The sequence below is a fragment of the Struthio camelus genome, unplaced genomic scaffold (genome assembly GCF_040807025.1).
Source record: "Struthio camelus isolate bStrCam1 unplaced genomic scaffold, bStrCam1.hap1 HAP1_SCAFFOLD_71, whole genome shotgun sequence".
Taxonomy (NCBI): Eukaryota; Metazoa; Chordata; class Aves; order Struthioniformes; family Struthionidae; genus Struthio; species Struthio camelus.
In genome coordinates this window covers 31,112-310,843 of record NW_027182652.1, presented here as the reverse complement: position 1 = coordinate 310,843, position 279,732 = coordinate 31,112, and positions in this window count along the sequence as shown.

Here is a 279,732-nt window from a genome sequence, read left to right as displayed (position 1 = left end):
GTAATAAAGGCAGTTCTAGCCAGTGCCATGTCTGAAGGCTGGGTGCTTCTTCCAGAGCTGGTGTCAAATATAGGCCCAAGGAGAGCAGCCCACAAGGGCCTGCTGGGCAGCCTTGTCCATGGGGTCAGGAACAAAAAGCTCATCATCCTGTTATGATCTCTTAGACACCAAGGCATTTAGGATTGAGGAGTCCCCCCTCAGTGTCCAGTGACAGGGGAGATGAGGGATTGTCACTGTTGTACATAGCCGGGGCTGTCGCACATGTTCAGGCACAGTGTCAGATGTCCCTCCTTCTGGAGGGGAAGCTGGAGGTGCCAGGAGAGCACAGGGGCTCTCCTGGGACAGCGTGTGCCTGGGGTGGGCAGCGAGAGGAGCCTCACAAAATGAGAAGTCCCCCAAGGTGGAGTCCCTTAAAGGGAAAGCACGAAACGCAGGTATCCACAGGCACAGGAGGACTCTGCAGTCCCAGGAGAGGCAGTGGGGACCCAGCTGGCACGGGGCACGGGGCACGGGGCACGGGGCACGGGGCACGGGGCACGGGAGAGTGATTCATGTCATCGTTAATGAAATACCATGTGTTGGATCTCTGGAGGGATTAGAGGCCATGGATCCCCATTCGGTTGGGTCTGCTTCCCACCTGCACCAGCATGGCCAGTGCAGAGTCACCCCCGTGGCCCTGTGGCCCCACCGTCTGCTCGCTCTCCAGAGCAGCACTGCCAGCTCGAGACCCTGCGGGAGAGCAGGGGAAGGGGTGCAGGAACAGTTATTGAGGTCAGAGGAGGGATGAGGAGACATCAGAAGGAAGTGGAGCTGGGCTTGAAATGGTCTTGGAGAGAAAAATGCTGACATTTTATCCAAGACAATGGTCACACTGTGGCTACACTAAAGTGTGTTCACGTTGCAGAGCCAGAAGTCCTTGGTGTTCTGGCTTCCCGTATGGCCTGGGAAGTGGCTGAAGAAGGAATAACTCTCCCCACCTTCCCTGGTCATAGTGTCATCATCACTTTTGACAGGTGGCACCAAAAGGAAGGCTGGGACCCTGTGCCAGCACTTGTCTTGAAGGAAGCAGGACCCAGCAGCCAGATCAGTTTGCTGCTGTCCCTCAGGCCCTATCTCCAGCACACAGTCTTGAGACAATCTCCCCCAGGCCGCGTGCTAGCCTTTACCCCAAAAGTCACCTCCAGACAGGGCTCTGCACCCAGCTGGAGGACTGGGCATCCAGCTGTGAGCCCTAGGAGAATGAGCCCCCTGCTGGGTCCTCTACAGGGCTAGCAGGGAGTATGCAGAGGAGGTCCTGGGAGCGTCTACTGGGCCTGTAGACCATCCTCATGCCCATGGAGACTCTCAAGCAGGGTCCCTCAGTGCAAAGATCCAGCCCAATTTGTTGTTGTGTGAACAGAGAGGAGAAACTGCCCCAGGAAACTCCTCACAGACCCCTTTCAGCACTGCCTTTCCCCACAGTCGTGGTGAGGAGTGACCTTTGCATGTGACCAGCTCCATCTCCCTGCTGGGCTCAGCCCCTGTATGGTGGGATGGCCAGTCCTGCCTGGCCTCTCTCCAGACCCAGACCCCAGCAGACCCTGGAGCATGGCTGTTTGCTTTCCTCAAGGTGGGCTGGGCAGGGGCTGGGGATGGGGGGGAGGTTGCAAAGCAGGAGGGCCGTGGAGGCCACGGCACCGAGGGCTGTTGGGGGGCCATGCTGGGGGGACGTCTCCTCACTCCTGAAGGCAGCCTATGCTGTGCGGTGCCTGCACAACGGTGCCATGGGGCCGCATGCCGGGCAGCAGGGCGGAGGCAGAGCAGGGGTGGGACGCAGACAGGAGCCACGAGACTGCTGGAATGTGACAAATGTCCGCAGCCCCCAGCGAGACAGGGCTGTGCTGTGTGGTGGCTCCAGGGAGGCCAAGGGGCACCGTGGTGGGAGGAGCAGGGTGGAGAGCAGCAGGCACAGGGCTCCCAGCAGCCCCTCTGCAGCTGAGAGGGAAGGAAGGAGGGAAGGAGGGAGAGAAGGAGGGGGAGAGGGAGGGAGGGAAGAGAGAGAGAGAAAAGGAGAGAGGGAAGGAAGGAGGGAGGGAAGGGAGGAGGGGGAAGGAAGGAAAGAAGGGGAGGGAAGGAAGGACGGAAAGGGAAGGAAGGCGGGAGGGAAGGAAGGCGGGAGGGAAGGCAGAAGGGGGAGGGAAGGAAGGATGGAAAGGGAAGGCAGGAGGAGGGAGGCAGCAGCTCAGGGAGGGCGGGAGGGGAGGCCCAGCAGAGGCCAGGGCAGCCCTGGGGGCCCAAGGGCCGCTGTTGCTAGGCAGCACCGGGGGCGGGGGGGCAGGAGGAGGCCACGTGACCTGCAGCTGGTGCCGTTGCCAGGCAACGCCGGGTGGGGCTGCAGCAACCCTGGGGGAGGGATCCCGGCCCTGAGGTGGGGGGGTGAGGGGGGCAGGTGTGGGGGGGCAGCGTGTGGGGCTGGGAGAGGTGGGGAGCCAGGCCCTCCGCGGCCCCCGGCCCCGCTGCCCCGGCCGTCATGGGGCTGGGGGCCGCCGGGTCCATGGCCGCCCCCTGCGCCCGGCAGCCTCTGCTGCCTCCTCTGCGCCGCCACTGCTGAAAAAGCCCCCAACGTTTCCAGAGGTCGCGGTCACTCTGGAGCGGAACGATGGCGCACGCTGCTCACGTTAACGCCACCAGGCACCTCTGAGGCTGCTCTTTTGCAGCGCCCGGTTTCTGTGACCCTGCAACATGTCCTGCCCTTCTTCCCCAGCCAGAAGAAGAGCTGATGGCACTAGCGTCTTTTCTGGCGTGTCTCTCCTGATCCGTTCCCTGCTGTTGCGTGTTGGACCTGGTGACCTGGCACCTGCCCGAGACCCGGCCAAGGGAACCGCCCAGCTCCCAGCGGGGGCACAACCGGGAGCAGGTTTCGCTGGGTCTGCTTCTCGAGCAGCAATCGGGCAGTCGGAGGCCCGGGGAAGCACGACCCGGAGACCCTCCAGCTGGCTCTGGCCAAGAGTTGCCTCAGGAAGGGAAGAAGAAATACGCCCGCTGGGTTTCTCCAGTGGGTTTTGGCGCGGCGGATAGGGCTCGCTTGCCTCCATCTTTGCGACAGCGCCCTGGAAAGGCGAGCAGAGGACCTGCGGTTGGCCCAGCACCAGAGGGAGGGCAGAGCCAGAGCCTCCGCGTCCTCCCAGCCAGTGTCCTCTCCTTCAAACCCCTTCAGCTGTCTGCCAGAGCAGTCACCTGTGCGATTCCCCAAACAGTTGCCCAGTTTTGCCTGGCTGTAAGGACAACCTGTCTTTGAGGTGCCTCTGTTGTTGTACGTAGCCGGCTGCAGTTGTGAAACATTTCTGCGGAAAAGGGACGTGAAGCGGCAAGCGGCACAAGGGAGGGAGCAGGAGCAGGGCTCTCCCCTGCCAGGGTGGGCGCCCGTCTCTCGTCTCTGGTCCCACCCTCTGTAGGCGTGCTCCGAGCACACACCGGGAGGGTATGGAGAGCTGACGGGTCCCCAGCTGGTGCGGCAGGGATGGGTGAGTCTGGCTTGAGTTCAGGGTTCAAGCAAGTCCTTCGCTGTTGAATGGGACCTTTGCGCTTGGCAGGTGGCAGTGAGCTGGCACCTGGCCGCCTAAAAAGCTACGCGCTGAGTGCTGCGCTGCTCCCTTGGCTGTAGCTGCTGCCGAATTGGCCAGGCCAATTGCCCCCTGCCCTGAGGAGCAGGAACGAGGGGCCTTCAGAGTGTCCTGCCTCCAGTCCTGCCCCCAGGGTCCCTCCCAGTCCCCTTTCCTTGGCAGAGGGTCTGATGTGAGTCTCTGCTGCCTACAGGAGGGCTCCAGGCTCGGCAGCATTTCCAGGTGACTTCATGGTTGTGTTCTTCAAGCAAGCAGCCCTCTCTGGGCAGGGCTGAGGGAGTGACTGCAAGCAAAGCCTCATGCTCCCCAGCACAAGATGGACGCAGCTTCTCAGCTTTGCCAGGAGAGGATGGAGAAGAGTTCCTCGGGCCAGGAGCAGCGCCATGAAAGCTGCATGTTCGCGCGGCAGTTCCTTGCTGGCCTGAGGCAGAGGCAAGCGCACGTTGGGAGGAGGGCAACCAGGGCCAGGAGCTGGAAGCTGCACCCCAAGCCAGAGGGGGCGTCCCAAAAATCAGCATTCTTCCTGCTGCCAGAGCTGAGGAGGGCAACCACTTTGTCCTCGGTCAGGGAAGTAGAAGAGCTGAAGGCCTGCTCCAACTCTGGAGTCTAAGCGAAAGGCAAAAGCTGTCGCAGCAAGGGAGGACACCGCGTTTATGCTGCTGTGGCTCCGTCAGGCTCAACCAGACTAAGGAGAATTCACACAAGCCCTTTATTCAGCACATGTCAGGAGGCAGTGCCTGCAGCAGAGGGGCAATGACGACCTGCCGCACACTCGCTCGCTCACGCAGGGGGAGCTGCTGGGCATGACGCAGGCTCTGCAGCACTCTCTGGGGTCGCCATGGGCTGAGCAGCCTGGGAGGGGAACTGCTGCTCTGGCTCTGCTCAAAGAGAGCTGTCTCACGGAGCAGGGCGCCACCTTCTCCACGCTCTCCGGAGCCGGTAGCACAGTGCTCCAAGGGTGAACCCTGATGGTGCCTTTTCCGCTGGAGCTCTCAGGAGCAGGATGGTCTGGCTTGCCAGAGACTGGATGCTGAGGCTGGTGTCACTCGGCATGCTTTGAAGGGCTGCAATACAAAGGAAGAGAGAAGAGATGAAAGCCCCGGGTGTGCGGAGACCCCAGGCATGGCCTCCGGACAGGGCCAAGCCCAGCCAGCCCTTCCCATCGCCCGCAGGCAGCAGGGAGGCCTAAGAGATCAGCTGGCGAAAGATGCAGTTGAGAAATGCCCCAAGCGCCCCGGCAATACTCGCCCCCTCCCGGTGCCCAGCAGGGGATCAGTGCTCGCTCCCCAGGCTCTGCCCTCCTCCGTGCCGCAGCTAGCACCACGCTGCCCCCACTCACCCTGGCAGATGTCCTGCAGCTTCTCCTCGCTCGGGTCGCTCATGTGCCGTCCGACGAGCCCTAGGTGTACACAGCCCATGGCAAAGCCCGCTGTCAGCACGCAGCCCCTGGGCACGCAGGCCCTGCCTGAGGCAGGCAGGGCTCCGGCAGCCCCAGGGCAGGTTCTTGCTGCCAGCGCAGCAGCCGGGACTGGGGCCAAGCTGCCCTGGGACAGAGAGGGGCCCCACAGGGGCTGGGACTCACCGAGGAACCTGACGGCCGCCTCCCGCAAGGCCTCCTGTGGGCTCTCCAAGTAGGGCAGGCTCTGCCGCAGGTACTCCTCCGCTCTGCTCCTGTTCCTCTCCAGCTGGGCAGAGGGCGAGGGCGAGGGCTTGGGGCAGACCTTCCCCACGCAGCCAGGCCAGGCCCTCCTGCCAGGGCCGCCTCCCCTCCCTTCCCATGCCAGGACGTTCATGGCTCCCAGTCAGGAGCCGTATGGCACCGAGGTCTGGAGGAAGCAGAGGGCAGAGCGCTCCCCAGGCCGGCTGAGGTGCCCTAGTGCTCACCAGGCCCGGCTGGGCCAAGGGCTCTTTCCGCATGCTGGGGGCAGTGTGGGGACAGGGCCCTGGAGAAGAGCCCACCGGGGCAGGGTGCTGGAGGAAGGGGAGCGCATGTGCAGCTCCAGAGCCCGCAGCAATGGGTGTGGGTGTGGACAAGGGGGCAGGCCTTCTGCGGGCCAGACCTTGGGGGCTTGGGGCTGTCCTTACCAGGCACTCGCCAATCTGCCACGTCTGAGCTGTCTCGAGCAGGTGCCTGAGCTGCTTCCACTTCAGGAGCTTAGCAGCAGCGAGGAGAGCTTCCCGAGCGGCCTGCAGAGCAGCAGAGAGTGGGAGATGCCACTGCAGCGCAGGCAGGAGATCCTGCATGCCCCGCACCTGGGCAAGGCTCAGAGCCTTTCCCAGGCTGTGATGGGAAGCTGCATGTGGGGAGCGAGTTGGGCTTTGATGCCCTGGGCAGAGATGGGGGCAACCACCATCTCGGGGCAGCAGAAGAGAGCTCGCCAAGAGCCTGGCCCAGGATGCCTGCAAGGACAGCTGGGAAGCCCCGAGGGACGCTAGTGCTGGGGCCTTGCTGGGCAAACCAGGCCAACAGGAAAAGCACTCCTGGCCCCACACGAGCAACCACTGTGGCCACACACCTGCGCCACGCTTGAGATCTCCTCGTGCGTGTGGAGAAGCAGTGGGAGCAGGCTGCTGTGCACGTGCTTCCGGATCTGCCGTTTCTGGGGGCCCACCACAGTTGCCAGCACGTGCCCAAAGAGCTGGATGGAGAGCTCTCGCACACGGGTAGACTCCTGGAGGGAAGGAAGATGGGAGGACCTCAGCAAGGGCTGCTGCAAGGCTGTGGTGAGCAAGGGGGTCAGTGGGGCTGCTGTGGAGATGACTGCTGCTGACGCAGCCTCTGCACGGAGGAGCTGTGGGCCAGATCTGCCACCAGCACAGAATGGCCCCAGCCCCAAGACGCGCAACACAGTGGCTTTCTCTAACACGTGGCAGCCAGGGAGAGCCAAGCCGTGGAGGTGTCTGTGCCTGGAAGGGCTGCTCTGGCCCTGGCCACACTCCCACCAGTCACCTCCTGGCTGACTCGCAGGGGAGCTGCCTGGGTAGATGTGCCAAGGAGGAGATGGGGGCCGGCCGTCGGCAGCAGCTCCTGGGCACATCCCACCTGCTGACGGTCCCCAAAATGCGCTGCCCTGGTGTGAACCCCCTGCCTGGGCCATGCACCTCTGCCCCACAGCCACGGCAGCAGAGCCCCCGCCTTTCCCACCAGCCTTACGTCATCAAAGAGTGGCCGGAGCTCCTCAGCAAGCTGCAGGGCGATGGGGTTGGCCTTCTTGCTGTCCAGGAGATGGAGCACGTGGCTGAGGATGGTGAGGGCCTTGGCACGGAAGGTGCTGTCAGCACCCGGCAGGTGCTCCAGGAGTGCGGGCAGCAGGCCTTGCAGACTTCTTGCCTACATGAAACAGAGAAGGCCCTTTGGGTGAAGCAAGGAGTGACTGCATTGGCACAAACGCTCTGGCTGTAGCAGCGACAGGACGGTGGGGGAGCTGGCAGCAGCTTCCCGAGCTCTCGATTCCTCCGCTGCCTTTCCCTCCGCTGCCTTACCCGCCACCTCCAGCCCCAGGCCACTGGCCTGACTTTGCCCGGCTGCCCCCTGCTCACTGTGTGGCGTCTCTCAGACAGCGTGACGAGGCCTGTGATGGCCATGTCGCGCATGGCCAAGCTCTGGTTCTGCAGATGCAATTGCAGGAAGCCCAGCACATCCTCATCAATCTCCTGCTCAAAGTCAGTGCAGTTCAGCAGCTGAAAGACAGCCGGCTGCAGAGTGAGCGACCGGCAGAGGCAGCAGGACTCCCCGCGTCCTCTGAACCATCTGCAGCCTGTCTGTCTTGGGCCTTTGTGAAGCGCTGGAAGGTAGAGAGCTGGCACCAAGGGTGCATGAGCTGCGAGTGGTTGTGAGCATCAGCCCGGCAGAAATGGCCTCTTGGCGGGAAGGAGGCCAGGCTGGGGTGACTGAGGGGAGTGCAGCTGCTGCGGGAGAGGAGCCCAGCTCCACCGACCAGCCACCCGCCCCTCTGCCCACGTGCCAGAGAGCCCAGTGTTTGCAGGCACTGCCCAGAGGCACCGCTCGCCACCAGGCCCACCTCAATGAAGACAGCCATGGCGGCGATCTCACGGTGTTTGTCTCCGCAGCTGAGTACCCTGACCACGTGGTCAAACATCCAGGCGCACTCATCGGCCGCGTTCATCCACAGCTCCCTGGTCGGGGAGGGGAGAAGGCACTGTGGGCACGGAGCTGGGCAGGCAAACCTCTTTGGGTGTGCGCCGCCACCCCGAGCCATCATCCTGCAGGCCAGGTCCTGCAGGGCAAGGTCGTGGGCGTACTCAGCCCCAGCAGCCGGTGGCGCTGGCTCAAGGAGCGGCGGTGGCCTTTCGCCACCACACCTTGTGAGGAGAAACCTGGCGTCTCACCCACTCAGGCTTATTTTGGTGAGAGAGCGGAAAAGCGCCCTTCCTACACCAAAGCTGTGGCCTTCGGGCACTCTGTCTCCAGGGCAGAAATGCTGGGGCAGACGAGGATGAAGAAGGCTCTCACCTAGTCAGCAACGTGACTCCTGTGTGGTAGGTCTCCTTGCTCATAAGCATGTCCCAGCCTCCCTGCCTCTCGATGGAGTCAGCCAGATGGGCATAGTCAGCATGGCAGAGCAGAGCTTTCATGGCCTGCACCGCGCTCCTGTGTGTAGAGCAAAGGCGGGTCGCACACGGAGGCCAAGCCCGGGCTCTGCGCGCATGGGAGAGACTGGGGAAGAGGGACGGAGCACCTGACGGGGCTGCCTGGAGGACACTTGTTCTCCTGGCCACACATCTGGCTGTAGTCTTGGAGGTCCTGCAGGGTGTACTCCAGGCTGAAGAAGGTCTGGAAGAGCACTGCTAGGTAGAGCTGGGGGAAAATGAGCTGCACTGGCTCTTTGCTGGCGGGCAGCAGGAGGATCTCGTTGAGGGCCCTGATTGCCTGCCAAAAACACCAGAGATGGGTCTGGCTGGAAAGAGATCACCTAAGCCAAGGCAAGCCAAGGCTCCTGTTTGCAACGGTGGCAAACGAGTCTTCTTGAGCCACAGGGCAGGTCCCCCTGGCAGGCCTCGTGGACCCCGCAGGTGGTCCTGGGCTCCTGGCCCCAGGCTGGGCCCCATGGGCAGGACTGAGTGAGGCCTGTGCTGGACACTCACAGTCAGCGGAAGGATGTAGCTGTCCTTTGGCATGTTGCTGTCCCGCCTGAGCAGTGGCTGGTCCCAGAGCCAAGAGAGCAGCTCCTTCAGCACCTCCTCTGCAGGGGAGTGCTCGGAGACCAGCGTCCTCCACATGGCCCCGGCGACGCTGCAGACGCAGAGCATGCTGTCGGGGGGGCTGCCTTGGCCACAGCTCCTTGGCCTGCGATAGCCCCGGAGCTGTCCTCAAGGCTGGCAGACCCCGTACCTGTCACACAGCAGGGAGGTGTTCAGCAGGCTCTCAACCACCTGATCAGGCTCCAAGCGGGCCATCTGGAGCAGGGCGTTGTTCAAGATGGCCTGGAGCGACGCCTCCCTGATGCCCATGAGGTTCTCATAGATGCTGCTCACCACCTCCGGCACCTGGAGGGGACAACACGGGTAAGAGTGGGACCGCCACAGGAGCGTAGCAGTTGCCTCAGGGGCCACTGAGAACTGCTTCCTTCCCGTCGCTCTTTGCTGGCCTCAAAGGCTGCCGGGTGCCTGAGAGCCCTGGCCTCCGCTCAGGGGGCTCAGAGCCCCGAGGGTGCAAGCCCAGGGCAGTGCGGCTACAAGCTGCTTACCCTGTCCAGCTCCGAGTCGGGGTCTCTCAAGACCGCCTCCATCATGCGGGCAACCACCTCGGTATGGGAGACCCTTGGTTCTGTCAGGCCCTTGATGGTGGTCAGGAGGAAGTGGGTCCTCTCGGAGGGGAAGAGAAAGCTCCCAAATATCTGTGGAGGGAAAGACACAGGGTGGCACCGTGCGTGCACCCCGAGGAGCAGAGAGAGTGGCTCCAGGAGTGGAGAGAGAGTTGGAGCAGGGCTGGCACAGTGCCCCCGGGCAAGCCGGGCGCAGGGGCTGTGCTGGGATGGGCTGAGGGCAGTGGGCAGTGGGCAGTGGAGCTGCCGGGGTGCAGGTGGATGGCTGGGGTCAGGGTCACGGTGGGCTGGCCCTCCGGGGCCGCAGAGCTGGCGGGTGGCCAGGACAGCTGGAGCTGCTGCTCTGCCCCTGGGACAAAGCCTTTGGCTCCGCCAGGCTCAGGGAGAGCGGGACATGCCTCCGCCCGAGGCCTGGGAGGCTGCCGTGCCGGCTGCCCCCCACTGATGAGGGATGCGTTTGTTCCTGCAGGCGTGCTGCCAGCCCTGTGGCCAAGAAGGGCAGCGAGGGAGGAGCTTCTCACCGTGCTCTCGGCAGTGGCGTTGCTGGGCCAGAAGGCGTTTGGGCCTTCCCTCTGCCACTTCATGTCTGGAGGCGTCAGATCCTCCTCTGCCATCTTTCTACCTGTGCAGGAGGAGAAACCCCGAGCAGTCAGGAGGAACGATGGCGAGTTGGAGATGGCGGACTGAAGGCATTCAGCAGAGCTGTGTGGCTTGCCGAGAGGGCCAGCCCAGCCCAGCTTCTCTTACTCTCGCGCAGCAGAATGACCCTGTAGAAATGGTGGAGAGCCTCTGCTGCCCCATGGCTGATCTCCTGGTCCTTCTCGGCGCAGCACAGCGTGAGGTGGCCCATCAGCTGTCCCAGGAAGTCCAAAGGTGTCTTTTGGAAGAGGAAAGGGCCGGCACTGCTTCCTCCACAGCTGGGCGAGTCCTGGGGGGAGGCAGGAAGGACCGGGAGCAAGGCTAAGCTGCGGCAGCTGGGACCAAAGCCCTGGGCGCCACGCAAGAGCGGGCCCAGGCCAAGGGCCACACGAGCCAAAGCCCTGGAGGCATCTGCCCAGCCCTGCTCCCAACAGTGAGCAATGGGGTGCGGAGCCGTGTGTCCTAGCCTGCCCGCCCCTGCCCTCTGCCAGTTCTGTTGCCCACTGCTCCCGCTGGCCGCCTTGTCTGCAAGAGCACATCAAGCCACGTGCCCTCTCCTCCTGCCTGAGAGGAGAGTTGCCCACGGCCTGCAGCCACCCACTTACCTCCAGCAGAGAAGAGCTGCCCAGGAGCTGACTCAGCCGCACAATCCTCCCCACGGCCCTCTGGCGCTCAGCCACCCTCTGGGACGCTGTCAAGGGCAGCAGCACCTGAGGAGACCAAAGCCGCTGGTCGGCGCTGGGTCCTGACGGCCACTCCAGGAGCAACAGCTCCGCTAAGCACCCGGCAGGGTTTCTGCCTCTGCTGCCTTCCGTGCGCTCCTCCAGATGTGGCCCTGCGTCCCCTGCTTGTGCCCAACTCCTTGCCCCACTTTGGTGCAAGGGATGGCTTTTTGGGGCGAGGGGCAGAGGGGCTGAGGGGCAGAGGGGCAGGGCCGTGCTGGTATGCTGGCGGGGGAAAGGGCTCTGACTGCCACCAGGAGAGACACCCGGCTCAGCCAAGAGCATGGTGGGGCCCCTCCCTGGCTCCCCACGGAGAGCTGGGCCCTCCCCACAGCATGCTCTCTGCACCTGGTCTCAGGCAGGGGTGGCCCCTCGACTCGAGAGGGCCCCTTCCCTTTGGGGTGAGGACCAAGCCCTGCCACCACCACCACCTCCCCACCTCCACACACGCTCTTTGCAAACAGCAGACCTCCAAGATGTTCTGCAGCTGCTGGAGACCGGAGGCCTGCGACTCGAACACCAGCACCTTCAGCAGCTCATCCAGAGCGTCCAGGGCCTGCAAGGGGGCAGAGGGTGGGCACCCCTAACGTGGCCAGGAGGCTGGCTCAAACTCCTGCTGCCCGAGGCCGGCACCTACCGGAGGGTAGAGTGAAGCATCCAGGCTGGGCATCTGCTCTTGGGCAGGAAGAGAGAAGATGCTGGTGATGCAAGTGCGGAGCAGCCTGCTGTCCTGGGTGTCCTTCAGGAAGGGCACCTCTTTGCTGAAAGGAGAGAGAGGTGCCTGTGGGGCGCTGGGGCAGGGAGCGGTGCCCCGACGCCCCGGGAAGGTGGAGGCAGCCCCGGGGGGTGGCAGTGCCTGGGGTGGCAGCCATCAGAGGTGGGGAAGCCCCACGGGGAGGCCCCTCCTGCCTCTCCCACGACGCAGACCCAGGGGCCAAGGACAGCGCTGGCAGGTGGGGCACGACAGCCGCTCCATCTCCTGCCTCTGCCTTCAGGGGAGAAGCCCGCGGACACCCCTCTGCTCTCCCGCCTGCCCCCCCGGGGCAGGTACCTGATGGCGGCAACGGCCAGCAGGGCTTCCTGCCGCACCCTGGAGTCCAGGCGGTCGGGGGGCTCTTGTTGCAGCAGCAGCTGGGGAGCAGAGGTGGCGTGGGGCACGGCAGTTGCCAGCCCCCCGCCAGCGGTGGGCAGCACCCGGCAGGCGCCCCCACCCCGCAAGCAGCGCCCAGGCCCGGCAGCCCCCCAGCGAGGAGGGCTGTGCTGGCGGGGGCCTGCCCACCCTTCCCCGCGTCCGGGTGCCCGAGTGCTGGGCTCGCCCGGGTGGCTCTGCCCCCTCCCACAGCCCCTCCGGCTGCTGCCTCACCTCCATCTTCTCCGCCAGCTCGCAGAACCCAGCCAGGTACCTGCCCATTGCCTTGGCTTGGCAGAGGGTGTGGATGGAGGCCAGAAACCTCAGCTTCTGTGCCTCGTCCTGACCGCCGGGGACAAGAGAGACCAAGAGGGCAGGTGAGAGGGCAGAGGCCCCGCCGGCTGCCCCCTGGCGCCCAGGGGGAAGCAGCAGCAGCGCAGGAGGCCCCGAGCAGCAGCTGAGCCCAGCCCAGAGCCCTCCCTGAGCCTGGGAGCAGGCAGCGAGCACGGAGGCAGCCGGCTGGGAGCTGCAGGCAGCGCTGGGCGGACAAGGGGCCTCGTCACCTGTTCGGGGCCCGTGGGAAAGGCCTGGAGATACTCCAGAGCTTCCTGCTTCTCTCCCTCCAGCTCCAGGAAACAGGCAGAAGAATCGGAGTCTGCGGGAGGAAGGGAGCGGGGAGAGCAGTGGGCGCTGGCAGGAGGCCGAGGAGCGAGCGGTGCCCTCTCTTCGGCGCCAGGCCTGCTCGCGCGGGCGCAGCGAGCCCCAGCCCGGGGCACGGATGCCCCGCCGCAGCAAAACCGCCCCCTGGCAGGGGGGCAGCGGAGGTGCCAGCCCCGCGGTGCCGCTGCCTCACCTGGCCGGAAGGTCTGCGGCACGCACAGCTCTTGAGTCTCGGCCTGGGAGCTGCTCTCGCTGAAGGCGCCGCCCTGGTCCTCCCAGGCCAGGAAGGGAGTGCTGGGGCGCCCGTCCTCCTCAAGCACCAGCATGGGCTTGCCGGGGTCGGTGTCATCGAGGCGCAGGAGGAGGTTGCTGGTGGCTCCCGCCTGCTCCCAGGCCGCAATGAGCGCCCTGAAGGCAGCATCCTCCTCCGCCCAGGGGATGGGGTTGTGGCTGGGGGATCGATGCTCCGCCATGCTGCAGAGCCGAGGAGAGGCGTGAGAGAGGGCCAGGGGTGCCCGCAGCGCGGGCTGGCCCCAGCTCTCCTCGACGGCCTCGGGCAAACGCCTCGGCACCACGGGGCTGCCCGGGGGAGGCGCAGGGAAAGACGTGGCAGCGCTCAGGGGGCTCCTCGGCCAGCCCAGCACGCTCCTGCCCTTTCCCGTCTCTGTCCTCCCGGACACTGCGGGAGTGAGGCCGCAGCACTGTGGGGTGTCACAAAGGGAGGTCACAAAGGGCGGCATCACTGCCCCACTGCCCTGGGGAGGGGCAGGGCGCGTCCCCTCTGGGTGGCCCGGGGCCCCACTGGTTTGCCCTCCGCTTCCCTCAGGACCCCTCCATCTCCCTTCCCCAGTGCCCCAGGGCCCTCCAGGTGCCTCTGGGTGCTTTCCAGCCACTGCACGAATCACGGCTGCGAGCCAGAAAGCCTGCATTAGCAAACACTGCCAAAGCTCTAGTTTGGGTCGATGGGCAGCTCCTGCGTCGGGGCACGAGGCTGCGGGAGCTCCTGAGGTTGCTGCAGAGCAAGGAGCTGCAGCTGCACCAGCACCAGCTCCTCCTGTCAGCCCGGGATCTCTCAGCAGTTGCCCCAGCCATGCCTGAAGCACTTGGGGAGGTCTGGGGCTGCCAGCGGTTGCCCATCGCACAGGCTGGGCCTCTTCGGCAGGGAAGGGCTCAAAGGCAAAGCCTCCCTCCCTAGCCGTGCTGGCGCTCTGACTGCTAATTTGGGGGCTTAGGGATGAGGGCTGATGAGGAGCTGGAAAGGCCGGTGCAGGGCCATGGAAAGAGGTGTGAAGCAGCCCTTCGGGGTCCTTCTCGGGGAATACTTGCTGGTCAGCTGTGTGCATTAGGCTGGCTTGCTGGCCTTACCAGGTCAGGCTGCTGCCTTCTCCCCGCAGGGCCCTGGCCTGGGCCACCAAGGCTTCTCTGAGTCCCTAAAGGAAGTGCAATAGGCAACAAGGTTGCACCAGTTTCCTGCTCTTTCCCTGCTTCAAGGCTTTAGGGAAGGCGGTAGTCCATCACACCTCCTTGTGTGTGCCCCACTCCTCCTTGCTAGCTCCCTACTGGATTTAGCTAACGGGCCGCATGGCTGGCACGCAAAGAGCCACCGTAGTTGCCCCAAGTGGGGAAGCTCTGATGTGTGCAACATTAAAACCCAGTGCTTCTGAAGAAAGCCTTAAGGGCCCAAATGCCAGGATGTGCCCTCTGAAGGGCAGGTGTCTGGTCGTTCTCCCCCGAGGTCCCCTGTCCCTGCTTTCAGCTCTGGTAGACTTCCTGTTTGTGCTTGAGGTTTGCCAGGAGCTCCTTGTTCCTGCTGCCGGCCTCCTTTGCTTGATGGCCTGCTTTTGGGCTGGGCCATTATGGAACTTGGAGGAGAGGATGCCTGAATATGAGCCAGCTCTCTTGGACCCCTCTTCCCTCCAGGGCCGTGCCCCATGGCAGTCTCCCAAGCAGGTGCCAGCACCGGCCCAAGTCTGCTCTCCTGAAGGCCAGGGCTGCGATTCTGCTTTTGGCCCTGCTCCTTCCTCGCCGGAGCTCTATGTAGAGCCACAACATTAGCAAAGGCTATGTTGTCAGGAGACTTCCCCAGAGGCTTTCCTGAAGGTCTGGGAAGGACTGCAGTTGTGTTGCATGGCTTTTGAGATATTCGAAGTCAGCTCTCAAATCTGCCGCCTGCCAAGAAGGTCATGTGGTGTTGTTTCCCAAGTCCTGATTTCACAGCCCGCTCCAGCACAGACTTGCAGCCCATGCCTGATCCACACCAGAGCAACAACGTTTGTGAAGGTGCTGCAGCCTCACACCTCATCTTCCAGGAGTTGTTTATGGAGCAATCTCAAATGCCTTAGAAAGCGTTCTGACTAGAGAAAGGCTTTTCTGTGCCTCTTTCCCTCTGAATGCAAGCCCACAGCACCAATAGCCAGCTGACACCACCAATGTTTTTCACACGACACTGTCCATTTGCAGGGAAGTCCCAGGCCTCTAGCAGCCGCTCCCTAACAGCGGGATTACTTGCCAAACTTGTTCTTTCACTTCTTCCAGTTGGTGCTGCTTGCTCGGCTTCTGCAGAGCTAGCGGCCAGTTCTCCTCAAAGTCAGCTGAGCGGAGTCTTGGGGGGATATTTCAGGCAAGGCTTTGGACGCTCGCATGGAGACCACCCAGGCTGTGACTCGAGGTCATCAGCAGGCAGCTTGGTGTCAGCGACCTGCCTTCGAAGGATGCCCACCACCGCTGACAGAGTGCCTACCAGGGAAATTGGCATTAGGCTAGCAAGAGGACCTAGCTCTTGTCTACCTCCTGGTCCCCCAGCAATCTCGGTGTGCCTCCCTGGAGGGGAGGCAGAGGAAGAGGATGAAGCGCGTTTCCCATGGGCAGGCCGGCCCACAGGGGCAGGAAGCCTGGGGAAGAATGGCAGCCATGTGCTGCTTTCTGCCCAGGGAAAAGCTATGCCCAGCTCCAGCTCCAGCCCCAGCCCCAGCCCCAGCCCCAGTGCGGCAGAGGGCAGCTGCCCTCTCCCACCCCACGCTGGCGGTGCCAGCCCCACCTCAGCCCGCTCCTGAAAGCCTCCAGCGCAGCCCTGGGGCAGTCTGGCGGCAGGCGGTTTTGACAAGGGCACAGCAGCAGCGATGCAGGGAGCAGGGGAAGAGCAGGGAAATTGGGGTGAAGAGCCCAGCCCTCGGCTGCATGGCCAGGGCACTGGGCAGCCGATGCCTTTGCAGCTGGCCCGGCTTCAGGCTTGGGGTGGATACCAGCTGGAGGGTAGGAGCACTGGGACTGTCACAGGCTTCCCGTGCAGCTGTGAGTGCGGTGAAGGCAAGTGGGCAGAGCCAGGCACATGCAACTGCAAAGGCCAGGGGAGGAAAAGGCCACGTGGGGCTGGTGAAAGCCCTCCCTCTGCTGCCTATGGGGAAGAGAGTCCCCAGGCGATGCTGAGCTCCACTTTGGCCACCGGAGGACGAGGGATTGTGGGGCTGGCCAAGGGCTCTGCGCTTGGCCGTGGCACAGGCAGAGCCCATCTCTGTGTCCGGGGTCTTCCCATTCACAGAGCCGCAGAGGAATTTTGGAGGGAAGGGACCTCTGCAGGTCTCCAGTCCAACCTGCCTCCCACACAAAGCAGGGCTGGTTGGAGCCCTGCAGTCTTGTCTGGCCATCGCTGGGCTAAGCCTGACCCCAGTTACCGGCCGCAAACCTGCTCTGCTCCTCTTGCGCGGGCACTGCAGGATGGCACCTCTCGGTCGGTGGGGCACTGCCCTGCCTGCCTTGCCGACCCCCTCGGCTCCCAGCTCCCCTTTGTGGCTACAGCCTTGTTTGGGTGCTGTTGGAGTCCCAGCTTCCCTTGCCAAGGCTTTCTCGCCTGTAGTGAGGGGGAAGCTCTGAGGTAGAGATGGGTATTCAGGTCAGGAGGACGGGGACAGCGTCAGGTCAGGACCTGAGAGGTGCAGAGCCAGGCGCAGGCAGGTCCACAGCATAACTCAGGCCCAAGGACAAGGGCAGCAGCTCCCCGACAAGGCGAGGAGGTCCCGCGATGATGCCGGTCACTCTCTGTCTCCCCTGCTCTTGTGTCTGGGAGATCCCCCTCCCTGTCTGCCTGCAGCCCCTCCATGCCCACCCTGCTGCCCAGCACAGCATCACAGCCCTGGCCCTGCAGCCCTTCCACAGCTCCTGCTGCCCCAGGGACAGAAGCACCTGCCCCAAGCTGGTGCTCAGAGGAACCTGATTCTCGTTCTCCTTTTCCATCTCTGACTGCTGCCCTGCTTTGCTCCTGGGATGTCCCTGCTGCCCAGAGAGCCTTTCCCCAGGTCAGGGAGTCCATGCTAGCTTGGTTGGCCGTTCCTACACCCTCCCCTGTGCTCCCTGCAGGGCCCTGGGCGGGCAGTGCTGCTCTGCAGAGCGAGTGGCTGTGGCTCCACATGGGGACTCCTGACTCTGCGCTGGTTGTGCTCATTTTGGGCAGCAAGCAGACCCAGCGGGACAGGGATCAGAGTCATCAACAGTGCTGGCATGTTTCTGTGCTCCTGGACAGTGCTCAGAGTGAGCCCAGGGTGTTGGCAGTGCAATGAGATGTGTTTTGGAGTGCACTAGCACCAGCCTATGGACTGTCTGCGCCTCCCTGTGGCCGTTTTGTGTGGTAGGAAGGGGTTGGAGGAGGGTGGGTGTTCTAGTGGGCAAGTGTGAGGAGGGCTGCCGTAAGTTGGAGGAAGAGAGGAAGGCGAGGAGGGAAGTGCTTGTGGGGCAGCAGGAGACATGCTAAGCGAAACTAGGTTGTTCCATTGGTGCTGGTTGTGGTGGCTGTTCTTGACAGGCAGGTGTGTTAGGAGAGTGGCTACTCTAATCAGAAACAGTGAGGAGGGCTGGCATAAGTTAGAGGAGTGGAGGAAGGTGAGCTAGGCACTTGCTGTGCGTGTGCCCTAAGCATGGTAAGGTGCAAAGGGTTGAGCCATTGCTCCTCCCTGTGGCCATTTTTGTATGGTAGGAAGTGGTTGGAAGAGGGTGGGGGTTGTAGTAGCCAAGTGTGAGGAGGGCTGGCGTAAGTTGGAGGAGAGGAGGAAGGCGAGGAGGGAAGTGCTTGTGGGGCAGCAGTATGCATCCTAAGGCCAAAAGGGTGGGTGCATTGTTGCTCGTTGTGGTGACTGTTCTTGGTACGCAGGTGATGGAGGAGAGTGGCTGCTCAGGGCAGAAACTGTGCCTGAGGACCAGCGTAAGTGGGAGGAGGGGAGGAAGGCGAGGAGGGAAGTGCTTCTGAGGCAGGGAAATGCATGCTAAGCACAACTAGGTTGTTCCATTGGTGCTGGTTGTGGTGGCTGTTCTTGACAGGCAGGTGTGTGAGGAGAGTGGCTGCTCGAGTGGGCAAGTGTGAGGAGATCTGGCATAGGTTGGAGGAGAGGAGGAAGGCGAGCTAGGCACTTGTTGTGAGTGTGGCCTAGCAATGTGAAGGTGCCGTGGGCTGAGGCATTGTGCCGCCTTGTAGCCACTTTGAATGGTGAGGAAGGTGTTGGAGGAGGGTGGCAACAATGATGGGCAAGTATGAGGAGGGCAGTCGTAAGCTGGAGTAGGAGAAGAGAATGAGGAAAGGAATGCTTGTGGGAGAGCCGTGTGCATGGCAGGGCCAAAAAAGTGGGTGTATTGCTGCTCGGCATTGGGACCTGTGCATGGTAGGCAGGTGTTGGAGGAGAGTGACTGCTCTAGTGGGAAAGTGTGAGGAGGGCATTCGTAAGGTGGAGGAGGGGAGGAAAACGAGCTAGGCCCTTGTTCTGAGTGTGGCCTAAGCATCTGAAAGTGCCATGGGTTGAGGCATTGCACCGCCTTGTGGCCGTTTTGAGTGGTGCGGAAGTGGTTGTAGGAGGATGGCAAGGCTGGTGGGCAAGTGTGAGGAGGGCAGTGGTAATTTGGAGGAGGTGAGGGAAAGGAGGACGGAGGACTTGTGGGGAGAGCCGTGTGCATGGCAGGGCCAAAAGGGTGGACGCAATGGTTGTCCCCGTGTGGGCCTGTGCGTGGTAGGCAGGTGTTGGAGGAGAGTGACTGCTCTAGTGGGAAAGTGTGAGGAGGGCAGTGGTAAGTTGGAGGAGGGTAGGGAAAGGAGGAGGGGAGTGCTTTTGAGAGGGCCGTGTGCACGGCAGGGCCAAAAGGGAGGGCACCTTGCCGCTCTTTGTGTGTCCCATACCTGGTAGGCAGGTGTTGGGGGAGCGTGGCTGCTCTAGTGGGAAAGTGTGAGGAGGGCAGTCGTAAGTTGGAGGAGGGGAGGGAAAGGAGGATGGAGGACTTGTGGGGAGAGCCGTGTGCATGGCAGGGCCAAAAGGGTGGACGCAGTGGTGCTCCCCGTGTGGGCCTGTGCGTGGTAGGCAGGTGTTGGAGGAGAGTGGCTGCTCTAGTGGGAAAGTGTGAGGAGGGCAGTGGTATGTGGGAGGAGGGTAGGGAAAGGAGGAGGGGAGTGCTTGTGAGAGAGCCATATGCATGGCAGGGCCAAAAGGGTGGAGGAAATGGTACTCGCCATGTGCGCCTGTGCATGGCAGGCTGGTGTTGGAGGAGAGTGGCTGCTCCAGTCCGAAAGTGTGAGGAGGGCAGTCCTAGGTTGGAGGAGGGTAGGGAAAGGAGGACGGGAGTGGTTGTTGGAGAGCCGTATGCATGGCAGTGCCAAAAGGGGGGAAGCAACGGTGCTCCCGGTGTGGGCAAGTGCATGGTAGGCAGGTGTTGGAGGAGGGTGGCTGCCCTAGTGGGAAAGTGTGAGGAGGTCAGTGCTAGGTTGGAAGACTGTAGGGAAAGGAGGATGGGAGTGCTTGTGGGAGAGCCGTGTGGATGGCAGGGCGAAAAGGGTGGGCGCAATGGTGCTCCCCTTGTTGGTCTGTTCTTGGTAGGCAGGGGGTTGGAGGAGAGTGGCTGCTCTAGTGGGAAAGTGTGAGGAGGGCAGTCATAAGTTGGAGGAGGGGAGGAAAGCGAGCTAGTCACTTGTTGTGAGTGTGGCCTAAGCATGTGACGGTCCCATGGTTTCAGGCACTGCGCCGCCTTGTGGCTGTTTTGAGTGGTTTAAAAGGGGTTGTAGGAGGATGGCAATGCTGGTGGGCAAGTGTGAGGAGGGCAGTTGTAAGATGGAGAAGGAGAGGAAAAGGAGGAGGGGAGTGCTTGTGGGAGAGCTGTCTGCATGGCAGGGCCAAAAGGGAGGGCTCCTTCCTTCTCTTTGTGGCGGCCTGTGCATGGCAGGAAGGTGAGATTGCCAGGCTATTCTCGGAGACTGTGCAGCTCCAGGAGTCCCCAGCCCCCACTGCAGCAGAGGTGTCAGAGGGCTCAGCACCGTGTGTAAAGGTGCATCATAACACTGTTGAAGAGGGCTGGAAGCTGGTGACCTCTCGTAGAAGGAGAAAGGCTCTTAAGAGCTCCTCCTCAAGACTTACCCTCGAAGAACAAGTTTAGCGCCCTGCAAGCTGAGGAGGAGCTGGGCATGGCTCCAAGGGAGGCAACTGGCCTGGCAGACCCTGTGCCGTGCAGGAAGCCCCGGAAGAAGCGGCGAGTGATTGTTGTGGGTGACTGCCTGCTGCAGGGGACAGAGGCACCTCTCTGCCGACCTGACCTCTTGTCCAGAGAGGTTTGCTGCCTGCCAGGGGCTCGAATAAGAGAGGTCATGGAAAGACTGCCAAGGCTTGTCCATGCATCAGACTACTACCCTCTGCTGCTCTTCCATGTGGGCACTAACAACACAAAAGGCAAACTGGAAACCATCAAACGGGACTTCAGAGCTCTGGGAATGGTGGTGAAGTGTCTGGGAGCCCAGGTCGTTTTCTCCTCAATCTTGCCTGTGAGGGGAAAGGATGGGAGGAGGAGTAGACGAGTTTTCCAAGTTAACAGCTGGCTGCGCCGCTGGTGTTGGCAGCAGGGCTTTGTTTTCTATGACCATGGGACCCTGTTTGAAGATCAACAGCTGATGGGGAGCGATGGGATCCACCTTACCAAGCGGGGCACGTGCGTCTTTGCCAACAGATTGGCCAGCCTGGTAAGGAGGGCTTTAAACTAGGCAAGATGGGGGAAGGGGAGTGGTATAGTGGCAGGAGAGTCAGTAAAACACCGCTCAAGTCAGGATGCCTCCAGCGGGTGCATACAGCCAGGGGAGACAGCATGGGACATGGCTATGGAGGATCCTCTTGCACCTCTCCTGGGAAGCTTGCATGCTTGACTGGCTCTCTGGAATGCCTGTATAGCAATGCGCGCAGCATGGGGAATAAACAGGAAGAGTTAGAGGTCTGTGTGCGGTTGCAGGGCCATGATCTCATTGCAGTTACAGAGACATGGTGGGATAGTTCACATGACTGGAATGCTGTCATGGATGGCTATGTGCTTTTTAGGAAAGACAGGCCAGGAAGGCGAGGTGGTGGAGTTGCTCTTTATGTGAGGGAGCAGCTAGAATGTATGGAGCTCTGCCTCGGGGTGGATGAAGAGCAAGTTGAGAGCCTATGGGTGAGGATTAAAGGGCAGGGTAACATGGGTGACACTGTTGTGGGGGTCTACTACAGGCCACCTGACCAGGAGGAAGTCATCGATGAGGCCTTCTACCGACAGCTGGAAGTAGCCTCACGATCACAGGCCCTGGTTCTCATGGGAGACTTCACCACCCTGACATCTGTTGGCAAGACAGCACAGCTAGGCACAAACAGTCGAGGAGGTTCCTGCAGAGGATTGATGATAATTTCTTGACTCAGGTGGTGGAGACGCCAACGAGGAGAGGTGCAATGCTAGACCTTGTCCTAACGAACAAAGAAGGTCTAGTTGGAGAGGTGAAGGTTGGGGGCAGCCTTGGCTGCAGTGACCATGAGATGGTGGAGTTGAGGATCCTACGAGGAGGGAGCAGGGCAATAAGTAGGATTGCAACGCTGGACTTGAGGAGAGCTAACTTTGGCCTCTTGAGGGACCTACTTAGGGGAATCTCATGGGGTAGGGCCCTAGAAGGAAGAGGGGTCCAAGAAAGCTGGTTAATATTCAAGCGTCACCTCCTCCAGGCTCAAGATCGGTGCATCCCTCTGAGGAAGAAGTCGAGCAAAGCGGATTCAGCAGGAGACCTGCATGGATGAGCAAGGAACTCCTGACAAAACTCCAGCAGAAGAAGGAAGTGTACAGAATGTGGAAAAGGGGACAGGCCACTTGGGAGGAATACAGGGACGTTGTCAGAGTGTGCAGGGATGCGACAAGGAAGGCTAAGGCCCAGCTGGAATTAAATCTGGCAAGGGACGTCAAGGACAACAAGAAGGGGTTTTTCAAATACATCAATAACAAAAGGAAGACTAGGGAAAACATGGGCCCACTGCTGAATGGGGTGGGTGCCCTGGTGACGAAGGATACAGAGAAGGCAGAGTTGCTGAATGCCTTCTTTGCTTCAGTCTTTCCTGCTAAGGCCAGTCCTGAGGAATTCCAGACACTGGAGACCAGGGAGGAAGTCTGGAGAAAGGAAGACTCTCCCTTGGTTGAGGAGGATCAGGTTAGAGATCTTTTGTCCAAACTGGACATCCATAAATCCATGGGCCCTGATGGGATGCACCCACGAGTGCTGAGGGAGCTGGCGGAGCTCCTGGAGCTCAGGAACTTTCAACAGAGAAAAAATGCCCACTCCTGCCCCAGGAGGGAAGAACCCCTTGCAGTGACCCACGAAGGAGACAGACTGGCCGGCAGCAGCTCTGTGGCCGAGGCCCAGAGGGTCCTGGTTCTGAGAATCACAGAATCAAAGAATGGTTTAGGTTGGAAGGGACCTCTGGAGATCATCTCGTCCAACCTCCCTGCTCAAGCAGGGTCACCTAGAGCATATTGCCCAGGATCACATCCAGACGGCTTTTGAATATCTCCAGCGAAGGAGACTCCACTACCTCTCTGGGCAACCTGTTCCAATGCTCTGTCACTCTCACAGGGAAGAAGTTTTTCCTCAGGTTCAGATGGAGCTGCCTGTGGTTCAGTTTGTGCCCATTGCCTCTTGTCCTGTCGCTGGGCACCACGGAGAAGAGGCTGGCCTCATCCTCTTGACACTCCCCCTTCAGATGCTTGTACACGTTGATGAGATCGCCTCTCAAGCTTCTCTTCCCCAGGCTGAACAGGCCCAGCTCTTGCAGTCTTTCTTCCTAGGAGAGGTGCTCCAGCCCTCTAATCCTCTTGGTAGCCCTCCGCTGGACTCTCTCCAGGAGTGCCATGTCTCTCTTGTACTGGGGAGCCCAGAACTGGACACAGTACTCCAGGTGAGGCCTCCCCAGGGCTGAGGAGAGGGGCAGGATCACCTCCCTCCACCTGCTGGCAACACTCTGCCTAATGCACCCCAGCATACCATGGGCCTTCTTGGCCACAAGGGCACACTGCTGCCTCATGTTTAACTTGTTGTCCACCAGCACTCCCAGGTCCTTCTCTGCAGAGCCACTTTGCAGCAGGTCAACCCCCAGCCTGTCCTGGTGCATGGGATTATTCCTGCCTAGGTGCAGGACCTTGCACTTGCCTTTGTTGAACTTCAGGAGGTTCCTCTCCGCCCACCTCTGCAGCCTGTCCAGGTCCCTCTGAATGGCAGCACAGCCTTCTGGTGTGTTAGCCTCTCCCCCCAGTTTAGTATCATCAGCAAACTTGCTGAGGGTGCACTCTGTCCCTTCCTCCAGGTCATTGAGGAATACATTGAACAAGACTGGACCCAGGACTGAGCCCTGGGGGACACCACTAGCCACAGGCCTCCAGCTAGACTGTGCCACTGACCACAACCCTCTGAGCTCGGCCATCCAGCCAGTTCTCCATCCACCTCACTGACCTGGAAGGCTTGGTCAAGCATGATTTCCCTTTGGTGAATCCATGCTGACTCCTCCTGATCACCTTCTTGTCCTCCACATGCTTAGTGAGGACCTCCAGGATCACCTTTCCAGGGATGGAGGGGAGGCTGACAGGCCTGTAGATTCCTGGCTCCTCCTTCTTACCCTTTTTGAAGACTGGAGTGACATGGGCTTTCTTCCATTCGTCAGGCACCTCTCCTGTTCTCCAGGACCCTTCAAAAATGAAGAAGAGTGGCCTAGCGATAACATCCACTTCTCTAAGGGAAGCAGGTGGGACTTGGGGCACAGGAGCTATAACACTCAGCTACAGAGGCGAGTGGAAAAGGGTTCGATGTTAACAAGAGCGAAGTAGGTCCCCAGGGGCTGATGGGAGAACCGGCCGGGCTGGGGAGGGGAGGAGGAGGGTTGTCCACACATGTCCCGTACCAGAAATCCTGCCTTTCCTACACATCCAGGTTTCATTAGGAGACCCTCTGAATCAATAGGAATCCAGCAATGTGGATAACAGGGATTCTCGGGGCTGAAAAAAGAAGAAAACTGTGAAAGCCAGCATCCGATTTTTTTTTGGTCGCTCATTGAAATCTTCCTCTTGTAAGTGCCCTCCTGAGAGCTCTCCACTTAGCCTCACAAGAACTGAGACCTCAAGAAAATGCTGGGGAGTGGCATGGCTTGTTAGGGCTTCTGACCTTTTAATCCCCCCTCGAGTGTATGTGGTGCTGAGCCCATGAACCTCAGATACTGAGAGGGAACTGAGAAAAACACTGAAGAAGTTAAAGTCAGAATTAAATCCCAAGTTTCGGGGAGTGTTAATGGGTCCCCCTGAGGACCATTACCAACAAAGCCTCCCAGGGGCTGAGGAGAGCAGAAAGTTGGAGGCACTTGTTACAGGTTGGCAAAGGAAATGTGCAGGTGGCTGTGACACCAAGTCCACCTTGCTGTGTGTTATCAGACAGCATGGGCCAGCACTGACACCCAGCCCCTGCACAGGGTGGTGCTTTCGCTCCGACTTGGCTCAGGGCTCTTTGTGGGGGCAGGGAGAGGGTGGGGGTGTGCAAGACTTCGTGCAGGATGAGACAGCACCTCCTGGGCTCTCTGAGGGTGGGGACGTAATGAGGACCTGGGGCCGTCAGAAACACAGTGTCTCCTTGGCCTCAGTGGCAGACACCAGAGAAAGCCAAGAGCACAAAGACCTCCGTCCTGTCGGAGGCTTTCAGCCTTGGCAGTGCCCTCAGTCGTCTCCACCCCAGGCTGCCCTGTGCTGTCCCCCTCCTGTGTCTGTGTCCCTGCAGCCTGTAGACACCCAGCCTGCTTCCCCACTTTGCTCTCCCCCAGCCATCTGACCACCTTTACTGATGGCTCTCTGCCCTCTCTTGCTTTTCATCCAGACACAAAGCCAGGGGCTCCCCACCAACTCCCTCTGGGTGTCCTGTTGAACCACAGCACAAGTGACATCCCAGTTTCCAAAAGTTCAGCCTGAACTTCTCATAATGTATCTCATAATTGTTTTGTCTCTTTCTCCTTCTCTTGCTATTTCCTATTACCAAGAAACTCTCCATCACCTCTGAAACCACCCTTCAAGCACTCACAGGCTCCTACTGGAATGCCCTTAGCCTCCCCTTCACCAGGCTAAAGACGGCCACATCCCTCAGCCCCTCCATACAGGCTTTGTGCTTCAGGACCCTACCCCCATCTTGGGAGACCTCCCCTGGACCTTCTCCAGGTCCTCCCCATTCCTCCAGCACTGGGCAGCCCACACGGGGACACACTCTTCCAGATGTGGCCACACCAGTGCTGAGTCAAGGGGGATGGGGACTGCCCTTGCCTGGGTGGCCATGGTCTTCCTGAAGCAGCCCCATATGCAGCTGGCCTCATTAGTGCAAGCATGCACTGCTGGCTCCTATGGCATCCCTTGTCATGTCCAGGCCCTTCTCCTCAGGGTCACTCCTCTGACGGTCAGCTCTCAGCCTGCCCTGATGCACAGCGTTTTACAGAATCACAGAATCACAGAATCGTTTAGGTTGGACGGGACCTCTGGAGATCATCTCGTCCAACCTCCCTGCTCAAGCAGGGTCACCTAGAGCATATTGCCCAGGATCACATCCAGACGGCTTTTGAATATCTCCAGCGAAGGAGACTCCACTACCTCTCTGGGCAACCTGTTCCAATGCTCTGTCACTCTCACAGGGAAGAAGTTTTTCCTCAGGTTCAGATGGAGCTGCCTGTGGTTCAGTTTGTGCCCATTGCCTCTTGTCCTGTCGCTGGGCACCACGGAGAAGAGGCTGGCCTCATCCTCTTGACACTCCCCCTTCAGATGCTTGTACACGTTGATGAGATCGCCTCTCAAGCTTCTCTTCCCCAGGCTGAACAGGCCCAGCTCTTGCAGTCTTTCTTCCTAGGAGAGGTGCTCCAGCCCTCTAATCCTCTTGGTAGCCCTCCGCTGGACTCTCTCCAGGAGTGCCATGTCTCTCTTGTACTGGGGAGCCCAGAACTGGACACAGTACTCCAGGTGAGGCCTCCCCAGGGCTGAGGAGAGGGGCAGGATCACCTCCCTCCACCTGCTGGCAACACTCTGCCTAATGCACCCCAGCATACCATGGGCCTTCTTGGCCACAAGGGCACACTGCTGCCTCATGTTTAACTTGTTGTCCACCAGCACTCCCAGGTCCTTCTCTGCAGAGCCACTTTGCAGCAGGTCAACCCCCAGCCTGTCCTGGTGCATGGGATTATTCCTGCCTAGGTGCAGGACCTTGCACTTGCCTTTGTTGAACTTCAGGAGGTTCCTCTCCGCCCACCTCTGCAGCCTGTCCAGGTCCCTCTGAATGGCAGCACAGTCTTCTGGTGTGTTAGCCTCTCCCCCCAGTTTAGTATCATCAGCAAACTTGCTGAGGGTGCACTCTGTCCCTTCCTCCAGGTCATTGAGGAATACATTGAACAAGACTGGACCCAGGACTGAGCCCTGGGGGACACCACTAGCCACAGGCCTCCAGCTAGACTGTGCCACTGACCACAACCCTCTGAGCTCGGCCATCCAGCCAGTTCTCCATCCACCTCACTGTCCTGGAAGGCTTGGTCAAGCATGATTTCCCTTTGGTGAATCCATGCTGACTCCTCCTGATCACCTTCTTGTCCTCCACATGCTTAGTGAGGACCTCCAGGATCACCTTTCCAGGGATGGAGGGGAGGCTGACAGGCCTGTAGATTCCTGGCTCCTCCTTCTTACCCTTTTTGAAGACTGGAGTGACATGGGCTTTCTTCCATTCGTCAGGCACCTCTCCTGTTCTCCAGGACCCTTCAAAAATGAAGAAGAGTGGCCTAGCGATAACATCCACTTCTCTAAGGGAAGCAGGTGGGACTTGGGGCACAGGAGCTATAACACTCAGCTACAGAGGCGAGTGGAAAAGGGTTCGATGTTAACAAGAGCGAAGTAGGTCCCCAGGGGCTGATGGGAGAACCGGCCGGGCTGGGGAGGGGAGGAGGAGGGTTGTCCACACATGTACCGTACCAGAAATCCTGCCTTTCCTACACATCCAGGTTTCATTAGGAGACCCTCTGAATCAATAGGAATCCAGCAATGTGGATAACAGGGATTCTCGGGGCTGAAAAAAGAAGAAAACTGTGAAAGCCAGCATCCGATTTTTTTTTGGTCGCTCATTGAAATCTTCCTCTTGTAAGTGCCCTCCTGAGAGCTCTCCACTTAGCCTCACAAGAACTGAGACCTCAAGAAAATGCTGGGGAGTGGCATGGCTTGTTAGGGCTTCTGACCTTTTAATCCCCCCTCGAGTGTATGTGGTGCTGAGCCCATGAACCTCAGATACTGAGAGGGAACTGAGAAAAACACTGAAGAAGTTAAAGTCAGAATTAAATCCCAAGTTTCGGGGAGTGTTAATGGGTCCCCCTGAGGACCATTACCAACAAAGCCTCCCAGGGGCTGAGGAGAGCAGAAAGTTGGAGGCACTTGTTACAGGTTGGCAAAGGAAATGTGCAGGTGGCTGTGACACCAAGTCCACCTTGCTGTGTGTTATCAGACAGCATGGGCCAGCACTGACACCCAGCCCCTGCACAGGGTGGTGCTTTCGCTCCGACTTGGCTCAGGGCTCTTTGTGGGGGCAGGGAGAGGGTGGGGGTGTGCAAGGCTTCGTGCAGGATGAGACAGCACCTCCTGGGCTCTCTGAGGGTGGGGACGTAATGAGGACCTGGGGCCGTCAGAAACACAGTGTCTCCTTGGCCTCAGTGGCAGACACCAGAGAAAGCCAAGAGCACAAAGACCTCCGTCCTGTCGGAGGCTTTCAGCCTTGGCAGTGCCCTCAGTCGTCTCCACCCCAGGCTGCCCTGTGCTGTCCCCCTCCTGTGTCTGTGTCCCTGCAGCCTGTAGACACCCAGCCTGCTTCCCCACTTTGCTCTCCCCCAGCCATCTGACCACCTTTACTGATGGCTCTCTGCCCTCTCTTGCTTTTCATCCAGACACAAAGCCAGGGGCTCCCCACCAACTCCCTCTGGGTGTCCTGTTGAACCACAGCACAAGTGACATCCCAGTTTCCAAAAGTTCAGCCTGAACTTCTCATAATGTATCTCATAATTGTTTTGTCTCTTTCTCCTTCTCTTGCTATTTCCTATTACCAAGAAACTCTCCATCACCTCTGAAACCACCCTTCAAGCACTCCCAGGCTCCTACTGGAATGCCCTTAGCCTCCCCTTCACCAGGCTAAAGAAGGCCACATCCCTCAGCCCCTCCATACAGGCTTTGTGCTTCAGGACCCTACCCCCATCTTGGGAGACCTCCCCTGGACCTTCTCCAGGTCCTCCCCATTCCTCCAGCACTGGGCAGCCCACACGGGGACACACTCTTCCAGATGTGGCCACACCAGTGCTGAGTCAAGGGGGATGGGGACTGCCCTTGCCTGGGTGGCCATGGTCTTCCTGAAGCAGCCCCATATGCAGCTGGCCTCATTAGTGCAAGCATGCACTGCTGGCTCCTATGGCATCCCTTGTCATGTCCAGGCCCTTCTCCTCAGGGTCACTCCTCTGACGGTCAGCTCTCAGCCTGCCCTGATGCACAGCGTTTTACAGAATCACAGAATCACAGAATCGTTTAGGTTGGACGGGACCTCTGGAGATCATCTCGTCCAACCTCCCTGCTCAAGCAGGGTCACCTAGAGCATATTGCCCAGGATCACATCCAGACGGCTTTTGAATATCTCCAGCGAAGGAGACTCCACTACCTCTCTGGGCAACCTGTTCCAATGCTCTGTCACTCTCACAGGGAAGAAGTTTTTCCTCAGGTTCAGATGGAGCTGCCTGTGGTTCAGTTTGTGCCCATTGCCTCTTGTCCTGTCGCTGGGCACCACGGAGAAGAGGCTGGCCTCATCCTCTTGACACTCCCCCTTCAGATGCTTGTACACGTTGATGAGATCGCCTCTCAAGCTTCTCTTCCCCAGGCTGAACAGGCCCAGCTCTTGCAGTCTTTCTTCCTAGGAGAGGTGCTCCAGCCCTCTAATCCTCTTGGTAGCCCTCCGCTGGACTCTCTCCAGGAGTGCCATGTCTCTCTTGTACTGGGGAGCCCAGAAGTGGACACAGTACTCCAGGTGAGGCCTCCCCAGGGCTGAGGAGAGGGGCAGGATCACCTCCCTCCACCTGCTGGCAACACTCTGCCTAATGCACCCCAGCATACCATGGGCCTTCTTGGCCACAAGGGCACACTGCTGCCTCATGTTTAACTTGTTGTCCACCAGCACTCCCAGGTCCTTCTCTGCAGAGCCACTTTGCAGCAGGTCAACCCCCAGCCTGTCCTGGTGCATGGGATTATTCCTGCCTAGGTGCAGGACCTTGCACTTGCCTTTGTTGAACTTCAGGAGGTTCCTCTCCGCCCACCTCTCCAGCCTGTCCAGGTCCCTCTGAATGGCAGCACAGTCTTCTGGTGTGTTAGCCTCTCCCCCCAGTTTAGTATCATCAGCAAACTTGCTGAGGGTGCACTCTGTCCCTTCCTCCAGGTCATTGAGGAATACATTGAACAAGACTGGACCCAGGACTGAGCCCTGGGGGACACCACTAGCCACAGGCCTCCAGCTAGACTGTGCCACTGACCACAACCCTCTGAGCTCGGCCATCCAGCCAGTTCTCCATCCACCTCACTGTCCTGGAAGGCTTGGTCAAGCATGATTTCCCTTTGGTGAATCCATGCTGACTCCTCCTGATCACCTTCTTGTCCTCCACATGCTTAGTGAGGACCTCCAGGATCACCTTTCCAGGGATGGAGGGGAGGCTGACAGGCCTGTAGATTCCTGGCTCCTCCTTCTTACCCTTTTTGAAGACTGGAGTGACATGGGCTTTCTTCCATTCGTCAGGCACCTCTCCTGTTCTCCAGGACCCTTCAAAAATGAAGAAGAGTGGCCTAGCGATAACATCCACTTCTCTAAGGGAAGCAGGTGGGACTTGGGGCACAGGAGCTATAACACTCAGCTACAGAGGCGAGTGGAAAAGGGTTCGATGTTAACAAGAGCGAAGTAGGTCCCCAGGGGCTGATGGGAGAACTGGCCGGGCTGGGGAGGGGAGGAGGAGGGTTGTCCACACATGTCCCGTACCAGAAATCCTGCCTTTCCTACACATCCAGGTTTCATTAGGAGACCCTCTGAATCAATAGGAATCCAGCAATGTGGATAACAGGGATTCTCGGGGCTGAAAAAAGAAGAAAACTGTGAAAGCCAGCATCCGATTTTTTTTTGGTCGCTCATTGAAATCTTCCTCTTGTAAGTGCCCTCCTGAGAGCTCTCCACTTAGCCTCACAAGAACTGAGACCTCAAGAAAATGCTGGGGAGTGGCATGGCTTGTTAGGGCTTCTGACCTTTTAATCCCCCCTCGAGTGTATGTGGTGCTGAGCCCATGAACCTCAGATACTGAGAGGGAACTGAGAAAAACACTGAAGAAGTTAAAGTCAGAATTAAATCCCAAGTTTCGGGGAGTGTTAATGGGTCCCCCTGAGGACCATTACCAACAAAGCCTCCCAGGGGCTGAGGAGAGCAGAAAGTTGGAGGCACTTGTTACAGGTTGGCAAAGGAAATGTGCAGGTGGCTGTGACACCAAGTCCACCTTGCTGTGTGTTATCAGACAGCATGGGCCAGCACTGACACCCAGCCCCTGCACAGGGTGGTGCTTTCGCTCCGACTTGGCTCAGGGCTCTTTGTGGGGGCAGGGAGAGGGTGGGGGTGTGCAAGACTTCGTGCAGGATGAGACAGCACCTCCTGGGCTCTCTGAGGGTGGGGACGTAATGAGGACCTGGGGCCGTCAGAAACACAGTGTCTCCTTGGCCTCAGTGGCAGACACCAGAGAAAGCCAAGAGCACAAAGACCTCCGTCCTGTCGGAGGCTTTCAGCCTTGGCAGTGCCCTCAGTCGTCTCCACCCCAGGCTGCCCTGTGCTGTCCCCCTCCTGTGTCTGTGTCCCTGCAGCCTGTAGACACCCAGCCTGCTTCCCCACTTTGCTCTCCCCCAGCCATCTGACCACCTTTACTGATGGCTCTCTGCCCTCTCTTGCTTTTCATCCAGACACAAAGCCAGGGGCTCCCCACCAACTCCCTCTGGGTGTCCTGTTGAACCACAGCACAAGTGACATCCCAGTTTCCAAAAGTTCAGCCTGAACTTCTCATAATGTATCTCATAATTGTTTTGTCTCTTTCTCCTTCTCTTGCTATTTCCTATTACCAAGAAACTCTCCATCACCTCTGAAACCACCCTTCAAGCACTCCCAGGCTCCTACTGGAATGCCCTTAGCCTCCCCTTCACCAGGCTAAAGAAGGCCACATCCCTCAGCCCCTCCATACAGGCTTTGTGCTTCAGGACCCTACCCCCATCTTGGGAGACCTCCCCTGGACCTTCTCCAGGTCCTCCCCATTCCTCCAGCACTGGGCAGCCCACACGGGGACACACTCTTCCAGATGTGGCCACACCAGTGCTGAGTCAAGGGGGATGGGGACTGCCCTTGCCTGGGTGGCCATGGTCTTCCTGAAGCAGCCCCATATGCAGCTGGCCTCATTAGTGCAAGCATGCACTGCTGGCTCCTATGGCATCCCTTGTCATGTCCAGGCCCTTCTCCTCAGGGTCACTCCTCTGACGGTCAGCTCTCAGCCTGCCCTGATGCACAGCGTTTTACAGAATCACAGAATCACAGAATCGTTTAGGTTGGACGGGACCTCTGGAGATCATCTCGTCCAACCTCCCTGCTCAAGCAGGGTCACCTAGAGCATATTGCCCAGGATCACATCCAGACGGCTTTTGAATATCTCCAGCGAAGGAGACTCCACTACCTCTCTGGGCAACCTGTTCCAATGCTCTGTCACTCTCACAGGGAAGAAGTTTTTCCTCAGGTTCAGATGGAGCTGCCTGTGGTTCAGTTTGTGCCCATTGCCTCTTGTCCTGTCGCTGGGCACCACGGAGAAGAGGCTGGCCTCATCCTCTTGACACTCCCCCTTCAGATGCTTGTACACGTTGATGAGATCGCCTCTCAAGCTTCTCTTCCCCAGGCTGAACAGGCCCAGCTCTTGCAGTCTTTCTTCCTAGGAGAGGTGCTCCAGCCCTCTAATCCTCTTGGTAGCCCTCCGCTGGACTCTCTCCAGGAGTGCCATGTCTCTCTTGTACTGGGGAGCCCAGAACTGGACACAGTACTCCAGGTGAGGCCTCCCCAGGGCTGAGGAGAGGGGCAGGATCACCTCCCTCCACCTGCTGGCAACACTCTGCCTAATGCACCCCAGCATACCATGGGCCTTCTTGGCCACAAGGGCACACTGCTGCCTCATGTTTAACTTGTTGTCCACCAGCACTCCCAGGTCCTTCTCTGCAGAGCCACTTTGCAGCAGGTCAACCCCCAGCCTGTCCTGGTGCATGGGATTATTCCTGCCTAGGTGCAGGACCTTGCACTTGCCTTTGTTGAACTTCAGGAGGTTCCTCTCCGCCCACCTCTGCAGCCTGTCCAGGTCCCTCTGAATGGCAGCACAGCCTTCTGGTGTGTTAGCCTCTCCCCCCAGTTTAGTATCATCAGCAAACTTGCTGAGGGTGCACTCTGTCCCTTCCTCCAGGTCATTGAGGAATACATTGAACAAGACTGGACCCAGGACTGAGCCCTGGGGGACACCACTAGCCACAGGCCTCCAGCTAGACTGTGCCACTGACCACAACCCTCTGAGCTCGGCCATCCAGCCAGTTCTCCATCCACCTCACTGTCCTGGAAGGCTTGGTCAAGCATGATTTCCCTTTGGTGAATCCATGCTGACTCCTCCTGATCACCTTCTTGTCCTCCACATGCTTAGTGAGGACCTCCAGGATCACCTTTCCAGGGATGGAGGGGAGGCTGACAGGCCTGTAGATTCCTGGCTCCTCCTTCTTACCCTTTTTGAAGACTGGAGTGACATGGGCTTTCTTCCATTCGTCAGGCACCTCTCCTGTTCTCCAGGACCCTTCAAAAATGAAGAAGAGTGGCCTAGCGATAACATCCACTTCTCTAAGGGAAGCAGGTGGGACTTGGGGCACAGGAGCTATAACACTCAGCTACAGAGGCGAGTGGAAAAGGGTTCGATGTTAACAAGAGCGAAGTAGGTCCCCAGGGGCTGATGGGAGAACTGGCCGGGCTGGGGAGGGGAGGAGGAGGGTTGTCCACACATGTCCCGTACCAGAAATCCTGCCTTTCCTACACATCCAGGTTTCATTAGGAGACCCTCTGAATCAATAGGAATCCAGCAATGTGGATAACAGGGATTCTCGGGGCTGAAAAAAGAAGAAAACTGTGAAAGCCAGCATCCGATTTTTTTTTGGTCGCTCATTGAAATCTTCCTCTTGTAAGTGCCCTCCTGAGAGCTCTCCACTTAGCCTCACAAGAACTGAGACCTCAAGAAAATGCTGGGGAGTGGCATGGCTTGTTAGGGCTTCTGACCTTTTAATCCCCCCTCGAGTGTATGTGGTGCTGAGCCCATGAACCTCAGATACTGAGAGGGAACTGAGAAAAACACTGAAGAAGTTAAAGTCAGAATTAAATCCCAAGTTTCGGGGAGTGTTAATGGGTCCCCCTGAGGACCATTACCAACAAAGCCTCCCAGGGGCTGAGGAGAGCAGAAAGTTGGAGGCACTTGTTACAGGTTGGCAAAGGAAATGTGCAGGTGGCTGTGACACCAAGTCCACCTTGCTGTGTGTTATCAGACAGCATGGGCCAGCACTGACACCCAGCCCCTGCACAGGGTGGTGCTTTCGCTCCGACTTGGCTCAGGGCTCTTTGTGGGGGCAGGGAGAGGGTGGGGGTGTGCAAGACTTCGTGCAGGATGAGACAGCACCTCCTGGGCTCTCTGAGGGTGGGGACGTAATGAGGACCTGGGGCCGTCAGAAACACAGTGTCTCCTTGGCCTCAGTGGCAGACACCAGAGAAAGCCAAGAGCACAAAGACCTCCGTCCTGTCGGAGGCTTTCAGCCTTGGCAGTGCCCTCAGTCGTCTCCACCCCAGGCTGCCCTGTGCTGTCCCCCTCCTGTGTCTGTGTCCCTGCAGCCTGTAGACACCCAGCCTGCTTCCCCACTTTGCTCTCCCCCAGCCATCTGACCACCTTTACTGATGGCTCTCTGCCCTCTCTTGCTTTTCATCCAGACACAAAGCCAGGGGCTCCCCACCAACTCCCTCTGGGTGTCCTGTTGAACCACAGCACAAGTGACATCCCAGTTTCCAAAAGTTCAGCCTGAACTTCTCATAATGTATCTCATAATTGTTTTGTCTCTTTCTCCTTCTCTTGCTATTTCCTATTACCAAGAAACTCTCCATCACCTCTGAAACCACCCTTCAAGCACTCACAGGCTCCTACTGGAATGCCCTTAGCCTCCCCTTCACCAGGCTAAAGAAGGCCACATCCCTCAGCCCCTCCATACAGGCTTTGTGCTTCAGGACCCTACCCCCATCTTGGGAGACCTCCCCTGGACCTTCTCCAGGTCCTCCCCATTCCTCCAGCACTGGGCAGCCCACACGGGGACACACTCTTCCAGATGTGGCCACACCAGTGCTGAGTCAAGGGGGATGGGGACTGCCCTTGCCTGGGTGGCCATGGTCTTCCTGAAGCAGCCCCATATGCAGCTGGCCTCATTAGTGCAAGCATGCACTGCTGGCTCCTATGGCATCCCTTGTCATGTCCAGGCCCTTCTCCTCAGGGTCACTCCTCTGACGGTCAGCTCTCAGCCTGCCCTGATGCACAGCGTTTTACAGAATCACAGAATCACAGAATCGTTTAGGTTGGACGGGACCTCTGGAGATCATCTCGTCCAACCTCCCTGCTCAAGCAGGGTCACCTAGAGCATATTGCCCAGGATCACATCCAGACGGCTTTTGAATATCTCCAGCGAAGGAGACTCCACTACCTCTCTGGGCAACCTGTTCCAATGCTCTGTCACTCTCACAGGGAAGAAGTTTTTCCTCAGGTTCAGATGGAGCTGCCTGTGGTTCAGTTTGTGCCCATTGCCTCTTGTCCTGTCGCTGGGCACCACGGAGAAGAGGCTGGCCTCATCCTCTTGACACTCCCCCTTCAGATGCTTGTACACGTTGATGAGATCGCCTCTCAAGCTTCTCTTCCCCAGGCTGAACAGGCCCAGCTCTTGCAGTCTTTCTTCCTAGGAGAGGTGCTCCAGCCCTCTAATCCTCTTGGTAGCCCTCCGCTGGACTCTCTCCAGGAGTGCCATGTCTCTCTTGTACTGGGGAGCCCAGAACTGGACACAGTACTCCAGGTGAGGCCTCCCCAGGGCTGAGGAGAGGGGCAGGATCACCTCCCTCCACCTGCTGGCAACACTCTGCCTAATGCACCCCAGCATACCATGGGCCTTCTTGGCCACAAGGGCACACTGCTGCCTCATGTTTAACTTGTTGTCCACCAGCACTCCCAGGTCCTTCTCTGCAGAGCCACTTTGCAGCAGGTCAACCCCCAGCCTGTCCTGGTGCATGGGATTATTCCTGCCTAGGTGCAGGACCTTGCACTTGCCTTTGTTGAACTTCAGGAGGTTCCTCTCCGCCCACCTCTCCAGCCTGTCCAGGTCCCTCTGAATGGCAGCACAGCCTTCTGGTGTGTTAGCCTCTCCCCCCAGTTTAGTATCATCAGCAAACTTGCTGAGGGTGCACTCTGTCCCTTCCTCCAGGTCATTGAGGAATACATTGAACAAGACTGGACCCAGGACTGAGCCCTGGGGGACACCACTAGCCACAGGCCTCCAGCTAGACTGTGCCACTGACCACAACCCTCTGAGCTCGGCCATCCAGCCAGTTCTCCATCCACCTCACTGTCCTGGAAGGCTTGGTCAAGCATGATTTCCCTTTGGTGAATCCATGCTGACTCCTCCTGATCACCTTCTTGTCCTCCACATGCTTAGTGAGGACCTCCAGGATCACCTTTCCAGGGATGGAGGGGAGGCTGACAGGCCTGTAGATTCCTGGCTCCTCCTTCTTACCCTTTTTGAAGACTGGAGTGACATGGGCTTTCTTCCATTCGTCAGGCACCTCTCCTGTTCTCCAGGACCCTTCAAAAATGAAGAAGAGTGGCCTAGCGATAACATCCACTTCTCTAAGGGAAGCAGGTGGGACTTGGGGCACAGGAGCTATAACACTCAGCTACAGAGGCGAGTGGAAAAGGGTTCGATGTTAACAAGAGCGAAGTAGGTCCCCAGGGGCTGATGGGAGAACCGGCCGGGCTGGGGAGGGGAGGAGGAGGGTTGTCCACACATGTCCCGTACCAGAAATCCTGCCTTTCCTACACATCCAGGTTTCATTAGGAGACCCTCTGAATCAATAGGAATCCAGCAATGTGGATAACAGGGATTCTCGGGGCTGAAAAAAGAAGAAAACTGTGAAAGCCAGCATCCGATTTTTTTTTGGTCGCTCATTGAAATCTTCCTCTTGTAAGTGCCCTCCTGAGAGCTCTCCACTTAGCCTCACAAGAACTGAGACCTCAAGAAAATGCTGGGGAGTGGCATGGCTTGTTAGGGCTTCTGACCTTTTAATCCCCCCTCGAGTGTATGTGGTGCTGAGCCCATGAACCTCAGATACTGAGAGGGAACTGAGAAAAACACTGAAGAAGTTAAAGTCAGAATTAAATCCCAAGTTTCGGGGAGTGTTAATGGGTCCCCCTGAGGACCATTACCAACAAAGCCTCCCAGGGGCTGAGGAGAGCAGAAAGTTGGAGGCACTTGTTACAGGTTGGCAAAGGAAATGTGCAGGTGGCTGTGACACCAAGTCCACCTTGCTGTGTGTTATCAGACAGCATGGGCCAGCACTGACACCCAGCCCCTGCACAGGGTGGTGCTTTCGCTCCGACTTGGCTCAGGGCTCTTTGTGGGGGCAGGGAGAGGGTGGGGGTGTGCAAGACTTCGTGCAGGATGAGACAGCACCTCCTGGGCTCTCTGAGGGTGGGGACGTAATGAGGACCTGGGGCCGTCAGAAACACAGTGTCTCCTTGGCCTCAGTGGCAGACACCAGAGAAAGCCAAGAGCACAAAGACCTCCGTCCTGTCGGAGGCTTTCAGCCTTGGCAGTGCCCTCAGTCGTCTCCACCCCAGGCTGCCCTGTGCTGTCCCCCTCCTGTGTCTGTGTCCCTGCAGCCTGTAGACACCCAGCCTGCTTCCCCACTTTGCTCTCCCCCAGCCATCTGACCACCTTTACTGATGGCTCTCTGCCCTCTCTTGCTTTTCATCCAGACACAAAGCCAGGGGCTCCCCACCAACTCCCTCTGGGTGTCCTGTTGAACCACAGCACAAGTGACATCCCAGTTTCCAAAAGTTCAGCCTGAACTTCTCATAATGTATCTCATAATTGTTTTGTCTCTTTCTCCTTCTCTTGCTATTTCCTATTACCAAGAAACTCTCCATCACCTCTGAAACCACCCTTCAAGCACTCACAGGCTCCTACTGGAATGCCCTTAGCCTCCCCTTCACCAGGCTAAAGAAGGCCACATCCCTCAGCCCCTCCATACAGGCTTTGTGCTTCAGGACCCTACCCCCATCTTGGGAGACCTCCCCTGGACCTTCTCCAGGTCCTCCCCATTCCTCCAGCACTGGGCAGCCCACACGGGGACACACTCTTCCAGATGTGGCCACACCAGTGCTGAGTCAAGGGGGATGGGGACTGCCCTTGCCTGGGTGGCCATGGTCTTCCTGAAGCAGCCCCATATGCAGCTGGCCTCATTAGTGCAAGCATGCACTGCTGGCTCCTATGGCATCCCTTGTCATGTCCAGGCCCTTCTCCTCAGGGTCACTCCTCTGACGGTCAGCTCTCAGCCTGCCCTGATGCACAGCGTTTTACAGAATCACAGAATCACAGAATCGTTTAGGTTGGACGGGACCTCTGGAGATCATCTCGTCCAACCTCCCTGCTCAAGCAGGGTCACCTAGAGCACATTGCCCAGGATCACATCCAGACGGCTTTTGAATATCTCCAGCGAAGGAGACTCCACTACCTCTCTGGGCAACCTGTTCCAATGCTCTGTCACTCTCACAGGGAAGAAGTTTTTCCTCAGGTTCAGATGGAGCTGCCTGTGGTTCAGTTTGTGCCCATTGCCTCTTGTCCTGTCGCTGGGCACCACGGAGAAGAGGCTGGCCTCATCCTCTTGACACTCCCCCTTCAGATGCTTGTACACGTTGATGAGATCGCCTCTCAAGCTTCTCTTCCCCAGGCTGAACAGGCCCAGCTCTTGCAGTCTTTCTTCCTAGGAGAGGTGCTCCAGCCCTCTAATCCTCTTGGTAGCCCTCGGCTGGACTCTCTCCAGGAGTGCCATGTCTCTCTTGTACTGGGGAGCCCAGAACTGGACACAGTACTCCAGGTGAGGCCTCCCCAGGGCTGAGGAGAGGGGCAGGATCACCTCCCTCCACCTGCTGGCAACACTCTGCCTAATGCACCCCAGCATACCATGGGCCTTCTTGGCCACAAGGGCACACTGCTGCCTCATGTTTAACTTGTTGTCCACCAGCACTCCCAGGTCCTTCTCTGCAGAGCCACTTTGCAGCAGGTCAACCCCCAGCCTGTCCTGGTGCATGGGATTATTCCTGCCTAGGTGCAGGACCTTGCACTTGCCTTTGTTGAACTTCAGGAGGTTCCTCTCCGCCCACCTCTCCAGCCTGTCCAGGTCCCTCTGAATGGCAGCACAGCCTTCTGGTGTGTTAGCCTCTCCCCCCAGTTTAGTATCATCAGCAAACTTGCTGAGGGTGCACTCTGTCCCTTCCTCCAGGTCATTGAGGAATACATTGAACAAGACTGGACCCAGGACTGAGCCCTGGGGGACACCACTAGCCACAGGCCTCCAGCTAGACTGTGCCACTGACCACAACCCTCTGAGCTCGGCCATCCAGCCAGTTCTCCATCCACCTCACTGTCCTGGAAGGCTTGGTCAAGCATGATTTCCCTTTGGTGAATCCATGCTGACTCCTCCTGATCACCTTCTTGTCCTCCACATGCTTAGTGAGGACCTCCAGGATCACCTTTCCAGGGATGGAGGGGAGGCTGACAGGCCTGTAGATTCCTGGCTCCTCCTTCTTACCCTTTTTGAAGACTGGAGTGACATGGGCTTTCTTCCATTTGTCAGGCACCTCTCCTGTTCTCCAGGACCCTTCAAAAATGAAGAAGAGTGGCCTAGCGATAACATCCACTTCTCTAAGGGAAGCAGGTGGGACTTGGGGCACAGGAGCTATAACACTCAGCTACAGAGGCGAGTGGAAAAGGGTTCGATGTTAACAAGAGCGAAGTAGGTCCCCAGGGGCTGATGGGAGAACCGGCCGGGCTGGGGAGGGGAGGAGGAGGGTTGTCCACACATGTCCCGTACCAGAAATCCTGCCTTTCCTACACATCCAGGTTTCATTAGGAGACCCTCTGAATCAATAGGAATCCAGCAATGTGGATAACAGGGATTCTCGGGGCTGAAAAAAGAAGAAAACTGTGAAAGCCAGCATCCGATTTTTTTTTGGTCGCTCATTGAAATCTTCCTCTTGTAAGTGCCCTCCTGAGAGCTCTCCACTTAGCCTCACAAGAACTGAGACCTCAAGAAAATGCTGGGGAGTGGCATGGCTTGTTAGGGCTTCTGACCTTTTAATCCCCCCTCGAGTGTATGTGGTGCTGAGCCCATGAACCTCAGATACTGAGAGGGAACTGAGAAAAACACTGAAGAAGTTAAAGTCAGAATTAAATCCCAAGTTTCGGGGAGTGTTAATGGGTCCCCCTGAGGACCATTACCAACAAAGCCTCCCAGGGGCTGAGGAGAGCAGAAAGTTGGAGGCACTTGTTACAGGTTGGCAAAGGAAATGTGCAGGTGGCTGTGACACCAAGTCCACCTTGCTGTGTGTTATCAGACAGCATGGGCCAGCACTGACACCCAGCCCCTGCACAGGGTGGTGCTTTCGCTCCGACTTGGCTCAGGGCTCTTTGTGGGGGCAGGGAGAGGGTGGGGGTGTGCAAGGCTTCGTGCAGGATGAGACAGCACCTCCTGGGCTCTCTGAGGGTGGGGACGTAATGAGGACCTGGGGCCGTCAGAAACACAGTGTCTCCTTGGCCTCAGTGGCAGACACCAGAGAAAGCCAAGAGCACAAAGACCTCCGTCCTGTCGGAGGCTTTCAGCCTTGGCAGTGCCCTCAGTCGTCTCCACCCCAGGCTGCCCTGTGCTGTCCCCCTCCTGTGTCTGTGTCCCTGCAGCCTGTAGACACCCAGCCTGCTTCCCCACTTTGCTCTCCCCCAGCCATCTGACCACCTTTACTGATGGCTCTCTGCCCTCTCTTGCTTTTCATCCAGACACAAAGCCAGGGGCTCCCCACCAACTCCCTCTGGGTGTCCTGTTGAACCACAGCACAAGTGACATCCCAGTTTCCAAAAGTTCAGCCTGAACTTCTCATAATGTATCTCATAATTGTTTTGTCTCTTTCTCCTTCTCTTGCTATTTCCTATTACCAAGAAACTCTCCATCACCTCTGAAACCACCCTTCAAGCACTCACAGGCTCCTACTGGAATGCCCTTAGCCTCCCCTTCACCAGGCTAAAGAAGGCCACATCCCTCAGCCCCTCCATACAGGCTTTGTGCTTCAGGACCCTACCCCCATCTTGGGAGACCTCCCCTGGACCTTCTCCAGGTCCTCCCCATTCCTCCAGCACTGGGCAGCCCACACGGGGACACACTCTTCCAGATGTGGCCACACCAGTGCTGAGTCAAGGGGGATGGGGACTGCCCTTGCCTGGGTGGCCATGGTCTTCCTGAAGCAGCCCCATATGCAGCTGGCCTCATTAGTGCAAGCATGCACTGCTGGCTCCTATGGCATCCCTTGTCATGTCCAGGCCCTTCTCCTCAGGGTCACTCCTCTGACGGTCAGCTCTCAGCCTGCCCTGATGCACAGCGTTTTACAGAATCACAGAATCACAGAATCGTTTAGGTTGGACGGGACCTCTGGAGATCATCTCGTCCAACCTCCCTGCTCAAGCAGGGTCACCTAGAGCATATTGCCCAGGATCACATCCAGACGGCTTTTGAATATCTCCAGCGAAGGAGACTCCACTACCTCTCTGGGCAACCTGTTCCAATGCTCTGTCACTCTCACAGGGAAGAAGTTTTTCCTCAGGTTCAGATGGAGCTGCCTGTGGTTCAGTTTGTGCCCATTGCCTCTTGTCCTGTCGCTGGGCACCACGGAGAAGAGGCTGGCCTCATCCTCTTGACACTCCCCCTTCAGATGCTTGTACACGTTGATGAGATCGCCTCTCAAGCTTCTCTTCCCCAGGCTGAACAGGCCCAGCTCTTGCAGTCTTTCTTCCTAGGAGAGGTGCTCCAGCCCTCTAATCCTCTTGGTAGCCCTCCGCTGGACTCTCTCCAGGAGTGCCATGTCTCTCTTGTACTGGGGAGCCCAGAAGTGGACACAGTACTCCAGGTGAGGCCTCCCCAGGGCTGAGGAGAGGGGCAGGATCACCTCCCTCCACCTGCTGGCAACACTCTGCCTAATGCACCCCAGCATACCATGGGCCTTCTTGGCCACAAGGGCACACTGCTGCCTCATGTTTAACTTGTTGTCCACCAGCACTCCCAGGTCCTTCTCTGCAGAGCCACTTTGCAGCAGGTCAACCCCCAGCCTGTCCTGGTGCATGGGATTATTCCTGCCTAGGTGCAGGACCTTGCACTTGCCTTTGTTGAACTTCAGGAGGTTCCTCTCCGCCCACCTCTCCAGCCTGTCCAGGTCCCTCTGAATGGCAGCACAGCCTTCTGGTGTGTTAGCCTCTCCCCCCAGTTTAGTATCATCAGCAAACTTGCTGAGGGTGCACTCTGTCCCTTCCTCCAGGTCATTGAGGAATACATTGAACAAGACTGGACCCAGGACTGAGCCCTGGGGGACACCACTAGCCACAGGCCTCCAGCTAGACTGTGCCACTGACCACAACCCTCTGAGCTCGGCCATCCAGCCAGTTCTCCATCCACCTCACTGTCCTGGAAGGCTTGGTCAAGCATGATTTCCCTTTGGTGAATCCATGCTGACTCCTCCTGATCACCTTCTTGTCCTCCACATGCTTAGTGAGGACCTCCAGGATCACCTTTCCAGGGATGGAGGGGAGGCTGACAGGCCTGTAGATTCCTGGCTCCTCCTTCTTACCCTTTTTGAAGACTGGAGTGACATGGGCTTTCTTCCATTCGTCAGGCACCTCTCCTGTTCTCCAGGACCCTTCAAAAATGAAGAAGAGTGGCCTAGCGATAACATCCACTTCTCTAAGGGAAGCAGGTGGGACTTGGGGCACAGGAGCTATAACACTCAGCTACAGAGGCGAGTGGAAAAGGGTTCGATGTTAACAAGAGCGAAGTAGGTCCCCAGGGGCTGATGGGAGAACTGGCCGGGCTGGGGAGGGGAGGAGGAGGGTTGTCCACACATGTCCCGTACCAGAAATCCTGCCTTTCCTACACATCCAGGTTTCATTAGGAGACCCTCTGAATCAATAGGAATCCAGCAATGTGGATAACAGGGATTCTCGGGGCTGAAAAAAGAAGAAAACTGTGAAAGCCAGCATCCGATTTTTTTTTGGTCGCTCATTGAAATCTTCCTCTTGTAAGTGCCCTCCTGAGAGCTCTCCACTTAGCCTCACAAGAACTGAGACCTCAAGAAAATGCTGGGGAGTGGCATGGCTTGTTAGGGCTTCTGACCTTTTAATCCCCCCTCGAGTGTATGTGGTGCTGAGCCCATGAACCTCAGATACTGAGAGGGAACTGAGAAAAACACTGAAGAAGTTAAAGTCAGAATTAAATCCCAAGTTTCGGGGAGTGTTAATGGGTCCCCCTGAGGACCATTACCAACAAAGCCTCCCAGGGGCTGAGGAGAGCAGAAAGTTGGAGGCACTTGTTACAGGTTGGCAAAGGAAATGTGCAGGTGGCTGTGACACCAAGTCCACCTTGCTGTGTGTTATCAGACAGCATGGGCCAGCACTGACACCCAGCCCCTGCACAGGGTGGTGCTTTCGCTCCGACTTGGCTCAGGGCTCTTTGTGGGGGCAGGGAGAGGGTGGGGGTGTGCAAGGCTTCGTGCAGGATGAGACAGCACCTCCTGGGCTCTCTGAGGGTGGGGACGTAATGAGGACCTGGGGCCGTCAGAAACACAGTGTCTCCTTGGCCTCAGTGGCAGACACCAGAGAAAGCCAAGAGCACAAAGACCTCCGTCCTGTCGGAGGCTTTCAGCCTTGGCAGTGCCCTCAGTCGTCTCCACCCCAGGCTGCCCTGTGCTGTCCCCCTCCTGTGTCTGTGTCCCTGCAGCCTGTAGACACCCAGCCTGCTTCCCCACTTTGCTCTCCCCCAGCCATCTGACCACCTTTACTGATGGCTCTCTGCCCTCTCTTGCTTTTCATCCAGACACAAAGCCAGGGGCTCCCCACCAACTCCCTCTGGGTGTCCTGTTGAACCACAGCACAAGTGACATCCCAGTTTCCAAAAGTTCAGCCTGAACTTCTCATAATGTATCTCATAATTGTTTTGTCTCTTTCTCCTTCTCTTGCTATTTCCTATTACCAAGAAACTCTCCATCACCTCTGAAACCACCCTTCAAGCACTCACAGGCTCCTACTGGAATGCCCTTAGCCTCCCCTTCACCAGGCTAAAGAAGGCCACATCCCTCAGCCCCTCCATACAGGCTTTGTGCTTCAGGACCCTACCCCCATCTTGGGAGACCTCCCCTGGACCTTCTCCAGGTCCTCCCCATTCCTCCAGCACTGGGCAGCCCACACGGGGACACACTCTTCCAGATGTGGCCACACCAGTGCTGAGTCAAGGGGGATGGGGACTGCCCTTGCCTGGGTGGCCATGGTCTTCCTGAAGCAGCCCCATATGCAGCTGGCCTCATTAGTGCAAGCATGCACTGCTGGCTCCTATGGCATCCCTTGTCATGTCCAGGCCCTTCTCCTCAGGGTCACTCCTCTGACGGTCAGCTCTCAGCCTGCCCTGATGCACAGCGTTTTACAGAATCACAGAATCACAGAATCGTTTAGGTTGGACGGGACCTCTGGAGATCATCTCGTCCAACCTCCCTGCTCAAGCAGGGTCACCTAGAGCATATTGCCCAGGATCACATCCAGACGGCTTTTGAATATCTCCAGCGAAGGAGACTCCACTACCTCTCTGGGCAACCTGTTCCAATGCTCTGTCACTCTCACAGGGAAGAAGTTTTTCCTCAGGTTCAGATGGAGCTGCCTGTGGTTCAGTTTGTGCCCATTGCCTCTTGTCCTGTCGCTGGGCACCACGGAGAAGAGGCTGGCCTCATCCTCTTGACACTCCCCCTTCAGATGCTTGTACACGTTGATGAGATCGCCTCTCAAGCTTCTCTTCCCCAGGCTGAACAGGCCCAGCTCTTGCAGTCTTTCTTCCTAGGAGAGGTGCTCCAGCCCTCTAATCCTCTTGGTAGCCCTCCGCTGGACTCTCTCCAGGAGTGCCATGTCTCTCTTGTACTGGGGAGCCCAGAACTGGACACAGTACTCCAGGTGAGGCCTCCCCAGGGCTGAGGAGAGGGGCAGGATCACCTCCCTCCACCTGCTGGCAACACTCTGCCTAATGCACCCCAGCATACCATGGGCCTTCTTGGCCACAAGGGCACACTGCTGCCTCATGTTTAACTTGTTGTCCACCAGCACTCCCAGGTCCTTCTCTGCAGAGCCACTTTGCAGCAGGTCAACCCCCAGCCTGTCCTGGTGCATGGGATTATTCCTGCCTAGGTGCAGGACCTTGCACTTGCCTTTGTTGAACTTCAGGAGGTTCCTCTCCGCCCACCTCTCCAGCCTGTCCAGGTCCCTCTGAATGGCAGCACAGCCTTCTGGTGTGTTAGCCTCTCCCCCCAGTTTAGTATCATCAGCAAACTTGCTGAGGGTGCACTCTGTCCCTTCCTCCAGGTCATTGAGGAATACATTGAACAAGACTGGACCCAGGACTGAGCCCTGGGGGACACCACTAGCCACAGGCCTCCAGCTAGACTGTGCCACTGACCACAACCCTCTGAGCTCGGCCATCCAGCCAGTTCTCCATCCACCTCACTGTCCTGGAAGGCTTGGTCAAGCATGATTTCCCTTTGGTGAATCCATGCTGACTCCTCCTGATCACCTTCTTGTCCTCCACATGCTTAGTGAGGACCTCCAGGATCACCTTTCCAGGGATGGAGGGGAGGCTGACAGGCCTGTAGATTCCTGGCTCCTCCTTCTTACCCTTTTTGAAGACTGGAGTGACATGGGCTTTCTTCCATTCGTCAGGCACCTCTCCTGTTCTCCAGGACCCTTCAAAAATGAAGAAGAGTGGCCTAGCGATAACATCCACTTCTCTAAGGGAAGCAGGTGGGACTTGGGGCACAGGAGCTATAACACTCAGCTACAGAGGCGAGTGGAAAAGGGTTCGATGTTAACAAGAGCGAAGTAGGTCCCCAGGGGCTGATGGGAGAACCGGCCGGGCTGGGGAGGGGAGGAGGAGGGTTGTCCACACATGTCCCGTACCAGAAATCCTGCCTTTCCTACACATCCAGGTTTCATTAGGAGACCCTCTGAATCAATAGGAATCCAGCAATGTGGATAACAGGGATTCTCGGGGCTGAAAAAAGAAGAAAACTGTGAAAGCCAGCATCCGATTTTTTTTTGGTCGCTCATTGAAATCTTCCTCTTGTAAGTGCCCTCCTGAGAGCTCTCCACTTAGCCTCACAAGAACTGAGACCTCAAGAAAATGCTGGGGAGTGGCATGGCTTGTTAGGGCTTCTGACCTTTTAATCCCCCCTCGAGTGTATGTGGTGCTGAGCCCATGAACCTCAGATACTGAGAGGGAACTGAGAAAAACACTGAAGAAGTTAAAGTCAGAATTAAATCCCAAGTTTCGGGGAGTGTTAATGGGTCCCCCTGAGGACCATTACCAACAAAGCCTCCCAGGGGCTGAGGAGAGCAGAAAGTTGGAGGCACTTGTTACAGGTTGGCAAAGGAAATGTGCAGGTGGCTGTGACACCAAGTCCACCTTGCTGTGTGTTATCAGACAGCATGGGCCAGCACTGACACCCAGCCCCTGCACAGGGTGGTGCTTTCGCTCCGACTTGGCTCAGGGCTCTTTGTGGGGGCAGGGAGAGGGTGGGGGTGTGCAAGGCTTCGTGCAGGATGAGACAGCACCTCCTGGGCTCTCTGAGGGTGGGGACGTAATGAGGACCTGGGGCCGTCAGAAACACAGTGTCTCCTTGGCCTCAGTGGCAGACACCAGAGAAAGCCAAGAGCACAAAGACCTCCGTCCTGTCGGAGGCTTTCAGCCTTGGCAGTGCCCTCAGTCGTCTCCACCCCAGGCTGCCCTGTGCTGTCCCCCTCCTGTGTCTGTGTCCCTGCAGCCTGTAGACACCCAGCCTGCTTCCCCACTTTGCTCTCCCCCAGCCATCTGACCACCTTTACTGATGGCTCTCTGCCCTCTCTTGCTTTTCATCCAGACACAAAGCCAGGGGCTCCCCACCAACTCCCTCTGGGTGTCCTGTTGAACCACAGCACAAGTGACATCCCAGTTTCCAAAAGTTCAGCCTGAACTTCTCATAATGTATCTCATAATTGTTTTGTCTCTTTCTCCTTCTCTTGCTATTTCCTATTACCAAGAAACTCTCCATCACCTCTGAAACCACCCTTCAAGCACTCACAGGCTCCTACTGGAATGCCCTTAGCCTCCCCTTCACCAGGCTAAAGAAGGCCACATCCCTCAGCCCCTCCATACAGGCTTTGTGCTTCAGGACCCTACCCCCATCTTGGGAGACCTCCCCTGGACCTTCTCCAGGTCCTCCCCATTCCTCCAGCACTGGGCAGCCCACACGGGGACACACTCTTCCAGATGTGGCCACACCAGTGCTGAGTCAAGGGGGATGGGGACTGCCCTTGCCTGGGTGGCCATGGTCTTCCTGAAGCAGCCCCATATGCAGCTGGCCTCATTAGTGCAAGCATGCACTGCTGGCTCCTATGGCATCCCTTGTCATGTCCAGGCCCTTCTCCTCAGGGTCACTCCTCTGACGGTCAGCTCTCAGCCTGCCCTGATGCACAGCGTTTTACAGAATCACAGAATCACAGAATCGTTTAGGTTGGACGGGACCTCTGGAGATCATCTCGTCCAACCTCCCTGCTCAAGCAGGGTCACCTAGAGCACATTGCCCAGGATCACATCCAGACGGCTTTTGAATATCTCCAGCGAAGGAGACTCCACTACCTCTCTGGGCAACCTGTTCCAATGCTCTGTCACTCTCACAGGGAAGAAGTTTTTCCTCAGGTTCAGATGGAGCTGCCTGTGGTTCAGTTTGTGCCCATTGCCTCTTGTCCTGTCGCTGGGCACCACGGAGAAGAGGCTGGCCTCATCCTCTTGACACTCCCCCTTCAGATGCTTGTACACGTTGATGAGATCGCCTCTCAAGCTTCTCTTCCCCAGGCTGAACAGGCCCAGCTCTTGCAGTCTTTCTTCCTAGGAGAGGTGCTCCAGCCCTCTAATCCTCTTGGTAGCCCTCCGCTGGACTCTCTCCAGGAGTGCCATGTCTCTCTTGTACTGGGGAGCCCAGAAGTGGACACAGTACTCCAGGTGAGGCCTCCCCAGGGCTGAGGAGAGGGGCAGGATCACCTCCCTCCACCTGCTGGCAACACTCTGCCTAATGCACCCCAGCATACCATGGGCCTTCTTGGCCACAAGGGCACACTGCTGCCTCATGTTTAACTTGTTGTCCACCAGCACTCCCAGGTCCTTCTCTGCAGAGCCACTTTGCAGCAGGTCAACCCCCAGCCTGTCCTGGTGCATGGGATTATTCCTGCCTAGGTGCAGGACCTTGCACTTGCCTTTGTTGAACTTCAGGAGGTTCCTCTCCGCCCACCTCTCCAGCCTGTCCAGGTCCCTCTGAATGGCAGCACAGCCTTCTGGTGTGTTAGCCTCTCCCCCCAGTTTAGTATCATCAGCAAACTTGCTGAGGGTGCACTCTGTCCCTTCCTCCAGGTCATTGAGGAATACATTGAACAAGACTGGACCCAGGACTGAGCCCTGGGGGACACCACTAGCCACAGGCCTCCAGCTAGACTGTGCCACTGACCACAACCCTCTGAGCTCGGCCATCCAGCCAGTTCTCCATCCACCTCACTGTCCTGGAAGGCTTGGTCAAGCATGATTTCCCTTTGGTGAATCCATGCTGACTCCTCCTGATCACCTTCTTGTCCTCCACATGCTTAGTGAGGACCTCCAGGATCACCTTTCCAGGGATGGAGGGGAGGCTGACAGGCCTGTAGATTCCTGGCTCCTCCTTCTTACCCTTTTTGAAGACTGGAGTGACATGGGCTTTCTTCCATTCGTCAGGCACCTCTCCTGTTCTCCAGGACCCTTCAAAAATGAAGAAGAGTGGCCTAGCGATAACATCCACTTCTCTAAGGGAAGCAGGTGGGACTTGGGGCACAGGAGCTATAACACTCAGCTACAGAGGCGAGTGGAAAAGGGTTCGATGTTAACAAGAGCGAAGTAGGTCCCCAGGGGCTGATGGGAGAACCGGCCGGGCTGGGGAGGGGAGGAGGAGGGTTGTCCACACATGTCCCGTACCAGAAATCCTGCCTTTCCTACACATCCAGGTTTCATTAGGAGACCCTCTGAATCAATAGGAATCCAGCAATGTGGATAACAGGGATTCTCGGGGCTGAAAAAAGAAGAAAACTGTGAAAGCCAGCATCCGATTTTTTTTTGGTCGCTCATTGAAATCTTCCTCTTGTAAGTGCCCTCCTGAGAGCTCTCCACTTAGCCTCACAAGAACTGAGACCTCAAGAAAATGCTGGGGAGTGGCATGGCTTGTTAGGGCTTCTGACCTTTTAATCCCCCCTCGAGTGTATGTGGTGCTGAGCCCATGAACCTCAGATACTGAGAGGGAACTGAGAAAAACACTGAAGAAGTTAAAGTCAGAATTAAATCCCAAGTTTCGGGGAGTGTTAATGGGTCCCCCTGAGGACCATTACCAACAAAGCCTCCCAGGGGCTGAGGAGAGCAGAAAGTTGGAGGCACTTGTTACAGGTTGGCAAAGGAAATGTGCAGGTGGCTGTGACACCAAGTCCACCTTGCTGTGTGTTATCAGACAGCATGGGCCAGCACTGACACCCAGCCCCTGCACAGGGTGGTGCTTTCGCTCCGACTTGGCTCAGGGCTCTTTGTGGGGGCAGGGAGAGGGTGGGGGTGTGCAAGGCTTCGTGCAGGATGAGACAGCACCTCCTGGGCTCTCTGAGGGTGGGGACGTAATGAGGACCTGGGGCCGTCAGAAACACAGTGTCTCCTTGGCCTCAGTGGCAGACACCAGAGAAAGCCAAGAGCACAAAGACCTCCGTCCTGTCGGAGGCTTTCAGCCTTGGCAGTGCCCTCAGTCGTCTCCACCCCAGGCTGCCCTGTGCTGTCCCCCTCCTGTGTCTGTGTCCCTGCAGCCTGTAGACACCCAGCCTGCTTCCCCACTTTGCTCTCCCCCAGCCATCTGACCACCTTTACTGATGGCTCTCTGCCCTCTCTTGCTTTTCATCCAGACACAAAGCCAGGGGCTCCCCACCAACTCCCTCTGGGTGTCCTGTTGAACCACAGCACAAGTGACATCCCAGTTTCCAAAAGTTCAGCCTGAACTTCTCATAATGTATCTCATAATTGTTTTGTCTCTTTCTCCTTCTCTTGCTATTTCCTATTACCAAGAAACTCTCCATCACCTCTGAAACCACCCTTCAAGCACTCACAGGCTCCTACTGGAATGCCCTTAGCCTCCCCTTCACCAGGCTAAAGAAGGCCACATCCCTCAGCCCCTCCATACAGGCTTTGTGCTTCAGGACCCTACCCCCATCTTGGGAGACCTCCCCTGGACCTTCTCCAGGTCCTCCCCATTCCTCCAGCACTGGGCAGCCCACACGGGGACACACTCTTCCAGATGTGGCCACACCAGTGCTGAGTCAAGGGGGATGGGGACTGCCCTTGCCTGGGTGGCCATGGTCTTCCTGAAGCAGCCCCATATGCAGCTGGCCTCATTAGTGCAAGCATGCACTGCTGGCTCCTATGGCATCCCTTGTCATGTCCAGGCCCTTCTCCTCAGGGTCACTCCTCTGACGGTCAGCTCTCAGCCTGCCCTGATGCACAGCGTTTTACAGAATCACAGAATCACAGAATCGTTTAGGTTGGACGGGACCTCTGGAGATCATCTCGTCCAACCTCCCTGCTCAAGCAGGGTCACCTAGAGCATATTGCCCAGGATCACATCCAGACGGCTTTTGAATATCTCCAGCGAAGGAGACTCCACTACCTCTCTGGGCAACCTGTTCCAATGCTCTGTCACTCTCACAGGGAAGAAGTTTTTCCTCAGGTTCAGATGGAGCTGCCTGTGGTTCAGTTTGTGCCCATTGCCTCTTGTCCTGTCGCTGGGCACCACGGAGAAGAGGCTGGCCTCATCCTCTTGACACTCCCCCTTCAGATGCTTGTACACGTTGATGAGATCGCCTCTCAAGCTTCTCTTCCCCAGGCTGAACAGGCCCAGCTCTTGCAGTCTTTCTTCCTAGGAGAGGTGCTCCAGCCCTCTAATCCTCTTGGTAGCCCTCCGCTGGACTCTCTCCAGGAGTGCCATGTCTCTCTTGTACTGGGGAGCCCAGAAGTGGACACAGTACTCCAGGTGAGGCCTCCCCAGGGCTGAGGAGAGGGGCAGGATCACCTCCCTCCACCTGCTGGCAACACTCTGCCTAATGCACCCCAGCATACCATGGGCCTTCTTGGCCACAAGGGCACACTGCTGCCTCATGTTTAACTTGTTGTCCACCAGCACTCCCAGGTCCTTCTCTGCAGAGCCACTTTGCAGCAGGTCAACCCCCAGCCTGTCCTGGTGCATGGGATTATTCCTGCCTAGGTGCAGGACCTTGCACTTGCCTTTGTTGAACTTCAGGAGGTTCCTCTCCGCCCACCTCTGCAGCCTGTCCAGGTCCCTCTGAATGGCAGCACAGCCTTCTGGTGTGTTAGCCTCTCCCCCCAGTTTAGTATCATCAGCAAACTTGCTGAGGGTGCACTCTGTCCCTTCCTCCAGGTCATTGAGGAATACATTGAACAAGACTGGACCCAGGACTGAGCCCTGGGGGACACCACTAGCCACAGGCCTCCAGCTAGACTGTGCCACTGACCACAACCCTCTGAGCTCGGCCATCCAGCCAGTTCTCCATCCACCTCACTGTCCTGGAAGGCTTGGTCAAGCATGATTTCCCTTTGGTGAATCCATGCTGACTCCTCCTGATCACCTTCTTGTCCTCCACATGCTTAGTGAGGACCTCCAGGATCACCTTTCCAGGGATGGAGGGGAGGCTGACAGGCCTGTAGATTCCTGGCTCCTCCTTCTTACCCTTTTTGAAGACTGGAGTGACATGGGCTTTCTTCCATTCGTCAGGCACCTCTCCTGTTCTCCAGGACCCTTCAAAAATGAAGAAGAGTGGCCTAGCGATAACATCCACTTCTCTAAGGGAAGCAGGTGGGACTTGGGGCACAGGAGCTATAACACTCAGCTACAGAGGCGAGTGGAAAAGGGTTCGATGTTAACAAGAGCGAAGTAGGTCCCCAGGGGCTGATGGGAGAACCGGCCGGGCTGGGGAGGGGAGGAGGAGGGTTGTCCACACATGTCCCGTACCAGAAATCCTGCCTTTCCTACACATCCAGGTTTCATTAGGAGACCCTCTGAATCAATAGGAATCCAGCAATGTGGATAACAGGGATTCTCGGGGCTGAAAAAAGAAGAAAACTGTGAAAGCCAGCATCCGATTTTTTTTTGGTCGCTCATTGAAATCTTCCTCTTGTAAGTGCCCTCCTGAGAGCTCTCCACTTAGCCTCACAAGAACTGAGACCTCAAGAAAATGCTGGGGAGTGGCATGGCTTGTTAGGGCTTCTGACCTTTTAATCCCCCCTCGAGTGTATGTGGTGCTGAGCCCATGAACCTCAGATACTGAGAGGGAACTGAGAAAAACACTGAAGAAGTTAAAGTCAGAATTAAATCCCAAGTTTCGGGGAGTGTTAATGGGTCCCCCTGAGGACCATTACCAACAAAGCCTCCCAGGGGCTGAGGAGAGCAGAAAGTTGGAGGCACTTGTTACAGGTTGGCAAAGGAAATGTGCAGGTGGCTGTGACACCAAGTCCACCTTGCTGTGTGTTATCAGACAGCATGGGCCAGCACTGACACCCAGCCCCTGCACAGGGTGGTGCTTTCGCTCCGACTTGGCTCAGGGCTCTTTGTGGGGGCAGGGAGAGGGTGGGGGTGTGCAAGACTTCGTGCAGGATGAGACAGCACCTCCTGGGCTCTCTGAGGGTGGGGACGTAATGAGGACCTGGGGCCGTCAGAAACACAGTGTCTCCTTGGCCTCAGTGGCAGACACCAGAGAAAGCCAAGAGCACAAAGACCTCCGTCCTGTCGGAGGCTTTCAGCCTTGGCAGTGCCCTCAGTCGTCTCCACCCCAGGCTGCCCTGTGCTGTCCCCCTCCTGTGTCTGTGTCCCTGCAGCCTGTAGACACCCAGCCTGCTTCCCCACTTTGCTCTCCCCCAGCCATCTGACCACCTTTACTGATGGCTCTCTGCCCTCTCTTGCTTTTCATCCAGACACAAAGCCAGGGGCTCCCCACCAACTCCCTCTGGGTGTCCTGTTGAACCACAGCACAAGTGACATCCCAGTTTCCAAAAGTTCAGCCTGAACTTCTCATAATGTATCTCATAATTGTTTTGTCTCTTTCTCCTTCTCTTGCTATTTCCTATTACCAAGAAACTCTCCATCACCTCTGAAACCACCCTTCAAGCACTCCCAGGCTCCTACTGGAATGCCCTTAGCCTCCCCTTCACCAGGCTAAAGAAGGCCACATCCCTCAGCCCCTCCATACAGGCTTTGTGCTTCAGGACCCTACCCCCATCTTGGGAGACCTCCCCTGGACCTTCTCCAGGTCCTCCCCATTCCTCCAGCACTGGGCAGCCCACACGGGGACACACTCTTCCAGATGTGGCCACACCAGTGCTGAGTCAAGGGGGATGGGGACTGCCCTTGCCTGGGTGGCCATGGTCTTCCTGAAGCAGCCCCATATGCAGCTGGCCTCATTAGTGCAAGCATGCACTGCTGGCTCCTATGGCATCCCTTGTCATGTCCAGGCCCTTCTCCTCAGGGTCACTCCTCTGACGGTCAGCTCTCAGCCTGCCCTGATGCACAGCGTTTTACAGAATCACAGAATCACAGAATCGTTTAGGTTGGACGGGACCTCTGGAGATCATCTCGTCCAACCTCCCTGCTCAAGCAGGGTCACCTAGAGCATATTGCCCAGGATCACATCCAGACGGCTTTTGAATATCTCCAGCGAAGGAGACTCCACTACCTCTCTGGGCAACCTGTTCCAATGCTCTGTCACTCTCACAGGGAAGAAGTTTTTCCTCAGGTTCAGATGGAGCTGCCTGTGGTTCAGTTTGTGCCCATTGCCTCTTGTCCTGTCGCTGGGCACCACGGAGAAGAGGCTGGCCTCATCCTCTTGACACTCCCCCTTCAGATGCTTGTACACGTTGATGAGATCGCCTCTCAAGCTTCTCTTCCCCAGGCTGAACAGGCCCAGCTCTTGCAGTCTTTCTTCCTAGGAGAGGTGCTCCAGCCCTCTAATCCTCTTGGTAGCCCTCCGCTGGACTCTCTCCAGGAGTGCCATGTCTCTCTTGTACTGGGGAGCCCAGAAGTGGACACAGTACTCCAGGTGAGGCCTCCCCAGGGCTGAGGAGAGGGGCAGGATCACCTCCCTCCACCTGCTGGCAACACTCTGCCTAATGCACCCCAGCATACCATGGGCCTTCTTGGCCACAAGGGCACACTGCTGCCTCATGTTTAACTTGTTGTCCACCAGCACTCCCAGGTCCTTCTCTGCAGAGCCACTTTGCAGCAGGTCAACCCCCAGCCTGTCCTGGTGCATGGGATTATTCCTGCCTAGGTGCAGGACCTTGCACTTGCCTTTGTTGAACTTCAGGAGGTTCCTCTCCGCCCACCTCTGCAGCCTGTCCAGGTCCCTCTGAATGGCAGCACAGTCTTCTGGTGTGTTAGCCTCTCCCCCCAGTTTAGTATCATCAGCAAACTTGCTGAGGGTGCACTCTGTCCCTTCCTCCAGGTCATTGAGGAATACATTGAACAAGACTGGACCCAGGACTGAGCCCTGGGGGACACCACTAGCCACAGGCCTCCAGCTAGACTGTGCCACTGACCACAACCCTCTGAGCTCGGCCATCCAGCCAGTTCTCCATCCACCTCACTGTCCTGGAAGGCTTGGTCAAGCATGATTTCCCTTTGGTGAATCCATGCTGACTCCTCCTGATCACCTTCTTGTCCTCCACATGCTTAGTGAGGACCTCCAGGATCACCTTTCCAGGGATGGAGGGGAGGCTGACAGGCCTGTAGATTCCTGGCTCCTCCTTCTTACCCTTTTTGAAGACTGGAGTGACATGGGCTTTCTTCCATTCGTCAGGCACCTCTCCTGTTCTCCAGGACCCTTCAAAAATGAAGAAGAGTGGCCTAGCGATAACATCCACTTCTCTAAGGGAAGCAGGTGGGACTTGGGGCACAGGAGCTATAACACTCAGCTACAGAGGCGAGTGGAAAAGGGTTCGATGTTAACAAGAGCGAAGTAGGTCCCCAGGGGCTGATGGGAGAACCGGCCGGGCTGGGGAGGGGAGGAGGAGGGTTGTCCACACATGTCCCGTACCAGAAATCCTGCCTTTCCTACACATCCAGGTTTCATTAGGAGACCCTCTGAATCAATAGGAATCCAGCAATGTGGATAACAGGGATTCTCGGGGCTGAAAAAAGAAGAAAACTGTGAAAGCCAGCATCCGATTTTTTTTTGGTCGCTCATTGAAATCTTCCTCTTGTAAGTGCCCTCCTGAGAGCTCTCCACTTAGCCTCACAAGAACTGAGACCTCAAGAAAATGCTGGGGAGTGGCATGGCTTGTTAGGGCTTCTGACCTTTTAATCCCCCCTCGAGTGTATGTGGTGCTGAGCCCATGAACCTCAGATACTGAGAGGGAACTGAGAAAAACACTGAAGAAGTTAAAGTCAGAATTAAATCCCAAGTTTCGGGGAGTGTTAATGGGTCCCCCTGAGGACCATTACCAACAAAGCCTCCCAGGGGCTGAGGAGAGCAGAAAGTTGGAGGCACTTGTTACAGGTTGGCAAAGGAAATGTGCAGGTGGCTGTGACACCAAGTCCACCTTGCTGTGTGTTATCAGACAGCATGGGCCAGCACTGACACCCAGCCCCTGCACAGGGTGGTGCTTTCGCTCCGACTTGGCTCAGGGCTCTTTGTGGGGGCAGGGAGAGGGTGGGGGTGTGCAAGACTTCGTGCAGGATGAGACAGCACCTCCTGGGCTCTCTGAGGGTGGGGACGTAATGAGGACCTGGGGCCGTCAGAAACACAGTGTCTCCTTGGCCTCAGTGGCAGACACCAGAGAAAGCCAAGAGCACAAAGACCTCCGTCCTGTCGGAGGCTTTCAGCCTTGGCAGTGCCCTCAGTCGTCTCCACCCCAGGCTGCCCTGTGCTGTCCCCCTCCTGTGTCTGTGTCCCTGCAGCCTGTAGACACCCAGCCTGCTTCCCCACTTTGCTCTCCCCCAGCCATCTGACCACCTTTACTGATGGCTCTCTGCCCTCTCTTGCTTTTCATCCAGACACAAAGCCAGGGGCTCCCCACCAACTCCCTCTGGGTGTCCTGTTGAACCACAGCACAAGTGACATCCCAGTTTCCAAAAGTTCAGCCTGAACTTCTCATAATGTATCTCATAATTGTTTTGTCTCTTTCTCCTTCTCTTGCTATTTCCTATTACCAAGAAACTCTCCATCACCTCTGAAACCACCCTTCAAGCACTCACAGGCTCCTACTGGAATGCCCTTAGCCTCCCCTTCACCAGGCTAAAGAAGGCCACATCCCTCAGCCCCTCCATACAGGCTTTGTGCTTCAGGACCCTACCCCCATCTTGGGAGACCTCCCCTGGACCTTCTCCAGGTCCTCCCCATTCCTCCAGCACTGGGCAGCCCACACGGGGACACACTCTTCCAGATGTGGCCACACCAGTGCTGAGTCAAGGGGGATGGGGACTGCCCTTGCCTGGGTGGCCATGGTCTTCCTGAAGCAGCCCCATATGCAGCTGGCCTCATTAGTGCAAGCATGCACTGCTGGCTCCTATGGCATCCCTTGTCATGTCCAGGCCCTTCTCCTCAGGGTCACTCCTCTGACGGTCAGCTCTCAGCCTGCCCTGATGCACAGCGTTTTACAGAATCACAGAATCACAGAATCGTTTAGGTTGGACGGGACCTCTGGAGATCATCTCGTCCAACCTCCCTGCTCAAGCAGGGTCACCTAGAGCATATTGCCCAGGATCACATCCAGACGGCTTTTGAATATCTCCAGCGAAGGAGACTCCACTACCTCTCTGGGCAACCTGTTCCAATGCTCTGTCACTCTCACAGGGAAGAAGTTTTTCCTCAGGTTCAGATGGAGCTGCCTGTGGTTCAGTTTGTGCCCATTGCCTCTTGTCCTGTCGCTGGGCACCACGGAGAAGAGGCTGGCCTCATCCTCTTGACACTCCCCCTTCAGATGCTTGTACACGTTGATGAGATCGCCTCTCAAGCTTCTCTTCCCCAGGCTGAACAGGCCCAGCTCTTGCAGTCTTTCTTCCTAGGAGAGGTGCTCCAGCCCTCTAATCCTCTTGGTAGCCCTCCGCTGGACTCTCTCCAGGAGTGCCATGTCTCTCTTGTACTGGGGAGCCCAGAAGTGGACACAGTACTCCAGGTGAGGCCTCCCCAGGGCTGAGGAGAGGGGCAGGATCACCTCCCTCCACCTGCTGGCAACACTCTGCCTAATGCACCCCAGCATACCATGGGCCTTCTTGGCCACAAGGGCACACTGCTGCCTCATGTTTAACTTGTTGTCCACCAGCACTCCCAGGTCCTTCTCTGCAGAGCCACTTTGCAGCAGGTCAACCCCCAGCCTGTCCTGGTGCATGGGATTATTCCTGCCTAGGTGCAGGACCTTGCACTTGCCTTTGTTGAACTTCAGGAGGTTCCTCTCCGCCCACCTCTGCAGCCTGTCCAGGTCCCTCTGAATGGCAGCACAGTCTTCTGGTGTGTTAGCCTCTCCCCCCAGTTTAGTATCATCAGCAAACTTGCTGAGGGTGCACTCTGTCCCTTCCTCCAGGTCATTGAGGAATACATTGAACAAGACTGGACCCAGGACTGAGCCCTGGGGGACACCACTAGCCACAGGCCTCCAGCTAGACTGTGCCACTGACCACAACCCTCTGAGCTCGGCCATCCAGCCAGTTCTCCATCCACCTCACTGTCCTGGAAGGCTTGGTCAAGCATGATTTCCCTTTGGTGAATCCATGCTGACTCCTCCTGATCACCTTCTTGTCCTCCACATGCTTAGTGAGGACCTCCAGGATCACCTTTCCAGGGATGGAGGGGAGGCTGACAGGCCTGTAGATTCCTGGCTCCTCCTTCTTACCCTTTTTGAAGACTGGAGTGACATGGGCTTTCTTCCATTCGTCAGGCACCTCTCCTGTTCTCCAGGACCCTTCAAAAATGAAGAAGAGTGGCCTAGCGATAACATCCACTTCTCTAAGGGAAGCAGGTGGGACTTGGGGCACAGGAGCTATAACACTCAGCTACAGAGGCGAGTGGAAAAGGGTTCGATGTTAACAAGAGCGAAGTAGGTCCCCAGGGGCTGATGGGAGAACTGGCCGGGCTGGGGAGGGGAGGAGGAGGGTTGTCCACACATGTCCCGTACCAGAAATCCTGCCTTTCCTACACATCCAGGTTTCATTAGGAGACCCTCTGAATCAATAGGAATCCAGCAATGTGGATAACAGGGATTCTCGGGGCTGAAAAAAGAAGAAAACTGTGAAAGCCAGCATCCGATTTTTTTTTGGTCGCTCATTGAAATCTTCCTCTTGTAAGTGCCCTCCTGAGAGCTCTCCACTTAGCCTCACAAGAACTGAGACCTCAAGAAAATGCTGGGGAGTGGCATGGCTTGTTAGGGCTTCTGACCTTTTAATCCCCCCTCGAGTGTATGTGGTGCTGAGCCCATGAACCTCAGATACTGAGAGGGAACTGAGAAAAACACTGAAGAAGTTAAAGTCAGAATTAAATCCCAAGTTTCGGGGAGTGTTAATGGGTCCCCCTGAGGACCATTACCAACAAAGCCTCCCAGGGGCTGAGGAGAGCAGAAAGTTGGAGGCACTTGTTACAGGTTGGCAAAGGAAATGTGCAGGTGGCTGTGACACCAAGTCCACCTTGCTGTGTGTTATCAGACAGCATGGGCCAGCACTGACACCCAGCCCCTGCACAGGGTGGTGCTTTCGCTCCGACTTGGCTCAGGGCTCTTTGTGGGGGCAGGGAGAGGGTGGGGGTGTGCAAGACTTCGTGCAGGATGAGACAGCACCTCCTGGGCTCTCTGAGGGTGGGGACGTAATGAGGACCTGGGGCCGTCAGAAACACAGTGTCTCCTTGGCCTCAGTGGCAGACACCAGAGAAAGCCAAGAGCACAAAGACCTCCGTCCTGTCGGAGGCTTTCAGCCTTGGCAGTGCCCTCAGTCGTCTCCACCCCAGGCTGCCCTGTGCTGTCCCCCTCCTGTGTCTGTGTCCCTGCAGCCTGTAGACACCCAGCCTGCTTCCCCACTTTGCTCTCCCCCAGCCATCTGACCACCTTTACTGATGGCTCTCTGCCCTCTCTTGCTTTTCATCCAGACACAAAGCCAGGGGCTCCCCACCAACTCCCTCTGGGTGTCCTGTTGAACCACAGCACAAGTGACATCCCAGTTTCCAAAAGTTCAGCCTGAACTTCTCATAATGTATCTCATAATTGTTTTGTCTCTTTCTCCTTCTCTTGCTATTTCCTATTACCAAGAAACTCTCCATCACCTCTGAAACCACCCTTCAAGCACTCACAGGCTCCTACTGGAATGCCCTTAGCCTCCCCTTCACCAGGCTAAAGAAGGCCACATCCCTCAGCCCCTCCATACAGGCTTTGTGCTTCAGGACCCTACCCCCATCTTGGGAGACCTCCCCTGGACCTTCTCCAGGTCCTCCCCATTCCTCCAGCACTGGGCAGCCCACACGGGGACACACTCTTCCAGATGTGGCCACACCAGTGCTGAGTCAAGGGGGATGGGGACTGCCCTTGCCTGGGTGGCCATGGTCTTCCTGAAGCAGCCCCATATGCAGCTGGCCTCATTAGTGCAAGCATGCACTGCTGGCTCCTATGGCATCCCTTGTCATGTCCAGGCCCTTCTCCTCAGGGTCACTCCTCTGACGGTCAGCTCTCAGCCTGCCCTGATGCACAGCGTTTTACAGAATCACAGAATCACAGAATCGTTTAGGTTGGACGGGACCTCTGGAGATCATCTCGTCCAACCTCCCTGCTCAAGCAGGGTCACCTAGAGCATATTGCCCAGGATCACATCCAGACGGCTTTTGAATATCTCCAGCGAAGGAGACTCCACTACCTCTCTGGGCAACCTGTTCCAATGCTCTGTCACTCTCACAGGGAAGAAGTTTTTCCTCAGGTTCAGATGGAGCTGCCTGTGGTTCAGTTTGTGCCCATTGCCTCTTGTCCTGTCGCTGGGCACCACGGAGAAGAGGCTGGCCTCATCCTCTTGACACTCCCCCTTCAGATGCTTGTACACGTTGATGAGATCGCCTCTCAAGCTTCTCTTCCCCAGGCTGAACAGGCCCAGCTCTTGCAGTCTTTCTTCCTAGGAGAGGTGCTCCAGCCCTCTAATCCTCTTGGTAGCCCTCCGCTGGACTCTCTCCAGGAGTGCCATGTCTCTCTTGTACTGGGGAGCCCAGAACTGGACACAGTACTCCAGGTGAGGCCTCCCCAGGGCTGAGGAGAGGGGCAGGATCACCTCCCTCCACCTGCTGGCAACACTCTGCCTAATGCACCCCAGCATACCATGGGCCTTCTTGGCCACAAGGGCACACTGCTGCCTCATGTTTAACTTGTTGTCCACCAGCACTCCCAGGTCCTTCTCTGCAGAGCCACTTTGCAGCAGGTCAACCCCCAGCCTGTCCTGGTGCATGGGATTATTCCTGCCTAGGTGCAGGACCTTGCACTTGCCTTTGTTGAACTTCAGGAGGTTCCTCTCCGCCCACCTCTCCAGCCTGTCCAGGTCCCTCTGAATGGCAGCACAGCCTTCTGGTGTGTTAGCCTCTCCCCCCAGTTTAGTATCATCAGCAAACTTGCTGAGGGTGCACTCTGTCCCTTCCTCCAGGTCATTGAGGAATACATTGAACAAGACTGGACCCAGGACTGAGCCCTGGGGGACACCACTAGCCACAGGCCTCCAGCTAGACTGTGCCACTGACCACAACCCTCTGAGCTCGGCCATCCAGCCAGTTCTCCATCCACCTCACTGACCTGGAAGGCTTGGTCAAGCATGATTTCCCTTTGGTGAATCCATGCTGACTCCTCCTGATCACCTTCTTGTCCTCCACATGCTTAGTGAGGACCTCCAGGATCACCTTTCCAGGGATGGAGGGGAGGCTGACAGGCCTGTAGATTCCTGGCTCCTCCTTCTTACCCTTTTTGAAGACTGGAGTGACATGGGCTTTCTTCCATTCGTCAGGCACCTCTCCTGTTCTCCAGGACCCTTCAAAAATGAAGAAGAGTGGCCTAGCGATAACATCCACTTCTCTAAGGGAAGCAGGTGGGACTTGGGGCACAGGAGCTATAACACTCAGCTACAGAGGCGAGTGGAAAAGGGTTCGATGTTAACAAGAGCGAAGTAGGTCCCCAGGGGCTGATGGGAGAACTGGCCGGGCTGGGGAGGGGAGGAGGAGGGTTGTCCACACATGTCCCGTACCAGAAATCCTGCCTTTCCTACACATCCAGGTTTCATTAGGAGACCCTCTGAATCAATAGGAATCCAGCAATGTGGATAACAGGGATTCTCGGGGCTGAAAAAAGAAGAAAACTGTGAAAGCCAGCATCCGATTTTTTTTTGGTCGCTCATTGAAATCTTCCTCTTGTAAGTGCCCTCCTGAGAGCTCTCCACTTAGCCTCACAAGAACTGAGACCTCAAGAAAATGCTGGGGAGTGGCATGGCTTGTTAGGGCTTCTGACCTTTTAATCCCCCCTCGAGTGTATGTGGTGCTGAGCCCATGAACCTCAGATACTGAGAGGGAACTGAGAAAAACACTGAAGAAGTTAAAGTCAGAATTAAATCCCAAGTTTCGGGGAGTGTTAATGGGTCCCCCTGAGGACCATTACCAACAAAGCCTCCCAGGGGCTGAGGAGAGCAGAAAGTTGGAGGCACTTGTTACAGGTTGGCAAAGGAAATGTGCAGGTGGCTGTGACACCAAGTCCACCTTGCTGTGTGTTATCAGACAGCATGGGCCAGCACTGACACCCAGCCCCTGCACAGGGTGGTGCTTTCGCTCCGACTTGGCTCAGGGCTCTTTGTGGGGGCAGGGAGAGGGTGGGGGTGTGCAAGACTTCGTGCAGGATGAGACAGCACCTCCTGGGCTCTCTGAGGGTGGGGACGTAATGAGGACCTGGGGCCGTCAGAAACACAGTGTCTCCTTGGCCTCAGTGGCAGACACCAGAGAAAGCCAAGAGCACAAAGACCTCCGTCCTGTCGGAGGCTTTCAGCCTTGGCAGTGCCCTCAGTCGTCTCCACCCCAGGCTGCCCTGTGCTGTCCCCCTCCTGTGTCTGTGTCCCTGCAGCCTGTAGACACCCAGCCTGCTTCCCCACTTTGCTCTCCCCCAGCCATCTGACCACCTTTACTGATGGCTCTCTGCCCTCTCTTGCTTTTCATCCAGACACAAAGCCAGGGGCTCCCCACCAACTCCCTCTGGGTGTCCTGTTGAACCACAGCACAAGTGACATCCCAGTTTCCAAAAGTTCAGCCTGAACTTCTCATAATGTATCTCATAATTGTTTTGTCTCTTTCTCCTTCTCTTGCTATTTCCTATTACCAAGAAACTCTCCATCACCTCTGAAACCACCCTTCAAGCACTCACAGGCTCCTACTGGAATGCCCTTAGCCTCCCCTTCACCAGGCTAAAGAAGGCCACATCCCTCAGCCCCTCCATACAGGCTTTGTGCTTCAGGACCCTACCCCCATCTTGGGAGACCTCCCCTGGACCTTCTCCAGGTCCTCCCCATTCCTCCAGCACTGGGCAGCCCACACGGGGACACACTCTTCCAGATGTGGCCACACCAGTGCTGAGTCAAGGGGGATGGGGACTGCCCTTGCCTGGGTGGCCATGGTCTTCCTGAAGCAGCCCCATATGCAGCTGGCCTCATTAGTGCAAGCATGCACTGCTGGCTCCTATGGCATCCCTTGTCATGTCCAGGCCCTTCTCCTCAGGGTCACTCCTCTGACGGTCAGCTCTCAGCCTGCCCTGATGCACAGCGTTTTACAGAATCACAGAATCACAGAATCGTTTAGGTTGGACGGGACCTCTGGAGATCATCTCGTCCAACCTCCCTGCTCAAGCAGGGTCACCTAGAGCATATTGCCCAGGATCACATCCAGACGGCTTTTGAATATCTCCAGCGAAGGAGACTCCACTACCTCTCTGGGCAACCTGTTCCAATGCTCTGTCACTCTCACAGGGAAGAAGTTTTTCCTCAGGTTCAGATGGAGCTGCCTGTGGTTCAGTTTGTGCCCATTGCCTCTTGTCCTGTCGCTGGGCACCACGGAGAAGAGGCTGGCCTCATCCTCTTGACACTCCCCCTTCAGATGCTTGTACACGTTGATGAGATCGCCTCTCAAGCTTCTCTTCCCCAGGCTGAACAGGCCCAGCTCTTGCAGTCTTTCTTCCTAGGAGAGGTGCTCCAGCCCTCTAATCCTCTTGGTAGCCCTCCGCTGGACTCTCTCCAGGAGTGCCATGTCTCTCTTGTACTGGGGAGCCCAGAACTGGACACAGTACTCCAGGTGAGGCCTCCCCAGGGCTGAGGAGAGGGGCAGGATCACCTCCCTCCACCTGCTGGCAACACTCTGCCTAATGCACCCCAGCATACCATGGGCCTTCTTGGCCACAAGGGCACACTGCTGCCTCATGTTTAACTTGTTGTCCACCAGCACTCCCAGGTCCTTCTCTGCAGAGCCACTTTGCAGCAGGTCAACCCCCAGCCTGTCCTGGTGCATGGGATTATTCCTGCCTAGGTGCAGGACCTTGCACTTGCCTTTGTTGAACTTCAGGAGGTTCCTCTCCGCCCACCTCTGCAGCCTGTCCAGGTCCCTCTGAATGGCAGCACAGCCTTCTGGTGTGTTAGCCTCTCCCCCCAGTTTAGTATCATCAGCAAACTTGCTGAGGGTGCACTCTGTCCCTTCCTCCAGGTCATTGAGGAATACATTGAACAAGACTGGACCCAGGACTGAGCCCTGGGGGACACCACTAGCCACAGGCCTCCAGCTAGACTGTGCCACTGACCACAACCCTCTGAGCTCGGCCATCCAGCCAGTTCTCCATCCACCTCACTGTCCTGGAAGGCTTGGTCAAGCATGATTTCCCTTTGGTGAATCCATGCTGACTCCTCCTGATCACCTTCTTGTCCTCCACATGCTTAGTGAGGACCTCCAGGATCACCTTTCCAGGGATGGAGGGGAGGCTGACAGGCCTGTAGATTCCTGGCTCCTCCTTCTTACCCTTTTTGAAGACTGGAGTGACATGGGCTTTCTTCCATTCGTCAGGCACCTCTCCTGTTCTCCAGGACCCTTCAAAAATGAAGAAGAGTGGCCTAGCGATAACATCCACTTCTCTAAGGGAAGCAGGTGGGACTTGGGGCACAGGAGCTATAACACTCAGCTACAGAGGCGAGTGGAAAAGGGTTCGATGTTAACAAGAGCGAAGTAGGTCCCCAGGGGCTGATGGGAGAACTGGCCGGGCTGGGGAGGGGAGGAGGAGGGTTGTCCACACATGTCCCGTACCAGAAATCCTGCCTTTCCTACACATCCAGGTTTCATTAGGAGACCCTCTGAATCAATAGGAATCCAGCAATGTGGATAACAGGGATTCTCGGGGCTGAAAAAAGAAGAAAACTGTGAAAGCCAGCATCCGATTTTTTTTTGGTCGCTCATTGAAATCTTCCTCTTGTAAGTGCCCTCCTGAGAGCTCTCCACTTAGCCTCACAAGAACTGAGACCTCAAGAAAATGCTGGGGAGTGGCATGGCTTGTTAGGGCTTCTGACCTTTTAATCCCCCCTCGAGTGTATGTGGTGCTGAGCCCATGAACCTCAGATACTGAGAGGGAACTGAGAAAAACACTGAAGAAGTTAAAGTCAGAATTAAATCCCAAGTTTCGGGGAGTGTTAATGGGTCCCCCTGAGGACCATTACCAACAAAGCCTCCCAGGGGCTGAGGAGAGCAGAAAGTTGGAGGCACTTGTTACAGGTTGGCAAAGGAAATGTGCAGGTGGCTGTGACACCAAGTCCACCTTGCTGTGTGTTATCAGACAGCATGGGCCAGCACTGACACCCAGCCCCTGCACAGGGTGGTGCTTTCGCTCCGACTTGGCTCAGGGCTCTTTGTGGGGGCAGGGAGAGGGTGGGGGTGTGCAAGACTTCGTGCAGGATGAGACAGCACCTCCTGGGCTCTCTGAGGGTGGGGACGTAATGAGGACCTGGGGCCGTCAGAAACACAGTGTCTCCTTGGCCTCAGTGGCAGACACCAGAGAAAGCCAAGAGCACAAAGACCTCCGTCCTGTCGGAGGCTTTCAGCCTTGGCAGTGCCCTCAGTCGTCTCCACCCCAGGCTGCCCTGTGCTGTCCCCCTCCTGTGTCTGTGTCCCTGCAGCCTGTAGACACCCAGCCTGCTTCCCCACTTTGCTCTCCCCCAGCCATCTGACCACCTTTACTGATGGCTCTCTGCCCTCTCTTGCTTTTCATCCAGACACAAAGCCAGGGGCTCCCCACCAACTCCCTCTGGGTGTCCTGTTGAACCACAGCACAAGTGACATCCCAGTTTCCAAAAGTTCAGCCTGAACTTCTCATAATGTATCTCATAATTGTTTTGTCTCTTTCTCCTTCTCTTGCTATTTCCTATTACCAAGAAACTCTCCATCACCTCTGAAACCACCCTTCAAGCACTCACAGGCTCCTACTGGAATGCCCTTAGCCTCCCCTTCACCAGGCTAAAGAAGGCCACATCCCTCAGCCCCTCCATACAGGCTTTGTGCTTCAGGACCCTACCCCCATCTTGGGAGACCTCCCCTGGACCTTCTCCAGGTCCTCCCCATTCCTCCAGCACTGGGCAGCCCACACGGGGACACACTCTTCCAGATGTGGCCACACCAGCGCTGAGTCAAGGGGGATGGGGACTGCCCTTGCCTGGGTGGCCATGGTCTTCCTGAAGCAGCCCCATATGCAGCTGGCCTCATTAGTGCAAGCATGCACTGCTGGCTCCTATGGCATCCCTTGTCATGTCCAGGCCCTTCTCCTCAGGGTCACTCCTCTGACGGTCAGCTCTCAGCCTGCCCTGATGCACAGCGTTTTACAGAATCACAGAATCACAGAATCGTTTAGGTTGGACGGGACCTCTGGAGATCATCTCGTCCAACCTCCCTGCTCAAGCAGGGTCACCTAGAGCATATTGCCCAGGATCACATCCAGACGGCTTTTGAATATCTCCAGCGAAGGAGACTCCACTACCTCTCTGGGCAACCTGTTCCAATGCTCTGTCACTCTCACAGGGAAGAAGTTTTTCCTCAGGTTCAGATGGAGCTGCCTGTGGTTCAGTTTGTGCCCATTGCCTCTTGTCCTGTCGCTGGGCACCACGGAGAAGAGGCTGGCCTCATCCTCTTGACACTCCCCCTTCAGATGCTTGTACACGTTGATGAGATCGCCTCTCAAGCTTCTCTTCCCCAGGCTGAACAGGCCCAGCTCTTGCAGTCTTTCTTCCTAGGAGAGGTGCTCCAGCCCTCTAATCCTCTTGGTAGCCCTCCGCTGGACTCTCTCCAGGAGTGCCATGTCTCTCTTGTACTGGGGAGCCCAGAACTGGACACAGTACTCCAGGTGAGGCCTCCCCAGGGCTGAGGAGAGGGGCAGGATCACCTCCCTCCACCTGCTGGCAACACTCTGCCTAATGCACCCCAGCATACCATGGGCCTTCTTGGCCACAAGGGCACACTGCTGCCTCATGTTTAACTTGTTGTCCACCAGCACTCCCAGGTCCTTCTCTGCAGAGCCACTTTGCAGCAGGTCAACCCCCAGCCTGTCCTGGTGCATGGGATTATTCCTGCCTAGGTGCAGGACCTTGCACTTGCCTTTGTTGAACTTCAGGAGGTTCCTCTCCGCCCACCTCTGCAGCCTGTCCAGGTCCCTCTGAATGGCAGCACAGCCTTCTGGTGTGTTAGCCTCTCCCCCCAGTTTAGTATCATCAGCAAACTTGCTGAGGGTGCACTCTGTCCCTTCCTCCAGGTCATTGAGGAATACATTGAACAAGACTGGACCCAGGACTGAGCCCTGGGGGACACCACTAGCCACAGGCCTCCAGCTAGACTGTGCCACTGACCACAACCCTCTGAGCTCGGCCATCCAGCCAGTTCTCCATCCACCTCACTGTCCTGGAAGGCTTGGTCAAGCATGATTTCCCTTTGGTGAATCCATGCTGACTCCTCCTGATCACCTTCTTGTCCTCCACATGCTTAGTGAGGACCTCCAGGATCACCTTTCCAGGGATGGAGGGGAGGCTGACAGGCCTGTAGATTCCTGGCTCCTCCTTCTTACCCTTTTTGAAGACTGGAGTGACATGGGCTTTCTTCCATTCGTCAGGCACCTCTCCTGTTCTCCAGGACCCTTCAAAAATGAAGAAGAGTGGCCTAGCGATAACATCCACTTCTCTAAGGGAAGCAGGTGGGACTTGGGGCACAGGAGCTATAACACTCAGCTACAGAGGCGAGTGGAAAAGGGTTCGATGTTAACAAGAGCGAAGTAGGTCCCCAGGGGCTGATGGGAGAACCGGCCGGGCTGGGGAGGGGAGGAGGAGGGTTGTCCACACATGTCCCGTACCAGAAATCCTGCCTTTCCTACACATCCAGGTTTCATTAGGAGACCCTCTGAATCAATAGGAATCCAGCAATGTGGATAACAGGGATTCTCGGGGCTGAAAAAAGAAGAAAACTGTGAAAGCCAGCATCCGATTTTTTTTTGGTCGCTCATTGAAATCTTCCTCTTGTAAGTGCCCTCCTGAGAGCTCTCCACTTAGCCTCACAAGAACTGAGACCTCAAGAAAATGCTGGGGAGTGGCATGGCTTGTTAGGGCTTCTGACCTTTTAATCCCCCCTCGAGTGTATGTGGTGCTGAGCCCATGAACCTCAGATACTGAGAGGGAACTGAGAAAAACACTGAAGAAGTTAAAGTCAGAATTAAATCCCAAGTTTCGGGGAGTGTTAATGGGTCCCCCTGAGGACCATTACCAACAAAGCCTCCCAGGGGCTGAGGAGAGCAGAAAGTTGGAGGCACTTGTTACAGGTTGGCAAAGGAAATGTGCAGGTGGCTGTGACACCAAGTCCACCTTGCTGTGTGTTATCAGACAGCATGGGCCAGCACTGACACCCAGCCCCTGCACAGGGTGGTGCTTTCGCTCCGACTTGGCTCAGGGCTCTTTGTGGGGGCAGGGAGAGGGTGGGGGTGTGCAAGACTTCGTGCAGGATGAGACAGCACCTCCTGGGCTCTCTGAGGGTGGGGACGTAATGAGGACCTGGGGCCGTCAGAAACACAGTGTCTCCTTGGCCTCAGTGGCAGACACCAGAGAAAGCCAAGAGCACAAAGACCTCCGTCCTGTCGGAGGCTTTCAGCCTTGGCAGTGCCCTCAGTCGTCTCCACCCCAGGCTGCCCTGTGCTGTCCCCCTCCTGTGTCTGTGTCCCTGCAGCCTGTAGACACCCAGCCTGCTTCCCCACTTTGCTCTCCCCCAGCCATCTGACCACCTTTACTGATGGCTCTCTGCCCTCTCTTGCTTTTCATCCAGACACAAAGCCAGGGGCTCCCCACCAACTCCCTCTGGGTGTCCTGTTGAACCACAGCACAAGTGACATCCCAGTTTCCAAAAGTTCAGCCTGAACTTCTCATAATGTATCTCATAATTGTTTTGTCTCTTTCTCCTTCTCTTGCTATTTCCTATTACCAAGAAACTCTCCATCACCTCTGAAACCACCCTTCAAGCACTCACAGGCTCCTACTGGAATGCCCTTAGCCTCCCCTTCACCAGGCTAAAGAAGGCCACATCCCTCAGCCCCTCCATACAGGCTTTGTGCTTCAGGACCCTACCCCCATCTTGGGAGACCTCCCCTGGACCTTCTCCAGGTCCTCCCCATTCCTCCAGCACTGGGCAGCCCACACGGGGACACACTCTTCCAGATGTGGCCACACCAGTGCTGAGTCAAGGGGGATGGGGACTGCCCTTGCCTGGGTGGCCATGGTCTTCCTGAAGCAGCCCCATATGCAGCTGGCCTCATTAGTGCAAGCATGCACTGCTGGCTCCTATGGCATCCCTTGTCATGTCCAGGCCCTTCTCCTCAGGGTCACTCCTCTGACGGTCAGCTCTCAGCCTGCCCTGATGCACAGCGTTTTACAGAATCACAGAATCACAGAATCGTTTAGGTTGGACGGGACCTCTGGAGATCATCTCGTCCAACCTCCCTGCTCAAGCAGGGTCACCTAGAGCATATTGCCCAGGATCACATCCAGACGGCTTTTGAATATCTCCAGCGAAGGAGACTCCACTACCTCTCTGGGCAACCTGTTCCAATGCTCTGTCACTCTCACAGGGAAGAAGTTTTTCCTCAGGTTCAGATGGAGCTGCCTGTGGTTCAGTTTGTGCCCATTGCCTCTTGTCCTGTCGCTGGGCACCACGGAGAAGAGGCTGGCCTCATCCTCTTGACACTCCCCCTTCAGATGCTTGTACACGTTGATGAGATCGCCTCTCAAGCTTCTCTTCCCCAGGCTGAACAGGCCCAGCTCTTGCAGTCTTTCTTCCTAGGAGAGGTGCTCCAGCCCTCTAATCCTCTTGGTAGCCCTCCGCTGGACTCTCTCCAGGAGTGCCATGTCTCTCTTGTACTGGGGAGCCCAGAACTGGACACAGTACTCCAGGTGAGGCCTCCCCAGGGCTGAGGAGAGGGGCAGGATCACCTCCCTCCACCTGCTGGCAACACTCTGCCTAATGCACCCCAGCATACCATGGGCCTTCTTGGCCACAAGGGCACACTGCTGCCTCATGTTTAACTTGTTGTCCACCAGCACTCCCAGGTCCTTCTCTGCAGAGCCACTTTGCAGCAGGTCAACCCCCAGCCTGTCCTGGTGCATGGGATTATTCCTGCCTAGGTGCAGGACCTTGCACTTGCCTTTGTTGAACTTCAGGAGGTTCCTCTCCGCCCACCTCTGCAGCCTGTCCAGGTCCCTCTGAATGGCAGCACAGCCTTCTGGTGTGTTAGCCTCTCCCCCCAGTTTAGTATCATCAGCAAACTTGCTGAGGGTGCACTCTGTCCCTTCCTCCAGGTCATTGAGGAATACATTGAACAAGACTGGACCCAGGACTGAGCCCTGGGGGACACCACTAGCCACAGGCCTCCAGCTAGACTGTGCCACTGACCACAACCCTCTGAGCTCGGCCATCCAGCCAGTTCTCCATCCACCTCACTGTCCTGGAAGGCTTGGTCAAGCATGATTTCCCTTTGGTGAATCCATGCTGACTCCTCCTGATCACCTTCTTGTCCTCCACATGCTTAGTGAGGACCTCCAGGATCACCTTTCCAGGGATGGAGGGGAGGCTGACAGGCCTGTAGATTCCTGGCTCCTCCTTCTTACCCTTTTTGAAGACTGGAGTGACATGGGCTTTCTTCCATTCGTCAGGCACCTCTCCTGTTCTCCAGGACCCTTCAAAAATGAAGAAGAGTGGCCTAGCGATAACATCCACTTCTCTAAGGGAAGCAGGTGGGACTTGGGGCACAGGAGCTATAACACTCAGCTACAGAGGCGAGTGGAAAAGGGTTCGATGTTAACAAGAGCGAAGTAGGTCCCCAGGGGCTGATGGGAGAACCGGCCGGGCTGGGGAGGGGAGGAGGAGGGTTGTCCACACATGTCCCGTACCAGAAATCCTGCCTTTCCTACACATCCAGGTTTCATTAGGAGACCCTCTGAATCAATAGGAATCCAGCAATGTGGATAACAGGGATTCTCGGGGCTGAAAAAAGAAGAAAACTGTGAAAGCCAGCATCCGATTTTTTTTTGGTCGCTCATTGAAATCTTCCTCTTGTAAGTGCCCTCCTGAGAGCTCTCCACTTAGCCTCACAAGAACTGAGACCTCAAGAAAATGCTGGGGAGTGGCATGGCTTGTTAGGGCTTCTGACCTTTTAATCCCCCCTCGAGTGTATGTGGTGCTGAGCCCATGAACCTCAGATACTGAGAGGGAACTGAGAAAAACACTGAAGAAGTTAAAGTCAGAATTAAATCCCAAGTTTCGGGGAGTGTTAATGGGTCCCCCTGAGGACCATTACCAACAAAGCCTCCCAGGGGCTGAGGAGAGCAGAAAGTTGGAGGCACTTGTTACAGGTTGGCAAAGGAAATGTGCAGGTGGCTGTGACACCAAGTCCACCTTGCTGTGTGTTATCAGACAGCATGGGCCAGCACTGACACCCAGCCCCTGCACAGGGTGGTGCTTTCGCTCCGACTTGGCTCAGGGCTCTTTGTGGGGGCAGGGAGAGGGTGGGGGTGTGCAAGACTTCGTGCAGGATGAGACAGCACCTCCTGGGCTCTCTGAGGGTGGGGACGTAATGAGGACCTGGGGCCGTCAGAAACACAGTGTCTCCTTGGCCTCAGTGGCAGACACCAGAGAAAGCCAAGAGCACAAAGACCTCCGTCCTGTCGGAGGCTTTCAGCCTTGGCAGTGCCCTCAGTCGTCTCCACCCCAGGCTGCCCTGTGCTGTCCCCCTCCTGTGTCTGTGTCCCTGCAGCCTGTAGACACCCAGCCTGCTTCCCCACTTTGCTCTCCCCCAGCCATCTGACCACCTTTACTGATGGCTCTCTGCCCTCTCTTGCTTTTCATCCAGACACAAAGCCAGGGGCTCCCCACCAACTCCCTCTGGGTGTCCTGTTGAACCACAGCACAAGTGACATCCCAGTTTCCAAAAGTTCAGCCTGAACTTCTCATAATGTATCTCATAATTGTTTTGTCTCTTTCTCCTTCTCTTGCTATTTCCTATTACCAAGAAACTCTCCATCACCTCTGAAACCACCCTTCAAGCACTCACAGGCTCCTACTGGAATGCCCTTAGCCTCCCCTTCACCAGGCTAAAGAAGGCCACATCCCTCAGCCCCTCCATACAGGCTTTGTGCTTCAGGACCCTACCCCCATCTTGGGAGACCTCCCCTGGACCTTCTCCAGGTCCTCCCCATTCCTCCAGCACTGGGCAGCCCACACGGGGACACACTCTTCCAGATGTGGCCACACCAGTGCTGAGTCAAGGGGGATGGGGACTGCCCTTGCCTGGGTGGCCATGGTCTTCCTGAAGCAGCCCCATATGCAGCTGGCCTCATTAGTGCAAGCATGCACTGCTGGCTCCTATGGCATCCCTTGTCATGTCCAGGCCCTTCTCCTCAGGGTCACTCCTCTGACGGTCAGCTCTCAGCCTGCCCTGATGCACAGCGTTTTACAGAATCACAGAATCACAGAATCGTTTAGGTTGGACGGGACCTCTGGAGATCATCTCGTCCAACCTCCCTGCTCAAGCAGGGTCACCTAGAGCATATTGCCCAGGATCACATCCAGACGGCTTTTGAATATCTCCAGCGAAGGAGACTCCACTACCTCTCTGGGCAACCTGTTCCAATGCTCTGTCACTCTCACAGGGAAGAAGTTTTTCCTCAGGTTCAGATGGAGCTGCCTGTGGTTCAGTTTGTGCCCATTGCCTCTTGTCCTGTCGCTGGGCACCACGGAGAAGAGGCTGGCCTCATCCTCTTGACACTCCCCCTTCAGATGCTTGTACACGTTGATGAGATCGCCTCTCAAGCTTCTCTTCCCCAGGCTGAACAGGCCCAGCTCTTGCAGTCTTTCTTCCTAGGAGAGGTGCTCCAGCCCTCTAATCCTCTTGGTAGCCCTCCGCTGGACTCTCTCCAGGAGTGCCATGTCTCTCTTGTACTGGGGAGCCCAGAACTGGACACAGTACTCCAGGTGAGGCCTCCCCAGGGCTGAGGAGAGGGGCAGGATCACCTCCCTCCACCTGCTGGCAACACTCTGCCTAATGCACCCCAGCATACCATGGGCCTTCTTGGCCACAAGGGCACACTGCTGCCTCATGTTTAACTTGTTGTCCACCAGCACTCCCAGGTCCTTCTCTGCAGAGCCACTTTGCAGCAGGTCAACCCCCAGCCTGTCCTGGTGCATGGGATTATTCCTGCCTAGGTGCAGGACCTTGCACTTGCCTTTGTTGAACTTCAGGAGGTTCCTCTCCGCCCACCTCTGCAGCCTGTCCAGGTCCCTCTGAATGGCAGCACAGCCTTCTGGTGTGTTAGCCTCTCCCCCCAGTTTAGTATCATCAGCAAACTTGCTGAGGGTGCACTCTGTCCCTTCCTCCAGGTCATTGAGGAATACATTGAACAAGACTGGACCCAGGACTGAGCCCTGGGGGACACCACTAGCCACAGGCCTCCAGCTAGACTGTGCCACTGACCACAACCCTCTGAGCTCGGCCATCCAGCCAGTTCTCCATCCACCTCACTGTCCTGGAAGGCTTGGTCAAGCATGATTTCCCTTTGGTGAATCCATGCTGACTCCTCCTGATCACCTTCTTGTCCTCCACATGCTTAGTGAGGACCTCCAGGATCACCTTTCCAGGGATGGAGGGGAGGCTGACAGGCCTGTAGATTCCTGGCTCCTCCTTCTTACCCTTTTTGAAGACTGGAGTGACATGGGCTTTCTTCCATTCGTCAGGCACCTCTCCTGTTCTCCAGGACCCTTCAAAAATGAAGAAGAGTGGCCTAGCGATAACATCCACTTCTCTAAGGGAAGCAGGTGGGACTTGGGGCACAGGAGCTATAACACTCAGCTACAGAGGCGAGTGGAAAAGGGTTCGATGTTAACAAGAGCGAAGTAGGTCCCCAGGGGCTGATGGGAGAACTGGCCGGGCTGGGGAGGGGAGGAGGAGGGTTGTCCACACATGTCCCGTACCAGAAATCCTGCCTTTCCTACACATCCAGGTTTCATTAGGAGACCCTCTGAATCAATAGGAATCCAGCAATGTGGATAACAGGGATTCTCGGGGCTGAAAAAAGAAGAAAACTGTGAAAGCCAGCATCCGATTTTTTTTTGGTCGCTCATTGAAATCTTCCTCTTGTAAGTGCCCTCCTGAGAGCTCTCCACTTAGCCTCACAAGAACTGAGACCTCAAGAAAATGCTGGGGAGTGGCATGGCTTGTTAGGGCTTCTGACCTTTTAATCCCCCCTCGAGTGTATGTGGTGCTGAGCCCATGAACCTCAGATACTGAGAGGGAACTGAGAAAAACACTGAAGAAGTTAAAGTCAGAATTAAATCCCAAGTTTCGGGGAGTGTTAATGGGTCCCCCTGAGGACCATTACCAACAAAGCCTCCCAGGGGCTGAGGAGAGCAGAAAGTTGGAGGCACTTGTTACAGGTTGGCAAAGGAAATGTGCAGGTGGCTGTGACACCAAGTCCACCTTGCTGTGTGTTATCAGACAGCATGGGCCAGCACTGACACCCAGCCCCTGCACAGGGTGGTGCTTTCGCTCCGACTTGGCTCAGGGCTCTTTGTGGGGGCAGGGAGAGGGTGGGGGTGTGCAAGACTTCGTGCAGGATGAGACAGCACCTCCTGGGCTCTCTGAGGGTGGGGACGTAATGAGGACCTGGGGCCGTCAGAAACACAGTGTCTCCTTGGCCTCAGTGGCAGACACCAGAGAAAGCCAAGAGCACAAAGACCTCCGTCCTGTCGGAGGCTTTCAGCCTTGGCAGTGCCCTCAGTCGTCTCCACCCCAGGCTGCCCTGTGCTGTCCCCCTCCTGTGTCTGTGTCCCTGCAGCCTGTAGACACCCAGCCTGCTTCCCCACTTTGCTCTCCCCCAGCCATCTGACCACCTTTACTGATGGCTCTCTGCCCTCTCTTGCTTTTCATCCAGACACAAAGCCAGGGGCTCCCCACCAACTCCCTCTGGGTGTCCTGTTGAACCACAGCACAAGTGACATCCCAGTTTCCAAAAGTTCAGCCTGAACTTCTCATAATGTATCTCATAATTGTTTTGTCTCTTTCTCCTTCTCTTGCTATTTCCTATTACCAAGAAACTCTCCATCACCTCTGAAACCACCCTTCAAGCACTCACAGGCTCCTACTGGAATGCCCTTAGCCTCCCCTTCACCAGGCTAAAGAAGGCCACATCCCTCAGCCCCTCCATACAGGCTTTGTGCTTCAGGACCCTACCCCCATCTTGGGAGACCTCCCCTGGACCTTCTCCAGGTCCTCCCCATTCCTCCAGCACTGGGCAGCCCACACGGGGACACACTCTTCCAGATGTGGCCACACCAGTGCTGAGTCAAGGGGGATGGGGACTGCCCTTGCCTGGGTGGCCATGGTCTTCCTGAAGCAGCCCCATATGCAGCTGGCCTCATTAGTGCAAGCATGCACTGCTGGCTCCTATGGCATCCCTTGTCATGTCCAGGCCCTTCTCCTCAGGGTCACTCCTCTGACGGTCAGCTCTCAGCCTGCCCTGATGCACAGCGTTTTACAGAATCACAGAATCACAGAATCGTTTAGGTTGGACGGGACCTCTGGAGATCATCTCGTCCAACCTCCCTGCTCAAGCAGGGTCACCTAGAGCATATTGCCCAGGATCACATCCAGACGGCTTTTGAATATCTCCAGCGAAGGAGACTCCACTACCTCTCTGGGCAACCTGTTCCAATGCTCTGTCACTCTCACAGGGAAGAAGTTTTTCCTCAGGTTCAGATGGAGCTGCCTGTGGTTCAGTTTGTGCCCATTGCCTCTTGTCCTGTCGCTGGGCACCACGGAGAAGAGGCTGGCCTCATCCTCTTGACACTCCCCCTTCAGATGCTTGTACACGTTGATGAGATCGCCTCTCAAGCTTCTCTTCCCCAGGCTGAACAGGCCCAGCTCTTGCAGTCTTTCTTCCTAGGAGAGGTGCTCCAGCCCTCTAATCCTCTTGGTAGCCCTCGGCTGGACTCTCTCCAGGAGTGCCATGTCTCTCTTGTACTGGGGAGCCCAGAACTGGACACAGTACTCCAGGTGAGGCCTCCCCAGGGCTGAGGAGAGGGGCAGGATCACCTCCCTCCACCTGCTGGCAACACTCTGCCTAATGCACCCCAGCATACCATGGGCCTTCTTGGCCACAAGGGCACACTGCTGCCTCATGTTTAACTTGTTGTCCACCAGCACTCCCAGGTCCTTCTCTGCAGAGCCACTTTGCAGCAGGTCAACCCCCAGCCTGTCCTGGTGCATGGGATTATTCCTGCCTAGGTGCAGGACCTTGCACTTGCCTTTGTTGAACTTCAGGAGGTTCCTCTCCGCCCACCTCTGCAGCCTGTCCAGGTCCCTCTGAATGGCAGCACAGTCTTCTGGTGTGTTAGCCTCTCCCCCCAGTTTAGTATCATCAGCAAACTTGCTGAGGGTGCACTCTGTCCCTTCCTCCAGGTCATTGAGGAATACATTGAACAAGACTGGACCCAGGACTGAGCCCTGGGGGACACCACTAGCCACAGGCCTCCAGCTAGACTGTGCCACTGACCACAACCCTCTGAGCTCGGCCATCCAGCCAGTTCTCCATCCACCTCACTGTCCTGGAAGGCTTGGTCAAGCATGATTTCCCTTTGGTGAATCCATGCTGACTCCTCCTGATCACCTTCTTGTCCTCCACATGCTTAGTGAGGACCTCCAGGATCACCTTTCCAGGGATGGAGGGGAGGCTGACAGGCCTGTAGATTCCTGGCTCCTCCTTCTTACCCTTTTTGAAGACTGGAGTGACATGGGCTTTCTTCCATTCGTCAGGCACCTCTCCTGTTCTCCAGGACCCTTCAAAAATGAAGAAGAGTGGCCTAGCGATAACATCCACTTCTCTAAGGGAAGCAGGTGGGACTTGGGGCACAGGAGCTATAACACTCAGCTACAGAGGCGAGTGGAAAAGGGTTCGATGTTAACAAGAGCGAAGTAGGTCCCCAGGGGCTGATGGGAGAACTGGCCGGGCTGGGGAGGGGAGGAGGAGGGTTGTCCACACATGTCCCGTACCAGAAATCCTGCCTTTCCTACACATCCAGGTTTCATTAGGAGACCCTCTGAATCAATAGGAATCCAGCAATGTGGATAACAGGGATTCTCGGGGCTGAAAAAAGAAGAAAACTGTGAAAGCCAGCATCCGATTTTTTTTTGGTCGCTCATTGAAATCTTCCTCTTGTAAGTGCCCTCCTGAGAGCTCTCCACTTAGCCTCACAAGAACTGAGACCTCAAGAAAATGCTGGGGAGTGGCATGGCTTGTTAGGGCTTCTGACCTTTTAATCCCCCCTCGAGTGTATGTGGTGCTGAGCCCATGAACCTCAGATACTGAGAGGGAACTGAGAAAAACACTGAAGAAGTTAAAGTCAGAATTAAATCCCAAGTTTCGGGGAGTGTTAATGGGTCCCCCTGAGGACCATTACCAACAAAGCCTCCCAGGGGCTGAGGAGAGCAGAAAGTTGGAGGCACTTGTTACAGGTTGGCAAAGGAAATGTGCAGGTGGCTGTGACACCAAGTCCACCTTGCTGTGTGTTATCAGACAGCATGGGCCAGCACTGACACCCAGCCCCTGCACAGGGTGGTGCTTTCGCTCCGACTTGGCTCAGGGCTCTTTGTGGGGGCAGGGAGAGGGTGGGGGTGTGCAAGACTTCGTGCAGGATGAGACAGCACCTCCTGGGCTCTCTGAGGGTGGGGACGTAATGAGGACCTGGGGCCGTCAGAAACACAGTGTCTCCTTGGCCTCAGTGGCAGACACCAGAGAAAGCCAAGAGCACAAAGACCTCCGTCCTGTCGGAGGCTTTCAGCCTTGGCAGTGCCCTCAGTCGTCTCCACCCCAGGCTGCCCTGTGCTGTCCCCCTCCTGTGTCTGTGTCCCTGCAGCCTGTAGACACCCAGCCTGCTTCCCCACTTTGCTCTCCCCCAGCCATCTGACCACCTTTACTGATGGCTCTCTGCCCTCTCTTGCTTTTCATCCAGACACAAAGCCAGGGGCTCCCCACCAACTCCCTCTGGGTGTCCTGTTGAACCACAGCACAAGTGACATCCCAGTTTCCAAAAGTTCAGCCTGAACTTCTCATAATGTATCTCATAATTGTTTTGTCTCTTTCTCCTTCTCTTGCTATTTCCTATTACCAAGAAACTCTCCATCACCTCTGAAACCACCCTTCAAGCACTCCCAGGCTCCTACTGGAATGCCCTTAGCCTCCCCTTCACCAGGCTAAAGAAGGCCACATCCCTCAGCCCCTCCATACAGGCTTTGTGCTTCAGGACCCTACCCCCATCTTGGGAGACCTCCCCTGGACCTTCTCCAGGTCCTCCCCATTCCTCCAGCACTGGGCAGCCCACACGGGGACACACTCTTCCAGATGTGGCCACACCAGTGCTGAGTCAAGGGGGATGGGGACTGCCCTTGCCTGGGTGGCCATGGTCTTCCTGAAGCAGCCCCATATGCAGCTGGCCTCATTAGTGCAAGCATGCACTGCTGGCTCCTATGGCATCCCTTGTCATGTCCAGGCCCTTCTCCTCAGGGTCACTCCTCTGACGGTCAGCTCTCAGCCTGCCCTGATGCACAGCGTTTTACAGAATCACAGAATCACAGAATCGTTTAGGTTGGACGGGACCTCTGGAGATCATCTCGTCCAACCTCCCTGCTCAAGCAGGGTCACCTAGAGCATATTGCCCAGGATCACATCCAGACGGCTTTTGAATATCTCCAGCGAAGGAGACTCCACTACCTCTCTGGGCAACCTGTTCCAATGCTCTGTCACTCTCACAGGGAAGAAGTTTTTCCTCAGGTTCAGATGGAGCTGCCTGTGGTTCAGTTTGTGCCCATTGCCTCTTGTCCTGTCGCTGGGCACCACGGAGAAGAGGCTGGCCTCATCCTCTTGACACTCCCCCTTCAGATGCTTGTACACGTTGATGAGATCGCCTCTCAAGCTTCTCTTCCCCAGGCTGAACAGGCCCAGCTCTTGCAGTCTTTCTTCCTAGGAGAGGTGCTCCAGCCCTCTAATCCTCTTGGTAGCCCTCCGCTGGACTCTCTCCAGGAGTGCCATGTCTCTCTTGTACTGGGGAGCCCAGAACTGGACACAGTACTCCAGGTGAGGCCTCCCCAGGGCTGAGGAGAGGGGCAGGATCACCTCCCTCCACCTGCTGGCAACACTCTGCCTAATGCACCCCAGCATACCATGGGCCTTCTTGGCCACAAGGGCACACTGCTGCCTCATGTTTAACTTGTTGTCCACCAGCACTCCCAGGTCCTTCTCTGCAGAGCCACTTTGCAGCAGGTCAACCCCCAGCCTGTCCTGGTGCATGGGATTATTCCTGCCTAGGTGCAGGACCTTGCACTTGCCTTTGTTGAACTTCAGGAGGTTCCTCTCCGCCCACCTCTCCAGCCTGTCCAGGTCCCTCTGAATGGCAGCACAGCCTTCTGGTGTGTTAGCCTCTCCCCCCAGTTTAGTATCATCAGCAAACTTGCTGAGGGTGCACTCTGTCCCTTCCTCCAGGTCATTGAGGAATACATTGAACAAGACTGGACCCAGGACTGAGCCCTGGGGGACACCACTAGCCACAGGCCTCCAGCTAGACTGTGCCACTGACCACAACCCTCTGAGCTCGGCCATCCAGCCAGTTCTCCATCCACCTCACTGTCCTGGAAGGCTTGGTCAAGCATGATTTCCCTTTGGTGAATCCATGCTGACTCCTCCTGATCACCTTCTTGTCCTCCACATGCTTAGTGAGGACCTCCAGGATCACCTTTCCAGGGATGGAGGGGAGGCTGACAGGCCTGTAGATTCCTGGCTCCTCCTTCTTACCCTTTTTGAAGACTGGAGTGACATGGGCTTTCTTCCATTCGTCAGGCACCTCTCCTGTTCTCCAGGACCCTTCAAAAATGAAGAAGAGTGGCCTAGCGATAACATCCACTTCTCTAAGGGAAGCAGGTGGGACTTGGGGCACAGGAGCTATAACACTCAGCTACAGAGGCGAGTGGAAAAGGGTTCGATGTTAACAAGAGCGAAGTAGGTCCCCAGGGGCTGATGGGAGAACCGGCCGGGCTGGGGAGGGGAGGAGGAGGGTTGTCCACACATGTCCCGTACCAGAAATCCTGCCTTTCCTACACATCCAGGTTTCATTAGGAGACCCTCTGAATCAATAGGAATCCAGCAATGTGGATAACAGGGATTCTCGGGGCTGAAAAAAGAAGAAAACTGTGAAAGCCAGCATCCGATTTTTTTTTGGTCGCTCATTGAAATCTTCCTCTTGTAAGTGCCCTCCTGAGAGCTCTCCACTTAGCCTCACAAGAACTGAGACCTCAAGAAAATGCTGGGGAGTGGCATGGCTTGTTAGGGCTTCTGACCTTTTAATCCCCCCTCGAGTGTATGTGGTGCTGAGCCCATGAACCTCAGATACTGAGAGGGAACTGAGAAAAACACTGAAGAAGTTAAAGTCAGAATTAAATCCCAAGTTTCGGGGAGTGTTAATGGGTCCCCCTGAGGACCATTACCAACAAAGCCTCCCAGGGGCTGAGGAGAGCAGAAAGTTGGAGGCACTTGTTACAGGTTGGCAAAGGAAATGTGCAGGTGGCTGTGACACCAAGTCCACCTTGCTGTGTGTTATCAGACAGCATGGGCCAGCACTGACACCCAGCCCCTGCACAGGGTGGTGCTTTCGCTCCGACTTGGCTCAGGGCTCTTTGTGGGGGCAGGGAGAGGGTGGGGGTGTGCAAGACTTCGTGCAGGATGAGACAGCACCTCCTGGGCTCTCTGAGGGTGGGGACGTAATGAGGACCTGGGGCCGTCAGAAACACAGTGTCTCCTTGGCCTCAGTGGCAGACACCAGAGAAAGCCAAGAGCACAAAGACCTCCGTCCTGTCGGAGGCTTTCAGCCTTGGCAGTGCCCTCAGTCGTCTCCACCCCAGGCTGCCCTGTGCTGTCCCCCTCCTGTGTCTGTGTCCCTGCAGCCTGTAGACACCCAGCCTGCTTCCCCACTTTGCTCTCCCCCAGCCATCTGACCACCTTTACTGATGGCTCTCTGCCCTCTCTTGCTTTTCATCCAGACACAAAGCCAGGGGCTCCCCACCAACTCCCTCTGGGTGTCCTGTTGAACCACAGCACAAGTGACATCCCAGTTTCCAAAAGTTCAGCCTGAACTTCTCATAATGTATCTCATAATTGTTTTGTCTCTTTCTCCTTCTCTTGCTATTTCCTATTACCAAGAAACTCTCCATCACCTCTGAAACCACCCTTCAAGCACTCACAGGCTCCTACTGGAATGCCCTTAGCCTCCCCTTCACCAGGCTAAAGAAGGCCACATCCCTCAGCCCCTCCATACAGGCTTTGTGCTTCAGGACCCTACCCCCATCTTGGGAGACCTCCCCTGGACCTTCTCCAGGTCCTCCCCATTCCTCCAGCACTGGGCAGCCCACACGGGGACACACTCTTCCAGATGTGGCCACACCAGTGCTGAGTCAAGGGGGATGGGGACTGCCCTTGCCTGGGTGGCCATGGTCTTCCTGAAGCAGCCCCATATGCAGCTGGCCTCATTAGTGCAAGCATGCACTGCTGGCTCCTATGGCATCCCTTGTCATGTCCAGGCCCTTCTCCTCAGGGTCACTCCTCTGACGGTCAGCTCTCAGCCTGCCCTGATGCACAGCGTTTTACAGAATCACAGAATCACAGAATCGTTTAGGTTGGACGGGACCTCTGGAGATCATCTCGTCCAACCTCCCTGCTCAAGCAGGGTCACCTAGAGCATATTGCCCAGGATCACATCCAGACGGCTTTTGAATATCTCCAGCGAAGGAGACTCCACTACCTCTCTGGGCAACCTGTTCCAATGCTCTGTCACTCTCACAGGGAAGAAGTTTTTCCTCAGGTTCAGATGGAGCTGCCTGTGGTTCAGTTTGTGCCCATTGCCTCTTGTCCTGTCGCTGGGCACCACGGAGAAGAGGCTGGCCTCATCCTCTTGACACTCCCCCTTCAGATGCTTGTACACGTTGATGAGATCGCCTCTCAAGCTTCTCTTCCCCAGGCTGAACAGGCCCAGCTCTTGCAGTCTTTCTTCCTAGGAGAGGTGCTCCAGCCCTCTAATCCTCTTGGTAGCCCTCCGCTGGACTCTCTCCAGGAGTGCCATGTCTCTCTTGTACTGGGGAGCCCAGAAGTGGACACAGTACTCCAGGTGAGGCCTCCCCAGGGCTGAGGAGAGGGGCAGGATCACCTCCCTCCACCTGCTGGCAACACTCTGCCTAATGCACCCCAGCATACCATGGGCCTTCTTGGCCACAAGGGCACACTGCTGCCTCATGTTTAACTTGTTGTCCACCAGCACTCCCAGGTCCTTCTCTGCAGAGCCACTTTGCAGCAGGTCAACCCCCAGCCTGTCCTGGTGCATGGGATTATTCCTGCCTAGGTGCAGGACCTTGCACTTGCCTTTGTTGAACTTCAGGAGGTTCCTCTCCGCCCACCTCTGCAGCCTGTCCAGGTCCCTCTGAATGGCAGCACAGTCTTCTGGTGTGTTAGCCTCTCCCCCCAGTTTAGTATCATCAGCAAACTTGCTGAGGGTGCACTCTGTCCCTTCCTCCAGGTCATTGAGGAATACATTGAACAAGACTGGACCCAGGACTGAGCCCTGGGGGACACCACTAGCCACAGGCCTCCAGCTAGACTGTGCCACTGACCACAACCCTCTGAGCTCGGCCATCCAGCCAGTTCTCCATCCACCTCACTGTCCTGGAAGGCTTGGTCAAGCATGATTTCCCTTTGGTGAATCCATGCTGACTCCTCCTGATCACCTTCTTGTCCTCCACATGCTTAGTGAGGACCTCCAGGATCACCTTTCCAGGGATGGAGGGGAGGCTGACAGGCCTGTAGATTCCTGGCTCCTCCTTCTTACCCTTTTTGAAGACTGGAGTGACATGGGCTTTCTTCCATTCGTCAGGCACCTCTCCTGTTCTCCAGGACCCTTCAAAAATGAAGAAGAGTGGCCTAGCGATAACATCCACTTCTCTAAGGGAAGCAGGTGGGACTTGGGGCACAGGAGCTATAACACTCAGCTACAGAGGCGAGTGGAAAAGGGTTCGATGTTAACAAGAGCGAAGTAGGTCCCCAGGGGCTGATGGGAGAACTGGCCGGGCTGGGGAGGGGAGGAGGAGGGTTGTCCACACATGTCCCGTACCAGAAATCCTGCCTTTCCTACACATCCAGGTTTCATTAGGAGACCCTCTGAATCAATAGGAATCCAGCAATGTGGATAACAGGGATTCTCGGGGCTGAAAAAAGAAGAAAACTGTGAAAGCCAGCATCCGATTTTTTTTTGGTCGCTCATTGAAATCTTCCTCTTGTAAGTGCCCTCCTGAGAGCTCTCCACTTAGCCTCACAAGAACTGAGACCTCAAGAAAATGCTGGGGAGTGGCATGGCTTGTTAGGGCTTCTGACCTTTTAATCCCCCCTCGAGTGTATGTGGTGCTGAGCCCATGAACCTCAGATACTGAGAGGGAACTGAGAAAAACACTGAAGAAGTTAAAGTCAGAATTAAATCCCAAGTTTCGGGGAGTGTTAATGGGTCCCCCTGAGGACCATTACCAACAAAGCCTCCCAGGGGCTGAGGAGAGCAGAAAGTTGGAGGCACTTGTTACAGGTTGGCAAAGGAAATGTGCAGGTGGCTGTGACACCAAGTCCACCTTGCTGTGTGTTATCAGACAGCATGGGCCAGCACTGACACCCAGCCCCTGCACAGGGTGGTGCTTTCGCTCCGACTTGGCTCAGGGCTCTTTGTGGGGGCAGGGAGAGGGTGGGGGTGTGCAAGACTTCGTGCAGGATGAGACAGCACCTCCTGGGCTCTCTGAGGGTGGGGACGTAATGAGGACCTGGGGCCGTCAGAAACACAGTGTCTCCTTGGCCTCAGTGGCAGACACCAGAGAAAGCCAAGAGCACAAAGACCTCCGTCCTGTCGGAGGCTTTCAGCCTTGGCAGTGCCCTCAGTCGTCTCCACCCCAGGCTGCCCTGTGCTGTCCCCCTCCTGTGTCTGTGTCCCTGCAGCCTGTAGACACCCAGCCTGCTTCCCCACTTTGCTCTCCCCCAGCCATCTGACCACCTTTACTGATGGCTCTCTGCCCTCTCTTGCTTTTCATCCAGACACAAAGCCAGGGGCTCCCCACCAACTCCCTCTGGGTGTCCTGTTGAACCACAGCACAAGTGACATCCCAGTTTCCAAAAGTTCAGCCTGAACTTCTCATAATGTATCTCATAATTGTTTTGTCTCTTTCTCCTTCTCTTGCTATTTCCTATTACCAAGAAACTCTCCATCACCTCTGAAACCACCCTTCAAGCACTCACAGGCTCCTACTGGAATGCCCTTAGCCTCCCCTTCACCAGGCTAAAGAAGGCCACATCCCTCAGCCCCTCCATACAGGCTTTGTGCTTCAGGACCCTACCCCCATCTTGGGAGACCTCCCCTGGACCTTCTCCAGGTCCTCCCCATTCCTCCAGCACTGGGCAGCCCACACGGGGACACACTCTTCCAGATGTGGCCACACCAGTGCTGAGTCAAGGGGGATGGGGACTGCCCTTGCCTGGGTGGCCATGGTCTTCCTGAAGCAGCCCCATATGCAGCTGGCCTCATTAGTGCAAGCATGCACTGCTGGCTCCTATGGCATCCCTTGTCATGTCCAGGCCCTTCTCCTCAGGGTCACTCCTCTGACGGTCAGCTCTCAGCCTGCCCTGATGCACAGCGTTTTACAGAATCACAGAATCACAGAATCGTTTAGGTTGGACGGGACCTCTGGAGATCATCTCGTCCAACCTCCCTGCTCAAGCAGGGTCACCTAGAGCATATTGCCCAGGATCACATCCAGACGGCTTTTGAATATCTCCAGCGAAGGAGACTCCACTACCTCTCTGGGCAACCTGTTCCAATGCTCTGTCACTCTCACAGGGAAGAAGTTTTTCCTCAGGTTCAGATGGAGCTGCCTGTGGTTCAGTTTGTGCCCATTGCCTCTTGTCCTGTCGCTGGGCACCACGGAGAAGAGGCTGGCCTCATCCTCTTGACACTCCCCCTTCAGATACTTGTACACGTTGATGAGATCGCCTCTCAAGCTTCTCTTCCCCAGGCTGAACAGGCCCAGCTCTTGCAGTCTTTCTTCCTAGGAGAGGTGCTCCAGCCCTCTAATCATCTTGGTAGCCCTCCGCTGGACTCTCTCCAGGAGTGCCATGTCTCTCTTGTACTGGGGAGCCCAGAAGTGGACACAGTACTCCAGGTGAGGCCTCCCCAGGGCTGAGGAGAGGGGCAGGATCACCTCCCTCCACCTGCTGGCAACACTCTGCCTAATGCACCCCAGCATACCATGGGCCTTCTTGGCCACAAGGGCACACTGCTGCCTCATGTTTAACTTGTTGTCCACCAGCACTCCCAGGTCCTTCTCTGCAGAGCCACTTTGCAGCAGGTCAACCCCCAGCCTGTCCTGGTGCATGGGATTATTCCTGCCTAGGTGCAGGACCTTGCACTTGCCTTTGTTGAACTTCAGGAGGTTCCTCTCCGCCCACCTCTGCAGCCTGTCCAGGTCCCTCTGAATGGCAGCACAGTCTTCTGGTGTGTTAGCCTCTCCCCCCAGTTTAGTATCATCAGCAAACTTGCTGAGGGTGCACTCTGTCCCTTCCTCCAGGTCATTGAGGAATACATTGAACAAGACTGGACCCAGGACTGAGCCCTGGGGGACACCACTAGCCACAGGCCTCCAGCTAGACTGTGCCACTGACCACAACCCTCTGAGCTCGGCCATCCAGCCAGTTCTCCATCCACCTCACTGTCCTGGAAGGCTTGGTCAAGCATGATTTCCCTTTGGTGAATCCATGCTGACTCCTCCTGATCACCTTCTTGTCCTCCACATGCTTAGTGAGGACCTCCAGGATCACCTTTCCAGGGATGGAGGGGAGGCTGACAGGCCTGTAGATTCCTGGCTCCTCCTTCTTACCCTTTTTGAAGACTGGAGTGACATGGGCTTTCTTCCATTCGTCAGGCACCTCTCCTGTTCTCCAGGACCCTTCAAAAATGAAGAAGAGTGGCCTAGCGATAACATCCACTTCTCTAAGGGAAGCAGGTGGGACTTGGGGCACAGGAGCTATAACACTCAGCTACAGAGGCGAGTGGAAAAGGGTTCGATGTTAACAAGAGCGAAGTAGGTCCCCAGGGGCTGATGGGAGAACTGGCCGGGCTGGGGAGGGGAGGAGGAGGGTTGTCCACACATGTCCCGTACCAGAAATCCTGCCTTTCCTACACATCCAGGTTTCATTAGGAGACCCTCTGAATCAATAGGAATCCAGCAATGTGGATAACAGGGATTCTCGGGGCTGAAAAAAGAAGAAAACTGTGAAAGCCAGCATCCGATTTTTTTTTGGTCGCTCATTGAAATCTTCCTCTTGTAAGTGCCCTCCTGAGAGCTCTCCACTTAGCCTCACAAGAACTGAGACCTCAAGAAAATGCTGGGGAGTGGCATGGCTTGTTAGGGCTTCTGACCTTTTAATCCCCCCTCGAGTGTATGTGGTGCTGAGCCCATGAACCTCAGATACTGAGAGGGAACTGAGAAAAACACTGAAGAAGTTAAAGTCAGAATTAAATCCCAAGTTTCGGGGAGTGTTAATGGGTCCCCCTGAGGACCATTACCAACAAAGCCTCCCAGGGGCTGAGGAGAGCAGAAAGTTGGAGGCACTTGTTACAGGTTGGCAAAGGAAATGTGCAGGTGGCTGTGACACCAAGTCCACCTTGCTGTGTGTTATCAGACAGCATGGGCCAGCACTGACACCCAGCCCCTGCACAGGGTGGTGCTTTCGCTCCGACTTGGCTCAGGGCTCTTTGTGGGGGCAGGGAGAGGGTGGGGGTGTGCAAGACTTCGTGCAGGATGAGACAGCACCTCCTGGGCTCTCTGAGGGTGGGGACGTAATGAGGACCTGGGGCCGTCAGAAACACAGTGTCTCCTTGGCCTCAGTGGCAGACACCAGAGAAAGCCAAGAGCACAAAGACCTCCGTCCTGTCGGAGGCTTTCAGCCTTGGCAGTGCCCTCAGTCGTCTCCACCCCAGGCTGCCCTGTGCTGTCCCCCTCCTGTGTCTGTGTCCCTGCAGCCTGTAGACACCCAGCCTGCTTCCCCACTTTGCTCTCCCCCAGCCATCTGACCACCTTTACTGATGGCTCTCTGCCCTCTCTTGCTTTTCATCCAGACACAAAGCCAGGGGCTCCCCACCAACTCCCTCTGGGTGTCCTGTTGAACCACAGCACAAGTGACATCCCAGTTTCCAAAAGTTCAGCCTGAACTTCTCATAATGTATCTCATAATTGTTTTGTCTCTTTCTCCTTCTCTTGCTATTTCCTATTACCAAGAAACTCTCCATCACCTCTGAAACCACCCTTCAAGCACTCACAGGCTCCTACTGGAATGCCCTTAGCCTCCCCTTCACCAGGCTAAAGAAGGCCACATCCCTCAGCCCCTCCATACAGGCTTTGTGCTTCAGGACCCTACCCCCATCTTGGGAGACCTCCCCTGGACCTTCTCCAGGTCCTCCCCATTCCTCCAGCACTGGGCAGCCCACACGGGGACACACTCTTCCAGATGTGGCCACACCAGTGCTGAGTCAAGGGGGATGGGGACTGCCCTTGCCTGGGTGGCCATGGTCTTCCTGAAGCAGCCCCATATGCAGCTGGCCTCATTAGTGCAAGCATGCACTGCTGGCTCCTATGGCATCCCTTGTCATGTCCAGGCCCTTCTCCTCAGGGTCACTCCTCTGACGGTCAGCTCTCAGCCTGCCCTGATGCACAGCGTTTTACAGAATCACAGAATCACAGAATCGTTTAGGTTGGACGGGACCTCTGGAGATCATCTCGTCCAACCTCCCTGCTCAAGCAGGGTCACCTAGAGCATATTGCCCAGGATCACATCCAGACGGCTTTTGAATATCTCCAGCGAAGGAGACTCCACTACCTCTCTGGGCAACCTGTTCCAATGCTCTGTCACTCTCACAGGGAAGAAGTTTTTCCTCAGGTTCAGATGGAGCTGCCTGTGGTTCAGTTTGTGCCCATTGCCTCTTGTCCTGTCGCTGGGCACCACGGAGAAGAGGCTGGCCTCATCCTCTTGACACTCCCCCTTCAGATACTTGTACACGTTGATGAGATCGCCTCTCAAGCTTCTCTTCCCCAGGCTGAACAGGCCCAGCTCTTGCAGTCTTTCTTCCTAGGAGAGGTGCTCCAGCCCTCTAATCCTCTTGGTAGCCCTCCGCTGGACTCTCTCCAGGAGTGCCATGTCTCTCTTGTACTGGGGAGCCCAGAACTGGACACAGTACTCCAGGTGAGGCCTCCCCAGGGCTGAGGAGAGGGGCAGGATCACCTCCCTCCACCTGCTGGCAACACTCTGCCTAATGCACCCCAGCATACCATGGGCCTTCTTGGCCACAAGGGCACACTGCTGCCTCATGTTTAACTTGTTGTCCACCAGCACTCCCAGGTCCTTCTCTGCAGAGCCACTTTGCAGCAGGTCAACCCCCAGCCTGTCCTGGTGCATGGGATTATTCCTGCCTAGGTGCAGGACCTTGCACTTGCCTTTGTTGAACTTCAGGAGGTTCCTCTCCGCCCACCTCTGCAGCCTGTCCAGGTCCCTCTGAATGGCAGCACAGCCTTCTGGTGTGTTAGCCTCTCCCCCCAGTTTAGTATCATCAGCAAACTTGCTGAGGGTGCACTCTGTCCCTTCCTCCAGGTCATTGAGGAATACATTGAACAAGACTGGACCCAGGACTGAGCCCTGGGGGACACCACTAGCCACAGGCCTCCAGCTAGACTGTGCCACTGACCACAACCCTCTGAGCTCGGCCATCCAGCCAGTTCTCCATCCACCTCACTGTCCTGGAAGGCTTGGTCAAGCATGATTTCCCTTTGGTGAATCCATGCTGACTCCTCCTGATCACCTTCTTGTCCTCCACATGCTTAGTGAGGACCTCCAGGATCACCTTTCCAGGGATGGAGGGGAGGCTGACAGGCCTGTAGATTCCTGGCTCCTCCTTCTTACCCTTTTTGAAGACTGGAGTGACATGGGCTTTCTTCCATTCGTCAGGCACCTCTCCTGTTCTCCAGGACCCTTCAAAAATGAAGAAGAGTGGCCTAGCGATAACATCCACTTCTCTAAGGGAAGCAGGTGGGACTTGGGGCACAGGAGCTATAACACTCAGCTACAGAGGCGAGTGGAAAAGGGTTCGATGTTAACAAGAGCGAAGTAGGTCCCCAGGGGCTGATGGGAGAACTGGCCGGGCTGGGGAGGGGAGGAGGAGGGTTGTCCACACATGTCCCGTACCAGAAATCCTGCCTTTCCTACACATCCAGGTTTCATTAGGAGACCCTCTGAATCAATAGGAATCCAGCAATGTGGATAACAGGGATTCTCGGGGCTGAAAAAAGAAGAAAACTGTGAAAGCCAGCATCCGATTTTTTTTTGGTCGCTCATTGAAATCTTCCTCTTGTAAGTGCCCTCCTGAGAGCTCTCCACTTAGCCTCACAAGAACTGAGACCTCAAGAAAATGCTGGGGAGTGGCATGGCTTGTTAGGGCTTCTGACCTTTTAATCCCCCCTCGAGTGTATGTGGTGCTGAGCCCATGAACCTCAGATACTGAGAGGGAACTGAGAAAAACACTGAAGAAGTTAAAGTCAGAATTAAATCCCAAGTTTCGGGGAGTGTTAATGGGTCCCCCTGAGGACCATTACCAACAAAGCCTCCCAGGGGCTGAGGAGAGCAGAAAGTTGGAGGCACTTGTTACAGGTTGGCAAAGGAAATGTGCAGGTGGCTGTGACACCAAGTCCACCTTGCTGTGTGTTATCAGACAGCATGGGCCAGCACTGACACCCAGCCCCTGCACAGGGTGGTGCTTTCGCTCCGACTTGGCTCAGGGCTCTTTGTGGGGGCAGGGAGAGGGTGGGGGTGTGCAAGACTTCGTGCAGGATGAGACAGCACCTCCTGGGCTCTCTGAGGGTGGGGACGTAATGAGGACCTGGGGCCGTCAGAAACACAGTGTCTCCTTGGCCTCAGTGGCAGACACCAGAGAAAGCCAAGAGCACAAAGACCTCCGTCCTGTCGGAGGCTTTCAGCCTTGGCAGTGCCCTCAGTCGTCTCCACCCCAGGCTGCCCTGTGCTGTCCCCCTCCTGTGTCTGTGTCCCTGCAGCCTGTAGACACCCAGCCTGCTTCCCCACTTTGCTCTCCCCCAGCCATCTGACCACCTTTACTGATGGCTCTCTGCCCTCTCTTGCTTTTCATCCAGACACAAAGCCAGGGGCTCCCCACCAACTCCCTCTGGGTGTCCTGTTGAACCACAGCACAAGTGACATCCCAGTTTCCAAAAGTTCAGCCTGAACTTCTCATAATGTATCTCATAATTGTTTTGTCTCTTTCTCCTTCTCTTGCTATTTCCTATTACCAAGAAACTCTCCATCACCTCTGAAACCACCCTTCAAGCACTCACAGGCTCCTACTGGAATGCCCTTAGCCTCCCCTTCACCAGGCTAAAGAAGGCCACATCCCTCAGCCCCTCCATACAGGCTTTGTGCTTCAGGACCCTACCCCCATCTTGGGAGACCTCCCCTGGACCTTCTCCAGGTCCTCCCCATTCCTCCAGCACTGGGCAGCCCACACGGGGACACACTCTTCCAGATGTGGCCACACCAGTGCTGAGTCAAGGGGGATGGGGACTGCCCTTGCCTGGGTGGCCATGGTCTTCCTGAAGCAGCCCCATATGCAGCTGGCCTCATTAGTGCAAGCATGCACTGCTGGCTCCTATGGCATCCCTTGTCATGTCCAGGCCCTTCTCCTCAGGGTCACTCCTCTGACGGTCAGCTCTCAGCCTGCCCTGATGCACAGCGTTTTACAGAATCACAGAATCACAGAATCGTTTAGGTTGGACGGGACCTCTGGAGATCATCTCGTCCAACCTCCCTGCTCAAGCAGGGTCACCTAGAGCATATTGCCCAGGATCACATCCAGACGGCTTTTGAATATCTCCAGCGAAGGAGACTCCACTACCTCTCTGGGCAACCTGTTCCAATGCTCTGTCACTCTCACAGGGAAGAAGTTTTTCCTCAGGTTCAGATGGAGCTGCCTGTGGTTCAGTTTGTGCCCATTGCCTCTTGTCCTGTCGCTGGGCACCACGGAGAAGAGGCTGGCCTCATCCTCTTGACACTCCCCCTTCAGATACTTGTACACGTTGATGAGATCGCCTCTCAAGCTTCTCTTCCCCAGGCTGAACAGGCCCAGCTCTTGCAGTCTTTCTTCCTAGGAGAGGTGCTCCAGCCCTCTAATCATCTTGGTAGCCCTCCGCTGGACTCTCTCCAGGAGTGCCATGTCTCTCTTGTACTGGGGAGCCCAGAACTGGACACAGTACTCCAGGTGAGGCCTCCCCAGGGCTGAGGAGAGGGGCAGGATCACCTCCCTCCACCTGCTGGCAACACTCTGCCTAATGCACCCCAGCATACCATGGGCCTTCTTGGCCACAAGGGCACACTGCTGCCTCATGTTTAACTTGTTGTCCACCAGCACTCCCAGGTCCTTCTCTGCAGAGCCACTTTGCAGCAGGTCAACCCCCAGCCTGTCCTGGTGCATGGGATTATTCCTGCCTAGGTGCAGGACCTTGCACTTGCCTTTGTTGAACTTCAGGAGGTTCCTCTCCGCCCACCTCTGCAGCCTGTCCAGGTCCCTCTGAATGGCAGCACAGTCTTCTGGTGTGTTAGCCTCTCCCCCCAGTTTAGTATCATCAGCAAACTTGCTGAGGGTGCACTCTGTCCCTTCCTCCAGGTCATTGAGGAATACATTGAACAAGACTGGACCCAGGACTGAGCCCTGGGGGACACCACTAGCCACAGGCCTCCAGCTAGACTGTGCCACTGACCACAACCCTCTGAGCTCGGCCATCCAGCCAGTTCTCCATCCACCTCACTGTCCTGGAAGGCTTGGTCAAGCATGATTTCCCTTTGGTGAATCCATGCTGACTCCTCCTGATCACCTTCTTGTCCTCCACATGCTTAGTGAGGACCTCCAGGATCACCTTTCCAGGGATGGAGGGGAGGCTGACAGGCCTGTAGATTCCTGGCTCCTCCTTCTTACCCTTTTTGAAGACTGGAGTGACATGGGCTTTCTTCCATTCGTCAGGCACCTCTCCTGTTCTCCAGGACCCTTCAAAAATGAAGAAGAGTGGCCTAGCGATAACATCCACTTCTCTAAGGGAAGCAGGTGGGACTTGGGGCACAGGAGCTATAACACTCAGCTACAGAGGCGAGTGGAAAAGGGTTCGATGTTAACAAGAGCGAAGTAGGTCCCCAGGGGCTGATGGGAGAACTGGCCGGGCTGGGGAGGGGAGGAGGAGGGTTGTCCACACATGTCCCGTACCAGAAATCCTGCCTTTCCTACACATCCAGGTTTCATTAGGAGACCCTCTGAATCAATAGGAATCCAGCAATGTGGATAACAGGGATTCTCGGGGCTGAAAAAAGAAGAAAACTGTGAAAGCCAGCATCCGATTTTTTTTTGGTCGCTCATTGAAATCTTCCTCTTGTAAGTGCCCTCCTGAGAGCTCTCCACTTAGCCTCACAAGAACTGAGACCTCAAGAAAATGCTGGGGAGTGGCATGGCTTGTTAGGGCTTCTGACCTTTTAATCCCCCCTCGAGTGTATGTGGTGCTGAGCCCATGAACCTCAGATACTGAGAGGGAACTGAGAAAAACACTGAAGAAGTTAAAGTCAGAATTAAATCCCAAGTTTCGGGGAGTGTTAATGGGTCCCCCTGAGGACCATTACCAACAAAGCCTCCCAGGGGCTGAGGAGAGCAGAAAGTTGGAGGCACTTGTTACAGGTTGGCAAAGGAAATGTGCAGGTGGCTGTGACACCAAGTCCACCTTGCTGTGTGTTATCAGACAGCATGGGCCAGCACTGACACCCAGCCCCTGCACAGGGTGGTGCTTTCGCTCCGACTTGGCTCAGGGCTCTTTGTGGGGGCAGGGAGAGGGTGGGGGTGTGCAAGACTTCGTGCAGGATGAGACAGCACCTCCTGGGCTCTCTGAGGGTGGGGACGTAATGAGGACCTGGGGCCGTCAGAAACACAGTGTCTCCTTGGCCTCAGTGGCAGACACCAGAGAAAGCCAAGAGCACAAAGACCTCCGTCCTGTCGGAGGCTTTCAGCCTTGGCAGTGCCCTCAGTCGTCTCCACCCCAGGCTGCCCTGTGCTGTCCCCCTCCTGTGTCTGTGTCCCTGCAGCCTGTAGACACCCAGCCTGCTTCCCCACTTTGCTCTCCCCCAGCCATCTGACCACCTTTACTGATGGCTCTCTGCCCTCTCTTGCTTTTCATCCAGACACAAAGCCAGGGGCTCCCCACCAACTCCCTCTGGGTGTCCTGTTGAACCACAGCACAAGTGACATCCCAGTTTCCAAAAGTTCAGCCTGAACTTCTCATAATGTATCTCATAATTGTTTTGTCTCTTTCTCCTTCTCTTGCTATTTCCTATTACCAAGAAACTCTCCATCACCTCTGAAACCACCCTTCAAGCACTCACAGGCTCCTACTGGAATGCCCTTAGCCTCCCCTTCACCAGGCTAAAGAAGGCCACATCCCTCAGCCCCTCCATACAGGCTTTGTGCTTCAGGACCCTACCCCCATCTTGGGAGACCTCCCCTGGACCTTCTCCAGGTCCTCCCCATTCCTCCAGCACTGGGCAGCCCACACGGGGACACACTCTTCCAGATGTGGCCACACCAGTGCTGAGTCAAGGGGGATGGGGACTGCCCTTGCCTGGGTGGCCATGGTCTTCCTGAAGCAGCCCCATATGCAGCTGGCCTCATTAGTGCAAGCATGCACTGCTGGCTCCTATGGCATCCCTTGTCATGTCCAGGCCCTTCTCCTCAGGGTCACTCCTCTGACGGTCAGCTCTCAGCCTGCCCTGATGCACAGCGTTTTACAGAATCACAGAATCACAGAATCGTTTAGGTTGGACGGGACCTCTGGAGATCATCTCGTCCAACCTCCCTGCTCAAGCAGGGTCACCTAGAGCATATTGCCCAGGATCACATCCAGACGGCTTTTGAATATCTCCAGCGAAGGAGACTCCACTACCTCTCTGGGCAACCTGTTCCAATGCTCTGTCACTCTCACAGGGAAGAAGTTTTTCCTCAGGTTCAGATGGAGCTGCCTGTGGTTCAGTTTGTGCCCATTGCCTCTTGTCCTGTCGCTGGGCACCACGGAGAAGAGGCTGGCCTCATCCTCTTGACACTCCCCCTTCAGATGCTTGTACACGTTGATGAGATCGCCTCTCAAGCTTCTCTTCCCCAGGCTGAACAGGCCCAGCTCTTGCAGTCTTTCTTCCTAGGAGAGGTGCTCCAGCCCTCTAATCCTCTTGGTAGCCCTCCGCTGGACTCTCTCCAGGAGTGCCATGTCTCTCTTGTACTGGGGAGCCCAGAACTGGACACAGTACTCCAGGTGAGGCCTCCCCAGGGCTGAGGAGAGGGGCAGGATCACCTCCCTCCACCTGCTGGCAACACTCTGCCTAATGCACCCCAGCATACCATGGGCCTTCTTGGCCACAAGGGCACACTGCTGCCTCATGTTTAACTTGTTGTCCACCAGCACTCCCAGGTCCTTCTCTGCAGAGCCACTTTGCAGCAGGTCAACCCCCAGCCTGTCCTGGTGCATGGGATTATTCCTGCCTAGGTGCAGGACCTTGCACTTGCCTTTGTTGAACTTCAGGAGGTTCCTCTCCGCCCACCTCTGCAGCCTGTCCAGGTCCCTCTGAATGGCAGCACAGCCTTCTGGTGTGTTAGCCTCTCCCCCCAGTTTAGTATCATCAGCAAACTTGCTGAGGGTGCACTCTGTCCCTTCCTCCAGGTCATTGAGGAATACATTGAACAAGACTGGACCCAGGACTGAGCCCTGGGGGACACCACTAGCCACAGGCCTCCAGCTAGACTGTGCCACTGACCACAACCCTCTGAGCTCGGCCATCCAGCCAGTTCTCCATCCACCTCACTGTCCTGGAAGGCTTGGTCAAGCATGATTTCCCTTTGGTGAATCCATGCTGACTCCTCCTGATCACCTTCTTGTCCTCCACATGCTTAGTGAGGACCTCCAGGATCACCTTTCCAGGGATGGAGGGGAGGCTGACAGGCCTGTAGATTCCTGGCTCCTCCTTCTTACCCTTTTTGAAGACTGGAGTGACATGGGCTTTCTTCCATTCGTCAGGCACCTCTCCTGTTCTCCAGGACCCTTCAAAAATGAAGAAGAGTGGCCTAGCGATAACATCCACTTCTCTAAGGGAAGCAGGTGGGACTTGGGGCACAGGAGCTATAACACTCAGCTACAGAGGCGAGTGGAAAAGGGTTCGATGTTAACAAGAGCGAAGTAGGTCCCCAGGGGCTGATGGGAGAACCGGCCGGGCTGGGGAGGGGAGGAGGAGGGTTGTCCACACATGTCCCGTACCAGAAATCCTGCCTTTCCTACACATCCAGGTTTCATTAGGAGACCCTCTGAATCAATAGGAATCCAGCAATGTGGATAACAGGGATTCTCGGGGCTGAAAAAAGAAGAAAACTGTGAAAGCCAGCATCCGATTTTTTTTTGGTCGCTCATTGAAATCTTCCTCTTGTAAGTGCCCTCCTGAGAGCTCTCCACTTAGCCTCACAAGAACTGAGACCTCAAGAAAATGCTGGGGAGTGGCATGGCTTGTTAGGGCTTCTGACCTTTTAATCCCCCCTCGAGTGTATGTGGTGCTGAGCCCATGAACCTCAGATACTGAGAGGGAACTGAGAAAAACACTGAAGAAGTTAAAGTCAGAATTAAATCCCAAGTTTCGGGGAGTGTTAATGGGTCCCCCTGAGGACCATTACCAACAAAGCCTCCCAGGGGCTGAGGAGAGCAGAAAGTTGGAGGCACTTGTTACAGGTTGGCAAAGGAAATGTGCAGGTGGCTGTGACACCAAGTCCACCTTGCTGTGTGTTATCAGACAGCATGGGCCAGCACTGACACCCAGCCCCTGCACAGGGTGGTGCTTTCGCTCCGACTTGGCTCAGGGCTCTTTGTGGGGGCAGGGAGAGGGTGGGGGTGTGCAAGACTTCGTGCAGGATGAGACAGCACCTCCTGGGCTCTCTGAGGGTGGGGACGTAATGAGGACCTGGGGCCGTCAGAAACACAGTGTCTCCTTGGCCTCAGTGGCAGACACCAGAGAAAGCCAAGAGCACAAAGACCTCCGTCCTGTCGGAGGCTTTCAGCCTTGGCAGTGCCCTCAGTCGTCTCCACCCCAGGCTGCCCTGTGCTGTCCCCCTCCTGTGTCTGTGTCCCTGCAGCCTGTAGACACCCAGCCTGCTTCCCCACTTTGCTCTCCCCCAGCCATCTGACCACCTTTACTGATGGCTCTCTGCCCTCTCTTGCTTTTCATCCAGACACAAAGCCAGGGGCTCCCCACCAACTCCCTCTGGGTGTCCTGTTGAACCACAGCACAAGTGACATCCCAGTTTCCAAAAGTTCAGCCTGAACTTCTCATAATGTATCTCATAATTGTTTTGTCTCTTTCTCCTTCTCTTGCTATTTCCTATTACCAAGAAACTCTCCATCACCTCTGAAACCACCCTTCAAGCACTCACAGGCTCCTACTGGAATGCCCTTAGCCTCCCCTTCACCAGGCTAAAGAAGGCCACATCCCTCAGCCCCTCCATACAGGCTTTGTGCTTCAGGACCCTACCCCCATCTTGGGAGACCTCCCCTGGACCTTCTCCAGGTCCTCCCCATTCCTCCAGCACTGGGCAGCCCACACGGGGACACACTCTTCCAGATGTGGCCACACCAGTGCTGAGTCAAGGGGGATGGGGACTGCCCTTGCCTGGGTGGCCATGGTCTTCCTGAAGCAGCCCCATATGCAGCTGGCCTCATTAGTGCAAGCATGCACTGCTGGCTCCTATGGCATCCCTTGTCATGTCCAGGCCCTTCTCCTCAGGGTCACTCCTCTGACGGTCAGCTCTCAGCCTGCCCTGATGCACAGCGTTTTACAGAATCACAGAATCACAGAATCGTTTAGGTTGGACGGGACCTCTGGAGATCATCTCGTCCAACCTCCCTGCTCAAGCAGGGTCACCTAGAGCATATTGCCCAGGATCACATCCAGACGGCTTTTGAATATCTCCAGCGAAGGAGACTCCACTACCTCTCTGGGCAACCTGTTCCAATGCTCTGTCACTCTCACAGGGAAGAAGTTTTTCCTCAGGTTCAGATGGAGCTGCCTGTGGTTCAGTTTGTGCCCATTGCCTCTTGTCCTGTCGCTGGGCACCACGGAGAAGAGGCTGGCCTCATCCTCTTGACACTCCCCCTTCAGATGCTTGTACACGTTGATGAGATCGCCTCTCAAGCTTCTCTTCCCCAGGCTGAACAGGCCCAGCTCTTGCAGTCTTTCTTCCTAGGAGAGGTGCTCCAGCCCTCTAATCCTCTTGGTAGCCCTCCGCTGGACTCTCTCCAGGAGTGCCATGTCTCTCTTGTACTGGGGAGCCCAGAACTGGACACAGTACTCCAGGTGAGGCCTCCCCAGGGCTGAGGAGAGGGGCAGGATCACCTCCCTCCACCTGCTGGCAACACTCTGCCTAATGCACCCCAGCATACCATGGGCCTTCTTGGCCACAAGGGCACACTGCTGCCTCATGTTTAACTTGTTGTCCACCAGCACTCCCAGGTCCTTCTCTGCAGAGCCACTTTGCAGCAGGTCAACCCCCAGCCTGTCCTGGTGCATGGGATTATTCCTGCCTAGGTGCAGGACCTTGCACTTGCCTTTGTTGAACTTCAGGAGGTTCCTCTCCGCCCACCTCTGCAGCCTGTCCAGGTCCCTCTGAATGGCAGCACAGCCTTCTGGTGTGTTAGCCTCTCCCCCCAGTTTAGTATCATCAGCAAACTTGCTGAGGGTGCACTCTGTCCCTTCCTCCAGGTCATTGAGGAATACATTGAACAAGACTGGACCCAGGACTGAGCCCTGGGGGACACCACTAGCCACAGGCCTCCAGCTAGACTGTGCCACTGACCACAACCCTCTGAGCTCGGCCATCCAGCCAGTTCTCCATCCACCTCACTGTCCTGGAAGGCTTGGTCAAGCATGATTTCCCTTTGGTGAATCCATGCTGACTCCTCCTGATCACCTTCTTGTCCTCCACATGCTTAGTGAGGACCTCCAGGATCACCTTTCCAGGGATGGAGGGGAGGCTGACAGGCCTGTAGATTCCTGGCTCCTCCTTCTTACCCTTTTTGAAGACTGGAGTGACATGGGCTTTCTTCCATTCGTCAGGCACCTCTCCTGTTCTCCAGGACCCTTCAAAAATGAAGAAGAGTGGCCTAGCGATAACATCCACTTCTCTAAGGGAAGCAGGTGGGACTTGGGGCACAGGAGCTATAACACTCAGCTACAGAGGCGAGTGGAAAAGGGTTCGATGTTAACAAGAGCGAAGTAGGTCCCCAGGGGCTGATGGGAGAACCGGCCGGGCTGGGGAGGGGAGGAGGAGGGTTGTCCACACATGTCCCGTACCAGAAATCCTGCCTTTCCTACACATCCAGGTTTCATTAGGAGACCCTCTGAATCAATAGGAATCCAGCAATGTGGATAACAGGGATTCTCGGGGCTGAAAAAAGAAGAAAACTGTGAAAGCCAGCATCCGATTTTTTTTTGGTCGCTCATTGAAATCTTCCTCTTGTAAGTGCCCTCCTGAGAGCTCTCCACTTAGCCTCACAAGAACTGAGACCTCAAGAAAATGCTGGGGAGTGGCATGGCTTGTTAGGGCTTCTGACCTTTTAATCCCCCCTCGAGTGTATGTGGTGCTGAGCCCATGAACCTCAGATACTGAGAGGGAACTGAGAAAAACACTGAAGAAGTTAAAGTCAGAATTAAATCCCAAGTTTCGGGGAGTGTTAATGGGTCCCCCTGAGGACCATTACCAACAAAGCCTCCCAGGGGCTGAGGAGAGCAGAAAGTTGGAGGCACTTGTTACAGGTTGGCAAAGGAAATGTGCAGGTGGCTGTGACACCAAGTCCACCTTGCTGTGTGTTATCAGACAGCATGGGCCAGCACTGACACCCAGCCCCTGCACAGGGTGGTGCTTTCGCTCCGACTTGGCTCAGGGCTCTTTGTGGGGGCAGGGAGAGGGTGGGGGTGTGCAAGACTTCGTGCAGGATGAGACAGCACCTCCTGGGCTCTCTGAGGGTGGGGACGTAATGAGGACCTGGGGCCGTCAGAAACACAGTGTCTCCTTGGCCTCAGTGGCAGACACCAGAGAAAGCCAAGAGCACAAAGACCTCCGTCCTGTCGGAGGCTTTCAGCCTTGGCAGTGCCCTCAGTCGTCTCCACCCCAGGCTGCCCTGTGCTGTCCCCCTCCTGTGTCTGTGTCCCTGCAGCCTGTAGACACCCAGCCTGCTTCCCCACTTTGCTCTCCCCCAGCCATCTGACCACCTTTACTGATGGCTCTCTGCCCTCTCTTGCTTTTCATCCAGACACAAAGCCAGGGGCTCCCCACCAACTCCCTCTGGGTGTCCTGTTGAACCACAGCACAAGTGACATCCCAGTTTCCAAAAGTTCAGCCTGAACTTCTCATAATGTATCTCATAATTGTTTTGTCTCTTTCTCCTTCTCTTGCTATTTCCTATTACCAAGAAACTCTCCATCACCTCTGAAACCACCCTTCAAGCACTCACAGGCTCCTACTGGAATGCCCTTAGCCTCCCCTTCACCAGGCTAAAGAAGGCCACATCCCTCAGCCCCTCCATACAGGCTTTGTGCTTCAGGACCCTACCCCCATCTTGGGAGACCTCCCCTGGACCTTCTCCAGGTCCTCCCCATTCCTCCAGCACTGGGCAGCCCACACGGGGACACACTCTTCCAGATGTGGCCACACCAGTGCTGAGTCAAGGGGGATGGGGACTGCCCTTGCCTGGGTGGCCATGGTCTTCCTGAAGCAGCCCCATATGCAGCTGGCCTCATTAGTGCAAGCATGCACTGCTGGCTCCTATGGCATCCCTTGTCATGTCCAGGCCCTTCTCCTCAGGGTCACTCCTCTGACGGTCAGCTCTCAGCCTGCCCTGATGCACAGCGTTTTACAGAATCACAGAATCACAGAATCGTTTAGGTTGGACGGGACCTCTGGAGATCATCTCGTCCAACCTCCCTGCTCAAGCAGGGTCACCTAGAGCATATTGCCCAGGATCACATCCAGACGGCTTTTGAATATCTCCAGCGAAGGAGACTCCACTACCTCTCTGGGCAACCTGTTCCAATGCTCTGTCACTCTCACAGGGAAGAAGTTTTTCCTCAGGTTCAGATGGAGCTGCCTGTGGTTCAGTTTGTGCCCATTGCCTCTTGTCCTGTCGCTGGGCACCACGGAGAAGAGGCTGGCCTCATCCTCTTGACACTCCCCCTTCAGATGCTTGTACACGTTGATGAGATCGCCTCTCAAGCTTCTCTTCCCCAGGCTGAACAGGCCCAGCTCTTGCAGTCTTTCTTCCTAGGAGAGGTGCTCCAGCCCTCTAATCCTCTTGGTAGCCCTCCGCTGGACTCTCTCCAGGAGTGCCATGTCTCTCTTGTACTGGGGAGCCCAGAAGTGGACACAGTACTCCAGGTGAGGCCTCCCCAGGGCTGAGGAGAGGGGCAGGATCACCTCCCTCCACCTGCTGGCAACACTCTGCCTAATGCACCCCAGCATACCATGGGCCTTCTTGGCCACAAGGGCACACTGCTGCCTCATGTTTAACTTGTTGTCCACCAGCACTCCCAGGTCCTTCTCTGCAGAGCCACTTTGCAGCAGGTCAACCCCCAGCCTGTCCTGGTGCATGGGATTATTCCTGCCTAGGTGCAGGACCTTGCACTTGCCTTTGTTGAACTTCAGGAGGTTCCTCTCCGCCCACCTCTCCAGCCTGTCCAGGTCCCTCTGAATGGCAGCACAGTCTTCTGGTGTGTTAGCCTCTCCCCCCAGTTTAGTATCATCAGCAAACTTGCTGAGGGTGCACTCTGTCCCTTCCTCCAGGTCATTGAGGAATACATTGAACAAGACTGGACCCAGGACTGAGCCCTGGGGGACACCACTAGCCACAGGCCTCCAGCTAGACTGTGCCACTGACCACAACCCTCTGAGCTCGGCCATCCAGCCAGTTCTCCATCCACCTCACTGTCCTGGAAGGCTTGGTCAAGCATGATTTCCCTTTGGTGAATCCATGCTGACTCCTCCTGATCACCTTCTTGTCCTCCACATGCTTAGTGAGGACCTCCAGGATCACCTTTCCAGGGATGGAGGGGAGGCTGACAGGCCTGTAGATTCCTGGCTCCTCCTTCTTACCCTTTTTGAAGACTGGAGTGACATGGGCTTTCTTCCATTCGTCAGGCACCTCTCCTGTTCTCCAGGACCCTTCAAAAATGAAGAAGAGTGGCCTAGCGATAACATCCACTTCTCTAAGGGAAGCAGGTGGGACTTGGGGCACAGGAGCTATAACACTCAGCTACAGAGGCGAGTGGAAAAGGGTTCGATGTTAACAAGAGCGAAGTAGGTCCCCAGGGGCTGATGGGAGAACTGGCCGGGCTGGGGAGGGGAGGAGGAGGGTTGTCCACACATGTCCCGTACCAGAAATCCTGCCTTTCCTACACATCCAGGTTTCATTAGGAGACCCTCTGAATCAATAGGAATCCAGCAATGTGGATAACAGGGATTCTCGGGGCTGAAAAAAGAAGAAAACTGTGAAAGCCAGCATCCGATTTTTTTTTGGTCGCTCATTGAAATCTTCCTCTTGTAAGTGCCCTCCTGAGAGCTCTCCACTTAGCCTCACAAGAACTGAGACCTCAAGAAAATGCTGGGGAGTGGCATGGCTTGTTAGGGCTTCTGACCTTTTAATCCCCCCTCGAGTGTATGTGGTGCTGAGCCCATGAACCTCAGATACTGAGAGGGAACTGAGAAAAACACTGAAGAAGTTAAAGTCAGAATTAAATCCCAAGTTTCGGGGAGTGTTAATGGGTCCCCCTGAGGACCATTACCAACAAAGCCTCCCAGGGGCTGAGGAGAGCAGAAAGTTGGAGGCACTTGTTACAGGTTGGCAAAGGAAATGTGCAGGTGGCTGTGACACCAAGTCCACCTTGCTGTGTGTTATCAGACAGCATGGGCCAGCACTGACACCCAGCCCCTGCACAGGGTGGTGCTTTCGCTCCGACTTGGCTCAGGGCTCTTTGTGGGGGCAGGGAGAGGGTGGGGGTGTGCAAGACTTCGTGCAGGATGAGACAGCACCTCCTGGGCTCTCTGAGGGTGGGGACGTAATGAGGACCTGGGGCCGTCAGAAACACAGTGTCTCCTTGGCCTCAGTGGCAGACACCAGAGAAAGCCAAGAGCACAAAGACCTCCGTCCTGTCGGAGGCTTTCAGCCTTGGCAGTGCCCTCAGTCGTCTCCACCCCAGGCTGCCCTGTGCTGTCCCCCTCCTGTGTCTGTGTCCCTGCAGCCTGTAGACACCCAGCCTGCTTCCCCACTTTGCTCTCCCCCAGCCATCTGACCACCTTTACTGATGGCTCTCTGCCCTCTCTTGCTTTTCATCCAGACACAAAGCCAGGGGCTCCCCACCAACTCCCTCTGGGTGTCCTGTTGAACCACAGCACAAGTGACATCCCAGTTTCCAAAAGTTCAGCCTGAACTTCTCATAATGTATCTCATAATTGTTTTGTCTCTTTCTCCTTCTCTTGCTATTTCCTATTACCAAGAAACTCTCCATCACCTCTGAAACCACCCTTCAAGCACTCACAGGCTCCTACTGGAATGCCCTTAGCCTCCCCTTCACCAGGCTAAAGAAGGCCACATCCCTCAGCCCCTCCATACAGGCTTTGTGCTTCAGGACCCTACCCCCATCTTGGGAGACCTCCCCTGGACCTTCTCCAGGTCCTCCCCATTCCTCCAGCACTGGGCAGCCCACACGGGGACACACTCTTCCAGATGTGGCCACACCAGTGCTGAGTCAAGGGGGATGGGGACTGCCCTTGCCTGGGTGGCCATGGTCTTCCTGAAGCAGCCCCATATGCAGCTGGCCTCATTAGTGCAAGCATGCACTGCTGGCTCCTATGGCATCCCTTGTCATGTCCAGGCCCTTCTCCTCAGGGTCACTCCTCTGACGGTCAGCTCTCAGCCTGCCCTGATGCACAGCGTTTTACAGAATCACAGAATCACAGAATCGTTTAGGTTGGACGGGACCTCTGGAGATCATCTCGTCCAACCTCCCTGCTCAAGCAGGGTCACCTAGAGCATATTGCCCAGGATCACATCCAGACGGCTTTTGAATATCTCCAGCGAAGGAGACTCCACTACCTCTCTGGGCAACCTGTTCCAATGCTCTGTCACTCTCACAGGGAAGAAGTTTTTCCTCAGGTTCAGATGGAGCTGCCTGTGGTTCAGTTTGTGCCCATTGCCTCTTGTCCTGTCGCTGGGCACCACGGAGAAGAGGCTGGCCTCATCCTCTTGACACTCCCCCTTCAGATGCTTGTACACGTTGATGAGATCGCCTCTCAAGCTTCTCTTCCCCAGGCTGAACAGGCCCAGCTCTTGCAGTCTTTCTTCCTAGGAGAGGTGCTCCAGCCCTCTAATCCTCTTGGTAGCCCTCCGCTGGACTCTCTCCAGGAGTGCCATGTCTCTCTTGTACTGGGGAGCCCAGAAGTGGACACAGTACTCCAGGTGAGGCCTCCCCAGGGCTGAGGAGAGGGGCAGGATCACCTCCCTCCACCTGCTGGCAACACTCTGCCTAATGCACCCCAGCATACCATGGGCCTTCTTGGCCACAAGGGCACACTGCTGCCTCATGTTTAACTTGTTGTCCACCAGCACTCCCAGGTCCTTCTCTGCAGAGCCACTTTGCAGCAGGTCAACCCCCAGCCTGTCCTGGTGCATGGGATTATTCCTGCCTAGGTGCAGGACCTTGCACTTGCCTTTGTTGAACTTCAGGAGGTTCCTCTCCGCCCACCTCTCCAGCCTGTCCAGGTCCCTCTGAATGGCAGCACAGTCTTCTGGTGTGTTAGCCTCTCCCCCCAGTTTAGTATCATCAGCAAACTTGCTGAGGGTGCACTCTGTCCCTTCCTCCAGGTCATTGAGGAATACATTGAACAAGACTGGACCCAGGACTGAGCCCTGGGGGACACCACTAGCCACAGGCCTCCAGCTAGACTGTGCCACTGACCACAACCCTCTGAGCTCGGCCATCCAGCCAGTTCTCCATCCACCTCACTGTCCTGGAAGGCTTGGTCAAGCATGATTTCCCTTTGGTGAATCCATGCTGACTCCTCCTGATCACCTTCTTGTCCTCCACATGCTTAGTGAGGACCTCCAGGATCACCTTTCCAGGGATGGAGGGGAGGCTGACAGGCCTGTAGATTCCTGGCTCCTCCTTCTTACCCTTTTTGAAGACTGGAGTGACATGGGCTTTCTTCCATTCGTCAGGCACCTCTCCTGTTCTCCAGGACCCTTCAAAAATGAAGAAGAGTGGCCTAGCGATAACATCCACTTCTCTAAGGGAAGCAGGTGGGACTTGGGGCACAGGAGCTATAACACTCAGCTACAGAGGCGAGTGGAAAAGGGTTCGATGTTAACAAGAGCGAAGTAGGTCCCCAGGGGCTGATGGGAGAACTGGCCGGGCTGGGGAGGGGAGGAGGAGGGTTGTCCACACATGTCCCGTACCAGAAATCCTGCCTTTCCTACACATCCAGGTTTCATTAGGAGACCCTCTGAATCAATAGGAATCCAGCAATGTGGATAACAGGGATTCTCGGGGCTGAAAAAAGAAGAAAACTGTGAAAGCCAGCATCCGATTTTTTTTTGGTCGCTCATTGAAATCTTCCTCTTGTAAGTGCCCTCCTGAGAGCTCTCCACTTAGCCTCACAAGAACTGAGACCTCAAGAAAATGCTGGGGAGTGGCATGGCTTGTTAGGGCTTCTGACCTTTTAATCCCCCCTCGAGTGTATGTGGTGCTGAGCCCATGAACCTCAGATACTGAGAGGGAACTGAGAAAAACACTGAAGAAGTTAAAGTCAGAATTAAATCCCAAGTTTCGGGGAGTGTTAATGGGTCCCCCTGAGGACCATTACCAACAAAGCCTCCCAGGGGCTGAGGAGAGCAGAAAGTTGGAGGCACTTGTTACAGGTTGGCAAAGGAAATGTGCAGGTGGCTGTGACACCAAGTCCACCTTGCTGTGTGTTATCAGACAGCATGGGCCAGCACTGACACCCAGCCCCTGCACAGGGTGGTGCTTTCGCTCCGACTTGGCTCAGGGCTCTTTGTGGGGGCAGGGAGAGGGTGGGGGTGTGCAAGACTTCGTGCAGGATGAGACAGCACCTCCTGGGCTCTCTGAGGGTGGGGACGTAATGAGGACCTGGGGCCGTCAGAAACACAGTGTCTCCTTGGCCTCAGTGGCAGACACCAGAGAAAGCCAAGAGCACAAAGACCTCCGTCCTGTCGGAGGCTTTCAGCCTTGGCAGTGCCCTCAGTCGTCTCCACCCCAGGCTGCCCTGTGCTGTCCCCCTCCTGTGTCTGTGTCCCTGCAGCCTGTAGACACCCAGCCTGCTTCCCCACTTTGCTCTCCCCCAGCCATCTGACCACCTTTACTGATGGCTCTCTGCCCTCTCTTGCTTTTCATCCAGACACAAAGCCAGGGGCTCCCCACCAACTCCCTCTGGGTGTCCTGTTGAACCACAGCACAAGTGACATCCCAGTTTCCAAAAGTTCAGCCTGAACTTCTCATAATGTATCTCATAATTGTTTTGTCTCTTTCTCCTTCTCTTGCTATTTCCTATTACCAAGAAACTCTCCATCACCTCTGAAACCACCCTTCAAGCACTCACAGGCTCCTACTGGAATGCCCTTAGCCTCCCCTTCACCAGGCTAAAGAAGGCCACATCCCTCAGCCCCTCCATACAGGCTTTGTGCTTCAGGACCCTACCCCCATCTTGGGAGACCTCCCCTGGACCTTCTCCAGGTCCTCCCCATTCCTCCAGCACTGGGCAGCCCACACGGGGACACACTCTTCCAGATGTGGCCACACCAGTGCTGAGTCAAGGGGGATGGGGACTGCCCTTGCCTGGGTGGCCATGGTCTTCCTGAAGCAGCCCCATATGCAGCTGGCCTCATTAGTGCAAGCATGCACTGCTGGCTCCTATGGCATCCCTTGTCATGTCCAGGCCCTTCTCCTCAGGGTCACTCCTCTGACGGTCAGCTCTCAGCCTGCCCTGATGCACAGCGTTTTACAGAATCACAGAATCACAGAATCGTTTAGGTTGGACGGGACCTCTGGAGATCATCTCGTCCAACCTCCCTGCTCAAGCAGGGTCACCTAGAGCATATTGCCCAGGATCACATCCAGACGGCTTTTGAATATCTCCAGCGAAGGAGACTCCACTACCTCTCTGGGCAACCTGTTCCAATGCTCTGTCACTCTCACAGGGAAGAAGTTTTTCCTCAGGTTCAGATGGAGCTGCCTGTGGTTCAGTTTGTGCCCATTGCCTCTTGTCCTGTCGCTGGGCACCACGGAGAAGAGGCTGGCCTCATCCTCTTGACACTCCCCCTTCAGATACTTGTACACGTTGATGAGATCGCCTCTCAAGCTTCTCTTCCCCAGGCTGAACAGGCCCAGCTCTTGCAGTCTTTCTTCCTAGGAGAGGTGCTCCAGCCCTCTAATCCTCTTGGTAGCCCTCCGCTGGACTCTCTCCAGGAGTGCCATGTCTCTCTTGTACTGGGGAGCCCAGAACTGGACACAGTACTCCAGGTGAGGCCTCCCCAGGGCTGAGGAGAGGGGCAGGATCACCTCCCTCCACCTGCTGGCAACACTCTGCCTAATGCACCCCAGCATACCATGGGCCTTCTTGGCCACAAGGGCACACTGCTGCCTCATGTTTAACTTGTTGTCCACCAGCACTCCCAGGTCCTTCTCTGCAGAGCCACTTTGCAGCAGGTCAACCCCCAGCCTGTCCTGGTGCATGGGATTATTCCTGCCTAGGTGCAGGACCTTGCACTTGCCTTTGTTGAACTTCAGGAGGTTCCTCTCCGCCCACCTCTGCAGCCTGTCCAGGTCCCTCTGAATGGCAGCACAGTCTTCTGGTGTGTTAGCCTCTCCCCCCAGTTTAGTATCATCAGCAAACTTGCTGAGGGTGCACTCTGTCCCTTCCTCCAGGTCATTGAGGAATACATTGAACAAGACTGGACCCAGGACTGAGCCCTGGGGGACACCACTAGCCACAGGCCTCCAGCTAGACTGTGCCACTGACCACAACCCTCTGAGCTCGGCCATCCAGCCAGTTCTCCATCCACCTCACTGTCCTGGAAGGCTTGGTCAAGCATGATTTCCCTTTGGTGAATCCATGCTGACTCCTCCTGATCACCTTCTTGTCCTCCACATGCTTAGTGAGGACCTCCAGGATCACCTTTCCAGGGATGGAGGGGAGGCTGACAGGCCTGTAGATTCCTGGCTCCTCCTTCTTACCCTTTTTGAAGACTGGAGTGACATGGGCTTTCTTCCATTCGTCAGGCACCTCTCCTGTTCTCCAGGACCCTTCAAAAATGAAGAAGAGTGGCCTAGCGATAACATCCACTTCTCTAAGGGAAGCAGGTGGGACTTGGGGCACAGGAGCTATAACACTCAGCTACAGAGGCGAGTGGAAAAGGGTTCGATGTTAACAAGAGCGAAGTAGGTCCCCAGGGGCTGATGGGAGAACTGGCCGGGCTGGGGAGGGGAGGAGGAGGGTTGTCCACACATGTCCCGTACCAGAAATCCTGCCTTTCCTACACATCCAGGTTTCATTAGGAGACCCTCTGAATCAATAGGAATCCAGCAATGTGGATAACAGGGATTCTCGGGGCTGAAAAAAGAAGAAAACTGTGAAAGCCAGCATCCGATTTTTTTTTGGTCGCTCATTGAAATCTTCCTCTTGTAAGTGCCCTCCTGAGAGCTCTCCACTTAGCCTCACAAGAACTGAGACCTCAAGAAAATGCTGGGGAGTGGCATGGCTTGTTAGGGCTTCTGACCTTTTAATCCCCCCTCGAGTGTATGTGGTGCTGAGCCCATGAACCTCAGATACTGAGAGGGAACTGAGAAAAACACTGAAGAAGTTAAAGTCAGAATTAAATCCCAAGTTTCGGGGAGTGTTAATGGGTCCCCCTGAGGACCATTACCAACAAAGCCTCCCAGGGGCTGAGGAGAGCAGAAAGTTGGAGGCACTTGTTACAGGTTGGCAAAGGAAATGTGCAGGTGGCTGTGACACCAAGTCCACCTTGCTGTGTGTTATCAGACAGCATGGGCCAGCACTGACACCCAGCCCCTGCACAGGGTGGTGCTTTCGCTCCGACTTGGCTCAGGGCTCTTTGTGGGGGCAGGGAGAGGGTGGGGGTGTGCAAGACTTCGTGCAGGATGAGACAGCACCTCCTGGGCTCTCTGAGGGTGGGGACGTAATGAGGACCTGGGGCCGTCAGAAACACAGTGTCTCCTTGGCCTCAGTGGCAGACACCAGAGAAAGCCAAGAGCACAAAGACCTCCGTCCTGTCGGAGGCTTTCAGCCTTGGCAGTGCCCTCAGTCGTCTCCACCCCAGGCTGCCCTGTGCTGTCCCCCTCCTGTGTCTGTGTCCCTGCAGCCTGTAGACACCCAGCCTGCTTCCCCACTTTGCTCTCCCCCAGCCATCTGACCACCTTTACTGATGGCTCTCTGCCCTCTCTTGCTTTTCATCCAGACACAAAGCCAGGGGCTCCCCACCAACTCCCTCTGGGTGTCCTGTTGAACCACAGCACAAGTGACATCCCAGTTTCCAAAAGTTCAGCCTGAACTTCTCATAATGTATCTCATAATTGTTTTGTCTCTTTCTCCTTCTCTTGCTATTTCCTATTACCAAGAAACTCTCCATCACCTCTGAAACCACCCTTCAAGCACTCACAGGCTCCTACTGGAATGCCCTTAGCCTCCCCTTCACCAGGCTAAAGAAGGCCACATCCCTCAGCCCCTCCATACAGGCTTTGTGCTTCAGGACCCTACCCCCATCTTGGGAGACCTCCCCTGGACCTTCTCCAGGTCCTCCCCATTCCTCCAGCACTGGGCAGCCCACACGGGGACACACTCTTCCAGATGTGGCCACACCAGTGCTGAGTCAAGGGGGATGGGGACTGCCCTTGCCTGGGTGGCCATGGTCTTCCTGAAGCAGCCCCATATGCAGCTGGCCTCATTAGTGCAAGCATGCACTGCTGGCTCCTATGGCATCCCTTGTCATGTCCAGGCCCTTCTCCTCAGGGTCACTCCTCTGACGGTCAGCTCTCAGCCTGCCCTGATGCACAGCGTTTTACAGAATCACAGAATCACAGAATCGTTTAGGTTGGACGGGACCTCTGGAGATCATCTCGTCCAACCTCCCTGCTCAAGCAGGGTCACCTAGAGCATATTGCCCAGGATCACATCCAGACGGCTTTTGAATATCTCCAGCGAAGGAGACTCCACTACCTCTCTGGGCAACCTGTTCCAATGCTCTGTCACTCTCACAGGGAAGAAGTTTTTCCTCAGGTTCAGATGGAGCTGCCTGTGGTTCAGTTTGTGCCCATTGCCTCTTGTCCTGTCGCTGGGCACCACGGAGAAGAGGCTGGCCTCATCCTCTTGACACTCCCCCTTCAGATACTTGTACACGTTGATGAGATCGCCTCTCAAGCTTCTCTTCCCCAGGCTGAACAGGCCCAGCTCTTGCAGTCTTTCTTCCTAGGAGAGGTGCTCCAGCCCTCTAATCCTCTTGGTAGCCCTCCGCTGGACTCTCTCCAGGAGTGCCATGTCTCTCTTGTACTGGGGAGCCCAGAACTGGACACAGTACTCCAGGTGAGGCCTCCCCAGGGCTGAGGAGAGGGGCAGGATCACCTCCCTCCACCTGCTGGCAACACTCTGCCTAATGCACCCCAGCATACCATGGGCCTTCTTGGCCACAAGGGCACACTGCTGCCTCATGTTTAACTTGTTGTCCACCAGCACTCCCAGGTCCTTCTCTGCAGAGCCACTTTGCAGCAGGTCAACCCCCAGCCTGTCCTGGTGCATGGGATTATTCCTGCCTAGGTGCAGGACCTTGCACTTGCCTTTGTTGAACTTCAGGAGGTTCCTCTCCGCCCACCTCTGCAGCCTGTCCAGGTCCCTCTGAATGGCAGCACAGTCTTCTGGTGTGTTAGCCTCTCCCCCCAGTTTAGTATCATCAGCAAACTTGCTGAGGGTGCACTCTGTCCCTTCCTCCAGGTCATTGAGGAATACATTGAACAAGACTGGACCCAGGACTGAGCCCTGGGGGACACCACTAGCCACAGGCCTCCAGCTAGACTGTGCCACTGACCACAACCCTCTGAGCTCGGCCATCCAGCCAGTTCTCCATCCACCTCACTGTCCTGGAAGGCTTGGTCAAGCATGATTTCCCTTTGGTGAATCCATGCTGACTCCTCCTGATCACCTTCTTGTCCTCCACATGCTTAGTGAGGACCTCCAGGATCACCTTTCCAGGGATGGAGGGGAGGCTGACAGGCCTGTAGATTCCTGGCTCCTCCTTCTTACCCTTTTTGAAGACTGGAGTGACATGGGCTTTCTTCCATTCGTCAGGCACCTCTCCTGTTCTCCAGGACCCTTCAAAAATGAAGAAGAGTGGCCTAGCGATAACATCCACTTCTCTAAGGGAAGCAGGTGGGACTTGGGGCACAGGAGCTATAACACTCAGCTACAGAGGCGAGTGGAAAAGGGTTCGATGTTAACAAGAGCGAAGTAGGTCCCCAGGGGCTGATGGGAGAACTGGCCGGGCTGGGGAGGGGAGGAGGAGGGTTGTCCACACATGTCCCGTACCAGAAATCCTGCCTTTCCTACACATCCAGGTTTCATTAGGAGACCCTCTGAATCAATAGGAATCCAGCAATGTGGATAACAGGGATTCTCGGGGCTGAAAAAAGAAGAAAACTGTGAAAGCCAGCATCCGATTTTTTTTTGGTCGCTCATTGAAATCTTCCTCTTGTAAGTGCCCTCCTGAGAGCTCTCCACTTAGCCTCACAAGAACTGAGACCTCAAGAAAATGCTGGGGAGTGGCATGGCTTGTTAGGGCTTCTGACCTTTTAATCCCCCCTCGAGTGTATGTGGTGCTGAGCCCATGAACCTCAGATACTGAGAGGGAACTGAGAAAAACACTGAAGAAGTTAAAGTCAGAATTAAATCCCAAGTTTCGGGGAGTGTTAATGGGTCCCCCTGAGGACCATTACCAACAAAGCCTCCCAGGGGCTGAGGAGAGCAGAAAGTTGGAGGCACTTGTTACAGGTTGGCAAAGGAAATGTGCAGGTGGCTGTGACACCAAGTCCACCTTGCTGTGTGTTATCAGACAGCATGGGCCAGCACTGACACCCAGCCCCTGCACAGGGTGGTGCTTTCGCTCCGACTTGGCTCAGGGCTCTTTGTGGGGGCAGGGAGAGGGTGGGGGTGTGCAAGACTTCGTGCAGGATGAGACAGCACCTCCTGGGCTCTCTGAGGGTGGGGACGTAATGAGGACCTGGGGCCGTCAGAAACACAGTGTCTCCTTGGCCTCAGTGGCAGACACCAGAGAAAGCCAAGAGCACAAAGACCTCCGTCCTGTCGGAGGCTTTCAGCCTTGGCAGTGCCCTCAGTCGTCTCCACCCCAGGCTGCCCTGTGCTGTCCCCCTCCTGTGTCTGTGTCCCTGCAGCCTGTAGACACCCAGCCTGCTTCCCCACTTTGCTCTCCCCCAGCCATCTGACCACCTTTACTGATGGCTCTCTGCCCTCTCTTGCTTTTCATCCAGACACAAAGCCAGGGGCTCCCCACCAACTCCCTCTGGGTGTCCTGTTGAACCACAGCACAAGTGACATCCCAGTTTCCAAAAGTTCAGCCTGAACTTCTCATAATGTATCTCATAATTGTTTTGTCTCTTTCTCCTTCTCTTGCTATTTCCTATTACCAAGAAACTCTCCATCACCTCTGAAACCACCCTTCAAGCACTCACAGGCTCCTACTGGAATGCCCTTAGCCTCCCCTTCACCAGGCTAAAGAAGGCCACATCCCTCAGCCCCTCCATACAGGCTTTGTGCTTCAGGACCCTACCCCCATCTTGGGAGACCTCCCCTGGACCTTCTCCAGGTCCTCCCCATTCCTCCAGCACTGGGCAGCCCACACGGGGACACACTCTTCCAGATGTGGCCACACCAGTGCTGAGTCAAGGGGGATGGGGACTGCCCTTGCCTGGGTGGCCATGGTCTTCCTGAAGCAGCCCCATATGCAGCTGGCCTCATTAGTGCAAGCATGCACTGCTGGCTCCTATGGCATCCCTTGTCATGTCCAGGCCCTTCTCCTCAGGGTCACTCCTCTGACGGTCAGCTCTCAGCCTGCCCTGATGCACAGCGTTTTACAGAATCACAGAATCACAGAATCGTTTAGGTTGGACGGGACCTCTGGAGATCATCTCGTCCAACCTCCCTGCTCAAGCAGGGTCACCTAGAGCATATTGCCCAGGATCACATCCAGACGGCTTTTGAATATCTCCAGCGAAGGAGACTCCACTACCTCTCTGGGCAACCTGTTCCAATGCTCTGTCACTCTCACAGGGAAGAAGTTTTTCCTCAGGTTCAGATGGAGCTGCCTGTGGTTCAGTTTGTGCCCATTGCCTCTTGTCCTGTCGCTGGGCACCACGGAGAAGAGGCTGGCCTCATCCTCTTGACACTCCCCCTTCAGATGCTTGTACACGTTGATGAGATCGCCTCTCAAGCTTCTCTTCCCCAGGCTGAACAGGCCCAGCTCTTGCAGTCTTTCTTCCTAGGAGAGGTGCTCCAGCCCTCTAATCCTCTTGGTAGCCCTCCGCTGGACTCTCTCCAGGAGTGCCATGTCTCTCTTGTACTGGGGAGCCCAGAACTGGACACAGTACTCCAGGTGAGGCCTCCCCAGGGCTGAGGAGAGGGGCAGGATCACCTCCCTCCACCTGCTGGCAACACTCTGCCTAATGCACCCCAGCATACCATGGGCCTTCTTGGCCACAAGGGCACACTGCTGCCTCATGTTTAACTTGTTGTCCACCAGCACTCCCAGGTCCTTCTCGGCAGAGCTACTTTCCAACAGGTCAACATTTCCTCCCCCATGCAGGACTAGCCGCGTTTCCTTGCACAACTTCATGAGGTTTATGTTGGACAAAACCCCAAGTTTCTCAAGGCCGCTCTGGACTCAGGCTCCTTTGTGTCAGCTCTTAATGTGCGTGTACAGATGGCTCGTCCTGTCTTGCTGTGCCTCTGACAGGATAACAGCATGAGGCATTGCGGGACACTGTGGATAATAAAAGGAGGTGCTAGTTTAACGGAGCTGCTGACAAAGGTAGAAATCACCACGGACACCATCTCAGAGAGGCCCAATGAATGTACAAAGGAAGTATAAGCAGGGCCAGTGGAGATTAGGAAATAGGTGTGTGCTGACTGCATGGGCGGGCATCAGGATGGTAAAAGAGAACACCTTGTCAGGTGGAAAAGAGGGCATAATGCAATAAAAGGTGAAGGAAAAGAAAAAAAAAAATCAGTGCTCACTGCGGGTACCTGCAAAGCACTCCTGAATCTGAATGACACTAACCAGAGCAGGACAAGAAACATGCAGTTGATCTGCTCCTACTTCTGTCTGACACACTGCCATGGTCACAGGGAAGCTGCAGTTTTCTCCCTGTGGTCAACATGAGAAGACACAGGGTGGAAGAAAATGCAAAAGGATTCATGGTGGAAGGGGCCTCTGGAGGTCTTTAGCCCAATCTCCTTCCCACAGCAGGGTCAACTATCAGATCCTACCAGGTTGCTCAGGGCTTCGTTCATTTAGGACTTGAAAACCTCTGAGGATGGAGATGGCACAACCTCTCTGGGCAACCTGCCCCAGTGTTCCACTGTCTGCAGGGGTAAAACATTTTTGCTTATCCCCAGCCTGAACCTCGTGTTTCAGCTAATGCCCATTGGGCCTCCTCCTCCTGTCGTGTACAACAATGAAGGGCCTGCCTCCATCTTCTTGACGACCTCCTGGTGGGTATGGGCAGGCTGTTCTTAGGTCTGCCCAAAGCCTCCTCTTCTCCAGGCTCAACAACTCCAGCACCCTCAGCCAGTGCAATCACCCCCATGCCACGTCTCTCTGCATGTGTCACACTCATTGGGCATCGTGTTGTAATGTGCAGGTGTTGTAGACTGTGAAGAGGGCCTGTTCTGGACAAGCAGTCCCTCATAATTAAACCTTGACCTGAAAACCTTCCAGGCCCAAGATTGATTTTTCTCCCTTAAATCCAATTTTAGCTGCACTTGTGTCAGCTTCGTACTGTTGCCTCTCATTGTCCTGCCAGGAATCTCTGTAAAGAGCCCTGGTTCTTTACTGGTGGGAAGCTTGAGTTGGGAAGCTGTGATGAGTTTCCTCCAAAAGTCTTCCCTTCTCCAGGCTGAACAAGGCCTGAACTCTCAGCCTCTCCTCCCAGGGCAAGTGCTCCAGCCCCCAAACACCTTGAGGTTCTGACACTGAACTCACTCCATGTCATCAACAGCGTTCTTCTCCAGGGGGGCCTGAATGGATGATGTATCTAGGTGGGTTCGGATAAGTGCTGAGTAGAGGGGCATCATCACTTCCGTCTTTCTCCTGGCTGTGCTCCTGTTCATGCAGCCCACAATGCTGTGGCCTCCGTTGCTGCCAGGGAACACTCTTGCCTCACATCAAGCTCGCTGCCCACAAAGACCGCCACGTCCTTTTCTGCAGAGCTGCTGCCCAGCCAGAACTCCCCAGCCTGTGTCACTGCAGGATGTTGGTCTATCGCAGGTGAAGATAGGGCATTTGTCCTTGTTGCATTTCACAGAGTTCCTGACAGCCCATTCTTCCCACCTGCCAAGCTCCCTCTGAAAGGCAGCCCTCAGGCACATGACTGTTCTGCCCCATTAGCTGTCATCTGCAACTGGGATAAGAGGTGTGTCCTCCAGGCCACTGATGAGCCTGTCAGACAGGTTGGGTTGCAGTGTAGACCCCTGCACCCTCCACTTGTCACTGGCTTCCAGGTAAAGCCTGACCCACTCACAAAAACCCTCTGAGCTCCATCATCCAACCACTTGGTTTTTCACCCATCTGAATGTCTAGCCAGCCTGCTGTAAGGCCTCCCTTGGATACAAGAATGTTGGGGGAGACAGTGCCAGAAGTCTGGCTAAAATCATGGTGAATGACATCTCCTACTCTTTCTTCTCCCACAAGTACAGGTCTTTTATCACAGAAGGCAATCACGTTGGTCTGGAACTATTTATGTTCAGTAAATCCGTGCTGACTATTTCCAGGCACCTTCGTGTACCCAGAAATGTGATCCAAGATGGATAGCTCCAGGACACACTCCTCACTCAAGTGAGGCTGAACGGCCTGCAGCTCCCCGGCTTGTCCTTGTGGCCTCTTTTGAAGATAGGCACAACATAATCCTTTTTCCTGCACTCAGCCCTCGGGCACTGTGGGTTGGTATTCTCGCCTGGAGTCCTGACTCTACTACGCACAACAGCCCAGGAGACTCTGCTGGTGAAGACTGAAGCCAAGACGACGTTCAGTTCCTCACACCTATCTCCATCTGCTGTTCCTAGATTCCCTGCCCCATGCAGCAGTGAGCCCACATTTTCCTTCTTTACTCTTTCACTGTTACTGAAGCAGCAGCAGCTCTCCTTCAGGCTCGTGACATCCCCTGCAGGGGTCGATGCTAGGGCAGCTTGGGCTTCCCTAACACCATCCCTTCTTCACTGGACAGTATTTCCAAATTCCTCCTTTGCAGCCTCTCCTTTCTTCCCCTATCCTTGTGTTGCCTTGTGGCCCTGGAGCTCAGGCCTGAGCTCCCTGTTTAGCCAAGCCAGGGTCCAGAGATGCCTGCCAATTTTACAGACTGTCAGTATGGAGCTTTGTTGTGCTTTGTGGGTGCTGTCCAGGTAGGAAAGCTGAGGTGCGCTGAGGCACTTGCCCAGCAACCCCTCCAAAAGGACATGGCTTTCCTATAGGTCCCATGCTGCTTCTGCAGGAGACATATGGCTGTCTGGGTTGCCCCAGGAACCTGACCTGGACTGCAGGCCTACTTTTGTCATTAAATCAAGCACCTGCACTGCACTACATCAGCTGTTTGCAGTGTAGGGATCTGCTTGTGTCTCAGCTTAAGAATGAGTGGAGCTCTAGTCGTAGTAGGCATCTAGTGTCCCTTCATATGGCCTGGGAAATTCCTCAGCTGGCCCCCACCTGGGGTTCTAGAAGGATGTAGGTCTCATAGTTGCTCCATCAGAGCCAGCAGACACTGGCACATGCCTTGCACCACCTCTGTCTCTTCAAATGTCACCAGGTGTTTGTGTGTGAGCAACTGACTCCCACCCTCCATCTCTAGTGGTTACAATGGCAGCGTAGACAAGGGGCTTACCTGCAGGCAGCCATGTTGTGCACACTTCAGCTTGGGCAAGGGGAATCCCACCTCCTGTGTGTTTCTGGAGTTCATGGGAGAGAGCTGAATCCAACCCCATCCCAGGGATTTCTAAAACCGTCATGCCATGCCCAGATTGACTCATCGGAATCAATACCTGAACCATGCGAAAATGACCTCCCTCCTTGTCCTTGACTAGGTGTTCTGCCTATTTAAGAGATGGGAATCAGGTCTTCCAGAGTGGGACAGGTCCACCTCTTGCAAATAACCACCCTCTGATGAGACAAAATGCAATGCAGGAATCAGTGTTTACAAACTTCAGTGTTCAGAAAGGGACCATAGGTGATAGGATTTCAGTAGACTGCAGTGAACATTTCCCAGGAAGAGGGTGCACAAGCGACAGAGCAATTCATGCCTTAAGCTGGACCTCTGCTCCTGAGCGGGGCCAGGCTCCGGAGACCGAGGGAGCTGCTGGCAACCAGGCAGCATGGCTGAGAGACAGCTCTGGGCAGCAGCAGCTCCTCTGCCAAGAGCAGCGGGGCTCCGGGCACTGCCTGCTGCTGCTGCTGACAGGAGATGAGGCGAGAGGGAGAGAAGTGAGAGGCAGTGTGGAGTGGGAGGAGCGAGGAGAGCTCCTTGCGGGGGAAATCTGCACAGCCCTTTGCATGCTAAGTCTCTGGCTGCAGGGTAACTGCAGGGTAACTTGGATTCCCAAACCTTCACTCTTGGAGATCGCTAGGTCTGTGAGAAACTTCAGCAAACCCCTTCAACCCCACCTCAGCCTGCAGGCAGCCCCAGCAGCACCTTTATTGCTTCATAAGGGTTTTTCTGACCTGCTCCTTGGGACCTGTGAGCACAGAGATACCCCTGCCCAGTGCCCTGTCCTGGCAGGTTTCTGTAGGGCAGAACTGAGTGTGCAGAGGGTGGGATGGGGTCTGTGAAAACCAGCAGGGAAAAGACATTGGGAGAGAGCAAGAGCTCCCAGCAGAGAGAGCGCCAGGCAGCAGAGACGGGCTGGGAATGAGAGAGAACTGCTAACAGAAACATCACAGGAGGATGGGTTTGGGCAAGTGTTGATCAGTCCCTGCAAGGCAGACAGCTTTCTCTGAGCCAGCCCCGCATGTCTTCTCTCCCACCCAGCAGAGCCTCTGCCCTCACAGCCGTGGAGTCCAGGGCATGAGCCACCCGCTCTGCAGCCAGACCTGCAGCAGAGGAGAGGGGCATCTCTCCTGCCACGGGCCCCGTTTTGTGCTGCCCGACAAAGGGGCTGAGTGACTGCCCTGCAATGTCACCACCCAGCTGGGGAAGGTGAAGGCTTTCCCGACTGCCCATCTGTCCCTCTCTCCTTGCCTCCCGTGGCAGCAGGAGTGTAGTGTTGCTCCTTGTTTCCCCTCCTCTCCGTGCTGCCCTTGTTCTTCTCTCGGGTTCCCTGGGGTTGGTGGGTTTTCAGCTGCAGCTCAGACCCCTGCCCTGCGAGTTGTGCCACAGAGGTCTCTGCTTGGGAGTGAGGTGTCTGCAGCCCCCTTCTGACCCGTGCAGGTCCAGGAAATGCAGTGGGTGGGGAGGGGAGTGGAGCTGACTGTCCTGTAAGGAGAGCCCATCTGCAGTCCTAACAGTCCTTGGACCATTTCCCTGTGGTGTCCTGGCAGGCTTGGGGCTGCCCTCCAGAAGGGCACCGCTGCCTCATACCACCATCTCTGTGATGTGTGAGGGAGCTGTGAAGAATCTTCAGAGATGCTGGGCGTATGGAGATGGTGTTGGGAAGCTGTATGTGGGCAGCTGAAAAGAGCCGTGTGTGTGCTTGGCTAGAAAGGGGAGTGTGGAGACGTCGCTCTGGTGCCCTGAGGAAGGGAGAGAAGGTTGGAGACCCACACTTGGGACCTGGGCTCGTCTGCTCTCAGCAGGGGCTAGATTCTTTTTTGGGCAACAGATGAGAGTGACCATCCTGCAGCTCAAAGAGCTGCAAACACAGGACAGCTGAGAACAAGACTAATAGACAGACAAGCTGTCCTCCCTCTGCACCCGGGGACAGGGAATTGGTCTTTCTCAGGAGTCACAGCAGAAAGGCTGAGACTTTCTGCCTTTTGAGGAAGACTGCCCAGGGGGCACAGGGGCATCTCACAGAAAATAAACATTAGGAAGAAATCCCTAAAGCTCTGTTCCTCAACCCTCATTCTTCAGAACAGGTGGTGAAGATGCTGAAATATTCCTTCCACCTGCCCAGTGGCTTTCACCTGACAGACCTTGTGACTGTCAGAGCTAGTCACCCCCACTCCCATGTCCCCACTGCCCTACAGCAGGATGGACAGACTGCCCTGGAGCCCATGGGCAGAGGCCTCTGCTCCTCACAGCACACTCCGCCAGTGCACAGGGGAGCTCAAGCAAGGCAGCTGCACACACATGCTCTCTGTGAAGAGAGAGGCAGTACGGGGGGTTGGATGAGAACTAGAACATTTCAGGGTTTCTTGAAAAGCATCTCCTAACTTCTCCATGTCTTTTCTTCTTTGGACAGTCCCACATGCCTGGAGGGAGCAACATGTCCAACAGCAGCTCCGTCACTGAATTCCTCCTGGCATTCGCAGAAACCCGGCAGCTGCAGCTCTTGCACTTCTTGCTCTTCCTGGGCATCTACCTGGCTGCCCTCCTGGCCAACGGCCTCATCATCACCGCCATAGCCTGCCACCACCGCCTCCACACCCCCATGGACTTCTTCCTCTTTAATCTCTCCCTCCTCAACCTGGCCTCCATCTCCACCACTGTCCCCACATCCATGGCCAATTCCCTCATGGACACCACGACCATCTCCTACTCGGGATGCGCTGCCCAGGTCTTCCTGGTTTCCTTCTTGTTTGGAGGAGAGATTTCTCTTCTCACTGTCATGGCCTATGACCGCTACGTTGCCATCTGCAGACCCCTGCACTACGGGACCCTCCTGGGTGGCAGCAGAGCTTGTGTCCAAATGGCAGCAGCTGCCTGGGGCAGCGGCTTTCTCAATGCTCTCCTGCACACTGCCAACACATTTTCCATACCTCTCTGCCAAAGCAATGCTGTGGGGCAGTTCTTCTGTGAGATCCCCCAGATCCTCAAGCTCTCCTGCTCACAATCCTGCCTCCGGGAAGTTGGGGTTGTTGTGGTTAGTGTTGGTTTATTTTTTGCATGTTTCATGTTCATTGTGCTGTCCTACGTACAGATCTTCACAGTTGTGCTGAGGATCCCCTCCGAGCAGGGCCGGCACAAAGCCTTCTCCATGTGCCTCCCTCACCTGGCCGTGGACTCCTTGTTTATCAGCAGTGCAATATTTGCCTACCTGAAGCCCTCCTCCCTCTCCTCCCCATCCCTGGATCTGGTGGTGGCTGTTTTGTACGCAGTGGTGCATCCAGCACTGAACCCCCTCATCTACAGCCTGAGGAACAAGGAGCTCCGAGATGCCCTGAGGAAAGTGATTGCATGGGCATTTTTCAGCAGTGCTAAAATTGCCTTTGCTCTCAACAACTGAATCCCAAACTGTCCCAAACCAGGACTCAGTTTTGTTTTTTTATTTTATTTTTATTATTACTATTGTTACTGTTATGATGATGATGATGAAATTTATTTGTTATCATTTTGCTACATAAATGCTTGCAGTTCACCCCGGTTTTAATGCCATGTCTCACCTGGTGGCCACGCAAAACTGTCTAACGCCAGGTCAGAGCTGGCTCCCTCACAGTATCTTGGTAATAAAGGCAGTTCTAGCCAGTGCCATGTCTGAAGGCTGGGTGCTTCTTCCAGAGCTGGTGTCAAATATAGGCCCAAGGAGAGCAGCCCACAAGGGCCTGCTGGGCAGCCTTGTCCATGGGGTCAGGAACAAAAAGCTCATCATCCTGTTATGATCTCTTAGACACCAAGGCATTTAGGATTGAGGAGTCCCCCCTCAGTGTCCAGTGACAGGGGAGATGAGGGATTGTCACTGTTGTACATAGCCGGGGCTGTCGCACATGTTCAGGCACAGTGTCAGATGTCCCTCCTTCTGGAGGGGAAGCTGGAGGTGCCAGGAGAGCACAGGGGCTCTCCTGGGACAGCGTGTGCCTGGGGTGGGCAGCGAGAGGAGCCTCACAAAATGAGAAGTCCCCCAAGGTGGAGTCCCTTAAAGGGAAAGCACGAAACGCAGGTATCCACAGGCACAGGAGGACTCTGCAGTCCCAGGAGAGGCAGTGGGGACCCAGCTGGCACGGGGCACGGGGCACGGGGCACGGGGCACGGGGCACGGGGCACGGGGCACGGGAGAGTGATTCATGTCATCGTTAATGAAATACCATGTGTTGGATCTCTGGAGGGATTAGAGGCCATGGATCCCCATTCGGTTGGGTCTGCTTCCCACCTGCACCAGCATGGCCAGTGCAGAGTCACCCCCGTGGCCCTGTGGCCCCACCGTCTGCTCGCTCTCCAGAGCAGCACTGCCAGCTCGAGACCCTGCGGGAGAGCAGGGGAAGGGGTGCAGGAACAGTTATTGAGGTCAGAGGAGGGATGAGGAGACATCAGAAGGAAGTGGAGCTGGGCTTGAAATGGTCTTGGAGAGAAAAATGCTGACATTTTATCCAAGACAATGGTCACACTGTGGCTACACTAAAGTGTGTTCACGTTGCAGAGCCAGAAGTCCTTGGTGTTCTGGCTTCCCGTATGGCCTGGGAAGTGGCTGAAGAAGGAATAACTCTCCCCACCTTCCCTGGTCATAGTGTCATCATCACTTTTGACAGGTGGCACCAAAAGGAAGGCTGGGACCCTGTGCCAGCACTTGTCTTGAAGGAAGCAGGACCCAGCAGCCAGATCAGTTTGCTGCTGTCCCTCAGGCCCTATCTCCAGCACACAGTCTTGAGACAATCTCCCCCAGGCCGCGTGCTAGCCTTTACCCCAAAAGTCACCTCCAGACAGGGCTCTGCACCCAGCTGGAGGACTGGGCATCCAGCTGTGAGCCCTAGGAGAATGAGCCCCCTGCTGGGTCCTCTACAGGGCTAGCAGGGAGTATGCAGAGGAGGTCCTGGGAGCGTCTACTGGGCCTGTAGACCATCCTCATGCCCATGGAGACTCTCAAGCAGGGTCCCTCAGTGCAAAGATCCAGCCCAATTTGTTGTTGTGTGAACAGAGAGGAGAAACTGCCCCAGGAAACTCCTCACAGACCCCTTTCAGCACTGCCTTTCCCCACAGTCGTGGTGAGGAGTGACCTTTGCATGTGACCAGCTCCATCTCCCTGCTGGGCTCAGCCCCTGTATGGTGGGATGGCCAGTCCTGCCTGGCCTCTCTCCAGACCCAGACCCCAGCAGACCCTGGAGCATGGCTGTTTGCTTTCCTCAAGGTGGGCTGGGCAGGGGCTGGGGATGGGGGGGAGGTTGCAAAGCAGGAGGGCCGTGGAGGCCACGGCACCGAGGGCTGTTGGGGGGCCATGCTGGGGGGACGTCTCCTCACTCCTGAAGGCAGCCTATGCTGTGCGGTGCCTGCACAACGGTGCCATGGGGCCGCATGCCGGGCAGCAGGGCGGAGGCAGAGCAGGGGTGGGACGCAGACAGGAGCCACGAGACTGCTGGAATGTGACAAATGTCCGCAGCCCCCAGCGAGACAGGGCTGTGCTGTGTGGTGGCTCCAGGGAGGCCAAGGGGCACCGTGGTGGGAGGAGCAGGGTGGAGAGCAGCAGGCACAGGGCTCCCAGCAGCCCCTCTGCAGCTGAGAGGGAAGGAAGGAGGGAAGGAGGGAGAGAAGGAGGGGGAGAGGGAGGGAGGGAAGAGAGAGAGAGAAAAGGAGAGAGGGAAGGAAGGAGGGAGGGAAGGGAGGAGGGGGAAGGAAGGAAAGAAGGGGAGGGAAGGAAGGACGGAAAGGGAAGGAAGGCGGGAGGGAAGGAAGGCGGGAGGGAAGGCAGAAGGGGGAGGGAAGGAAGGAGAGGCAGAGGGAAGGAAGGAGGGGGAAGGAAGAAAGAAGGGGAGGGAAGGAAGGATGGAAAGGGAAGGCAGGAGGAGGGAGGCAGCAGCTCAGGGAGGGCGGGAGGGGAGGCCCAGCAGAGGCCAGGGCAGCCCTGGGGGCCCAAGGGCCGCTGTTGCTAGGCAGCACCGGGGGCGGGGGGGGCAGGAGGAGGCCACGTGACCTGCAGCTGGTGCCGTTGCCAGGCAACGCCGGGTGGGGCTGCAGCAACCCTGGGGGAGGGATCCCGGCCCTGAGGTGGGGGGGTGAGGGGGGCAGGTGTGGGGGGGCAGCGTGTGGGGCTGGGAGAGGTGGGGAGCCAGGCCCTCCGCGGCCCCCGGCCCCGCTGCCCCGGCCGTCATGGGGCTGGGGGCCGCCGGGTCCATGGCCGCCCCCTGCGCCCGGCAGCCTCTGCTGCCTCCTCTGCGCCGCCACTGCTGAAAAAGCCCCCAACGTTTCCAGAGGTCGCGGTCACTCTGGAGCGGAACGATGGCGCACGCTGCTCACGTTAACGCCACCAGGCACCTCTGAGGCTGCTCTTTTGCAGCGCCCGGTTTCTGTGACCCTGCAACATGTCCTGCCCTTCTTCCCCAGCCAGAAGAAGAGCTGATGGCACTAGCGTCTTTTCTGGCGTGTCTCTCCTGATCCGTTCCCTGCTGTTGCGTGTTGGACCTGGTGACCTGGCACCTGCCCGAGACCCGGCCAAGGGAACCGCCCAGCTCCCAGCGGGGGCACAACCGGGAGCAGGTTTCGCTGGGTCTGCTTCTCGAGCAGCAATCGGGCAGTCGGAGGCCCGGGGAAGCACGACCCGGAGACCCTCCAGCTGGCTCTGGCCAAGAGTTGCCTCAGGAAGGGAAGAAGAAATACGCCCGCTGGGTTTCTCCAGTGGGTTTTGGCGCGGCGGATAGGGCTCGCTTGCCTCCATCTTTGCGACAGCGCCCTGGAAAGGCGAGCAGAGGACCTGCGGTTGGCCCAGCACCAGAGGGAGGGCAGAGCCAGAGCCTCCGCGTCCTCCCAGCCAGTGTCCTCTCCTTCAAACCCCTTCAGCTGTCTGCCAGAGCAGTCACCTGTGCGATTCCCCAAACAGTTGCCCAGTTTTGCCTGGCTGTAAGGACAACCTGTCTTTGAGGTGCCTCTGTTGTTGTACGTAGCCGGCTGCAGTTGTGAAACATTTCTGCGGAAAAGGGACGTGAAGCGGCAAGCGGCACAAGGGAGGGAGCAGGAGCAGGGCTCTCCCCTGCCAGGGTGGGCGCCCGTCTCTCGTCTCTGGTCCCACCCTCTGTAGGCGTGCTCCGAGCACACACCGGGAGGGTATGGAGAGCTGACGGGTCCCCAGCTGGTGCGGCAGGGATGGGTGAGTCTGGCTTGAGTTCAGGGTTCAAGCAAGTCCTTCGCTGTTGAATGGGACCTTTGCGCTTGGCAGGTGGCAGTGAGCTGGCACCTGGCCGCCTAAAAAGCTACGCGCTGAGTGCTGCGCTGCTCCCTTGGCTGTAGCTGCTGCCGAATTGGCCAGGCCAATTGCCCCCTGCCCTGAGGAGCAGGAACGAGGGGCCTTCAGAGTGTCCTGCCTCCAGTCCTGCCCCCAGGGTCCCTCCCAGTCCCCTTTCCTTGGCAGAGGGTCTGATGTGAGTCTCTGCTGCCTACAGGAGGGCTCCAGGCTCGGCAGCATTTCCAGGTGACTTCATGGTTGTGTTCTTCAAGCAAGCAGCCCTCTCTGGGCAGGGCTGAGGGAGTGACTGCAAGCAAAGCCTCATGCTCCCCAGCACAAGATGGACGCAGCTTCTCAGCTTTGCCAGGAGAGGATGGAGAAGAGTTCCTCGGGCCAGGAGCAGCGCCATGAAAGCTGCATGTTCGCGCGGCAGTTCCTTGCTGGCCTGAGGCAGAGGCAAGCGCACGTTGGGAGGAGGGCAACCAGGGCCAGGAGCTGGAAGCTGCACCCCAAGCCAGAGGGCGCGTCCCCAAAATCAGCATTCTTCCTGCTGCCAGAGCTGAGGAGGGCAACCACTTTGTCCTCGGTCAGGGAAGTAGAAGAGCTGAAGGCCTGCTCCAACTCTGGAGTCTAAGCGAAAGGCAAAAGCTGTCGCAGCAAGGGAGGACACCGTGTTTATGCTGCTGTGGCTCCGTCAGGCTCAACCAGACTAAGGAGAATTCACACAAGCCCTTTATTCGGCACATGTCAGGAGGCAGTGCCTGCAGCAGAGGGGCAATGACGACCTGCCGCACACTCGCTCGCTCACGCAGGGGGAGCTGCTGGGCATGACGCAGGCTCTGCAGCACTCTCTGGGGTCGCCATGGGCTGAGCAGCCTGGGAGGGGAACTGCTGCTCTGGCTCTGCTCAAAGAGAGCTGTCTCACGGAGCAGGGCGCCACCTTCTCCACGCTCTCCGGAGCCGGTAGCACAGTGCTCCAAGGGTGAACCCTGATGGTGCCTTTTCCGCTGGAGCTCTCAGGAGCAGGATGGTCTGGCTTGCCAGAGACTGGATGCTGAGGCTGGTGTCACTCGGCATGCTTTGAAGGGCTGCAATACAAAGGAAGAGAGAAGAGATGAAAGCCCCGGGTGTGCGGAGACCCCAGGCATGGCCCCCGGACAGGGCCAAGCCCAGCCAGCCCTTCCCATCGCCCGCAGGCAGCAGGGAGGCCTAAGAGATCAGCTGGCGAAAGATGCAGTTGAGAAATGCCCCAAGCGCCCCGGCAATACTCGCCCCCTCCCGGTGCCCAGCAGGGGATCAGTGCTCGCTCCCCAGGCTCTGCCCTCCTCCGTGCCGCAGCTAGCACCACGCTGCCCCCACTCACCCTGGCAGATGTCCTGCAGCTTCTCCTCGCTCGGGTCGCTCATGTGCCGTCCGACGAGCCCTAGGTGTACACAGCCCATGGCAAAGCCCGCTGTCAGCACGCAGCCCCTGGGCACGCAGGCCCTGCCTGAGGCAGGCAGGGCTCCGGCAGCCCCAGGGCAGGTTCTTGCTGCCAGCGCAGCAGCCGGGACTGGGGCCAAGCTGCCCTGGGACAGAGAGGGGCCCCACAGGGGCTGGGACTCACCGAGGAACCTGACGGCCGCCTCCCGCAAGGCCTCCTGTGGGCTCTCCAAGTAGGGCAGGCTCTGCCGCAGGTACTCCTCCGCTCTGCTCCTGTTCCTCTCCAGCTGGGCAGAGGGCGAGGGCGAGGGCTTGGGGCAGACCTTCCCCACGCAGCCAGGCCAGGCCCTCCTGCCAGGGCCGCCTCCCCTCCCTTCCCATGCCAGGACGTTCATGGCTCCCAGTCAGGAGCCGTATGGCACCGAGGTCTGGAGGAAGCAGAGGGCAGAGCGCTCCCCAGGCCGGCTGAGGTGCCCTAGTGCTCACCAGGCCCGGCTGGGCCAAGGGCTCTTTCCGCATGCTGGGGGCAGTGTGGGGACAGGGCCCTGGAGAAGAGCCCACCGGGGCAGGGTGCTGGAGGAAGGGGAGCGCATGTGCAGCTCCAGAGCCCGCAGCAATGGGTGTGGGTGTGGACAAGGGGGCAGGCCTTCTGCGGGCCAGACCTTGGGGGCTTGGGGCTGTCCTTACCAGGCACTCGCCAATCTGCCACGTCTGAGCTGTCTCGAGCAGGTGCCTGAGCTGCTTCCACTTCAGGAGCTTAGCAGCAGCGAGGAGAGCTTCCCGAGCGGCCTGCAGAGCAGCAGAGAGTGGGAGATGCCACTGCAGCGCAGGCAGGAGATCCTGCATGCCCCGCACCTGGGCAAGGCTCAGAGCCTTTCCCAGGCTGTGATGGGAAGCTGCATGTGGGGAGCGAGTTGGGCTTTGATGCCCTGGGCAGAGATGGGGGCAACCACCATCTCGGGGCAGCAGAAGAGAGCTCGCCAAGAGCCTGGCCCAGGATGCCTGCAAGGACAGCTGGGAAGCCCCGAGGGACGCTAGTGCTGGGGCCTTGCTGGGCAAACCAGGCCAACAGGAAAAGCACTCCTGGCCCCACACGAGCAACCACTGTGGCCACACACCTGCGCCACGCTTGAGATCGCCTCGTGCGTGTGGAGAAGCAGTGGGAGCAGGCTGCTGTGCACGTGCTTCCGGATCTGCCGTTTCTGGGGGCCCACCACAGTTGCCAGCACGTGCCCAAAGAGCTGGATGGAGAGCTCTCGCACACGGGTAGACTCCTGGAGGGAAGGAAGATGGGAGGACCTCAGCAAGGGCTGCTGCAAGGCTGTGGTGAGCAAGGGGGTCAGTGGGGCTGCTGTGGAGATGACTGCTGCTGACGCAGCCTCTGCATGGAGGAGCTGTGGGCCAGATCTGCCACCAGCACAGAATGGCCCCAGCCCCAAGACGCGCAACACAGTGGCTTTCTCTAACACGTGGCAGCCAGGGAGAGCCAAGCCGTGGAGGTGTCTGTGCCTGGAAGGGCTGCTCTGGCCCTGGCCACACTCCCACCAGTCACCTCCTGGCTGACTCGCAGAGGAGCTCCCTGGGTAGATGTGCCAAGGAGGAGATGGGGGCCGGCCGTCGGCAGCAGCTCCTGGGCACATCCCACCTGCTGACGGTCCCCAAAATGCGCTGCCCTGGTGTGAACCCCCTGCCTGGGCCATGCACCTCTGCCCCACAGCCACGGCAGCAGAGCCCCCGCCTTTCCCACCAGCCTTACGTCATCAAAGAGTGGCCGGAGCTCCTCAGCAAGCTGCAGGGCGATGGGGTTGGCCTTCTTGCTGTCCAGGAGATGGAGCACGTGGCTGAGGATGGTGAGGGCCTTGGCACGGAAGGTGCTGTCAGCACCCGGCAGGTGCTCCAGGAGTGCGGGCAGCAGGCCTTGCAGACTTCTTGCCTACATGAAACAGAGAAGGCCCTTTGGGTGAAGCAAGGAGTGACTGCATTGGCACAAACGCTCTGGCTGTAGCAGCGACAGGACGGTGGGGGAGCTGGCAGCAGCTTCCCGAGCTCTCGATTCCTCCGCTGCCTTTCCCTCCGCTGCCTTACCCGCCACCTCCAGCCCCAGGCCACTGGCCTGACTTTGCCCGGCTGCCCCCTGCTCACTGTGTGGCGTCTCTCAGACAGCGTGACGAGGCCTGTGATGGCCATGTCGCGCATGGCCAAGCTCTGGTTCTGCAGATGCAATTGCAGGAAGCCCAGCACATCCTCATCAATCTCCTGCTCAAAGTCGGTGCAGTTCAGCAGCTGAAAGACAGCCGGCTGCAGAGTGAGCGACCGGCAGAGGCAGCAGGACTCCCCGCGTCCTCTGAACCATCTGCAGCCTGTCTGTCTTGGGCCTTTGTGAAGCGCTGGAAGGTAGAGAGCTGGCACCAAGGGTGCATGAGCTGCGAGTGGTTGTGAGCATCAGCCCGGCAGAAATGGCCTCTTGGCGGGAAGGAGGCCAGGCTGGGGTGACTGAGGGGAGTGCAGCTGCTGCGGGAGAGGAGCCCAGCTCCACCGACCAGCCACCCGCCCCTCTGCCCACGTGCCAGAGAGCCCAGTGTTTGCAGGCACTGCCCAGAGGCACCGCTCGCCACCAGGCCCACCTCAATGAAGACAGCCATGGCGGCGATCTCACGGTGTTTGTCTCCGCAGCTGAGTACCCTGACCACGTGGTCAAACATCCAGGCGCACTCATCGGCCGCGTTCATCCACAGCTCCCTGGTCGGGGAGGGGAGAAGGCACTGTGGGCACGGAGCTGGGCAGGCAAACCTCTTTGGGTGTGCGCCGCCACCCCGAGCCATCATCCTGCAGGCCAGGTCCTGCAGGGCAAGGTCGTGGGTGTACTCAGCCCCAGCAGCCGGTGGCGCTGGCTCAAGGAGCGGCGGTGGCCTTTCGCCACCACACCTTGTGAGGAGAAACCTGGCGTCTCACCCACTCAGGCTTATTTTGGTGAGAGAGCGGAAAAGCGCCCTTCCTACACCAAAGCTGTGGCCTTCGGGCACTCTGTCTCCAGGGCAGAAATGCTGGGGCAGACGAGGATGAAGAAGGCTCTCACCTAGTCAGCAACGTGACTCCTGTGTGGTAGGTCTCCTTGCTCATAAGCATGTCCCAGCCTCCCTGCCTCTCGATGGAGTCAGCCAGATGGGCATAGTCAGCATGGCAGAGCAGAGCTTTCATGGCCTGCACCGCGCTCCTGTGTGTAGAGCAAAGGCGGGTCGCACACGGAGGCCAAGCCCGGGCTCTGCGCGCATGGGAGAGACTGGGGAAGAGGGACGGAGCACCTGACGGGGCTGCCTGGAGGACACTTGTTCTCCTGGCCACACATCTGGCTGTAGTCTTGGAGGTCCTGCAGGGTGTACCCCAGGCTGAAGAAGGTCTGGAAGAGCACTGCTAGGTAGAGCTGGGGGAAAATGAGCTGCACTGGCTCTTTGCTGGCGGGCAGCAGGAGGATCTCGTTGAGGGCCCTGATTGCCTGCCAAAAACACCAGAGATGGGTCTGGCTGGAAAGAGATCACCTAAGCCAAGGCAAGCCAAGGCTCCTGTTTGCAACCGTGGCAAACGAGTCTTCTTGAGCCACAGGGCAGGTCCCCCTGGCAGGCCTCGTGGACCCCGCAGGTGGTCCTGGGCTCCTGGCCCCAGGCTGGGCCCCATGGGCAGGACTGAGTGAGGCCTGTGCTGGACACTCACAGTCAGCGGAAGGATGTAGCTGTCCTTTGGCATGTTGCTGTCCCGCCTGAGCAGTGGCTGGTCCCAGAGCCAAGAGAGCAGCTCCTTCAGCACCTCCTCTGCAGGGGAGTGCTCGGAGACCAGCGTCCTCCACATGGCCCCGGCGACGCTGCAGACGCAGAGCATGCTGTCGGGGGGGCTGCCTTGGCCACAGCTCCTTGGCCTGCGATAGCCCCGGAGCTGTCCTCAAGGCTGGCAGACCCCGTACCTGTCACACAGCAGGGAGGTGTTCAGCAGGCTCTCAACCACCTGATCAGGCTCCAAGCGGGCCATCTGGAGCAGGGCGTTGTTCAAGATGGCCTGGAGCGACGCCTCCCTGATGCCCATGAGGTTCTCATAGATGCTGCTCACCACCTCTGGCACCTGGAGGGGACAACACGGGTAAGAGTGGGACCGCCACAGGAGCGTAGCAGTTGCCTCAGGGGCCACTGAGAACTGCTTCCTTCCCGTCGCTCTTTGCTGGCCTCAAAGGCTGCCGGGTGCCTGAGAGCCCTGGCCTCCGCTCAGGGGGCTCAGAGCCCCGAGGGTGCAAGCCCAGGGCAGTGCGGCTACAAGCTGCTTACCCTGTCCAGCTCCGAGTCGGGGTCTCTCAAGACCGCCTCCATCATGCGGGCAACCACCTCGGTATGGGAGACCCTTGGTTCTGTCAGGCCCTTGATGGTGGTCAGGAGGAAGTGGGTCCTCTCGGAGGGGAAGAGAAAGCTCCCAAATATCTGTGGAGGGAAAGACACAGGGTGGCACCGTGCGTGCACCCCGAGGAGCAGAGAGAGTGGCTCCAGGAGTGGAGAGAGAGTTGGAGCAGGGCTGGCACAGTGCCCCCGGGCAAGCCGGGCGCAGGGGCTGTGCTGGGATGGGCTGAGGGCAGTGGGCAGTGGGCAGTGGGCAGTGGAGCTGCCGGGGTGCAGGTGGATGGCTGGGGTCAGGGTCACGGTGGGCTGGCCCTCCGGGGCCGCAGAGCTGGCGGGTGGCCAGGACAGCTGGAGCTGCTGCTCTGCCCCTGGGACAAAGCCTTTGGCTCCGCCAGGCTCAGGGAGAGCGGGACATGCCTCCGCCCGAGGCCTGGGAGGCTGCCGTGCCGGCTGCCCCCCACTGATGAGGGATGCGTTTGTTCCTGCAGGCGTGCTGCCAGCCCTGTGGCCAAGAAGGGCAGCGAGGGAGGAGCTTCTCACCGTGCTCTCGGCAGTGGCGTTGCTGGGCCAGAAGGCGTTTGGGCCTTCCCTCTGCCACTTCATGTCTGGAGGCGTCAGATCCTCCTCTGCCATCTTTCTACCTGTGCAGGAGGAGAAACCCCGAGCAGTCAGGAGGAACGATGGCGAGTTGGAGATGGCGGACTGAAGGCATTCAGCAGAGCTGTGTGGCTTGCCGAGAGGGCCAGCCCAGCCCAGCTTCTCTTACTCTCGCGCAGCAGAATGACCCTGTAGAAATGGTGGAGAGCCTCTGCTGCCCCATGGCTGATCTCCTGGTCCTTCTCGGCGCAGCACAGCGTGAGGTGGCCCATCAGCTGTCCCAGGAAGTCCAAAGGTGTCTTTTGGAAGAGGAAAGGGCCGGCACTGCTTCCTCCACAGCTGGGCGAGTCCTGGGGGGAGGCAGGAAGGACCGGGAGCAAGGCTAAGCTGCGGCAGCTGGGACCAAAGCCCTGGGCGCCACGCAAGAGCGGGCCCAGGCCAAGGGCCACACGAGCCAAAGCCCTGGAGGCATCTGCCCAGCCCTGCTCCCAACAGTGAGCAATGGGGTGCGGAGCCGTGTGTCCTAGCCTGCCCGCCCCTGCCCTCTGCCAGTTCTGTTGCCCACTGCTCCCGCTGGCCGCCTTGTCTGCAAGAGCACATCAAGCCACGTGCCCTCTCCTCCTGCCTGAGAGGAGAGTTGCCCACGGCCTGCAGCCACCCACTTACCTCCAGCAGAGAAGAGCTGCCCAGGAGCTGACTCAGCCGCACAATCCTCCCCACGGCCCTCTGGCGCTCAGCCACCCTCTGGGACGCTGTCAAGGGCAGCAGCACCTGAGGAGACCAAAGCCGCTGGTCGGCGCTGGGTCCTGACGGCCACTCCAGGAGCAACAGCTCCGCTAAGCACCCGGCAGGGTTTCTGCCTCTGCTGCCTTCCGTGCGCTCCTCCAGATGTGGCCCTGCGTCCCCTGCTTGTGCCCAACTCCTTGCCCCACTTTGGTGCAAGGGATGGCTTTTTGGGGCGAGGGGCAGAGGGGCTGAGGGGCAGAGGGGCAGGGCCGTGCTGGTATGCTGGCGGGGGAAAGGGCTCTGACTGCCACCAGGAGAGACACCCGGCTCAGCCAAGAGCATGGTGGGGCCCCTCCCTGGCTCCCCACGGAGAGCTGGGCCCTCCCCACAGCATGCTCTCTGCACCTGGTCTCAGGCAGGGGTGGCCCCTCGACTCGAGAGGGCCCCTTCCCTTTGGGGTGAGGACCAAGCCCTGCCACCACCACCACCTCCCCACCTCCACACACGCTCTTTGCAAACAGCAGACCTCCAAGATGTTCTGCAGCTGCTGGAGACCGGAGGCCTGCGACTCGAACACCAGCACCTTCAGCAGCTCATCCAGAGCGTCCAGGGCCTGCAAGGGGGCAGAGGGTGGGCACCCCTAACGTGGCCAGGAGGCTGGCTCAAACTCCTGCTGCCCGAGGCCGGCACCTACCGGAGGGTAGAGTGAAGCATCCAGGCTGGGCATCTGCTCTTGGGCAGGAAGAGAGAAGATGCTGGTGATGCAAGTGCGGAGCAGCCTGCTGTCCTGGGTGTCCTTCAGGAAGGGCACCTCTTTGCTGAAAGGAGAGAGAGGTGCCTGTGGGGCGCTGGGGCAGGGAGCGGTGCCCCGACGCCCCGGGAAGGTGGAGGCAGCCCCGGGGGGTGGCAGTGCCTGGGGTGGCAGCCATCAGAGGTGGGGAAGCCCCACGGGGAGGCCCCTCCTGCCTCTCCCACGACGCAGACCCAGGGGCCAAGGACAGCGCTGGCAGGTGGGGCACGACGGCCGCTCCATCTCCTGCCTCTGCCTTCAGGGGAGAAGCCCGCGGACACCCCTCTGCTCTCCCGCCTGCCCCCCCGGGGCAGGTACCTGATGGCGGCAACGGCCAGCAGGGCTTCCTGCCGCACCCTGGAGTCCAGGCGGTCGGGGGGCTCTTGTTGCAGCAGCAGCTGGGGAGCAGAGGTGGCGTGGGGCACGGCAGTTGCCAGCCCCCCGCCAGTGGTGGGCAGCACCCGGCAGGCGCCCCCACCCCGCAAGCAGCGCCCAGGCCCGGCAGCCCCCCAGTGAGGAGGGCTGTGCTGGCGGGGGCCTGCCCACCCTTCCCCGCGTCCGGGTGCCCGAGTGCTGGGCTCGCCCGGGTGGCTCTGCCCCCTCCCACAGCCCCTCCGGCTGCTGCCTCACCTCCATCTTCTCCGCCAGCTCGCAGAACCCAGCCAGGTACCTGCCCATTGCCTTGGCTTGGCAGAGGGTGTGGATGGAGGCCAGAAACCTCAGCTTCTGTGCCTCGTCCTGACCACCGGGGACAAGAGAGACCAAGAGGGCAGGTGAGAGGGCAGAGGCCCCGCCGGCTGCCCCCTGGCGCCCAGGGGGAAGCAGCAGCAGCGCAGGAGGCCCCGAGCAGCAGCTGAGCCCAGCCCAGAGCCCTCCCTGAGCCTGGGAGCAGGCAGCGAGCACGGAGGCAGCCGGCTGGGAGCTGCAGGCAGCGCTGGGCGGACAAGGGGCCTCGTCACCTGTTCGGGGCCCGTGGGAAAGGCCTGGAGATACTCCAGAGCTTCCTGCTCCTCTCCCTCCAGCTCCAGGAAACAGGCAGAAGAATCAGAGTCTGCGGGAGGAAGGGAGCGGGGAGAGCAGTGGGCGCTGGCAGGAGGCCGAGGAGCGAGCGGTGCCCTCTCTTCGGCGCCAGGCCTGCTCGCGCGGGCGCAGCGAGCCCCAGCCCGGGGCATGGATGCCCCGCCGCAGCAAAACCGCCCCCTGGCAGGGGGGCAGTGGAGGTGCCAGCCCCGCGGTGCCGCTGCCTCACCTGGCCGGAAGGTCTGCGGCACGCACAGCTCTTGAGTCTCGGCCTGGGAGCTGCTCTCGCTGAAGGCGCCGCCCTGGTCCTCCCAGGCCAGGAAGGGAGTGCTGGGGCGCCCGTCCTCCTCAAGCACCAGCATGGGCTTGCCGGGGTCGGTGTCATCGAGGCGCAGGAGGAGGTTGCTGGTGGCTCCCGCCTGCTCCCAGGCCGCAATGAGTGCCCTGAAGGCAGCATCCTCCTCCGCCCAGGGGATGGGGTTGTGGCTGGGGGATCGATGCTCCGCCATGCTGCAGAGCCGAGGAGAGGCGTGAGAGAGGGCCAGGGGTGCCCGCAGCGCGGGCTGGCCCCAGCTCTCCTCGACGGCCTCGGGCAAACGCCTCGGCACCACGGGGCTGCCCGGGGGAGGCGCAGGGAAAGACGTGGCAGCGCTCAGGGGGCTCCTCGGCCAGCCCAGCACGCTCCTGCCCTTTCCCGTCTCTGTCCTCCCGGACACTGCGGGAGTGAGGCCGCAGCACTGTGGGGTGTCACAAAGGGAGGTCACAAAGGGCGGCATCACTGCCCCACTGCCCTGGGGAGGGGCAGGGCGCGTCCCCTCTGGGTGGCCCGGGGCCCCACTGGTTTGCCCTCCGCTTCCCTCAGGACCCCTCCATCTCCCTTCCCCAGTGCCCCAGGGCCCTCCAGGTGCCTCTGGGTGCTTTCCAGCCACTGCACGAATCACGGCTGCGAGCCAGAAAGCCTGCATTAGCAAACACTGCCAAAGCTCTAGTTTGGGTCGATGGGCAGCTCCTGCGTCGGGGCACGAGGCTGCGGGAGCTCCTGAGGTTGCTGCAGAGCAAGGAGCTGCAGCTGCACCAGCACCAGCTCCTCCTGTCAGCCCGGGATCTCTCAGCAGTTGCCCCAGCCATGCCTGAAGCACTTGGGGAGGTCTGGGGCTGCCAGCGGTTGCCCATCGCACAGGCTGGGCCTCTTCGGCAGGGAAGGGCTCAAAGGCAAAGCCTCCCTCCCTAGCTGTGCTGGCGCTCTGACTGCTAATTTGGGGGCTTAGGGATGAGGGCTGATGAGGAGCTGGAAAGGCCGGTGCAGGGCCATGGAAAGAGGTGTGAAGCAGCCCTTCGGGGTCCTTCTCGGGGAATACTTGCTGGTCAGCTGTGTGCATTAGGCTGGCTTGCTGGCCTTACCAGGTCAGGCTGCTGCCTTCTCCCCGCAGGGCCCTGGCCTGGGCCACCAAGGCTTCTCTGAGTCCTAAAGGAAGTGCAATAGGCAACAAGGTTGCACCAGTTTCCTGCTCTTTCCCTGCTTCAAGGCTTTAGGGAAGGCGGTAGTCCATCACACCTCCTTGTGTGTGCCCCACTCCTTGCTAGCTCCCTACTGGATTTAGCTAACGGGCCGCATGGCTGGCACGCAAAGAGCCACCGTAGTTGCCCCAAGTGGGGAAGCTCTGATGTGTGCAACATTAAAACCCAGTGCTTCTGAAGAAAGCCTTAAGGGCCCAAATGCCAGGATGTGCCCTCTGAAGGGCAGGTGTCTGGTCGTTCTCCCCCGAGGTCCCCTGTCCCTGCTTTCAGCTCTGGTAGACTTCCTGTTTGTGCTTGAGGTTTGCCAGGAGCTCCTTGTTCCTGCTGCCGGCCTCCTTTGCTTGATGGCCTGCTTTTGGGCTGGGCCATTATGGAACTTGGAGGAGAGGATGCCTGAATATGAGCCAGCTCTCTTGGACCCCTCTTCCCTCCAGGGCCGTGCCCCATGGCAGTCTCCCAAGCAGGTGCCAGCACCGGCCCAAGTCTGCTCTCCTGAAGGCCAGGGCTGCGATTCTGCTTTTGGCCCTGCTCCTTCCTCGCCGGAGCTCTATGTAGAGCCACAACATTAGCAAAGGCTATGTTGTCAGGAGACTTCCCCAGAGGCTTTCCTGAAGGTCTGGGAAGGACTGCAGTTGTGTTGCATGGCTTTTGAGATATTCAAAGTCAGCTCTCAAATCTGCCGCCTGCCAAGAAGGTCATGTGGTGTTGTTTCCCAAGTCCTGATTTCACAGCCCGCTCCAGCACAGACTTGCAGCCCATGCCTGATCCACACCAGAGCAACAACGTTTGTGAAGGTGCTGCAGCCTCACACCTCATCTTCCAGGAGTTGTTTATGGAGCAATCTCAAATGCCTTAGAAAGCGTTCTGACTAGAGAAAGGCTTTTCTGTGCCTCTTTCCCTCTGAATGCAAGCCCACAGCACCAATAGCCAGCTGACACCACCAATGTTTTTCACACGACACTGTCCATTTGCAGGGAAGTCCCAGGCCTCTAGCAGCCGCTCCCTAACAGCGGGATTACTTGCCAAACTTGTTCTTTCACTTCTTCCAGTTGGTGCTGCTTGCTCGGCTTCTGCAGAGCTAGCGGCCAGTTCTCCTCAAAGTCAGCTGAGCGGAGTCTTGGGGGGATATTTCAGGCAAGGCTTTGGACGCTCGCATGGAGACCACCCAGGCTGTGACTCGAGGTCATCAGCAGGCAGCTTGGTGTCAGCGACCTGCCTTCGAAGGATGCCCACCACCGCTGACAGAGTGCCTACCAGGGAAATTGGCATTAGGCTAGCAAGAGGACCTAGCTCTTGTCTACCTCCTGGTCCCCCAGCAATCTCGGTGTGCCTCCCTGGAGGGGAGGCAGAGGAAGAGGATGAAGCGCGTTTCCCATGGGCATGCCGGCCCACAGGGGCAGGAAGCCTGGGGAAGAATGGCAGCCATGTGCTGCTTTCTGCCCAGGGAAAAGCTATGCCCAGCTCCAGCTCCAGCCCCAGCCCCAGCCCCAGCCCCAGTGCGGCAGAGGGCAGCTGCCCTCTCCCACCCCACGCTGGCGGTGCCAGCCCCACCTCAGCCCGCTCCTGAAAGCCTCCAGCGCAGCCCTGGGGCAGTCTGGCGGCAGGCGGTTTTGACAAGGGCACAGCAGCAGCGATGCAGGGAGCAGGGGAAGAGCAGGGAAATTGGGGTGAAGAGCCCAGCCCTCGGCTGCATGGCCAGGGCACTGGGCAGCCGATGCCTTTGCAGCTGGCCCGGCTTCAGGCTTGGGGTGGATACCAGCTGGAGGGTAGGAGCACTGGGACTGTCACAGGCTTCCCGTGCAGCTGTGAGTGCGGTGAAGGCAAGTGGGCAGAGCCAGGCACATGCAACTGCAAAGGCCAGGGGAGGAAAAGGCCACGTGGGGCTGGTGAAAGCCCTCCCTCTGCTGCCTATGGGGAAGAGAGTCCCCAGGCGATGCTGAGCTCCACTTTGGCCACCGGAGGACGAGGGATTGTGGGGCTGGCCAAGGGCTCTGCGCTTGGCCGTGGCACAGGCAGAGCCCATCTCTGTGTCCGGGGTCTTCCCATTCACGGAGCCGCAGAGGAATTTTGGAGGGAAGGGACCTCTGCAGGTCTCCAGTCCAACCTGCCTCCCACACAAAGCAGGGCTGGTTGGAGCCCTGCAGTCTTGTCTGGCCATCGCTGGGCTGAGCCTGACCCCAGTTACCGGCCGCAAACCTGCTCTGCTCCTCTTGCGCGGGCACTGCAGGATGGCACCTCTCGGTCGGTGGGGCACTGCCCTGCCTGCCTTGCCGACCCCCTCGGCTCCCAGCTCCCCTTTGTGGCTACAGCCTTGTTTGGGTGCTGTTGGAGTCCCAGCTTCCCTTGCCAAGGCTTTCTCGCCTGTAGTGAGGGGGAAGCTCTGAGGTAGAGATGGGTATTCAGGTCAGGAGGACGGGGACAGCGTCAGGTCAGGACCTGAGAGGTGCAGAGCCAGGCGCAGGCAGGTCCACAGCATAACTCAGGCCCAAGGACAAGGGCAGCAGCTCCCCGACAAGGCGAGGAGGTCCCGCGATGATGCCGGTCACTCTCTGTCTCCCCTGCTCTTGTGTCTGGGAGATCCCCCTCCCTGTCTGCCTGCAGCCCCTCCATGCCCACCCTGCTGCCCAGCACAGCATCACAGCCCTGGCCCTGCAGCCCTTCCACAGCTCCTGCTGCCCCAGGGACAGAAGCACCTGCCCCAAGCTGGTGCTCAGAGGAACCTGATTCTCGTTCTCCTTTTCCATCTCTGACTGCTGCCCTGCTTTGCTCCTGGGATGTCCCTGCTGCCCAGAGAGCCTTTCCCCAGGTCAGGGAGTCCATGCTAGCTTGGTTGGCCATTCCTACACCCTCCCCTGTGCTCCCTGCAGGGCCCTGGGCGGGCAGTGCTGCTCTGCAGAGCGAGTGGCTGTGGCTCCACATGGGGACTCCTGACTCTGCGCTGGTTGTGCTCATTTTGGGCAGCAAGCAGACCCAGCGGGACAGGGATCAGAGTCATCAACAGTGCTGGCATGTTTCTGTGCTCCTGGACAGTGCTCAGAGTGAGCCCAGGGTGTTGGCAATGCAATGAGATGTGTTTTGGAGTGCACTAGCACCAGCCTATGGACTGTCTGCGCCTCCCTGTGGCCGTTTTGTGTGGTAGGAAGGGGTTGGAGGAGGGTGGGTGTTCTAGTGGGCAAGTGTGAGGAGGGCTGCCGTAAGTTGGAGGAAGAGAGAAAGGCGAGGAGGGAAGTGCTTGTGGGGCAGCAGGAGACATGCTAAGCGAAACTAGGTTGTTCCATTGGTGCTGGTTGTGGTGGCTGTTCTTGACAGGCAGGTGTGTTAGGAGAGTGGCTACTCTAATCAGAAACAGTGAGGAGGGCTGGCATAAGTTAGAGGAGTGGAGGAAGGTGAGCTAGGCACTTGCTGTGCGTGTGCCCTAAGCATGGTAAGGTGCAAAGGGTTGAGCCATTGCTCCTCCCTGTGGCCATTTTTGTATGGTAGGAAGTGGTTGGAAGAGGGTGGGGGTTGTAGTAGCCAAGTGTGAGGAGGGCTGGCGTAAGTTGGAGGAGAGGAGGAAGGCGAGGAGGGAAGTGCTTGTGGGGCAGCAGTACGCATCCTAAGGCCAAAAGGGTGGGTGCATTGTTGCTCGTTGTGGTGACTGTTCTTGGTACGCAGGTGATGGAGGAGAGGGGCTGCTCAGGGCAGAAACTGTGCCTGAGGACCAGCGTAAGTGGGAGGAGGGGAGGAAGGCGAGGAGGGAAGTGCTTCTGAGGCAGGGAAATGCATGCTAAGCACAACTAGGTTGTTCCATTGGTGCTGGTTGTGGTGGCTGTTCTTGACAGGCAGGTGTGTGAGGAGAGTGGCTGCTCGAGTGGGCAAGTGTGAGGAGATCTGGCATAGGTTGGAGGAGAGGAGGAAGGCGAGCTAGGCACTTGTTGTGAGTGTGGCCTAGCAATGTGAAGGTGCCGTGGGCTGAGGCATTGTGCCGCCTTGTAGCCACTTTGAATGGTGAGGAAGGTGTTGGAGGAGGGTGGCAACAATGATGGGCAAGTATGAGGAGGGCAGTCGTAAGCTGGAGTAGGAGAAGAGAATGAGGAAAGGAATGCTTGTGGGAGAGCCGTGTGCATGGCAGGGCCAAAAAAGTGGGTGTATTGCTGCTCGGCATTGGGACCTGTGCATGGTAGGCAGGTGTTGGAGGAGAGTGACTGCTCTAGTGGGAAAGTGTGAGGAGGGCATTCGTAAGGTGGAGGAGGGGAGGAAAACGAGCTAGGCCCTTGTTCTGAGTGTGGCCTAAGCATCTGAAAGTGCCATGGGTTGAGGCATTGCACCGTCTTGTGGCCGTTTTGAGTGGTGCGGAAGTGGTTGTAGGAGGATGGCAAGGCTGGTGGGCAAGTGTGAGGAGGGCAGTGGTAATTTGGAGGAGGTGAGGGAAAGGAGGACGGAGGACTTGTGGGGAGAGCCGTGTGCATGGCAGGGCCAAAAGGGTGGACGCAATGGTTGTCCCCGTGTGGGCCTGTGCGTGGTAGGCAGGTGTTGGAGGAGAGTGACTGCTCTAGTGGGAAAGTGTGAGGAGGGCAGTGGTAAGTTGGAGGAGGGTAGGGAAAGGAGGAGGGGAGTGCTTTTGAGAGGGCCGTGTGCACGGCAGGGCCAAAAGGGAGGGCACCTTGCCGCTTTTTGTGTGTCCCATACCTGGTAGGCAGGTGTTGGGGGAGCGTGGCTGCTCTAGTGGGAAAGTGTGAGGAGGGCAGTGGTAAGTTGGAGGAGGGGAGGGAAAGGAGGATGGAGGACTTGTGGGGAGAGCCGTGTGCATGGCAGGGCCAAAAGGGTGGACGCAGTGGTGCTCCCCGTGTGGGCCTGTGCGTGGTAGGCAGGTGTTGGAGGAGAGTGGCTGCTCTAGTGGGAAAGTGTGAGGAGGGCAGTGGTATGTGGGAGGAGGGTAGGGAAAGGAGGAGGGGAGTGCTTGTGAGAGAGCCGTACGCATTGCAGGGCCTAAAAGGAGGACGCAGTGGTGCTTGCTGTCTGGGGCTGTGTAGGGTAGGCAGGTGTTGGAGGAGAGTGGCTGTTCTAGGTGGAAAGTGTGAGGAGAGCAGTTGTAAGTGGGAGGAGGACAGGGATAAGAGGAGGGGAATTCTTTTGGGAGAGCCGTGTGCATGGCAGGACCAAAAGGGTGGACGCAATGGTGCTCCACGTGTGGGCCTGTGCATGGTAGGCAGGAGTTGGAGGAGAGTGACTGCTCTAGTGGGAAAGTGTGAGGAGCACAGTCGTAAGCTGGATGAGGGTAGGGAAAGGAGCATGGGAGTGCTTGTGGGCAAGCTGTGTGCATGGCAGAGCCCAAAAGGGTAGACGCAATGGTACTGCCGGTGTGGGCCTGTGCATGGTAGGCAGGTGTTGGAGGAGAGTGGCTGCTCTAGTGGGAGAGTGTGAGGAGGGCAGTGGTAAGTGGGAGGAGGTGAGGGGAAGGAGGACGGGAGTGCTTGTGGGCGAGCCATATGCATGGCAGGGCCAAAAGGGTGGAGGAAATGGTACTCGCCATGTGCGCCTGTGCATGGCAGGCTGGTGTTGGAGGAGAGTGGCTGCTCCAGTCCGAAAGTGTGAGGAGGGCAGTCCTAGGTTGGAGGAGGGTAGGGAAAGGAGGACGGGAGTGGTTGTTGGAGAGCCGTATGCATGGCAGTGCCAAAAGGGGGGAAGCAACGGTGCTCCCGGTGTGGGCAAGTGCATGGTAGGCAGGTGTTGGAGGAGGGTGGCTGCCCTAGTGGGAAAGTGTGAGGAGGTCAGTGCTAGGTTGGAAGACTGTAGGGAAAGGAGGATGGGAGTGCTTGTGGGAGAGCCGTGTGGATGGCAGGGCCAAAAGGGTGGGCGCAATGGTGCTCCCCTTGTTGGTCTGTTCTTGGTAGGCAGGGGGTTGGAGGAGAGTGGCTGCTCTAGTGGGAAAGTGTGAGGAGGGCAGTGGTAAGTTGGAGGAGGGGAGGAAAGCGAGCTAGTCACTTGTTGTGAGTGTGGCCTAAGCATGTGACGGTCCCATGGTTTCAGGCACTGCGCCGCCTTGTGGCTGTTTTGAGTGGTTTAAAAGGGGTTGTAGGAGGATGGCAATGCTGGTGGGCAAGTGTGAGGAGGGCAGTTGTAAGATGGAGAAGGAGAGGAAAAGGAGGAGGGGAGTGCTTGTGGGAGAGCTGTCTGCATGGCAGGGCCAAAAGGGAGGGCTCCTTCCTTCTCTTTGTGGCGGCCTGTGCATGGCAGGAAGGTGAGATTGCCAGGCTATTCTCGGAGACTGTGCAGCTCCAGGAGTCCCCAGCCCCCACTGCAGCAGAGGTGTCAGAGGGCTCAGCACCGTGTGTAAAGGTGCATCATAACACTGTTGAAGAGGGCTGGAAGCTGGTGACCTCTCGTAGAAGGAGAAAGGCTCTTGCTCCTCCTCAAGACTTACCCTCGAAGAACAAGTTTAGCGCCCTGCAAGCTGAGGAGGAGCTGGGCATGGCTCCAAGGGAGGCAACTGGCCTGGCAGACCCTGTGCCGTGCAGGAAGCCCCGGAAGAAGCGGCGAGTGATTGTTGTGGGTGACTGCCTGCTGCAGGGGACAGAGGCACCTCTCTGCCGACCTGACCTCTTGTCCAGAGAGGTTTGCTGCCTGCCAGGGGCTCGAATAAGAGAGGTCATGGAAAGACTGCCAAGGCTTGTCCATGCATCAGACTACTACCCTCTGCTGCTCTTCCATGTGGGCACTAACAACACAAAAGGCAAACTGGAAACCATCAAACGGGACTTCAGAGCTCTGGGAATGGTGGTGAAGTGTCTGGGAGCCCAGGTCGTTTTCTCCTCAATCTTGCCTGTGAGGGGAAAGGATGGGAGGAGGAGTAGACGAGTTTTCCAAGTTAACAGCTGGCTGCGCCGCTGGTGTTGCCTTTGTTTTCTATGACCATGGGACCCTGTTTGAAGATCAACAGCTGATGGGGAGCGATGGGATCCACCTTACCAAGCGGGGCACGCGCGTCTTTGCCAACAGATTGGCCAGCCTGGTAAGGAGGGCTTTAAACTAGGCAAGATGGGGGAAGGGGAGTGGTATAGTGGCCGGAGAGTCAGTAAAACACCGCTCAAGTCAGGATGCCTCCAGCGGGTGCATACAGCCAGGGGAGACAGCATGGGACATGGCTATGGAGGATCCTCTTGCACCTCTCCTGGGAAGCTTGCATGCTTGACTGGCTCTCTGGAATGCCTGTATAGCAATGCGCGCAGCATGGGGAATAAACAGGAAGAGTTAGAGGTCTGTGTGCGGTTGCAGGGCCATGATCTCATTGCAGTTACAGAGACACGGTGGGATAGTTCACATGACTGGAATGCTGTCATGGATGGCTATGTGCTTTTTAGGAAAGACAGGCCAGGAAGGCGAGGTGGTGGAGTTGCTCTTTATGTGAGGGAGCAGCTAGAATGTATGGAGCTCTGCCTCGGGGTGGATGAAGAGCAAGTTGAGAGCCTATGGGTGAGGATTAAAGGGCAGGGTAACATGGGTGACACTGTTGTGGGGGTCTACTACAGGCCACCTGACCAGGAGGAAGTCATCGATGAGGCCTTCTACCGACAGCTGGAAGTAGCCTCACGATCACAGGCCCTGGTTCTCATGGGAGACTTCACCACCCTGACATCTGTTGGCAAGACAGCACAGCTAGGCACAAACAGTCGAGGCGGTTCCTGCAGAGGATTGATGATAATTTCTTGACTCAGGTGGTGGAGACGCCAACGAGGAGAGGTGCAATGCTAGACCTTGTCCTAACGAACAAAGAAGGTCTAGTTGGAGAGGTGAAGGTTGGGGGCAGCCTTGGCTGCAGTGACCATGAGATGGTGGAGTTGAGGATCCTACGAGGAGGGAGCAGGGCAATAAGTAGGATTGCAACGCTGGACTTGAGGAGAGCTAACTTTGGCCTCTTGAGGGACCTACTTAGGGGAATCTCATGGGGTAGGGCCCTAGAAGGAAGAGGGGTCCAAGAAAGCTGGTTAATATTCAAGCGTCACCTCCTCCAGGCTCAAGATCGGTGCATCCCTCTGAGGAAGAAGTCGAGCAAAGCGGATTCAGCAGGAGACCTGCATGGATGAGCAAGGAACTCCTGACAAAACTCCAGCAGAAGAAGGAAGTGTACAGAATGTGGAAAAGGGGACAGGCCACTTGGGAGGAATACAGGGACGTTGTCAGAGTGTGCAGGGATGCGACAAGGAAGGCTAAGGCCCAGCTGGAATTAAATCTGGCAAGGGACGTCAAGGACAACAAGAAGGGGTTTTTCAAATACATCAATAACAAAAGGAAGACTAGGGAAAACATGGGCCCACTGCTGAATGGGGTGGGTGCCCTGGTGACGAAGGATACAGAGAAGGCAGAGTTGCTGAATGCCTTCTTTGCTTCAGTCTTTCCTGCTAAGGCCAGTCCTGAGGAATTCCAGACACTGGAGACCAGGGAGGAAGTCTGGAGAAAGGAAGACTCTCCCTTGGTGGAGGAGGATCAGGTTAGAGATCTTTTGTCCAAACTGGACATCCATAAATCCATGGGCCCTGATGGGATGCACCCACGAGTGCTGAGGGAGCTGGCGGAGCTCCTGGAGCTCAGGAACTTTCAACAGAGAAAAAATGCCCACTCCTGCCCCAGGAGGGAAGAACCCCTTGCAGTGACCCACGAAGGAGACAGACTGGCCGGCAACAGCTCTGTGGCCGAGGCCCAGAGGGTCCTGGTTCTGAGAATCACAGAATCAAAGAATGGTTTAGGTTGGAAGGGACCTCTGGAGATCATCTCGTCCAACCTCCCTGCTCAAGCAGGGTCACCTAGAGCATATTGCCCAGGATCACATCCAGACGGCTTTTGAATATCTCCAGCGAAGGAGACTCCACTACCTCTCTGGGCAACCTGTTCCAATGCTCTGTCACTCTCACAGGGAAGAAGTTTTTCCTCAGGTTCAGATGGAGCTGCCTGTGGTTCAGTTTGTGCCCATTGCCTCTTGTCCTGTCGCTGGGCACCACGGAGAAGAGGCTGGCCTCATCCTCTTGACACTCCCCCTTCAGATGCTTGTACACGTTGATGAGATCGCCTCTCAAGCTTCTCTTCCCCAGGCTGAACAGGCCCAGCTCTTGCAGTCTTTCTTCCTAGGAGAGGTGCTCCAGCCCTCTAATCCTCTTGGTAGCCCTCCGCTGGACTCTCTCCAGGAGTGCCATGTCTCTCTTGTACTGGGGAGCCCAGAACTGGACACAGTACTCCAGGTGAGGCCTCCCCAGGGCTGAGGAGAGGGGCAGGATCACCTCCCTCCACCTGCTGGCAACACTCTGCCTAATGCACCCCAGCATACCATGGGCCTTCTTGGCCACAAGGGCACACTGCTGCCTCATGTTTAACTTGTTGCCCACCAGCACTCCCAGGTCCTTCTCTGCAGAGCCACTTTGCAGCAGGTCAACCCCCAGCCTGTCCTGGTGCATGGGATTATTCCTGCCTAGGTGCAGGACCTTGCACTTGCCTTTGTTGAACTTCAGGAGGTTCCTCTCCGCCCACCTCTGCAGCCTGTCCAGGTCCCTCTGAATGGCAGCACAGCCTTCTGGTGTGTTAGCCTCTCCCCCCAGTTTAGTATCATCAGCAAACTTGCTGAGGGTGCACTCTGTCCCTTCCTCCAGGTCATTGAGGAATACATTGAACAAGACTGGACCCAGGACTGAGCCCTGGGGGACACCACTAGCCACAGGCCTCCAGCTAGACTGTGCCACTGACCACAACCCTCTGAGCTCGGCCATCCAGCCAGTTCTCCATCCACCTCACTGTCCTGGAAGGCTTGGTCAAGCATGATTTCCCTTTGGTGAATCCATGCTGACTCCTCCTGATCACCTTCTTGTCCTCCACATGCTTAGTGAGGACCTCCAGGATCACCTTTCCAGGGATGGAGGGGAGGCTGACAGGCCTGTAGATTCCTGGCTCCTCCTTCTTACCCTTTTTGAAGACTGGAGTGACATGGGCTTTCTTCCATTCGTCAGGCACCTCTCCTGTTCTCCAGGACCCTTCAAAAATGAAGAAGAGTGGCCTAGCGATAACATCCACTTCTCTAAGGGAAGCAGGTGGGACTTGGGGCACAGGAGCTATAACACTCAGCTACAGAGGCGAGTGGAAAAGGGTTCGATGTTAACAAGAGCGAAGTAGGTCCCCAGGGGCTGATGGGAGAACTGGCCGGGCTGGGGAGGGGAGGAGGAGGGTTGTCCACACATGTCCCGTACCAGAAATCCTGCCTTTCCTACACATCCAGGTTTCATTAGGAGACCCTCTGAATCAATAGGAATCCAGCAATGTGGATAACAGGGATTCTCGGGGCTGAAAAAAGAAGAAAACTGTGAAAGCCAGCATCCGATTTTTTTTTGGTCGCTCATTGAAATCTTCCTCTTGTAAGTGCCCTCCTGAGAGCTCTCCACTTAGCCTCACAAGAACTGAGACTTCAAGAAAATGCTGGGGAGTGGCATGGCTTGTTAGGGCTTCTGACCTTTTAATCCCCCCTCGAGTGTATGTGGTGCTGAGCCCATGAACCTCAGATACTGAGAGGGAACTGAGAAAAACACTGAAGAAGTTAAAGTCAGAATTAAATCCCAAGTTTCGGGGAGTGTTAATGGGTCCCCCTGAGGACCATTACCAACAAAGCCTCCCAGGGGCTGAGGAGAGCAGAAAGTTGGAGGCACTTGTTACAGGTTGGCAAAGGAAATGTGCAGGTGGCTGTGACACCAAGTCCACCTTGCTGTGTGTTATCAGACAGCATGGGCCAGCACTGACACCCAGCCCCTGCACAGGGTGGTGCTTTCGCTCCGACTTGGCTCAGGGCTCTTTGTGGGGGCAGGGAGAGGGTGGGGGTGTGCAAGGCTTCGTGCAGGATGAGACAGCACCTCCTGGGCTCTCTGAGGGTGGGGACGTAATGAGGACCTGGGGCTGTCAGAAACACAGTGTCTCCTTGGCCTCAGTGGCAGACACCAGAGAAAGCCAAGAGCACAAAGACCTCCGTCCTGTCGGAGGCTTTCAGCCTTGGCAGTGCCCTCAGTCGTCTCCACCCCAGGCTGCCCTGTGCTGTCCCCCTCCTGTGTCTGTGTCCCTGCAGCCTGTAGACACCCAGCCTGCTTCCCCACTTTGCTCTCCCCCAGCCATCTGACCACCTTTACTGATGGCTCTCTGCCCTCTCTTGCTTTTCATCCAGACACAAAGCCAGGGGCTCCCCACCAACTCCCTCTGGGTGTCCTGTTGAACCACAGCACAAGTGACATCCCAGTTTCCAAAAGTTCAGCCTGAACTTCTCATAATGTATCTCATAATTGTTTTGTCTCTTTCTCCTTCTCTTGCTATTTCCTATTACCAAGAAACTCTCCATCACCTCTGAAACCACCCTTCAAGCACTCACAGGCTCCTACTGGAATGCCCTTAGCCTCCCCTTCACCAGGCTAAAGAAGGCCACATCCCTCAGCCCCTCCATACAGGCTTTGTGCTTCAGGACCCTACCCCCATCTTGGGAGACCTCCCCTGGACCTTCTCCAGGTCCTCCCCATTCCTCCAGCACTGGGCAGCCCACACGGGGACACACTCTTCCAGATGTGGCCACACCAGTGCTGAGTCAAGGGGGATGGGGACTGCCCTTGCCTGGGTGGCCATGGTCTTCCTGAAGCAGCCCCATATGCAGCTGGCCTCATTAGTGCAAGCATGCACTGCTGGCTCCTATGGCATCCCTTGTCATGTCCAGGCCCTTCTCCTCAGGGTCACTCCTCTGACGGTCAGCTCTCAGCCTGCCCTGATGCACAGCGTTTTACAGAATCACAGAATCACAGAATCGTTTAGGTTGGACGGGACCTCTGGAGATCATCTCGTCCAACCTCCCTGCTCAAGCAGGGTCACCTAGAGCATATTGCCCAGGATCACATCCAGACGGCTTTTGAATATCTCCAGCGAAGGAGACTCCACTACCTCTCTGGGCAACCTGTTCCAATGCTCTGTCACTCTCACAGGGAAGAAGTTTTTCCTCAGGTTCAGATGGAGCTGCCTGTGGTTCAGTTTGTGCCCATTGCCTCTTGTCCTGTCGCTGGGCACCACGGAGAAGAGGCTGGCCTCATCCTCTTGACACTCCCCCTTCAGATACTTGTACACGTTGATGAGATCGCCTCTCAATCTTCTCTTCCCCAGGCTGAACAGGCCCAGCTCTTGCAGTCTTTCTTCCTAGGAGAGGTGCTCCAGCCCTCTAATCCTCTTGGTAGCCCTCCGCTGGACTCTCTCCAGGAGTGCCATGTCTCTCTTGTACTGGGGAGCCCAGAACTGGACACAGTACTCCAGGTGAGGCCTCCCCAGGGCTGAGGAGAGGGGCAGGATCACCTCCCTCCACCTGCTGGCAACACTCTGCCTAATGCACCCCAGCATACCATGGGCCTTCTTGGCCACAAGGGCACACTGCTGCCTCATGTTTAACTTGTTGTCCACCAGCACTCCCAGGTCCTTCTCGGCAGAGCTACTTTCCAACAGGTCAACATTTCCTCCCCCATGCAGGACTAGCCACGTTTCCTTGCACAACTTCAGGAGGTTTATGTTGGACAAAACCCCAAGTTTCTCAAGGCCGCTCTGGACTCAGGCTCCTTTGTGTCAGCTCTTAATGTGCGTGTACAGATGGCTCGTCCTGTCTTGCTGTGCCTCTGACAGGATAACAGCATGAGGCATTGCGGGACACTGTGGATAATAAAAGGAGGTGCTAGTTTAACGGAGCTGCTGACAAAGGTAGAAATCACCACGGACACCATCTCAGAGAGGCCCAATGAATGTACAAAGGAAGTATAAGCAGGGCCAGTGGAGATTAGGAAATAGGTGTGTGCTGACTGCATGGGCGGGCATCAGGATGGTAAAAGAGAACACCTTGTCAGGTGGAAAAGAGGGCATAATGCAATAAAAGGTGAAGGAAAAGAAAAAAAAAATCAGTGCTCACTGCGGGTACCTACCTGCAAAGCACTCCTGAATCTGAATGACACTAACCAGAGCAGGACAAGAAACATGCAGTTGATCTGCTCCTACTTCTGTCTGACACACTGCCATGGTCACAGGGAAGCTGCAGTTTTCTCCCTGTGGTCAACATGAGAAGACACAGGGTGGAAGAAAATGCAAAAGGATTCATGGTGGAAGGGGCCTCTGGAGGTCTTTAGCCCAATCTCCTTCCCACAGCAGGGTCAACTATCAGATCCTACCAGGTTGCTCAGGGCTTCGTTCATTTAGGACTTGAAAACCTCTGAGGATGGAGATGGCACAACCTCTCTGGGCAACCTGCCCCAGTGTTCCACTGTCTGCAGGGGTAAAACATTTTTGCTTATCCCCAGCCTGAACCTCTTGTTTCAGCTAATGCCCATTGGGCCTCCTCCTCCTGTCGTGTACAACAATGAAGGGCCTGCCTCCATCTTCTTGACGACCTCCTGGTGGGTATGGGCAGGCTGTTCTTAGGTCTGCCCAAAGCCTCCTCTTCTCCAGGCTCAACAACTCCAGCACCCTCAGCCAGTGCAATCACCCCCATGCCACGTCTCTCTGCATGTGTCACACTCATTGGGCATCGTGTTGTAATGTGCAGGTGTTGTAGACTGTGAAGAGGGCCTGTTCTGGACAAGCAGTCCCTCATAATTAAACCTTGACCTGAAAACCTTCCAGGCCCAAGATTGATTTTTCTCCCTTAAATCCAATTTTAGCTGCACTTGTGTCAGCTTCGTACTGTTGCCTCTCATTGTCCTGCCAGGAATCTCTGTAAAGAGCCCTGGTTCTTTACTGGTGGGAAGCTTGAGTTGGGAAGCTGTGATGAGTTTCCTCCAAAAGTCTTCCCTTCTCCAGGCTGAACAAGGCCTGAACTCTCAGCCTCTCCTCCCAGGGCAAGTGCTCCAGCCCCCAAACACCTTGAGGTTCTGACACTGAACTCACTCCATGTCATCAACAGCGTTCTTCTCCAGGGGGGCCTGAATGGATGATGTATCTAGGTGGGTTCGGATAAGTGCTGAGTAGAGGGGCATCATCACTTCCGTCTTTCTCCTGGCTGTGCTCCTGTTCATGCAGCCCACAATGCTGTGGCCTCCGTTGCTGCCAGGGAACACTCTTGCCTCACATCAAGCTCGCTGCCCACAAAGACCGCCACGTCCTTTTCTGCAGAGCTGCTGCCCAGCCAGAACTCCCCAGCCTGTGTCACTGCAGGATGTTGGTCTATCGCAGGTGAAGATAGGGCATTTGTCCTTGTTGCATTTCACAGAGTTCCTGACAGCCCATTCTTCCCACCTGCCAAGCTCCCTCTGAAAGGCAGCCCTCAGGCACATGACTGTTCTGCCCCATTAGCTGTCATCTGCAACTGGGATAAGAGGTGTGTCCTCCAGGCCACTGATGAGCCTGTCAGACAGGTTGGGTTGCAGTGTAGACCCCTGCACCCTCCACTTGTCACTGGCTTCCAGGTAAAGCCTGACCCACTCACAAAAACCCTCTGAGCTCCATCATCCAACCACTTGGTTTTTCACCCATCTGAATGTCTAGCCAGCCTGCTGTAAGGCCTCCCTTGGATACAAGAATGTTGGGGGAGACAGTGCCAGAAGTCTGGCTAAAATCATGGTGAATGACATCTCCTACTCTTTCTTCTCCCACAAGTACAGGTCTTTTATCACAGAAGGCAATCACGTTGGTCTGGAACTATTTATGTTCAGTAAATCCGTGCTGACTATTTCCAGGCACCTTCGTGTACCCAGAAATGTGATCCAAGATGGATAGCTCCAGGACACACTCCTCACTCAAGTGAGGCTGAACGGCCTGCAGCTCCCCGGCTTGTCCTTGTGGCCTCTTTTGAAGATAGGCACAACATAATCCTTTTTCCTGCACTCAGCCCTCGGGCACTGTGGGTTGGTATTCTCGCCTGGAGTCCTGACTCTACTACGCACAACAGCCCAGGAGACTCTGCTGGTGAAGACTGAAGCCAAGACGACGTTCAGTTCCTCACACCTATCTCCATCTGCTGTTCCTAGATTCCCTGCCCCATGCAGCAGTGAGCCCACATTTTCCTTCTTTACTCTTTCACTGTTACTGAAGCAGCAGCAGCTCTCCTTCAGGCTCGTGACATCCCCTGCAGGGGTCGATGCTAGGGCAGCTTGGGCTTCCCTAACACCATCCCTTCTTCACTGGACAGTATTTCCAAATTCCTCCTTTGCAGCCTCTCCTTTCTTCCCCTATCCTTGTGTTGCCTTGTGGCCCTGGAGCTCAGGCCTGAGCTCCCTGTTTAGCCAAGCCAGGGTCCAGAGATGCCTGCCAATTTTACAGACTGTCAGTATGGAGCTTTGTTGTGCTTTGTGGGTGCTGTCCAGGTAGGAAAGCTGAGGTGCGCTGAGGCACTTGCCCAGCAACCCCTCCAAAAGGACATGGCTTTCCTATAGGTCCCATGCTGCTTCTGCAGGAGACATATGGCTGTCTGGGTTGCCCCAGGAACCTGACCTGGACTGCAGGCCTACTTTTGTCATTAAATCAAGCACCTGCACTGCACTACATCAGCTGTTTGCAGTGTAGGGATCTGCTTGTGTCTCAGCTTAAGAATGAGTGGAGCTCTAGTCGTAGTAGGCATCTAGTGTCCTTTCATATGGCCTGGGAAATTCCTCAGCTGGCCCCCACCTGGGGTTCTAGAAGGATGTAGGTCTCATAGTTGCTCCATCAGAGCCAGCAGACACTGGCACATGCCTTGCACCACCTCTGTCTCTTCAAATGTCACCAGGTGTTTGTGTGTGAGCAACTGACTCCCACCCTCCATCTCTAGTGGTTACAATGGCAGCGTAGACAAGGGGCTTACCTGCAGGCAGCCATGTTGTGCACACTTCAGCTTGGGCAAGGGGAATCCCACCTCCTGTGTGTTTCTGGAGTTCATGGGAGAGAGCTGAATCCAACCCCATCCCAGGGATTTCTAAAACCGTCATGCCATGCCCAGATTGACTCATCGGAATCAATACCTGAACCATGCGAAAATGACCTCCCTCCTTGTCCTTGACTAGGTGTTCTGCCTATTTAAGAGATGGGAATCAGGTCTTCCAGAGTGGGACAGGTCCACCTCTTGCAAATAACCACCCTCTGATGAGACAAAATGCAATGCAGGAATCAGTGTTTACAAACTTCAGTGTTCAGAAAGGGACCATAGGTGATAGGATTTCAGTAGACTGCAGTGAACATTTCCCAGGAAGAGGGTGCACAAGCGACAGAGCAATTCATGCCTTAAGCTGGACCTCTGCTCCTGAGCGGGGCCAGGCTCCGGGGACCGAGGGAGCTGCTGGCAACCAGGCAGCATGGCCGAGAGACAGCTCTGGGCAGCAGCAGCTCCTCTGCCAAGAGCAGCGGGGCTCCGGGCACTGCCTGCTGCTGCTGCTGACAGGAGATGAGGCGAGAGGGAGAGAAGTGAGAGGCAGTGTGGAGTGGGAGGAGCGAGGAGAGCTCCTTGCGGGGGAAATCTGCACAGCCCTTTGCATGCTAAGTCTCTGGCTGCAGGGTAACTGCAGGGTAACTTGGATTCCCAAACCTTCACTCTTGGAGATCGCTAGGTCTGTGAGAAACTTCAGCAAACCCCTTCAACCCCACCTCAGCCTGCAGGCAGCCCCAGCAGCACCTTTATTGCTTCATAAGGGTTTTTCTGACCTGCTCCTTGGGACCTGTGAGCACAGAGATACCCCTGCCCAGTGCCCTGTCCTGGCAGGTTTCTGTAGGGCAGAACTGAGTGTGCAGAGGGTGGGATGGGGTCTGTGAAAACCAGCAGGGAAAAGACATTGGGAGAGAGCAAGAGCTCCCAGCAGAGAGAGCGCCAGGCAGCAGAGACGGGCTGGGAATGAGAGAGAACTGCTAACAGAAACATCACAGGAGGATGGGTTTGGGCAAGTGTTGATCAGTCCCTGCAAGGCAGACAGCTTTCTCTGAGCCAGCCCCGCATGTCTTCTCTCCCACCCAGCAGAGCCTCTGCCCTCACAGCCGTGGAGTCCAGGGCATGAGCCACCCGCTCTGCAGCCAGACCTGCAGCAGAGGAGAGGGGCATCTCTCCTGCCACGGGCCCCGTTTTGTGCTGCCCGACAAAGGGGCTGAGTGACTGCCCTGCAATGTCACCACCCAGCTGGGGAAGGTGAAGGCTTTCCCGACTGCCCATCTGTCCCTCTCTCCTTGCCTCCCGTGGCAGCAGGAGTGTAGTGTTGCTCCTTGTTTCCCCTCCTCTCCGTGCTGCCCTTGTTCTTCTCTCGGGTTCCCTGGGGTTGGTGGGTTTTCAGCTGCAGCTCAGACCCCTGCCCTGCGAGTTGTGCCACAGAGGTCTCTGCTTGGGAGTGAGGTGTCTGCAGCCCCCTTCTGACCCGTGCAGGTCCAGGAAATGCAGTGGGTGGGGAGGGGAGTGGAGCTGACTGTCCTGTAAGGAGAGCCCATCTGCAGTCCTAACAGTCCTTGGACCATTTCCCTGTGGTGTCCTGGCAGGCTTGGGGCTGCCCTCCAGAAGGGCACCGCTGCCTCATACCACCATCTCTGTGATGTGTGAGGGAGCTGTGAAGAATCTTCAGAGATGCTGGGCGTATGGAGATGGTGTTGGGAAGCTGTATGTGGGCAGCTGAAAAGAGCCGTGTGTGTGCTTGGCTAGAAAGGGGAGTGTGGAGACGTCGCTCTGGTGCCCTGAGGAAGGGAGAGAAGGTTGGAGACCCACACTTGGGACCTGGGCTCGTCTGCTCTCAGCAGGGGCTAGATTCTTTTTTGGGCAACAGATGAGAGTGACCATCCTGCAGCTCAAAGAGCTGCAAACACAGGACAGCTGAGAACAAGACTAATAGACAGACAAGCTGTCCTCCCTCTGCACCCGGGGACAGGGAATTGGTCTTTCTCAGGAGTCACAGCAGAAAGGCTGAGACTTTCTGCCTTTTGAGGAAGACTGCCCAGGGGGCACAGGGGCATCTCACAGAAAATAAACATTAGGAAGAAATCCCTAAAGCTCTGTTCCTCAACCCTCATTCTTCAGAACAGGTGGTGAAGATGCTGAAATATTCCTTCCACCTGCCCAGTGGCTTTCACCTGACAGACCTTGTGACTGTCAGAGCTAGTCACCCCCACTCCCATGTCCCCACTGCCCTACAGCAGGATGGACAGACTGCCCTGGAGCCCATGGGCAGAGGCCTCTGCTCCTCACAGCACACTCCGCCAGTGCACAGGGGAGCTCAAGCAAGGCAGCTGCACACACATGCTCTCCGTGAAGAGAGAGGCAGTACGGGGGGTTGGATGAGAACTGGAACATTTCAGGGTTTCTTGAAAAGCATCTCCTAACTTCTCCATGTCTTTTCTTCTTTGGACAGTCCCACATGCCTGGAGGGAGCAACATGTCCAACAGCAGCTCCGTCACTGAATTCCTCCTGGCATTCGCAGAAACCCGGCAGCTGCAGCTCTTGCACTTCTTGCTCTTCCTGGGCATCTACCTGGCTGCCCTCCTGGCCAACGGCCTCATCATCACCGCCATAGCCTGCCACCACCGCCTCCACACCCCCATGGACTTCTTCCTCTTTAATCTCTCCCTCCTCAACCTGGCCTCCATCTCCACCACTGTCCCCACATCCATGGCCAATTCCCTCACGGACACCACGACCATCTCCTACTCGGGATGCGCTGCCCAGGTCTTCCTGGTTTCCTTCTTGTTTGGAGGAGAGATTTCTCTTCTCACTGTCATGGCCTATGACCGCTACGTTGCCATCTGCAGACCCCTGCACTACGGGACCCTCCTGGGTGGCAGCAGAGCTTGTGTCCAAATGGCAGCAGCTGCCTGGGGCAGCGGCTTTCTCAATGCTCTCCTGCACACTGCCAACACATTTTCCATACCTCTCTGCCAAAGCAATGCTGTGGGGCAGTTCTTCTGTGAGATCCCCCAGATCCTCAAGCTCTCCTGCTCACAATCCTGCCTCCGGGAAGTTGGGGCTGTTGTGGTTAGTGTTGGTTTATTTTTTGCATGTTTCATGTTCATTGTGCTGTCCTACGTACAGATCTTCACAGTTGTGCTGAGGATCCCCTCCGAGCAGGGCCGGCACAAAGCCTTCTCCATGTGCCTCCCTCACCTGGCCGTGGACTCCTTGTTTATCAGCAGTGCAATATTTGCCTACCTGAAGCCCTCCTCCCTCTCCTCCCCATCCCTGGATCTGGTGGTGGCTGTTTTGTACGCAGTGGTGCATCCAGCACTGAACCCCCTCATCTACAGCCTGAGGAACAAGGAGCTCCGAGATGCCCTGAGGAAAGTGATTGCATGGGCATTTTTCAGCAGTGCTAAAATTGCCTTTGCTCTCAACAACTGAATCCCAAACTGTCCCAAACCAGGACTCAGTTTTGTTTTTTTATTTTATTTTTATTATTACTATTGTTACTGTTATGATGATGATGATGAAATTTATTTGTTATCATTTTGCTACATAAATGCTTGCAGTTCACCCCGGTTTTAATGCCATGTCTCACCTGGTGGCCACGCAAAACTGTCTAACGCCAGGTCAGAGCTGGCTCCCTCACAGTATCTTGGTAATAAAGGCAGTTCTAGCCAGTGCCATGTCTGAAGGCTGGGTGCTTCTTCCAGAGCTGGTGTCAAATATAGGCCCAAGGAGAGCAGCCCACAAGGGCCTGCTGGGCAGCCTTGTCCATGGGGTCAGGAACAAAAAGCTCATCATCCTGTTATGATCTCTTAGACACCAAGGCATTTAGGATTGAGGAGTCCCCCCTCAGTGTCCAGTGACAGGGGAGATGAGGGATTGTCACTGTTGTACATAGCCGGGGCTGTCGCACATGTTCAGGCACAGTGTCAGATGTCCCTCCTTCTGGAGGGGAAGCTGGAGGTGCCAGGAGAGCACAGGGGCTCTCCTGGGACAGCGTGTGCCTGGGGTGGGCAGCGAGAGGAGCCTCACAAAATGAGAAGTCCCCCAAGGTGGAGTCCCTTAAAGGGAAAGCACGAAACGCAGGTATCCACAGGCACAGGAGGACTCTGCAGTCCCAGGAGAGGCAGTGGGGACCCAGCTGGCACGGGGCACGGGGCACGGGGCACGGGGCACGGGGCACGGGGCACGGGGCACGGGGCACGGGAGAGTGATTCATGTCATCGTTAATGAAATACCATGTGTTGGATCTCTGGAGGGATTAGAGGCCATGGATCCCCATTCGGTTGGGTCTGCTTCCCACCTGCACCAGCATGGCCAGTGCAGAGTCACCCCCGTGGCCCTGTGGCCCCACCGTCTGCTCGCTCTCCAGAGCAGCACTGCCAGCTCGAGACCCTGCGGGAGAGCAGGGGAAGGGGTGCAGGAACAGTTATTGAGGTCAGAGGAGGGATGAGGAGACATCAGAAGGAAGTGGAGCTGGGCTTGAAATGGTCTTGGAGAGAAAAATGCTGACATTTTATCCAAGACAATGGTCACACTGTGGCTACACTAAAGTGTGTTCACGTTGCAGAGCCAGAAGTCCTTGGTGTTCTGGCTTCCCGTATGGCCTGGGAAGTGGCTGAAGAAGGAATAACTCTCCCCACCTTCCCTGGTCATAGTGTCATCATCACTTTTGACAGGTGGCACCAAAAGGAAGGCTGGGACCCTGTGCCAGCACTTGTCTTGAAGGAAGCAGGACCCAGCAGCCAGATCAGTTTGCTGCTGTCCCTCAGGCCCTATCTCCAGCACACAGTCTTGAGACAATCTCCCCCAGGCCGCGTGCTAGCCTTTACCCCAAAAGTCACCTCCAGACAGGGCTCTGCACCCAGCTGGAGGACTGGGCATCCAGCTGTGAGCCCTAGGAGAATGAGCCCCCTGCTGGGTCCTCTACAGGGCTAGCAGGGAGTATGCAGAGGAGGTCCTGGGAGCGTCTACTGGGCCTGTAGACCATCCTCATGCCCATGGAGACTCTCAAGCAGGGTCCCTCAGTGCAAAGATCCAGCCCAATTTGTTGTTGTGTGAACAGAGAGGAGAAACTGCCCCAGGAAACTCCTCACAGACCCCTTTCAGCACTGCCTTTCCCCACAGTCGTGGTGAGGAGTGACCTTTGCATGTGACCAGCTCCATCTCCCTGCTGGGCTCAGCCCCTGTATGGTGGGATGGCCAGTCCTGCCTGGCCTCTCTCCAGACCCAGACCCCAGCAGACCCTGGAGCATGGCTGTTTGCTTTCCTCAAGGTGGGCTGGGCAGGGGCTGGGGATGGGGGGGAGGTTGCAAAGCAGGAGGGCCGTGGAGGCCACGGCACCGAGGGCTGTTGGGGGGCCATGCTGGGGGGACGTCTCCTCACTCCTGAAGGCAGCCTATGCTGTGCGGTGCCTGCACAACGGTGCCATGGGGCCGCATGCCGGGCAGCAGGGCGGAGGCAGAGCAGGGGTGGGACGCAGACAGGAGCCACGAGACTGCTGGAATGTGACAAATGTCCGCAGCCCCCAGCGAGACAGGGCTGTGCTGTGTGGTGGCTCCAGGGAGGCCAAGGGGCACCGTGGTGGGAGGAGCAGGGTGGAGAGCAGCAGGCACAGGGCTCCCAGCAGCCCCTCTGCAGCTGAGAGGGAAGGAAGGAGGGAAGGAGGGAGAGAAGGAGGGGGAGAGGGAGGGAGGGAAGAGAGAGAGAGAAAAGGAGAGAGGGAAGGAAGGAGGGAGGGAAGGGAGGAGGGGGAAGGAAGGAAAGAAGGGGAGGGAAGGAAGGACGGAAAGGGAAGGAAGGCGGGAGGGAAGGAAGGCGGGAGGGAAGGCAGAAGGGGGAGGGAAGGAAGGAGAGGCAGAGGGAAGGAAGGAGGGGGAAGGAAGAAAGAAGGGGAGGGAAGGAAGGATGGAAAGGGAAGGCAGGAGGAGGGAGGCAGCAGCTCAGGGAGGGCGGGAGGGGAGGCCCAGCAGAGGCCAGGGCAGCCCTGGGGGCCCAAGGGCCGCTGTTGCTAGGCAGCACCGGGGGCGGGGGGGCAGGAGGAGGCCACGTGACCTGCAGCTGGTGCCGTTGCCAGGCAACGCCGGGTGGGGCTGCAGCAACCCTGGGGGAGGGATCCCGGCCCTGAGGTGGGGGGGTGAGGGGGGCAGGTGTGGGGGGGCAGCGTGTGGGGCTGGGAGAGGTGGGGAGCCAGGCCCTCCGCGGCCCCCGGCCCCGCTGCCCCGGCCGTCATGGGGCTGGGGGCCGCCGGGTCCATGGCCGCCCCCTGCGCCCGGCAGCCTCTGCTGCCTCCTCTGCGCCGCCACTGCTGAAAAAGCCCCCAACGTTTCCAGAGGTCGCGGTCACTCTGGAGCGGAACGATGGCGCACGCTGCTCACGTTAACGCCACCAGGCACCTCTGAGGCTGCTCTTTTGCAGCGCCCGGTTTCTGTGACCCTGCAACATGTCCTGCCCTTCTTCCCCAGCCAGAAGAAGAGCTGATGGCACTAGCGTCTTTTCTGGCGTGTCTCTCCTGATCCGTTCCCTGCTGTTGCGTGTTGGACCTGGTGACCTGGCACCTGCCCGAGACCCGGCCAAGGGAACCGCCCAGCTCCCAGCGGGGGCACAACCGGGAGCAGGTTTCGCTGGGTCTGCTTCTCAAGCAGCAATCGGGCAGTCGGAGGCCCGGGGAAGCACGACCCGGAGACCCTCCAGCTGGCTCTGGCCAAGAGTTGCCTCAGGAAGGGAAGAAGAAATACGCCCGCTGGGTTTCTCCAGTGGGTTTTGGCGCGGCGGATAGGGCTCGCTTGCCTCCATCTTTGCGACAGCGCCCTGGAAAGGCGAGCAGAGGACCTGCGGTTGGCCCAGCACCAGAGGGAGGGCAGAGCCAGAGCCTCCGCGTCCTCCCAGCCAGTGTCCTCTCCTTCAAACCCCTTCAGCTGTCTGCCAGAGCAGTCACCTGTGCGATTCCCCGAACAGTTGCCCAGTTTTGCCTGGCTGTAAGGACAACCTGTCTTTGAGGTGCCTCTGTTGTTGTACGTAGCCGGCTGCAGTTGTGAAACATTTCTGCGGAAAAGGGACGTGAAGCGGCAAGCGGCACAAGGGAGGGAGCAGGAGCAGGGCTCTCCCCTGCCAGGGTGGGCGCCCGTCTCTCGTCTCTGGTCCCACCCTCTGTAGGCGTGCTCCGAGCACACACCGGGAGGGTATGGAGAGCTGACGGGTCCCCAGCTGGTGCGGCAGGGATGGGTGAGTCTGGCTTGAGTTCAGGGTTCAAGCAAGTCCTTCGCTGTTGAATGGGACCTTTGCGCTTGGCAGGTGGCAGTGAGCTGGCACCTGGCCGCCTAAAAAGCTACGCGCTGAGTGCTGCGCTGCTCCCTTGGCTGTAGCTGCTGCCGAATTGGCCAGGCCAATTGCCCCCTGCCCTGAGGAGCAGGAACGAGGGGCCTTCAGAGTGTCCTGCCTCCAGTCCTGCCCCCAGGGTCCCTCCCAGTCCCCTTTCCTTGGCAGAGGGTCTGATGTGAGTCTCTGCTGCCTACAGGAGGGCTCCAGGCTCGGCAGCATTTCCAGGTGACTTCATGGTTGTGTTCTTCAAGCAAGCAGCCCTCTCTGGGCAGGGCTGAGGGAGTGACTGCAAGCAAAGCCTCATGCTCCCCAGCACAAGATGGACGCAGCTTCTCAGCTTTGCCAGGAGAGGATGGAGAAGAGTTCCTCGGGCCAGGAGCAGCGCCATGAAAGCTGCATGTTCGCGCGGCAGTTCCTTGCTGGCCTGAGGCAGAGGCAAGCGCACGTTGGGAGGAGGGCAACCAGGGCCAGGAGCTGGAAGCTGCACCCCAAGCCAGAGGGGGCGTCCCCAAAATCAGCATTCTTCCTGCTGCCAGAGCTGAGGAGGGCAACCACTTTGTCCTCGGTCAGGGAAGTAGAAGAGCTGAAGGCCTGCTCCAACTCTGGAGTCTAAGCGAAAGGCAAAAGCTGTCGCAGCAAGGGAGGACACCGCGTTTATGCTGCTGTGGCTCCGTCAGGCTCAACCAGACTAAGGAGAATTCACACAAGCCCTTTATTCAGCACATGTCAGGAGGCAGTGCCTGCAGCAGAGGGGCAATGACGACCTGCCGCACACTCGCTCGCTCACGCAGGGGGAGCTGCTGGGCATGACGCAGGCTCTGCAGCACTCTCTGGGGTCGCCATGGGCTGAGCAGCCTGGGAGGGGAACTGCTGCTCTGGCTCTGCTCAAAGAGAGCTGTCTCACGGAGCAGGGCGCCACCTTCTCCACGCTCTCCGGAGCCGGTAGCACAGTGCTCCAAGGGTGAACCCTGATGGTGCCTTTTCCGCTGGAGCTCTCAGGAGCAGGATGGTCTGGCTTGCCAGAGACTGGATGCTGAGGCTGGTGTCACTCGGCATGCTTTGAAGGGCTGCAATACAAAGGAAGAGAGAAGAGATGAAAGCCCCGGGTGTGCGGAGACCCCAGGCATGGCCTCCAGACAGGGCCAAGCCCAACCAGCCCTTCCCATCGCCCGCAGGCAGCAGGGAGGCCTAAGAGATCAGCTGGCGAAAGATGCAGTTGAGAAATGCCCCAAGCGCCCCGGCAATACTCGCCCCCTCCCGGTGCCCAGCAGGGGATCAGTGCTCGCTCCCCAGGCTCTGCCCTCCTCCGTGCTGCAGCTAGCACCACGCTGCCCCCACTCACCCTGGCAGATGTCCTGCAGCTTCTCCTCGCTCGGGTCGCTCATGTGCCGTCCGACGAGCCCTAGGTGTACACAGCCCATGGCAAAGCCCGCTGTCAGCACGCAGCCCCTGGGCACGCAGGCCCTGCCTGAGGCAGGCAGGGCTCCGGCAGCCCCAGGGCAGGTTCTTGCTGCCAGCGCAGCAGCCGGGACTGGGGCCAAGCTGCCCTGGGACAGAGAGGGGCCCCACAGGGGCTGGGACTCACCGAGGAACCTGACGGCCGCCTCCCGCAAGGCCTCCTGTGGGCTCTCCAAGTAGGGCAGGCTCTGCCGCAGGTACTCCTCCGCTCTGCTCCTGTTCCTCTCCAGCTGGGCAGAGGGCGAGGGCGAGGGCTTGGGGCAGACCTTCCCCACGCAGCCAGGCCAGGCCCTCCTGCCAGGGCCGCCTCCCCTCCCTTCCCATGCCAGGACGTTCATGGCTCCCAGTCAGGAGCCGTATGGCACCGAGGTCTGGAGGAAGCAGAGGGCAGAGCGCTCCCCAGGCCGGCTGAGGTGCCCTAGTGCTCACCAGGCCCGGCTGGGCCAAGGGCTCTTTCCGCATGCTGGGGGCAGTGTGGGGACAGGGCCCTGGAGAAGAGCCCACCGGGGCAGGGTGCTGGAGGAAGGGGAGCGCATGTGCAGCTCCAGAGCCCGCAGCAATGGGTGTGGGTGTGGACAAGGGGGCAGGCCTTCTGCGGGCCAGACCTTGGGGGCTTGGGGCTGTCCTTACCAGGCACTCGCCAATCTGCCACGTCTGAGCTGTCTCGAGCAGGTGCCTGAGCTGCTTCCACTTCAGGAGCTTAGCAGCAGCGAGGAGAGCTTCCCGAGCGGCCTGCAGAGCAGCAGAGAGTGGGAGATGCCACTGCAGCGCAGGCAGGAGATCCTGCATGCCCCGCACCTGGGCAAGGCTCAGAGCCTTTCCCAGGCTGTGATGGGAAGCTGCATGTGGGGAGCGAGTTGGGCTTTGATGCCCTGGGCAGAGATGGGGGCAACCACCATCTCGGGGCAGCAGAAGAGAGCTCGCCAAGAGCCTGGCCCAGGATGCCTGCAAGGACAGCTGGGAAGCCCCGAGGGACGCTAGTGCTGGGGCCTTGCTGGGCAAACCAGGCCAACAGGAAAAGCACTCCTGGCCCCACACGAGCAACCACTGTGGCCACACACCTGCGCCACGCTTGAGATCTCCTCGTGCGTGTGGAGAAGCAGTGGGAGCAGGCTGCTGTGCACGTGCTTCCGGATCTGCCGTTTCTGGGGGCCCACCACAGTTGCCAGCACGTGCCCAAAGAGCTGGATGGAGAGCTCTCGCACACGGGTAGACTCCTGGAGGGAAGGAAGATGGGAGGACCTCAGCAAGGGCTGCTGCAAGGCTGTGGTGAGCAAGGGGGTCAGTGGGGCTGCTGTGGAGATGACTGCTGCTGACGCAGCCTCTGCACGGAGGAGCTGTGGGCCAGATCTGCCACCAGCACAGAATGGCCCCAGCCCCAAGACGCGCAACACAGTGGCTTTCTCTAACACGTGGCAGCCAGGGAGAGCCAAGCCGTGGAGGTGTCTGTGCCTGGAAGGGTTGCTCTGGCCCTGGCCACACTCCCACCAGTCACCTCCTGGCTGACTCGCAGGGGAGCTGCCTGGGTAGATGTGCCAAGGAGGAGATGGGGGCCGGCCGTCGGCAGCAGCTCCTGGGCACATCCCACCTGCTGACGGTCCCCAAAATGCGCTGCCCTGGTGTGAACCCCCTGCCTGGGCCATGCACCTCTGCCCCACAGCCACGGCAGCAGAGCCCCCGCCTTTCCCACCAGCCTTACGTCATCAAAGAGTGGCCGGAGCTCCTCAGCAAGCTGCAGGGCGATGGGGTTGGCCTTCTTGCTGTCCAGGAGATGGAGCACGTGGCTGAGGATGGTGAGGGCCTTGGCACGGAAGGTGCTGTCAGCACCCGGCAGGTGCTCCAGGAGTGCGGGCAGCAGGCCTTGCAGACTTCTTGCCTACATGAAACAGAGAAGGCCCTTTGGGTGAAGCAAGGAGTGACTGCATTGGCACAAACGCTCTGGCTGTAGCAGCGACAGGACGGTGGGGGAGCTGGCAGCAGCTTCCCGAGCTCTCGATTCCTCCGCTGCCTTTCCCTCCGCTGCCTTACCCGCCACCTCCAGCCCCAGGCCACTGGCCTGACTTTGCCCGGCTGCCCCCTGCTCACTGTGTGGCGTCTCTCAGACAGCGTGACGAGGCCTGTGATGGCCATGTCACGCATGGCCAAGCTCTGGTTCTGCAGATGCAATTGCAGGAAGCCCAGCACATCCTCATCAATCTCCTGCTCAAAGTCGGTGCAGTTCAGCAGCTGAAAGACAGCCGGCTGCAGAGTGAGCGACCGGCAGAGGCAGCAGGACTCCCCGCGTCCTCTGAACCATCTGCAGCCTGTCTGTCTTGGGCCTTTGTGAAGCGCTGGAAGGTAGAGAGCTGGCACCAAGGGTGCATGAGCTGCGAGTGGTTGTGAGCATCAGCCCGGCAGAAATGGCCTCTTGGCGGGAAGGAGGCCAGGCTGGGGTGACTGAGGGGAGTGCAGCTGCTGCGGGAGAGGAGCCCAGCTCCACCGACCAGCCACCCGCCCCTCTGCCCACGTGCCAGAGAGCCCAGTGTTTGCAGGCACTGCCCAGAGGCACCGCTCGCCACCAGGCCCACCTCAATGAAGACAGCCATGGCGGCGATCTCACGGTGTTTGTCTCCGCAGCTGAGTACCCTGACCACGTGGTCAAACATCCAGGCGCACTCATCGGCCGCGTTCATCCACAGCTCCCTGGTCGGGGAGGGGAGAAGGCACTGTGGGCACGGAGCTGGGCAGGCAAACCTCTTTGGGTGTGCGCCGCCACCCCGAGCCATCATCCTGCAGGCCAGGTCCTGCAGGGCAAGGTCGTGGGTGTACTCAGCCCCAGCAGCCGGTGGCGCTGGCTCAAGGAGCGGCGGTGGCCTTTCGCCACCACACCTTGTGAGGAGAAACCTGGCGTCTCACCCACTCAGGCTTATTTTGGTGAGAGAGCGGAAAAGCGCCCTTCCTACACCAAAGCTGTGGCCTTCGGGCACTCTGTCTCCAGGGCAGAAATGCTGGGGCAGACGAGGATGAAGAAGGCTCTCACCTAGTCAGCAACGTGACTCCTGTGTGGTAGGTCTCCTTGCTCATAAGCATGTCCCAGCCTCCCTGCCTCTCGATGGAGTCAGCCAGATGGGCATAGTCAGCATGGCAGAGCAGAGCTTTCATGGCCTGCACCGCGCTCCTGTGTGTAGAGCAAAGGCGGGTCGCACACGGAGGCCAAGCCCGGGCTCTGCGCGCATGGGAGAGACTGGGGAAGAGGGACGGAGCACCTGACGGGGCTGCCTGGAGGACACTTGTTCTCCTGGCCACACATCTGGCTGTAGTCTTGGAGGTCCTGCAGGGTGTACTCCAGGCTGAAGAAGGTCTGGAAGAGCACTGCTAGGTAGAGCTGGGGGAAAATGAGCTGCACTGGCTCTTTGCTGGCGGGCAGCAGGAGGATCTCGTTGAGGGCCCTGATTGCCTGCCAAAAACACCAGAGATGGGTCTGGCTGGAAAGAGATCACCTAAGCCAAGGCAAGCCAAGGCTCCTGTTTGCAACCGTGGCAAACGAGTCTTCTTGAGCCACAGGGCAGGTCCCCCTGGCAGGCCTCGTGGACCCCGCAGGTGGTCCTGGGCTCCTGGCCCCAGGCTGGGCCCCATGGGCAGGACTGAGTGAGGCCTGTGCTGGACACTCACAGTCAGCGGAAGGATGTAGCTGTCCTTTGGCATGTTGCTGTCCCGCCTGAGCAGTGGCTGGTCCCAGAGCCAAGAGAGCAGCTCCTTCAGCACCTCCTCTGCAGGGGAGTGCTCGGAGACCAGCGTCCTCCACATGGCCCCGGCGACGCTGCAGACGCAGAGCATGCTGTCGGGGGGGCTGCCTTGGCCACAGCTCCTTGGCCTGCGATAGCCCCGGAGCTGTCCTCAAGGCTGGCAGACCCCGTACCTGTCACACAGCAGGGAGGTGTTCAGCAGGCTCTCAACCACCTGATCAGGCTCCAAGCGGGCCATCTGGAGCAGGGCGTTGTTCAAGATGGCCTGGAGCGACGCCTCCCTGATGCCCATGAGGTTCTCATAGATGCTGCTCACCACCTCCGGCACCTGGAGGGGACAACACGGGTAAGAGTGGGACCGCCACAGGAGCGTAGCAGTTGCCTCAGGGGCCACTGAGAACTGCTTCCTTCCCGTCGCTCTTTGCTGGCCTCAAAGGCTGCCGGGTGCCTGAGAGCCCTGGCCTCCGCTCAGGGGGCTCAGAGCCCCGAGGGTGCAAGCCCAGGGCAGTGCGGCTACAAGCTGCTTACCCTGTCCAGCTCCGAGTCGGGGTCTCTCAAGACCGCCTCCATCATGCGGGCAACCACCTCGGTATGGGAGACCCTTGGTTCTGTCAGGCCCTTGATGGTGGTCAGGAGGAAGTGGGTCCTCTCGGAGGGGAAGAGAAAGCTCCCAAATATCTGTGGAGGGAAAGACACAGGGTGGCACCGTGCGTGCACCCCGAGGAGCAGAGAGAGTGGCTCCAGGAGTGGAGAGAGAGTTGGAGCAGGGCTGGCACAGTGCCCCCGGGCAAGCCGGGCGCAGGGGCTGTGCTGGGATGGGCTGAGGGCAGTGGGCAGTGGGCAGTGGGCAGTGGAGCTGCCGGGGTGCAGGTGGATGGCTGGGGTCAGGGTCACGGTGGGCTGGCCCTCCGGGGCCGCAGAGCTGGCGGGTGGCCAGGACAGCTGGAGCTGCTGCTCTGCCCCTGGGACAAAGCCTTTGGCTCCGCCAGGCTCAGGGAGAGCGGGACATGCCTCCGCCCGAGGCCTGGGAGGCTGCCGTGCCGGCTGCCCCCCACTGATGAGGGATGCGTTTGTTCCTGCAGGCGTGCTGCCAGCCCTGTGGCCAAGAAGGGCAGCGAGGGAGGAGCTTCTCACCGTGCTCTCGGCAGTGGCGTTGCTGGGCCAGAAGGCGTTTGGGCCTTCCCTCTGCCACTTCATGTCTGGAGGCGTCAGATCCTCCTCTGCCATCTTTCTACCTGTGCAGGAGGAGAAACCCCGAGCAGTCAGGAGGAACGATGGCGAGTTGGAGATGGCGGACTGAAGGCATTCAGCAGAGCTGTGTGGCTTGCCGAGAGGGCCAGCCCAGCCCAGCTTCTCTTACTCTCGCGCAGCAGAATGACCCTGTAGAAATGGTGGAGAGCCTCTGCTGCCCCATGGCTGATCTCCTGGTCCTTCTCGGCGCAGCACAGCGTGAGGTGGCCCATCAGCTGTCCCAGGAAGTCCAAAGGTGTCTTTTGGAAGAGGAAAGGGCCGGCACTGCTTCCTCCACAGCTGGGCGAGTCCTGGGGGGAGGCAGGAAGGACCGGGAGCAAGGCTAAGCTGCGGCAGCTGGGACCAAAGCCCTGGGCGCCACGCAAGAGCGGGCCCAGGCCAAGGGCCACATGAGCCAAAGCCCTGGAGGCATCTGCCCAGCCCTGCTCCCAACAGTGAGCAATGGGGTGCGGAGCCGTGTGTCCTAGCCTGCCCGCCCCTGCCCTCTGCCAGTTCTGTTGCCCACTGCTCCCGCTGGCCGCCTTGTCTGCAAGAGCACATCAAGCCACGTGCCCTCTCCTCCTGCCTGAGAGGAGAGTTGCCCACGGCCTGCAGCCACCCACTTACCTCCAGCAGAGAAGAGCTGCCCAGGAGCTGACTCAGCCGCACAATCCTCCCCACGGCCCTCTGGCGCTCAGCCACCCTCTGGGACGCTGTCAAGGGCAGCAGCACCTGAGGAGACCAAAGCCGCTGGTCGGCGCTGGGTCCTGACGGCCACTCCAGGAGCAACAGCTCCGCTAAGCACCCGGCAGGGTTTCTGCCTCTGCTGCCTTCCGTGCGCTCCTCCAGATGTGGCCCTGCGTCCCCTGCTTGTGCCCAACTCCTTGCCCCGCTTTGGTGCAAGGGATGGCTTTTTGGGGCGAGGGGCAGAGGGGCTGAGGGGCAGAGGGGCAGGGCCGTGCTGGTATGCTGGCGGGGGAAAGGGCTCTGACTGCCACCAGGAGAGACACCCGGCTCAGCCAAGAGCATGGTGGGGCCCCTCCCTGGCTCCCCACGGAGAGCTGGGCCCTCCCCACAGCATGCTCTCTGCACCTGGTCTCAGGCAGGGGTGGCCCCTCGACTCGAGAGGGCCCCTTCCCTTTGGGGTGAGGACCAAGCCCTGCCACCACCACCACCTCCCCACCTCCACACACGCTCTTTGCAAACAGCAGACCTCCAAGATGTTCTGCAGCTGCTGGAGACCGGAGGCCTGCGACTCGAACACCAGCACCTTCAGCAGCTCATCCAGAGCGTCCAGGGCCTGCAAGGGGGCAGAGGGTGGGCACCCCTAACGTGGCCAGGAGGCTGGCTCAAACTCCTGCTGCCCGAGGCCGGCACCTACCGGAGGGTAGAGTGAAGCATCCAGGCTGGGCATCTGCTCTTGGGCAGGAAGAGAGAAGATGCTGGTGATGCAAGTGCGGAGCAGCCTGCTGTCCTGGGTGTCCTTCAGGAAGGGCACCTCTTTGCTGAAAGGAGAGAGAGGTGCCTGTGGGGCGCTGGGGCAGGGAGCGGTGCCCCGACGCCCCGGGAAGGTGGAGGCAGCCCCGGGGGGTGGCAGTGCCTGGGGTGGCAGCCATCAGAGGTGGGGAAGCCCCACGGGGAGGCCCCTCCTGCCTCTCCCACGACGCAGACCCAGGGGCCAAGGACAGCGCTGGCAGGTGGGGCACGACGGCCGCTCCATCTCCTGCCTCTGCCTTCAGGGGAGAAGCCCGCGGACACCCCTCTGCTCTCCCGCCTGCCCCCCCGGGGCAGGTACCTGATGGCGGCAACGGCCAGCACGGCTTCCTGCCGCACCCTGGAGTCCAGGCGGTCGGGGGGCTCTTGTTGCAGCAGCAGCTGGGGAGCAGAGGTGGCGTGGGGCACGGCAGTTGCCAGCCCCCCGCCAGCGGTGGGCAGCACCCGGCAGGCGCCCCCACCCCGCAAGCAGCGCCCAGGCCCGGCAGCCCCCCAGCGAGGAGGGCTGTGCTGGCGGGGGCCTGCCCACCCTTCCCTGCGTCCGGGTGCCCGAGTGCTGGGCTCGCCCGGGCGGCTCTGCCCCCTCCCACAGCCCCTCCGGCTGCCGCCTCACCTCCATCTTCTCCGCCAGCTCGCAGAACCCAGCCAGGTACCTGCCCATTGCCTTGGCTTGGCAGAGGGTGTGGATGGAGGCCAGAAACCTCAGCTTCTGTGCCTCGTCCTGACCGCCGGGGACAAGAGAGACCAAGAGGGCAGGTGAGAGGGCAGAGGCCCCGCCGGCTGCCCCCTGGCGCCCAGGGGGAAGCAGCAGCAGCGCAGGAGGCCCCGAGCAGCAGCTGAGCCCAGCCCAGAGCCCTCCCTGAGCCTGGGAGCAGGCAGCGAGCACGGAGGCAGCTGGCTGGGAGCTGCAGGCAGCGCCGGGCGGACAAGGGGCCTCGTCACCTGTTCGGGGCCCGTGGGAAAGGCCTGGAGATACTCCAGAGCTTCCTGCTTCTCTCCCTCCAGCTCCAGGAAACAGGCAGAAGAATCGGAGTCTGCGGGAGGAAGGGAGCGGGGAGAGCAGTGGGCGCTGGCAGGAGGCCGAGGAGCGAGCGGTGCCCTCTCTTCGGCGCCAGGCCTGCTCGCGCGGGCGCAGCGAGCCCCAGCCCGGGGCACGGATGCCCCGCCGCAGCAAAACCGCCCCCTGGCAGGGGGGCAGCGGAGGTGCCAGCCCCGCGGTGCCGCTGCCTCACCTGGCCGGAAGGTCTGCGGCACGCACAGCTCTTGAGTCTCGGCCTGGGAGCTGCTCTCGCTGAAGGCGCCGCCCTGGTCCTCCCAGGCCAGGAAGGGAGTGCTGGGGCGCCCGTCCTCCTCAAGCACCAGCATGGGCTTGCCGGGGTCGGTGTCATCGAGGCGCAGGAGGAGGTTGCTGGTGGCTCCCGCCTGCTCCCAGGCCGCAATGAGCGCCCTGAAGGCAGCATCCTCCTCCGCCCAGGGGATGGGGTTGTGGCTGGGGGATCGATGCTCCGCCATGCTGCAGAGCCGAGGAGAGGCGTGAGAGAGGGCCAGGGGTGCCCGCAGCGCGGGCTGGCCCCAGCTCTCCTCGACGGCCTCGGGCAAACGCCTCGGCACCACGGGGCTGCCCGGGGGAGGCGCAGGGAAAGACGTGGCAGCGCTCAGGGGGCTCCTCGGCCAGCCCAGCACGCTCCTGCCCTTTCCCGTCTCTGTCCTCCCGGACACTGCGGGAGTGAGGCCGCAGCACTGTGGGGTGTCACAAAGGGAGGTCACAAAGGGCGGCATCACTGCCCCACTGCCCTGGGGAGGGGCAGGGCGCGTCCCCTCTGGGTGGCCCGGGGCCCCACTGGTTTGCCCTCCGCTTCCCTCAGGACCCCTCCATCTCCCTTCCCCAGTGCCCCAGGGCCCTCCAGGTGCCTCTGGGTGCTTTCCAGCCACTGCACGAATCACGGCTGCGAGCCAGAAAGCCTGCATTAGCAAACACTGCCAAAGCTCTAGTTTGGGTCGATGGGCAGCTCCTGCGTCGGGGCACGAGGCTGCGGGAGCTCCTGAGGTTGCTGCAGAGCAAGGAGCTGCAGCTGCACCAGCACCAGCTCCTCCTGTCAGCCCGGGATCTCTCAGCAGTTGCCCCAGCCATGCCTGAAGCACTTGGGGAGGTCTGGGGCTGCCAGCGGTTGCCCATCGCACAGGCTGGGCCTCTTCGGCAGGGAAGGGCTCAAAGGCAAAGCCTCCCTCCCTAGCCGTGCTGGCGCTCTGACTGCTAATTTGGGGGCTTAGGGATGAGGGCTGATGAGGAGCTGGAAAGGCCGGTGCAGGGCCATGGAAAGAGGTGTGAAGCAGCCCTTCGGGGTCCTTCTCGGGGAATACTTGCTGGTCAGCTGTGTGCATTAGGCTGGCTTGCTGGCCTTACCAGGTCAGGCTGCTGCCTTCTCCCCGCAGGGCCCTGGCCTGGGCCACCAAGGCTTCTCTGAGTCCCTAAAGGAAGTGCAATAGGCAACAAGGTTGCACCAGTTTCCTGCTCTTTCCCTGCTTCAAGGCTTTAGGGAAGGCGGTAGTCCATCACACCTCCTTGTGTGTGCCCCACTCCTCCTTGCTAGCTCCCTACTGGATTTAGCTAACGGGCCGCATGGCTGGCACGCAAAGAGCCACCGTAGTTGCCCCAAGTGGGGAAGCTCTGATGTGTGCAACATTAAAACCCAGTGCTTCTGAAGAAAGCCTTAAGGGCCCAAATGCCAGGATGTGCCCTCTGAAGGGCAGGTGTCTGGTCGTTCTCCCCCGAGGTCCCCTGTCCCTGCTTTCAGCTCTGGTAGACTTCCTGTTTGTGCTTGAGGTTTGCCAGGAGCTCCTTGTTCCTGCTGCCGGCCTCCTTTGCTTGATGGCCTGCTTTTGGGCTGGGCCATTATGGAACTTGGAGGAGAGGATGCCTGAATATGAGCCAGCTCTCTTGGACCCCTCTTCCCTCCAGGGCCGTGCCCCATGGCAGTCTCCCAAGCAGGTGCCAGCACCGGCCCAAGTCTGCTCTCCTGAAGGCCAGGGCTGCGATTCTGCTTTTGGCCCTGCTCCTTCCTCGCCGGAGCTCTATGTAGAGCCACAACATTAGCAAAGGCTATGTTGTCAGGAGACTTCCCCAGAGGCTTTCCTGAAGGTCTGGGAAGGACTGCAGTTGTGTTGCATGGCTTTTGAGATATTCGAAGTCAGCTCTCAAATCTGCCGCCTGCCAAGAAGGTCATGTGGTGTTGTTTCCCAAGTCCTGATTTCACAGCCCGCTCCAGCACAGACTTGCAGCCCATGCCTGATCCACACCAGAGCAACAACGTTTGTGAAGGTGCTGCAGCCTCACACCTCATCTTCCAGGAGTTGTTTATGGAGCAATCTCAAATGCCTTAGAAAGCGTTCTGACTAGAGAAAGGCTTTTCTGTGCCTCTTTCCCTCTGAATGCAAGCCCACAGCACCAATAGCCAGCTGACACCACCAATGTTTTTCACACGACACTGTCCATTTGCAGGGAAGTCCCAGGCCTCTAGCAGCCGCTCCCTAACAGCGGGATTACTTGCCAAACTTGTTCTTTCACTTCTTCCAGTTGGTGCTGCTTGCTCGGCTTCTGCAGAGCTAGCGGCCAGTTCTCCTCAAAGTCAGCTGAGCGGAGTCTTGGGGGGATATTTCAGGCAAGGCTTTGGACGCTCGCATGGAGACCACCCAGGCTGTGACTCGAGGTCATCAGCAGGCAGCTTGGTGTCAGCGACCTGCCTTCGAAGGATGCCCACCACCGCTGACAGAGTGCCTACCAGGGAAATTGGCATTAGGCTAGCAAGAGGACCTAGCTCTTGTCTACCTCCTGGTCCCCCAGCAATCTCGGTGTGCCTCCCTGGAGGGGAGGCAGAGGAAGAGGATGAAGCGCGTTTCCCATGGGCATGCCGGCCCACAGGGGCAGGAAGCCTGGGGAAGAATGGCAGCCATGTGCTGCTTTCTGCCCAGGGAAAAGCTATGCCCAGCTCCAGCTCCAGCCCCAGCCCCAGCCCCAGCCCCAGTGCGGCAGAGGGCAGCTGCCCTCTCCCACCCCACGCTGGCGGTGCCAGCCCCACCTCAGCCCGCTCCTGAAAGCCTCCAGCGCAGCCCTGGGGCAGTCTGGCGGCAGGCGGTTTTGACAAGGGCACAGCAGCAGCGATGCAGGGAGCAGGGGAAGAGCAGGGAAATTGGGGTGAAGAGCCCAGCCCTCGGCTGCATGGCCAGGGCACTGGGCAGCCGATGCCTTTGCAGCTGGCCCGGCTTCAGGCTTGGGGTGGATACCAGCTGGAGGGTAGGAGCACTGGGACTGTCACAGGCTTCCCGTGCAGCTGTGAGTGCGGTGAAGGCAAGTGGGCAGAGCCAGGCACATGCAACTGCAAAGGCCAGGGGAGGAAAAGGCCACGTGGGGCTGGTGAAAGCCCTCCCTCTGCTGCCTATGGGGAAGAGAGTCCCCAGGCGATGCTGAGCTCCACTTTGGCCACCGGAGGACGAGGGATTGTGGGGCTGGCCAAGGGCTCTGCGCTTGGCCGTGGCACAGGCAGAGCCCATCTCTGTGTCCGGGGTCTTCCCATTCACGGAGCCGCAGAGGAATTTTGGAGGGAAGGGACCTCTGCAGGTCTCCAGTCCAACCTGCCTCCCACACAAAGCAGGGCTGGTTGGAGCCCTGCAGTCTTGTCTGGCCATCGCTGGGCTGAGCCTGACCCCAGTTACCGGCCGCAAACCTGCTCTGCTCCTCTTGCGCGGGCACTGCAGGATGGCACCTCTCGGTCGGTGGGGCACTGCCCTGCCTGCCTTGCCGACCCCCTCGGCTCCCAGCTCCCCTTTGTGGCTACAGCCTTGTTTGGGTGCTGTTGGAGTCCCAGCTTCCCTTGCCAAGGCTTTCTCGCCTGTAGTGAGGGGGAAGCTCTGAGGTAGAGATGGGTATTCAGGTCAGGAGGACGGGGACAGCGTCAGGTCAGGACCTGAGAGGTGCAGAGCCAGGCGCAGGCAGGTCCACAGCATAACTCAGGCCCAAGGACAAGGGCAGCAGCTCCCCGACAAGGCGAGGAGGTCCCGCGATGATGCCGGTCACTCTCTGTCTCCCCTGCTCTTGTGTCTGGGAGATCCCCCTCCCTGTCTGCCTGCAGCCCCTCCATGCCCACCCTGCTGCCCAGCACAGCATCACAGCCCTGGCCCTGCAGCCCTTCCACAGCTCCTGCTGCCCCAGGGACAGAAGCACCTGCCCCAAGCTGGTGCTCAGAGGAACCTGATTCTCGTTCTCCTTTTCCATCTCTGACTGCTGCCCTGCTTTGCTCCTGGGATGTCCCTGCTGCCCAGAGAGCCTTTCCCCAGGTCAGGGAGTCCATGCTAGCTTGGTTGGCCATTCCTACACCCTCCCCTGTGCTCCCTGCAGGGCCCTGGGCGGGCAGTGCTGCTCTGCAGAGCGAGTGGCTGTGGCTCCACATGGGGACTCCTGACTCTGCGCTGGTTGTGCTCATTTTGGGCAGCAAGCAGACCCAGCGGGACAGGGATCAGAGTCATCAACAGTGCTGGCATGTTTCTGTGCTCCTGGACAGTGCTCAGAGTGAGCCCAGGGTGTTGGCAGTGCAATGAGATGTGTTTTGGAGTGCACTAGCACCAGCCTATGGACTGTCTGCGCCTCCCTGTGGCCGTTTTGTGTGGTAGGAAGGGGTTGGAGGAGGGTGGGTGTTCTAGTGGGCAAGTGTGAGGAGGGCTGCCGTAAGTTGGAGGAAGAGAGGAAGGCGAGGAGGGAAGTGCTTGTGGGGCAGCAGGAGACATGCTAAGCGAAACTAGGTTGTTCCATTGGTGCTGGTTGTGGTGGCTGTTCTTGACAGGCAGGTGTGTTAGGAGAGTGGCTACTCTAATCAGAAACAGTGAGGAGGGCTGGCATAAGTTAGAGGAGTGGAGGAAGGTGAGCTAGGCACTTGCTGTGCGTGTGCCCTAAGCATGGTAAGGTGCAAAGGGTTGAGCCATTGCTCCTCCCTGTGGCCATTTTTGTATGGTAGGAAGTGGTTGGAAGAGGGTGGGGGTTGTAGTAGCCAAGTGTGAGGAGGGCTGGCGTAAGTTGGAGGAGAGGAGGAAGGCGAGGAGGGAAGTGCTTGTGGGGCAGCAGTACGCATCCTAAGGCCAAAAGGGTGGGTGCATTGTTGCTCGTTGTGGTGACTGTTCTTGGTACGCAGGTGATGGAGGAGAGGGGCTGCTCAGGGCAGAAACTGTGCCTGAGGACCAGCGTAAGTGGGAGGAGGGGAGGAAGGCGAGGAGGGAAGTGCTTCTGAGGCAGGGAAATGCATGCTAAGCACAACTAGGTTGTTCCATTGGTGCTGGTTGTGGTGGCTGTTCTTGACAGGCAGGTGTGTGAGGAGAGTGGCTGCTCGAGTGGGCAAGTGTGAGGAGATCTGGCATAGGTTGGAGGAGAGGAGGAAGGCGAGCTAGGCACTTGTTGTGAGTGTGGCCTAGCAATGTGAAGGTGCCGTGGGCTGAGGCATTGTGCCGCCTTGTAGCCACTTTGAATGGTGAGGAAGGTGTTGGAGGAGGGTGGCAACAATGATGGGCAAGTATGAGGAGGGCAGTCGTAAGCTGGAGTAGGAGAAGAGAATGAGGAAAGGAATGCTTGTGGGAGAGCCGTGTGCATGGCAGGGCCAAAAAAGTGGGTGTATTGCTGCTCGGCATTGGGACCTGTGCATGGTAGGCAGGTGTTGGAGGAGAGTGACTGCTCTAGTGGGAAAGTGTGAGGAGGGCATTCGTAAGGTGGAGGAGGGGAGGAAAACGAGCTAGGCCCTTGTTCTGAGTGTGGCCTAAGCATCTGAAAGTGCCATGGGTTGAGGCATTGCACCGCCTTGTGGCCGTTTTGAGTGGTGCGGAAGTGGTTGTAGGAGGATGGCAAGGCTGGTGGGCAAGTGTGAGGAGGGCAGTGGTAATTTGGAGGAGGTGAGGGAAAGGAGGACGGAGGACTTGTGGGGAGAGCCGTGTGCATGGCAGGGCCAAAAGGGTGGACGCAATGGTTGTCCCCGTGTGGGCCTGTGCGTGGTAGGCAGGTGTTGGAGGAGAGTGACTGCTCTAGTGGGAAAGTGTGAGGAGGGCAGTGGTAAGTTGGAGGAGGGTAGGGAAAGGAGGAGGGGAGTGCTTTTGAGAGGGCCGTGTGCACGGCAGGGCCAAAAGGGAGGGCACCTTGCCGCTCTTTGTGTGTCCCATACCTGGTAGGCAGGTGTTGGGGGAGCGTGGCTGCTCTAGTGGGAAAGTGTGAGGAGGGCAGTCGTAAGTTGGAGGAGGGGAGGGAAAGGAGGATGGAGGACTTGTGGGGAGAGCCGTGTGCATGGCAGGGCCAAAAGGGTGGACGCAGTGGTGCTCCCCGTGTGGGCCTGTGCGTGGTAGGCAGGTGTTGGAGGAGAGTGGCTGCTCTAGTGGGAAAGTGTGAGGAGGGCAGTGGTATGTGGGAGGAGGGTAGGGAAAGGAGGAGGGGAGTGCTTGTGAGAGAGCCGTACGCATTGCAGGGCCTAAAAGGAGGACGCAGTGGTGCTTGCTGTCTGGGGCTGTGTAGGGTAGGCAGGGGTTGGAGGAGAGTGGCTGTTCTAGGTGGAAAGTGTGAGGAGAGCAGTTGTAAGTGGGAGGAGGACAGGGATAAGAGGAGGGGAATTCTTTTGGGAGAGCCGTGTGCATGGCAGGACCAAAAGGGTGGACGCAATGGTGCTCCACGTGTGGGCCTGTGCATGGTAGGCAGGAGTTAGAGGAGAGTGACTGCTCTAGTGGGAAAGTGTGAGGAGCACAGTCGTAAGCTGGATGAGGGTAGGGAAAGGAGCATGGGAGTGCTTGTGGGCAAGCTGTGTGCATGGCAGAGCCCAAAAGGGTAGACGCAATGGTACTGCCGGTGTGGGCCTGTGCGTGGTAGGCAGGTGTTGGAGGAGAGTGGCTGCTCTAGTGGGAGAGTGTGAGGAGGGCAGTGGTAAGTGGGAGGAGGTGAGGGGAAGGAGGACGGGAGTGCTTGTGGGTGAGCCATATGCATGGCAGGGCCAAAAGGGTGGAGGAAATGGTACTCGCCATGTGCGCCTGTGCATGGCAGGCTGGTGTTGGAGGAGAGTGGCTGCTCCAGTCCGAAAGTGTGAGGAGGGCAGTCCTAGGTTGGAGGAGGGTAGGGAAAGGAGGACGGGAGTGGTTGTTGGAGAGCCGTATGCATGGCAGTGCCAAAAGGGGGGAAGCAACGGTGCTCCCGGTGTGGGCAAGTGCATGGTAGGCAGGTGTTGGAGGAGGGTGGCTGCCCTAGTGGGAAAGTGTGAGGAGGTCAGTGCTAGGTTGGAAGACTGTAGGGAAAGGAGGATGGGAGTGCTTGTGGGAGAGCCGTGTGGATGGCAGGGCCAAAAGGGTGGGCGCAATGGTGCTCCCCTTGTTGGTCTGTTCTTGGTAGGCAGGGGTTGGAGGAGAGTGGCTGCTCTAGTGGGAAAGTGTGAGGAGGGCAGTGGTAAGTTGGAGGAGGGGAGGAAAGCGAGCTAGTCACTTGTTGTGAGTGTGGCCTAAGCATGTGACGGTCCCATGGTTTCAGGCACTGCGCCGCCTTGTGGCTGTTTTGAGTGGTTTAAAAGGGGTTGTAGGAGGATGGCAATGCTGGTGGGCAAGTGTGAGGAGGGCAGTTGTAAGATGGAGAAGGAGAGGAAAAGGAGGAGGGGAGTGCTTGTGGGAGAGCTGTCTGCATGGCAGGGCCAAAAGGGAGGGCTCCTTCCTTCTCTTTGTGGCGGCCTGTGCATGGCAGGAAGGTGAGATTGCCAGGCTATTCTCGGAGACTGTGCAGCTCCAGGAGTCCCCAGCCCCCACTGCAGCAGAGGTGTCAGAGGGCTCAGCACCGTGTGTAAAGGTGCATCATAACACTGTTGAAGAGGGCTGGAAGCTGGTGACCTCTCGTAGAAGGAGAAAGGCTCTTGCTCCTCCTCAAGACTTACCCTCGAAGAACAAGTTTAGCACCCTGCAAGCTGAGGAGGAGCTGGGCATGGCTCCAAGGGAGGCAACTGGCCTGGCAGACCCTGTGCCGTGCAGGAAGCCCCGGAAGAAGCGGCGAGTGATTGTTGTGGGTGACTGCCTGCTGCAGGGGACAGAGGCACCTCTCTGCCGACCTGACCTCTTGTCCAGAGAGGTTTGCTGCCTGCCAGGGGCTCGAATAAGAGAGGTCATGGAAAGACTGCCAAGGCTTGTCCATGCATCAGACTACTACCCTCTGCTGCTCTTCCATGTGGGCACTAACAACACAAAAGGCAAACTGGAAACCATCAAACGGGACTTCAGAGCTCTGGGAATGGTGGTGAAGTGTCTGGGAGCCCAGGTCGTTTTCTCCTCAATCTTGCCTGTGAGGGGAAAGGATGGGAGGAGGAGTAGACGAGTTTTCCAAGTTAACAGCTGGCTGCGCCGCTGGTGTTGCCTTTGTTTTCTATGACCATGGGACCCTGTTTGAAGATCAACAGCTGATGGGGAGCGATGGGATCCACCTTACCAAGCGGGGCACGCGTGTCTTTGCCAACAGATTGGCCAGCCTGGTAAGGAGGGCTTTAAACTAGGCAAGATGGGGGAAGGGGAGTGGTATAGTGGCCGGAGAGTCAGTAAAACACCGCTCAAGTCAGGATGCCTCCAGCGGGTGCATACAGCCAGGGGAGACAGCATGGGACATGGCTATGGAGGATCCTCTTGCACCTCTCCTGGGAAGCTTGCATGCTTGACTGGCTCTCTGGAATGCCTGTATAGCAATGCGCGCAGCATGGGGAATAAACAGGAAGAGTTAGAGGTCTGTGTGCGGTTGCAGGGCCATGATCTCATTGCAGTTACAGAGACACGGTGGGATAGTTCACATGACTGGAATGCTGTCATGGATGGCTATGTGCTTTTTAGGAAAGACAGGCCAGGAAGGCGAGGTGGTGGAGTTGCTCTTTATGTGAGGGAGCAGCTAGAATGTATGGAGCTCTGCCTCGGGGTGGATGAAGAGCAAGTTGAGAGCCTATGGGTAAGGATTAAAGGGCAGGGTAACATGGGTGACACTGTTGTGGGGGTCTACTACAGGCCACCTGACCAGGAGGAAGTCATCGATGAGGCCTTCTACCGACAGCTGGAAGTAGCCTCACGATCACAGGCCCTGGTTCTCATGGGAGACTTCACCACCCTGACATCTGTTGGCAAGACAGCACAGCTAGGCACAAACAGTCGAGGCGGTTCCTGCAGAGGATTGATGATAATTTCTTGACTCAGGTGGTGGAGACGCCAACGAGGAGAGGTGCAATGCTAGACCTTGTCCTAACGAACAAAGAAGGTCTAGTTGGAGAGGTGAAGGTTGGGGGCAGCCTTGGCTGCAGTGACCATGAGATGGTGGAGTTGAGGATCCTACGAGGAGGGAGCAGGGCAATAAGTAGGATTGCAACGCTGGACTTGAGGAGAGCTAACTTTGGCCTCTTGAGGGACCTACTTAGGGGAATCTCATGGGGTAGGGCCCTAGAAGGAAGAGGGGTCCAAGAAAGCTGGTTAATATTCAAGCGTCACCTCCTCCAGGCTCAAGATCGGTGCATCCCTCTGAGGAAGAAGTCGAGCAAAGCGGATTCAGCAGGAGACCTGCATGGATGAGCAAGGAACTCCTGACAAAACTCCAGCAGAAGAAGGAAGTGTACAGAATGTGGAAAAGGGGACAGGCCACTTGGGAGGAATACAGGGACGTTGTCAGAGTGTGCAGGGATGCGACAAGGAAGGCTAAGGCCCAGCTGGAATTAAATCTGGCAAGGGACGTCAAGGACAACAAGAAGGGGTTTTTCAAATACATCAATAACAAAAGGAAGACTAGGGAAAACATGGGCCCACTGCTGAATGGGGTGGGTGCCCTGGTGACGAAGGATACAGAGAAGGCAGAGTTGCTGAATGCCTTCTTTGCTTCAGTCTTTCCTGCTAAGGCCAGTCCTGAGGAATTCCAGACACTGGAGACCAGGGAGGAAGTCTGGAGAAAGGAAGACTCTCCCTTGGTGGAGGAGGATCAGGTTAGAGATCTTTTGTCCAAACTGGACATCCATAAATCCATGGGCCCTGATGGGATGCACCCACGAGTGCTGAGGGAGCTGGCGGAGCTCCTGGAGCTCAGGAACTTTCAACAGAGAAAAAATGCCCACTCCTGCCCCAGGAGGGAAGAACCCCTTGCAGTGACCCACGAAGGAGACAGACTGGCCGGCAGCAGCTCTGTGGCCGAGGCCCAGAGGGTCCTGGTTCTGAGAATCACAGAATCAAAGAATGGTTTAGGTTGGAAGGGACCTCTGGAGATCATCTCGTCCAACCTCCCTGCTCAAGCAGGGTCACCTAGAGCATATTGCCCAGGATCACATCCAGACGGCTTTTGAATATCTCCAGCGAAGGAGACTCTACTACCTCTCTGGGCAACCTGTTCCAATGCTCTGTCACTCTCACAGGGAAGAAGTTTTTCCTCAGGTTCAGATGGAGCTGCCTGTGGTTCAGTTTGTGCCCATTGCCTCTTGTCCTGTCGCTGGGCACCACGGAGAAGAGGCTGGCCTCATCCTCTTGACACTCCCCCTTCAGATACTTGTACACGTTGATGAGATCGCCTCTCAATCTTCTCTTCCCCAGGCTGAACAGGCCCAGCTCTTGCAATCTTTCTTCACAGGAGAGGTGCTCCAGCCCTCTAATCATCTTGGTAGCCCTCCGCTGGACTCTCTCCAGGAGTGCCATGTCTCTCTTGTACTGGGGAGCCCAGAACTGGACACAGTACTCCAGGTGAGGCCTCCCCAGGGCTGAGGAGAGGGGCAGGATCACCTCCCTCCACCTGCTGGCAACACTCTGCCTAATGCACCCCAGCATACCATGGGCCTTCTTGGCCACAAGGGCACACTGCTGCCTCATGTTTAACTTGTTGTCCACCAGCACTCCCAGGTCCTTCTCTGCAGAGCCACTTTGCAGCAGGTCAACCCCCAGCCTGTCCTGGTGCATGGGATTATTCCTGCCTAGGTGCAGGACCTTGCACTTGCCTTTGTTGAACTTCAGGAGGTTCCTCTCCGCCCACCTCTCCAGCCTGTCCAGGTCCCTCTGAATGGCAGCACAGTCTTCTGGTGTGTTAGCCTCTCCCCCCAGTTTAGTATCATCAGCAAACTTGCTGAGGGTGCACTCTGTCCCTTCCTCCAGGTCATTGAGGAATACATTGAACAAGACTGGACCCAGGACTGAGCCCTGGGGGACACCACTAGCCACAGGCCTCCAGCTAGACTGTGCCACTGACCACAACCCTCTGAGCTCGGCCATCCAGCCAGTTCTCCATCCACCTCACTGTCCTGGAAGGCTTGGTCAAGCATGATTTCCCTTTGGTGAATCCATGCTGACTCCTCCTGATCACCTTCTTGTCCTCCACATGCTTAGTGAGGACCTCCAGGATCACCTTTCCAGGGATGGAGGGGAGGCTGACAGGCCTGTAGATTCCTGGCTCCTCCTTCTTACCCTTTTTGAAGACTGGAGTGACATGGGCTTTCTTCCATTCGTCAGGCACCTCTCCTGTTCTCCAGGACCCTTCAAAAATGAAGAAGAGTGGCCTAGCGATAACATCCACTTCTCTAAGGGAAGCAGGTGGGACTTGGGGCACAGGAGCTATAACACTCAGCTACAGAGGCGAGTGGAAAAGGGTTCGATGTTAACAAGAGCGAAGTAGGTCCCCAGGGGCTGATGGGAGAACTGGCCGGGCTGGGGAGGGGAGGAGGAAGGTTGTCCACACATGTCCCGTACCAGAAATCCTGCCTTTCCTACACATCCAGGTTTCATTAGGAGACCCTCTGAATCAATAGGAATCCAGCAATGTGGATAACAGGGATTCTCGGGGCTGAAAAAAGAAGAAAACTGTGAAAGCCAGCATCCGATTTTTTTTTGGTCGCTCATTGAAATCTTCCTCTTGTAAGTGCCCTCCTGAGAGCTCTCCACTTAGCCTCACAAGAACTGAGACCTCAAGAAAATGCTGGGGAGTGGCATGGCTTGTTAGGGCTTCTGACCTTTTAATCCCCCCTCGAGTGTATGTGGTGCTGAGCCCATGAACCTCAGATACTGAGAGGGAACTGAGAAAAACACTGAAGAAGTTAAAGTCAGAATTAAATCCCAAGTTTCGGGGAGTGTTAATGGGTCCCCCTGAGGACCATTACCAACAAAGCCTCCCAGGGGCTGAGGAGAGCAGAAAGTTGGAGGCACTTGTTACAGGTTGGCAAAGGAAATGTGCAGGTGGCTGTGACACCAAGTCCACCTTGCTGTGTGTTATCAGACAGCATGGGCCAGCACTGACACCCAGCCCCTGCACAGGGTGGTGCTTTCGCTCCGACTTGGCTCAGGGCTCTTTGTGGGGGCAGGGAGAGGGTGGGGGTGTGCAAGGCTTCGTGCAGGATGAGACAGCACCTCCTGGGCTCTCTGAGGGTGGGGACGTAATGAGGACCTGGGGCCGTCAGAAACACAGTGTCTCCTTGGCCTCAGTGGCAGACACCAGAGAAAGCCAAGAGCACAAAGACCTCCGTCCTGTCGGAGGCTTTCAGCCTTGGCAGTGCCCTCAGTCGTCTCCACCCCAGGCTGCCCTGTGCTGTCCCCCTCCTGTGTCTGTGTCCCTGCAGCCTGTAGACACCCAGCCTGCTTCCCCACTTTGCTCTCCCCCAGCCATCTGACCACCTTTACTGATGGCTCTCTGCCCTCTCTTGCTTTTCATCCAGACACAAAGCCAGGGGCTCCCCACCAACTCCCTCTGGGTGTCCTGTTGAACCACAGCACAAGTGACATCCCAGTTTCCAAAAGTTCAGCCTGAACTTCTCATAATGTATCTCATAATTGTTTTGTCTCTTTCTCCTTCTCTTGCTATTTCCTATTACCAAGAAACTCTCCATCACCTCTGAAACCACCCTTCAAGCACTCACAGGCTCCTACTGGAATGCCCTTAGCCTCCCCTTCACCAGGCTAAAGAAGGCCACATCCCTCAGCCCCTCCATACAGGCTTTGTGCTTCAGGACCCTACCCCCATCTTGGGAGACCTCCCCTGGACCTTCTCCAGGTCCTCCCCATTCCTCCAGCACTGGGCAGCCCACACGGGGACACACTCTTCCAGATGTGGCCACACCAGTGCTGAGTCAAGGGGGATGGGGACTGCCCTTGCCTGGGTGGCCATGGTCTTCCTGAAGCAGCCCCATATGCAGCTGGCCTCATTAGTGCAAGCATGCACTGCTGGCTCCTATGGCATCCCTTGTCATGTCCAGGCCCTTCTCCTCAGGGTCACTCCTCTGACGGTCAGCTCTCAGCCTGCCCTGATGCACAGCGTTTTACAGAATCACAGAATCACAGAATCGTTTAGGTTGGACGGGACCTCTGGAGATCATCTCGTCCAACCTCCCTGCTCAAGCAGGGTCACCTAGAGCATATTGCCCAGGATCACATCCAGACGGCTTTTGAATATCTCCAGCGAAGGAGACTCCACTACCTCTCTGGGCAACCTGTTCCAATGCTCTGTCACTCTCACAGGGAAGAAGTTTTTCCTCAGGTTCAGATGGAGCTGCCTGTGGTTCAGTTTGTGCCCATTGCCTCTTGTCCTGTCGCTGGGCACCACGGAGAAGAGGCTGGCCTCATCCTCTTGACACTCCCCCTTCAGATACTTGTACACGTTGATGAGATCGCCTCTCAATCTTCTCTTCCCCAGGCTGAACAGGCCCAGCTCTTGCAATCTTTCTTCACAGGAGAGGTGCTCCAGCCCTCTAATCATCTTGGTAGCCCTCCGCTGGACTCTCTCCAGGAGTGCCATGTCTCTCTTGTACTGGGGAGCCCAGAAGTGGACACAGTACTCCAGGTGAGGCCTCCCCAGGGCTGAGGAGAGGGGCAGGATCACCTCCCTCCACCTGCTGGCAACACTCTGCCTAATGCACCCCAGCATACCATGGGCCTTCTTGGCCACAAGGGCACACTGCTGCCTCATGTTTAACTTGTTGTCCACCAGCACTCCCAGGTCCTTCTCTGCAGAGCCACTTTGCAGCAGGTCAACCCCCAGCCTGTCCTGGTGCATGGGATTATTCCTGCCTAGGTGCAGGACCTTGCACTTGCCTTTGTTGAACTTCAGGAGGTTCCTCTCCGCCCACCTCTCCAGCCTGTCCAGGTCCCTCTGAATGGCAGCACAGTCTTCTGGTGTGTTAGCCTCTCCCCCCAGTTTAGTATCATCAGCAAACTTGCTGAGGGTGCACTCTGTCCCTTCCTCCAGGTCATTGAGGAATACATTGAACAAGACTGGACCCAGGACTGAGCCCTGGGGGACACCACTAGCCACAGGCCTCCAGCTAGACTGTGCCACTGACCACAACCCTCTGAGCTCGGCCATCCAGCCAGTTCTCCATCCACCTCACTGTCCTGGAAGGCTTGGTCAAGCATGATTTCCCTTTGGTGAATCCATGCTGACTCCTCCTGATCACCTTCTTGTCCTCCACATGCTTAGTGAGGACCTCCAGGATCACCTTTCCAGGGATGGAGGGGAGGCTGACAGGCCTGTAGATTCCTGGCTCCTCCTTCTTACCCTTTTTGAAGACTGGAGTGACATGGGCTTTCTTCCATTCGTCAGGCACCTCTCCTGTTCTCCAGGACCCTTCAAAAATGAAGAAGAGTGGCCTAGCGATAACATCCACTTCTCTAAGGGAAGCAGGTGGGACTTGGGGCACAGGAGCTATAACACTCAGCTACAGAGGCGAGTGGAAAAGGGTTCGATGTTAACAAGAGCGAAGTAGGTCCCCAGGGGCTGATGGGAGAACTGGCCGGGCTGGGGAGGGGAGGAGGAAGGTTGTCCACACATGTCCCGTACCAGAAATCCTGCCTTTCCTACACATCCAGGTTTCATTAGGAGACCCTCTGAATCAATAGGAATCCAGCAATGTGGATAACAGGGATTCTCGGGGCTGAAAAAAGAAGAAAACTGTGAAAGCCAGCATCCGATTTTTTTTTGGTCGCTCATTGAAATCTTCCTCTTGTAAGTGCCCTCCTGAGAGCTCTCCACTTAGCCTCACAAGAACTGAGACCTCAAGAAAATGCTGGGGAGTGGCATGGCTTGTTAGGGCTTCTGACCTTTTAATCCCCCCTCGAGTGTATGTGGTGCTGAGCCCATGAACCTCAGATACTGAGAGGGAACTGAGAAAAACACTGAAGAAGTTAAAGTCAGAATTAAATCCCAAGTTTCGGGGAGTGTTAATGGGTCCCCCTGAGGACCATTACCAACAAAGCCTCCCAGGGGCTGAGGAGAGCAGAAAGTTGGAGGCACTTGTTACAGGTTGGCAAAGGAAATGTGCAGGTGGCTGTGACACCAAGTCCACCTTGCTGTGTGTTATCAGACAGCATGGGCCAGCACTGACACCCAGCCCCTGCACAGGGTGGTGCTTTCGCTCCGACTTGGCTCAGGGCTCTTTGTGGGGGCAGGGAGAGGGTGGGGGTGTGCAAGGCTTCGTGCAGGATGAGACAGCACCTCCTGGGCTCTCTGAGGGTGGGGACGTAATGAGGACCTGGGGCCGTCAGAAACACAGTGTCTCCTTGGCCTCAGTGGCAGACACCAGAGAAAGCCAAGAGCACAAAGACCTCCGTCCTGTCGGAGGCTTTCAGCCTTGGCAGTGCCCTCAGTCGTCTCCACCCCAGGCTGCCCTGTGCTGTCCCCCTCCTGTGTCTGTGTCCCTGCAGCCTGTAGACACCCAGCCTGCTTCCCCACTTTGCTCTCCCCCAGCCATCTGACCACCTTTACTGATGGCTCTCTGCCCTCTCTTGCTTTTCATCCAGACACAAAGCCAGGGGCTCCCCACCAACTCCCTCTGGGTGTCCTGTTGAACCACAGCACAAGTGACATCCCAGTTTCCAAAAGTTCAGCCTGAACTTCTCATAATGTATCTCATAATTGTTTTGTCTCTTTCTCCTTCTCTTGCTATTTCCTATTACCAAGAAACTCTCCATCACCTCTGAAACCACCCTTCAAGCACTCACAGGCTCCTACTGGAATGCCCTTAGCCTCCCCTTCACCAGGCTAAAGAAGGCCACATCCCTCAGCCCCTCCATACAGGCTTTGTGCTTCAGGACCCTACCCCCATCTTGGGAGACCTCCCCTGGACCTTCTCCAGGTCCTCCCCATTCCTCCAGCACTGGGCAGCCCACACGGGGACACACTCTTCCAGATGTGGCCACACCAGTGCTGAGTCAAGGGGGATGGGGACTGCCCTTGCCTGGGTGGCCATGGTCTTCCTGAAGCAGCCCCATATGCAGCTGGCCTCATTAGTGCAAGCATGCACTGCTGGCTCCTATGGCATCCCTTGTCATGTCCAGGCCCTTCTCCTCAGGGTCACTCCTCTGACGGTCAGCTCTCAGCCTGCCCTGATGCACAGCGTTTTACAGAATCACAGAATCACAGAATCGTTTAGGTTGGACGGGACCTCTGGAGATCATCTCGTCCAACCTCCCTGCTCAAGCAGGGTCACCTAGAGCATATTGCCCAGGATCACATCCAGACGGCTTTTGAATATCTCCAGCGAAGGAGACTCCACTACCTCTCTGGGCAACCTGTTCCAATGCTCTGTCACTCTCACAGGGAAGAAGTTTTTCCTCAGGTTCAGATGGAGCTGCCTGTGGTTCAGTTTGTGCCCATTGCCTCTTGTCCTGTCGCTGGGCACCACGGAGAAGAGGCTGGCCTCATCCTCTTGACACTCCCCCTTCAGATACTTGTACACGTTGATGAGATCGCCTCTCAATCTTCTCTTCCCCAGGCTGAACAGGCCCAGCTCTTGCAGTCTTTCTTCCTAGGAGAGGTGCTCCAGCCCTCTAATCCTCTTGGTAGCCCTCCGCTGGACTCTCTCCAGGAGTGCCATGTCTCTCTTGTACTGGGGAGCCCAGAACTGGACACAGTACTCCAGGTGAGGCCTCCCCAGGGCTGAGGAGAGGGGCAGGATCACCTCCCTCCACCTGCTGGCAACACTCTGCCTAATGCACCCCAGCATACCATGGGCCTTCTTGGCCACAAGGGCACACTGCTGCCTCATGTTTAACTTGTTGTCCACCAGCACTCCCAGGTCCTTCTCTGCAGAGCCACTTTGCAGCAGGTCAACCCCCAGCCTGTCCTGGTGCATGGGATTATTCCTGCCTAGGTGCAGGACCTTGCACTTGCCTTTGTTGAACTTCAGGAGGTTCCTCTCCGCCCACCTCTCCAGCCTGTCCAGGTCCCTCTGAATGGCAGCACAGTCTTCTGGTGTGTTAGCCTCTCCCCCCAGTTTAGTATCATCAGCAAACTTGCTGAGGGTGCACTCTGTCCCTTCCTCCAGGTCATTGAGGAATACATTGAACAAGACTGGACCCAGGACTGAGCCCTGGGGGACACCACTAGCCACAGGCCTCCAGCTAGACTGTGCCACTGACCACAACCCTCTGAGCTCGGCCATCCAGCCAGTTCTCCATCCACCTCACTGTCCTGGAAGGCTTGGTCAAGCATGATTTCCCTTTGGTGAATCCATGCTGACTCCTCCTGATCACCTTCTTGTCCTCCACATGCTTAGTGAGGACCTCCAGGATCACCTTTCCAGGGATGGAGGGGAGGCTGACAGGCCTGTAGATTCCTGGCTCCTCCTTCTTACCCTTTTTGAAGACTGGAGTGACATGGGCTTTCTTCCATTCGTCAGGCACCTCTCCTGTTCTCCAGGACCCTTCAAAAATGAAGAAGAGTGGCCTAGCGATAACATCCACTTCTCTAAGGGAAGCAGGTGGGACTTGGGGCACAGGAGCTATAACACTCAGCTACAGAGGCGAGTGGAAAAGGGTTCGATGTTAACAAGAGCGAAGTAGGTCCCCAGGGGCTGATGGGAGAACTGGCCGGGCTGGGGAGGGGAGGAGGAAGGTTGTCCACACATGTCCCGTACCAGAAATCCTGCCTTTCCTACACATCCAGGTTTCATTAGGAGACCCTCTGAATCAATAGGAATCCAGCAATGTGGATAACAGGGATTCTCGGGGCTGAAAAAAGAAGAAAACTGTGAAAGCCAGCATCCGATTTTTTTTTGGTCGCTCATTGAAATCTTCCTCTTGTAAGTGCCCTCCTGAGAGCTCTCCACTTAGCCTCACAAGAACTGAGACCTCAAGAAAATGCTGGGGAGTGGCATGGCTTGTTAGGGCTTCTGACCTTTTAATCCCCCCTCGAGTGTATGTGGTGCTGAGCCCATGAACCTCAGATACTGAGAGGGAACTGAGAAAAACACTGAAGAAGTTAAAGTCAGAATTAAATCCCAAGTTTCGGGGAGTGTTAATGGGTCCCCCTGAGGACCATTACCAACAAAGCCTCCCAGGGGCTGAGGAGAGCAGAAAGTTGGAGGCACTTGTTACAGGTTGGCAAAGGAAATGTGCAGGTGGCTGTGACACCAAGTCCACCTTGCTGTGTGTTATCAGACAGCATGGGCCAGCACTGACACCCAGCCCCTGCACAGGGTGGTGCTTTCGCTCCGACTTGGCTCAGGGCTCTTTGTGGGGGCAGGGAGAGGGTGGGGGTGTGCAAGGCTTCGTGCAGGATGAGACAGCACCTCCTGGGCTCTCTGAGGGTGGGGACGTAATGAGGACCTGGGGCCGTCAGAAACACAGTGTCTCCTTGGCCTCAGTGGCAGACACCAGAGAAAGCCAAGAGCACAAAGACCTCCGTCCTGTCGGAGGCTTTCAGCCTTGGCAGTGCCCTCAGTCGTCTCCACCCCAGGCTGCCCTGTGCTGTCCCCCTCCTGTGTCTGTGTCCCTGCAGCCTGTAGACACCCAGCCTGCTTCCCCACTTTGCTCTCCCCCAGCCATCTGACCACCTTTACTGATGGCTCTCTGCCCTCTCTTGCTTTTCATCCAGACACAAAGCCAGGGGCTCCCCACCAACTCCCTCTGGGTGTCCTGTTGAACCACAGCACAAGTGACATCCCAGTTTCCAAAAGTTCAGCCTGAACTTCTCATAATGTATCTCATAATTGTTTTGTCTCTTTCTCCTTCTCTTGCTATTTCCTATTACCAAGAAACTCTCCATCACCTCTGAAACCACCCTTCAAGCACTCAGCCGGAGGCTCCTACTGGAATGCCCTTAGCCTCCCCTTCACCAGGCTAAAGAAGGCCACATCCCTCAGCCCCTCCATACAGGCTTTGTGCTTCAGGACCCTACCCCCATCTTGGGAGACCTCCCCTGGACCTTCTCCAGGTCCTCCCCATTCCTCCAGCACTGGGCAGCCCACACGGGGACACACTCTTCCAGATGTGGCCACACCAGTGCTGAGTCAAGGGGGATGGGGACTGCCCTTGCCTGGGTGGCCATGGTCTTCCTGAAGCAGCCCCATATGCAGCTGGCCTCATTAGTGCAAGCATGCACTGCTGGCTCCTATGGCATCCCTTGTCATGTCCAGGCCCTTCTCCTCAGGGTCACTCCTCTGACGGTCAGCTCTCAGCCTGCCCTGATGCACAGCGTTTTACAGAATCACAGAATCACAGAATCGTTTAGGTTGGAAGGGACCTCTGGAGATCATCTCGTCCAACCTCCCTGCTCAAGCAGGGTCACCTAGAGCATATTGCCCAGGATCACATCCAGACGGCTTTTGAATATCTCCAGCGAAGGAGACTCCACTACCTCTCTGGGCAACCTGTTCCAATGCTCTGTCACTCTCACAGGGAAGAAGTTTTTCCTCAGGTTCAGATGGAGCTGCCTGTGGTTCAGTTTGTGCCCATTGCCTCTTGTCCTGTCGCTGGGCACCACGGAGAAGAGGCTGGCCTCATCCTCTTGACACTCCCCCTTCAGATACTTGTACACGTTGATGAGATCGCCTCTCAATCTTCTCTTCCCCAGGCTGAACAGGCCCAGCTCTTGCAGTCTTTCTTCCTAGGAGAGGTGCTCCAGCCCTCTAATCCTCTTGGTAGCCCTCCGCTGGACTCTCTCCAGGAGTGCCATGTCTCTCTTGTACTGGGGAGCCCAGAACTGGACACAGTACTCCAGGTGAGGCCTCCCCAGGGCTGAGGAGAGGGGCAGGATCACCTCCCTCCACCTGCTGGCAACACTCTGCCTAATGCACCCCAGCATACCATGGGCCTTCTTGGCCACAAGGGCACACTGCTGCCTCATGTTTAACTTGTTGTCCACCAGCACTCCCAGGTCCTTCTCGGCAGAGCTACTTTCCAACAGGTCAACATTTCCTCCCCCATGCAGGACTAGCCGCGTTTCCTTGCACAACTTCAGGAGGTTTATGTTGGACAAAACCCCAAGTTTCTCAAGGCCGCTCTGGACTCAGGCTCCTTTGTGTCAGCTCTTAATGTGCGTGTACAGATGGCTCGTCCTGTCTTGCTGTGCCTCTGACAGGATAACAGCATGAGGCATTGCGGGACACTGTGGATAATAAAAGGAGGTGCTAGTTTAACGGAGCTGCTGACAAAGGTAGAAATCACCACGGACACCATCTCAGAGAGGCCCAATGAATGTACAAAGGAAGTATAAGCAGGGCCAGTGGAGATTAGGAAATAGGTGTGTGCTGACTGCATGGGCGGGCATCAGGATGGTAAAAGAGAACACCTTGTCAGGTGGAAAAGAGGGCATAATGCAATAAAAGGTGAAGGAAAAGAAAAAAAAAATCAGTGCTCACTGCGGGTACCTACCTGCAAAGCACTCCTGAATCTGAATGACACTAACCAGAGCAGGACAAGAAACATGCAGTTGATCTGCTCCTACTTCTGTCTGACACACTGCCATGGTCACAGGGAAGCTGCAGTTTTCTCCCTGTGGTCAACATGAGAAGACACAGGGTGGAAGAAAATGCAAAAGGATTCATGGTGGAAGGGGCCTCTGGAGGTCTTTAGCCCAATCTCCTTCCCACAGCAGGGTCAACTATCAGATCCTACCAGGTTGCTCAGGGCTTCGTTCATTTAGGACTTGAAAACCTCTGAGGATGGAGATGGCACAACCTCTCTGGGCAACCTGCCCCAGTGTTCCACTGTCTGCAGGGGTAAAACATTTTTGCTTATCCCCAGCCTGAACCTCTTGTTTCAGCTAATGCCCATTGGGCCTCCTCCTCCTGTCGTGTACAACAATGAAGGGCCTGCCTCCATCTTCTTGACGACCTCCTGGTGGGTATGGGCAGGCTGTTCTTAGGTCTGCCCAAAGCCTCCTCTTCTCCAGGCTCAACAACTCCAGCACCCTCAGCCAGTGCAATCACCCCCATGCCACGTCTCTCTGCATGTGTCACACTCATTGGGCATCGTGTTGTAATGTGCAGGTGTTGTAGACTGTGAAGAGGGCCTGTTCTGGACAAGCAGTCCCTCATAATTAAACCTTGACCTGAAAACCTTCCAGGCCCAAGATTGATTTTTCTCCCTTAAATCCAATTTTAGCTGCACTTGTGTCAGCTTCGTACTGTTGCCTCTCATTGTCCTGCCAGGAATCTCTGTAAAGAGCCCTGGTTCTTTACTGGTGGGAAGCTTGAGTTGGGAAGCTGTGATGAGTTTCCTCCAAAAGTCTTCCCTTCTCCAGGCTGAACAAGGCCTGAACTCTCAGCCTCTCCTCCCAGGGCAAGTGCTCCAGCCCCCAAACACCTTGAGGTTCTGACACTGAACTCACTCCATGTCATCAACAGCGTTCTTCTCCAGGGGGGCCTGAATGGATGATGTATCTAGGTGGGTTCGGATAAGTGCTGAGTAGAGGGGCATCATCACTTCCGTCTTTCTCCTGGCTGTGCTCCTGTTCATGCAGCCCACAATGCTGTGGCCTCCGTTGCTGCCAGGGAACACTCTTGCCTCACATCAAGCTCGCTGCCCACAAAGACCGCCACGTCCTTTTCTGCAGAGCTGCTGCCCAGCCAGAACTCCCCAGCCTGTGTCACTGCAGGATGTTGGTCTATCGCAGGTGAAGATAGGGCATTTGTCCTTGTTGCATTTCACAGAGTTCCTGACAGCCCATTCTTCCCACCTGCCAAGCTCCCTCTGAAAGGCAGCCCTCAGGCACATGACTGTTCTGCCCCATTAGCTGTCATCTGCAACTGGGATAAGAGGTGTGTCCTCCAGGCCACTGATGAGCCTGTCAGACAGGTTGGGTTGCAGTGTAGACCCCTGCACCCTCCACTTGTCACTGGCTTCCAGGTAAAGCCTGACCCACTCACAAAAACCCTCTGAGCTCCATCATCCAACCACTTGGTTTTTCACCCATCTGAATGTCTAGCCAGCCTGCTGTAAGGCCTCCCTTGGATACAAGAATGTTGGGGGAGACAGTGCCAGAAGTCTGGCTAAAATCATGGTGAATGACATCTCCTACTCTTTCTTCTCCCACAAGTACAGGTCTTTTATCACAGAAGGCAATCACGTTGGTCTGGAACTATTTATGTTCAGTAAATCCGTGCTGACTATTTCCAGGCACCTTCGTGTACCCAGAAATGTGATCCAAGATGGATAGCTCCAGGACACACTCCTCACTCAAGTGAGGCTGAACGGCCTGCAGCTCCCCGGCTTGTCCTTGTGGCCTCTTTTGAAGATAGGCACAACATAATCCTTTTTCCTGCACTCAGCCCTCGGGCACTGTGGGTTGGTATTCTCGCCTGGAGTCCTGACTCTACTACGCACAACAGCCCAGGAGACTCTGCTGGTGAAGACTGAAGCCAAGACGACGTTCAGTTCCTCACACCTATCTCCATCTGCTGTTCCTAGATTCCCTGCCCCATGCAGCAGTGAGCCCACATTTTCCTTCTTTACTCTTTCACTGTTACTGAAGCAGCAGCAGCTCTCCTTCAGGCTCGTGACATCCCCTGCAGGGGTCGATGCTAGGGCAGCTTGGGCTTCCCTAACACCATCCCTTCTTCACTGGACAGTATTTCCAAATTCTTCCTTTGCAGCCTCTCCTTTCTTCCCCTATCCTTGTGTTGCCTTGTGGCCCTGGAGCTCAGGCCTGAGCTCCCTGTTTAGCCAAGCCAGGGTCCAGAGATGCCTGCCAATTTTACAGACTGTCAGTATGGAGCTTTGTTGTGCTTTGTGGGTGCTGTCCAGGTAGGAAAGCTGAGGTGCGCTGAGGCACTTGCCCAGCAACCCCTCCAAAAGGACATGGCTTTCCTATAGGTCCCATGCTGCTTCTGCAGGAGACATATGGCTGTCTGGGTTGCCCCAGGAACCTGACCTGGACTGCAGGCCTACTTTTGTCATTAAATCAAGCACCTGCACTGCACTACATCAGCTGTTTGCAGTGTAGGGATCTGCTTGTGTCTCAGCTTAAGAATGAGTGGAGCTCTAGTCGTAGTAGGCATCTAGTGTCCCTTCATATGGCCTGGGAAATTCCTCAGCTGGCCCCCACCTGGGGTTCTAGAAGGATGTAGGTCTCATAGTTGCTCCATCAGAGCCAGCAGACACTGGCACATGCCTTGCACCACCTCTGTCTCTTCAAATGTCACCAGGTGTTTGTGTGTGAGCAACTGACTCCCACCCTCCATCTCTAGTGGTTACAATGGCAGCGTAGACAAGGGGCTTACCTGCAGGCAGCCATGTTGTGCACACTTCAGCTTGGGCAAGGGGAATCCCACCTCCTGTGTGTTTCTGGAGTTCATGGGAGAGAGCTGAATCCAACCCCATCCCAGGGATTTCTAAAACCGTCATGCCATGCCCAGATTGACTCATCGGAATCAATACCTGAACCATGCGAAAATGACCTCCCTCCTTGTCCTTGACTAGGTGTTCTGCCTATTTAAGAGATGGGAATCAGGTCTTCCAGAGTGGGACAGGTCCACCTCTTGCAAATAACCACCCTCTGATGAGACAAAATGCAATGCAGGAATCAGTGTTTACAAACTTCAGTGTTCAGAAAGGGACCATAGGTGATAGGATTTCAGTAGACTGCAGTGAACATTTCCCAGGAAGAGGGTGCACAAGCGACAGAGCAATTCATGCCTTAAGCTGGACCTCTGCTCCTGAGCGGGGCCAGGCTCCGGGGACCGAGGGAGCTGCTGGCAACCAGGCAGCATGGCCGAGAGACAGCTCTGGGCAGCAGCAGCTCCTCTGCCAAGAGCAGCGGGGCTCCGGGCACTGCCTGCTGCTGCTGCTGACAGGAGATGAGGCGAGAGGGAGAGAAGTGAGAGGCAGTGTGGAGTGGGAGGAGCGAGGAGAGCTCCTTGCGGGGGAAATCTGCACAGCCCTTTGCATGCTAAGTCTCTGGCTGCAGGGTAACTGCAGGGTAACTTGGATTCCCAAACCTTCACTCTTGGAGATCGCTAGGTCTGTGAGAAACTTCAGCAAACCCCTTCAACCCCACCTCAGCCTGCAGGCAGCCCCAGCAGCACCTTTATTGCTTCATAAGGGTTTTTCTGACCTGCTCCTTGGGACCTGTGAGCACAGAGATACCCCTGCCCAGTGCCCTGTCCTGGCAGGTTTCTGTAGGGCAGAACTGAGTGTGCAGAGGGTGGGATGGGGTCTGTGAAAACCAGCAGGGAAAAGACATTGGGAGAGAGCAAGAGCTCCCAGCAGAGAGAGCGCCAGGCAGCAGAGACGGGCTGGGAATGAGAGAGAACTGCTAACAGAAACATCACAGGAGGATGGGTTTGGGCAAGTGTTGATCAGTCCCTGCAAGGCAGACAGCTTTCTCTGAGCCAGCCCCGCATGTCTTCTCTCCCACCCAGCAGAGCCTCTGCCCTCACAGCCGTGGAGTCCAGGGCATGAGCCACCCGCTCTGCAGCCAGACCTGCAGCAGAGGAGAGGGGCATCTCTCCTGCCACGGGCCCCGTTTTGTGCTGCCCGACAAAGGGGCTGAGTGACTGCCCTGCAATGTCACCACCCAGCTGGGGAAGGTGAAGGCTTTCCCGACTGCCCATCTGTCCCTCTCTCCTTGCCTCCCGTGGCAGCAGGAGTGTAGTGTTGCTCCTTGTTTCCCCTCCTCTCCGTGCTGCCCTTGTTCTTCTCTCGGGTTCCCTGGGGTTGGTGGGTTTTCAGCTGCAGCTCAGACCCCTGCCCTGCGAGTTGTGCCACAGAGGTCTCTGCTTGGGAGTGAGGTGTCTGCAGCCCCCTTCTGACCCGTGCAGGTCCAGGAAATGCAGTGGGTGGGGAGGGGAGTGGAGCTGACTGTCCCAGAAGGAGAGCCCATCTGCAGTCCTAACAGTCCTTGGACCATTTCCCTGTGGTGTCCTGGCAGGCTTGGGGCTGCCCTCCAGAAGGGCACCGCTGCCTCATACCACCATCTCTGTGATGTGTGAGGGAGCTGTGAAGAATCTTCAGAGATGCTGGGCGTATGGAGATGGTGTTGGGAAGCTGTATGTGGGCAGCTGAAAAGAGCCGTGTGTGTGCTTGGCTAGAAAGGGGAGTGTGGAGACGTCGCTCTGGTGCCCTGAGGAAGGGAGAGAAGGTTGGAGACCCACACTTGGGACCTGGGCTCGTCTGCTCTCAGCAGGGGCTAGATTCTTTTTTGGGCAACAGATGAGAGTGACCATCCTGCAGCTCAAAGAGCTGCAAACACAGGACAGCTGAGAACAAGACTAATAGACAGACAAGCTGTCCTCCCTCTGCACCCGGGGACAGGGAATTGGTCTTTCTCAGGAGTCACAGCAGAAAGGCTGAGACTTTCTGCCTTTTGAGGAAGACTGCCCAGGGGGCACAGGGGCATCTCACAGAAAATAAACATTAGGAAGAAATCCCTAAAGCTCTGTTCCTCAACCCTCATTCTTCAGAACAGGTGGTGAAGATGCTGAAATATTCCTTCCACCTGCCCAGTGGCTTTCACCTGACAGACCTTGTGACTGTCAGAGCTAGTCACCCCCACTCCCATGTCCCCACTGCCCTACAGCAGGATGGACAGACTGCCCTGGAGCCCATGGGCAGAGGCCTCTGCTCCTCACAGCACACTCCGCCAGTGCACAGGGGAGCTCAAGCAAGGCAGCTGCACACACATGCTCTCCGTGAAGAGAGAGGCAGTACGGGGGGTTGGATGAGAACTGGAACATTTCAGGGTTTCTTGAAAAGCATCTCCTAACTTCTCCATGTCTTTTCTTCTTTGGACAGTCCCACATGCCTGGAGGGAGCAACATGTCCAACAGCAGCTCCGTCACTGAATTCCTCCTGGCATTCGCAGAAACCCGGCAGCTGCAGCTCTTGCACTTCTTGCTCTTCCTGGGCATCTACCTGGCTGCCCTCCTGGCCAACGGCCTCATCATCACCGCCATAGCCTGCCACCACCGCCTCCACACCCCCATGGACTTCTTCCTCTTTAATCTCTCCCTCCTCAACCTGGCCTCCATCTCCACCACTGTCCCCACATCCATGGCCAATTCCCTCACGGACACCACGACCATCTCCTACTCGGGATGCGCTGCCCAGGTCTTCCTGGTTTCCTTCTTGTTTGGAGGAGAGATTTCTCTTCTCACTGTCATGGCCTATGACCGCTACGTTGCCATCTGCAGACCCCTGCACTACGGGACCCTCCTGGGTGGCAGCAGAGCTTGTGTCCAAATGGCAGCAGCTGCCTGGGGCAGCGGCTTTCTCAATGCTCTCCTGCACACTGCCAACACATTTTCCATACCTCTCTGCCAAAGCAATGCTGTGGGGCAGTTCTTCTGTGAGATCCCCCAGATCCTCAAGCTCTCCTGCTCACAATCCTGCCTCCGGGAAGTTGGGGCTGTTGTGGTTAGTGTTGGTTTATTTTTTGCATGTTTCATGTTCATTGTGCTGTCCTACGTACAGATCTTCACAGTTGTGCTGAGGATCCCCTCCGAGCAGGGCCGGCACAAAGCCTTCTCCATGTGCCTCCCTCACCTGGCCGTGGACTCCTTGTTTATCAGCAGTGCAATATTTGCCTACCTGAAGCCCTCCTCCCTCTCCTCCCCATCCCTGGATCTGGTGGTGGCTGTTTTGTACGCAGTGGTGCATCCAGCACTGAACCCCCTCATCTACAGCCTGAGGAACAAGGAGCTCCGAGATGCCCTGAGGAAAGTGATTGCATGGGCATTTTTCAGCAGTGCTAAAATTGCCTTTGCTCTCAACAACTGAATCCCAAACTGTCCCAAACCAGGACTCAGTTTTGTTTTTTTATTTTATTTTTATTATTACTATTGTTACTGTTATGATGATGATGATGAAATTTATTTGTTATCATTTTGCTACATAAATGCTTGCAGTTCACCCCGGTTTTAATGCCATGTCTCACCTGGTGGCCACGCAAAACTGTCTAACGCCAGGTCAGAGCTGGCTCCCTCACAGTATCTTGGTAATAAAGGCAGTTCTAGCCAGTGCCATGTCTGAAGGCTGGGTGCTTCTTCCAGAGCTGGTGTCAAATATAGGCCCAAGGAGAGCAGCCCACAAGGGCCTGCTGGGCAGCCTTGTCCATGGGGTCAGGAACAAAAAGCTCATCATCCTGTTATGATCTCTTAGACACCAAGGCATTTAGGATTGAGGAGTCCCCCCTCAGTGTCCAGTGACAGGGGAGATGAGGGATTGTCACTGTTGTACATAGCCGGGGCTGTCGCACATGTTCAGGCACAGTGTCAGATGTCCCTCCTTCTGGAGGGGAAGCTGGAGGTGCCAGGAGAGCACAGGGGCTCTCCTGGGACAGCGTGTGCCTGGGGTGGGCAGCGAGAGGAGCCTCACAAAATGAGAAGTCCCCCAAGGTGGAGTCCCTTAAAGGGAAAGCACGAAACGCAGGTATCCACAGGCACAGGAGGACTCTGCAGTCCCAGGAGAGGCAGTGGGGACCCAGCTGGCACGGGGCACGGGGCACGGGGCACGGGGAAGGGAGACGGGAGAGTGATTCATGTCATCGTTAATGAAATACCATGTGTTGGATCTCTGGAGGGATTAGAGGCCATGGATCCCCATTCGGTTGGGTCTGCTTCCCACCTGCACCAGCATGGCCAGTGCAGAGTCACCCCCGTGGCCCTGTGGCCCCACCGTCTGCTCGCTCTCCAGAGCAGCACTGCCAGCTCGAGACCCTGCGGGAGAGCAGGGGAAGGGGTGCAGGAACAGTTATTGAGGTCAGAGGAGGGATGAGGAGACATCAGAAGGAAGTGGAGCTGGGCTTGAAATGGTCTTGGAGAGAAAAATGCTGACATTTTATCCAAGACAATGGTCACACTGTGGCTACACTAAAGTGTGTTCACGTTGCAGAGCCAGAAGTCCTTGGTGTTCTGGCTTCCCGTATGGCCTGGGAAGTGGCTGAAGAAGGAATAACTCTCCCCACCTTCCCTGGTCATAGTGTCATCATCACTTTTGACAGGTGGCACCAAAAGGAAGGCTGGGACCCTGTGCCAGCACTTGTCTTGAAGGAAGCAGGACCCAGCAGCCAGATCAGTTTGCTGCTGTCCCTCAGGCCCTATCTCCAGCACACAGTCTTGAGACAATCTCCCCCAGGCCGCGTGCTAGCCTTTACCCCAAAAGTCACCTCCAGACAGGGCTCTGCACCCAGCTGGAGGACTGGGCATCCAGCTGTGAGCCCTAGGAGAATGAGCCCCCTGCTGGGTCCTCTACAGGGCTAGCAGGGAGTATGCAGAGGAGGTCCTGGGAGCGTCTACTGGGCCTGTAGACCATCCTCATGCCCATGGAGACTCTCAAGCAGGGTCCCTCAGTGCAAAGATCCAGCCCAATTTGTTGTTGTGTGAACAGAGAGGAGAAACTGCCCCAGGAAACTCCTCACAGACCCCTTTCAGCACTGCCTTTCCCCACAGTCGTGGTGAGGAGTGACCTTTGCATGTGACCAGCTCCATCTCCCTGCTGGGCTCAGCCCCTGTATGGTGGGATGGCCAGTCCTGCCTGGCCTCTCTCCAGACCCAGACCCCAGCAGACCCTGGAGCATGGCTGTTTGCTTTCCTCAAGGTGGGCTGGGCAGGGGCTGGGGATGGGGGGGAGGTTGCAAAGCAGGAGGGCCGTGGAGGCCACGGCACCGAGGGCTGTTGGGGGGCCATGCTGGGGGGACGTCTCCTCACTCCTGAAGGCAGCCTATGCTGTGCGGTGCCTGCACAACGGTGCCATGGGGCCGCATGCCGGGCAGCAGGGCGGAGGCAGAGCAGGGGTGGGACGCAGACAGGAGCCACGAGACTGCTGGAATGTGACAAATGTCCGCAGCCCCCAGCGAGACAGGGCTGTGCTGTGTGGTGGCTCCAGGGAGGCCAAGGGGCACCGTGGTGGGAGGAGCAGGGTGGAGAGCAGCAGGCACAGGGCTCCCAGCAGCCCCTCTGCAGCTGAGAGGGAAGGAAGGAGGGAAGGAGGGAGAGAAGGAGGGGGAGAGGGAGGGAGGGAAGAGAGAGAGAGAAAAGGAGAGAGGGAAGGAAGGAGGGAGGGAAGGGAGGAGGGGGAAGGAAGGAAAGAAGGGGAGGGAAGGAAGGACGGAAAGGGAAGGAAGGCGGGAGGGAAGGAAGGCGGGAGGGAAGGCAGAAGGGGGAGGGAAGGAAGGAGAGGCAGAGGGAAGGAAGGAGGGGGAAGGAAGAAAGAAGGGGAGGGAAGGAAGGATGGAAAGGGAAGGCAGGAGGAGGGAGGCAGCAGCTCAGGGAGGGCGGGAGGGGAGGCCCAGCAGAGGCCAGGGCAGCCCTGGGGGCCCAAGGGCCGCTGTTGCTAGGCAGCACCGGGGGCGGGGGGCAGGAGGAGGCCACGTGACCTGCAGCTGGTGCCGTTGCCAGGCAACGCCGGGTGGGGCTGCAGCAACCCTGGGGGAGGGATCCCAGCCCTGAGGTGGGGGGGTGAGGGGGGCAGGTGGGGGGGGGGCAGCGTGTGGGGCTGGGAGAGGTGGGGAGCCAGGCCCTCCGCGGCCCCCGGCCCCGCTGCCCCGGCCGTCATGGGGCTGGGGGCCGCCGGGTCCATGGCCGCCCCCTGCGCCCGGCAGCCTCTGCTGCCTCCTCTGCGCCGCCACTGCTGAAAAAGCCCCCAACGTTTCCAGAGGTCGCGGTCACTCTGGAGCGGAACGATGGCGCACGCTGCTCACGTTAACGCCACCAGGCACCTCTGAGGCTGCTCTTTTGCAGCGCCCGGTTTCTGTGACCCTGCAACATGTCCTGCCCTTCTTCCCCAGCCAGAAGAAGAGCTGATGGCACTAGCGTCTTTTCTGGCGTGTCTCTCCTGATCCGTTCCCTGCTGTTGCGTGTTGGACCTGGTGACCTGGCACCTGCCCGAGACCCGGCCAAGGGAACCGCCCAGCTCCCAGCGGGGGCACAACCGGGAGCAGGTTTCGCTGGGTCTGCTTCTCGAGCAGCAATCGGGCAGTCGGAGGCCCGGGGAAGCACGACCCGGAGACCCTCCAGCTGGCTCTGGCCAAGAGTTGCCTCAGGAAGGGAAGAAGAAATACGCCCGCTGGGTTTCTCCAGTGGGTTTTGGCGCGGCGGATAGGGCTCGCTTGCCTCCATCTTTGCGACAGCGCCCTGGAAAGGCGAGCAGAGGACCTGCGGTTGGCCCAGCACCAGAGGGAGGGCAGAGCCAGAGCCTCCGCGTCCTCCCAGCCAGTGTCCTCTCCTTCAAACCCCTTCAGCTGTCTGCCAGAGCAGTCACCTGTGCGATTCCCCGAACAGTTGCCCAGTTTTGCCTGGCTGTAAGGACAACCTGTCTTTGAGGTGCCTCTGTTGTTGTACGTAGCCGGCTGCAGTTGTGAAACATTTCTGCGGAAAAGGGACGTGAAGCGGCAAGCGGCACAAGGGAGGGAGCAGGAGCAGGGCTCTCCCCTGCCAGGGTGGGCGCCCGTCTCTCGTCTCTGGTCCCACCCTCTGTAGGCGTGCTCCGAGCACACACCGGGAGGGTATGGAGAGCTGACGGGTCCCCAGCTGGTGCGGCAGGGATGGGTGAGTCTGGCTTGAGTTCAGGGTTCAAGCAAGTCCTTCGCTGTTGAATGGGACCTTTGCGCTTGGCAGGTGGCAGTGAGCTGGCACCTGGCCGCCTAAAAAGCTACGCGCTGAGTGCTGCGCTGCTCCCTTGGCTGTAGCTGCTGCCGAATTGGCCAGGCCAATTGCCCCCTGCCCTGAGGAGCAGGAACGAGGGGCCTTCAGAGTGTCCTGCCTCCAGTCCTGCCCCCAGGGTCCCTCCCAGTCCCCTTTCCTTGGCAGAGGGTCTGATGTGAGTCTCTGCTGCCTACAGGAGGGCTCCAGGCTCGGCAGCATTTCCAGGTGACTTCATGGTTGTGTTCTTCAAGCAAGCAGCCCTCTCTGGGCAGGGCTGAGGGAGTGACTGCAAGCAAAGCCTCATGCTCCCCAGCACAAGATGGACGCAGCTTCTCAGCTTTGCCAGGAGAGGATGGAGAAGAGTTCCTCGGGCCAGGAGCAGCGCCATGAAAGCTGCATGTTCGCGCGGCAGTTCCTTGCTGGCCTGAGGCAGAGGCAAGCGCACGTTGGGAGGAGGGCAACCAGGGCCAGGAGCTGGAAGCTGCACCCCAAGCCAGAGGGCGCGTCCCCAAAATCAGCATTCTTCCTGCTGCCAGAGCTGAGGAGGGCAACCACTTTGTCCTCGGTCAGGGAAGTAGAAGAGCTGAAGGCCTGCTCCAACTCTGGAGTCTAAGCGAAAGGCAAAAGCTGTCGCAGCAAGGGAGGACACCGCGTTTATGCTGCTGTGGCTCCGTCAGGCTCAACCAGACTAAGGAGAATTCACACAAGCCCTTTATTCGGCACATGTCAGGAGGCAGTGCCTGCAGCAGAGGGGCAATGACGACCTGCCGCACACTCGCTCGCTCACGCAGGGGGAGCTGCTGGGCATGACGCAGGCTCTGCAGCACTCTCTGGGGTCGCCATGGGCTGAGCAGCCTGGGAGGGGAACTGCTGCTCTGGCTCTGCTCAAAGAGAGCTGTCTCACGGAGCAGGGCGCCACCTTCTCCACGCTCTCCGGAGCCGGTAGCACAGTGCTCCAAGGGTGAACCCTGATGGTGCCTTTTCCGCTGGAGCTCTCAGGAGCAGGATGGTCTGGCTTGCCAGAGACTGGATGCTGAGGCTGGTGTCACTCGGCATGCTTTGAAGGGCTGCAATACAAAGGAAGAGAGAAGAGATGAAAGCCCCGGGTGTGCGGAGACCCCAGGCATGGCCTCCGGACAGGGCCAAGCCCAGCCAGCCCTTCCCATCGCCCGCAGGCAGCAGGGAGGCCTAAGAGATCAGCTGGCGAAAGATGCAGTTGAGAAATGCCCCAAGCGCCCCGGCAATACTCGCCCCCTCCCGGTGCCCAGCAGGGGATCAGTGCTCGCTCCCCAGGCTCTGCCCTCCTCCGTGCCGCAGCTAGCACCACGCTGCCCCCACTCACCCTGGCAGATGTCCTGCAGCTTCTCCTCGCTCGGGTCGCTCATGTGCCGTCCGACGAGCCCTAGGTGTACACAGCCCATGGCAAAGCCCGCTGTCAGCACGCAGCCCCTGGGCACGCAGGCCCTGCCTGAGGCAGGCAGGGCTCCGGCAGCCCCAGGGCAGGTTCTTGCTGCCAGCGCAGCAGCCGGGACTGGGGCCAAGCTGCCCTGGGACAGAGAGGGGCCCCACAGGGGCTGGGACTCACCGAGGAACCTGACGGCCGCCTCCCGCAAGGCCTCCTGTGGGCTCTCCAAGTAGGGCAGGCTCTGCCGCAGGTACTCCTCCGCTCTGCTCCTGTTCCTCTCCAGCTGGGCAGAGGGCGAGGGCGAGGGCTTGGGGCAGACCTTCCCCACGCAGCCAGGCCAGGCCCTCCTGCCAGGGCCGCCTCCCCTCCCTTCCCATGCCAGGACGTTCATGGCTCCCAGTCAGGAGCCGTATGGCACCGAGGTCTGGAGGAAGCAGAGGGCAGAGCGCTCCCCAGGCCGGCTGAGGTGCCCTAGTGCTCACCAGGCCCGGCTGGGCCAAGGGCTCTTTCCGCATGCTGGGGGCAGTGTGGGGACAGGGCCCTGGAGAAGAGCCCACCGGGGCAGGGTGCTGGAGGAAGGGGAGCGCATGTGCAGCTCCAGAGCCCGCAGCAATGGGTGTGGGTGTGGACAAGGGGGCAGGCCTTCTGCGGGCCAGACCTTGGGGGCTTGGGGCTGTCCTTACCAGGCACTCGCCAATCTGCCACGTCTGAGCTGTCTCGAGCAGGTGCCTGAGCTGCTTCCACTTCAGGAGCTTAGCAGCAGCGAGGAGAGCTTCCCGAGCGGCCTGCAGAGCAGCAGAGAGTGGGAGATGCCACTGCAGCGCAGGCAGGAGATCCTGCATGCCCCGCACCTGGGCAAGGCTCAGAGCCTTTCCCAGGCTGTGATGGGAAGCTGCATGTGGGGAGCGAGTTGGGCTTTGATGCCCTGGGCAGAGATGGGGGCAACCACCATCTCGGGGCAGCAGAAGAGAGCTCGCCAAGAGCCTGGCCCAGGATGCCTGCAAGGACAGCTGGGAAGCCCCGAGGGACGCTAGTGCTGGGGCCTTGCTGGGCAAACCAGGCCAACAGGAAAAGCACTCCTGGCCCCACACGAGCAACCACTGTGGCCACACACCTGCGCCACGCTTGAGATCTCCTCGTGCGTGTGGAGAAGCAGTGGGAGCAGGCTGCTGTGCACGTGCTTCCGGATCTGCCGTTTCTGGGGGCCCACCACAGTTGCCAGCACGTGCCCAAAGAGCTGGATGGAGAGCTCTCGCACACGGGTAGACTCCTGGAGGGAAGGAAGATGGGAGGACCTCAGCAAGGGCTGCTGCAAGGCTGTGGTGAGCAAGGGGGTCAGTGGGGCTGCTGTGGAGATGACTGCTGCTGACGCAGCCTCTGCACGGAGGAGCTGTGGGCCAGATCTGCCACCAGCACAGAATGGCCCCAGCCCCAAGACGCGCAACACAGTGGCTTTCTCTAACACGTGGCAGCCAGGGAGAGCCAAGCCGTGGAGGTGTCTGTGCCTGGAAGGGCTGCTCTGGCCCTGGCCACACTCCCACCAGTCACCTCCTGGCTGACTCGCAGGGGAGCTGCCTGGGTAGATGTGCCAAGGAGGAGATGGGGGCCGGCCGTCGGCAGCAGCTCCTGGGCACATCCCACCTGCTGACGGTCCCCAAAATGCGCTGCCCTGGTGTGAACCCCCTGCCTGGGCCATGCACCTCTGCCCCACAGCCACGGCAGCAGAGCCCCCGCCTTTCCCACCAGCCTTACGTCATCAAAGAGTGGCCGGAGCTCCTCAGCAAGCTGCAGGGCGATGGGGTTGGCCTTCTTGCTGTCCAGGAGATGGAGCACGTGGCTGAGGATGGTGAGGGCCTTGGCACGGAAGGTGCTGTCAGCACCCGGCAGGTGCTCCAGGAGTGCGGGCAGCAGGCCTTGCAGACTTCTTGCCTACATGAAACAGAGAAGGCCCTTTGGGTGAAGCAAGGAGTGACTGCATTGGCACAAACGCTCTGGCTGTAGCAGCGACAGGACGGTGGGGGAGCTGGCAGCAGCTTCCCGAGCTCTCGATTCCTCCGCTGCCTTTCCCTCCGCTGCCTTACCCGCCACCTCCAGCCCCAGGCCACTGGCCTGACTTTGCCCGGCTGCCCCCTGCTCACTGTGTGGCGTCTCTCAGACAGCGTGACGAGGCCTGTGATGGCCATGTCGCGCATGGCCAAGCTCTGGTTCTGCAGATGCAATTGCAGGAAGCCCAGCACATCCTCATCAATCTCCTGCTCAAAGTCGGTGCAGTTCAGCAGCTGAAAGACAGCCGGCTGCAGAGTGAGCGACCGGCAGAGGCAGCAGGACTCCCCGCGTCCTCTGAACCATCTGCAGCCTGTCTGTCTTGGGCCTTTGTGAAGCGCTGGAAGGTAGAGAGCTGGCACCAAGGGTGCATGAGCTGCGAGTGGTTGTGAGCATCAGCCCGGCAGAAATGGCCTCTTGGCGGGAAGGAGGCCAGGCTGGGGTGACTGAGGGGAGTGCAGCTGCTGCGGGAGAGGAGCCCAGCTCCACCGACCAGCCACCCGCCCCTCTGCCCACGTGCCAGAGAGCCCAGTGTTTGCAGGCACTGCCCAGAGGCACCGCTCGCCACCAGGCCCACCTCAATGAAGACAGCCATGGCGGCGATCTCACGGTGTTTGTCTCCGCAGCTGAGTACCCTGACCACGTGGTCAAACATCCAGGCGCACTCATCGGCCGCGTTCATCCACAGCTCCCTGGTCGGGGAGGGGAGAAGGCACTGTGGGCACGGAGCTGGGCAGGCAAACCTCTTTGGGTGTGCGCCGCCACCCCGAGCCATCATCCTGCAGGCCAGGTCCTGCAGGGCAAGGTCGTGGGTGTACTCAGCCCCAGCAGCCGGTGGCGCTGGCTCAAGGAGCGGCGGTGGCCTTTCGCCACCACACCTTGTGAGGAGAAACCTGGCGTCTCACCCACTCAGGCTTATTTTGGTGAGAGAGCGGAAAAGCGCCCTTCCTACACCAAAGCTGTGGCCTTCGGGCACTCTGTCTCCAGGGCAGAAATGCTGGGGCAGACGAGGATGAAGAAGGCTCTCACCTAGTCAGCAACGTGACTCCTGTGTGGTAGGTCTCCTTGCTCATAAGCATGTCCCAGCCTCCCTGCCTCTCGATGGAGTCAGCCAGATGGGCATAGTCAGCATGGCAGAGCAGAGCTTTCATGGCCTGCACCGCGCTCCTGTGTGTAGAGCAAAGGCGGGTCGCACACGGAGGCCAAGCCCGGGCTCTGCGCGCATGGGAGAGACTGGGGAAGAGGGACGGAGCACCTGACGGGGCTGCCTGGAGGACACTTGTTCTCCTGGCCACACATCTGGCTGTAGTCTTGGAGGTCCTGCAGGGTGTACTCCAGGCTGAAGAAGGTCTGGAAGAGCACTGCTAGGTAGAGCTGGGGGAAAATGAGCTGCACTGGCTCTTTGCTGGCGGGCAGCAGGAGGATCTCGTTGAGGGCCCTGATTGCCTGCCAAAAACACCAGAGATGGGTCTGGCTGGAAAGAGATCACCTAAGCCAAGGCAAGCCAAGGCTCCTGTTTGCAACGGTGGCAAACGAGTCTTCTTGAGCCACAGGGCAGGTCCCCCTGGCAGGCCTCGTGGACCCCGCAGGTGGTCCTGGGCTCCTGGCCCCAGGCTGGGCCCCATGGGCAGGACTGAGTGAGGCCTGTGCTGGACACTCACAGTCAGCGGAAGGATGTAGCTGTCCTTTGGCATGTTGCTGTCCCGCCTGAGCAGTGGCTGGTCCCAGAGCCAAGAGAGCAGCTCCTTCAGCACCTCCTCTGCAGGGGAGTGCTCGGAGACCAGCGTCCTCCACATGGCCCCGGCGACGCTGCAGACGCAGAGCATGCTGTCGGGGGGGCTGCCTTGGCCACAGCTCCTTGGCCTGCGATAGCCCCGGAGCTGTCCTCAAGGCTGGCAGACCCCGTACCTGTCACACAGCAGGGAGGTGTTCAGCAGGCTCTCAACCACCTGATCAGGCTCCAAGCGGGCCATCTGGAGCAGGGCGTTGTTCAAGATGGCCTGGAGCGACGCCTCCCTGATGCCCATGAGGTTCTCATAGATGCTGCTCACCACCTCCGGCACCTGGAGGGGACAACACGGGTAAGAGTGGGACCGCCACAGGAGCGTAGCAGTTGCCTCAGGGGCCACTGAGAACTGCTTCCTTCCCGTCGCTCTTTGCTGGCCTCAAAGGCTGCCGGGTGCCTGAGAGCCCTGGCCTCCGCTCAGGGGGCTCAGAGCCCCGAGGGTGCAAGCCCAGGGCAGTGCGGCTACAAGCTGCTTACCCTGTCCAGCTCCGAGTCGGGGTCTCTCAAGACCGCCTCCATCATGCGGGCAACCACCTCGGTATGGGAGACCCTTGGTTCTGTCAGGCCCTTGATGGTGGTCAGGAGGAAGTGGGTCCTCTCGGAGGGGAAGAGAAAGCTCCCAAATATCTGTGGAGGGAAAGACACAGGGTGGCACCGTGCGTGCACCCCGAGGAGCAGAGAGAGTGGCTCCAGGAGTGGAGAGAGAGTTGGAGCAGGGCTGGCACAGTGCCCCCGGGCAAGCCGGGCGCAGGGGCTGTGCTGGGATGGGCTGAGGGCAGTGGGCAGTGGGCAGTGGAGCTGCCGGGGTGCAGGTGGATGGCTGGGGTCAGGGTCACGGTGGGCTGGCCCTCCGGGGCCGCAGAGCTGGCGGGTGGCCAGGACAGCTGGAGCTGCTGCTCTGCCCCTGGGACAAAGCCTTTGGCTCCGCCAGGCTCAGGGAGAGCGGGACATGCCTCCGCCCGAGGCCTGGGAGGCTGCCGTGCCGGCTGCCCCCCACTGATGAGGGATGCGTTTGTTCCTGCAGGCGTGCTGCCAGCCCTGTGGCCAAGAAGGGCAGCGAGGGAGGAGCTTCTCACCGTGCTCTCGGCAGTGGCGTTGCTGGGCCAGAAGGCGTTTGGGCCTTCCCTCTGCCACTTCATGTCTGGAGGCGTCAGATCCTCCTCTGCCATCTTTCTACCTGTGCAGGAGGAGAAACCCCGAGCAGTCAGGAGGAACGATGGCGAGTTGGAGATGGCGGACTGAAGGCATTCAGCAGAGCTGTGTGGCTTGCCGAGAGGGCCAGCCCAGCCCAGCTTCTCTTACTCTCGCGCAGCAGAATGACCCTGTAGAAATGGTGGAGAGCCTCTGCTGCCCCATGGCTGATCTCCTGGTCCTTCTCGGCGCAGCACAGCGTGAGGTGGCCCATCAGCTGTCCCAGGAAGTCCAAAGGTGTCTTTTGGAAGAGGAAAGGGCCGGCACTGCTTCCTCCACAGCTGGGCGAGTCCTGGGGGGAGGCAGGAAGGACCGGGAGCAAGGCTAAGCTGCGGCAGCTGGGACCAAAGCCCTGGGCGCCACGCAAGAGCGGGCCCAGGCCAAGGGCCACACGAGCCAAAGCCCTGGAGGCATCTGCCCAGCCCTGCTCCCAACAGTGAGCAATGGGGTGCGGAGCCGTGTGTCCTAGCCTGCCCGCCCCTGCCCTCTGCCAGTTCTGTTGCCCACTGCTCCCGCTGGCCGCCTTGTCTGCAAGAGCACATCAAGCCACGTGCCCTCTCCTCCTGCCTGAGAGGAGAGTTGCCCACGGCCTGCAGCCACCCACTTACCTCCAGCAGAGAAGAGCTGCCCAGGAGCTGACTCAGCCGCACAATCCTCCCCACGGCCCTCTGGCGCTCAGCCACCCTCTGGGACGCTGTCAAGGGCAGCAGCACCTGAGGAGACCAAAGCCGCTGGTCGGCGCTGGGTCCTGACGGCCACTCCAGGAGCAACAGCTCCGCTAAGCACCCGGCAGGGTTTCTGCCTCTGCTGCCTTCCGTGCGCTCCTCCAGATGTGGCCCTGCGTCCCCTGCTTGTGCCCAACTCCTTGCCCCGCTTTGGTGCAAGGGATGGCTTTTTGGGGCGAGGGGCAGAGGGGCTGAGGGGCAGAGGGGCAGGGCCGTGCTGGTATGCTGGCGGGGGAAAGGGCTCTGACTGCCACCAGGAGAGACACCCGGCTCAGCCAAGAGCATGGTGGGGCCCCTCCCTGGCTCCCCACGGAGAGCTGGGCCCTCCCCACAGCATGCTCTCTGCACCTGGTCTCAGGCAGGGGTGGCCCCTCGACTCGAGAGGGCCCCTTCCCTTTGGGGTGAGGACCAAGCCCTGCCACCACCACCACCTCCCCACCTCCACACACGCTCTTTGCAAACAGCAGACCTCCAAGATGTTCTGCAGCTGCTGGAGACCGGAGGCCTGCGACTCGAACACCAGCACCTTCAGCAGCTCATCCAGAGCGTCCAGGGCCTGCAAGGGGGCAGAGGGTGGGCACCCCTAACGTGGCCAGGAGGCTGGCTCAAACTCCTGCTGCCCGAGGCCGGCACCTACCGGAGGGTAGAGTGAAGCATCCAGGCTGGGCATCTGCTCTTGGGCAGGAAGAGAGAAGATGCTGGTGATGCAAGTGCGGAGCAGCCTGCTGTCCTGGGTGTCCTTCAGGAAGGGCACCTCTTTGCTGAAAGGAGAGAGAGGTGCCTGTGGGGCGCTGGGGCAGGGAGCGGTGCCCCGACGCCCCGGGAAGGTGGAGGCAGCCCCGGGGGGTGGCAGTGCCTGGGGTGGCAGCCATCAGAGGTGGGGAAGCCCCACGGGGAGGCCCCTCCTGCCTCTCCCACGACGCAGACCCAGGGGCCAAGGACAGCGCTGGCAGGTGGGGCACGACGGCCGCTCCATCTCCTGCCTCTGCCTTCAGGGGAGAAGCCCGCGGACACCCCTCTGCTCTCCCGCCTGCCCCCCCGGCGCAGGTACCTGATGGCGGCAACGGCCAGCAGGGCTTCCTGCCGCACCCTGGAGTCCAGGCGGTCGGGGGGCTCTTGTTGCAGCAGCAGCTGGGGAGCAGAGGTGGCGTGGGGCACGGCAGTTGCCAGCCCCCCGCCAGCGGTGGGCAGCACCCGGCAGGCGCCCCCACCCCGCAAGCAGCGCCCAGGCCCGGCAGCCCCCCAGCGAGGAGGGCTGTGCTGGCGGGGGCCTGCCCACCCTTCCCCGCGTCCGGGTGCCCGAGTGCTGGGCTCGCCCGGGTGGCTCTGCCCCCTCCCACAGCCCCTCCGGCTGCTGCCTCACCTCCATCTTCTCCGCCAGCTCGCAGAACCCAGCCAGGTACCTGCCCATTGCCTTGGCTTGGCAGAGGGTGTGGATGGAGGCCAGAAACCTCAGCTTCTGTGCCTCGTCCTGACCGCCGGGGACAAGAGAGACCAAGAGGGCAGGTGAGAGGGCAGAGGCCCCGCCGGCTGCCCCCTGGCGCCCAGGGGGAAGCAGCAGCAGCGCAGGAGGCCCCGAGCAGCAGCTGAGCCCAGCCCAGAGCCCTCCCTGAGCCTGGGAGCAGGCAGTGAGCACGGAGGCAGCCGGCTGGGAGCTGCAGGCAGCGCTGGGCGGACAAGGGGCCTCGTCACCTGTTCGGGGCCCGTGGGAAAGGCCTGGAGATACTCCAGAGCTTCCTGCTTCTCTCCCTCCAGCTCCAGGAAACAGGCAGAAGAATCGGAGTCTGCGGGAGGAAGGGAGCGGGGAGAGCAGTGGGCGCTGGCAGGAGGCCGAGGAGCGAGCGGTGCCCTCTCTTCGGCGCCAGGCCTGCTCGCGCGGGCGCAGCGAGCCCCAGCCCGGGGCACGGATGCCCCGCCGCAGCAAAACCGCCCCCTGGCAGGGGGGCAGCGGAGGTGCCAGCCCCGCGGTGCCGCTGCCTCACCTGGCCGGAAGGTCTGCGGCACGCACAGCTCTTGAGTCTCGGCCTGGGAGCTGCTCTCGCTGAAGGCGCCGCCCTGGTCCTCCCAGGCCAGGAAGGGAGTGCTGGGGCGCCCGTCCTCCTCAAGCACCAGCATGGGCTTGCCGGGGTCGGTGTCATCGAGGCGCAGGAGGAGGTTGCTGGTGGCTCCCGCCTGCTCCCAGGCCGCAATGAGCGCCCTGAAGGCAGCATCCTCCTCCGCCCAGGGGATGGGGTTGTGGCTGGGGGATCGATGCTCCGCCATGCTGCAGAGCCGAGGAGAGGCGTGAGAGAGGGCCAGGGGTGCCCGCAGCGCGGGCTGGCCCCAGCTCTCCTCGACGGCCTCGGGCAAACGCCTCGGCACCACGGGGCTGCCCGGGGGAGGCGCAGGGAAAGACGTGGCAGCGCTCAGGGGGCTCCTCGGCCAGCCCAGCACGCTCCTGCCCTTTCCCGTCTCTGTCCTCCCGGACACTGCGGGAGTGAGGCCGCAGCACTGTGGGGTGTCACAAAGGGAGGTCACAAAGGGCGGCATCACTGCCCCACTGCCCTGGGGAGGGGCAGGGCGCGTCCCCTCTGGGTGGCCCGGGGCCCCACTGGTTTGCCCTCCGCTTCCCTCAGGACCCCTCCATCTCCCTTCCCCAGTGCCCCAGGGCCCTCCAGGTGCCTCTGGGTGCTTTCCAGCCACTGCACGAATCACGGCTGCGAGCCAGAAAGCCTGCATTAGCAAACACTGCCAAAGCTCTAGTTTGGGTCGATGGGCAGCTCCTGCGTCGGGGCACGAGGCTGCGGGAGCTCCTGAGGTTGCTGCAGAGCAAGGAGCTGCAGCTGCACCAGCACCAGCTCCTCCTGTCAGCCCGGGATCTCTCAGCAGTTGCCCCAGCCATGCCTGAAGCACTTGGGGAGGTCTGGGGCTGCCAGCGGTTGCCCATCGCACAGGCTGGGCCTCTTCGGCAGGGAAGGGCTCAAAGGCAAAGCCTCCCTCCCTAGCCGTGCTGGCGCTCTGACTGCTAATTTGGGGGCTTAGGGATGAGGGCTGATGAGGAGCTGGAAAGGCCGGTGCAGGGCCATGGAAAGAGGTGTGAAGCAGCCCTTCGGGGTCCTTCTCGGGGAATACTTGCTGGTCAGCTGTGTGCATTAGGCTGGCTTGCTGGCCTTACCAGGTCAGGCTGCTGCCTTCTCCCCGCAGGGCCCTGGCCTGGGCCACCAAGGCTTCTCTGAGTCCCTAAAGGAAGTGCAATAGGCAACAAGGTTGCACCAGTTTCCTGCTCTTTCCCTGCTTCAAGGCTTTAGGGAAGGCGGTAGTCCATCACACCTCCTTGTGTGTGCCCCACTCCTCCTTGCTAGCTCCCTACTGGATTTAGCTAACGGGCCGCATGGCTGGCACGCAAAGAGCCACCATAGTTGCCCCAAGTGGGGAAGCTCTGATGTGTGCAACATTAAAACCCAGTGCTTCTGAAGAAAGCCTTAAGGGCCCAAATGCCAGGATGTGCCCTCTGAAGGGCAGGTGTCTGGTCGTTCTCCCCCGAGGTCCCCTGTCCCTGCTTTCAGCTCTGGTAGACTTCCTGTTTGTGCTTGAGGTTTGCCAGGAGCTCCTTGTTCCTGCTGCCGGCCTCCTTTGCTTGATGGCCTGCTTTTGGGCTGGGCCATTATGGAACTTGGAGGAGAGGATGCCTGAATATGAGCCAGCTCTCTTGGACCCCTCTTCCCTCCAGGGCCGTGCCCCATGGCAGTCTCCCAAGCAGGTGCCAGCACCGGCCCAAGTCTGCTCTCCTGAAGGCCAGGGCTGCGATTCTGCTTTTGGCCCTGCTCCTTCCTCGCCGGAGCTCTATGTAGAGCCACAACATTAGCAAAGGCTATGTTGTCAGGAGACTTCCCCAGAGGCTTTCCTGAAGGTCTGGGAAGGACTGCAGTTGTGTTGCATGGCTTTTGAGATATTCGAAGTCAGCTCTCAAATCTGCCGCCTGCCAAGAAGGTCATGTGGTGTTGTTTCCCAAGTCCTGATTTCACAGCCCGCTCCAGCACAGACTTGCAGCCCATGCCTGATCCACACCAGAGCAACAACGTTTGTGAAGGTGCTGCAGCCTCACACCTCATCTTCCAGGAGTTGTTTATGGAGCAATCTCAAATGCCTTAGAAAGCGTTCTGACTAGAGAAAGGCTTTTCTGTGCCTCTTTCCCTCTGAATGCAAGCCCACAGCACCAATAGCCAGCTGACACCACCAATGTTTTTCACACGACACTGTCCATTTGCAGGGAAGTCCCAGGCCTCTAGCAGCCGCTCCCTAACAGCGGGATTACTTGCCAAACTTGTTCTTTCACTTCTTCCAGTTGGTGCTGCTTGCTCGGCTTCTGCAGAGCTAGCGGCCAGTTCTCCTCAAAGTCAGCTGAGCGGAGTCTTGGGGGGATATTTCAGGCAAGGCTTTGGACGCTCGCATGGAGACCACCCAGGCTGTGACTCGAGGTCATCAGCAGGCAGCTTGGTGTCAGCGACCTGCCTTCGAAGGATGCCCACCACTGCTGACAGAGTGCCTACCAGGGAAATTGGCATTAGGCTAGCAAGAGGACCTAGCTCTTGTCTACCTCCTGGTCCCCCAGCAATCTCGGTGTGCCTCCCTGGAGGGGAGGCAGAGGAAGAGGATGAAGCGCGTTTCCCATGGGCAGGCCGGCCCACAGGGGCAGGAAGCCTGGGGAAGAATGGCAGCCATGTGCTGCTTTCTGCCCAGGGAAAAGCTATGCCCAGCTCCAGCTCCAGCCCCAGCCCCAGCCCCAGCCCCAGTGCGGCAGAGGGCAGCTGCCCTCTCCCACCCCACGCTGGCGGTGCCAGCCCCACCTCAGCCCGCTCCTGAAAGCCTCCAGCGCAGCCCTGGGGCAGTCTGGCGGCAGGCGGTTTTGACAAGGGCACAGCAGCAGCGATGCAGGGAGCAGGGGAAGAGCAGGGAAATTGGGGTGAAGAGCCCAGCCCTCGGCTGCATGGCCAGGGCACTGGGCAGCCGATGCCTTTGCAGCTGGCCCGGCTTCAGGCTTGGGGTGGATACCAGCTGGAGGGTAGGAGCACTGGGACTGTCACAGGCTTCCCGTGCAGCTGTGAGTGCGGTGAAGGCAAGTGGGCAGAGCCAGGCACATGCAACTGCAAAGGCCAGGGGAGGAAAAGGCCACGTGGGGCTGGTGAAAGCCCTCCCTCTGCTGCCTATGGGGAAGAGAGTCCCCAGGCGATGCTGAGCTCCACTTTGGCCACCGGAGGACGAGGGATTGTGGGGCTGGCCAAGGGCTCTGCGCTTGGCCGTGGCACAGGCAGAGCCCATCTCTGTGTCCGGGGTCTTCCCATTCACGGAGCCGCAGAGGAATTTTGGAGGGAAGGGACCTCTGCAGGTCTCCAGTCCAACCTGCCTCCCACACAAAGCAGGGCTGGTTGGAGCCCTGCAGTCTTGTCTGGCCATCGCTGGGCTAAGCCTGACCCCAGTTACCGGCCGCAAACCTGCTCTGCTCCTCTTGCGCGGGCACTGCAGGATGGCACCTCTCGGTCGGTGGGGCACTGCCCTGCCTGCCTTGCCGACCCCCTCGGCTCCCAGCTCCCCTTTGTGGCTACAGCCTTGTTTGGGTGCTGTTGGAGTCCCAGCTTCCCTTGCCAAGGCTTTCTCGCCTGTAGTGAGGGGGAAGCTCTGAGGTAGAGATGGGTATTCAGGTCAGGAGGACGGGGACAGCGTCAGGTCAGGACCTGAGAGGTGCAGAGCCAGGCGCAGGCAGGTCCACAGCATAACTCAGGCCCAAGGACAAGGGCAGCAGCTCCCCGACAAGGCGAGGAGGTCCCGCGATGATGCCGGTCACTCTCTGTCTCCCCTGCTCTTGTGTCTGGGAGATCCCCCTCCCTGTCTGCCTGCAGCCCCTCCATGCCCACCCTGCTGCCCAGCACAGCATCACAGCCCTGGCCCTGCAGCCCTTCCACAGCTCCTGCTGCCCCAGGGACAGAAGCACCTGCCCCAAGCTGGTGCTCAGAGGAACCTGATTCTCGTTCTCCTTTTCCATCTCTGACTGCTGCCCTGCTTTGCTCCTGGGATGTCCCTGCTGCCCAGAGAGCCTTTCCCCAGGTCAGGGAGTCCATGCTAGCTTGGTTGGCCATTCCTACACCCTCCCCTGTGCTCCCTGCAGGGCCCTGGGCGGGCAGTGCTGCTCTGCAGAGCGAGTGGCTGTGGCTCCACATGGGGACTCCTGACTCTGCGCTGGTTGTGCTCATTTTGGGCAGCAAGCAGACCCAGCGGGACAGGGATCAGAGTCATCAACAGTGCTGGCATGTTTCTGTGCTCCTGGACAGTGCTCAGAGTGAGCCCAGGGTGTTGGCAGTGCAATGAGATGTGTTTTGGAGTGCACTAGCACCAGCCTATGGACTGTCTGCGCCTCCCTGTGGCCGTTTTGTGTGGTAGGAAGGGGTTGGAGGAGGGTGGGTGTTCTAGTGGGCAAGTGTGAGGAGGGCTGCCATAAGTTGGAGGAAGAGAGGAAGGCGAGGAGGGAAGTGCTTGTGGGGCAGCAGGAGACATGCTAAGCGAAACTAGGTTGTTCCATTGGTGCTGGTTGTGGTGGCTGTTCTTGACAGGCAGGTGTGTTAGGAGAGTGGCTACTCTAATCAGAAACAGTGAGGAGGGCTGGCATAAGTTAGAGGAGTGGAGGAAGGTGAGCTAGGCACTTGCTGTGCGTGTGCCCTAAGCATGGTAAGGTGCAAAGGGTTGAGCCATTGCTCCTCCCTGTGGCCATTTTTGTATGGTAGGAAGTGGCTGGAAGAGGGTGGGGGTTGTAGTAGCCAAGTGTGAGGAGGGCTGGCGTAAGTTGGAGGAGAGGAGGAAGGCGAGGAGGGAAGTGCTTGTGGGGCAGCAGTACGCATCCTAAGGCCAAAAGGGTGGGTGCATTGTTGCTCGTTGTGGTGACTGTTCTTGGTACGCAGGTGATGGAGGAGAGGGGCTGCTCAGGGCAGAAACTGTGCCTGAGGACCAGCGTAAGTGGGAGGAGGGGAGGAAGGCGAGGAGGGAAGTGCTTCTGAGGCAGGGAAATGCATGCTAAGCACAACTAGGTTGTTCCATTGGTGCTGGTTGTGGTGGCTGTTCTTGACAGGCAGGTGTGTGAGGAGAGTGGCTGCTCGAGTGGGCAAGTGTGAGGAGATCTGGCATAGGTTGGAGGAGAGGAGGAAGGCGAGCTAGGCACTTGTTGTGAGTGTGGCCTAGCAATGTGAAGGTGCCGTGGGCTGAGGCATTGTGCCGCCTTGTAGCCACTTTGAATGGTGAGGAAGGTGTTGGAGGAGGGTGGCAACAATGATGGGCAAGTATGAGGAGGGCAGTCGTAAGTTGGAGTAGGAGAAGAGAATGAGGAAAGGAATGCTTGTGAGAGAGCCGTGTGCATGGCAGGGCCAAAAAAGTGGGTGTATTGCTGCTCGGCATTGGGACCTGTGCATGGTAGGCAGGTGTTGGAGGAGAGTGACTGCTCTAGTGGGAAAGTGTGAGGAGGGCATTCGTAAGGTGGAGGAGGGGAGGAAAACGAGCTAGGCCCTTGTTCTGAGTGTGGCCTAAGCATCTGAAAGTGCCATGGGTTGAGGCATTGCACCGCCTTGTGGCCGTTTTGAGTGGTGCGGAAGTGGTTGTAGGAGGATGGCAAGGCTGGTGGGCAAGTGTGAGGAGGGCAGTGGTAATTTGGAGGAGGTGAGGGAAAGGAGGACGGAGGACTTGTGGGGAGAGCCGTGTGCATGGCAGGGCCAAAAGGGTGGACGCAATGGTTGTCCCCGTGTGGGCCTGTGCGTGGTAGGCAGGTGTTGGAGGAGAGTGACTGCTCTAGTGGGAAAGTGTGAGGAGGGCAGTGGTAAGTTGGAGGAGGGTAGGGAAAGGAGGAGGGGAGTGCTTTTGAGAGGGCCGTGTGCACGGCAGGGCCAAAAGGGAGGGCACCTTGCCGCTCTTTGTGTGTCCCATACCTGGTAGGCAGGTGTTGGGGGAGCGTGGCTGCTCTAGTGGGAAAGTGTGAGGAGGGCAGTCGTAAGTTGGAGGAGGGGAGGGAAAGGAGGATGGAGGACTTGTGGGGAGAGCCGTGTGCATGGCAGGGCCAAAAGGGTGGACGCAGTGGTGCTCCCCGTGTGGGCCTGTGCGTGGTAGGCAGGTGTTGGAGGAGAGTGGCTGCTCTAGTGGGAAAGTGTGAGGAGGGCAGTGGTATGTGGGAGGAGGGTAGGGAAAGGAGGAGGGGAGTGCTTGTGAGAGAGCCGTACGCATTGCAGGGCCTAAAAGGAGGACGCAGTGGTGCTTGCTGTCTGGGGCTGTGTAGGGTAGGCAGGTGTTGGAGGAGAGTGGCTGTTCTAGGTGGAAAGTGTGAGGAGAGCAGTTGTAAGTGGGAGGAGGACAGGGATAAGAGGAGGGGAATTCTTTTGGGAGAGCCGTGTGCATGGCAGGACCAAAAGGGTGGACGCAATGGTGCTCCACGTGTGGGCCTGTGCATGGTAGGCAGGAGTTGGAGGAGAGTGACTGCTCTAGTGGGAAAGTGTGAGGAGCACAGTCGTAAGCTGGATGAGGGTAGGGAAAGGAGCATGGGAGTGCTTGTGGGCAAGCTGTGTGCATGGCAGAGCCCAAAAGGGTAGACGCAATGGTACTGCCGGTGTGGGCCTGTGCGTGGTAGGCAGGTGTTGGAGGAGAGTGGCTGCTCTAGTGGGAGAGTGTGAGGAGGGCAGTGGTAAGTGGGAGGAGGTGAGGGGAAGGAGGACGGGAGTGCTTGTGGGCGAGCCATATGCATGGCAGGGCCAAAAGGGTGGAGGAAATGGTACTCGCCATGTGCGCCTGTGCATGGCAGGCTGGTGTTGGAGGAGAGTGGCTGCTCCAGTCCGAAAGTGTGAGGAGGGCAGTCCTAGGTTGGAGGAGGGTAGGGAAAGGAGGACGGGAGTGGTTGTTGGAGAGCCGTATGCATGGCAGTGCCAAAAGGGGGGAAGCAACGGTGCTCCCGGTGTGGGCAAGTGCATGGTAGGCAGGTGTTGGAGGAGGGTGGCTGCCCTAGTGGGAAAGTGTGAGGAGGTCAGTGCTAGGTTGGAAGACTGTAGGGAAAGGAGGATGGGAGTGCTTGTGGGAGAGCCGTGTGGATGGCAGGGCCAAAAGGGTGGACGCAGTGGTGCTCCCCGTGTGGGCCTGTGCCTGGTAGGCAGGTGTTGGAGGAGGGTGGCTGCTCTAGTGGGAAAGTGTGAGGAGGGCAGTCGTAGGTTGGAGGAGGGTAGGGAAAGGAGGGCGGGACAGCTTGTGGGAGAGCCGTGTGGATGGCAGGGCCAAAAGGGTGGGCGCAATGGTGCTCCCCTTGTTGATCTGTTCTTGGTAGGCAGGGGTTGGAGGAGAGTGGCTGCTCTAGTGGGAAAGTGTGAGGAGGGCAGTCATAAGTTGGAGGAGGGGAGGAAAGCGAGCTAGTCACTTGTTGTGAGTGTGGCCTAAGCATGTGACGGTCCCATGGTTTCAGGCACTGCGCCGCCTTGTGGCTGTTTTGAGTGGTTTAAAAGGGGTTGTAGGAGGATGGCAATGCTGGTGGGCAAGTGTGAGGAGGGCAGTTGTAAGATGGAGAAGGAGAGGAAAAGGAGGAGGGGAGTGCTTGTGGGAGAGCTGTCTGCATGGCAGGGCCAAAAGGGAGGGCTCCTTCCTTCTCTTTGTGGCGGCCTGTGCATGGCAGGAAGGTGAGATTGCCAGGCTATTCTCGGAGACTGTGCAGCTCCAGGAGTCCCCAGCCCCCACTGCAGCAGAGGTGTCAGAGGGCTCAGCACCGTGTGTAAAGGTGCATCATAACACTGTTGAAGAGGGCTGGAAGCTGGTGACCTCTCGTAGAAGGAGAAAGGCTCTTGCTCCTCCTCAAGACTTACCCTCGAAGAACAAGTTTAGCGCCCTGCAAGCTGAGGAGGAGCTGGGCATGGCTCCAAGGGAGGCAACTGGCCTGGCAGACCCTGTGCCGTGCAGGAAGCCCCGGAAGAAGCGGCGAGTGATTGTTGTGGGTGACTGCCTGCTGCAGGGGACAGAGGCACCTCTCTGCCGACCTGACCTCTTGTCCAGAGAGGTTTGCTGCCTGCCAGGGGCTCGAATAAGAGAGGTCATGGAAAGACTGCCAAGGCTTGTCCATGCATCAGACTACTACCCTCTGCTGCTCTTCCATGTGGGCACTAACAACACAAAAGGCAAACTGGAAACCATCAAACGGGACTTCAGAGCTCTGGGAATGGTGGTGAAGTGTCTGGGAGCCCAGGTCGTTTTCTCCTCAATCTTGCCTGTGAGGGGAAAGGATGGGAGGAGGAGTAGACGAGTTTTCCAAGTTAACAGCTGGCTGCGCCGCTGGTGTTGGCTTTGTTTTCTATGACCATGGGACCCTGTTTGAAGATCAACAGCTGATGGGGAGCGATGGGATCCACCTTACCAAGCGGGGCACGCGCGTCTTTGCCAACAGATTGGCCAGCCTGGTAAGGAGGGCTTTAAACTAGGCAAGATGGGGGAAGGGGAGTGGTATAGTGGCCGGAGAGTCAGTAAAACACCGCTCAAGTCAGGATGCCTCCAGCGGGTGCATACAGCCAGGGGAGACAGCATGGGACATGGCTATGGAGGATCCTCTTGCACCTCTCCTGGGAAGCTTGCATGCTTGACTGGCTCTCTGGAATGCCTGTATAGCAATGCGCGCAGCATGGGGAATAAACAGGAAGAGTTAGAGGTCTGTGTGCGGTTGCAGGGCCATGATCTCATTGCAGTTACAGAGACACGGTGGGATAGTTCACATGACTGGAATGCTGTCATGGATGGCTATGTGCTTTTTAGGAAAGACAGGCCAGGAAGGCGAGGTGGTGGAGTTGCTCTTTATGTGAGGGAGCAGCTAGAATGTATGGAGCTCTGCCTCGGGGTGGATGAAGAGCAAGTTGAGAGCCTATGGGTAAGGATTAAAGGGCAGGGTAACATGGGTGACACTGTTGTGGGGGTCTACTACAGGCCACCTGACCAGGAGGAAGTCATCGATGAGGCCTTCTACCGCCTCTACAGCTGGAAGTAGCCTCACGATCACAGGCCCTGGTTCTCATGGGAGACTTCACCACCCTGACATCTGTTGGCAAGACAGCACAGCTAGGCACAAACAGTCGAGGAGGTTCCTGCAGAGGATTGATGATAATTTCTTGACTCAGGTGGTGGAGACGCCAACGAGGAGAGGTGCAATGCTAGACCTTGTCCTAACGAACAAAGAAGGTCTAGTTGGAGAGGTGAAGGTTGGGGGCAGCCTTGGCTGCAGTGACCATGAGATGGTGGAGTTGAGGATCCTACGAGGAGGGAGCAGGGCAATAAGTAGGATTGCAACGCTGGACTTGAGGAGAGCTAACTTTGGCCTCTTGAGGGACCTACTTAGGGGAATCTCATGGGGTAGGGCCCTAGAAGGAAGAGGGGTCCAAGAAAGCTGGTTAATATTCAAGCGTCACCTCCTCCAGGCTCAAGATCGGTGCATCCCTCTGAGGAAGAAGTCGAGCAAAGCGGATTCAGCAGGAGACCTGCATGGATGAGCAAGGAACTCCTGACAAAACTCCAGCAGAAGAAGGAAGTGTACAGAATGTGGCAAAGGGGACAGGCCACTTGGGAGGAATACAGGGACGTTGTCAGAGTGTGCAGGGATGCGACAAGGAAGGCTAAGGCCCAGCTGGAATTAAATCTGGCAAGGGACGTCAAGGACAACAAGAAGGGGTTTTTCAAATACATCAATAACAAAAGGAAGACTAGGGAAAACATGGGCCCACTGCTGAATGGGGTGGGTGCCCTGGTGACGAAGGATACAGAGAAGGCAGAGTTGCTGAATGCCTTCTTTGCTTCAGTCTTTCCTGCTAAGGCCAGTCCTGAGGAATTCCAGACACTGGAGACCAGGGAGGAAGTCTGGAGAAAGGAAGACTCTCCCTTGGTGGAGGAGGATCAGGTTAGAGATCTTTTGTCCAAACTGGACATCCATAAATCCATGGGCCCTGATGGGATGCACCCACGAGTGCTGAGGGAGCTGGCGGAGCTCCTGGAGCTCAGGAACTTTCAACAGAGAAAAAATGCCCACTCCTGCCCCAGGAGGGAAGAACCCCTTGCAGTGACCCACGAAGGAGACAGACTGGCCGGCAGCAGCTCTGTGGCCGAGGCCCAGAGGGTCCTGGTTCTGAGAATCACAGAATCAAAGAATGGTTTAGGTTGGAAGGGACCTCTGGAGATCATCTCGTCCAACCTCCCTGCTCAAGCAGGGTCACCTAGAGCATATTGCCCAGGATCACATCCAGACGGCTTTTGAATATCTCCAGCGAAGGAGACTCCACTACCTCTCTGGGCAACCTGTTCCAATGCTCTGTCACTCTCACAGGGAAGAAGTTTTTCCTCAGGTTCAGATGGAGCTGCCTGTGGTTCAGTTTGTGCCCATTGCCTCTTGTCCTGTCGCTGGGCACCACGGAGAAGAGGCTGGCCTCATCCTCTTGACACTCCCCCTTCAGATACTTGTACACGTTGATGAGATCGCCTCTCAATCTTCTCTTCCCCAGGCTGAACAGGCCCAGCTCTTGCAATCTTTCTTCACAGGAGAGGTGCTCCAGCCCTCTAATCATCTTGGTAGCCCTCCGCTGGACTCTCTCCAGGAGTGCCATGTCTCTCTTGTACTGGGGAGCCCAGAACTGGACACAGTACTCCAGGTGAGGCCTCCCCAGGGCTGAGGAGAGGGGCAGGATCACCTCCCTCCACCTGCTGGCAACACTCTGCCTAATGCACCCCAGCATACCATGGGCCTTCTTGGCCACAAGGGCACACTGCTGCCTCATGTTTAACTTGTTGTCCACCAGCACTCCCAGGTCCTTCTCGGCAGAGCTACTTTCCAACAGGTCAACATTTCCTCCCCCATGCAGGACTAGCCGCGTTTCCTTGCACAACTTCATGAGGTTTATGTTGGACAAAACCCCAAGTTTCTCAAGGCCGCTCTGGACTCAGGCTCCTTTGTGTCAGCTCTTAATGTGCGTGTACAGATGGCTCGTCCTGTCTTGCTGTGCCTCTGACAGGATAACAGCATGAGGCATTGCGGGACACTGTGGATAATAAAAGGAGGTGCTAGTTTAACGGAGCTGCTGACAAAGGTAGAAATCACCACGGACACCATCTCAGAGAGGCCCAATGAATGTACAAAGGAAGTATAAGCAGGGCCAGTGGAGATTAGGAAATAGGTGTGTGCTGACTGCATGGGCGGGCATCAGGATGGTAAAAGAGAACACCTTGTCAGGTGGAAAAGAGGGCATAATGCAATAAAAGGTGAAGGAAAAGGAAAAAAAAATCAGTGCTCACTGCGGGTACCTACCTGCAAAGCACTCCTGAATCTGAATGACACTAACCAGAGCAGGACAAGAAACATGCAGTTGATCTGCTCCTACTTCTGTCTGACACACTGCCATGGTCACAGGGAAGCTGCAGTTTTCTCCCTGTGGTCAACATGAGAAGACACAGGGTGGAAGAAAATGCAAAAGGATTCATGGTGGAAGGGGCCTCTGGAGGTCTTTAGCCCAATCTCCTTCCCACAGCAGGGTCAACTATCAGATCCTACCAGGTTGCTCAGGGCTTCGTTCATTTAGGACTTGAAAACCTCTGAGGATGGAGATGGCACAACCTCTCTGGGCAACCTGCCCCAGTGTTCCACTGTCTGCAGGGGTAAAACATTTTTGCTTATCCCCAGCCTGAACCTCTTGTTTCAGCTAATGCCCATTGGGCCTCCTCCTCCTGTCGTGTACAACAATGAAGGGCCTGCCTCCATCTTCTTGACGACCTCCTGGTGGGTATGGGCAGGCTGTTCTTAGGTCTGCCCAAAGCCTCCTCTTCTCCAGGCTCAACAACTCCAGCACCCTCAGCCAGTGCAATCACCCCCATGCCACGTCTCTCTGCATGTGTCACACTCATTGGGCATCGTGTTGTAATGTGCAGGTGTTGTAGACTGTGAAGAGGGCCTGTTCTGGACAAGCAGTCCCTCATAATTAAACCTTGACCTGAAAACCTTCCAGGCCCAAGATTGATTTTTCTCCCTTAAATCCAATTTTAGCTGCACTTGTGTCAGCTTCGTACTGTTGCCTCTCATTGTCCTGCCAGGAATCTCTGTAAAGAGCCCTGGTTCTTTACTGGTGGGAAGCTTGAGTTGGGAAGCTGTGATGAGTTTCCTCCAAAAGTCTTCCCTTCTCCAGGCTGAACAAGGCCTGAACTCTCAGCCTCTCCTCCCAGGGCAAGTGCTCCAGCCCCCAAACACCTTGAGGTTCTGACACTGAACTCACTCCATGTCATCAACAGCGTTCTTCTCCAGGGGGGCCTGAATGGATGATGTATCTAGGTGGGTTCGGATAAGTGCTGAGTAGAGGGGCATCATCACTTCCGTCTTTCTCCTGGCTGTGCTCCTGTTCATGCAGCCCACAATGCTGTGGCCTCCGTTGCTGCCAGGGAACACTCTTGCCTCACATCAAGCTCGCTGCCCACAAAGACCGCCACGTCCTTTTCTGCAGAGCTGCTGCCCAGCCAGAACTCCCCAGCCTGTGTCACTGCAGGATGTTGGTCTATCGCAGGTGAAGATAGGGCATTTGTCCTTGTTGCATTTCACAGAGTTCCTGACAGCCCATTCTTCCCACCTGCCAAGCTCCCTCTGAAAGGCAGCCCTCAGGCACATGACTGTTCTGCCCCATTAGCTGTCATCTGCAACTGGGATAAGAGGTGTGTCCTCCAGGCCACTGATGAGCCTGTCAGACAGGTTGGGTTGCAGTGTAGACCCCTGCACCCTCCACTTGTCACTGGCTTCCAGGTAAAGCCTGACCCACTCACAAAAACCCTCTGAGCTCCATCATCCAACCACTTGGTTTTTCACCCATCTGAATGTCTAGCCAGCCTGCTGTAAGGCCTCCCTTGGATACAAGAATGTTGGGGGAGACAGTGCCAGAAGTCTGGCTAAAATCATGGTGAATGACATCTCCTACTCTTTCTTCTCCCACAAGTACAGGTCTTTTATCACAGAAGGCAATCACGTTGGTCTGGAACTATTTATGTTCAGTAAATCCGTGCTGACTATTTCCAGGCACCTTCGTGTACCCAGAAATGTGATCCAAGATGGATAGCTCCAGGACACACTCCTCACTCAAGTGAGGCTGAACGGCCTGCAGCTCCCCGGCTTGTCCTTGTGGCCTCTTTTGAAGATAGGCACAACATAATCCTTTTTCCTGCACTCAGCCCTCGGGCACTGTGGGTTGGTATTCTCGCCTGGAGTCCTGACTCTACTACGCACAACAGCCCAGGAGACTCTGCTGGTGAAGACTGAAGCCAAGACGACGTTCAGTTCCTCACACCTATCTCCATCTGCTGTTCCTAGATTCCCTGCCCCATGCAGCAGTGAGCCCACATTTTCCTTCTTTACTCTTTCACTGTTACTGAAGCAGCAGCAGCTCTCCTTCAGGCTCGTGACATCCCCTGCAGGGGTCGATGCTAGGGCAGCTTGGGCTTCCCTAACACCATCCCTTCTTCACTGGACAGTATTTCCAAATTCCTCCTTTGCAGCCTCTCCTTTCTTCCCCTATCCTTGTGTTGCCTTGTGGCCCTGGAGCTCAGGCCTGAGCTCCCTGTTTAGCCAAGCCAGGGTCCAGAGATGCCTGCCAATTTTACAGACTGTCAGTATGGAGCTTTGTTGTGCTTTGTGGGTGCTGTCCAGGTAGGAAAGCTGAGGTGCGCTGAGGCACTTGCCCAGCAACCCCTCCAAAAGGACATGGCTTTCCTATAGGTCCCATGCTGCTTCTGCAGGAGACATATGGCTGTCTGGGTTGCCCCAGGAACCTGACCTGGACTGCAGGCCTACTTTTGTCATTAAATCAAGCACCTGCACTGCACTACATCAGCTGTTTGCAGTGTAGGGATCTGCTTGTGTCTCAGCTTAAGAATGAGTGGAGCTCTAGTCGTAGTAGGCATCTAGTGTCCCTTCATATGGCCTGGGAAATTCCTCAGCTGGCCCCCACCTGGGGTTCTAGAAGGATGTAGGTCTCATAGTTGCTCCATCAGAGCCAGCAGACACTGGCACATGCCTTGCACCACCTCTGTCTCTTCAAATGTCACCAGGTGTTTGTGTGTGAGCAACTGACTCCCACCCTCCATCTCTAGTGGTTACAATGGCAGCGTAGACAAGGGGCTTACCTGCAGGCAGCCATGTTGTGCACACTTCAGCTTGGGCAAGGGGAATCCCACCTCCTGTGTGTTTCTGGAGTTCATGGGAGAGAGCTGAATCCAACCCCATCCCAGGGATTTCTAAAACCGTCATGCCATGCCCAGATTGACTCATCGGAATCAATACCTGAACCATGCGAAAATGACCTCCCTCCTTGTCCTTGACTAGGTGTTCTGCCTATTTAAGAGATGGGAATCAGGTCTTCCAGAGTGGGACAGGTCCACCTCTTGCAAATAACCACCCTCTGATGAGACAAAATGCAATGCAGGAATCAGTGTTTACAAACTTCAGTGTTCAGAAAGGGACCATAGGTGATAGGATTTCAGTAGACTGCAGTGAACATTTCCCAGGAAGAGGGTGCACAAGCGACAGAGCAATTCATGCCTTAAGCTGGACCTCTGCTCCTGAGCGGGGCCAGGCTCCGGGGACCGAGGGAGCTGCTGGCAACCAGGCAGCATGGCCGAGAGACAGCTCTGGGCAGCAGCAGCTCCTCTGCCAAGAGCAGCGGGGCTCCGGGCACTGCCTGCTGCTGCTGCTGACAAGAGATGAGGCGAGAGGGAGAGAAGTGAGAGGCAGTGTGGAGTGGGAGGAGCGAGGAGAGCTCCTTGCGGGGGAAATCTGCACAGCCCTTTGCATGCTAAGTCTCTGGCTGCAGGGTAACTGCAGGGTAACTTGGATTCCCAAACCTTCACTCTTGGAGATCGCTAGGTCTGTGAGAAACTTCAGCAAACCCCTTCAACCCCACCTCAGCCTGCAGGCAGCCCCAGCAGCACCTTTATTGCTTCATAAGGGTTTTTCTGACCTGCTCCTTGGGACCTGTGAGCACAGAGATACCCCTGCCCAGTGCCCTGTCCTGGCAGGTTTCTGTAGGGCAGAACTGAGTGTGCAGAGGGTGGGATGGGGTCTGTGAAAACCAGCAGGGAAAAGACATTGGGAGAGAGCAAGAGCTCCCAGCAGAGAGAGCGCCAGGCAGCAGAGACGGGCTGGGAATGAGAGAGAACTGCTAACAGAAACATCACAGGAGGATGGGTTTGGGCAAGTGTTGATCAGTCCCTGCAAGGCAGACAGCTTTCTCTGAGCCAGCCCCGCATGTCTTCTCTCCCACCCAGCAGAGCCTCTGCCCTCACAGCCGTGGAGTCCAGGGCATGAGCCACCCGCTCTGCAGCCAGACCTGCAGCAGAGGAGAGGGGCATCTCTCCTGCCACGGGCCCCGTTTTGTGCTGCCCGACAAAGGGGCTGAGTGACTGCCCTGCAATGTCACCACCCAGCTGGGGAAGGTGAAGGCTTTCCCGACTGCCCATCTGTCCCTCTCTCCTTGCCTCCCGTGGCAGCAGGAGTGTAGTGTTGCTCCTTGTTTCCCCTCCTCTCCGTGCTGCCCTTGTTCTTCTCTCGGGTTCCCTGGGGTTGGTGGGTTTTCAGCTGCAGCTCAGACCCCTGCCCTGCGAGTTGTGCCACAGAGGTCTCTGCTTGGGAGTGAGGTGTCTGCAGCCCCCTTCTGACCCGTGCAGGTCCAGGAAATGCAGTGGGTGGGGAGGGGAGTGGAGCTGACTGTCCTGTAAGGAGAGCCCATCTGCAGTCCTAACAGTCCTTGGACCATTTCCCTGTGGTGTCCTGGCAGGCTTGGGGCTGCCCTCCAGAAGGGCACCGCTGCCTCATACCACCATCTCTGTGATGTGTGAGGGAGCTGTGAAGAATCTTCAGAGATGCTGGGCGTATGGAGATGGTGTTGGGAAGCTGTATGTGGGCAGCTGAAAAGAGCCGTGTGTGTGCTTGGCTAGAAAGGGGAGTGTGGAGACGTCGCTCTGGTGCCCTGAGGAAGGGAGAGAAGGTTGGAGACCCACACTTGGGACCTGGGCTCGTCTGCTCTCAGCAGGGGCTAGATTCTTTTTTGGGCAACAGATGAGAGTGACCATCCTGCAGCTCAAAGAGCTGCAAACACAGGACAGCTGAGAACAAGACTAATAGACAGACAAGCTGTCCTCCCTCTGCACCCGGGGACAGGGAATTGGTCTTTCTCAGGAGTCACAGCAGAAAGGCTGAGACTTTCTGCCTTTTGAGGAAGACTGCCCAGGGGGCACAGGGGCATCTCACAGAAAATAAACATTAGGAAGAAATCCCTAAAGCTCTGTTCCTCAACCCTCATTCTTCAGAACAGGTGGTGAAGATGCTGAAATATTCCTTCCACCTGCCCAGTGGCTTTCACCTGACAGACCTTGTGACTGTCAGAGCTAGTCACCCCCACTCCCATGTCCCCACTGCCCTACAGCAGGATGGACAGACTGCCCTGGAGCCCATGGGCAGAGGCCTCTGCTCCTCACAGCACACTCCGCCAGTGCACAGGGGAGCTCAAGCAAGGCAGCTGCACACACATGCTCTCCGTGAAGAGAGAGGCAGTACGGGGGGTTGGATGAGAACTGGAACATTTCAGGGTTTCTTGAAAAGCATCTCCTAACTTCTCCATGTCTTTTCTTCTTTGGACAGTCCCACATGCCTGGAGGGAGCAACATGTCCAACAGCAGCTCCGTCACTGAATTCCTCCTGGCATTCGCAGAAACCCGGCAGCTGCAGCTCTTGCACTTCTTGCTCTTCCTGGGCATCTACCTGGCTGCCCTCCTGGCCAACGGCCTCATCATCACCGCCATAGCCTGCCACCACCGCCTCCACACCCCCATGGACTTCTTCCTCTTTAATCTCTCCCTCCTCAACCTGGCCTCCATCTCCACCACTGTCCCCACATCCATGGCCAATTCCCTCATGGACACCACGACCATCTCCTACTCGGGATGCGCTGCCCAGGTCTTCCTGGTTTCCTTCTTGTTTGGAGGAGAGATTTCTCTTCTCACTGTCATGGCCTATGACCGCTACGTTGCCATCTGCAGACCCCTGCACTACGGGACCCTCCTGGGTGGCAGCAGAGCTTGTGTCCAAATGGCAGCAGCTGCCTGGGGCAGCGGCTTTCTCAATGCTCTCCTGCACACTGCCAACACATTTTCCATACCTCTCTGCCAAAGCAATGCTGTGGGGCAGTTCTTCTGTGAGATCCCCCAGATCCTCAAGCTCTCCTGCTCACAATCCTGCCTCCGGGAAGTTGGGGTTGTTGTGGTTAGTGTTGGTTTATTTTTTGCATGTTTCATGTCCATTGTGCTGTCCTACGTACAGATCTTCACAGTTGTGCTGAGGATCCCCTCCGAGCAGGGCCGGCACAAAGCCTTCTCCATGTGCCTCCCTCACCTGGCCGTGGACTCCTTGTTTATCAGCAGTGCAATATTTGCCTACCTGAAGCCCTCCTCCCTCTCCTCCCCATCCCTGGATCTGGTGGTGGCTGTTTTGTACGCAGTGGTGCATCCAGCACTGAACCCCCTCATCTACAGCCTGAGGAACAAGGAGCTCCGAGATGCCCTGAGGAAAGTGATTGCATGGGCATTTTTCAGCAGTGCTAAAATTGCCTTTGCTCTCAACAACTGAATCCCAAACTGTCCCAAACCAGGACTCAGTTTTGTTTTTTTATTTTATTTTTATTATTACTATTGTTACTGTTATGATGATGATGATGAAATTTATTTGTTATCATTTTGCTACATAAATGCTTGCAGTTCACCCCGGTTTTAATGCCATGTCTCACCTGGTGGCCACGCAAAACTGTCTAACGCCAGGTCAGAGCTGGCTCCCTCACAGTATCTTGGTAATAAAGGCAGTTCTAGCCAGTGCCATGTCTGAAGGCTGGGTGCTTCTTCCAGAGCTGGTGTCAAATATAGGCCCAAGGAGAGCAGCCCACAAGGGCCTGCTGGGCAGCCTTGTCCATGGGGTCAGGAACAAAAAGCTCATCATCCTGTTATGATCTCTTAGACACCAAGGCATTTAGGATTGAGGAGTCCCCCCTCAGTGTCCAGTGACAGGGGAGATGAGGGATTGTCACTGTTGTACATAGCCGGGGCTGTCGCACATGTTCGGGCACAGTGTCAGATGTCCCTCCTTCTGGAGGGGAAGCTGGAGGTGCCAGGAGAGCACAGGGGCTCTCCTGGGACAGCGTGTGCCTGGGGTGGGCAGCGAGAGGAGCCTCACAAAATGAGAAGTCCCCCAAGGTGGAGTCCCTTAAAGGGAAAGCACGAAACGCAGGTATCCACAGGCACAGGAGGACTCTGCAGTCCCAGGAGAGGCAGTGGGGACCCAGCTGGCACGGGGCACGGGGCACGGGGCACGGGGAAGGGAGACGGGAGAGTGATTCATGTCATCGTTAATGAAATACCATGTGTTGGATCTCTGGAGGGATTAGAGGCCATGGATCCCCATTCGGTTGGGTCTGCTTCCCACCTGCACCAGCATGGCCAGTGCAGAGTCACCCCCGTGGCCCTGTGGCCCCACCGTCTGCTCGCTCTCCAGAGCAGCACTGCCAGCTCGAGACCCTGCGGGAGAGCAGGGGAAGGGGTGCAGGAACAGTTATTGAGGTCAGAGGAGGGATGAGGAGACATCAGAAGGAAGTGGAGCTGGGCTTGAAATGGTCTTGGAGAGAAAAATGCTGACATTTTATCCAAGACAATGGTCACACTGTGGCTACACTAAAGTGTGTTCACGTTGCAGAGCCAGAAGTCCTTGGTGTTCTGGCTTCCCGTATGGCCTGGGAAGTGGCTGAAGAAGGAATAACTCTCCCCACCTTCCCTGGTCATAGTGTCATCATCACTTTTGACAGGTGGCACCAAAAGGAAGGCTGGGACCCTGTGCCAGCACTTGTCTTGAAGGAAGCAGGACCCAGCAGCCAGATCAGTTTGCTGCTGTCCCTCAGGCCCTATCTCCAGCACACAGTCTTGAGACAATCTCCCCCAGGCCGCGTGCTAGCCTTTACCCCAAAAGTCACCTCCAGACAGGGCTCTGCACCCAGCTGGAGGACTGGGCATCCAGCTGTGAGCCCTAGGAGAATGAGCCCCCTGCTGGGTCCTCTACAGGGCTAGCAGGGAGTATGCAGAGGAGGTCCTGGGAGCGTCTACTGGGCCTGTAGACCATCCTCATGCCCATGGAGACTCTCAAGCAGGGTCCCTCAGTGCAAAGATCCAGCCCAATTTGTTGTTGTGTGAACAGAGAGGAGAAACTGCCCCAGGAAACTCCTCACAGACCCCTTTCAGCACTGCCTTTCCCCACAGTCGTGGTGAGGAGTGACCTTTGCATGTGACCAGCTCCATCTCCCTGCTGGGCTCAGCCCCTGTATGGTGGGATGGCCAGTCCTGCCTGGCCTCTCTCCAGACCCAGACCCCAGCAGACCCTGGAGCATGGCTGTTTGCTTTCCTCAAGGTGGGCTGGGCAGGGGCTGGGGATGGGGGGGAGGTTGCAAAGCAGGAGGGCCGTGGAGGCCACGGCACCGAGGGCTGTTGGGGGGCCATGCTGGGGGGACGTCTCCTCACTCCTGAAGGCAGCCTATGCTGTGCGGTGCCTGCACAACGGTGCCATGGGGCCGCATGCCGGGCAGCAGGGCGGAGGCAGAGCAGGGGTGGGACGCAGACAGGAGCCACGAGACTGCTGGAATGTGACAAATGTCCGCAGCCCCCAGCGAGACAGGGCTGTGCTGTGTGGTGGCTCCAGGGAGGCCAAGGGGCACCGTGGTGGGAGGAGCAGGGTGGAGAGCAGCAGGCACAGGGCTCCCAGCAGCCCCTCTGCAGCTGAGAGGGAAGGAAGGAGGGAAGGAGGGAGAGAAGGAGGGGGAGAGGGAGGGAGGGAAGAGAGAGAGAGAAAAGGAGAGAGGGAAGGAAGGAGGGAGGGAAGGGAGGAGGGGGAAGGAAGGAAAGAAGGGGAGGGAAGGAAGGACGGAAAGGGAAGGAAGGCGGGAGGGAAGGAAGGCGGGAGGGAAGGCAGAAGGGGGAGGGAAGGAAGGAGAGGCAGAGGGAAGGAAGGAGGGGGAAGGAAGAAAGAAGGGGAGGGAAGGAAGGATGGAAAGGGAAGGCAGGAGGAGGGAGGCAGCAGCTCAGGGAGGGCGGGAGGGGAGGCCCAGCAGAGGCCAGGGCAGCCCTGGGGGCCCAAGGGCCGCTGTTGCTAGGCAGCACCGGGGGCGGGGGGGGCAGGAGGAGGCCACGTGACCTGCAGCTGGTGCCGTTGCCAGGCAACGCCGGGTGGGGCTGCAGCAACCCTGGGGGAGGGATCCCGGCCCTGAGGTGGGGGGGTGAGGGGGGCAGGTGTGGGGGGGCAGCGTGTGGGGCTGGGAGAGGTGGGGAGCCAGGCCCTCCGCGGCCCCCGGCCCCGCTGCCCCGGCCGTCATGGGGCTGGGGGCCGCCGGGTCCATGGCCGCCCCCTGCGCCCGGCAGCCTCTGCTGCCTCCTCTGCGCCGCCACTGCTGAAAAAGCCCCCAACGTTTCCAGAGGTCGCGGTCACTCTGGAGCGGAACGATGGCGCACGCTGCTCACGTTAACGCCACCAGGCACCTCTGAGGCTGCTCTTTTGCAGCGCCCGGTTTCTGTGACCCTGCAACATGTCCTGCCCTTCTTCCCCAGCCAGAAGAAGAGCTGATGGCACTAGCGTCTTTTCTGGCGTGTCTCTCCTGATCCGTTCCCTGCTGTTGCGTGTTGGACCTGGTGACCTGGCACCTGCCCGAGACCCGGCCAAGGGAACCGCCCAGCTCCCAGCGGGGGCACAACCGGGAGCAGGTTTCGCTGGGTCTGCTTCTCGAGCAGCAATCGGGCAGTCGGAGGCCCGGGGAAGCACGACCCGGAGACCCTCCAGCTGGCTCTGGCCAAGAGTTGCCTCAGGAAGGGAAGAAGAAATACGCCCGCTGGGTTTCTCCAGTGGGTTTTGGCGCGGCGGATAGGGCTCGCTTGCCTCCATCTTTGCGACAGCGCCCTGGAAAGGCGAGCAGAGGACCTGCGGTTGGCCCAGCACCAGAGGGAGGGCAGAGCCAGAGCCTCCGCGTCCTCCCAGCCAGTGTCCTCTCCTTCAAACCCCTTCAGCTGTCTGCCAGAGCAGTCACCTGTGCGATTCCCCAAACAGTTGCCCAGTTTTGCCTGGCTGTAAGGACAACCTGTCTTTGAGGTGCCTCTGTTGTTGTACGTAGCCGGCTGCAGTTGTGAAACATTTCTGCGGAAAAGGGACGTGAAGCGGCAAGCGGCACAAGGGAGGGAGCAGGAGCAGGGCTCTCCCCTGCCAGGGTGGGCGCCCGTCTCTCGTCTCTGGTCCCACCCTCTGTAGGCGTGCTCCGAGCACACACCGGGAGGGTATGGAGAGCTGACGGGTCCCCAGCTGGTGCGGCAGGGATGGGTGAGTCTGGCTTGAGTTCAGGGTTCAAGCAAGTCCTTCGCTGTTGAATGGGACCTTTGCGCTTGGCAGGTGGCAGTGAGCTGGCACCTGGCCGCCTAAAAAGCTACGCGCTGAGTGCTGCGCTGCTCCCTTGGCTGTAGCTGCTGCCGAATTGGCCAGGCCAATTGCCCCCTGCCCTGAGGAGCAGGAACGAGGGGCCTTCAGAGTGTCCTGCCTCCAGTCCTGCCCCCAGGGTCCCTCCCAGTCCCCTTTCCTTGGCAGAGGGTCTGATGTGAGTCTCTGCTGCCTACAGGAGGGCTCCAGGCTCGGCAGCATTTCCAGGTGACTTCATGGTTGTGTTCTTCAAGCAAGCAGCCCTCTCTGGGCAGGGCTGAGGGAGTGACTGCAAGCAAAGCCTCATGCTCCCCAGCACAAGATGGACGCAGCTTCTCAGCTTTGCCAGGAGAGGATGGAGAAGAGTTCCTCGGGCCAGGAGCAGCGCCATGAAAGCTGCATGTTCGCGCGGCAGTTCCTTGCTGGCCTGAGGCAGAGGCAAGCGCACGTTGGGAGGAGGGCAACCAGGGCCAGGAGCTGGAAGCTGCACCCCAAGCCAGAGGGCGCGTCCCAAAAATCAGCATTCTTCCTGCTGCCAGAGCTGAGGAGGGCAACCACTTTGTCCTCGGTCAGGGAAGTAGAAGAGCTGAAGGCCTGCTCCAACTCTGGAGTCTAAGCGAAAGGCAAAAGCTGTCGCAGCAAGGGAGGACACCGCGTTTATGCTGCTGTGGCTCCGTCAGGCTCAACCAGACTAAGGAGAATTCACACAAGCCCTTTATTCGGCACATGTCAGGAGGCAGTGCCTGCAGCAGAGGGGCAATGACGACCTGCCGCACACTCGCTCGCTCACGCAGGGGGAGCTGCTGGGCATGACGCAGGCTCTGCAGCACTCTCTGGGGTCGCCATGGGCTGAGCAGCCTGGGAGGGGAACTGCTGCTCTGGCTCTGCTCAAAGAGAGCTGTCTCACGGAGCAGGGCGCCACCTTCTCCACGCTCTCCGGAGCCGGTAGCACAGTGCTCCAAGGGTGAACCCTGATGGTGCCTTTTCCGCTGGAGCTCTCAGGAGCAGGATGGTCTGGCTTGCCAGAGACTGGATGCTGAGGCTGGTGTCACTCGGCATGCTTTGAAGGGCTGCAATACAAAGGAAGAGAGAAGAGATGAAAGCCCCGGGTGTGCGGAGACCCCAGGCATGGCCCCCGGACAGGGCCAAGCCCAGCCAGCCCTTCCCATCGCCCGCAGGCAGCAGGGAGGCCTAAGAGATCAGCTGGCGAAAGATGCAGTTGAGAAATGCCCCAAGCGCCCCGGCAATACTCGCCCCCTCCCGGTGCCCAGCAGGGGATCAGTGCTCGCTCCCCAGGCTCTGCCCTCCTCCGTGCCGCAGCTAGCACCACGCTGCCCCCACTCACCCTGGCAGATGTCCTGCAGCTTCTCCTCGCTCGGGTCGCTCATGTGCCGTCCGACGAGCCCTAGGTGTACACAGCCCATGGCAAAGCCCGCTGTCAGCACGCAGCCCCTGGGCACGCAGGCCCTGCCTGAGGCAGGCAGGGCTCCGGCAGCCCCAGGGCAGGTTCTTGCTGCCAGCGCAGCAGCCGGGACTGGGGCCAAGCTGCCCTGGGACAGAGAGGGGCCCCACAGGGGCTGGGACTCACCGAGGAACCTGACGGCCGCCTCCCGCAAGGCCTCCTGTGGGCTCTCCAAGTAGGGCAGGCTCTGCCGCAGGTACTCCTCCGCTCTGCTCCTGTTCCTCTCCAGCTGGGCAGAGGGCGAGGGCGAGGGCTTGGGGCAGACCTTCCCCACGCAGCCAGGCCAGGCCCTCCTGCCAGGGCCGCCTCCCCTCCCTTCCCATGCCAGGACGTTCATGGCTCCCAGTCAGGAGCCGTATGGCACCGAGGTCTGGAGGAAGCAGAGGGCAGAGCGCTCCCCAGGCCGGCTGAGGTGCCCTAGTGCTCACCAGGCCCGGCTGGGCCAAGGGCTCTTTCCGCATGCTGGGGGCAGTGTGGGGACAGGGCCCTGGAGAAGAGCCCACCGGGGCAGGGTGCTGGAGGAAGGGGAGCGCATGTGCAGCTCCAGAGCCCGCAGCAATGGGTGTGGGTGTGGACAAGGGGGCAGGCCTTCTGCGGGCCAGACCTTGGGGGCTTGGGGCTGTCCTTACCAGGCACTCGCCAATCTGCCACGTCTGAGCTGTCTCGAGCAGGTGCCTGAGCTGCTTCCACTTCAGGAGCTTAGCAGCAGCGAGGAGAGCTTCCCGAGCGGCCTGCAGAGCAGCAGAGAGTGGGAGATGCCACTGCAGCGCAGGCAGGAGATCCTGCATGCCCCGCACCTGGGCAAGGCTCAGAGCCTTTCCCAGGCTGTGATGGGAAGCTGCATGTGGGGAGCGAGTTGGGCTTTGATGCCCTGGGCAGAGATGGGGGCAACCACCATCTCGGGGCAGCAGAAGAGAGCTCGCCAAGAGCCTGGCCCAGGATGCCTGCAAGGACAGCTGGGAAGCCCCGAGGGACGCTAGTGCTGGGGCCTTGCTGGGCAAACCAGGCCAACAGGAAAAGCACTCCTGGCCCCACACGAGCAACCACTGTGGCCACACACCTGCGCCACGCTTGAGATCTCCTCGTGCGTGTGGAGAAGCAGTGGGAGCAGGCTGCTGTGCACGTGCTTCCGGATCTGCCGTTTCTGGGGGCCCACCACAGTTGCCAGCACGTGCCCAAAGAGCTGGATGGAGAGCTCTCGCACACGGGTAGACTCCTGGAGGGAAGGAAGATGGGAGGACCTCAGCAAGGGCTGCTGCAAGGCTGTGGTGAGCAAGGGGGTCAGTGGGGCTGCTGTGGAGATGACTGCTGCTGACGCAGCCTCTGCACGGAGGAGCTGTGGGCCAGATCTGCCACCAGCACAGAATGGCCCCAGCCCCAAGACGCGCAACACAGTGGCTTTCTCTAACACGTGGCAGCCAGGGAGAGCCAAGCCGTGGAGGTGTCTGTGCCTGGAAGGGCTGCTCTGGCCCTGGCCACACTCCCACCAGTCACCTCCTGGCTGACTCGCAGGGGAGCTGCCTGGGTAGATGTGCCAAGGAGGAGATGGGGGCCGGCCGTCGGCAGCAGCTCCTGGGCACATCCCACCTGCTGACGGTCCCCAAAATGCGCTGCCCTGGTGTGAACCCCCTGCCTGGGCCATGCACCTCTGCCCCACAGCCACGGCAGCAGAGCCCCCGCCTTTCCCACCAGCCTTACGTCATCAAAGAGTGGCCGGAGCTCCTCAGCAAGCTGCAGGGCGATGGGGTTGGCCTTCTTGCTGTCCAGGAGATGGAGCACGTGGCTGAGGATGGTGAGGGCCTTGGCACGGAAGGTGCTGTCAGCACCCGGCAGGTGCTCCAGGAGTGCGGGCAGCAGGCCTTGCAGACTTCTTGCCTACATGAAACAGAGAAGGCCCTTTGGGTGAAGCAAGGAGTGACTGCATTGGCACAAACGCTCTGGCTGTAGCAGCGACAGGACGGTGGGGGAGCTGGCAGCAGCTTCCCGAGCTCTCGATTCCTCCGCTGCCTTTCCCTCCGCTGCCTTACCCGCCACCTCCAGCCCCAGGCCACTGGCCTGACTTTGCCCGGCTGCCCCCTGCTCACTGTGTGGCGTCTCTCAGACAGCGTGACGAGGCCTGTGATGGCCATGTCGCGCATGGCCAAGCTCTGGTTCTGCAGATGCAATTGCAGGAAGCCCAGCACATCCTCATCAATCTCCTGCTCAAAGTCGGTGCAGTTCAGCAGCTGAAAGACAGCCGGCTGCAGAGTGAGCGACCGGCAGAGGCAGCAGGACTCCCCGCGTCCTCTGAACCATCTGCAGCCTGTCTGTCTTGGGCCTTTGTGAAGCGCTGGAAGGTAGAGAGCTGGCACCAAGGGTGCATGAGCTGCGAGTGGTTGTGAGCATCAGCCCGGCAGAAATGGCCTCTTGGCGGGAAGGAGGCCAGGCTGGGGTGACTGAGGGGAGTGCAGCTGCTGCGGGAGAGGAGCCCAGCTCCACCGACCAGCCACCCGCCCCTCTGCCCACGTGCCAGAGAGCCCAGTGTTTGCAGGCACTGCCCAGAGGCACCGCTCGCCACCAGGCCCACCTCAATGAAGACAGCCATGGCGGCGATCTCACGGTGTTTGTCTCCGCAGCTGAGTACCCTGACCACGTGGTCAAACATCCAGGCGCACTCATCGGCCGCGTTCATCCACAGCTCCCTGGTCGGGGAGGGGAGAAGGCACTGTGGGCACGGAGCTGGGCAGGCAAACCTCTTTGGGTGTGCGCCGCCACCCCGAGCCATCATCCTGCAGGCCAGGTCCTGCAGGGCAAGGTCGTGGGTGTACTCAGCCCCAGCAGCCGGTGGCGCTGGCTCAAGGAGCGGCGGTGGCCTTTCGCCACCACACCTTGTGAGGAGAAACCTGGCGTCTCACCCACTCAGGCTTATTTTGGTGAGAGAGCGGAAAAGCGCCCTTCCTACACCAAAGCTGTGGCCTTCGGGCACTCTGTCTCCAGGGCAGAAATGCTGGGGCAGACGAGGATGAAGAAGGCTCTCACCTAGTCAGCAACGTGACTCCTGTGTGGTAGGTCTCCTTGCTCATAAGCATGTCCCAGCCTCCCTGCCTCTCGATGGAGTCAGCCAGATGGGCATAGTCAGCATGGCAGAGCAGAGCTTTCATGGCCTGCACCGCGCTCCTGTGTGTAGAGCAAAGGCGGGTCGCACACGGAGGCCAAGCCCGGGCTCTGCGCGCATGGGAGAGACTGGGGAAGAGGGACGGAGCACCTGACGGGGCTGCCTGGAGGACACTTGTTCTCCTGGCCACACATCTGGCTGTAGTCTTGGAGGTCCTGCAGGGTGTACTCCAGGCTGAAGAAGGTCTGGAAGAGCACTGCTAGGTAGAGCTGGGGGAAAATGAGCTGCACTGGCTCTTTGCTGGCGGGCAGCAGGAGGATCTCGTTGAGGGCCCTGATTGCCTGCCAAAAACACCAGAGATGGGTCTGGCTGGAAAGAGATCACCTAAGCCAAGGCAAGCCAAGGCTCCTGTTTGCAACGGTGGCAAACGAGTCTTCTTGAGCCACAGGGCAGGTCCCCCTGGCAGGCCTCGTGGACCCCGCAGGTGGTCCTGGGCTCCTGGCCCCAGGCTGGGCCCCATGGGCAGGACTGAGTGAGGCCTGTGCTGGACACTCACAGTCAGCGGAAGGATGTAGCTGTCCTTTGGCATGTTGCTGTCCCGCCTGAGCAGTGGCTGGTCCCAGAGCCAAGAGAGCAGCTCCTTCAGCACCTCCTCTGCAGGGGAGTGCTCGGAGACCAGCGTCCTCCACATGGCCCCGGCGACGCTGCAGACGCAGAGCATGCTGTCGGGGGGGCTGCCTTGGCCACAGCTCCTTGGCCTGCGATAGCCCCGGAGCTGTCCTCAAGGCTGGCAGACCCCGTACCTGTCACACAGCAGGGAGGTGTTCAGCAGGCTCTCAACCACCTGATCAGGCTCCAAGCGGGCCATCTGGAGCAGGGCGTTGTTCAAGATGGCCTGGAGCGACGCCTCCCTGATGCCCATGAGGTTCTCATAGATGCTGCTCACCACCTCCGGCACCTGGAGGGGACAACACGGGTAAGAGTGGGACCGCCACAGGAGCGTAGCAGTTGCCTCAGGGGCCACTGAGAACTGCTTCCTTCCCGTCGCTCTTTGCTGGCCTCAAAGGCTGCCGGGTGCCTGAGAGCCCTGGCCTCCGCTCAGGGGGCTCAGAGCCCCGAGGGTGCAAGCCCAGGGCAGTGCGGCTACAAGCTGCTTACCCTGTCCAGCTCCGAGTCGGGGTCTCTCAAGACCGCCTCCATCATGCGGGCAACCACCTCGGTATGGGAGACCCTTGGTTCTGTCAGGCCCTTGATGGTGGTCAGGAGGAAGTGGGTCCTCTCGGAGGGGAAGAGAAAGCTCCCAAATATCTGTGGAGGGAAAGACACAGGGTGGCACCGTGCGTGCACCCCGAGGAGCAGAGAGAGTGGCTCCAGGAGTGGAGAGAGAGTTGGAGCAGGGCTGGCACAGTGCCCCCGGGCAAGCCGGGCGCAGGGGCTGTGCTGGGATGGGCTGAGGGCAGTGGGCAGTGGGCAGTGGGCAGTGGAGCTGCCGGGGTGCAGGTGGATGGCTGGGGTCAGGGTCACGGTGGGCTGGCCCTCCGGGGCCGCAGAGCTGGCGGGTGGCCAGGACAGCTGGAGCTGCTGCTCTGCCCCTGGGACAAAGCCTTTGGCTCCGCCAGGCTCAGGGAGAGCGGGACATGCCTCCGCCCGAGGCCTGGGAGGCTGCCGTGCCGGCTGCCCCCCACTGATGAGGGATGCGTTTGTTCCTGCAGGCGTGCTGCCAGCCCTGTGGCCAAGAAGGGCAGCGAGGGAGGAGCTTCTCACCGTGCTCTCGGCAGTGGCGTTGCTGGGCCAGAAGGCGTTTGGGCCTTCCCTCTGCCACTTCATGTCTGGAGGCGTCAGATCCTCCTCTGCCATCTTTCTACCTGTGCAGGAGGAGAAACCCCGAGCAGTCAGGAGGAACGATGGCGAGTTGGAGATGGCGGACTGAAGGCATTCAGCAGAGCTGTGTGGCTTGCCGAGAGGGCCAGCCCAGCCCAGCTTCTCTTACTCTCGCGCAGCAGAATGACCCTGTAGAAATGGTGGAGAGCCTCTGCTGCCCCATGGCTGATCTCCTGGTCCTTCTCGGCGCAGCACAGCGTGAGGTGGCCCATCAGCTGTCCCAGGAAGTCCAAAGGTGTCTTTTGGAAGAGGAAAGGGCCGGCACTGCTTCCTCCACAGCTGGGCGAGTCCTGGGGGGAGGCAGGAAGGACCGGGAGCAAGGCTAAGCTGCGGCAGCTGGGACCAAAGCCCTGGGCGCCACGCAAGAGCGGGCCCAGGCCAAGGGCCACACGAGCCAAAGCCCTGGAGGCATCTGCCCAGCCCTGCTCCCAACAGTGAGCAATGGGGTGCGGAGCCGTGTGTCCTAGCCTGCCCGCCCCTGCCCTCTGCCAGTTCTGTTGCCCACTGCTCCCGCTGGCCGCCTTGTCTGCAAGAGCACATCAAGCCACGTGCCCTCTCCTCCTGCCTGAGAGGAGAGTTGCCCACGGCCTGCAGCCACCCACTTACCTCCAGCAGAGAAGAGCTGCCCAGGAGCTGACTCAGCCGCACAATCCTCCCCACGGCCCTCTGGCGCTCAGCCACCCTCTGGGACGCTGTCAAGGGCAGCAGCACCTGAGGAGACCAAAGCCGCTGGTCGGCGCTGGGTCCTGACGGCCACTCCAGGAGCAACAGCTCCGCTAAGCACCCGGCAGGGTTTCTGCCTCTGCTGCCTTCCGTGCGCTCCTCCAGATGTGGCCCTGCGTCCCCTGCTTGTGCCCAACTCCTTGCCCCACTTTGGTGCAAGGGATGGCTTTTTGGGGCGAGGGGCAGAGGGGCTGAGGGGCAGAGGGGCAGGGCCGTGCTGGTATGCTGGCGGGGGAAAGGGCTCTGACTGCCACCAGGAGAGACACCCGGCTCAGCCAAGAGCATGGTGGGGCCCCTCCCTGGCTCCCCACGGAGAGCTGGGCCCTCCCCACAGCATGCTCTCTGCACCTGGTCTCAGGCAGGGGTGGCCCCTCGACTCGAGAGGGCCCCTTCCCTTTGGGGTGAGGACCAAGCCCTGCCACCACCACCACCTCCCCACCTCCACACACGCTCTTTGCAAACAGCAGACCTCCAAGATGTTCTGCAGCTGCTGGAGACCGGAGGCCTGCGACTCGAACACCAGCACCTTCAGCAGCTCATCCAGAGCGTCCAGGGCCTGCAAGGGGGCAGAGGGTGGGCACCCCTAACGTGGCCAGGAGGCTGGCTCAAACTCCTGCTGCCCGAGGCCGGCACCTACCGGAGGGTAGAGTGAAGCATCCAGGCTGGGCATCTGCTCTTGGGCAGGAAGAGAGAAGATGCTGGTGATGCAAGTGCGGAGCAGCCTGCTGTCCTGGGTGTCCTTCAGGAAGGGCACCTCTTTGCTGAAAGGAGAGAGAGGTGCCTGTGGGGCGCTGGGGCAGGGAGCGGTGCCCCGACGCCCCGGGAAGGTGGAGGCAGCCCCGGGGGGTGGCAGTGCCTGGGGTGGCAGCCATCAGAGGTGGGGAAGCCCCACGGGGAGGCCCCTCCTGCCTCTCCCACGACGCAGACCCAGGGGCCAAGGACAGCGCTGGCAGGTGGGGCACGACGGCCGCTCCATCTCCTGCCTCTGCCTTCAGGGGAGAAGCCCGCGGACACCCCTCTGCTCTCCCGCCTGCCCCCCCGGCGCAGGTACCTGATGGCGGCAACGGCCAGCAGGGCTTCCTGCCGCACCCTGGAGTCCAGGCGGTCGGGGGGCTCTTGTTGCAGCAGCAGCTGGGGAGCAGAGGTGGCGTGGGGCACGGCAGTTGCCAGCCCCCCGCCAGCGGTGGGCAGCACCCGGCAGGCGCCCCCACCCCGCAAGCAGCGCCCAGGCCCGGCAGCCCCCCAGCGAGGAGGGCTGTGCTGGCGGGGGCCTGCCCACCCTTCCCTGCGTCCGGGTGCCCGAGTGCTGGGCTCGCCCGGGCGGCTCTGCCCCCTCCCACAGCCCCTCCGGCTGCTGCCTCACCTCCATCTTCTCCGCCAGCTCGCAGAACCCAGCCAGGTACCTGCCCATTGCCTTGGCTTGGCAGAGGGTGTGGATGGAGGCCAGAAACCTCAGCTTCTGTGCCTCGTCCTGACCGCCGGGGACAAGAGAGACCAAGAGGGCAGGTGAGAGGGCAGAGGCCCCGCCGGCTGCCCCCTGGCGCCCAGGGGGAAGCAGCAGCAGCGCAGGAGGCCCCGAGCAGCAGCTGAGCCCAGCCCAGAGCCCTCCCTGAGCCTGGGAGCAGGCAGCGAGCACGGAGGCAGCCGGCTGGGAGCTGCAGGCAGCGCTGGGCGGACAAGGGGCCTCGTCACCTGTTCGGGGCCCGTGGGAAAGGCCTGGAGATACTCCAGAGCTTCCTGCTTCTCTCCCTCCAGCTCCAGGAAACAGGCAGAAGAATCGGAGTCTGCGGGAGGAAGGGAGCGGGGAGAGCAGTGGGCGCTGGCAGGAGGCCGAGGAGCGAGCGGTGCCCTCTCTTCGGCGCCAGGCCTGCTCGCGCGGGCGCAGCGAGCCCCAGCCCGGGGCACGGATGCCCCGCCGCAGCAAAACCGCCCCCTGGCAGGGGGGCAGCGGAGGTGCCAGCCCCGCGGTGCCGCTGCCTCACCTGGCCGGAAGGTCTGCGGCACGCCCAGCTCTTGAGTCTCGGCCTGGGAGCTGCTCTCGCTGAAGGCGCCGCCCTGGTCCTCCCAGGCCAGGAAGGGAGTGCTGGGGCGCCCGTCCTCCTCAAGCACCAGCATGGGCTTGCCGGGGTCGGTGTCATCGAGGCGCAGGAGGAGGTTGCTGGTGGCTCCCGCCTGCTCCCAGGCCGCAATGAGCGCCCTGAAGGCAGCATCCTCCTCCGCCCAGGGGATGGGGTTGTGGCTGGGGGATCGATGCTCCGCCATGCTGCAGAGCCGAGGAGAGGCGTGAGAGAGGGCCAGGGGTGCCCGCAGCGCGGGCTGGCCCCAGCTCTCCTCGACGGCCTCGGGCAAACGCCTCGGCACCACGGGGCTGCCCGGGGGAGGCGCAGGGAAAGACGTGGCAGCGCTCAGGGGGCTCCTCGGCCAGCCCAGCACGCTCCTGCCCTTTCCCGTCTCTGTCCTCCCGGACACTGCGGGAGTGAGGCCGCAGCACTGTGGGGTGTCACAAAGGGAGGTCACAAAGGGCGGCATCACTGCCCCACTGCCCTGGGGAGGGGCAGGGCGCGTCCCCTCTGGGTGGCCCGGGGCCCCACTGGTTTGCCCTCCGCTTCCCTCAGGACCCCTCCATCTCCCTTCCCCAGTGCCCCAGGGCCCTCCAGGTGCCTCTGGGTGCTTTCCAGCCACTGCACGAATCACGGCTGCGAGCCAGAAAGCCTGCATTAGCAAACACTGCCAAAGCTCTAGTTTGGGTCGATGGGCAGCTCCTGCGTCGGGGCACGAGGCTGCGGGAGCTCCTGAGGTTGCTGCAGAGCAAGGAGCTGCAGCTGCACCAGCACCAGCTCCTCCTGTCAGCCCGGGATCTCTCAGCAGTTGCCCCAGCCATGCCTGAAGCACTTGGGGAGGTCTGGGGCTGCCAGCGGTTGCCCATCGCACAGGCTGGGCCTCTTCGGCAGGGAAGGGCTCAAAGGCAAAGCCTCCCTCCCTAGCCGTGCTGGCGCTCTGACTGCTAATTTGGGGGCTTAGGGATGAGGGCTGATGAGGAGCTGGAAAGGCCGGTGCAGGGCCATGGAAAGAGGTGTGAAGCAGCCCTTCGGGGTCCTTCTCGGGGAATACTTGCTGGTCAGCTGTGTGCATTAGGCTGGCTTGCTGGCCTTACCAGGTCAGGCTGCTGCCTTCTCCCCGCAGGGCCCTGGCCTGGGCCACCAAGGCTTCTCTGAGTCCCTAAAGGAAGTGCAATAGGCAACAAGGTTGCACCAGTTTCCTGCTCTTTCCCTGCTTCAAGGCTTTAGGGAAGGCGGTAGTCCATCACACCTCCTTGTGTGTGCCCCACTCCTCCTTGCTAGCTCCCTACTGGATTTAGCTAACGGGCCGCATGGCTGGCACGCAAAGAGCCACCGTAGTTGCCCCAAGTGGGGAAGCTCTGATGTGTGCAACATTAAAACCCAGTGCTTCTGAAGAAAGCCTTAAGGGCCCAAATGCCAGGATGTGCCCTCTGAAGGGCAGGTGTCTGGTCGTTCTCCCCCGAGGTCCCCTGTCCCTGCTTTCAGCTCTGGTAGACTTCCTGTTTGTGCTTGAGGTTTGCCAGGAGCTCCTTGTTCCTGCTGCCGGCCTCCTTTGCTTGATGGCCTGCTTTTGGGCTGGGCCATTATGGAACTTGGAGGAGAGGATGCCTGAATATGAGCCAGCTCTCTTGGACCCCTCTTCCCTCCAGGGCCGTGCCCCATGGCAGTCTCCCAAGCAGGTGCCAGCACCGGCCCAAGTCTGCTCTCCTGAAGGCCAGGGCTGCGATTCTGCTTTTGGCCCTGCTCCTTCCTCGCCGGAGCTCTATGTAGAGCCACAACATTAGCAAAGGCTATGTTGTCAGGAGACTTCCCCAGAGGCTTTCCTGAAGGTCTGGGAAGGACTGCAGTTGTGTTGCATGGCTTTTGAGATATTCGAAGTCAGCTCTCAAATCTGCCGCCTGCCAAGAAGGTCATGTGGTGTTGTTTCCCAAGTCCTGATTTCACAGCCCGCTCCAGCACAGACTTGCAGCCCATGCCTGATCCACACCAGAGCAACAACGTTTGTGAAGGTGCTGCAGCCTCACACCTCATCTTCCAGGAGTTGTTTATGGAGCAATCTCAAATGCCTTAGAAAGCGTTCTGACTAGAGAAAGGCTTTTCTGTGCCTCTTTCCCTCTGAATGCAAGCCCACAGCACCAATAGCCAGCTGACACCACCAATGTTTTTCACACGACACTGTCCATTTGCAGGGAAGTCCCAGGCCTCTAGCAGCCGCTCCCTAACAGCGGGATTACTTGCCAAACTTGTTCTTTCACTTCTTCCAGTTGGTGCTGCTTGCTCGGCTTCTGCAGAGCTAGCGGCCAGTTCTCCTCAAAGTCAGCTGAGCGGAGTCTTGGGGGGATATTTCAGGCAAGGCTTTGGACGCTCGCATGGAGACCACCCAGGCTGTGACTCGAGGTCATCAGCAGGCAGCTTGGTGTCAGCGACCTGCCTTCGAAGGATGCCCACCACTGCTGACAGAGTGCCTACCAGGGAAATTGGCATTAGGCTAGCAAGAGGACCTAGCTCTTGTCTACCTCCTGGTCCCCCAGCAATCTCAGTGTGCCTCCCTGGAGGGGAGGCAGAGGAAGAGGATGAAGCGCGTTTCCCATGGGCAGGCCGGCCCACAGGGGCAGGAAGCCTGGGGAAGAATGGCAGCCATGTGCTGCTTTCTGCCCAGGGAAAAGCTATGCCCAGCTCCAGCTCCAGCCCCAGCCCCAGCCCCAGCCCCAGTGCGGCAGAGGGCAGCTGCCCTCTCCCACCCCACGCTGGCGGTGCCAGCCCCACCTCAGCCCGCTCCTGAAAGCCTCCAGCGCAGCCCTGGGGCAGTCTGGCGGCAGGCGGTTTTGACAAGGGCACAGCAGCAGCGATGCAGGGAGCAGGGGAAGAGCAGGGAAATTGGGGTGAAGAGCCCAGCCCTCGGCTGCATGGCCAGGGCACTGGGCAGCCGATGCCTTTGCAGCTGGCCCGGCTTCAGGCTTGGGGTGGATACCAGCTGGAGGGTAGGAGCACTGGGACTGTCACAGGCTTCCCGTGCAGCTGTGAGTGCGGTGAAGGCAAGTGGGCAGAGCCAGGCACATGCAACTGCAAAGGCCAGGGGAGGAAAAGGCCACGTGGGGCTGGTGAAAGCCCTCCCTCTGCTGCCTATGGGGAAGAGAGTCCCCAGGCGATGCTGAGCTCCACTTTGGCCACCGGAGGACGAGGGATTGTGGGGCTGGCCAAGGGCTCTGCGCTTGGCCGTGGCACAGGCAGAGCCCATCTCTGTGTCCGGGGTCTTCCCATTCACGGAGCCGCAGAGGAATTTTGGAGGGAAGGGACCTCTGCAGGTCTCCAGTCCAACCTGCCTCCCACACAAAGCAGGGCTGGTTGGAGCCCTGCAGTCTTGTCTGGCCATCGCTGGGCTAAGCCTGACCCCAGTTACCGGCCGCAAACCTGCTCTGCTCCTCTTGCGCGGGCACTGCAGGATGGCACCTCTCGGTCGGTGGGGCACTGCCCTGCCTGCCTTGCCGACCCCCTCGGCTCCCAGCTCCCCTTTGTGGCTACAGCCTTGTTTGGGTGCTGTTGGAGTCCCAGCTTCCCTTGCCAAGGCTTTCTCGCCTGTAGTGAGGGGGAAGCTCTGAGGTAGAGATGGGTATTCAGATCAGGAGGACGGGGACAGCATCAGGTCAGGACCTGAGAGGTGCAGAGCCAGGCGCAGGCAGGTCCACAGCATAACTCAGGCCCAAGGACAAGGGCAGCAGCTCCCCGACAAGGCGAGGAGGTCCCGCGATGATGCCGGTCACTCTCTGTCTCCCCTGCTCTTGTGTCTGGGAGATCCCCCTCCCTGTCTGCCTGCAGCCCCTCCATGCCCACCCTGCTGCCCAGCACAGCATCACAGCCCTGGCCCTGCAGCCCTTCCACAGCTCCTGCTGCCCCAGGGACAGAAGCACCTGCCCCAAGCTGGTGCTCAGAGGAACCTGATTCTCGTTCTCCTTTTCCATCTCTGACTGCTGCCCTGCTTTGCTCCTGGGATGTCCCTGCTGCCCAGAGAGCCTTTCCCCAGGTCAGGGAGTCCATGCTAGCTTGGTTGGCCATTCCTACACCCTCCCCTGTGCTCCCTGCAGGGCCCTGGGCGGGCAGTGCTGCTCTGCAGAGCGAGTGGCTGTGGCTCCACATGGGGACTCCTGACTCTGCGCTGGTTGTGCTCATTTTGGGCAGCAAGCAGACCCAGCGGGACAGGGATCAGAGTCATCAACAGTGCTGGCATGTTTCTGTGCTCCTGGACAGTGCTCAGAGTGAGCCCAGGGTGTTGGCAGTGCAATGAGATGTGTTTTGGAGTGCACTAGCACCAGCCTATGGACTGTCTGCGCCTCCCTGTGGCCGTTTTGTGTGGTAGGAAGGGGTTGGAGGAGGGTGGGTGTTCTAGTGGGCAAGTGTGAGGAGGGCTGCCATAAGTTGGAGGAAGAGAGGAAGGCGAGGAGGGAAGTGCTTGTGGGGCAGCAGGAGACATGCTAAGCGAAACTAGGTTGTTCCATTGGTGCTGGTTGTGGTGGCTGTTCTTGACAGGCAGGTGTGTTAGGAGAGTGGCTACTCTAATCAGAAACAGTGAGGAGGGCTGGCATAAGTTAGAGGAGTGGAGGAAGGTGAGCTAGGCACTTGCTGTGCGTGTGCCCTAAGCATGGTAAGGTGCAAAGGGTTGAGCCATTGCTCCTCCCTGTGGCCATTTTTGTATGGTAGGAAGTGGTTGGAAGAGGGTGGGGGTTGTAGTAGCCAAGTGTGAGGAGGGCTGGCGTAAGTTGGAGGAGAGGAGGAAGGCGAGGAGGGAAGTGCTTGTGGGGCAGCAGTACGCATCCTAAGGCCAAAAGGGTGGGTGCATTGTTGCTCGTTGTGGTGACTGTTCTTGGTACGCAGGTGATGGAGGAGAGGGGCTGCTCAGGGCAGAAACTGTGCCTGAGGACCAGCGTAAGTGGGAGGAGGGGAGGAAGGCGAGGAGGGAAGTGCTTCTGAGGCAGGGAAATGCATGCTAAGCACAACTAGGTTGTTCCATTGGTGCTGGTTGTGGTGGCTGTTCTTGACAGGCAGGTGTGTGAGGAGAGTGGCTGCTCGAGTGGGCAAGTGTGAGGAGATCTGGCATAGGTTGGAGGAGAGGAGGAAGGCGAGCTAGGCACTTGTTGTGAGTGTGGCCTAGCAATGTGAAGGTGCCGTGGGCTGAGGCATTGTGCCGCCTTGTAGCCACTTTGAATGGTGAGGAAGGTGTTGGAGGAGGGTGGCAACAATGATGGGCAAGTATGAGGAGGGCAGTCGTAAGTTGGAGTAGGAGAAGAGAATGAGGAAAGGAATGCTTGTGGGAGAGCCGTGTGCATGGCAGGGCCAAAAAAGTGGGTGTATTGCTGCTCGGCATTGGGACCTGTGCATGGTAGGCAGGTGTTGGAGGAGAGTGACTGCTCTAGTGGGAAAGTGTGAGGAGGGCATTCGTAAGGTGGAGGAGGGGAGGAAAACGAGCTAGGCCCTTGTTCTGAGTGTGGCCTAAGCATCTGAAAGTGCCATGGGTTGAGGCATTGCACCGCCTTGTGGCCGTTTTGAGTGGTGCGGAAGTGGTTGTAGGAGGATGGCAAGGCTGGTGGGCAAGTGTGAGGAGGGCAGTGGTAATTTGGAGGAGGTGAGGGAAAGGAGGACGGAGGACTTGTGGGGAGAGCCGTGTGCATGGCAGGGCCAAAAGGGTGGACGCAATGGTTGTCCCCGTGTGGGCCTGTGCGTGGTAGGCAGGTGTTGGAGGAGAGTGACTGCTCTAGTGGGAAAGTGTGAGGAGGGCAGTGGTAAGTTGGAGGAGGGTAGGGAAAGGAGGAGGGGAGTGCTTTTGAGAGGGCCGTGTGCACGGCAGGGCCAAAAGGGAGGGCACCTTGCCGCTCTTTGTGTGTCCCATACCTGGTAGGCAGGTGTTGGGGGAGCGTGGCTGCTCTAGTGGGAAAGTGTGAGGAGGGCAGTCGTAAGTTGGAGGAGGGGAGGGAAAGGAGGATGGAGGACTTGTGGGGAGAGCCGTGTGCATGGCAGGGCCAAAAGGGTGGACGCAGTGGTGCTCCCCGTGTGGGCCTGTGCGTGGTAGGCAGGTGTTGGAGGAGAGTGGCTGCTCTAGTGGGAAAGTGTGAGGAGGGCAGTGGTATGTGGGAGGAGGGTAGGGAAAGGAGGAGGGGAGTGCTTGTGAGAGAGCCGTACGCATTGCAGGGCCTAAAAGGAGGACGCAGTGGTGCTTGCTGTCTGGGGCTGTGTAGGGTAGGCAGGGGTTGGAGGAGAGTGGCTGTTCTAGGTGGAAAGTGTGAGGAGAGCAGTTGTAAGTGGGAGGAGGACAGGGATAAGAGGAGGGGAATTCTTTTGGGAGAGCCGTGTGCATGGCAGGACCAAAAGGGTGGACGCAATGGTGCTCCACGTGTGGGCCTGTGCATGGTAGGCAGGAGTTGGAGGAGAGTGACTGCTCTAGTGGGAAAGTGTGAGGAGCACAGTCGTAAGCTGGATGAGGGTAGGGAAAGGAGCATGGGAGTGCTTGTGGGCAAGCTGTGTGCATGGCAGAGCCCAAAAGGGTAGACGCAATGGTACTGCCGGTGTGGGCCTGTGCGTGGTAGGCAGGTGTTGGAGGAGAGTGGCTGCTCTAGTGGGAGAGTGTGAGGAGGGCAGTGGTAAGTGGGAGGAGGTGAGGGGAAGGAGGACGGGAGTGCTTGTGGGTGAGCCATATGCATGGCAGGGCCAAAAGGGTGGAGGAAATGGTACTCACCATGTGCGCCTGTGCATGGCAGGCTGGTGTTGGAGGAGAGTGGCTGCTCCAGTCCGAAAGTGTGAGGAGGGCAGTCCTAGGTTGGAGGAGGGTAGGGAAAGGAGGACGGGAGTGGTTGTTGGAGAGCCGTATGCATGGCAGTGCCAAAAGGGGGGAAGCAACGGTGCTCCCGGTGTGGGCAAGTGCATGGTAGGCAGGTGTTGGAGGAGGGTGGCTGCCCTAGTGGGAAAGTGTGAGGAGGTCAGTGCTAGGTTGGAAGACTGTAGGGAAAGGAGGATGGGAGTGCTTGTGGGAGAGCCGTGTGGATGGCAGGGCCAAAAGGGTGGGCGCAATGGTGCTCCCCTTGTTGGTCTGTTCTTGGTAGGCAGGGGTTGGAGGAGAGTGGCTGCTCTAGTGGGAAAGTGTGAGGAGGGCAGTCATAAGTTGGAGGAGGGGAGGAAAGCGAGCTAGTCACTTGTTGTGAGTGTGGCCTAAGCATGTGACGGTCCCATGGTTTCAGGCACTGCGCCGCCTTGTGGCTGTTTTGAGTGGTTTAAAAGGGGTTGTAGGAGGATGGCAATGCTGGTGGGCAAGTGTGAGGAGGGCAGTTGTAAGATGGAGAAGGAGAGGAAAAGGAGGAGGGGAGTGCTTGTGGGAGAGCTGTCTGCATGGCAGGGCCAAAAGGGAGGGCTCCTTCCTTCTCTTTGTGGCGGCCTGTGCATGGCAGGAAGGTGAGATTGCCAGGCTATTCTCGGAGACTGTGCAGCTCCAGGAGTCCCCAGCCCCCACTGCAGCAGAGGTGTCAGAGGGCTCAGCACCGTGTGTAAAGGTGCATCATAACACTGTTGAAGAGGGCTGGAAGCTGGTGACCTCTCGTAGAAGGAGAAAGGCTCTTGCTCCTCCTCAAGACTTACCCTCGACGAACAAGTTTAGCGCCCTGCAAGCTGAGGAGGAGCTGGGCATGGCTCCAAGGGAGGCAACTGGCCTGGCAGACCCTGTGCCGTGCAGGAAGCCCCGGAAGAAGCGGCGAGTGATTGTTGTGGGTGACTGCCTGCTGCAGGGGACAGAGGCACCTCTCTGCCGACCTGACCTCTTGTCCAGAGAGGTTTGCTGCCTGCCAGGGGCTCGAATAAGAGAGGTCATGGAAAGACTGCCAAGGCTTGTCCATGCATCAGACTACTACCCTCTGCTGCTCTTCCATGTGGGCACTAACAACACAAAAGGCAAACTGGAAACCATCAAACGGGACTTCAGAGCTCTGGGAATGGTGGTGAAGTGTCTGGGAGCCCAGGTCGTTTTCTCCTCAATCTTGCCTGTGAGGGGAAAGGATGGGAGGAGGAGTAGACGAGTTTTCCAAGTTAACAGCTGGCTGCGCCGCTGGTGTTGGCTTTGTTTTCTATGACCATGGGACCCTGTTTGAAGATCAACAGCTGATGGGGAGCGATGGGATCCACCTTACCAAGCAGGGCACGCGCGTCTTTGCCAACAGATTGGCCAGCCTGGTAAGGAGGGCTTTAAACTAGGCAAGATGGGGGAAGGGGAGTGGTATAGTGGCCGGAGAGTCAGTAAAACACCGCTCAAGTCAGGATGCCTCCAGCGGGTGCATACAGCCAGGGGAGACAGCATGGGACATGGCTATGGAGGATCCTCTTGCACCTCTCCTGGGAAGCTTGCATGCTTGACTGGCTCTCTGGAATGCCTGTATAGCAATGCGCGCAGCATGGGGAATAAACAGGAAGAGTTAGAGGTCTGTGTGCGGTTGCAGGGCCATGATCTCATTGCAGTTACAGAGACACGGTGGGATAGTTCACATGACTGGAATGCTGTCATGGATGGCTATGTGCTTTTTAGGAAAGACAGGCCAGGAAGGCGAGGTGGTGGAGTTGCTCTTTATGTGAGGGAGCAGCTAGAATGTATGGAGCTCTGCCTCGGGGTGGATGAAGAGCAAGTTGAGAGCCTATGGGTGAGGATTAAAGGGCAGGGTAACATGGGTGACACTGTTGTGGGGGTCTACTACAGGCCACCTGACCAGGAGGAAGTCATCGATGAGGCCTTCTACCGACAGCTGGAAGTAGCCTCACGATCACAGGCCCTGGTTCTCATGGGAGACTTCACCACCCTGACATCTGTTGGCAAGACAGCACAGCTAGGCACAAACAGTCGAGGAGGTTCCTGCAGAGGATTGATGATAATTTCTTGACTCAGGTGGTGGAGACGCCAACGAGGAGAGGTGCAATGCTAGACCTTGTCCTAACGAACAAAGAAGGTCTAGTTGGAGAGGTGAAGGTTGGGGGCAGCCTTGGCTGCAGTGACCATGAGATGGTGGAGTTGAGGATCCTACGAGGAGGGAGCAGGGCAATAAGTAGGATTGCAACGCTGGACTTGAGGAGAGCTAACTTTGGCCTCTTGAGGGACCTACTTAGGGGAATCTCATGGGGTAGGGCCCTAGAAGGAAGAGGGGTCCAAGAAAGCTGGTTAATATTCAAGCGTCACCTCCTCCAGGCTCAAGATCGGTGCATCCCTCTGAGGAAGAAGTCGAGCAAAGCGGATTCAGCAGGAGACCTGCATGGATGAGCAAGGAACTCCTGACAAAACTCCAGCAGAAGAAGGAAGTGTACAGAATGTGGAAAAGGGGACAGGCCACTTGGGAGGAATACAGGGACGTTGTCAGAGTGTGCAGGGATGCGACAAGGAAGGCTAAGGCCCAGCTGGAATTAAATCTGGCAAGGGACGTCAAGGACAACAAGAAGGGGTTTTTCAAATACATCAATAACAAAAGGAAGACTAGGGAAAACATGGGCCCACTGCTGAATGGGGTGGGTGCCCTGGTGACGAAGGATACAGAGAAGGCAGAGTTGCTGAATGCCTTCTTTGCTTCAGTCTTTCCTGCTAAGGCCAGTCCTGAGGAATTCCAGACACTGGAGACCAGGGAGGAAGTCTGGAGAAAGGAAGACTCTCCCTTGGTGGAGGAGGATCAGGTTAGAGATCTTTTGTCCAAACTGGACATCCATAAATCCATGGGCCCTGATGGGATGCACCCACGAGTGCTGAGGGAGCTGGCGGAGCTCCTGGAGCTCAGGAACTTTCAACAGAGAAAAAATGCCCACTCCTGCCCCAGGAGGGAAGAACCCCTTGCAGTGACCCACGAAGGAGACAGACTGGCCGGCAGCAGCTCTGTGGCCGAGGCCCAGAGGGTCCTGGTTCTGAGAATCACAGAATCAAAGAATGGTTTAGGTTGGAAGGGACCTCTGGAGATCATCTCGTCCAACCTCCCTGCTCAAGCAGGGTCACCTAGAGCATATTGCCCAGGATCACATCCAGACGGCTTTTGAATATCTCCAGCGAAGGAGACTCCACTACCTCTCTGGGCAACCTGTTCCAATGCTCTGTCACTCTCACAGGGAAGAAGTTTTTCCTCAGGTTCAGATGGAGCTGCCTGTGGTTCAGTTTGTGCCCATTGCCTCTTGTCCTGTCGCTGGGCACCACGGAGAAGAGGCTGGCCTCATCCTCTTGACACTCCCCCTTCAGATACTTGTACACGTTGATGAGATCGCCTCTCAATCTTCTCTTCCCCAGGCTGAACAGGCCCAGCTCTTGCAGTCTTTCTTCCTAGGAGAGGTGCTCCAGCCCTCTAATCATCTTGGTAGCCCTCCGCTGGACTCTCTCCAGGAGTGCCATGTCTCTCTTGTACTGGGGAGCCCAGAACTGGACACAGTACTCCAGGTGAGGCCTCCCCAGGGCTGAGGAGAGGGGCAGGATCACCTCCCTCCACCTGCTGGCAACACTCTGCCTAATGCACCCCAGCATACCATGGGCCTTCTTGGCCACAAGGGCACACTGCTGCCTCATGTTTAACTTGTTGTCCACCAGCACTCCCAGGTCCTTCTCGGCAGAGCTACTTTCCAACAGGTCAACATTTCCTCCCCCATGCAGGACTAGCCGCGTTTCCTTGCACAACTTCATGAGGTTTATGTTGGACAAAACCCCAAGTTTCTCAAGGCCGCTCTGGACTCAGGCTCCTTTGTGTCAGCTCTTAATGTGCGTGTACAGATGGCTCGTCCTGTCTTGCTGTGCCTCTGACAGGATAACAGCATGAGGCATTGCGGGACACTGTGGATAATAAAAGGAGGTGCTAGTTTAACGGAGCTGCTGACAAAGGTAGAAATCACCACGGACACCATCTCAGAGAGGCCCAATGAATGTACAAAGGAAGTATAAGCAGGGCCAGTGGAGATTAGGAAATAGGTGTGTGCTGACTGCATGGGCGGGCATCAGGATGGTAAAAGAGAACACCTTGTCAGGTGGAAAAGAGGGCATAATGCAATAAAAGGTGAAGGAAAAGAAAAAAAAAATCAGTGCTCACTGCGGGTACCTACCTGCAAAGCACTCCTGAATCTGAATGACACTAACCAGAGCAGGACAAGAAACATGCAGTTGATCTGCTCCTACTTCTGTCTGACACACTGCCATGGTCACAGGGAAGCTGCAGTTTTCTCCCTGTGGTCAACATGAGAAGACACAGGGTGGAAGAAAATGCAAAAGGATTCATGGTGGAAGGGGCCTCTGGAGGTCTTTAGCCCAATCTCCTTCCCACAGCAGGGTCAACTATCAGATCCTACCAGGTTGTTCAGGGCTTCGTTCATTTAGGACTTGAAAACCTCTGAGGATGGAGATGGCACAACCTCTCTGGGCAACCTGCCCCAGTGTTCCACTGTCTGCAGGGGTAAAACATTTTTGCTTATCCCCAGCCTGAACCTCTTGTTTCAGCTAATGCCCATTGGGCCTCCTCCTCCTGTCGTGTACAACAATGAAGGGCCTGCCTCCATCTTCTTGACGACCTCCTGGTGGGTATGGGCAGGCTGTTCTTAGGTCTGCCCAAAGCCTCCTCTTCTCCAGGCTCAACAACTCCAGCACCCTCAGCCAGTGCAATCACCCCCATGCCACGTCTCTCTGCATGTGTCACACTCATTGGGCATCGTGTTGTAATGTGCAGGTGTTGTAGACTGTGAAGAGGGCCTGTTCTGGACAAGCAGTCCCTCATAATTAAACCTTGACCTGAAAACCTTCCAGGCCCAAGATTGATTTTTCTCCCTTAAATCCAATTTTAGCTGCACTTGTGTCAGCTTCGTACTGTTGCCTCTCATTGTCCTGCCAGGAATCTCTGTAAAGAGCCCTGGTTCTTTACTGGTGGGAAGCTTGAGTTGGGAAGCTGTGATGAGTTTCCTCCAAAAGTCTTCCCTTCTCCAGGCTGAACAAGGCCTGAACTCTCAGCCTCTCCTCCCAGGGCAAGTGCTCCAGCCCCCAAACACCTTGAGGTTCTGACACTGAACTCACTCCATGTCATCAACAGCGTTCTTCTCCAGGGGGGCCTGAATGGATGATGTATCTAGGTGGGTTCGGATAAGTGCTGAGTAGAGGGGCATCATCACTTCCGTCTTTCTCCTGGCTGTGCTCCTGTTCATGCAGCCCACAATGCTGTGGCCTCCGTTGCTGCCAGGGAACACTCTTGCCTCACATCAAGCTCGCTGCCCACAAAGACCGCCACGTCCTTTTCTGCAGAGCTGCTGCCCAGCCAGAACTCCCCAGCCTGTGTCACTGCAGGATGTTGGTCTATCGCAGGTGAAGATAAGGCATTTGTCCTTGTTGCATTTCACAGAGTTCCTGACAGCCCATTCTTCCCACCTGCCAAGCTCCCTCTGAAAGGCAGCCCTCAGGCACATGACTGTTCTGCCCCATTAGCTGTCATCTGCAACTGGGATAAGAGGTGTGTCCTCCAGGCCACTGATGAGCCTGTCAGACAGGTTGGGTTGCAGTGTAGACCCCTGCACCCTCCACTTGTCACTGGCTTCCAGGTAAAGCCTGACCCACTCACAAAAACCCTCTGAGCTCCATCATCCAACCACTTGGTTTTTCACCCATCTGAATGTCTAGCCAGCCTGCTGTAAGGCCTCCCTTGGATACAAGAATGTTGGGGGAGACAGTGCCAGAAGTCTGGCTAAAATCATGGTGAATGACATCTCCTACTCTTTCTTCTCCCACAAGTACAGGTCTTTTATCACAGAAGGCAATCACGTTGGTCTGGAACTATTTATGTTCAGTAAATCCGTGCTGACTATTTCCAGGCACCTTCGTGTACCCAGAAATGTGATCCAAGATGGATAGCTCCAGGACACACTCCTCACTCAAGTGAGGCTGAACGGCCTGCAGCTCCCCGGCTTGTCCTTGTGGCCTCTTTTGAAGATAGGCACAACATAATCCTTTTTCCTGCACTCAGCCCTCGGGCACTGTGGGTTGGTATTCTCGCCTGGAGTCCTGACTCTACTACGCACAACAGCCCAGGAGACTCTGCTGGTGAAGACTGAAGCCAAGACGACGTTCAGTTCCTCACACCTATCTCCATCTGCTGTTCCTAGATTCCCTGCCCCATGCAGCAGTGAGCCCACATTTTCCTTCTTTACTCTTTCACTGTTACTGAAGCAGCAGCAGCTCTCCTTCAGGCTCGTGACATCCCCTGCAGGGGTCGATGCTAGGGCAGCTTGGGCTTCCCTAACACCATCCCTTCTTCACTGGACAGTATTTCCAAATTCCTCCTTTGCAGCCTCTCCTTTCTTCCCCTATCCTTGTGTTGCCTTGTGGCCCTGGAGCTCAGGCCTGAGCTCCCTGTTTAGCCAAGCCAGGGTCCAGAGATGCCTGCCAATTTTACAGACTGTCAGTATGGAGCTTTGTTGTGCTTTGTGGGTGCTGTCCAGGTAGGAAAGCTGAGGTGCGCTGAGGCACTTGCCCAGCAACCCCTCCAAAAGGACATGGCTTTCCTATAGGTCCCATGCTGCTTCTGCAGGAGACATATGGCTGTCTGGGTTGCCCCAGGAACCTGACCTGGACTGCAGGCCTACTTTTGTCATTAAATCAAGCACCTGCACTGCACTACATCAGCTGTTTGCAGTGTAGGGATCTGCTTGTGTCTCAGCTTAAGAATGAGTGGAGCTCTAGTCGTAGTAGGCATCTAGTGTCCCTTCATATGGCCTGGGAAATTCCTCAGCTGGCCCCCACCTGGGGTTCTAGAAGGATGTAGGTCTCATAGTTGCTCCATCAGAGCCAGCAGACACTGGCACATGCCTTGCACCACCTCTGTCTCTTCAAATGTCACCAGGTGTTTGTGTGTGAGCAACTGACTCCCACCCTCCATCTCTAGTGGTTACAATGGCAGCGTAGACAAGGGGCTTACCTGCAGGCAGCCATGTTGTGCACACTTCAGCTTGGGCAAGGGGAATCCCACCTCCTGTGTGTTTCTGGAGTTCATGGGAGAGAGCTGAATCCAACCCCATCCCAGGGATTTCTAAAACCGTCATGCCATGCCCAGATTGACTCATCGGAATCAATACCTGAACCATGCGAAAATGACCTCCCTCCTTGTCCTTGACTAGGTGTTCTGCCTATTTAAGAGATGGGAATCAGGTCTTCCAGAGTGGGACAGGTCCACCTCTTGCAAATAACCACCCTCTGATGAGACAAAATGCAATGCAGGAATCAGTGTTTACAAACTTCAGTGTTCAGAAAGGGACCATAGGTGATAGGATTTCAGTAGACTGCAGTGAACATTTCCCAGGAAGAGGGTGCACAAGCGACAGAGCAATTCATGCCTTAAGCTGGACCTCTGCTCCTGAGCGGGGCCAGGCTCCGGGGACCGAGGGAGCTGCTGGCAACCAGGCAGCATGGCCGAGAGACAGCTCTGGGCAGCAGCAGCTCCTCTGCCAAGAGCAGCGGGGCTCCGGGCACTGCCTGCTGCTGCTGCTGACAGGAGATGAGGCGAGAGGGAGAGAAGTGAGAGGCAGTGTGGAGTGGGAGGAGCGAGGAGAGCTCCTTGCGGGGGAAATCTGCACAGCCCTTTGCATGCTAAGTCTCTGGCTGCAGGGTAACTGCAGGGTAACTTGGATTCCCAAACCTTCACTCTTGGAGATCGCTAGGTCTGTGAGAAACTTCAGCAAACCCCTTCAACCCCACCTCAGCCTGCAGGCAGCCCCAGCAGCACCTTTATTGCTTCATAAGGGTTTTTCTGACCTGCTCCTTGGGACCTGTGAGCACAGAGATACCCCTGCCCAGTGCCCTGTCCTGGCAGGTTTCTGTAGGGCAGAACTGAGTGTGCAGAGGGTGGGATGGGGTCTGTGAAAACCAGCAGGGAAAAGACATTGGGAGAGAGCAAGAGCTCCCAGCAGAGAGAGCGCCAGGCAGCAGAGACGGGCTGGGAATGAGAGAGAACTGCTAACAGAAACATCACAGGAGGATGGGTTTGGGCAAGTGTTGATCAGTCCCTGCAAGGCAGACAGCTTTCTCTGAGCCAGCCCCGCATGTCTTCTCTCCCACCCAGCAGAGCCTCTGCCCTCACAGCCGTGGAGTCCAGGGCATGAGCCACCCGCTCTGCAGCCAGACCTGCAGTAGAGGAGAGGGGCATCTCTCCTGCCACGGGCCCCGTTTTGTGCTGCCCGACAAAGGGGCTGAGTGACTGCCCTGCAATGTCACCACCCAGCTGGGGAAGGTGAAGGCTTTCCCGACTGCCCATCTGTCCCTCTCTCCTTGCCTCCCGTGGCAGCAGGAGTGTAGTGTTGCTCCTTGTTTCCCCTCCTCTCCGTGCTGCCCTTGTTCTTCTCTCGGGTTCCCTGGGGTTGGTGGGTTTTCAGCTGCAGCTCAGACCCCTGCCCTGCGAGTTGTGCCACAGAGGTCTCTGCTTGGGAGTGAGGTGTCTGCAGCCCCCTTCTGACCCGTGCAGGTCCAGGAAATGCAGTGGGTGGGGAGGGGAGTGGAGCTGACTGTCCTGTAAGGAGAGCCCATCTGCAGTCCTAACAGTCCTTGGACCATTTCCCTGTGGTGTCCTGGCAGGCTTGGGGCTGCCCTCCAGAAGGGCACCGCTGCCTCATACCACCATCTCTGTGATGTGTGAGGGAGCTGTGAAGAATCTTCAGAGATGCTGGGCGTATGGAGATGGTGTTGGGAAGCTGTATGTGGGCAGCTGAAAAGAGCCGTGTGTGTGCTTGGCTAGAAAGGGGAGTGTGGAGACGTCGCTCTGGTGCCCTGAGGAAGGGAGAGAAGGTTGGAGACCCACACTTGGGACCTGGGCTCGTCTGCTCTCAGCAGGGGCTAGATTCTTTTTTGGGCAACAGATGAGAGTGACCATCCTGCAGCTCAAAGAGCTGCAAACACAGGACAGCTGAGAACAAGACTAATAGACAGACAAGCTGTCCTCCCTCTGCACCCGGGGACAGGGAATTGGTCTTTCTCAGGAGTCACAGCAGAAACGCTGAGACTTTCTGCCTTTTGAGGAAGACTGCCCAGGGGGCACAGGGGCATCTCACAGAAAATAAACATTAGGAAGAAATCCCTAAAGCTCTGTTCCTCAACCCTCATTCTTCAGAACAGGTGGTGAAGATGCTGAAATATTCCTTCCACCTGCCCAGTGGCTTTCACCTGACAGACCTTGTGACTGTCAGAGCTAGTCACCCCCACTCCCATGTCCCCACTGCCCTACAGCAGGATGGACAGACTGCCCTGGAGCCCATGGGCAGAGGCCTCTGCTCCTCACAGCACACTCCGCCAGTGCACAGGGGAGCTCAAGCAAGGCAGCTGCACACACATGCTCTCCGTGAAGAGAGAGGCAGTACGGGGGGTTGGATGAGAACTGGAACATTTCAGGGTTTCTTGAAAAGCATCTCCTAACTTCTCCATGTCTTTTCTTCTTTGGACAGTCCCACATGCCTGGAGGGAGCAACATGTCCAACAGCAGCTCCGTCACTGAATTCCTCCTGGCATTCGCAGAAACCCGGCAGCTGCAGCTCTTGCACTTCTTGCTCTTCCTGGGCATCTACCTGGCTGCCCTCCTGGCCAACGGCCTCATCATCACCGCCATAGCCTGCCACCACCGCCTCCACACCCCCATGGACTTCTTCCTCTTTAATCTCTCCCTCCTCAACCTGGCCTCCATCTCCACCACTGTCCCCACATCCATGGCCAATTCCCTCATGGACACCACGACCATCTCCTACTCGGGATGCGCTGCCCAGGTCTTCCTGGTTTCCTTCTTGTTTGGAGGAGAGATTTCTCTTCTCACTGTCATGGCCTATGACCGCTACGTTGCCATCTGCAGACCCCTGCACTACGGGACCCTCCTGGGTGGCAGCAGAGCTTGTGTCCAAATGGCAGCAGCTGCCTGGGGCAGCGGCTTTCTCAATGCTCTCCTGCACACTGCCAACACATTTTCCATACCTCTCTGCCAAAGCAATGCTGTGGGGCAGTTCTTCTGTGAGATCCCCCAGATCCTCAAGCTCTCCTGCTCACAATCCTGCCTCCGGGAAGTTGGGGTTGTTGTGGTTAGTGTTGGTTTATTTTTTGCATGTTTCATGTCCATTGTGCTGTCCTACGTACAGATCTTCACAGTTGTGCTGAGGATCCCCTCCGAGCAGGGCCGGCACAAAGCCTTCTCCATGTGCCTCCCTCACCTGGCCGTGGACTCCTTGTTTATCAGCAGTGCAATATTTGCCTACCTGAAGCCCTCCTCCCTCTCCTCCCCATCCCTGGATCTGGTGGTGGCTGTTTTGTACGCAGTGGTGCATCCAGCACTGAACCCCCTCATCTACAGCCTGAGGAACAAGGAGCTCCGAGATGCCCTGAGGAAAGTGATTGCATGGGCATTTTTCAGCAGTGCTAAAATTGCCTTTGCTCTCAACAACTGAATCCCAAACTGTCCCAAACCAGGACTCAGTTTTGTTTTTTTATTTTATTTTTATTATTACTATTGTTACTGTTATGATGATGATGATGAAATTTATTTGTTATCATTTTGCTACATAAATGCTTGCAGTTCACCCCGGTTTTAATGCCATGTCTCACCTGGTGGCCACGCAAAACTGTCTAACGCCAGGTCAGAGCTGGCTCCCTCACAGTATCTTGGTAATAAAGGCAGTTCTAGCCAGTGCCATGTCTGAAGGCTGGGTGCTTCTTCCAGAGCTGGTGTCAAATATAGGCCCAAGGAGAGCAGCCCACAAGGGCCTGCTGGGCAGCCTTGTCCATGGGGTCAGGAACAAAAAGCTCATCATCCTGTTATGATCTCTTAGACACCAAGGCATTTAGGATTGAGGAGTCCCCCCTCAGTGTCCAGTGACAGGGGAGATGAGGGATTGTCACTGTTGTACATAGCCGGGGCTGTCGCACATGTTCAGGCACAGTGTCAGATGTCCCTCCTTCTGGAGGGGAAGCTGGAGGTGCCAGGAGAGCACAGGGGCTCTCCTGGGACAGCGTGTGCCTGGGGTGGGCAGCGAGAGGAGCCTCACAAAATGAGAAGTCCCCCAAGGTGGAGTCCCTTAAAGGGAAAGCACGAAACGCAGGTATCCACAGGCACAGGAGGACTCTGCAGTCCCAGGAGAGGCAGTGGGGACCCAGCTGGCACGGGGCACGGGGCACGGGGCACGGGGAAGGGAGACGGGAGAGTGATTCATGTCATCGTTAATGAAATACCATGTGTTGGATCTCTGGAGGGATTAGAGGCCATGGATCCCCATTCGGTTGGGTCTGCTTCCCACCTGCACCAGCATGGCCAGTGCAGAGTCACCCCCGTGGCCCTGTGGCCCCACCGTCTGCTCGCTCTCCAGAGCAGCACTGCCAGCTCGAGACCCTGCGGGAGAGCAGGGGAAGGGGTGCAGGAACAGTTATTGAGGTCAGAGGAGGGATGAGGAGACATCAGAAGGAAGTGGAGCTGGGCTTGAAATGGTCTTGGAGAGAAAAATGCTGACATTTTATCCAAGACAATGGTCACACTGTGGCTACACTAAAGTGTGTTCACGTTGCAGAGCCAGAAGTCCTTGGTGTTCTGGCTTCCCGTATGGCCTGGGAAGTGGCTGAAGAAGGAATAACTCTCCCCACCTTCCCTGGTCATAGTGTCATCATCACTTTTGACAGGTGGCACCAAAAGGAAGGCTGGGACCCTGTGCCAGCACTTGTCTTGAAGGAAGCAGGACCCAGCAGCCAGATCAGTTTGCTGCTGTCCCTCAGGCCCTATCTCCAGCACACAGTCTTGAGACAATCTCCCCCAGGCCGCGTGCTAGCCTTTACCCCAAAAGTCACCTCCAGACAGGGCTCTGCACCCAGCTGGAGGACTGGGCATCCAGCTGTGAGCCCTAGGAGAATGAGCCCCCTGCTGGGTCCTCTACAGGGCTAGCAGGGAGTATGCAGAGGAGGTCCTGGGAGCGTCTACTGGGCCTGTAGACCATCCTCATGCCCATGGAGACTCTCAAGCAGGGTCCCTCAGTGCAAAGATCCAGCCCAATTTGTTGTTGTGTGAACAGAGAGGAGAAACTGCCCCAGGAAACTCCTCACAGACCCCTTTCAGCACTGCCTTTCCCCACAGTCGTGGTGAGGAGTGACCTTTGCATGTGACCAGCTCCATCTCCCTGCTGGGCTCAGCCCCTGTATGGTGGGATGGCCAGTCCTGCCTGGCCTCTCTCCAGACCCAGACCCCAGCAGACCCTGGAGCATGGCTGTTTGCTTTCCTCAAGGTGGGCTGGGCAGGGGCTGGGGATGGGGGGGAGGTTGCAAAGCAGGAGGGCCGTGGAGGCCACGGCACCGAGGGCTGTTGGGGGGCCATGCTGGGGGGACGTCTCCTCACTCCTGAAGGCAGCCTATGCTGTGCGGTGCCTGCACAACGGTGCCATGGGGCCGCATGCCGGGCAGCAGGGCGGAGGCAGAGCAGGGGTGGGACGCAGACAGGAGCCACGAGACTGCTGGAATGTGACAAATGTCCGCAGCCCCCAGCAAGACAGGGCTGTGCTGTGTGGTGGCTCCAGGGAGGCCAAGGGGCACCGTGGTGGGAGGAGCAGGGTGGAGAGCAGCAGGCACAGGGCTCCCAGCAGCCCCTCTGCAGCTGAGAGGGAAGGAAGGAGGGAAGGAGGGAGAGAAGGAGGGGGAGAGGGAGGGAGGGAAGAGAGAGAGAGAAAAGGAGAGAGGGAAGGAAGGAGGGAGGGAAGGGAGGAGGGGGAAGGAAGGAAAGAAGGGGAGGGAAGGAAGGACGGAAAGGGAAGGAAGGCGGGAGGGAAGGAAGGCGGGAGGGAAGGCAGAAGGGGGAGGGAAGGAAGGAGAGGCAGAGGGAAGGAAGGAGGGGGAAGGAAGAAAGAAGGGGAGGGAAGGAAGGATGGAAAGGGAAGGCAGGAGGAGGGAGGCAGCAGCTCAGGGAGGGCGGGAGGGGAGGCCCAGCAGAGGCCAGGGCAGCCCTGGGGGCCCAAGGGCCGCTGTTGCTAGGCAGCACCGGGGGCGGGGGGCAGGAGGAGGCCACGTGACCTGCAGCTGGTGCCGTTGCCAGGCAACGCCGGGTGGGGCTGCAGCAACCCTGGGGGAGGGATCCCGGCCCTGAGGTGGGGGGGTGAGGGGGGCAGGTGGGGGGGGGGCAGCGTGTGGGGCTGGGAGAGGTGGGGAGCCAGGCCCTCCGCGGCCCCCGGCCCCGCTGCCCCGGCCGTCATGGGGCTGGGGGCCGCCGGGTCCATGGCCGCCCCCTGCGCCCGGCAGCCTCTGCTGCCTCCTCTGCGCCGCCACTGCTGAAAAAGCCCCCAACGTTTCCAGAGGTCGCGGTCACTCTGGAGCGGAACGATGGCGCACGCTGCTCACGTTAACGCCACCAGGCACCTCTGAGGCTGCTCTTTTGCAGCGCCCGGTTTCTGTGACCCTGCAACATGTCCTGCCCTTCTTCCCCAGCCAGAAGAAGAGCTGATGGCACTAGCGTCTTTTCTGGCGTGTCTCTCCTGATCCGTTCCCTGCTGTTGCGTGTTGGACCTGGTGACCTGGCACCTGCCCGAGACCCGGCCAAGGGAACCGCCCAGCTCCCAGCGGGGGCACAACCGGGAGCAGGTTTCGCTGGGTCTGCTTCTCGAGCAGCAATCGGGCAGTCGGAGGCCCGGGGAAGCACGACCCGGAGACCCTCCAGCTGGCTCTGGCCAAGAGTTGCCTCAGGAAGGGAAGAAGAAATACGCCCGCTGGGTTTCTCCAGTGGGTTTTGGCGCGGCGGATAGGGCTCGCTTGCCTCCATCTTTGCGACAGCGCCCTGGAAAGGCGAGCAGAGGACCTGCGGTTGGCCCAGCACCAGAGGGAGGGCAGAGCCAGAGCCTCCGCGTCCTCCCAGCCAGTGTCCTCTCCTTCAAACCCCTTCAGCTGTCTGCCAGAGCAGTCACCTGTGCGATTCCCCGAACAGTTGCCCAGTTTTGCCTGGCTGTAAGGACAACCTGTCTTTGAGGTGCCTCTGTTGTTGTACGTAGCCGGCTGCAGTTGTGAAACATTTCTGCGGAAAAGGGACGTGAAGCGGCAAGCGGCACAAGGGAGGGAGCAGGAGCAGGGCTCTCCCCTGCCAGGGTGGGCGCCCGTCTCTCGTCTCTGGTCCCACCCTCTGTAGGCGTGCTCCGAGCACACACCGGGAGGGTATGGAGAGCTGACGGGTCCCCAGCTGGTGCGGCAGGGATGGGTGAGTCTGGCTTGAGTTCAGGGTTCAAGCAAGTCCTTCGCTGTTGAATGGGACCTTTGCGCTTGGCAGGTGGCAGTGAGCTGGCACCTGGCCGCCTAAAAAGCTACGCGCTGAGTGCTGCGCTGCTCCCTTGGCTGTAGCTGCTGCCGAATTGGCCAGGCCAATTGCCCCCTGCCCTGAGGAGCAGGAACGAGGGGCCTTCAGAGTGTCCTGCCTCCAGTCCTGCCCCCAGGGTCCCTCCCAGTCCCCTTTCCTTGGCAGAGGGTCTGATGTGAGTCTCTGCTGCCTACAGGAGGGCTCCAGGCTCGGCAGCATTTCCAGGTGACTTCATGGTTGTGTTCTTCAAGCAAGCAGCCCTCTCTGGGCAGGGCTGAGGGAGTGACTGCAAGCAAAGCCTCATGCTCCCCAGCACAAGATGGACGCAGCTTCTCAGCTTTGCCAGGAGAGGATGGAGAAGAGTTCCTCGGGCCAGGAGCAGCGCCATGAAAGCTGCATGTTCGCGCGGCAGTTCCTTGCTGGCCTGAGGCAGAGGCAAGCGCACGTTGGGAGGAGGGCAACCAGGGCCAGGAGCTGGAAGCTGCACCCCAAGCCAGAGGGGGCGTCCCAAAAATCAGCATTCTTCCTGCTGCCAGAGCTGAGGAGGGCAACCACTTTGTCCTCGGTCAGGGAAGTAGAAGAGCTGAAGGCCTGCTCCAACTCTGGAGTCTAAGCGAAAGGCAAAAGCTGTCGCAGCAAGGGAGGACACCGCGTTTATGCTGCTGTGGCTCCGTCAGGCTCAACCAGACTAAGGAGAATTCACACAAGCCCTTTATTCGGCACATGTCAGGAGGCAGTGCCTGCAGCAGAGGGGCAATGACGACCTGCCGCACACTCGCTCGCTCACGCAGGGGGAGCTGCTGGGCATGACGCAGGCTCTGCAGCACTCTCTGGGGTCGCCATGGGCTGAGCAGCCTGGGAGGGGAACTGCTGCTCTGGCTCTGCTCAAAGAGAGCTGTCTCACGGAGCAGGGCGCCACCTTCTCCACGCTCTCCGGAGCCGGTAGCACAGTGCTCCAAGGGTGAACCCTGATGGTGCCTTTTCCGCTGGAGCTCTCAGGAGCAGGATGGTCTGGCTTGCCAGAGACTGGATGCTGAGGCTGGTGTCACTCGGCATGCTTTGAAGGGCTGCAATACAAAGGAAGAGAGAAGAGATGAAAGCCCCGGGTGTGCGGAGACCCCAGGCATGGCCTCCGGACAGGGCCAAGCCCAGCCAGCCCTTCCCATCGCCCGCAGGCAGCAGGGAGGCCTAAGAGATCAGCTGGCGAAAGATGCAGTTGAGAAATGCCCCAAGCGCCCCGGCAATACTCGCCCCCTCCCGGTGCCCAGCAGGGGATCAGTGCTCGCTCCCCAGGCTCTGCCCTCCTCCGTGCCGCAGCTAGCACCACGCTGCCCCCACTCACCCTGGCAGATGTCCTGCAGCTTCTCCTCGCTCGGGTCGCTCATGTGCCGTCCGACGAGCCCTAGGTGTACACAGCCCATGGCAAAGCCCGCTGTCAGCACGCAGCCCCTGGGCACGCAGGCCCTGCCTGAGGCAGGCAGGGCTCCGGCAGCCCCAGGGCAGGTTCTTGCTGCCAGCGCAGCAGCCGGGACTGGGGCCAAGCTGCCCTGGGACAGAGAGGGGCCCCACAGGGGCTGGGACTCACCGAGGAACCTGACGGCCGCCTCCCGCAAGGCCTCCTGTGGGCTCTCCAAGTAGGGCAGGCTCTGCCGCAGGTACTCCTCCGCTCTGCTCCTGTTCCTCTCCAGCTGGGCAGAGGGCGAGGGCGAGGGCTTGGGGCAGACCTTCCCCACGCAGCCAGGCCAGGCCCTCCTGCCAGGGCCGCCTCCCCTCCCTTCCCATGCCAGGACGTTCATGGCTCCCAGTCAGGAGCCGTATGGCACCGAGGTCTGGAGGAAGCAGAGGGCAGAGCGCTCCCCAGGCCGGCTGAGGTGCCCTAGTGCTCACCAGGCCCGGCTGGGCCAAGGGCTCTTTCCGCATGCTGGGGGCAGTGTGGGGACAGGGCCCTGGAGAAGAGCCCACCGGGGCAGGGTGCTGGAGGAAGGGGAGCGCATGTGCAGCTCCAGAGCCCGCAGCAATGGGTGTGGGTGTGGACAAGGGGGCAGGCCTTCTGCGGGCCAGACCTTGGGGGCTTGGGGCTGTCCTTACCAGGCACTCGCCAATCTGCCACGTCTGAGCTGTCTCGAGCAGGTGCCTGAGCTGCTTCCACTTCAGGAGCTTAGCAGCAGCGAGGAGAGCTTCCCGAGCGGCCTGCAGAGCAGCAGAGAGTGGGAGATGCCACTGCAGCGCAGGCAGGAGATCCTGCATGCCCCGCACCTGGGCAAGGCTCAGAGCCTTTCCCAGGCTGTGATGGGAAGCTGCATGTGGGGAGCGAGTTGGGCTTTGATGCCCTGGGCAGAGATGGGGGCAACCACCATCTCGGGGCAGCAGAAGAGAGCTCGCCAAGAGCCTGGCCCAGGATGCCTGCAAGGACAGCTGGGAAGCCCCGAGGGACGCTAGTGCTGGGGCCTTGCTGGGCAAACCAGGCCAACAGGAAAAGCACTCCTGGCCCCACACGAGCAACCACTGTGGCCACACACCTGCGCCACGCTTGAGATCTCCTCGTGCGTGTGGAGAAGCAGTGGGAGCAGGCTGCTGCGCACGTGCTTCCGGATCTGCCGTTTCTGGGGGCCCACCACAGTTGCCAGCACGTGCCCAAAGAGCTGGATGGAGAGCTCTCGCACACGGGTAGACTCCTGGAGGGAAGGAAGATGGGAGGACCTCAGCAAGGGCTGCTGCAAGGCTGTGGTGAGCAAGGGGGTCAGTGGGGCTGCTGTGGAGATGACTGCTGCTGACGCAGCCTCTGCACGGAGGAGCTGTGGGCCAGATCTGCCACCAGCACAGAATGGCCCCAGCCCCAAGACGCGCAACACAGTGGCTTTCTCTAACACGTGGCAGCCAGGGAGAGCCAAGCCGTGGAGGTGTCTGTGCCTGGAAGGGCTGCTCTGGCCCTGGCCACACTCCCACCAGTCACCTCCTGGCTGACTCGCAGGGGAGCTGCCTGGGTAGATGTGCCAAGGAGGAGATGGGGGCCGGCCGTCGGCAGCAGCTCCTGGGCACATCCCACCTGCTGACGGTCCCCAAAATGCGCTGCCCTGGTGTGAACCCCCTGCCTGGGCCATGCACCTCTGCCCCACAGCCACGGCAGCAGAGCCCCCGCCTTTCCCACCAGCCTTACGTCATCAAAGAGTGGCCGGAGCTCCTCAGCAAGCTGCAGGGCGATGGGGTTGGCCTTCTTGCTGTCCAGGAGATGGAGCACGTGGCTGAGGATGGTGAGGGCCTTGGCACGGAAGGTGCTGTCAGCACCCGGCAGGTGCTCCAGGAGTGCGGGCAGCAGGCCTTGCAGACTTCTTGCCTACATGAAACAGAGAAGGCCCTTTGGGTGAAGCAAGGAGTGACTGCATTGGCACAAACGCTCTGGCTGTAGCAGCGACAGGACGGTGGGGGAGCTGGCAGCAGCTTCCCGAGCTCTCGATTCCTCCGCTGCCTTTCCCTCCGCTGCCTTACCCGCCACCTCCAGCCCCAGGCCACTGGCCTGACTTTGCCCGGCTGCCCCCTGCTCACTGTGTGGCGTCTCTCAGACAGCGTGACGAGGCCTGTGATGGCCATGTCGCGCATGGCCAAGCTCTGGTTCTGCAGATGCAATTGCAGGAAGCCCAGCACATCCTCATCAATCTCCTGCTCAAAGTCGGTGCAGTTCAGCAGCTGAAAGACAGCCGGCTGCAGAGTGAGCGACCGGCAGAGGCAGCAGGACTCCCCGCGTCCTCTGAACCATCTGCAGCCTGTCTGTCTTGGGCCTTTGTGAAGCGCTGGAAGGTAGAGAGCTGGCACCAAGGGTGCATGAGCTGCGAGTGGTTGTGAGCATCAGCCCGGCAGAAATGGCCTCTTGGCGGGAAGGAGGCCAGGCTGGGGTGACTGAGGGGAGTGCAGCTGCTGCGGGAGAGGAGCCCAGCTCCACCGACCAGCCACCCGCCCCTCTGCCCACGTGCCAGAGAGCCCAGTGTTTGCAGGCACTGCCCAGAGGCACCGCTCGCCACCAGGCCCACCTCAATGAAGACAGCCATGGCGGCGATCTCACGGTGTTTGTCTCCGCAGCTGAGTACCCTGACCACGTGGTCAAACATCCAGGCGCACTCATCGGCCGCGTTCATCCACAGCTCCCTGGTCGGGGAGGGGAGAAGGCACTGTGGGCACGGAGCTGGGCAGGCAAACCTCTTTGGGTGTGCGCCGCCACCCCGAGCCATCATCCTGCAGGCCAGGTCCTGCAGGGCAAGGTCGTGGGTGTACTCAGCCCCAGCAGCCGGTGGCGCTGGCTCAAGGAGCGGCGGTGGCCTTTCGCCACCACACCTTGTGAGGAGAAACCTGGCGTCTCACCCACTCAGGCTTATTTTGGTGAGAGAGCGGAAAAGCGCCCTTCCTACACCAAAGCTGTGGCCTTCGGGCACTCTGTCTCCAGGGCAGAAATGCTGGGGCAGACGAGGATGAAGAAGGCTCTCACCTAGTCAGCAACGTGACTCCTGTGTGGTAGGTCTCCTTGCTCATAAGCATGTCCCAGCCTCCCTGCCTCTCGATGGAGTCAGCCAGATGGGCATAGTCAGCATGGCAGAGCAGAGCTTTCATGGCCTGCACCGCGCTCCTGTGTGTAGAGCAAAGGCGGGTCGCACACGGAGGCCAAGCCCGGGCTCTGCGCGCATGGGAGAGACTGGGGAAGAGGGACGGAGCACCTGACGGGGCTGCCTGGAGGACACTTGTTCTCCTGGCCACACATCTGGCTGTAGTCTTGGAGGTCCTGCAGGGTGTACTCCAGGCTGAAGAAGGTCTGGAAGAGCACTGCTAGGTAGAGCTGGGGGAAAATGAGCTGCACTGGCTCTTTGCTGGCGGGCAGCAGGAGGATCTCGTTGAGGGCCCTGATTGCCTGCCAAAAACACCAGAGATGGGTCTGGCTGGAAAGAGATCACCTAAGCCAAGGCAAGCCAAGGCTCCTGTTTGCAACGGTGGCAAACGAGTCTTCTTGAGCCACAGGGCAGGTCCCCCTGGCAGGCCTCGTGGACCCCGCAGGTGGTCCTGGGCTCCTGGCCCCAGGCTGGGCCCCATGGGCAGGACTGAGTGAGGCCTGTGCTGGACACTCACAGTCAGCGGAAGGATGTAGCTGTCCTTTGGCATGTTGCTGTCCCGCCTGAGCAGTGGCTGGTCCCAGAGCCAAGAGAGCAGCTCCTTCAGCACCTCCTCTGCAGGGGAGTGCTCGGAGACCAGCGTCCTCCACATGGCCCCGGCGACGCTGCAGACGCAGAGCATGCTGTCGGGGGGGCTGCCTTGGCCACAGCTCCTTGGCCTGCGATAGCCCCGGAGCTGTCCTCAAGGCTGGCAGACCCCGTACCTGTCACACAGCAGGGAGGTGTTCAGCAGGCTCTCAACCACCTGATCAGGCTCCAAGCGGGCCATCTGGAGCAGGGCGTTGTTCAAGATGGCCTGGAGCGACGCCTCCCTGATGCCCATGAGGTTCTCATAGATGCTGCTCACCACCTCCGGCACCTGGAGGGGACAACACGGGTAAGAGTGGGACCGCCACAGGAGCGTAGCAGTTGCCTCAGGGGCCACTGAGAACTGCTTCCTTCCCGTCGCTCTTTGCTGGCCTCAAAGGCTGCCGGGTGCCTGAGAGCCCTGGCCTCCGCTCAGGGGGCTCAGAGCCCCGAGGGTGCAAGCCCAGGGCAGTGCGGCTACAAGCTGCTTACCCTGTCCAGCTCCGAGTCGGGGTCTCTCAAGACCGCCTCCATCATGCGGGCAACCACCTCGGTATGGGAGACCCTTGGTTCTGTCAGGCCCTTGATGGTGGTCAGGAGGAAGTGGGTCCTCTCGGAGGGGAAGAGAAAGCTCCCAAATATCTGTGGAGGGAAAGACACAGGGTGGCACCGTGCGTGCACCCCGAGGAGCAGAGAGAGTGGCTCCAGGAGTGGAGAGAGAGTTGGAGCAGGGCTGGCACAGTGCCCCCGGGCAAGCCGGGCGCAGGGGCTGTGCTGGGATGGGCTGAGGGCAGTGGGCAGTGGGCAGTGGAGCTGCCGGGGTGCAGGTGGATGGCTGGGGTCAGGGTCACGGTGGGCTGGCCCTCCGGGGCCGCAGAGCTGGCGGGTGGCCAGGACAGCTGGAGCTGCTGCTCTGCCCCTGGGACAAAGCCTTTGGCTCCGCCAGGCTCAGGGAGAGCGGGACATGCCTCCGCCCGAGGCCTGGGAGGCTGCCGTGCCGGCTGCCCCCCACTGATGAGGGATGCGTTTGTTCCTGCAGGCGTGCTGCCAGCCCTGTGGCCAAGAAGGGCAGCGAGGGAGGAGCTTCTCACCGTGCTCTCGGCAGTGGCGTTGCTGGGCCAGAAGGCGTTTGGGCCTTCCCTCTGCCACTTCATGTCTGGAGGCGTCAGATCCTCCTCTGCCATCTTTCTACCTGTGCAGGAGGAGAAACCCCGAGCAGTCAGGAGGAACGATGGCGAGTTGGAGATGGCGGACTGAAGGCATTCAGCAGAGCTGTGTGGCTTGCCGAGAGGGCCAGCCCAGCCCAGCTTCTCTTACTCTCGCGCAGCAGAATGACCCTGTAGAAATGGTGGAGAGCCTCTGCTGCCCCATGGCTGATCTCCTGGTCCTTCTCAGCGCAGCACAGCGTGAGGTGGCCCATCAGCTGTCCCAGGAAGTCCAAAGGTGTCTTTTGGAAGAGGAAAGGGCCGGCACTGCTTCCTCCACAGCTGGGCGAGTCCTGGGGGGAGGCAGGAAGGACCGGGAGCAAGGCTAAGCTGCGGCAGCTGGGACCAAAGCCCTGGGCGCCACGCAAGAGCGGGCCCAGGCCAAGGGCCACACGAGCCAAAGCCCTGGAGGCATCTGCCCAGCCCTGCTCCCAACAGTGAGCAATGGGGTGCGGAGCCGTGTGTCCTAGCCTGCCCGCCCCTGCCCTCTGCCAGTTCTGTTGCCCACTGCTCCCGCTGGCCGCCTTGTCTGCAAGAGCACATCAAGCCACGTGCCCTCTCCTCCTGCCTGAGAGGAGAGTTGCCCACGGCCTGCAGCCACCCACTTACCTCCAGCAGAGAAGAGCTGCCCAGGAGCTGACTCAGCCGCACAATCCTCCCCACGGCCCTCTGGCGCTCAGCCACCCTCTGGGACGCTGTCAAGGGCAGCAGCACCTGAGGAGACCAAAGCCGCTGGTCGGCGCTGGGTCCTGACGGCCACTCCAGGAGCAACAGCTCCGCTAAGCACCCGGCAGGGTTTCTGCCTCTGCTGCCTTCCGTGCGCTCCTCCAGATGTGGCCCTGCGTCCCCTGCTTGTGCCCAACTCCTTGCCCCACTTTGGTGCAAGGGATGGCTTTTTGGGGCGAGGGGCAGAGGGGCTGAGGGGCAGAGGGGCAGGGCCGTGCTGGTATGCTGGCAGGGGAAAGGGCTCTGACTGCCACCAGGAGAGACACCCGGCTCAGCCAAGAGCATGGTGGGGCCCCTCCCTGGCTCCCCACGGAGAGCTGGGCCCTCCCCACAGCATGCTCTCTGCACCTGGTCTCAGGCAGGGGTGGCCCCTCGACTCGAGAGGGCCCCTTCCCTTTGGGGTGAGGACCAAGCCCTGCCACCACCACCACCTCCCCACCTCCACACACGCTCTTTGCAAACAGCAGACCTCCAAGATGTTCTGCAGCTGCTGGAGACCGGAGGCCTGCGACTCGAACACCAGCACCTTCAGCAGCTCATCCAGAGCGTCCAGGGCCTGCAAGGGGGCAGAGGGTGGGCACCCCTAACGTGGCCAGGAGGCTGGCTCAAACTCCTGCTGCCCGAGGCCGGCACCTACCGGAGGGTAGAGTGAAGCATCCAGGCTGGGCATCTGCTCTTGGGCAGGAAGAGAGAAGATGCTGGTGATGCAAGTGCGGAGCAGCCTGCTGTCCTGGGTGTCCTTCAGGAAGGGCACCTCTTTGCTGAAAGGAGAGAGAGGTGCCTGTGGGGCGCTGGGGCAGGGAGCGGTGCCCCGACGCCCCGGGAAGGTGGAGGCAGCCCCGGGGGGTGGCAGTGCCTGGGGTGGCAGCCATCAGAGGTGGGGAAGCCCCACGGGGAGGCCCCTCCTGCCTCTCCCACGACGCAGACCCAGGGGCCAAGGACAGCGCTGGCAGGTGGGGCACGACGGCCGCTCCATCTCCTGCCTCTGCCTTCAGGGGAGAAGCCCGCGGACACCCCTCTGCTCTCCCGCCTGCCCCCCCGGCGCAGGTACCTGATGGCGGCAACGGCCAGCAGGGCTTCCTGCCGCACCCTGGAGTCCAGGCGGTCGGGGGGCTCTTGTTGCAGCAGCAGCTGGGGAGCAGAGGTGGCGTGGGGCACGGCAGTTGCCAGCCCCCCGCCAGCGGTGGGCAGCACCCGGCAGGCGCCCCCACCCCGCAAGCAGCGCCCAGGCCCGGCAGCCCCCCAGCGAGGAGGGCTGTGCTGGCGGGGGCCTGCCCACCCTTCCCCGCGTCCGGGTGCCCGAGTGCTGGGCTCGCCCGGGTGGCTCTGCCCCCTCCCACAGCCCCTCCGGCTGCTGCCTCACCTCCATCTTCTCCGCCAGCTCGCAGAACCCAGCCAGGTACCTGCCCATTGCCTTGGCTTGGCAGAGGGTGTGGATGGAGGCCAGAAACCTCAGCTTCTGTGCCTCGTCCTGACCGCCGGGGACAAGAGAGACCAAGAGGGCAGGTGAGAGGGCAGAGGCCCCGCCGGCTGCCCCCTGGCGCCCAGGGGGAAGCAGCAGCAGCGCAGGAGGCCCCGAGCAGCAGCTGAGCCCAGCCCAGAGCCCTCCCTGAGCCTGGGAGCAGGCAGCGAGCACGGAGGCAGCCGGCTGGGAGCTGCAGGCAGCGCTGGGCGGACAAGGGGCCTCGTCACCTGTTCGGGGCCCGTGGGAAAGGCCTGGAGATACTCCAGAGCTTCCTGCTTCTCTCCCTCCAGCTCCAGGAAACAGGCAGAAGAATCGGAGTCTGCGGGAGGAAGGGAGCGGGGAGAGCAGTGGGCGCTGGCAGGAGGCCGAGGAGCGAGCGGTGCCCTCTCTTCGGCGCCAGGCCTGCTCGCGCGGGCGCAGCGAGCCCCAGCCCGGGGCACGGATGCCCCGCCGCAGCAAAACCGCCCCCTGGCAGGGGGGCAGCGGAGGTGCCAGCCCCGCGGTGCCGCTGCCTCACCTGGCCGGAAGGTCTGCGGCACGCACAGCTCTTGAGTCTCGGCCTGGGAGCTGCTCTCGCTGAAGGCGCCGCCCTGGTCCTCCCAGGCCAGGAAGGGAGTGCTGGGGCGCCCGTCCTCCTCAAGCACCAGCATGGGCTTGCCGGGGTCGGTGTCATCGAGGCGCAGGAGGAGGTTGCTGGTGGCTCCCGCCTGCTCCCAGGCCGCAATGAGCGCCCTGAAGGCAGCATCCTCCTCCGCCCAGGGGATGGGGTTGTGGCTGGGGGATCGATGCTCCGCCATGCTGCAGAGCCGAGGAGAGGCGTGAGAGAGGGCCAGGGGTGCCCGCAGCGCGGGCTGGCCCCAGCTCTCCTCGACGGCCTCGGGCAAACGCCTCGGCACCACGGGGCTGCCCGGGGGAGGCGCAGGGAAAGACGTGGCAGCGCTCAGGGGGCTCCTCGGCCAGCCCAGCACGCTCCTGCCCTTTCCCGTCTCTGTCCTCCCGGACACTGCGGGAGTGAGGCCGCAGCACTGTGGGGTGTCACAAAGGGAGGTCACAAAGGGCGGCATCACTGCCCCACTGCCCTGGGGAGGGGCAGGGCGCGTCCCCTCTGGGTGGCCCGGGGCCCCACTGGTTTGCCCTCCGCTTCCCTCAGGACCCCTCCATCTCCCTTCCCCAGTGCCCCAGGGCCCTCCAGGTGCCTCTGGGTGCTTTCCAGCCACTGCACGAATCACGGCTGCGAGCCAGAAAGCCTGCATTAGCAAACACTGCCAAAGCTCTAGTTTGGGTCGATGGGCAGCTCCTGCGTCGGGGCACGAGGCTGCGGGAGCTCCTGAGGTTGCTGCAGAGCAAGGAGCTGCAGCTGCACCAGCACCAGCTCCTCCTGTCAGCCCGGGATCTCTCAGCAGTTGCCCCAGCCATGCCTGAAGCACTTGGGGAGGTCTGGGGCTGCCAGCGGTTGCCCATCGCACAGGCTGGGCCTCTTCGGCAGGGAAGGGCTCAAAGGCAAAGCCTCCCTCCCTAGCCGTGCTGGCGCTCTGACTGCTAATTTGGGGGCTTAGGGATGAGGGCTGATGAGGAGCTGGAAAGGCCGGTGCAGGGCCATGGAAAGAGGTGTGAAGCAGCCCTTCGGGGTCCTTCTCGGGGAATACTTGCTGGTCAGCTGTGTGCATTAGGCTGGCTTGCTGGCCTTACCAGGTCAGGCTGCTGCCTTCTCCCCGCAGGGCCCTGGCCTGGGCCACCAAGGCTTCTCTGAGTCCCTAAAGGAAGTGCAATAGGCAACAAGGTTGCACCAGTTTCCTGCTCTTTCCCTGCTTCAAGGCTTTAGGGAAGGCGGTAGTCCATCACACCTCCTTGTGTGTGCCCCACTCCTCCTTGCTAGCTCCCTACTGGATTTAGCTAACGGGCCGCATGGCTGGCACGCAAAGAGCCACCATAGTTGCCCCAAGTGGGGAAGCTCTGATGTGTGCAACATTAAAACCCAGTGCTTCTGAAGAAAGCCTTAAGGGCCCAAATGCCAGGATGTGCCCTCTGAAGGGCAGGTGTCTGGTCGTTCTCCCCCGAGGTCCCCTGTCCCTGCTTTCAGCTCTGGTAGACTTCCTGTTTGTGCTTGAGGTTTGCCAGGAGCTCCTTGTTCCTGCTGCCGGCCTCCTTTGCTTGATGGCCTGCTTTTGGGCTGGGCCATTATGGAACTTGGAGGAGAGGATGCCTGAATATGAGCCAGCTCTCTTGGACCCCTCTTCCCTCCAGGGCCGTGCCCCATGGCAGTCTCCCAAGCAGGTGCCAGCACCGGCCCAAGTCTGCTCTCCTGAAGGCCAGGGCTGCGATTCTGCTTTTGGCCCTGCTCCTTCCTCGCCGGAGCTCTATGTAGAGCCACAACATTAGCAAAGGCTATGTTGTCAGGAGACTTCCCCAGAGGCTTTCCTGAAGGTCTGGGAAGGACTGCAGTTGTGTTGCATGGCTTTTGAGATATTCGAAGTCAGCTCTCAAATCTGCCGCCTGCCAAGAAGGTCATGTGGTGTTGTTTCCCAAGTCCTGATTTCACAGCCCGCTCCAGCACAGACTTGCAGCCCATGCCTGATCCACACCAGAGCAACAACGTTTGTGAAGGTGCTGCAGCCTCACACCTCATCTTCCAGGAGTTGTTTATGGAGCAATCTCAAATGCCTTAGAAAGCGTTCTGACTAGAGAAAGGCTTTTCTGTGCCTCTTTCCCTCTGAATGCAAGCCCACAGCACCAATAGCCAGCTGACACCACCAATGTTTTTCACACGACACTGTCCATTTGCAGGGAAGTCCCAGGCCTCTAGCAGCCGCTCCCTAACAGCGGGATTACTTGCCAAACTTGTTCTTTCACTTCTTCCAGTTGGTGCTGCTTGCTCGGCTTCTGCAGAGCTAGCGGCCAGTTCTCCTCAAAGTCAGCTGAGCGGAGTCTTGGGGGGATATTTCAGGCAAGGCTTTGGACGCTCGCATGGAGACCACCCAGGCTGTGACTCGAGGTCATCAGCAGGCAGCTTGGTGTCAGCGACCTGCCTTCGAAGGATGCCCACCACCGCTGACAGAGTGCCTACCAGGGAAATTGGCATTAGGCTAGCAAGAGGACCTAGCTCTTGTCTACCTCCTGGTCCCCCAGCAATCTCGGTGTGCCTCCCTGGAGGGGAGGCAGAGGAAGAGGATGAAGCGCGTTTCCCATGGGCAGGCCGGCCCACAGGGGCAGGAAGCCTGGGGAAGAATGGCAGCCATGTGCTGCTTTCTGCCCAGGGAAAAGCTATGCCCAGCTCCAGCTCCAGCCCCAGCCCCAGCCCCAGCCCCAGTGCGGCAGAGGGCAGCTGCCCTCTCCCACCCCACGCTGGCGGTGCCAGCCCCACCTCAGCCCGCTCCTGAAAGCCTCCAGCGCAGCCCTGGGGCAGTCTGGCGGCAGGCGGTTTTGACAAGGGCACAGCAGCAGCGATGCAGGGAGCAGGGGAAGAGCAGGGAAATTGGGGTGAAGAGCCCAGCCCTCGGCTGCATGGCCAGGGCACTGGGCAGCCGATGCCTTTGCAGCTGGCCCGGCTTCAGGCTTGGGGTGGATACCAGCTGGAGGGTAGGAGCACTGGGACTGTCACAGGCTTCCCGTGCAGCTGTGAGTGCGGTGAAGGCAAGTGGGCAGAGCCAGGCACATGCAACTGCAAAGGCCAGGGGAGGAAAAGGCCACGTGGGGCTGGTGAAAGCCCTCCCTCTGCTGCCTATGGGGAAGAGAGTCCCCAGGCGATGCTGAGCTCCACTTTGGCCACCGGAGGACGAGGGATTGTGGGGCTGGCCAAGGGCTCTGCGCTTGGCCGTGGCACAGGCAGAGCCCATCTCTGTGTCCGGGGTCTTCCCATTCACGGAGCCGCAGAGGAATTTTGGAGGGAAGGGACCTCTGCAGGTCTCCAGTCCAACCTGCCTCCCACACAAAGCAGGGCTGGTTGGAGCCCTGCAGTCTTGTCTGGCCATCGCTGGGCTAAGCCTGACCCCAGTTACCGGCCGCAAACCTGCTCTGCTCCTCTTGCGCGGGCACTGCAGGATGGCACCTCTCGGTCGGTGGGGCACTGCCCTGCCTGCCTTGCCGACCCCCTCGGCTCCCAGCTCCCCTTTGTGGCTACAGCCTTGTTTGGGTGCTGTTGGAGTCCCAGCTTCCCTTGCCAAGGCTTTCTCGCCTGTAGTGAGGGGGAAGCTCTGAGGTAGAGATGGGTATTCAGGTCAGGAGGACGGGGACAGCGTCAGGTCAGGACCTGAGAGGTGCAGAGCCAGGCGCAGGCAGGTCCACAGCATAACTCAGGCCCAAGGACAAGGGCAGCAGCTCCCCGACAAGGCGAGGAGGTCCCGCGATGATGCCGGTCACTCTCTGTCTCCCCTGCTCTTGTGTCTGGGAGATCCCCCTCCCTGTCTGCCTGCAGCCCCTCCATGCCCACCCTGCTGCCCAGCACAGCATCACAGCCCTGGCCCTGCAGCCCTTCCACAGCTCCTGCTGCCCCAGGGACAGAAGCACCTGCCCCAAGCTGGTGCTCAGAGGAACCTGATTCTCGTTCTCCTTTTCCATCTCTGACTGCTGCCCTGCTTTGCTCCTGGGATGTCCCTGCTGCCCAGAGAGCCTTTCCCCAGGTCAGGGAGTCCATGCTAGCTTGGTTGGCCATTCCTACACCCTCCCCTGTGCTCCCTGCAGGGCCCTGGGCGGGCAGTGCTGCTCTGCAGAGCGAGTGGCTGTGGCTCCACATGGGGACTCCTGACTCTGCGCTGGTTGTGCTCATTTTGGGCAGCAAGCAGACCCAGCGGGACAGGGATCAGAGTCATCAACAGTGCTGGCATGTTTCTGTGCTCCTGGACAGTGCTCAGAGTGAGCCCAGGGTGTTGGCAGTGCAATGAGATGTGTTTTGGAGTGCACTAGCACCAGCCTATGGACTGTCTGCGCCTCCCTGTGGCCGTTTTGTGTGGTAGGAAGGGGTTGGAGGAGGGTGGGTGTTCTAGTGGGCAAGTGTGAGGAGGGCTGCCATAAGTTGGAGGAAGAGAGGAAGGCGAGGAGGGAAGTGCTTGTGGGGCAGCAGGAGACATGCTAAGCGAAACTAGGTTGTTCCATTGGTGCTGGTTGTGGTGGCTGTTCTTGACAGGCAGGTGTGTTAGGAGAGTGGCTACTCTAATCAGAAACAGTGAGGAGGGCTGGCATAAGTTAGAGGAGTGGAGGAAGGTGAGCTAGGCACTTGCTGTGCGTGTGCCCTAAGCATGGTAAGGTGCAAAGGGTTGAGCCATTGCTCCTCCCTGTGGCCATTTTTGTATGGTAGGAAGTGGCTGGAAGAGGGTGGGGGTTGTAGTAGCCAAGTGTGAGGAGGGCTGGCGTAAGTTGGAGGAGAGGAGGAAGGCGAGGAGGGAAGTGCTTGTGGGGCAGCAGTACGCATCCTAAGGCCAAAAGGGTGGGTGCATTGTTGCTCGTTGTGGTGACTGTTCTTGGTACGCAGGTGATGGAGGAGAGGGGCTGCTCAGGGCAGAAACTGTGCCTGAGGACCAGCGTAAGTGGGAGGAGGGGAGGAAGGCGAGGAGGGAAGTGCTTCTGAGGCAGGGAAATGCATGCTAAGCACAACTAGGTTGTTCCATTGGTGCTGGTTGTGGTGGCTGTTCTTGACAGGCAGGTGTGTGAGGAGAGTGGCTGCTCGAGTGGGCAAGTGTGAGGAGATCTGGCATAGGTTGGAGGAGAGGAGGAAGGCGAGCTAGGCACTTGTTGTGAGTGTGGCCTAGCAATGTGAAGGTGCCGTGGGCTGAGGCATTGTGCCGCCTTGTAGCCACTTTGAATGGTGAGGAAGGTGTTGGAGGAGGGTGGCAACAATGATGGGCAAGTATGAGGAGGGCAGTCGTAAGTTGGAGTAGGAGAAGAGAATGAGGAAAGGAATGCTTGTGAGAGAGCCGTGTGCATGGCAGGGCCAAAAAAGTGGGTGTATTGCTGCTCGGCATTGGGACCTGTGCATGGTAGGCAGGTGTTGGAGGAGAGTGACTGCTCTAGTGGGAAAGTGTGAGGAGGGCATTCGTAAGGTGGAGGAGGGGAGGAAAACGAGCTAGGCCCTTGTTCTGAGTGTGGCCTAAGCATCTGAAAGTGCCATGGGTTGAGGCATTGCACCGCCTTGTGGCCGTTTTGAGTGGTGCGGAAGTGGTTGTAGGAGGATGGCAAGGCTGGTGGGCAAGTGTGAGGAGGGCAGTGGTAATTTGGAGGAGGTGAGGGAAAGGAGGACGGAGGACTTGTGGGGAGAGCCGTGTGCATGGCAGGGCCAAAAGGGTGGACGCAATGGTTGTCCCCGTGTGGGCCTGTGCGTGGTAGGCAGGTGTTGGAGGAGAGTGACTGCTCTAGTGGGAAAGTGTGAGGAGGGCAGTGGTAAGTTGGAGGAGGGTAGGGAAAGGAGGAGGGGAGTGCTTTTGAGAGGGCCGTGTGCACGGCAGGGCCAAAAGGGAGGGCACCTTGCCGCTCTTTGTGTGTCCCATACCTGGTAGGCAGGTGTTGGGGGAGCGTGGCTGCTCTAGTGGGAAAGTGTGAGGAGGGCAGTCGTAAGTTGGAGGAGGGGAGGGAAAGGAGGATGGAGGACTTGTGGGGAGAGCCGTGTGCATGGCAGGGCCAAAAGGGTGGACGCAGTGGTGCTCCCCGTGTGGGCCTGTGCGTGGTAGGCAGGTGTTGGAGGAGAGTGGCTGCTCTAGTGGGAAAGTGTGAGGAGGGCAGTGGTATGTGGGAGGAGGGTAGGGAAAGGAGGAGGGGAGTGCTTGTGAGAGAGCCGTACGCATTGCAGGGCCTAAAAGGAGGACGCAGTGGTGCTTGCTGTCTGGGGCTGTGTAGGGTAGGCAGGGGTTGGAGGAGAGTGGCTGTTCTAGGTGGAAAGTGTGAGGAGAGCAGTTGTAAGTGGGAGGAGGACAGGGATAAGAGGAGGGGAATTCTTTTGGGAGAGCCGTGTGCATGGCAGGACCAAAAGGGTGGACGCAATGGTGCTCCACGTGTGGGCCTGTGCATGGTAGGCAGGAGTTGGAGGAGAGTGACTGCTCTAGTGGGAAAGTGTGAGGAGCACAGTCGTAAGCTGGATGAGGGTAGGGAAAGGAGCATGGGAGTGCTTGTGGGCAAGCTGTGTGCATGGCAGAGCCCAAAAGGGTAGACGCAATGGTACTGCCGGTGTGGGCCTGTGCGTGGTAGGCAGGTGTTGGAGGAGAGTGGCTGCTCTAGTGGGAGAGTGTGAGGAGGGCAGTGGTAAGTGGGAGGAGGTGAGGGGAAGGAGGACGGGAGTGCTTGTGGGCGAGCCATATGCATGGCAGGGCCAAAAGGGTGGAGGAAATGGTACTCGCCATGTGCGCCTGTGCATGGCAGGCTGGTGTTGGAGGAGAGTGGCTGCTCCAGTCCGAAAGTGTGAGGAGGGCAGTCCTAGGTTGGAGGAGGGTAGGGAAAGGAGGACGGGAGTGGTTGTTGGAGAGCCGTATGCATGGCAGTGCCAAAAGGGGGGAAGCAACGGTGCTCCCGGTGTGGGCAAGTGCATGGTAGGCAGGTGTTGGAGGAGGGTGGCTGCCCTAGTGGGAAAGTGTGAGGAGGTCAGTGCTAGGTTGGAAGACTGTAGGGAAAGGAGGATGGGAGTGCTTGTGGGAGAGCCGTGTGGATGGCAGGGCCAAAAGGGTGGGCGCAATGGTGCTCCCCTTGTTGGTCTGTTCTTGGTAGGCAGGGGTTGGAGGAGAGTGGCTGCTCTAGTGGGAAAGTGTGAGGAGGGCAGTCATAAGTTGGAGGAGGGGAGGAAAGCGAGCTAGTCACTTGTTGTGAGTGTGGCCTAAGCATGTGACGGTCCCATGGTTTCAGGCACTGCGCCGCCTTGTGGCTGTTTTGAGTGGTTTAAAAGGGGTTGTAGGAGGATGGCAATGCTGGTGGGCAAGTGTGAGGAGGGCAGTTGTAAGATGGAGAAGGAGAGGAAAAGGAGGAGGGGAGTGCTTGTGGGAGAGCTGTCTGCATGGCAGGGCCAAAAGGGAGGGCTCCTTCCTTCTCTTTGTGGCGGCCTGTGCATGGCAGGAAGGTGAGATTGCCAGGCTATTCTCGGAGACTGTGCAGCTCCAGGAGTCCCCAGCCCCCACTGCAGCAGAGGTGTCAGAGGGCTCAGCACCGTGTGTAAAGGTGCATCATAACACTGTTGAAGAGGGCTGGAAGCTGGTGACCTCTCGTAGAAGGAGAAAGGCTCTTGCTCCTCCTCAAGACTTACCCTCGAAGAACAAGTTTAGCGCCCTGCAAGCTGAGGAGGAGCTGGGCATGGCTCCAAGGGAGGCAACTGGCCTGGCAGACCCTGTGCCGTGCAGGAAGCCCCGGAAGAAGCGGCGAGTGATTGTTGTGGGTGACTGCCTGCTGCAGGGGACAGAGGCACCTCTCTGCCGACCTGACCTCTTGTCCAGAGAGGTTTGCTGCCTGCCAGGGGCTCGAATAAGAGAGGTCATGGAAAGACTGCCAAGGCTTGTCCATGCATCAGACTACTACCCTCTGCTGCTCTTCCATGTGGGCACTAACAACACAAAAGGCAAACTGGAAACCATCAAACGGGACTTCAGAGCTCTGGGAATGGTGGTGAAGTGTCTGGGAGCCCAGGTCGTTTTCTCCTCAATCTTGCCTGTGAGGGGAAAGGATGGGAGGAGGAGTAGACGAGTTTTCCAAGTTAACAGCTGGCTGCGCCGCTGGTGTTGGCTTTGTTTTCTATGACCATGGGACCCTGTTTGAAGATCAACAGCTGATGGGGAGCGATGGGATCCACCTTACCAAGCGGGGCACGCGCGTCTTTGCCAACAGATTGGCCAGCCTGGTAAGGAGGGCTTTAAACTAGGCAAGATGGGGGAAGGGGAGTGGTATAGTGGCCGGAGAGTCAGTAAAACACCGCTCAAGTCAGGATGCCTCCAGCGGGTGCATACAGCCAGGGGAGACAGCATGGGACATGGCTATGGAGGATCCTCTTGCACCTCTCCTGGGAAGCTTGCATGCTTGACTGGCTCTCTGGAATGCCTGTATAGCAATGCGCGCAGCATGGGGAATAAACAGGAAGAGTTAGAGGTCTGTGTGCGGTTGCAGGGCCATGATCTCATTGCAGTTACAGAGACACGGTGGGATAGTTCACATGACTGGAATGCTGTCATGGATGGCTATGTGCTTTTTAGGAAAGACAGGCCAGGAAGGCGAGGTGGTGGAGTTGCTCTTTATGTGAGGGAGCAGCTAGAATGTATGGAGCTCTGCCTCGGGGTGGATGAAGAGCAAGTTGAGAGCCTATGGGTAAGGATTAAAGGGCAGGGTAACATGGGTGACACTGTTGTGGGGGTCTACTACAGGCCACCTGACCAGGAGGAAGTCATCGATGAGGCCTTCTACCGCCTCTACAGCTGGAAGTAGCCTCACGATCACAGGCCCTGGTTCTCATGGGAGACTTCACCACCCTGACATCTGTTGGCAAGACAGCACAGCTAGGCACAAACAGTCGAGGAGGTTCCTGCAGAGGATTGATGATAATTTCTTGACTCAGGTGGTGGAGACGCCAACGAGGAGAGGTGCAATGCTAGACCTTGTCCTAACGAACAAAGAAGGTCTAGTTGGAGAGGTGAAGGTTGGGGGCAGCCTTGGCTGCAGTGACCATGAGATGGTGGAGTTGAGGATCCTACGAGGAGGGAGCAGGGCAATAAGTAGGATTGCAACGCTGGACTTGAGGAGAGCTAACTTTGGCCTCTTGAGGGACCTACTTAGGGGAATCTCATGGGGTAGGGCCCTAGAAGGAAGAGGGGTCCAAGAAAGCTGGTTAATATTCAAGCGTCACCTCCTCCAGGCTCAAGATCGGTGCATCCCTCTGAGGAAGAAGTCGAGCAAAGCGGATTCAGCAGGAGACCTGCATGGATGAGCAAGGAACTCCTGACAAAACTCCAGCAGAAGAAGGAAGTGTACAGAATGTGGAAAAGGGGACAGGCCACTTGGGAGGAATACAGGGACGTTGTCAGAGTGTGCAGGGATGCGACAAGGAAGGCTAAGGCCCAGCTGGAATTAAATCTGGCAAGGGACGTCAAGGACAACAAGAAGGGGTTTTTCAAATACATCAATAACAAAAGGAAGACTAGGGAAAACATGGGCCCACTGCTGAATGGGGTGGGTGCCCTGGTGACGAAGGATACAGAGAAGGCAGAGTTGCTGAATGCCTTCTTTGCTTCAGTCTTTCCTGCTAAGGCCAGTCCTGAGGAATTCCAGACACTGGAGACCAGGGAGGAAGTCTGGAGAAAGGAAGACTCTCCCTTGGTGGAGGAGGATCAGGTTAGAGATCTTTTGTCCAAACTGGACATCCATAAATCCATGGGCCCTGATGGGATGCACCCACGAGTGCTGAGGGAGCTGGCGGAGCTCCTGGAGCTCAGGAACTTTCAACAGAGAAAAAATGCCCACTCCTGCCCCAGGAGGGAAGAACCCCTTGCAGTGACCCACGAAGGAGACAGACTGGCCGGCAGCAGCTCTGTGGCCGAGGCCCAGAGGGTCCTGGTTCTGAGAATCACAGAATCAAAGAATGGTTTAGGTTGGAAGGGACCTCTGGAGATCATCTCGTCCAACCTCCCTGCTCAAGCAGGGTCACCTAGAGCATATTGCCCAGGATCACATCCAGACGGCTTTTGAATATCTCCAGCGAAGGAGACTCCACTACCTCTCTGGGCAACCTGTTCCAATGCTCTGTCACTCTCACAGGGAAGAAGTTTTTCCTCAGGTTCAGATGGAGCTGCCTGTGGTTCAGTTTGTGCCCATTGCCTCTTGTCCTGTCGCTGGGCACCACGGAGAAGAGGCTGGCCTCATCCTCTTGACACTCCCCCTTCAGATACTTGTACACGTTGATGAGATCGCCTCTCAATCTTCTCTTCCCCAGGCTGAACAGGCCCAGCTCTTGCAGTCTTTCTTCCTAGGAGAGGTGCTCCAGCCCTCTAATCATCTTGGTAGCCCTCCGCTGGACTCTCTCCAGGAGTGCCATGTCTCTCTTGTACTGGGGAGCCCAGAAGTGGACACAGTACTCCAGGTGAGGCCTCCCCAGGGCTGAGGAGAGGGGCAGGATCACCTCCCTCCACCTGCTGGCAACACTCTGCCTAATGCACCCCAGCATACCATGGGCCTTCTTGGCCACAAGGGCACACTGCTGCCTCATGTTTAACTTGTTGTCCACCAGCACTCCCAGGTCCTTCTCGGCAGAGCTACTTTCCAACAGGTCAACATTTCCTCCCCCATGCAGGACTAGCCGCGTTTCCTTGCACAACTTCATGAGGTTTATGTTGGACAAAACCCCAAGTTTCTCAAGGCCGCTCTGGACTCAGGCTCCTTTGTGTCAGCTCTTAATGTGCGTGTACAGATGGCTCGTCCTGTCTTGCTGTGCCTCTGACAGGATAACAGCATGAGGCATTGCGGGACACTGTGGATAATAAAAGGAGGTGCTAGTTTAACGGAGCTGCTGACAAAGGTAGAAATCACCACGGACACCATCTCAGAGAGGCCCAATGAATGTACAAAGGAAGTATAAGCAGGGCCAGTGGAGATTAGGAAATAGGTGTGTGCTGACTGCATGGGCGGGCATCAGGATGGTAAAAGAGAACACCTTGTCAGGTGGAAAAGAGGGCATAATGCAATAAAAGGTGAAGGAAAAGAAAAAAAAAATCAGTGCTCACTGCGGGTACCTACCTGCAAAGCACTCCTGAATCTGAATGACACTAACCAGAGCAGGACAAGAAACATGCAGTTGATCTGCTCCTACTTCTGTCTGACACACTGCCATGGTCACAGGGAAGCTGCAGTTTTCTCCCTGTGGTCAACATGAGAAGACACAGGGTGGAAGAAAATGCAAAAGGATTCATGGTGGAAGGGGCCTCTGGAGGTCTTTAGCCCAATCTCCTTCCCACAGCAGGGTCAACTATCAGATCCTACCAGGTTGCTCAGGGCTTCGTTCATTTAGGACTTGAAAACCTCTGAGGATGGAGATGGCACAACCTCTCTGGGCAACCTGCCCCAGTGTTCCACTGTCTGCAGGGGTAAAACATTTTTGCTTATCCCCAGCCTGAACCTCTTGTTTCAGCTAATGCCCATTGGGCCTCCTCCTCCTGTCGTGTACAACAATGAAGGGCCTGCCTCCATCTTCTTGACGACCTCCTGGTGGGTATGGGCAGGCTGTTCTTAGGTCTGCCCAAAGCCTCCTCTTCTCCAGGCTCAACAACTCCAGCACCCTCAGCCAGTGCAATCACCCCCATGCCACGTCTCTCTGCATGTGTCACACTCATTGGGCATCGTGTTGTAATGTGCAGGTGTTGTAGACTGTGAAGAGGGCCTGTTCTGGACAAGCAGTCCCTCATAATTAAACCTTGACCTGAAAACCTTCCAGGCCCAAGATTGATTTTTCTCCCTTAAATCCAATTTTAGCTGCACTTGTGTCAGCTTCGTACTGTTGCCTCTCATTGTCCTGCCAGGAATCTCTGTAAAGAGCCCTGGTTCTTTACTGGTGGGAAGCTTGAGTTGGGAAGCTGTGATGAGTTTCCTCCAAAAGTCTTCCCTTCTCCAGGCTGAACAAGGCCTGAACTCTCAGCCTCTCCTCCCAGGGCAAGTGCTCCAGCCCCCAAACACCTTGAGGTTCTGACACTGAACTCACTCCATGTCATCAACAGCGTTCTTCTCCAGGGGGGCCTGAATGGATGATGTATCTAGGTGGGTTCGGATAAGTGCTGAGTAGAGGGGCATCATCACTTCCGTCTTTCTCCTGGCTGTGCTCCTGTTCATGCAGCCCACAATGCTGTGGCCTCCGTTGCTGCCAGGGAACACTCTTGCCTCACATCAAGCTCGCTGCCCACAAAGACCGCCACGTCCTTTTCTGCAGAGCTGCTGCCCAGCCAGAACTCCCCAGCCTGTGTCACTGCAGGATGTTGGTCTATCGCAGGTGAAGATAGGGCATTTGTCCTTGTTGCATTTCACAGAGTTCCTGACAGCCCATTCTTCCCACCTGCCAAGCTCCCTCTGAAAGGCAGCCCTCAGGCACATGACTGTTCTGCCCCATTAGCTGTCATCTGCAACTGGGATAAGAGGTGTGTCCTCCAGGCCACTGATGAGCCTGTCAGACAGGTTGGGTTGCAGTGTAGACCCCTGCACCCTCCACTTGTCACTGGCTTCCAGGTAAAGCCTGACCCACTCACAAAAACCCTCTGAGCTCCATCATCCAACCACTTGGTTTTTCACCCATCTGAATGTCTAGCCAGCCTGCTGTAAGGCCTCCCTTGGATACAAGAATGTTGGGGGAGACAGTGCCAGAAGTCTGGCTAAAATCATGGTGAATGACATCTCCTACTCTTTCTTCTCCCACAAGTACAGGTCTTTTATCACAGAAGGCAATCACGTTGGTCTGGAACTATTTATGTTCAGTAAATCCGTGCTGACTATTTCCAGGCACCTTCGTGTACCCAGAAATGTGATCCAAGATGGATAGCTCCAGGACACACTCCTCACTCAAGTGAGGCTGAACGGCCTGCAGCTCCCCGGCTTGTCCTTGTGGCCTCTTTTGAAGATAGGCACAACATAATCCTTTTTCCTGCACTCAGCCCTCGGGCACTGTGGGTTGGTATTCTCGCCTGGAGTCCTGACTCTACTACGCACAACAGCCCAGGAGACTCTGCTGGTGAAGACTGAAGCCAAGACGACGTTCAGTTCCTCACACCTATCTCCATCTGCTGTTCCTAGATTCCCTGCCCCATGCAGCAGTGAGCCCACATTTTCCTTCTTTACTCTTTCACTGTTACTGAAGCAGCAGCAGCTC